The 288,358-nt window shown below is 38.6% G+C and overlaps 1 protein-coding gene across 2 annotated transcripts; it reads right to left on the bottom strand.

Moving 5' to 3' along the window:
* Positions 1-69,188: 69,188 nt before the first annotated feature.
* LOC129767532 (protein suppressor 2 of zeste-like) lies at positions 69,189-215,227 on the bottom strand. 2 transcript variants are annotated; one of them, XM_055768531.1, is made up of 6 exons: positions 214,944-215,227; positions 125,945-126,310; positions 90,885-90,981; positions 90,410-90,592; positions 90,030-90,273; positions 69,189-78,405 (listed from the first exon to the last, which is right to left on the bottom strand). In XM_055768531.1, exons 2-6 carry the CDS (start codon positions 126,123-126,125, stop codon positions 74,134-74,136), a joined length of 4,977 nt encoding a protein of 1,658 aa, XP_055624506.1. In that variant the 5' UTR covers positions 126,126-126,310; positions 214,944-215,227; the 3' UTR covers positions 69,189-74,133. The 2 variants fall into 2 exon arrangements, with proteins under 2 accessions (XP_055624506.1, XP_055624507.1); XM_055768532.1 differs by lacking the exon at positions 214,944-215,227 and adding an exon at positions 126,464-126,899.
* Between the last annotated feature and the right edge of the window lie 73,131 nt (positions 215,228-288,358).

Below are 288,358 nucleotides of genomic sequence, written 5' to 3'. Positions count from 1 at the left end.
GCGCGAATTTTAATTGCCGCTGATCTCTGATAGCGTTTTAATGCTTCAGTGACTTTTTGAAGCTGAGTAGTTTCAAATGAAGCGGTCGGAATTTATGCCGTGTTTATTGTTGTACACATTAAAAGAATGCGACATTAAAATATTGCACGATGAACCCGCTAGACACTCCCGTGAGGCAATTGTGTAAGGACACGATTTGATTGAAATAGCCTTCAGCGCATATACAGGGTGGGCCATTTAAAGTGGAAGCATCTGGCAACCCCATAACTTTTGACAGAGATGTCAGATTAACAAATGTCATACCGCGTTGGAAGCGTCATTTCAGTACAATTTTAACCATGGAACAATACACACCTAAACAACGCGCTGAAATTGTTCAGCTGTACATTCAAAATAACTTCTCAATTGTGTTAACTAAACGTGCGTGGAAAAATAAAAATAAAGTTAAAACATCGCCTGGAGACAACACTATACGTCGATTATATGCCAAATTTATATCGTCTGGTAGTGTTGGTAATGCCAGTCATCTGTCCAGACAACGACCAAGACGTTTCGACGAGAATATTGATGCCGTTCGAGCCAGTGTTGCAGAGACTCCATCGACATCAGGTCGCCATCGTTCGCAAGAGTTAGGCATCTTTTTATTGCCATTTGTTCGTGAAAATGAATTGGACAATTACTGGTTCCAACAGGACGGCGCTACATGCCATACAGCGGCTGCCACGACCAAATTATTGCGCGAAATGTTCCCCGGAAGATTAATATCGAAAAACGGTGATTATGACTGGCCACCGAGATCACCTGATTTGACGCCTCCTGACTTTTTTTATGGGGATATTTAAAATCCAAGGTATACACTGGTAAACCAAGGACCCTGGCTGCGCTGAAAGACAATATCCGACAAGAAATTGCTACCATATCGGCCGAAACATTGGGCAAAGTGATGGAAAATGCCGAATAAAGGGCACATTTTGCGGTCAAGGCCAGAGGCGGTCATTTACGAGATATCATAATCAAAAAGTAGTTAGAACAAATCTGCTTGGACCAAAATAAATGAATTTAAAAAAAAAAAAAATTTTAAATTCCACTTCTTTACTTTGCTATTGCAAAAACAAATCCTTCCACTTTAAATGGCCCACCCTGTATGTTCCCAATGGAACGGATCAAAATCGACATGTTTCACGAAAAGACGTTCGCTCGCTCGAATTACTTAAACAAAACAGAACTTCTTTTGTCCCTTTGGCAGGTTATACTCCATTTTATAGAGATTTTCCTATAATTTATAATTATTCAAGCAATCACTTGATATTTTTAACAGTAATAAACAGTTTGTGAGCTACACACGATAGCTTAAAATTGAATAATGAGATTAAGTGCTCTCACATTCTCCGCATAAACATTATCGCGATGTTCAATCAGCGCAAGTCCGCTCTGCCATGTTTGCCAACGAAAATGACAATTAACCCTAACCTTCGGGCACAAAATCATCACTCGTATATTCGCGCAAGGTGTCACAGGCCGTACGTGTCTCTGTATTACAGATCGGACTCGATTATCCGGAGACTCGATTATCGATTATTTTTGATTTTCGGAAAATTTGAATAATTTGTATAATAATTCCATATTGAATAGCTAATATGGGTATCAAATGAAAGGGCTCGACTAATAGAACACAGTAGATCATGAAAAATTCAAATCCAAGATGACCGCAGTTCCCCATTAAACAATTACTTTTTATTGGTTCCATTCAGCTTGACCTGTTTGTATGTATGTTTGAGTGTTTGTTAATAGAAAATTGACCTTATTCCTCTTGACTGATTGATCTGAAATTTGTAACATACCTTTAATTCTACTCTCATTATAAAACTGCGCATTCCATGATCTTGAAAAATTCATTTTGACCGCTTTTGATGGCTGAATGGCTTGACTTGGAGAATGTATAAACAACGTAAATCCGAAAAGGTCGCCGCCACTAAATGGTCCACTATGTATGTTTTGCAATCCACTCAATATTGGTATCAAATGAAATGATTTGACTAATAGAATACAGTACATCATCAAAATATTCCGAAGAAAGTTAGGAAACCATTTAAAAGTAATCCATTTGAAAGTAATCAGTTGTTTGGGGACTGCGGCCATCTTGGAATTGGATTTTTCATGATCTGCTAAGTAGAACTTTCTTTTGATACCCATATTGATGAGGTTTTGAAAAAAATATATATGGCGCCATTTTGTATTTACATTTTCCATAAATAACTATATTTTACTAGTCAATCCCTTTCATTTGATATACATTTTGATGGGGTTCTGAGAAAATGTGTAATCCGCCATTCTGTAGCGGCCGCCATATTGGATTTTCGAGGTCATGGAATACGCAGTTTTATAATGATACCAGAGATAAAGATGTGTTCCAAATTTCAGATCAATCGGTCAACAGGAAGGGAATTAAATTTCTATTAATATGGTACAGCGCTACAGACAAAGTGACAAAGTCACAAACATACAAACATGACAACCTAGATAAAAACGATTAATAAATAAGTGCAAATCATAACTATATTTTGTTTACTGAGAGAAAATTCGTTTTTTATGACTCGATTATCCGGAGGATTCGATATTCCGGAATGAAAAAAACATCAATACTCTGGATAATCGAGTCCGACCTGTATTGCTATTGTACATTTTTAGGCGCTATTGTTATTTATTCACAGAAAAAGATATAATTGAATGAAATAATCCAGAAAATATTTTTTCTTCAATTTCATTCAGTTTTAGTAGTCTCAGTTTAACCTCCTCAGAACAAAATTATTGATTTTGACTGTGAGACCGTATGCGCGAGTGCAGGAGGGTTATGAATTACACGTTGTTACCGGAAATAAACCTCAATTTAATCAACATAGTCTACATAGTCTACAGTAGATAGTAACGACCTAGGTAGTGCGGACTGAATCAAAACGGCTGTCAAAAAGGATCCAATTGAAATGTCAAAAAAGATCCAACGATCAGCAGTGTTATTTTTCTTATGATCATCAACACCATTAAAAAGGTATTGTTATCAAAGGCAAAAATAATTAAACTTATAAAATGAACGAACTAAAGGGTGTGTCACATCAAATTGCATCACGGAAAAAACGCTGTAGAAATTTAATTTTTAGGAATTATATCTTCAGCTTTCGCTTATAATCAGATAAGAGTGTATAGATCACGTTGACCATGCTTCACTGTCAATTTTTCGTAAATTTGGAAAAATGTCGTCGAACGAAAAAGAGCGTCGTGAATTAATCCTGTGCACTCATTTCGAGAATCCGGAGTTGTCACATCGGGACATCGGTAAGATGCTGGGAATCGTCCAATCCACGCTCAGTAGAGTACTAAAACGATACTTCGAGAACCTTACCATCGACCGGAAGGTGAAGAACGGCAAAAATGGATGCTCCGTCAGTGAAAAAGATCACAAGCGCGTAGTTAAGCAGTTTAGACGTGATCCGAGAAGTTCGGTCCGGGATGTCGCCAATAAGCTGAATTTGTCAAGTTCATTCGTCCAGCGGACCAAGCAGCGGGAGGGCCTGCGTACATACAAGGTTCAGAAGGCTCCTAACCGCGACGAAAGGCAAAACATGATGGGGAAGACGCGAGCCCGGAAGCTGTACACCGAAATGCTGACGAAGCCGCATTGCCTGGTAATGGACGACGAAACCTACGTCAAAGCGGACTTTCGTCAGCTGCCGGGCCTGTTGTTCTTCTCCGCAGAGGACAAATTCAGCGTTCCGGAGGAGATTCGCAAGCAGAAACTATCCAAGTTTGCCAAAAAGTGCACGGTGTGGCAAGCGATCTGCTCTTGCGGAAAGCGGAGCTCCCCCTTCGTGATGACCGGCACGGTAAACGGGCAGGTTTACCTTAAGGAGTGCCTACAGAAGCGCTTACTACCACTATTGAAGCAGCACGAGGGCCCTACCATCTTCTGGCCGGATCTCGCTTCGTGCCACTATTCAAAGGACGTGTTGGAGTGGTACGAAGCCAACGGGGTCACCTTCGTGCCAAAGGAAATGAACCCGCCCAACGCGCCGGAGCTTCGCCCAATAGAGAAATATTGGGCGATTATGAAGCAGGCCCTCCGGAAGAACCCAATAGTTGTCAAATCGGAGGTGGACTTCAAGATAAAATGGATTTCTGTTCAAAAAAAACTACAACCTGATGTTGTACAGAACCTTATGGACGGGGTAAAGAGGAAGGTGCGAGCATACGGGCTTGGGCTCGAAGTATGAATAAAAAGAAAATGCCAAAAGTTGTTTAATGGTTATTATTTTACTGTCTAAAATTTTAAAAAGGATCGGTCTACTGGGCGAATTTCTACAGCGTTTTTTCCGTGATGCAATTTGATGTGACACACCCTTTACATTCGTTTGTTTGATTGACCATTGATTGACGTCAATTGTTTGATTGACCATTGCATCTCTGAAAGAGCATCTTATATTGCAAGGTATCAGAACCTTACAGAATATCAACAACCTACGGAATCACTCAATGATTCTAATGTGGGAGCAAAATTCAAGATTGGCGAATTTCGATATGTACATACATAGCAAAAATGGAATGTTTTGGAGACGTTTTTTTTTCTAACGTCGGTGAAAACAGCTTTGCGAGTGAAGCTGACCGAATGAAATCCGCGTAGCTTTGATTCGCTAATGCTGGTGATGAATATAACGGTAAAGCAATCTGCACTTCGTGTTGATGATGGACGTAATCTTCTGAGTCAACTACCAGCTTAATTGTGGAGAAGGCATTACGGTTTCTGACGAGGTTTTTTTTCGGCTGAAATGTAACGATGTATTTCTATCAAAATAATCCTGAAAATGTGTATGAAAGGTTTGATACACTTTTGGTTTTTAATAATTCAAACATCATACTTACTCCACAGATACGAGAACTCTTATTTCGAACTAGTTTGTCGTCTCCGTAAAAACGACCCAGCGCGTCTGTAAAAACTTTTCCTAGGGTATACGATAAAAGCATACGCGAACATTTTCGCTTGTATTCGGACCGCCTTTCACTGAGCAACGCATTTTTAATGTCCACTTTCCCTGATATCTTCTTCTTGAATGGCATTAACGTTCCCTGTGAAACTTTTGCCGTCTCAACGTATGCATTAACTAGCGTCATTTATTAATACTTAGTTGAGATTTCTTAAGCCAAATAACACGCCTTCAATGCATTCCGATGGGCCAGCTCTAGAATACGCGTGACCTCAGTGCAAGTCGAAGGAAATTTCTCTGAATAAAAATCCCCCGGCCAGAACGAGAATCGAACCTGAACACCCGGCATGATAATGTAAGACGCTAACCACTCGGCCACGGGTGCACTTTCCCTGATATAATAGAATTATTTCGAAGTCACAGTCACACTCACGTAACTGTTTACTCCTGCGATTCGATAGAAAGTGGAACGAAGAGTTGTCAGATGATTTTTAAAAAGGTCTCTAAAAATGTGCGAATCTATAGAAAAGTCTTTTAACGTTAATTTTTACAGATTCATTAATACTTTGTGCATCGCGATGCACGTAAGATTGTCTTTTGTATATTATTGTATATTTTGTATGTATACAGCCATTCCATGCCAAACCGATGAATTGAAAAGTGGTAGATTTGTTCTTTATCGCAAAACATTAGACCCGTATTATCTATATTTTTTATACTTTTCTAGAAAGATGAGAATGTTTTACATAACATATCTCGATTTGAGAGACGCAATTTTTTTCGTTTTTTAGTTATGATTTTTTAAATTTAACCGGTGGTCCGAAAAATCATTCCCCTTGAGAACCACATTTCCGTCGAAAAATCACTTTTTTTCTAAAATGACTTTTTCAAAAATTCATAACTTTCGAACCATTGAATCGATTTAGATAATCGGTATATCGAATGAAAGCCAATGAGCCAGCCTTTTATTGAACTTGCAAAAGCCGTGGATTTTATTTCCGCAATTATTGATTGTAGTCGATTTTTATTGTTTTCATGGCTTTGGGCTAGAGGGCGCATATTTGTTATATTTTTTATTGGAAGCTGAGGATTTTTTACATAACATATTCAGATTTCAGAGAAGCTATTTTTTTTCGTTTTTGAGATATGACCGGTTCTTGACATTATCGGGAAATTACAATCTGTTAAGTTTTACCAATCTCATCGATAGTTCTCGTAGGTTCTCCACTCTGTACCTTTACTGTCATGACATTTCGGAGTGTAGTATAGTAAATGTATAATATGTATTGTAAATGAATACAATTTTGCATTCATCGTGAAGAATCGTATCGTCTCTTTCGTCTGCAATGATGTCAGGGCAAAAGTACTTATGAAATAATAGAAAACGTTGATGTGTACAAGTTATTGTTACCGAACAAAACACCAACAGAATGCAAAAGGTACTACAGTACTGTCGTCGGCCACTGAGCGATCCCATGCTCTCGACATCACTGCGGTGCGATCTATTTTGCGCACGTAACCACTGTGGGTACGCCGGACGACAAAGTGTTAATTAATGACTCAAAAAATAAGTCTGACGTCATGTGTATTGATATAAACTAAATATAAAAACTTTTTATGTATTGAAAAAAATGGAAAATGTCATACGGTGAGTCAAATATCTTTGATGTGATGAATAGAGCCTCTCGTTTTTCATAAACCTGTGAAATATTGTTATATCCAAAAAGTCTGCAACAAAAATAAAAAGTATTTTACAGATATGTCTGGAAATTTACAAACATATCTGTAAACCTGGCATCTCTGGTGGTCTGAGAATCGATTGCAAGAAATCGCTTGAAAAATGCATGAATTTGCTTGAAAATTAAGTGAATTGAGTCCGCATCACTTAGGCAACGACCATTACAACTCCTCGATTGAATTTGCAGGCCTGTTGCCACATTCAAATATGTACCAGATAGGTCAAAAATCTTACTCACCCTTACTTTTTTTTCCAAAAATATGTACCAAAAATCTGTACCATCGAAAATTCTCGTTGTAGAGAAAAAAAAATATTAGCATTATAAAAATACTCATTTATTTACTACAAATACTATATTTACATTCGCATATAATTCGTGTGTTTGATGATGATATATAGTTTTTTTTTGAATCTAGATTACATACATGATATATAGTTTTTTTTTTTTTTGAATCTAGATTACATACTATAATTTTTTGAAGTTTTCGAGCTGCCACCACGATATTTGACCAAATCCTTTGATCTCAAAATAGCGTTCATCGTTTCTTTGTGAGCCGATTTCAAAGCTTATTTCTGTTCTGATTATATTCAAAAAAAATCGGTCGACAGTTACCGAGGAGTGAGGCATAGTGAGAGCGTTACAAACAAGGCATCCTCCTTCCTCCTTGGAACTTTTGCCTTCTCAACGTAGCATTACTTGCGTCAATTTTATTAGTAATACTTGGTTGAGATTTCTATGCCGAATAACACGCCTTGAATGTACTCCGGAGTGGCAAGCTCTAGAATACGCGTGACCACAGTGCAAGCCGGAAGAATTTCCTTTGACGAAAAATCTCCCGGCTAGAACGGGAATCGAACCCGAACCTCCGGCATGGTAGTGTGAGATACTAACCATTCGGCCACGAGAGCACAAACAAGGCATCTAAGCGCCGAAAAGGCGAGTGAACCGTCAATTCTTTTTAGGCATCCAATTTTTGTCCACCAACCCTGCACATGCTCGTTTTCTGTAATTGTGATTTCCCTACGAAATAATTTTATCTCTAGGCTACAGAATTAATTCTCCTCATCTTGTACATTCCCATTGTAGAATCCTGGAAACGCTTCTAATCCAACGTTAATGCTAGTCAAATTGTTTCTGGGATTTAACATTGCCATAGACTTGAGCGTCGAATCATCAAAATCGAATCTTTTTCCCATTTGTTTGATCAGTTCCACGAAGAAAACTGCGACAAATATCCTTTGAAATGATCTGTCTTTCGCTGTCCATTGTTCTGATAATTTCATCTGCTGCTGTTCCAACCTTAAATTCTTCTTGCATTTCAAATGATCTTCATATTTAATAGCATTGGACATTGAAACATTGTAAGATTCCTCGCAGATTTTAGTGAGAATGATCAAATAAAAATCTTTCAGCTCTTCATGTAGCATCGTGAATTCAGGTTTTTCGCCCTGGAACAAACGATTCAATCTGTTGATCTGGGCCAAAACATACGTCGCACCGTCCGACGCGAATCCTTTCAGACGATCCTTGTAAGGAATTTCGTCCTTATGAAAATGATCAATCATTGCATTGTAAATGCTTTTAAGATCAGCATCACCAAGCGATACTGCGGCGTAAAAGTCGTCATGTACCTTAATGTTGCTTTGTTCAAATGTAAGAAATTTCACAAATGGAAAAAATCTGTACCAATCTGTACTTTTTGACGAAAATCTGTACTCGGTACCGCACTGAATCTGTACCAAAAATAACAATACAATCTGTACCATTCCAGATAAATCTGTACGTGTGTCATAATGTCAATGTCATAATTTGCTGTAATATTTGCAATCAGACTTTACTCTTATTTTTTTGACAGAGCCGACAGCCGCCTGTTAGACTTCAGAAAAAGTTTTACCACCAGACTCAACCTGCAATACAAACTCATTATGATTGAGAAATGATTCTGCTCACAGGCTGAAATACCGCTTATCGAATTACTCCATTTCTTCTGACTTCAGTCCCCAAGATAATTTCGCGCCTTCCTCAGCCTTCCTGAAATCATATTTCGTGAAAGTATATTCGATCGAGTTCAAAGGCTTTCGGGTGAGTAAACACAGGTAATACAAGAACTACCAACGCATCCACGAAAGTGAAAGGTTTGGTATGATTTATGGGCCGGTGGAATCCTTGGTCCGTATTTTAGAGGTAAAACTACGTCTTCCATTGAGGGTGCCAAATCAGAAAACAAGTCGCATTTTTATAAAATAGTTTCAACGTTAAAAACAGCAAAAATTAGCAAATGAATTTCATTGATTTGTAAAACCAACAAATCAGAAATTCTCTAGGATTTGAATGATATGCTATACATTATGATTCCCTAGTCGGTAAACGCTTCAAATTGATAAGAATTGAAGCATTTCCATTTTCCCATAAATTGGTTCTGCCCATTTGTTTGTTTACCTACCCGTTTCTTATCTTACGTATTCATCCACGATTCATCACTTACCTGGCGAGCAACTGGATGCTGGCGATCCTTGATTCTAAATGGCTTTTCTCAAGGCCGAGAATTAGAGTTAGTTTTTGTTTTCCAATTCGGGCTTTTCCAAGGCTAGAGGCTAATGAACTTGGAAAATTTAAAACAAACAAAGGAAAACGTCTATTTTTATATATCATTGCGAATCAGTCATGCACAAATCACTCGTTAGAAATGCAAATGCAGAGAACCAGCACTGCAACATGTGGACGGACACTATGTAGAGAAAGTGAAGATATTGCAATTAAAACTCCGCCCGATGAAGCCGAGCACTTGCGGTTTCTATTAACAGTGACGAGAGACATACTTACTTTTGACGTAGGACTACGTCTTTGATTTCTATATAGGGGATGACTCTACGAAAAATGTAACGCTTATTAAGAGTTTTCAAATGCACATTACGCAGAATTGTTCCTACGATATATGATATAATATATACCATTAGACGACGCATTTATTCAACAATTTTTTCTCCTGTGACATCAACACAGTGGAAGTAATAAAACAAGTGACCAATTTAACAAATAAAAGAAGTATGTTTTGCGATGTGAAAGGATGTAAAAGTAAATCATGTATTATTCATTCTTTCTTTCAACTTCGTTTCCATGAATGTTGTATGCAACACAAAACTGTGTGCAAAAATTCGTTCTATCAAACAAATTAGCAGGACCTTTTTCGAATGTAAACATGTTGAAGTAATCAGTTGCAAAACTTAATGCATCACTCAAAACTTATGCAAGATATCAAAGCAACGAGGAAAGTGTCACCCATACAGTGATCGTTCGTTAATTGGACCGGAAAATCAATACCACTATCGAATTTTACTTGCTAGCTGAACTGCACAACAGTAAAATAAATACTTCACATTAACGATGACATCTATTATTTATACATTACTGTTTTGCAGCCCGGTTAAAGTACGACCTGTTAAAGATAAGTCCAGTTGAAGATGGTCCAGTTAGCGAATGACTTCTACAAATGACGCTATGACGTACATCTTAAGGATGTAGTACACTATGAACATCATAAAAAGTATGTGATTTTCGCGATTTTTTTTTTCAACGAGAAAATGAATTACTATGAGGCGACTTTCATTCCAACTCGTCTTAGGAGTTGGTAGCACTATCTCAGATAGCAGTGAAACGTTGTGGGTGTAAAGACATGGGTCATTTAAGCAACTTTGAATACTAGAAATATTCAAAAAAGAATTAGACTACTTTTTGGAAAAGCCAATTTTTTTTTCTTAATTTTTTACAAAAAAAATATAACTTAAAAACTTTGATACATACAACATTCCAAAGAAAAACATGAAAAAGTTGTTGTTCGAAAAACTTTTTCCAATTAAATATGCCCATCGTCCGATGTCTGGAAAACTTTTTGGAAATTTCTATTTATATCTATTTTTTTCAGAGTTTTAAAAGCATATTTTTCGAGAAAAATGAATTTAAATTTTCAAAATTTATTTTTATGATTTGTTTCTTCTTTTGTAATTTTTAATGAAAACCAAAATAATTTCCTACATTCCATTCTTTGACTAAAATTTTGAAGGTCTGATAGATTTTTTTGCAGCTTTCTATTTAAATTTTGAGTTTTTTCAACCTTTTTTTTCGAAAAATCTTAATTTAAAAACTATAAGATCTACAAAAAGTTGGTCAGAGAATGAAGTGTAGAAAATTACTTAGGTTTTCATTAAAAATTATCAAAGATTTTTTTTGAAAAAAAATCCATTGTAAAAAAAATTTAAAATTAAAATTCATTTTTCTCGAAAAAATATGCTTTTAAAATTCTGAAAAAAAAGATATAAATAGCCCTTAAAATTTCCAGCAGGTTTTTCCATACATCGGACGATGGGCACATTTACATGGAAAAAAAAATTCGAACAACAACTTTTTCATGTTTTTTTTTGAAAAAATGCTATTAATGTTCTATTCGTTACATTTTTATGTATAAATTATCGCCATTAGCATGATCTGCTAACTTTTATCTATTTAGAAACATGTCAAGAACATGTCAAACGTGAGAATTCACACACAAAAATGTTACGAGCAAAACATTATTTTTTTCAGGAGTCTTCATACAAAAATGACTTATATTCCAAAAACTATAACAGATAGAATGTTGACGTCTTCGACAAAAGTTCAAACAAAAGTTCTTGGCTTTAAACAAAATTAGGATTACTTGTATTTTTCCGAAAGAAAACATGAAAAAGTTGTTGTTCGAAAATCTTTTTCCCTGTAAAAGTGCCCATCTTCCGATGTATGGACGACTTGTTGGAAATTTTATATATTTTTGGGAATTGAAAAAAATACGTTTTTTGAAAAAAATGAATTTCTATTTTTAAAATAACTTTTTGTCAGCGAAATTTTCTACAAAAAATGTTTGGAATTTTTTTATAAAAATTGAAACAATTTCCTATATTTCATTTTCTGACATGAATTTTGTAGGTATCATAGTTTTATGTTAAAATTTTTTGTAAAAAATTGAGAAAAACAAAATTGGCTTTTTCCAAAAAGTAATCTTATTATTTTTCGAATATTTCAAGTATGCAAAGTTGCTTGAATGGCCCATGTCTTTACACCCACAACGTTTCAATGCTATCTGAAATGGTGCTGCCAACGGCCAGTCGAGTTGGCATGAAATTTGTCATGATTAGTCTGACATCACAGTTTTATTAGGTATATATTACTTAACAAACAAACAAAATTTTGTCAATTGAACTGTCTCCTCAATGGCTGCTACCGGTTTGTTGAACCCTTGCAGCTAAAACTATATAAAATGGTGGAAGTTCTACAAGTTTTTCCAGTGGACTGATTTCAACCAATGATTTTTTTCGTAATCTTGTATATAATTTCTGTCATCGTACGTAGGTTTTTCTTTTCAAAATATTGGTTTTTGACGAAATGACGAAATCGAGACAAAAATAATCACCAAAATTTCATTTTTCAAAATATCAAAAAAAAACCTACGTACGAAATTTAGTGAAGAATCTGGGAAAATCTATTTCATCAAACTCGGTTGAACCGTTCCGGATATAGAACTCCCACCAGTTTGCAAAACTCAGTTTCGAGAAAAAAGCGTTTTAAATTTTGGATCCGCGCTCCTGCGCAAAGACTCAGGTCCTCTCAGGCTTATAACTTTGGACAGGAGCATCGGACAAACCTGAGACAAAAACTACAGTAAAGTAGACATCCCAGGGTATCTACCCAAGCTCAAGCTCAAGAATACTAGGATCAACAATTTTGTCTCTAAGGGTGTGCTGGATAATCAAATTTGATAAAAATATCATCATATGGATATCATCGAACCTCAACAAATGCAGAGTTTTTTTTTCAGTTTTGGCTTCAAACTTGTTAAACCTGAAACAGCTCATCTCTTAGCTCAATTCTCAAACTTCCGTTCGATTCTTCCGTTGAATATATCCGAAATATCCACCAATCCCATGTTGATTTGCGAGAAAAGGACGATATATAAAGATATATAATTGACCCTATTCTGAAACCAGCTGGTACAGCACAAAACTGTTTCGTAGCTCTGATGTCTTGCACCTAAAAAAAGTGTAGCTAGAAAGTTTGCTAACACACCTAACAAATTCGAAATCAAAAATCACTATCTCAAACAGTTACGTCGTGATCTGTTTCCCTTGTATTCTAAATCTTATTGCAAACAAATGAATAATTTAAATATAATCACCCGATTTATATTTCACCCTCGAGCAACTTTCCGATCCCTCTGTTTAGTTTTCATCCTCCCTGCTTCGTAGAAAAAGAGTAAAAGCTTTCAACTTTCCCGCCGTCTGTGGTCGTATTGGAAAAAGGATGAAAAAGGCTTCGCAAAAGGATGAAACATTCGAAATACCCAGTATCCTTGAGATTTGCCTTTCTCGTAGAAAGTCAGAAAAAGCCCCTAACACACCAAACAAAAATGCTCCCCTCTTCGTAATGTCGCCCCGAACTTCCGGGTGCCACCAATTATAGTCCTGTCCGCACCGTTGGCTGTATTGGTGTGCTCGTGACTGTCAAAGTTGGTCGTTCGAAAGTGAAACAAACGACAACGACTACGGCAGGGACGAAGGTAATATCATTAGTCTTGTCATAAACAGAAAGTTTTTCATTGGAACGGGACTTCCGGTCCGTGGAAGCGCAACAGTGCTGGCAGATTCGGGATTTATTTTGCCATGCTTCTGAATTCAGAACATAAATCATTGTGCTTCCCGTGTTCACTGGATGACTGGAACAGAACATTCCTTACCGAACCAATTGCTGGGTACCCTGTTCTAACCACCCGGTTTCACACCTACCCCACTATCGTCACTCGCCGCCTGAGACCAGCGAGTGGGTGGGCGATGTTGATTACAAACGAGCTCTTGCCTTTACGTGTCCCGGGCAGCATGAACATGAAAGCGCGTGTGAGTGAGTGAACCGACGGCTATAATCCCTTCTCTTTTCGTCTTACACTCGACCTCCCCTCCCACACATTTACCTCCGACAGCTCGCACTTCAAAGCAGGGTAGAACTTTTCCAGAGCTGTAGACTTCGGAAGAGCTCGTATTGCAACTGTGGAGGTCCAGAATGGCCCACAAACAAAAAACACCTTAAGCGCACGAGTGAGACGGAATTGGGGGGACGGTGTAAAATTGGTTGGGGAAATGGCATGGTTTCTGCAGCCTAAATTCAAACAGTTGAAGCTGTGCACAGTTAGAGCAGCGGAAAAAGTGAGGGTTATGCAGAGAGCAAAAAAAAACACAAAACGTTCCAAATGAGAGACGGATATTGAAGAGGGTTGGCATTTCGCATGCTGGCGAAAAAAAAGGAATAAGTTAATGTTGCCAATATAAATGCGCATACATTTTGTGTGTATCTATAATCCAATTCGCTTTCATGCTTTGTGTTTGAAAGTAAAGTAGATTTTGCAAATCACTGTTGTGGCTTCTGGATAGAGAATGGCTCCTGTTGATATTTATTCCATTGTTATACCAATTTGTTGCAAATTTTATTAGGGAAGATCATACCTTTGACAGAAGAGTGAGTATTCAAATGATATTCTTCTTCTTTAATGACACTAACGTCCCCAGTGGAACTTTTGTCGTTTCAACATAGTATTACTTACGTCATTTTTACTAGTACAGGTCGGACTCGATCATCCGGATTGTTGGTTTGATTTTCACTCCGGATGATCGAATTTTCCGGAAAATCGAATAAAAGATTATTTTCTCGATAAACGTAAAATAACTATGATTTGCACTGATTTATTTGTATAATCCCAGAAATTGACTAAAGTCCCCTGGGGGAGGAGTAATGTTTTGAAAATCGGAAAAAAATTTCATCGCCTTGTTACAGCTCATGGACCAAAATATTATTCAAGTGATCAAGTCCAACTACAAGCAAAAACTTATGCGTGAGCAAAATCATCCATCTTAACATCCAAGAGCCAAGGAGCGTTCGATTACATGGTTAGGCGAATCAACATTAGGGATGCTATGTTTCGGGTAACCGTTCATGATGTTCTAAACCTCTTGCAAATAACATGTTTCTCAGTTACATAGAACAAATGCTTGATACAGGGAATATACAATTCCTTCCTCGAGTTTTTCTCTTATCAACACATTCGGCGATCCATTTTTATTTATATAGATAGAAGACGATATAGGAGTGCCTTTTATCACATTAAAACCCATTTTCACTTCCGAACGAAGTTTCGAATTCCGTTACCGCAAACATCAAATGGACTAACAATGCTTGTCAATATGTAATTGTAGAACACACAGAACACACAGAACATGAACAGAATTTTTCGAATTGGTCCCATTATCCTTCAGAATTTTCCGAAAAAATTCAATAGTCATGTTTGATTGGAATATGGTTGGTTGAAATATGTGCATTATTTTTATGGGACCCCCTCTCATTTCCAAAGGAGGAAGAGGTGTCATACCATCATAGAAACATTTCTCGCACCCGAAAACCCTCACATTCCAAATTTGGCTCCATTTGCTTGATTAGTTCTCAAGTTATGCAGAAGTTTGTGTTTCATTTGTATGGCAGCCCCCCTTCAGAGAGTAGGGAGAAGTGTCGAACTACCATAGAAACGTTTATCGATCCCTATGCTAAGTTTGATTTCATTTGATTGATTAGTTCTCGAGTTCTTCAGCAGCCTCCCCACCGCCCTCTTTAGAGAGGGGAAAGGAGTTTCAAACCACCATAAAAAAATGTATTGCTCCCTTAAATCTCCATAAGCCAAATTTGGTTCCATTGGCTTGATTAGCTCTCGAGTTATGCAGAAGTTTGTTTTTCATTTCTATTGCAGCCCCCCTTAGAAAGGTAGGAGGAGTGTTGAACCACCTTAGAAATGTTTCTTGCCCCCTGAAACCTCCACATGCCAAATTTGGTTCCGTTTGTTTTATTAGTTCTTGAATTATGCAGAAATTTGTCTTTCATTCGTATGGCAGCTCCCCTTTAAAGAGGGGGGGTGGAGTGTCTAACCACCATAGAAACATTTATTGCAAACCTCCATATGCCTAATTTGGTTTCATTTGCTTGATTATTTCTCGAGTAATGCAGAAATTTTTGTTCCATTTGAATGGCAGCCCCCCTTAGAGAGAGAGAGAGAGAGAGGAGGGGTCTTGAATATCATAAGAACCTTCTCCGACCTCGAAAACCCCACATACCAATTTGCATGTCGAACGGTTCAGTAGTTTCCGAGTCCATAAGAATCAGAAAGACAGACAGACAGACAGACAGACAGAAATCCATTTATATATATATAGAAGGTATATAGAAGATTAACAAATTATTCTAAATTTTTGATAAAAAAAATTAAAACCGAAATACTCCGGAAAATCGATCTAAAATTCCGGATAATCAAGTCCCGGATAATCAAGTCCGACCTGTAGTACTTAGTTAAGATTACTGATGGCAAATAATACGCTTTGAATGTACTCTGAGTGGGAAGCTCTAGTGAACACAGTGCATGTCAGTAGAAATTTTTATGACGCAAAACCTCCTGGTCAGAACGGGAATCGAACCTGAACCACGGCATGACAATTGTAGCGCTAACTATTCGGCCACGGGAGCACAATCGGGAGCAAATGATATCCACGAGGAGGAATTCTAGAAAATGTATAATATTATACCTTGAGCACGCGAACAAATTCACGTAGCTTATTGATTAACAAAGCTGTCAAGCTGTTAATTCTAATTCAGAATATTTTCGATTCTATCATGTACAACGATTTATTATTTAAAAAAAAAAAGTAAGGCGTGGTACACAAATAACGAAAAGATATATGGGTGGTAATGGATGTATGAAAAAAATTTCATCATCGAATTCCAAGAACCGACCATATGTACATTTTGTTCATCGGCCCAACAAAATGACCTGTGCAAAGTTTCAGCTTCGAACAGCTTCGCTCATCAGCATTACCATATCTACAGAATTATCTGTATTTCCACAGATTATTCAAACTCTATTGAGGTTTCAAACAGAATTTACAGTTTTAGTTATGGATGGATGTCAAAAATATTTACTACACCCCACATATTTCATCCATACAACATTTTTATTTTTGTGACGTAAAGTCCTGCTTTCTCATGTTCGATCAAATGTGAAAACATGCAAAAGTTTGCTTCGTACATGAACCAGTTGGCGTTACAATAGATAAACGACATTGCTTGTTTTATCTTACTAAAGCACAGTGAACGTGAAATTCAAAAGTCCAAATTATACTGTCGTTAAATTTCATTTTGTATTGATACACTCAAACTAGCGTTGGCAGAAAACTTTTCATCTTCGGGAGAAAAAATGCTTTTTCGTGTGCTGAAAGGTGAAATGAGCAAATAAAAGCACCTTTTCAAAAGCTTTAAAATGTTTTTATGTATGAGACCAGACATCTCATTCTCTCAGGTCGAACGTCGGCTTTGGATTGTACTCAAAAAAATATGATGAGACTACCGACTTGGCAACCATAAAAACTTTGGACATCACTATATGTGACATCGTCCTAAAAACTAATTAGACTTTTCCAATGTCCCTGTAGAATAAATTTTATCTCTATAACATGACATATGGTTAACATGTATATTATTCTCGCAAAATCAGGGCGGAACCAAATAAACAAAAGCGCTGATCAAAGTACATAGAATAAAAAGGTAGTCTCCTCCCTGCTTTGTTCAAGTAGTGGTAGGTAAAAAACAGTAATAAACCATCGATCGAATTCATATAAATTCGAACGTTTTTTTTTAATTTTTGAAATTTAAACACAAGAACTGTCTCAAAAAATGTTTCGAAATAATAAAAGTTTACTTAATCAATTTAAAATTGAATTAAGTAAAATTATCGCACTTGTATTATAAAAATATTGCAAAAACCGATGAAAAAATGTGTGGAGAGGTTATATCGAAGCAGTGTCGTTCCCGCAAATTGGTAATATGATGGAAGATTAAGTCCCACACTGCTGATTTTTCCTCTTTTATTAAAACATCCATTAAGAGTCATCGCGACGCTTTCATTGGTTTCGGTTTAGAGTGTTCAGCCGTAGTGAGGCCACTTTAAGGGACCAAATTGGCGTTTTTGGAAAACGAGAAAAACCTTCCCTTCATCCCGGGTCATCTTCCGAAGTAATTGCAAATTAATGTTTTGCACTTCAGCAAGAATTGGAGTATAAAATTGGAATTGAGTGTAAAACCATTGGAATTATATACCGAATTTTCTGCTACTATCCAAAATTAATCAGCATCGCGGTACATGGCACTTCGACATTTGATGAAGTAAACAAAAACTGTTCATTATGAATTCGATAAAACATCACATAAACCTGCAGTGAAAATGCGGTACACTATCATGTTTATCGTCGGCACGATTTGCAATTTTGCCACTTTTTATGATTTTTAGAACTTTGGAAAAACTTCAGCACTTCGAACAAATTGAGGATTTTTTTTATTATTAACTTCTTTGTGTATGTAACACATGCACCCTCCGTGTGTATACACAGGAAATTTACCTTACCATCTTTTCTACGTACTTTAAGCGCTTCCAATGACTCTCTCCGTCAGTAATTTGTTTTATAAGATCCGAAAGAGGCTGACATACAGTTTTGAAACTGTGTGGGATGCGTCTTCAATTCTTGAGCACATATACATGTTTTCTCAACGTTTCAAATGCTGGATGAATCCAATATCGTCTCATTTTTCTTCTTCTTCTCAAAATTTGCCACAACACTTCGTCTCCATCTGACGACATTTTGGACAAGTGATTTTTTATTGCTCTAGTATGCGAAGTACAACAAAATATGTTGTCTGTTGCATATTCCGTATTGCTGGTTGCTTGTTGCTCCGTTGTGCGAGTCGACTCAGAAACGAACCAACCCAGATTAAGACTTCTAATAAAGAGTAAAAAATATTATTTCTCGAAAAATAAAAACTCAATTGTGGGCAATAATTTATGACTGTCATCCTCATTGCTTTAGGATTGTATGATACTTATTTGTAGCGCTTTGTGCCTTCTTCGTCCGTCTGTCGAAACTAGGATGATTTAGATCAATCGGAATATTCAAAGTTTGATCCCGCTTCATTCAAATGTTGCTACAAGGCCACATACGAAGCCACATAAAGTATCTTTACGCGTATTGTGGCACAGCCAAGATGACGCTCAATAACGTTTCAGATGTTAGTATTCATTTGGACCGTAGATGCGAACAAAAACGTTTCCCCGGCCGTCTAATGAATAATTCAAACCAGTATCCAAATCTGAGCTGAAATATACAAATTGTCACGCACGAATGGCACTCTTGACGTGATGAGAGTCGCGCGGAGTTTGACAGGGTGGATGAAGACGGCTGGCGAAGGCAACGCACCATTGATTATAACCCACGGCTGGCTGGCTGGGAGACTTCGGATGGCGATCGCCGCTTTTGGCTCGTGCCTCTCGTTGAAGAATGCATCACACGCTGCTGGGTACCACACCGTCACCACTTTGTCCACCACTTGTGGACGACGGGTTGTCGCCAGCGTTGCGAACCGCACCCCGAAGCCACCCTCACTTACTCACTCACCCACTCACTGCAGAATATCGCGGCACCGAAGAGTAGCGCACAGGCGCGTTTCGTTCATTAAAGCACAACTTACGATTATAGCCGTCTAATGACGGGTAAAATTATAATTGAAACTTGTCGCCGTTAATGACATTAGGCGGTTCGCGACGGTTCGTTCGAATAGGGTGGTTAGCGTAGACAGAATATTTCATGCGTCCGGGCTGATGATCTTAGTCCACGAAAAGTTTGGCAATTTTCGCCTGGCAATAAATAAATCCTAACGACATTGATGTTTTCTCGGATGTGCACCATTCTACTGCCACCACCGTTTATCGCTAATTGATTTGCACGAAAGTTTTCTAGCGCAGTATGATGTCTCAATTCAGCTTTAATGCAGCGAAATAAAACGATTGCCTTTTAGAAACAGGCCCGCCATTTTAGTGAAACAAGTTTCCAAATCAGTTCGAGCATCGTACTACTAGGACAAAAGACATTCAAACTTTTCAAGTCTGGATTCAATGACATATGCTTTGATCGAACAATTTATCGATAGGTTTTCCACAAAATGATTTGATTGAGGTCTCAGATGGATCAATCCGTTGAAACTACTGCGGAGCTAGATTCTCCCTAACAAACGGTTTTTCACAAGTAATAATCGAAACTGAAATCGATTGTAACAAAGGAGGAGCCTCATCACTTTCTTAGGTGAGTTGCAATCGATGTTTTTTTTCCAATGAGAAATTTTCGGAAGATTACTGCCCGAAATTAGAAAATTGAATTAAATTGAATAGATTTTCGAAAATTATTATCATTACAATTACTCTGACAGAATTGTTTGATAACTAATAAAGAATATTGATGGGCGCTTTTAAAAGGCATTTGTCATTTTCACATGAAATTTAACAAACTAGATTGGTATTTAGTGAGAAATATTATATCAATGTTATGCGATATTTTCACTGTTTTTTGAAATATAGTAGAGTCGAGATGTAATTAAAATCACGGATAACGCAATGAAGGACTAAAAATATTTGTAAACAGAAAGAAAGTCAATCGCTAAATTGAGTACACACCTCGTGCTTTTTGTTATTTTTCAGTTTTTCGAGGCTAAAAAGTGAATAATCAAAAGCGACTTATATTCATCTTAAAATCGTTCTTTTTCACTCTCATGATGTGATAAGAAAACAATTAAAATGGACACATTTCTATTTCATTTTAAAACAACAAACAAAAAATCTTCAATTCAGACGTCGCCAAATTAAGTGTTACAGTTCAAGTTTTTCTTACAAAGAAAATTGAAATCAATTCAAAAATGTTACCAGATAACAAAAATCAATCCCCTTGTATGGCTCACCTTTGGCGTCCATCACTTTCTTCAAGCGCCGAGGCGAGATTTCTGATCACTGTAGACGAAAGTACCCCACAGATCTCCGTAATCGTCGTTTTGAGTTCGGCTTTGTTCCCTGGATCTTTATTCTCCAGATGGTTCTGGGGTTAGGATGGATTTCCCACCATAGATACTCAATAGTGTTCAAGTCCGGTGATTGCGGAGATGTTTTGAGTTGATTGGGACATTATAGAGCAGGTATTCCCGCACGATAAAGTCAGCTTGCTTCGGGTCATTATTCTGTTGAAAGTAGTAAACACGAGGGAGACCCGATTTTTTGTAGCATATGCAATACCGTTCCCTGCTGGTTCCAAACAAAGAGCATCGCCTTTTGCCCGAAACGATTAGCCTAGCAGTGGATGGGCCGTTTCCACCAGGCGAAAGCCATGATTTAGTTTTGCACTCAGGGTTCTCGAAATAACGTTATAACAAGCAAACAATGTCCTTCGACCTTTTGAACAAGAAACAAAAGTAGCGAATTTCGAAAATGCATATTATTCGGAGCAAAAAACTCAAAAATTTTTATACTTTGAATAACCATGGTACTCTGCTTTTTTGACGTAGTCTTTCATTTCTATACCGGGGTGTAAAATCAAAGTTTCGAAAACGAAAGCGTTACGCCGGAGACCGAGATTTTGAGCATTAATAGCTCCTAAACAACTGAACGAAATGGTATGATAAACAATTTTTTTTTTTTATCCAAAATATATATTTTTATTAAGGCTCATATGGCGTCAACCTGACGGGGCCGGGAGTTCAATATTTCGACAATGTTTGCCTTATAACTATGTTAGTAATATGTAACCGATTACTCGCGGTTGGCTCGAGGTTAGTATTACAAGTGTTTTCGTAATTGTGATGTTGCTGTCTTCAATGATCTGTACCTGTGCCCGACACGGGATACTTCCTATTGGGATGCAGCTGACCATTAATCAGCAACGCCCCCCTAGTCTGTACCCCATATCTAGCGTGGTGCGTCTTCTCGAGGAATCCAGGATAGAATGGTCACTAGCCGGCGCAATCATCAGCTCGTGTAGAGTTGTCATGAGCGGTACAACCTTTGGCTTTTGTTGAATCATCAGTGGACTGCACAACCTTTGGCCCGTGTATCTGTAAAGAGTGTGTGTATGTATTGCCGCGACTAAGTAAAAGTTTATAGATCGAATAGGAGGGATACGAAACAGGGACACAACGAAGGAAAAATCATTAAACGTTGACATCGGCGTTCCTGAGGAACAGGTATAGATGAAGCAGAAGATCAGGATCACGGCTACCTAAGATATCCCGGACGGGGATCTCCGATTGTCTGCCTTTTGCTCTCAGTGCTCTAGAGAGCTGAGAGCGAGTAGCATGGAACCGGATACACGACCAGACAATATGCTCGATGTCGTGGTAGCCATCGCCACAATCACAAAGATTGTTTGCTGCGAGCCCAATTCGATAGAGATGCGCGTTTAGGTTGTAGTGATTGGACATAAGCCGAGATATCACGCGAATGAAATCACGACCGACATTCAATCCCTTAAACCAAGCTTTCGTCGAAACCTTAGGGATAATCGTGTGTAACCAACGACCGAACTCATCTTCACTCCACATGCGCTGCCAACTAACGAGTGTGTCCTGACGAGGAATGTGAAAAAATTCGTTATAAGTAATTTGCCTTTCAAAAAGTGTGCCTTCTGAAGCGCCCACCTTAGCTAGCGAGTCCGCTTTCTCATTCCCCGGAATCGAGCAATGAGAGGGAACCCATGCTAAGGTAATCTTGAATAATTTTTCGACCAAAACACTCAATAGATGTCTTATTCTTGTTAAGAAATAAGATGAGCGTTTATCAACTTTCATTGAGCAGATTGCCTCTATTGAGCTGAGACTGTCTGAAAAAATAAAATAGTGGTCGATGGGCAATGTTTCAATGATCCCTAATGCGTAATATATCGCACCCAGTTCAGCGACATACACGGAACAAGGATCTTTGAGTTTGAAAGAGGCACTGGAATTTTCATTGAAGATGCCGAGGCCAGTGGACCCGTTTATGCATGAACCGTCAGTAAAGAACATTTTATCAGATCTAACTTTCCCATATTCTGCCGAAAATATCTCCGGAATGTAATCGGAGCGTAGATGATCTGGGATTCCATGGATCTTTTGTCGCATGGACAGATCAATTCGAAAGATAAAATGTCTACGCGTTCTATACTTGTTACTTTTTGATCCAAAAACTTGTTTCAATAGTCTTAAAATAGCTTTCAAAACAGGCTATTGAAATTAGCAATCGGTATATAAGCGAGTGCCACTCGGGAATCCACTCAGTTCTAATTGAACAGCGATTGGAGCATGTTGTCGCTGTTGTGGTGAAGCTCTTCGTTTATCATGAAAGCGCGGATGAACGGTGTCACCAAGAGCCTGTTTGTGCACCCTAGGCCAGAAGGGAATCCATCAGGAGGAGAGTGATGCCACAAACGGTTCCCCCGATAATCTGCCAGTTCCTCTGGGAATTTAAAAATACATTCATGTGAAATAGTTTATTTGAATGTTTTCTATCCATGTAACACTGTGACCAAATATGTTTCAAGCAAGTGCTATTAACAGATGGTTATCGAATTAGCATTAACCAGCGTGGGCTTCCAGTATCGAGGAAAATGTGGAAATATCTAATCGTTGCTGGAAAATAATCTGCCAGTTCCCCTTGGAATTGAAAATTACATTCAAGCGAAAGAGTTTATTTTAATGTTATTTCTATCCATAAAATATCCATATAATACATTTGGGTTTGTGATTTGTCAAACAAGTACAGTTAGCAGAAAAGCTTCTGAAGATTATTCTTCAGAACAAGGTTTTTCGTATCCTATATTGGATGCATAAAACCTTGTGCCTCCAACGTAACGCTCTCGTTTTCAAAGTCCCCCAAATATTCATTTATTCATTCATTCAGAATGGATTTAGATTCAACTTCAAACAAATGATCTCTGAATCAACGATAGTCCTACGTCACCCTTGCGGTTATACCATAGATATAACCCACTTCCTGTTTTTGTAAAATGACACTAACATATTTTTAAAATTTAAAGTGAAATAAAAAAATGGTTGTATCAACATGTTTAATATCAATCGAACAATTCCAACTCGTACACCTGGTACATATACATAAATGTATTTATCAATTACTCAAACAATATACAGTGTTGCCGGCCAAAAAGAAATCAGAATAGCTCATATTGGTTGTCAAGAAAGTTCATTGTCATTTTTTGGAGACACAAAAAAAAACATAGGAGGACATACATTTATTCAATTTTATATGTACAGTTTAGTTCCACAATATTTTGCCATCATTTGCCATCAGCTTAAAATTTCTATCCCCTCAGAACATGATTGTTTTCTCATCAAAAACTGTTAAGTAGATTTTCATGCTGTCCATAGAGTCGATTTTTTTCCCTTGACAGAACTTTTCAGGGATCTGAACCTGTGATTATCTGGAGGTACAATATCTGGTTAGTTTAGAATGTGGGAGAGCACCTCCCAGTTAGACTCCAAAATAATTTAATGTGTTGTCGAAGGGATATGAAGTTTGATATTGCACTTATGAAACATGACGCCTATCACATCGATTAATTTTAGATTTTTTTTTTATCCCATCCGTTTTTTATTAGGCTCATTTAGCAATTCAGCTGTCACAGAGCCGAATTTATTCGTATACATTTTTATGTTAAGATAACTATTGTTGTATATTATTTAGGCTTAAGATTCCTATCCATCGATAAACATTTGTTTTTTTTTTATGTATAACACAGTAGCTGTTTAGGCCTAAGAATATTCCAATTCTATCGATACACAACACATGCCGCCTTTTTCGGCGTTAGAATATTCCTATTGTTCGAATGTTCACAGTTGGACTGTTCACAACGGGACTGCTGATATGAGGCTTCCATTGCTGTGTTAGAATTAGCACCAATTACCGATGCAGCAGATCGTAATGTGAGCGGTAAGGGACTGGGATTACCGACACATGATGATTGTTGCGTGGACGTAGTAGCTAGAATAACACACAAAGATGGTCAGTTGAAGGGCCCTGAGTTATTAGCTCATGATCGTTCGCTTAGTAGCGGACACGCAACCAATTAGGCTACGAAGACCCCCATGTCAATTTCAGAATTATGTTGATTTTGGATTGTTTGAAGAATTACACCATTAAACTCTTTGATATTGATTTGGTGGCCCTGAAAAGATAGAAGATGCCGAAGTAGAATGAGATATGATGAACCGCCATCTGTGATCCTAGACGAGATGCCTCCTGTGTTATTTATGGATGAAATAGAGAAAAAAGACTCACCAATGCACAATGGTCCAGGAGATGCATTTAAGTCGTTCCACCACCGGGATGCATGTCTGCCAGCCTCATGGAAGCCCCTAGAGCCCTCACCTCAGTCGAGCCGCACCTATCAGCGATCATCAGTCATCCCGGTCCTGAGTTTGAGAACGGTGAAGGGGACTTCCAAAATGATATAACAGGCGAGTATCCACATGTTAGGAACAATTGTTTGATTGCTCTAGCAACACCTCTAGCCAATACTTTCAATCTCTCCCTGAGGTCGGGTAACTTCCCATCCTGCTGGAAGGAATCTTACGTTTTTCCGATTCACAAAAAGGGTTGCAAAAGGACTGTATCGAACTATCGTGGAATAGCCGCTTTAAGTGCTACGTCGAAACTTCTCGAGCTAATTATTCTCGAAGAATTGGTTCAAAACTTCGCTCACTGCATTTAGATGGACCAGCATGGTTTCATGTCCAAGCGCTCAACGACTATCAATTTAGTACAGTTCACTTCCTACATCATCCGTGAAATTGAGCAAGGCCATCAAGTAGATGCTATATATAAAGACCTCTCTGCAGCATTTGATAAAATGAATCACGACATTGCTTTGGCTAAGTATGACAGGTTAGGTGTTCAGAACGACCTGCTTGCTTGGCTTTCTTCTTATTTGACTGGTCGAAGCATGTCTGTCAAAATTGCGGACCATGTTGCTCCTTCCTTCCCCGTGACATATGGCGTTCCTCAAGGCAGCCATCTAGGGCCATTCCTGTTTCTGCTGTATATGAATGACGTCAACTACAGAAGCTTTCGCCGAGTGGTGCCAACTAAACCGCATGTCACTCAATGCATCGAAATGCTCTATAATTTCATTCGGTAGACAACGTGCATTGATTCAACACAACTATGTTCTATCGGGGATAAGCTTGAAACGGGAATCGACGGACAAGGATCTTGGATTACTACTTGATTCCAAGCTTACATTCAAGGACCACGTCGCCTACGTGGCGTCGAAAGCTTCATCTCAACTCGGGTTCATGTTCCACTTCGCCAAAGAATTCAAGGATATATATTGCCTTAAGGCTTTGTACTGTTCTTTGGTTCGACCAATACTGGAATATTCGGCTGTAGTGTGGTGCCCATACTACCAAAACGAGGTGAACCGCATCGAAGCAATCCAACGAAAGTTTATCCGTTTCGCTCTGAGGCATCTTCCTTGGAATGACGTCCACAACTTGCCCAGCTACAAAAGTCGTTGCATGTTAATACACTTGGAATCACTTGAGGCGAGACGTAACATCACGATGGCATGCTTCATTGGTGACCTGCTTCAACGTAACATCGACTGTACTTCGCTGTTAAGCTGTCTTAACATAAACATCCGCCGCCGTAATTTACGCTCTCACGTTTTCTTATGCGTCCATCCCTCGCGAATAAATGATGGATTTAACGAGCCCATGCGAAGGATGTGCCGTGTCTTCAACAGATACTACGATGTGTTTGACTTTAATGTTTCACGTTGTAGAAATAAGAGTTGTTTCCGTAGAGTTTTTAATTAATATGTGTAGTATCGTAATTTTCATGTCATTGGGATAACCATTGTATCTGTTGGCAAATGAATAAATAAATAAATAAATTGTTGTCCAGTAATGCCTGTCGCTTCTAGCCACTACACACTTCACTCGGAATTTGGTGATACCGAAATGGTCCAAATTAGTGAAAATGCAGCGACTGAAATCACCTCACCCTACATACCGTCAAATAGTCGGTCATTTCCCGTCGTTACGGCACGTGAGCCGTTCTCAGTATATTACCAGAACGTTAGAGGTTTGCGTACAAAAATTGCTCGGCTGCGTACAGTGCTGTCAAGCTGTGACTACGACGTAATCGTGTTCACTGAAACATGGCTTAAGGATGATATTGAAAGCTGTGAAATATCGTCGGATTATGTTCTAATCCGCTGTGATCGCAACGAACTAACCAGCCAGTATTCGCGGGGTGGTGGAGTACTGATAGCCGTCAAAAACTGCATTAAATGCGAAGCTGTTGCAATGACTAGTTGTGAAGAGCTCGAACAAATCGCAGTCTGTATAAAATTACAGCATCGTTCACTGTACGTAATCGCTATTTATCTCCCACCAAACTCGAGCACCAATTTATATAGGGCTCATGCAAATGCGGTTCGACACGTTGTTGATCACCTTTCGGAGTCTGACATAATCTTGTCAATTGGTGACTTCAATCTTCCAAACTTACGATGGCATCATGATGAGGACATCAATGGATACATTCCATGAAACGATCTAGATTAAACCGAGTTAAACTTTACACAAGCCATGTTTGCGAATGGCTTGAGGCAGATTAATAGTTATTTCAACATCAATGAAAGACTTCTGGACCTAGTATTTACCAATGTCCCTGAGTATCTGGACATACTTTTACCATCTTCTCCGTTGCTACCTATTGATAACCACCTACACTCCTTTCGTTTTACTACTTGACGAGAATGACACACCAACATTATTTGACGATCAAGAAAAAAGTGTGAAATATGACTATTCGACTTGTGATTTTGGACTATTGAATTCTGTCCTTGCGGATATTGAATGCGAGAATCTAATGAACACGAATACAGTAGACCAGATGCTATCTGTTTTTTACGAATTTCTTTTCGATGTTATCAGTCACATTGTACCGCAAAAAAGACAAGTATCTGGTTCCATCTTCAACAAACCTTTGTGGACACCCGAGCTTTGCAAACTTCGAAACAATCTCCGTAAAATACGCAATCGATATTTCCAGACAAAAAATCAATCTGATAGAGCCAGACTTCGCGATTTTGAGTCAGAGTACAAAACTGTTCTTCTTGCAAGTCACGACAACTATTTGAACAAAATTCAGGCCACAGTCAAATAGGATCCTTCTCGGTTCTGGAATTTCGTCAAGCAGAAGAAAGATACACACAGTATCCCTGCCACGCTGAAGTTCGGTGAAATCACTTCACACTCGAATGTGGAGGCAGCGAATATTTTTGCAACATTCTTCGAAAGCGTATTCAGTAAAGCATCGCCTGTTCAACGACAGAATTGCTATGACCATATCAAGACATTAAACAATAATCTTCCATGTATACCGTTTAATCTAGATGATATTAGGAAAGCTCTCGAAGACCTCGACTCTACTAAAGGACCTGGAACAGATGATCTACCTCCTGTGTTTTGGGAAAACTGTGCCGCTTCGCTTGCGATACCTGTAGCTGCAGTTTTCAATCGCTCCATAGAAGACGGAGTATTCCCACTCGCGTGGAAAATGGCATGTATAGTTCCGATCTTCAAATCCGGAAATTCCAATTGTGTTTCCAATTATCGTGGTGTATCCATTCTCTGCTGTCTCGGTAAAGTGTTTGAGAAGCTGGTTCACGCAGTATTGTATAGAGTGACTGCCCCGATCATCACTGACAGCCAGCACGGATTCATGAAACGGCGTTCAACAACAACAAACCTTATGTGCTATGTGTCAGCAATATCACGTGCTTTTGAATCAAAGCGACAAATGGATTCAGTTTATGTTGACTTCGCGAAAGCATTCGATACAGTACCGCACAATCTCATCATTCAATAAATGAATCACATTGGTTTTCCCTCATGGATTACCAAATGGATATACTCGTACTTATCGGATCGTAAAGCTTTCGTTATTGTTAATTCCGTGCGCTCTAGAATATTCACCATTCCATCTGGTGTGCCACAAGGAAGTGTTCTCGGCCCGCTTCTGTTTATTATTTATGTTAACGACCTATGTGAGCTACTTTCCACATCCAAGCTTTTATTCGCCGATGATATCAAAATTTACAGTGAGATTGCATCATTCATTGACTGCATCAAACTTCAAGATGATATTAATTGTTTGCTAATCTGGTGCGATGATAACGGTATGCGTGTGAATAGTAAAAAGTATAAAGCCATATCCTACAGTCGCTGCAATAATGTCATTCGCCACCAATACCACATGGGGCTGGAGCCCATAGAACGCGCAAACTCGATATGTGATCTAGGAGTAATGATCGACTCTAAACTGAAGTTCAATGAGCACATAGTAATCACAACCGCTAAAGCATACACTGTGCTCGGTTTCATTCGTCGCCATGCTTCTGGATTTTCTGACGTGTATTGCCTCAAAAAGTTATACTGCGCGCAAGTTCGGAGCATCATGGAAATCTAACTTTCTTATCGCTATAGATAGAGGTAAACATAGTTCGACATTGTTGTAGTTCCAGTTATTTAAGCATCTTTATAGAACAAAGTTTATTTCTATCTCTTGAAATAACCGATATAGCGCATTTTTTCTAATTTGCGTTGGGGTCACCATTAAAAAAACAGTTTTTCTGCTCTAACATTTATATTTCAAATTCTACATACAAACTGTCTTCGAAAGACTTTTAGAACATACTGATACAAACATTTTGCGATGCAGAACATGTCAATATCTCAATTTCACTCAAAGTTTTTGATATTTCTTCCTAAAAAATACGCTTTCTTCAATTGCTTGCCATTCTTTCTGGGGCAAACATAAAAAATGTTTGTTGAGCTATTTTGAAAGAACTAATTTCACTCTATATAATATGTGATTTTCAAAGATATGTTATTTTTTGTATTAAAGTAAATTAAAATTTGAATCATGAATACCTTTGACCAGGATTATGATATTGACAAAATCTGCATCATAAAATAAAAAAAAATGTTGGTATTGATGAGCTCTAAAAGTGGTACGAAGACATTTTTGATGTAGAATTTTAAATATAAAAGTTAGAGTAAAATAACCGTTTTTCATGGTTATCCTAATGCAACTTAGTGCAAAAACAACTTCGTGTGAGATATTTATTCTTTAGATAAAAACTGTCTTCGACAAAGTTGTTACATATGAGAGAGCGCTCATTTTTATGTTATCAAAAATAGGATGACCAAAATTGTCGATGAAATAAAAAATCTAACTTTCTTATCTCTATAGATAGAGATAAACATAGTTCGACAATATTGTAGCCCCAATTATTTGAATCAACTTTGTAGAACAAAGCTTTTTTCTATCTTTTAATATAATCGATTTAGTGCTTTTTTCCTAAGTTGCATTAGAGTGACCATGAAAAAGCGGTGTTTTTGCTCTAACTTTTTTATTTGAAATTCTACATTAAAACTGTCTTCGTACGACTTTTAGAGCTTATCAAGACCAACATTTTACGGTGCAGAACTTGTCAATATCTTAATCCTACTCAAAGTTATTGATGGTTTTACACCCAAAAACACATGATTTCAATTTTAATTCACTCAAACACGAAAAATAATATAGTTTTGAAAATCACACACTATGAACAGTGAACTCTGTTCTTTCAAATGCAGCCAATAAAATGCCCCAGAAAGAATGGCAAACAATTGAAGAAAGCGTAATTTTTGGGAAGAAATATCAATAACTTTGAGTCAAATTGAGATATTGTCAAGTTCTGCATCGCAAATTGTTTGTATCAGTATGTTCTAAAAGTCTTTCGAAGACAGTTTGTATGTAGAATTTGAAATATAAAAGTTAGAGCAAAAAACAGTTTTTTTAATGGTGACCCCAACGCAAATTAGGAAAAATGCGCTATACCGGTTATTTCAAGAGATAAAAAAAATTTTTGTTCTACAAAAATGTTTTAAATAACTGGGACTACAACATTGTCGAACTATGTTTACCTCTATCTATAGAGATAAGAAAGTTAGATTTTTAATTTTGGTCACCCTATTTTTTGGAAACATGAAAATGAGCGCTATTTCATATCTAACAACTTTGTCGAAGACAGTTTTTGTCTAGAGAATAACTGTCGAGCTCTAAAGGCTAATTTCCACTTTGATGCATCTCCTGGACCATTGTGCAATGTAATATAAGATAATTACCAATACCAAACACAACTATCAATTTTTCTCATTATTAAAAACATGTTACTTTAATATAGAGAAACATATTTGAAATGGAAAAGGAAATTTTGTTTTATAATTTTTACTTGCTGGGTGTTTATTTAACCTAATGCGGATTTTAATTGGACTAAAACACCTAATACTATGTGTAGGACAAATGGGAAATCACTTTTTCGAATATTTCTTCATTTTTCCAGTTTTTTCTCGACACATGAACTTTCCTTGGGTGAAAATGAACACAACAAAACAGACAGCTTAAACCGAACGACTCGTTCTCGAGCGGGAACACACCTTGGTTTTTATTCATGAAAATTGAAATAAATCATTTTATATATCAAGTCATTTTTAACACAATTGCTACCATATACAATTTTACAATTACATATGTGCTAAATTTTTCCCAATACAACAATCGGTCATTGATATGAAATTTCACGAAGCAACCAATATTAAAGTTCCAAATTCAAATATTATTTGCTAGAATTAATTGTATCACTCACCCTACTTGCAATATAAACGACTTGCATATATTGCGTTGGGGAAAAAGAAATGTCGTATATTGTCAATATATGGCAATACTTAAACATATCTTGTGTTGTACTTATCGCATCGGGTCATACTATACGGCTATTTAATGACGACAATCTGTGCTACAAGTTTGACAGTGTTGTGATTGTCCTTTTCAGTCTCAAGTTATAGCGCGTCAAAGATGAAGTTCACCAAGCAAGAAATTCACCATATTTAACGATTTTACTACCTGCGAGGTAAAACTACAACGAAGGCGGCCGAAAAAATTCGTGTAGTTTATGAACCCGATACTGTAACGATTCGCATAGCACAGCATTAGTTTGATCGTTTTCGTTCTGGTGTAGTGGCTGTCGAAGATACACCCCGTACTGGTAGGCCAATCGTCGTGGAGACCGGTAAAATCGTTCAAATCATCCAAGTAGACCGACATGTGAGCACTCGCTCGATTGGCCAGGAACTGGGTATAGACCATAAAACCGTTTGGAACCATTTGCAGAAGATTGGATTCCAAAAAAAGGTGAATGTATGGGTGCCACACGAGTTGACACAAAAAAAAATCTTTTAGACCGAATCAACGCCTACGATGCACTGCTGAAACGACCCATTTTTGAAGAAGATGGTGACTGGTGATGAAAAGTGGATCACGTACGACAAGCTAAAGCGAAAAAAGTCGTGGTCGAAGCGCGGTGAGCCGGCCCAAACCATCGCCAAGCCCGGATTGACGGCCAGGAAGGTTTTGCTGTGTGTTTGATAGGATTGGAAGGGAATCATCCACTATGAGCTGCTCAACTATGACCAGACCCTCAACTCGGTTCTCTACTGTGAGCAGCTTGACCATTTGAAGCAGGCGATTGACCAGAAGCGGCCAGAAATGATCAATAGTAATGGTGTTGTTTTCCACCAGGACAACGCTCGGCCTTACACATCTTTGATGACCCGCCAGAAGCTACGGGAGCTCGGATGGGATGTCCTATTGCACCCACCGTATAGTCCGGACCTGGCTCCAAGTGATTATCATCTCTTCCGGTCCATGCAAAACGCTCTTGGTGATACTAAGTTGGCCTCAAAAGAGGCTTACGAAAACTGACTGTCTGAGTTTTTTTGCAAATAAGGAGGGGGGGGGGTTTATAAGCGGGGGATAATGAAGTTGCCTTCTAAATGGCAACAATTTTGCGAACAAAACGGCGCATATTTAACTTGAATTGGATAATTTTAAATATGTTAAGAAATACGACATTTCTTTTTCCCCGACCCAATACAATGGAAGTTCTAGTCAACATGTCCGTCTTACCCCCACTTCCCCTAGAACTTATTTTCTTATTTTGTAACTGTCAGTCCCAGTGATCAACGTTTTTCTATCGAAATGCTCAACGTCAGTCCCTAGGGACAGACACGGGGCTTAACGTATTAAGAAACGTATGGTAAAGAAAATCTGAGACGAAATGCCGATCGAAGTCGTTCGTGTAGCTTGTGATTATTTCGAAAAGCGTTCACGGACCGTAATCAAATACAAAGACGTTAAAACATTACTACTTTACCATGATGATAAAAAGAATGATGAGTGGAAATGTTTATCTGTTTCATTTTTATGACATAAATAAAATGTATTACTTTCACGGTGTATGCTCTGTTTCGAAAGAGTCGTATATGATAAACGCCTCTATTACTTAAAAGGTTAAGAGTGACGTTTACGTTTCTCCTTAATTCTAATGTTAATAATATAGGAAACCGATTACTCGCGGTCAACTCGAGTTTAGAAGGGTGACATATTTTCTTCAGGAAAAGGAGGGGATATGAGGATATGTTGACAATGATCACACTCACACTCTCAATCACACTCTCAATCACACTCATCACACTCAATTCTTAAACCTATCTTATATCTAATATGTATTTACATTTCATCTTATTCTTAAGAAGGGATCCGATCTCTCACAAAGGAAAAGGAAAAGGAAAAACTAAGGGTATAAGGACAATCACACACGAAGATCGATAGCTTTAAGGAATACATATATTTGGGACATGTAATCAAGGTCTAACCGAGCCAACACGTCTCTCACCGGCATCATGGGCTGCCTTCCTCGGGCCCGAAGGGTGACTACTAAATTCGATCTGGCGAAAAGATACAGCTCGCACGACCAAACAACGTGCTCGATGTCGTGGTAACCTTGGCCACAAACACAAAGATTGTTGTCGGCAAGATTAATACGAAAGAGTAGCGCATCTAACGAACAGTGATTGGACATGAGTCGGGAGAAGGTGCGAATAAAGTCCCGACTCAAGTCCAGACTTTTGAACCATGGTTTGAGGCTAACCTTAGGGATAATCGAGTGGAGCCACCGGCCCAATTCATCTTCGTTCCATTTGCGTTGCCAGTTAACTATGGTATTTTTGCGGACTAAAGAATAAAATTCATTGAAGGCGATTTGACGCTGATAAATATCGCCTTCAATTGCACCTACCTTTGCTAATGAGTCAGCCCTCTCATTACCCAGAATTGAGCAATGTGAAGGGACCCAGACAAAGGTAATGACATAACAGCGTCTGGATAAAGCACTCAAAATTTCTCGTATTCTCTCAAGGAAGTACGGCGAATGCTTTTCCGGCCTCACTGAACGGATAGCTTCGACAGAGCTTAGACTATCCGTTACAATGTAATAGTGTTCAACAGGTCGTGAGGCGACGCTGTCCAGCGCCCAGTGTATCGCTGCCAATTCAGCAATATACACTGAGCAAGGATTCTGAAGACTGTGTGAGGTGCTAAAAAATTCGTTGAACACTCCAAATCCTGTGGACTCATTCATAGAGGACCCATCAGTAAAGTACATATTATCACAATTGATATCCCCATACTTTGCATCGAAGATCGTTGGAACGATCCTCGATCGAAGATAATCTGATGTTCCATGGATATCCTGCTTCATGGACAGATCAAAATGCACAGAGGAATTGATGTAGTCAGGAAAACAAACACGGTTGGGAATATACGAAGAAGGATTAACCTGCATGGAGACGAATTCATGATATGAGCTCATGAATCCAGAATGAAAATTTAGCTCGATCAGCTGCTCAAAATTTCCGATCACCAATGGGTTCATAACCTTACACCGGATGAGGAACCGAAGAGATAATAAATTGAAGCGATCTTTTAGTGGGGGCCTGCCAAAACCTCGAGACTCATGGAATGCGTTGAGGGCATACATCCCAACGCAATACGGAGACAAAGATACTGAATTCACTCGAGTTTAATGAGGTGTGTTTTGGCAGGTGATTGAAAACAGAAACTGCCATACTCCATCACTGAGAGAATAGTTGTTCGATACAACATTATAAGATCTTCGGGATGGGCTCCCCACCAGGTGCCGGTAATTGTACGGAGAAAGTTTATTCTTTGTTGACATTTTTTACTCAGATACCTAATATGGGCCCCCCAAGTACATTTAGAGTCGAACCAGACCCCAAGATACTTGAATGACATAGCATGAGTGATCGGTTTACCCAAAAGTTGAAGCTTTGGTTTTGCTGGTTTATGCTTCCTAGAAAAAACCACCATCTCTGTTTTCTCCGTGGAGAATTCGATCCTTAGCCCAATGGCCCAGGTTGAAAAATTGTTCAAAGTATCTTGTAAGGATTCTTGCAGGTCGGATTCGTTTGATCCTACGACAGACACCACTCCATCATCTGCAAGTTGTCTTAGGCTGCAATTTTGTGTAAGGCAATTGTCAATGTCGCTTACGTAGAAGTTGTACAAAAGGGGGCTTAAACATGAGCTCTGGGGGAGTCCCATGTAAGAGACCCGACTTACTGCCGAATCTCCGTGAGAAAAGTTCAAATGTTTCTCACAAAGCAAGTTATATAACATATTATTCAATAGAGGCGGCAGACCCCGAGATTGTAATTTGTCTGACAAAACCTCTATTGAAATAGAATCAAAGGCCCCCTTTATGTCCAAGAATACTGAAGCCATTTGTTTTTTTTCGGCGTAAGCCATTTGAATTTCTGAAGAAAGCAACGCAAGACAATCATTCGTCCCCTTGCCCCTGCGGAACCCATATTGGGTATCTGAGAGTAGGCCATTCGTTTCAACCCATCGATCAAGGCGAAACAAGATCATTTTCTCCAACGATTTCCGTATACAAGACAGCATTGCTATTGGGCGGTACGAATTGAAGTCGGACGCGGGTTTTCCGGGTTTTTGAATAGCTATAACTCGTACTTGTCTCCAATCATCTGGAACAATATTATGCTCCAGAAACCGATTGAATAAATTCAACAAGCGATGTTTCGCCACATCAGGGAGGTTTTTCAACAAGTTGAACTTAATTCGATCCGATCCCGGAGCAGAATTGTTACATGATAGGAGAGCAAGAGAGAATTCTACCATCGAAAACTCGGAATCAAGATCGCACCTATCTTGTGGTATATCTCGAAATATTCTTTGCACTGGAGCGGAATCGGGACAAACCTTTCGTGCAAAATTAAAAATCCATCGATGTGAATATTCCTCGCTTTCATTGGATGAAGAGCGATTTCTCATGTTTCGAGCCACTTTCCATAATTTTTTCATTGACGTTTCTCGTGATAAACCTCCCACGAAATTTCGCCAATAAGCACGTTTTTTCCCTTTGATCAAGTTTTTAAATTGATTTTCAAGGTCCAAATACGTTTGAAAATTCTCAATGGTTCCACGTTTCCGAAAAGCTTTCAATGCATTCGATTTATCTCCATAAAGCTTGGAACACTGGCCATCCCACCATGGATTGGGAGGCCTTCGACAAATAGTGGAACCTGGGATGGGTTTCGTTTGAGCGCGAACCGCGCTGTCATAGATCAAACGAGAAATGAAGTTATACTCCTCCAATGGAGGCAAACCATCTCTGGAATTGATGGCTAGAGCAATCGCGTCCGCATATTTTTTCCAGTCAATGTGTCTTGTGAGGTCATATGCCATGTTTATTGATTCAGAAGAATTCAACCCATTGGTGATAGAAATTTTGATTGGCAAGTGGTCACTACCGTTGGGATCCTGGATTACATTCCACTTGCAATCTAACGATAGTGAATTCGAGCAAAGCGAGAGGTCAAGAGCACTTGGGTTAGCAGGAGGTTTAGGTATACGTGTTGTTTCCCCAGTGTTCAAAACGGTCATATTGAAGCTGTTACAAAGGTCATATATCAACGATAAACGATTATCGTCGTACGGTTCCCCCCAGGCAGTTCCGTGAGAGTTGAAGTCTCCCAAGATTAATCGTGGCTCAGGAAGGAGAGAGCACATGTCAACAAGTTGCTTGCGGCTAACCGCAGCTCTCGGAGGCCAATACAAGCTGACTATACAGAGGTCTTTGCTTCGATCCCTCCAATAGGTGGAAGGTCAATTCTAAAAAATGAGTGACACTTATTGATCCCCAATAGTACCCCTCCGTATCTGTCATCGCGGTCCAATCGTATTATATTAAAATCGTGGAAAGAAAGATCATTTTGAGAAGAGAGCCAGGATCATTCTCGTTAATTTGATACAAAAAATTGTATCAAGTCAGTGTCTCATATAAATCGCCAAAGACTACGAGTGTCGTCTATACGTGACATCCGCGCGACGAGTTGTGTGTACGAGCGTGGTCTTTAGACGACATGAAATTCATACTGCTGTTTGATCACACCAGCGCGATGTGCATACTTTTCGGCGCAGTGCTCCGTACAGGGGTAGCACTTTGACGGAGCACACTGTCGTAATGAAAGGGTTAATCGTCCCATAAAGCATCTGTCATGCAGAGCAGATCCAGTAGAATTTGTGTCTCATATTGGATCTCAATCGCACTGTCAAACAAAAAATACATCAGTGCCGTTAAGTTGATAGATTATTATACAATTCGCCTTTGTGCAAACATTAATAGAGTCAATATCTACTCGAGCCCCGACCGCAGCCAGCAATACGACAGACAATTGAGCCCACGTCAGCTACTGTTGCGCCGAGACGACTCGTACTCTATATTTGCCACGAATCCCTCCCTCTCCGGAGGTATTATCTGCGGCCACACTGCGAGAAGAAGAGCGCACGTAAACACACGCTCAAATCAACACTCGTTAGCCTTCGCATTTTGGACGGGTTCCCCATCTGTGCAAACAGAGACACACACCACCCGACATACCGCACCACCCCCACAAGCCTTCGCTACCGCAAAAAGTAGCAGACGAGACTCGACGACCTCACCCTCTTCTTGGCCACATCCAAGTTTTGCGGATGATTCGGCAAAAGTGGCAAAAGTGGAACGGAGAGCATCACTCGTCTCGTTTCGTCTCGCCACCCTCACTGCTCCCACGAGTCCGCCGTGTAAGTTACGTTGGAACGATCGAATGACAGTTTTATGAATATATAGCGTAAAGCGTACAATTTTTGCATTAATTATGCATTAGCATCAATTTTACGCGAACGTTTACTGCTGACGTGTGGGGAATGTTTCCTTCCAACTGTGTGCAACTTTGTTTCTGGCTATTTAAAATAATTGCTTTTCACTTGTATTTAGGTGTGTTTTTGTGTCAAAAATTCAGGTGTGATTATTTAAAAGCTGCAATGGGAAAACTTTTTCTGCGAAACATTTCTCCAACTTATTGTTTGTTTTTTTTTTGTACACTTTAAACAATAATTTCTGGAGATCAAACACCTGACCGGCTTGGTGATTACTCGAACTTAACCATACGTTTAAAGAGGATATAATTGTCGCACCAGCAAAATTCCTCATCTAGGCTTGCTTTCAACACAAGCACGATGTCGGTAAAAATTTGTTAGAATTGTTCTTCTACAGGGTTTTCCAACTTTAAATTCCGAAAGTAAATTGAAATAAAACACACTTAGAATTCGAATTTCGATGAAACTTTTATTTCAAATTGAAGTTTGGTTTATGCTATTATGTGTATTGATAACAAAACACAAATTTTGGGCGGGACGAAGTTTGCCGGGTCAGCTAGTAAATTATAATTTTGCGGTTGACAAAAAAGTTTGGTCATAATTTTGTTGGATCGCAATAAACTGATATTTCGGCCGATAGTTTGGTCGGCTTCTTAATCAATACAGAGAGGTATGCATGTGCGCACATTACACCGATTCAGTTGGGTCGGTTTTTGCACCAGAAGGCCGACGCGACCAAACTGTTGGTTGACAGAAAGTCTGTAGTATGCGGGGGCTCTTAATCAGGGGTATGACTAAAACGTCAAATCCCTCATATTGCCAGTGTACCCAATATTGCTGCGGTTTACTGACATTTTGGTTCTGACAATTACTGTTGTTTACAACTCGATCCGGCTACATAGTCAAATAATGGCTAACTTTAAACTCCATATTGAATGTGAACACCTCCATGTGAAACCGAAATATGAAAATCGTTTATGCAGTTAGAAATAAAGCAGCGCAATTTCCGTGATTTCAACAATTTCAATCCTCGCAAATGGTATGTTGGTAAACAAATGACGCCATATTGATTTTGATTTTGGGTAGCCTATATTCAATTGATGTCTAACCCCTGCTCTTAATATGATACGAATGATGCCATCTGTATATCAAACGAAAAGGTCATCATTATAGTACAAAATGACAGTGTTGCATCCATGTGCATGTTGTTTGCGAAGATCAACGGGTGCAGAGAAATTGCAATCGCTGAATATTCTGAAGGTTTTAAACCTGGCGATATCGTTCGACTTCTCAAACTCCTCGGAATCGACAGAAGATTTGTTTACCATACCATAGATAGGTATGTACAGGTCGGAAGTAACGCAGAAGAACTGTGAAAATACCAAAGTTGAAAAAGATTGTGTGGGATCGACTTCGCCGGAATTCTGCTCAATCTGGTCGGAAGTTGGCTAGGAACCTCAATGTCAATCGAGAATCCCTCCGATAACTGCTACGGTGAGATATGCGACTCAAAGCATACAAAAAATGTTTAGTGCATGGTGTTTCGGAAGCTGCAAGGCAAAAGAGGTATCAAAGATAGCGAGAGTTGCTCGGTTGGCGAATAGATTATGAAATATTTTTTTCGGATGAAAAGTTATTTGTTTCGAAGCAGTCTTTCAATCGCTAAAATGATCGTGTATGGAGAGCTAAACATTGAGGATGTACCTGCACATAAGCAGAACGTCACACGTGGCAAACATTAGTCATAGTTTGGGAAGCGATATGTAAAAGAGGAAAATTTACTCTTATTTTCATTGATAAAGGTTCGAAAATCAATGTAGCTTATTACCTCGACACAGTTTTGAAGCAAAAAGTATTTCCTCGCTCAAGAGAGTTATCCGGGGATGAACATTATTGTTCTCAACAAGATGGTGCTCATGTGGCCGAGTGGTGAGCGTCACACCTGACATCTCGAGGGTTCAGATTCGATTCCCGTTCTGCTCGGGGGAATTTTTCGTCAAAGAAATTTTCTCCGACTTGCAATGTGGGCACGCGTTTTCTAAAGGGTGTGTCACATCAAATTGCATCACGGAAAAAACGCTGTAGAAATTTAATTTTTAGGAATTATATCTTCAGCTTTCGCTTATAATCAGATAAGAGTGTATAGATCACGTTGGCCATGCTTCACTGTCAATTCTGTCAAAACTTCGTCCCGCCCAAACTGTAAATTTGGAAAAATGTCGTCGAACGAAAAAGAGCGTCGTGAATTAATCCTGTGCACTCATTTCGAGAATCCGGAGTTGTCACATCGGGACATCGGTAAGATGCTGGGAATCGTCCAATCCACGGTCAGCAGAGTACTAAAACGATACTTCGAACCTAACCATCGACCGGAAGGTGAAGAACGGCAAAAATGGATGCTCCGTCAGTGAAAAAGATCACAAGCGCGTAGTTAAGCAGTTTAGACGTGATCCGAGAAGTTCGGTCCGGGATGTCGCCAATAAGCTGAATTTGCCAAGTTCATTCGTCCAGCGGACCAAGCAGCGGGAGGGCCTGCGTACATACAAGGTTCAGAAGGCTCCTAACAGCGACGAAAGGCAAAACATGATGGGGAAGACGCGAGCCCGGAAGCTGTACACCGAAATGCTGACAAAGCCGCATTGCCTGGTAATGGACGACGAAACCTACGTCAAAGCGGACTTTCGTCAGCTGCCGGGCCTGTTGTTCTTCTCCGCAGAGGACAAATTCAGCGTTCCGGAGGAGATTCGCAAGCAGAAACTATCCAAGTTTGCCAAAAAGTACATGGTGTGGCAAGCGATCTGCTCTTGCGGAAAGCGGAGCGCCCCCTTCGTGATGACCGGCACGGTAAACGGGCAGGTTTACCTTAAGGAGTGCCTACAGAAGCGCTTACTACCACTATTGAAGCAGAACGAGGGCCCGAAAAGTTGTCAAATCGGAGGCGGACTTCAAGAGAAAATGGATTTCTGTTCAAAAAACAGGAAGTGGGTTATATCTATGGTATAACCGCAAGGGTGACGTAGGACTAGCGTTGATTTAGAGATCATTTGTTTGAAGTTGAATCTAAATCCATCCTGAATGAATGGATAAATAAATATTTGGGTGACTTCAAAAACGAGAGCGTTACGTTGGAGGCTCAAGGTTTTTCATGTTATGCATCCAATATTGGATACGAAAATTTTCTACTGATGGGGAAGAATAATTTTCAGAAGCTTTCCTGTTAATTGCGATTGATTGAAAAATCACAAAACCAAATGTATTTGATTGCAGTGTTATATGGATAGAAAACATTAGAATAAACTATTTCGCTTCAATGTATTTTTCAATTCCCAGGGGAACTGGCAGAGTATTTTTCAGCAACAATTAATTCTTTTCAGATTTTCCTCGATACTCGAAACCCACCAGTGGTTAATACTAACTCGATAACCACCTGTTAGTAGCATTTGATTGAAAAATATTTGGTCGCAGTGTTACACGGATAGAAAACATTAAAATAAACTCTTTCACATGAATGTATTTTTCAATTCCCAGGGGAACTGGCAGATTATTTTTCAGCAATGATTAGTTCTTTCCAGCCCTCCAGTGGTTATTGCTAACTCGATAACCACCTGTTAATAGCACTTGATTGAAAAATATTTGGACGCTGTGTTATATGGTTAGAAAACATTAAAATAAACTCTTTCGCATGAATGTATTTTTCAATTCCCAGGGAACTGGCAGATTATTTTTCAGCAACGATTAGATCTTTCCGGAATTTTCTCGATGCTGAATGGCATCCAAACGAAAATATTCCTTTCAGTTTGGTCTGTAAAAACTTTTCTGAACTCTTATCCATCAAATTTGGAGCCCTGAAAAGGGCAGTTGATTTTATGCTAAGCTAATAGCACGCTCTCCTCGGATACAATGGGCCAGCTGGATGTCCTTGGGCATGATGTGACGTGTTTTGCATGGACAGCACAAAAATTGTTATTTTCGAATAGGCCTCCTGCAGCATCATAACCGCGGAACTTTGGAAGCGCAAATCGGTTTTGAAGTCCTGAGCAATTCCACGAATCAAATGCTGCAAAGGTAGATGGCGGATCAGCAATTCGGTCGACTTCTGATAGCGACGAATTTCACGCAAAGTTCCCGGTCGATAGCGATGTGGTCACACTCCTCGCGGCTGGTGCACTTATCCGAGCTGCTTTCGTGGTGCCTTACCACCGAAAGACTAACGAGCTGTGTGCTTGGTCCCACACAAACGAGTCCTCACGGTGCGAGAGTAGAGTAAGAAATGAACGAAAGCAAAGGAAGCGTCATTTTATAAACCATAAAAGTATAGAATCTAAACCCCACCCTTATTATATTCGTAAGTATACAGTAAGCTTATATAATAAAGAGGGTGGGGTTTACATTCGATACTTTTATGTTTTATAAAATGACACTTCCCTTGCTTTCGTTCATTTCTTACTCTACTCTTGCACCGTGAGGACTCGAGCTCGTTAGTCTTTCGCAGACAGCTCGTTAGTCTTTCGGTGGTAAGGCACATGAAAGCAGCTCGGATAAGCGCACCAGCAGCAGGATAGGTGAAGAAGCCACATCGCTATCGACCGGGAACTTTGCGTGAAATTCGTCGCTATCAGAAGTCGACCGAATTGGTGATCCGCAGCTACCTTTGCAGCATTTGTATCGTGGAATTGCTCAGGACTTCAAAACCGACTTGCGCTTCCAAAGTTCCGCAGTTATGACGCTGCAGGAGGCTTATTCGAAGATACCAATTTGTGTGTTATCCATGCAAAACTCGTCACATCATGCCCAAGGACATCCAGCTGGCCCATCGTATCCGAGGAGAGCATGCTATATTAGCTTAGCATATAATCAACGGCCCTTTTCAGGGCTCCCAATTTGATGGATTAGAGTTCAGAAAAGTTTTTTACAGGCCGAACTGAAAGGAGCATTTAGCGAAAATCGTGGTGTCGATGATAATTCGATACCGATAGGTGCCATGGATATGGATTTCATAATGAAGAATATGAAATATATGACATGATGTAGTGAATATATCCGAAGAAATCACTTTGGTGAAACTGCATTATAAAATTATTTGTGTACGAATGCCGCAATCGATAGTCGACTCTAATTTGCGCTGGGTAATTTCCTCGGAGGACTCGATTCCTCCTTTGAGCATTAACCCTTTCACGACCACGGGGACGCCGATGTCCCAAGCAAAAATCATGGATTAATTAAATATTCACGTAACCATTGTAAATTATTTTTTTATTTTAATATTTCGGAATGTACCTTTTTATTATTTTTACTGGCAATACATAATAGCGACCATAGGGACATATTTGTGTCATAAATTTAACAAAAAAAAAAGGTAAAAGTTTTTTGAATTTTTAGTATAAATTATGTTTTTAGGGTGCCTATTGATTCATAACATATAGCTAAATTGATTTAATAAGGTACCGTAACCTTATGGTCCTGAAAGGGTTAAGAAACTCTTTCTGGTAAAACGAAGTGGTATGAATCACATTATTTGAATGATAGAATGAAGAAGTTTTCTGCCAATTTCCTTCAACCTTCAAACATATCTTTCTCCCGTTTGTCGTTTTCGCGTTCGCTAATCCTTTCTCACAACACCCATTTTTCGTTTGAGAAATTGTTGAGTAAACATTGTTTGCCAGTGCGCGTAGAGCGGGAATTCCTAAAGATTCATTGCACCTCTAATAAATTGCAGAAAGACGTGGTCTTAGGTTGATCGCACTTGATTGAAAAAATCCAAAACGAAATGTATTTGGCCGCAGCATTATATGAGTAGAAAGCAAATAATCGCTCGAAAATGACTTGATTTTCGCGATGATGTTTCACGTTTTTCATGTTATGCATCCAATATTGGATACGAAAGTTTTCCACTGATGGGAAAAAAATATTCAGAAGCTTTCCTATTAATTGCGATTGATTGAAAAATCACAAAACCAAAACCAAATTCGCATGAATGTATTTTTCAATTCCCAGGGGAACTGGCAGATTATTTTTCAGCAACGATGATAGCAACGAGAATTCCGCGCGTGTATATGTGTGTGTGGCGGCCGATGTTTCAAGCGGAACCGTGGCATCACTCTCCTCCTGATGGATTCCCTTCTGGCCTTAGGTGCACATACAGGCTCTTGGTGACACCGTTCATTAGCGCTTTCATGATAAACGAAAATAGCTTCACAACACAGCGACAACATGCTCCAATCGATGTTCAATCATAACTGAGGGGGTTTACGAGCGGCGCTCGCTTATATACCGATTGGTGATTTCAATAGCCTGTTTTGAAAGCAATTTTCAGACTATTGAAACAAGTTTTTGGATGAAAAAGTTACAAGTATATGACGCGTAGACCTTTTATCTTTCGAATGAAGTGTTTATCATACCATTTCGTTCAGTTGTTTAAGAGCTATTAACGCTCAAAATCTCGGTCTCCGGCGTAACGCTTTCATTTTCGAAACTTTGGTTTTACACCCCGGTATAGAAATGAAAGACGTAGTCCTACGTCAAAAAACTACAACCTGACGTTGTACAGAACCTTATGGACGGGGTAAAGAGGAAGGTGCGAGCATACGGGCCTGGGCTCGAAGTATGAATAAAAAGAAAATGCCAAAAGTTGTTTATTAGTTTTTATTTTACTGTCTAAAATTTTCAATAGGATCGGTCTACTGGGCGAATTTCTACAGCGTTTTTTCCGTGATGTAATTTGATGTGACACACCCTTTAGAGCTTGCCACTCAGAATGCATTTAAGGCGGTTTATTTGACATAGATATTTTAACTACGTACTAATAAAAGTGACGCAAGTAATCCTATGTTGAGACAGCGTAGTTCCTCTAGGAACGTTAGTGCCATTCAAGAAGAAAAGATGGTGCTTCTTCCCATACAGAAAAGGTGGTACAGCAATGGTGCCAAAATTTGACTGATTTTATTACCAAGGATGAATGGCCTCCATTTTCTCCCAACCTCAACTCACTGGATTATTTTGTTTCAAAACTTATTTCAATTTAAGAAAGTTATCTCCAAAATATGGGATGATATTTCGGTAATAGGTGGTGTAATTCCTACTTACCGACTATAAAGAACTACCATGTATCTATATACAGGTCGGACGGAAATATATATTTTTTTAAATTCAAATATGACTTATTTTAAGAGAAAATGAAATGGGTCAACGTTAAAGTGAAAGTTAATTGGCTTTTACGAATAAAATGACGTAAAAATCGTGATTTTGGTAGATTTTAGTGGAATATTCACCAGAAATTCTTTAAAATGATATTGCAGTGAAATTTAAAAAGATAGAAGTTGAGTGTCAAAGAACAAATTGTAGCGCAGTTTGAGAGCTTCAATTTGGTTGAAGGATACTTTCATGTTTATTATGTACTAGCTGACCCGAACTTCGTCCCGCTCAAAATAGATTCATTGATTTGAATACTTTCAAACATCCACGTTTTCTTACTAAGTGAACGTTAGCGAGTCCAATCACTGATTTCTTTATTGATTGATTACCCTTTAACCTTTTACAATTTCCTTCTACTATAAATTGTCTAGTACTTCTACAAAACATTCGTCCTTATAATATTGGGTTGGGGAAAAATAAATGTCGTATATTGTCAATATTTGGCAACACTTAAACATATCTTGTGTTGTACTTATCGCATCGGGTCATACTATACGGCTATTTAAAGACGACAATCTGTGCTACAAGTGTCGTTTTGACAGTGTTGTGATTGTCCTTTTCAGCCTCAAGTTATAGCGCGTCAAAGATGGAGTCCACCAAGCAAGAAATTCGCCATATTTTACCATATTTTACCTGCGAGGTAAAACTGCAACGAAGGCGGCCGAAAAAATTCGTGTAGTTTATGGACCCGATACTGTAACGATTCGCACAGCACAGTGTTGGTTTGATCGATTTCGTTCTGGTGTAGTGGCTGTCGAAGATACACCCCGTACTGGTAGGCAAATCGTCGTGGAAACCGATAAAATCGTTGAAATCATCCAAGTAGACCGACATGTGAGCACTCGCTCGATTGGCCAGGAACTGGGTATAGACCATAAAACCGTTTGGAACCAGAAGATTGGATTCCAAAAGAAGCTGGATGTATGGGTGTCACACGAGTTGACGCCAAAAAATCTTTAAGACCGAATCAACGCCTGCGATAAACTGCTGAAACGGAGCGAACTCGACCCATTTTTGAAGAAGAGTGACTGGTGATGAAAAGTGGATCACGTACGACAACCTAAAGCGAAAAAAGTCATGGTCGAAGCGCGGTGAGCCATCGCCAAGCAGGGATTGACGGCCAGGAAGATTTTATGTGTGTTTGGTGGGATTGGAAGGGAATCATCCACTATGAGCAGCTCAACTATGGCCAGACCCTCAACTCGGTTCTTTACTGTGAGCAGCTTGACCGTTTGAAGCAGGCGATTGACCAGAAGCGGCCAGAAATGATCAATAGGAATGGTGTTGTTTTCCACCAGAACAACGCTCGGCCTCACACATCTTTGATGATCCGCCAGAAGCTACGGGAGCTCGGATGGGATGTTCTAATGCACCCACCGTATAGTCCGGTCCTGTCTCCAAGAGATTATCATCTCTTCCGGTCCATGCAGAACGCTCTTGGTGACACTAAGTTGGCCTCAAAAGTGACTTGCGAAAACTGCCTGTCTGAGTTTTTTTGCAAATGAAGAGGAGGGTTTTATAAGGGAGATGATAGGGTAAATGATCTTGGTTTGTCCAATTGGGGGTGTTTTAACGCAACTAGTAAATGCAAATCGTTTTTCCTTCATGAAAATCACACATAATCGATACGAGTTTGGGTTTGTTGAAAAGCCCCAAGTCTCTAGTTGCTAATACTACCATAAGGTGTTGAAATTATTAAATTTTATTACGTTTTTTAACGATTTTCCTTAAAGAAGAATTATGATCATGGTTTGACCACCTCTGATCATGGTTTGTCCGGTTTTATAAATCTCCATTTTTGAATGAAAACATTCGAATTCACAATTAGATGTTGCATTTATCATTGCTTGAGTTTACTGTCATCATATTGATCCATTCATAATTTAGGCTTTCTTCAGAATATTGCCTTTTCTTGGGCATTTTAGAAGTGTTCACCTCAACACAATCAACACAGAAAAACCATACTTCTGCTATGCGCGAAGCACACCATAAACAAACATAAACAAACTGCAGCGCGCCAAGCGGTTGCCATAGAAATCATGTGGACAAAACAACATTATTGAATTGGACAACTCATGATCAGAATTGAGTTCATCAAAATGCGTTAATTTAATGGTTTAGCTATGTAAATCCGATACAAATGGTGAGCAAGCATGATGTTTACAATATTTATAATTGTTGTAATCCAGAAAAGGTCTGAATACGTGCCAAATAATCATCTGGTGATCGATTAAAAGTTAGCTCGAATGAGGGGCGCATTGACACAAATAGAAGATGTATTTGATAATCCTTTAAAACATGTGATTTCGTAAAAATATACTATCAAACTACTATAAATCATGTAAAAGGCAATTTCATTTATATGTTTCGAAACATTCGAAGGCCTTGTTTGACACAGGAGCGCTGAATTAGAGCATTCAAAAAAGTGGGCAAACCATGATCATATTTTCGACTGGACAAACCAAGATCATTTACCCTAATGAAGTTGCATTCTAAATGGCAACAAGTTTGCGAACAAAACGGCGCATATTTGACTTAAATTGGATAATTTTAAGTATGTTAAATAAAGCGTCAAATTTTGATCAGAAATACGACATTTCTTTTTCCCCAACCCTATATATAATTATTTTCAGACACAATTCTCGGTCAAGATTCTCAAGCATTTGGAAATAAAATGTTTCTCCGTTCCATAGAATACATGTTTGATAAAGAGAATATACAAAATAAAGACAGCTCAAATCGGACCATTCCTTCCTCGGGTTTAGGGCACACCAACACATTTGGCCTTCCATTTTGTTTATATAGATAGAAGATATAGGAATGCATTGTTCCGTCTGAAAATTCTTTTCCACTTTCGAACAAAAATCAATTTCGTTAGAGCCAACATCAAATGGACTAACAACGCTTAGCTAATTGTAGAACATATGGGAATTCAATTTTCCGAATTTTCCGATTTTTCTCTCCGCTATATTATTCTACGGGAAGAGACGAATACAACGGAATATAGATGACTCATATCCAAAAACCATTCCTTCCTCGGGTTTTGCGCTTACCAACACATTTGGCCTTCTATTTTTATTTATAGATATAAGATATGCAAATGGGTTATTTCGCCTGAAAACCATTTCCACTTACGAAAAAAGATCAATTCCGATAGCGCAAATATCGAATAGACTAACAACGCTTATTATGATGCAATTTTCGAACATGTGGGAATTCAATTTTCCGAATTTTCCGACCTTCCATCAGAGTTTTCCGAAAATTTTCAATTGTCATGTGTGGTTGAAATATGTTTGTTTAAAATATGTGTACTATTTTTATGGGACCCTCTCTCCATTCCAGAGGAGGGAGGGGTGTCATACCATCATAGAAACATTTCTCTTACCCAAACACTCTCACATCCCAAATTTGGCTCCATTTACTTGATTAGTTTTGGATTTATGCAGAAATTTGTGTTTCGTTTGTATGGCAGCCCCTCCTTTGAATCTCGAACTATCATAAGAACTTTCCCCGGCTCCAAAAATCCCTACATACAAACTTTTACGTCGAACGGTTCAATAATTTCCGAGTCCATAAGAATCAGAAAGACAAGAAAAACAGACATGAATCCATAAAACTCGCGGACTCGATTATATACAGTCTTCGTTTTTTTTTCACTGTATATAATCGAATCCTGTATACAGTGCCACAAATTATCAAAATTTATTCACGAATGGATGAATTAACTTTTTCCCAGTGTCGGATGAATTCTTTTCTGTTGATACTCAACATTATATCTGTCCTAATGAGTATAACACAAGAGTCGAGACGCGTGAACTTTACCCAGTATATGAAACGAAAACAGCACAAATGAATTTCAAAAAGCCTGCATTCAGGCACTTTCCTTACTGTCGGTGATTGAAAATTTTTTAACGAGAATTGTGTCTGAAAATAATCTGAAATTATACTGACGAGTTTTGGTAGAAGTAGGGTAACACGGGGTGATTTGGTCATATGGGGTGATTTGGACCACCCCTTTATCTCAAAAATGACGGCTCAACTTGGAATTTCTATAATGTCTTTTCCTTCTATTGTTGAACCGTATGTACCTAAAGTAAAAAAAACTTTGGCAAAACTTCACAAGTAGAGGGAAACGGTAGCATAAATACATCAAGTACTTTGAGCGCCAAAAAATGTGAGTTTTCCGATCGTGGTTTTAAGGTTTTTCCCGCTGATTAAACAAACTTTTCGTGTATTGTGCAGTAAAGTTCTGTTCGCCTAAAGAAGAGGAACAATTCAATGTAGCGAAACTGTAAATTTGATAACAATAAATGAAATTAATTGCATTTTAATTTTTGTGTGTTTTGTGGGGTGACATGGACACGTTTCTGTGGGGTGAATTGGTCCTATAGGTTTGAGACTTTTATTTTGTCTAATTGATTCCAGACAGACAACTTTGGAAGAAGGAGGAGCTTGAAAGAGCAGCGCAGGCCATCGAGAACGGATTTTCTTTGATCAAGCATCAAAAGTGTTTGAAAATGCTGGACCAACAGTGAAAAGATTCATGCAGAATTCAAGATGGTGTCAATTCAACTTTTCTGGTCCGGAATCTGGCCAAGTCATGGTATAGATCCCAAAACATTGTTAATGATTGTAACATTTTCCCAAAATACTTTACATAAACATAAGTATGTTTTTTTCGATGAAACACACACTGGACCAAATCACCCCACAGACGGTCTTTTATTTTATGATATATTTGGTAGATTGAAGCTTTATATAATGATTAAACATTATTTATTGAGAGAAAACAAGTGTAGCTCAGTATACAATGTGACATTTTTTAATTAGACCGTATTGGTTTGGAAATATTAGGCGATTTGCTTAGGTGGTCCAAATTCCCCCCTTTCCCCTACTAGTAATTTTACAGTAGAAGGTAATTAGAAGATTAATCAATGAATTCTGCAATTGGACCCATGAACGTGCGCCTAATAAAAAAAAGTGAATGTTTGAAGGTATTGATAACAAAAAATAAATTTTGAAAATTTGTCGGGCCAGCTGGTAACTCAATAAAATACTGAAAACTGAGTTTCTATTATTACTTCTTCCTTAAAAATATTAAGAGTTTGGTTCGTGACAAAATATATTTGTCAGGATGTATATGACTTTTATAGCATTTGAAAATTGGAAAATTGATATTATGGTATTTGAGTTAGAAGTTCTCGTAAAAACTTCTAACTCAAATACCATAATACCTACAAAATACTGTTTATTTTCATAAAAAATACAATTTTGTTCTTAAATTAAACTGAAAAAATCACGTCTTCTATGAAAATTACTATTAATATATAGCACGTAACATTTAAGTGTATATATTATCGCAAACTTTTTTTCTATTCGAAAACATGTAAAGAACATGTCAAAGCGAGAATTTACGCACAAAATCATTTCGAGTAAAACATTATTTTCTCAGGAATCTTCATACAAAAAAATGTCATATATTCCAGAAACTAGAAAATCATCATTTCGCCTTTGATTTCATAAAATAATATTCCTCGAAATATCAAACGGGATGTGGTCTACGGAACACACATTTCGAATGAAATAAAACACAAGATCAAACATTTAAATTTTCACTAATCCCATCGGCTGAACTCATTCCTAAGTCGCAAATTCTGGTGCTTTCGATTGCCGCATCGGCAAAATACAATCTCTCGCACAGCTTAGCGTCAATGCAAAACAAAATAAATCATTCGAACGGCTGCTCCGAGAGCTGCATTGCATTCATAGAAGCGCAGCGTTTCCACTCAACCGCAACAGCGGCACAATCGACGCTTCTCGAAGCAAAATATATACAAATATCTATGGAGAAAAAAAAAATAAACGGACGCCGGTAAAAATCGCGTGATCAGAGCTCATAAAATATGGAGAGAATAAATACACAACCAGTTTCGAAATACGCGCTCCTCGCGCACCACCTTCATTACCATATATAGGTGAACCACCCCACCAAGCATCCCAGCCGTCATTTTGTTCGCCAAATTCAGAGCGCCCGGTTCTCGTGACTCGTCCGATAAATGGTGCTATGACATTGAAGCTTGAGATCAGAAAGGATTTGGTAATCCGAAATTTTATAGCGGCGAGAAGTTTGACAACTAAATATACTGTAAATATATATTAATTGTAAACCTAAGCCAGGGGAATTATGGAGGTTCGTTGATTTCTCAAGAAAGTCTGAGTTGCCTACCGTGAGGATACGCAATAACATCGAGAACGCATCTGGAAGTTGTTTTGAGAACGGAATTCAACGGCTTCCCATCATTAATACAATTATGCAGTCAGTACCATACAGTGACTCAAATCCGTAATCGTACTCCACCATGCAGATCTCTTTCCATTCTTTTGAAAGTCGAAAACAAGCTTTCGGAACATTCTAATTAGATAAAGTCATAGTGTCATATGAAAGTTGAAAGGTTTGCAATCTGTTTTCAGAATAATGGCTTTTATTTCTCGAATAATCTTCCCTCATCAATCCCAGAAAAAAAAACCGAGGAAGTTATCGGTGTAGGAAAATTAGAAACCGTTAAATTTCTAAAAATAAAGATTTTAATAAACACTTGATGGAAAAAATGATAAATATTCCTTCCGAATACACCAAAAAACTCGTAGACAAGGCTAAAGACAGCTAACGATAGTTGCAATAAACAATGATGGAATGATGGAATTCTGAAATTGGTCAACGCCTTCGAAATCGAGTTGAGATTTCAACCAGCGTACGAGTATGAGTTTGAGGTAATTTTCATACATTAGCACTTACTTTCGCCATTTTTAAAGAAATAAAAACCATTATTCTGAAAACAGATAGCAAACCTTTTAACTCTCATATGACACTATGTCTTTATCTAAATAGAATGTTCCGAAAGCTTGTTTTCGTTTTTCAAAAGAAGGGAAAAGAGATCTGCGTGGTGGAGTACGATTACGGGTTTGAGTCACTGTATACGCAGTTTTCATGACTGATTTCTACAAAACTACTTATCTCAAGAACGAACAATCTTTGAGCTAAAGTAACAGCAACATATATTTTCTCTACATCCGATTTGCAAAAAGGAGATATTTGATTCCATATCCCTTCCCGATTTACTAAGTTTTGCGTGGAATGTGACTAACTCGCACATATTTTAAATTTCTTGAAAGACACATTTATATTTCTCGAGGTAGTGATCATCTGTTCTCTTTCTATATGATATAGGCAATGGTCTGACAATCAATTACGAGTTATTAGGGCCGATTCTGAGCCCACCAAATCCCAACAACAAATAGTACAGGAATGATGAGTTGCAACATTTGGACGGTCAATTGGCATCAACAAGTCTTACATGTTATTCTGTTGTTTAATCCTCCTGTACTCGCGTGCAAAATCATAACACGTGTACTCGCGCACGGTGTTACAGACCGAAAATAAACTTCTGTGTAATGTTGCCATTGTGTATTTTTCAGGCTTTATAGGCATTTAATTGAAGAAGAGGGTATGATTGAATGAAAAAACTACAAAAATATGTTTTCTTCGTCTTCATTATGTTTTTATAGTCATCTAATTCAGCCTCATCAAAACATAGTAATTTTTGATACTCCAACACAAATAACGAAATTCGATGTTTCCACTGTTATTAATTAAAAGTAAGCAACTAAATATAATTCATGGAAGTATAAAGAGCTATAAAATAACATAAAAACGTATTAATCGATTGTGGTTTCATTGGAGTAAGAATCGGAACATAGACTGCATGCTCGAAGCAAACATATTTTTTACATTTCATGCAGTTGTTGCGTGTTTTTTGTTTTTTTTTATCAAAAAGAAGAATGTATAACGTATTCTAGATAATTACCAGATGATAAAAGTTCTGGAATATAAAGTTTGCATATTTCTAATATTCTTTGTCTCTGTATTCTTGGTAAACTAAGAATTAATGTTTTTTTAGATGGGGCATAAAAAGATTTTATAAAAGGATTTCTAGGAACTTCCTTTTTTTCTTGTTTTCTTGTTTTCTTGTAGATATTGTCCATCATAAAAAAATATCCCCGAAACTGTAACTGTTAAAAATTACCATAAGCCATCGATTAGTTTATAGTTTACTGTTTACAATTCTTCCACAAGTGAAATTCTTTCGAAAGTGTGTGTATATGTATGACCATTATATTTAGCGAATAACTATACGAAAGCCAAACATTCATATTTTGCTTTTGAACGTTTGAATCTAACGACGAATATATCGACGAAAATCGGTGTGTCAGACCGAAAGTGTTTAAAAAGTGGCGCACGTCCCCTTTATACCAACACATGCGATAAGCTAAACGATGACGAACGACGCATAACGAAGCTAGAGAGAATCGCAAAGCCGCAATGTTGATATTTTCTGAGAAATGAACGAATTATTGATTTCTCGGTCTGACAGACCAATGCGCGAGTATAGAAGTGTTAACAGTCGATATCCGAAAACATCAAACCTGGAACTAAACAAATTAAGACTTTGTTCATTTGTTTCCTCGTCTTCGATTTTCAATCTGACAAACTAGAAGTTAGACTATGTTTCTAATCAACTCCGCCTGCGAATGACGGATCTCAATAATAGCATGTCCGAATAAGAACCTGAAATTATTGAGAAACCAGAGCAGTGGGTCCAAAGCCCCAGAAAAGGAGGATGGTTGTAATAGCTGTTATCCATGGTTATTATGGAAAGGAAGTAATGGATAAACCCCTAAACCAAGGTGTGAAGCGACCCGTGCCGAGGGATGAATGGTAGGGGGGGTTTTAAACCTTCCCGTTAACGGAGCCTGTGGAGCACCAGGGCTCCCTCCACAGTATCGTCTGCCCTTGCTGTATTAAGCCGGTCACTGATGCAGTGGACCTTCTTTACCGCGAGACTCGTGGGACTTCTATGAATAATCCACATCCAAATGAACAAAACGAGCGATCGAAAATAACGCAGAACACTAAGGTTCTGCAAATAAATCTCCATCACGCTAAAGCAGCATCTAGCGTGCTGTCTAGGAGGTTTATTGAAGACGCTATGGATTTAGCTTTAATTCAAGAGCCTTGGGTCCACAAAGGAAGAATACTTGGTATTCATACTGGTTCATGCAAGTTATTCTACGACGACAAGCATGACTCCCCAAGAACTGCTGTTCTAGTAAAAGCAAATATTAAATGCTTTCCTATAACAGAGTTCATTCAAAGGGACATCGTCGCGATCAGAGTTGAGATACCAACCGCCAAGGGAAGATCCGACATAATAATTGCGTCGGCTTATTTCCCTGGTGACGTACCTGAGGCACCTCCCCAAGAGGTTGCGGCGTTCGTAAATTATTGCAGAGAAATCAAAAAAGACTTCATCATCGGCTGTGATGCCAATGCTCATCACACTTTGTGGGGTAGTACTGACATAAACAGTCGAGGTGACTGTCTTTTAGAATTTCTCTCTTCAAACAACATTGACATTGCCAATATAGGAAATGAACCAACGTTTATAAACGCTATCAGACAAGAAGTCCTGGACCTAACACTGTGCAGTCCGGTAATTTCTTCAAAAATACACAACTGGCACGTTTCGGAAGAGGCGTCTTTGTCTGATCACAGACACATTATCTTCGAATGGGATGGTGGCTTGACAGTACAGAGAGAATATCGTGATCCAAGAAAAACCAACTGGGAACGATATTCACTTGAACTCGAGTCAGAAACTCTTAACACAAGAATAAGGTCGATTCAACAGCTCGAATCAACTTCAAAAGAATTAAATGATACGATAGTTTCTGTCTACAACAGTAATTGTCCACTTAAGAGAGTTTCTTCGACAAGAAACGTTCCATGGTGGAACAAAAGGCTCGAGCGGCTACGTAAAACAGCGCGGAAGCTGTTCAACAGAGCTAAAATTAATTCGGATTGGTCTCAATATAGGAGCGCCCTAACCGAATATAATAGAGAACTAAGACGATCTAAACGAAAATCTTGGGTAAATAACTGCGAAAGCATTGAAAGTACCCCAATCGTTGCAAGACTAAGTAAGACTCTTGCAAAAGACCACTCGAACGGGCTAGGTTCCCTCAAAAAGGACGACGGTTCGTTCACAAAATCTCCCTCAGAAGTATTAGACTTACTGATGAAAACTCACTTCCCGGGATCTACATCGGTTCATTCTGATACCAGTCCTAACTACAACCGCGACATGAAATGCTCTCGAAGGAATTCTCAAAGTGCAAAGGATGTCGCAAAGATAGTTGCTGGAATGGTTTTCACGAGGGCCAGAGTAGAAAGCGCGGTGAGATCCTTTCAACCGTACAAATCCGCAGGTGCAGATGGAATTTTTCCAGCCCTGATTCAAAAAGGAGAATCTAAGCTGATTCCATCTCTAATCGAGATTTTTAAGGCAAGTCTGATACTAGAGCACATTCCTTCCACATGGAGACTCGTTAAAGTGGTCTTCATTCCAAAAGCTGGGAAACGTGATAAATCACTCCCAAAATCATTCAGACCAATTAGTTTATCATCAATACTGCTGAAAACTATGGAAAAAGTATTATATGAATACATAAAGCCTGTATTCATGTCCAAATGCCCTTTATCTAAATACCAGTTTGCCTATCAATCAGGCAAATCCACAGTCACAGCGTTACACACGCTTGTGACTAAAATTGAAAAATCTCTTTCGTCAAAAGAAACTGCATTATGTGCGTTTCTTGATATCGAAGGGGCTTTCGACAATGCTTCCTATGTATCAATGGCACAGGCTATGAGAAGAAGACATTTCGATGACTGCATAGTCGAATGGATCAAAGGCATGCTCACAAATAGACAAATCACCTCGGAGCTGGGTGGGTCATCGACATCTGTGATTGCAACGAAAGGTTGCCCACAAGGAGGGGTTCTATCACCTCTACTTTGGTCACTGGTGGTTGACGACCTTCTGATTAGTTTGGAGGCGAATGGTTTCGAAACCGTGGGTTTTGCTGATGATTTAGTCATAATGGTACGTGGCAAATTCGACGATGTGATATCGAGTAGGATGCAGATGGCCTTAAACCTTACACAATCATTGTGTATCAAAGAAGGTCTGAGCATAAATCCCTCAAAAACAACAATTGTTCCTTTCACCAAAAAGAAGAAACTGCATCTGCAGACTCTAAATCTTGGAGAAGAGGAAATAAAATTCAGCGTTTCAGTGAAATATCTAGGCGTAATCCTAGATGCTAAACTAAACTGGAACGCACACTTAGATGCAATTATCAGTAAGGCCAACATTGCCCTATGGGCATGTTCTAAAATGATAGGTAGAACATGGGGCCTTTTTTTTTTTTTTTTTTTATAGAGGTGAGGAACGCTCTTCCAGCCTTATCTGGGAAGGGATAACCCAGACGTCGAGTGGGGATCGCACCCACAAAAACCAAGCCCTCTACTCGTAGCCTCATTCCCCCCGGGACCACATCTAGGCGACTACTTCAGGGGGCGGCTGTGCTCATGCACTTCACGAGTTTTCAACGCTAACTAGCGTTGATCCTTCCCTTTTTCTCTATACATCTCATTTACGTTTCCGTTGTACTCCGCCACGCACATCCGCAGCACAGGCTTCCTTTTACCCGTCGAGACGTGTACCGATTAGGAATTGCCCTCCAGCTTGACGCGCAACCCGTCACAGTCACCCTCGCGGGGTTTCTCACCTGTCGAGACGTGAACCGATTAGGAAGCGCCCTCCAACTTGACGCGCGCCCCGTCACAGCCACCCTCGCAGGATTTCTCTTCCCAACGGAGCGCCGATTAGGCAGTGCCCTCCAACATAACGCGCACTCCGTCACAACGACTCTCGTGGGGTACTACACTTTGCAACAGCCCTCGCATTTGTTCCTCTTCTATGGTCAGGGGTTATTACTACGCTGGTCGGCCCTCCACTTCCGCTGTAGCTCGGACATGATGTGTATGATTACACTGTTCACAGCGTTCCAGGTGCCCTCGTCGCGACACATTTTCTCTACTATGTTCCCGGCATGAAGGGCAGGCAGCCCCTCGCGTCTTGCGGTGAACCTGGGACACACAAATACCACGTGTTCTGGTGTTTCCTCCACATCTTCACACTCCGGACAGAGTGGCGACGTTGCGTGCCCGAACCGGTGCAAATATTGCCTGAAGCAGCCATGTCCAGACAGGAACTGTGTCAGATGAAAATTCACCTCCCCGTGCTTCCTGTTCAGCCAGGTCGATAGTACCGGTATGAGCCCATACGTCCACCTGCCTTTCTCCGCCGTGTCCCATTCCTGCTGCCACTTCAAGAGTGATTCTACTCTCGCTGTTTTCCGGATACCCCTGATTTCCTTTCGTCTGTAGCACTCTCTGTCTTCCGCCAGAGTGATGCCAATAGGGATCATGCCGGCGATAACGCAGACTGCCTCCAACGAGATCGTCCTATACGCGCTCGCAACTCTCATCGCCATGAGCCGAAACGTACGGTCCAGTTTTCTACGATTCCGGTGGGTTTCGAGAGCCGCCGACCAGGCTGGTGCTCCGTACCGCAGTATGGACGAGGATACAGCAGCCAGGAGACGCCTTTTGCTACTGCAAGGTCCTGCGTTATTCGGCATTATTCTCGCTATCGCGCTAATGGACTTCTCTGCTTTCTCGCAGACGTAGTCGACGTGGTTGTTGAAATTCAGCCGGTCGTCGATCATAACTCCCAAGTATTTCAACCTACGCTTAGAAGTTATCACGTGTTCCCCGACTGTGATTTCCGCTCGCTGCACGGCTTTGCAGTTACTCACCAACAATACTTCCGTTTTATTATGAGCAATCTGCAGTTTCGCTGCTTGCATCCAGTTCTCTACTGAGACGATGGACTCGATTGCAAGCATCTTCACCTCTTCGAGTGTCTCGCCTGCCACTGTGAGAGCGATATCATCCGCGAAGCCCACGATCTCCACGCCTTTGGGAAGCTTCAGATTCAGTACTCCGTTATACATTACGTTCCAGAGCGTTGGGCCCAGGATAGAGCCTTGTGGTACTCCGGCCGTTATATTCAACGTTGTCTGCCCCGTGCTCGTCTCGTAGACTAGGACGCGGTTCTGGAAGTAGCTTCCTAGAATTCTGCACAGGTACCCAGGAACCTTCATACGGTGTAGGGACTCGGCAATGGCTTCCCAGCTAGCGCTGTTGAAAGCATTCCTCACGTCGATCGTTACTATAGCACAATGTCGGTCGCCCCTCCGCTTTTGCTGTGACGCCTTCTCTGCCTTTTCAACCACTGTCCGGATAGCATCAACGGTGGACCTACCTTTCCGGAATCCAAACTGCATCTTTGACAGACCATGGTCACTCTCCGTACATTTCGTCAGTCTGTTGAGGATAATCCTTTCCAAGAGTTTCCCAAGAGTATCCAGCAGGCATATAGGCCTATAGGATGTTGGTACCCCCGGGGGCTTTCCTGGTTTTGGCAGCAACACTAACTTTTGGATCTTCCATTTCTTAGGAAAGTGACCATCATCCAAGCATTTCTGTAGCACTATCCTGAAAATGTCCGGGAACGCCTGAATCGCCGTTTTCAAGGCCGCGTTGGGGATTCCGTCGGGGCCGGGCGCTTTGTTTACCTGCAGTCTCTTCGCCACTGCTACCAGTTCTTCACTGGAAACTTGAGAACGTTCGGTAGCTATTTCGGCGTACGGTGTCGGTGGCCATATCGTAGGATCATGCATCGGAAATAAACCCTCCACAATGACCTTCAGCTTCTCGGGACACGATTCGACGGGCGTCACAGGTCCTCTGATCTTCGCCATCACGACTCGATACGCGTTGCCCCATGGGTTGGCATCTGCATCTCGGCACAGCTCCTTGAAACAGTTCGCTTTGCTCAGTGTAATTCCCCGTTTCAAGGCGGCTCTAGCTGCTCGGTACGCCGTATTTCGTTCCTCTCTATCAGCGCTATTTCGTGCTCTCTGAACGCGTCTTCTGGCTTGAAGACAGCTAGCGCGAAGGTTGCGAAGAGAGTCGTTCCACCAGTAAGCTGGGCGTCTTCCATTTTTTGGTACAACTTTCCTCGGCATGGTAGTGTCGCATGCTCTCACCAGTAGATCTGTCAACTTTTCTGCGTTCCAATCTGAAGCTCCGCCAGCTAGACGAAGTGCTTCGACGAAAAGGTCATTGTCGAAAGCATTCGTCTTCCACTTCCGCTCACCGCTTGTTGTCCTCCGAACTAGCACGTGGTTTCGTTGACCGATTCTGTACCGGATCGCCTGGTGATCACTGTGCGTATACGACTCGCACACTTTCCACTCCGTACTCGCCAACAGCGACGGACTGCAAAAAGTAACGTCGATGATGGATTCGCGCCCATCTTTCCGGAAAGTGCTAGTGGTACCTTCGTTTAGTAACGTTACTTCCAGCTTTGCTAGAGCTTCCAGTAGACTGTACCCTCTGATGTTGGTGCATCTACTTCCCCACTCCACCGCCCACGCGTTGAAGTCGCCTCCAATGACGATCGGTGTTCTACCGATTAGTTCCTCGGTCATTGCGTCTAGCATCTGGTGGAATTGCTCAGTTGTCCATCTCGGGGGTGCGTAGCAACTACACATGAAGATTCCATTAATTTTGGCGATTACGAAACCTTCATGTGAACCTCCAACCACTTCCTGGATAGGATATCTGCCCATCACCTGTATTGCAGCAATCCCTAAGCTATCCGTCGCCCAGCTGCCATTATCACGGGGTACTCGGTACGGCTCCGCTATGATTGCAACGTCGCATTTTGTCTCTGTTGTCGACTGCCACAACAGTTGCTGAGCTGTGTTGCAATGGTTCAGATTGATCTGAATTATCTCCGTTACTGCGATTCTGCTAACGCCTTCTTATACGAGGGACACTTGAAGCTTCCTGTCGCATGGTCGCTGCCGTTCTCTGGTTTGCAGAGCAAGCATTTCGGTTGCTTCGTGCAGTCTCTCGCAACATGCCCTTTCTCACCGCATCTCCTGCACAGTTCAGACCTGTCGGGGCCTGTGCAGCTTCTTGCCTGATGTCCAAAGCCCATGCACTGGAAGCATCTCTCCATCCGCTTGGCCACCCGGGGCACCATCTTCAGCGAGCAAACCGACCAGCCAACTTTTATTTTGGTCGTTTCTACCATCTTATTGGCTGCGACTGTTGAGAGCCGTATCGACGCCGTCTGCGTGCCACCATACGCCTTCCTCATACGGATCGTCATTGGTGTATTGTCCAGCTTACACTGTTCTATTAACTCGCGCCTTAACTCCTCGTCTGTCGTGATTTCGTCGAGATTTCTGCATTCGACCACTGATTCCTGGGATAGAGCCCTCACCTTCGCCTCCTCACCGAGCGACTTCGCAACCAGTTCCTTGAAGGCTGAACTTTTGACCGCCGGATCCCTCTTGAGCTCGAAGAGCATCTCTCCTTTCTGGGTGCGCCTGGTTTTCACCACATTCTCTCCCAGTTCTTTCAACTCCGGATCGTCTCTCACTTTCCGCAGGAGTGATGCGTAAGTCACTCCTTCCTTCACCTCGACGATCAGAGCATCTCCCTTACTTCGCTCGCGTCTGGGCCTGGTTTTTTTTGTCTCCTGCACACCTTTCTTCTTTTCTTCTTTCTTCTTCCGTTTCTCCGTCTGTTTTTCGACAGTTCGCCATCCACTGCCTTCACCTTCCTTTTTGTTTTCCAGGTTGTCATTTTTAACCTTCTTCAGGTCTTCTTCATCCCCTGGGGTATCCCTCTTCCTTTTGTCCGATCGTGGGTTTCGTGGCGTCTTAGGCGTCTCCTGTATCTCGACGGACATCTTCTCCCTTGCTTCAGCGAGTGCTTTTTCAACAACCTCTGCTCGCGTGATCATCTCCTTCTGTTCGCGGTCAGCAGCCGTAACGGCGGATTTGATGCTTGTGACTAAATGTTTGATCTTAGTATGGACATTGTTTTTGTCCTTAATGAACTCGTAGAGCTCGTTCACTTTTTTCTTGACCTCCATCAAGCTTGACCTCCCGACCTGCAGCCCTTCTAAAGAAGTGGTGGTGTTGGCTTTATGCACTTGTATCAGGCTAGTCTCTCCTTGTTGTGGATGCTGTTGGTGTCCTATAGGATTCGCTATGGTTGTCTGGTTGCGAATTGGTGATCTCTGGAGCTTACCGCTCCTTGCGAACACGCTCGCCTCTCCCGTTGGTGTGTCTTCATTACCGTCGTTTCGTCTGTTGAATTGTTCGATGATATTCATGTCTGTTGGGTCCCAACTTCGGGCCGCTATCTCCGCTCGTTGTACATAGTCGCTATCAGTGATCCCATGGTTGTCTATGCAAGCAGTGAGGCCATGCAGGGGTTGACACGGTCCTTCATAGGGACCGTGTTCAGAGCCAGATCAGCGCAAGTCAGGAATGTGACATCTGACGCCTAGTACCTAGTGCCTGAGCCTAGACGAGCATTGAACGTACCCGAAGACTTGCCAAGTTATTACCGGGACGGGGGCAATCGCACTATTAGCCTACACGCCGTTTCAGGAAGGTGTCACCCTTCCTTACTCAGGGAACAGGATAGCACGACTGTCAGCCTTTAGCGTCGTGTTGAAATCGTTTCCGTATCGTGTCCGTTTTCTATGTCGTAACCAGTATGTCGTAATCAGGATCTTACTGGCGTCAATCCTGATGTGCTTGGCACTCCTTTCGTGGCTCCTGTACACGGTATTTCCCCCGTGCAATCTCCAATAGGCTTTACCGCGCCCTTACTCGCGTTGTCACCCGATTAGTCGCCTCATACGACAGGGACAGGGACCAAGACCCGAAGTGCTATTCTAGGCCGGCAACTCCACGGCACGATCATGGTGTATCAAAGAAGGTCTGAGCATAAATCCCTCAAAAACAACAATTGTTCCTTTCACCAAAAAGAAGAAACTGCATCTGCAGACTCTAAATCTTGGAGAAGAGGAAATAAAATTCAGCGTTTCAGTGAAATATCTAGGCGTAATCCTAGATGCTAAACTAAACTGGAACGCACACTTAGATGCAATTATCAGTAAGGCCAACATTGCCCTATGGGCATGTTCTAAAATGATAGGTAGAACATGGGGCCTGAAACCAAAAATGATTATGTGGGTCTATACAGCAATTGTGAGGCCTAGGATAACCTATGCCTCATTAGTATGGTGGCCAAAGACTAAGGAGACTGTAGCTACAAAAAAGCTAAACAAACTCCAACGACTGGCATGCGTTGCTGTAACAGGAGCAATGCGAAGCACACCCTCAAAGGCATTGGAGGCTATCCTTCAATTGGTCAACATGGTCAACATGTTCAGCTGGAGGCCAATAGAAGCGCTCTAAAGCTAAAAAGATATAAAAAAATATTAGACGGGGACAAAACTGGTCATTTGAGCATCCTGAATCTCTTACCCGTTGGACCAACCTCAGAGATGAACAGCGATTGGATGGAGCCAAGGACCAATTATGACATTCCATACACAGTGATCGAACTTTCTCGTTCAGTATGGGATGAGGGTGGTCCCGATGTTCGTAATGGTTCAATCCTGTTCTATACCGATGGGTCGAAAATGGGTAACAGAACAGGTGCTGGAGTGTATGGTCCCAGAATAAAAATTTCTGTAGCTATGGGGAACTGGCCATCAGTTTTCCAGGCAGAAGTAGCTGCAATAATAGAATGTATAAATGTCTGCCTTAAAAGAAATTATAGACATGCTAACATTTGTATCTTCTCAGACAGTCAAGCAGCACTTAAAGCCCTCAATGATTTCAAGTGCTATTCAAAAATTGTCTGGGAATGCATTTGCCTTTTACGACAACTGTGTCAGAGAAGTTCGGTACAACTGTACTGGATTCCTGGCCATTGCGGTATAGAGGGAAATGAACAAGCAGATGAACTCGCAAGACGCGGCTCAAGCTCACCCTTCACTGGTCCAGAACCATTCTGTGGAATTTCTGAATGTGTGTTGAAGAGTGAGCTGAAGAAATGGGAAGACCGGGAAGTAATGGCCAACTGGATGGCTGTACAACTCAACCAGTCAAAAAAATTTATCACGCCGAGTATTAAAATTACTCAACAATTGCTGAGTCTTAATAAGAAAGACTTCAGCACATTCACTGGTCTTATAACAGGACACTGTCCGAGTAAATACCATCTCAAAAACCTAGGTTTAGTGCAAGATGATATTTGTCGCTTTTGTAATGCCGAAAGCGAAACCTCGGAACATTTGCTCTGCAAATGCGGAGCACTAACAAGACGCAGACTTCAACACCTCGATAAGGCTATTCTGGAGCCCAAGGAAGTTTGGTCTGTGTCGCCGATCAGGACTATAAATTTTATCAAACAGATTATTCCTGATTGGCACCTATCTCGCTATAGCTTTCAGTCTACTTCATCATCAATAAGCAGTAGATAAGCTTGAAGCGTAGTACAAAAAATGGGGCATACCACAATAGTTCAAACTAATGGACGCAGTGGTTCACACCCAACAAGGGAAAAAAAATGTTTCTAATCCATGGTCGACATACCAAAAGCCTGAACGTTTCTGGGTGCATTGTATGCTCTTAGGCAGAGCTATACAAAGGGCCTGGCCGGGTAAGGGAGTAAAAAGTGCCCCCAAACCAAATCACTAGCTGTATGGCAAATATTGTAAAGGATATTAAATAAGAAATTTTGATGGTTTATTTGAACCCCTATGTGGTTTGACGTAGGATCTATAGTGAAAAACGTACTTTTTCGATTATTTCACGCCATCCTCAAAAGATCCGAGATAAAAATTTGAAAAAAATACTGAATGTGCATCTTACTACGGTGTATCAAAAAAAAATTATCAAACAAAAATTTTAGTACTAAAAAATATTGAAATTTTGAAAAAAATTTTTTTTGGATTTAGAGATTCAGTACTACTCTAATTCATATTTAAATGTGTTTCTACGGCTTTTCTAGATATGTGTGATTTTTTTCAGATTTTTTTCAGTGTTGCGCGTAGGATCTATAGTGAAAAAGTACGTTTTTCACTATAGATCCTACGTCAAACCACATAGGGGTTCAAATAAACAATATTTGCCATACAGCTAGTGATTTGGTTTGGGGGCACTTTTTACTCCTTTACCCGGCCAGGCCCTTTATCCGTAAATGGGTCTGTGAGGCGGTAGATGATAGCACTCCGAAGATTTCGCAGCGGGGCATTGAAATTTATTAGCTGCAGCGTTTCAGGACAATCGATATTCTTTGTAATCATGATGAGCACTTCATCAAGTTTGCGAAATCATTTTTACCGTCACATCTGTGTGGCTCAGAAGCACTTCCCAGCGATGAGTTGAAACTGCGAAAAACGAGTAAAATCTAGGTAGCAGTTCTATTAGCTCTGGAAAACTTTCCCTATGTGACGAAGTTAATCTTCCTTATATCCTTAAGATGCAAGGTTTTTCTTAGTCAGGAACAATGTTATATAAGGTAATTAATGCAACACATCATAACAATTCTTTGATTCCTTTATTGAGCCTTTAAATGAATAATAAAATGGAATTAATGAATTATTCCTATAAATGAAGTATTATTGATTCGGTAAACACTAAGAAAAAAATAGTACTCTGCTATTATATTTAAAATTTATATATTTAAAAAAATATTTCCAATTTATTGTCTTTGTCGTGTTATACCGTCATGTTCATAAAATTTTATGAATCGGGTGACTTTCACCCGAAATCATGAAAGATTTCTGTTCCTCAAAAATAGAATATACAAATCATGGTCATCCTGATAGGGGCGACACTCGGGGCGGACCGCCCTTCTCGCTCCCTGTGCGCTACGTCACTGCTACTGACATTGAACATTTGCCAATTTTCTCAGCACCAGTCCTCAATTAGTACCTAAAAATGTATATTAAACTAGATTGTTGATAATCAAATTGAAACTTTCTAACCGCTCTACAATTTGTTCTTTGACACCCAAGTTCTATCTTTCTTAATTTGGCTGCAATGTCGATCTAAACCAGTAATTACTGGTGAAAATTCAAGCTAAATCTTCAAAAATCACGATTTTACCCCACTGCACATGTAATAGCCACTTGAATTACACCTTAACGTTGAAATGTTTCTTCTTGAAATAAGTCATATTTGAAATATAAAAGAAAAATATTCCAAACTGTAGATATTCGAGTTCAAAATTGTATATAATCGAGTCATTAATGTCGTGATATATTGTGTTGTCAGGGAAGTTTTTGCCAATTTTATGGAAATATCAGAAGCATTTTGATAGGTAAACAAATTGAAGTGCAAAGGTCTGCAACTAAAAATTTCTTTGATCGTTTTCATTTCATTTTCATGTTTTTTAGTATGTTGGAGGTGAAAAAAATATTTTAAAAATAAGTACTTCCGAATTAGCAAGAAAGTTTTGTTCCTTATCGCAAACTACTAGATCCGTATTTTTTTTTTCATCAGAGTTCCCACTTCGAATTAAGAGTAATCCAAAAAATCATTTTTTTCATTTTTTTCCAAGAATGATTATTTTAAAAAATCATAACTTTTGAACTACCAAGCCGATTCGGATGGTCGATGTATCAAATTGAAGCCAATTCACTTTAGTCTTTTTTGGAGAGATATTAGAATTTCAAAGAATTTGGATTTTGTTTTCATAATCATTGATTGTATTTGTTTTTTTGTTGAATTCATGGCGCTATATTTTTTTATATATTTTGAGATTTTTTTTTTTATTTGTTTTATTAGGGTGCCTATTTATATTTTAGGGTGGTCCAAAAAAAAATTTCCGCTTTTTCCAGAAATGACTATTTTAAATTAATAACTGAACTATTGGACCAATTTAGATAATCGATCTATCTCGACATAGCTAATTTTCTTCCAAAAATATTACAATTGCGAAAAATATCGATTTTGTTTTCATAATTATTGGTAGTGTTTGTTTTTTTTTTTACATAACATATCCAAAAATCAAAGAGCAGAGTTGTCATAATAAAATTTTTGTTCATGATCTGAAAAAAATCTTTTAATCTTAGTTTTTTTTAAAGTCTAATTTTGAAGCATAATTCTAGCTGTGTATCTTAGGTAGACATAGTTATTATCGATTAGACTATGTGGATTGTATCCACGTTAAGCCAAAAAGCATATACACTGTAATAAAAATGCAATGCTTTATTGAGGTGCAATGGAAGTTTATTCAGTTACCAGGGCATGTTTGTTTACATTGTGCAACGTGAATACCTTCATTATAATATATTCCCAGCACATGCAAAAAAATAATGGTTGTAATGAATCAAAAGGCCACAATTCAAAAACTTTGAGGGAATTCAGTTTGTTTTGTCCAATTCAACAATCAAAAAGGGATGTAAGTCGATTTCTCTACATTGACTCTCTCTCTTTTGGCCATAACTTAGCTGCAAACTAATTCCCATCTGTAATTGACAATGTGGAAGGCAGGTCTGAACCTCATCTATCGAATTCTATAGCAAACTCAAATTGGAACGTTTTTGCAGTTGAGTTATTAATCGAAGAAAAACTTGACGAAGAGAAAAAGATCAAGTCACTTACACCCCTTGCATTCTAAGCCCCTCAGTTAAGAAAAAACAGTAAAATATGTTTGGTCATCAAGTCGTTCAAATGATTCAAACTTCGTTTCATTTTTTGGTTTCGTAGTTGAAACTCTCTAGGTTGTGTTAACCACGGGTCTAATATTTTGCGAAAAGTAACAAAACTTTCCCTATATCGGTTTGGCGTGGAATGACTGTATATGAACATTACATTTTATGATTCTCTTCCATATCATATCTTCCGAGACAGTTCCCAACATGCCGTCCTGGTTCTCAACTTTAATCTTTCTGTTTGAACATACAGAACTATCCTTGTACTTTCCATCTACTCATTGTCGCAATACATGAATTATTCCATTAAGCATTTTTCTTTTTTTTCTATCCTCGACGCGCGCTCAAACAACACAGATTGAAGCAACCAAAACATGTCTGAAAACCGAACATAAATCAAGATATCTTTCAAACGCCTCCTAGCGAAAACCGATTAAACTTCAACAACTCAAGATGCAAATTACTTACTCTATCCATTGAAAAATTGTAGATTTCATTTCACACCAAAACAATGGGAACTGTGATAACATGAATAAATACGATCGAACACATTCTTTTAGTATTGATTATTGTTTTATTTGCTCTACAGTTGCAGATTTTTCATTTATTATTGCACTAGATACATACATTTTATTCGCTAAAACAAACATTGCGGAAGTGATAACTTAGTGTTTTCTGTTTTTTGATAAACCCCTTTCATTTATTACATAAAATCAGATAGTTGAAATTCCATTATTAGTACAGATTGATGATTGTATGAATGTATACGGGGAAAATACATATATAGTAATCCAAATCTAATTTGTGGTATTATAATACAGAGCCACTCATACAATCAAATCTACATAATATCAATTAGAGTACGAGGTTGCTGAAATGAAATCCCACGCTAGAAGACAACCGTTTATTCAATTGGAACCAATTTTACCATCCAATCCTGAATTCAATACAAATCAATTACGGGCTATTCACCTATAAAATCATTTGCTACGTCCAAACAATCCTACAGCCTTGTTGGTTTTTTTTTCCTAATTTCAATTTCCAATTCATCTCCATTATATTGATTTCAGTCATCATCATAGTGTCCATCATAATTATTCTTTTAGCCGCACATTTGAATGTGGTGGGAAAAGGGGAACGAGGAGAAGAAACCGAAAAGCGCACCAAGAATAAAATATCATTACTTACAGAAAACAGTTTATGGGCTCATTGAGATGAAACGATAGTTTCTCTCCCTTTGATATTTACAGTGTTGCTCACACACACTCACATTCAAATTCAACAGCATCATCATCAGGGGTGCTGCCGTCTTACCACGAGGTTTTATTTTCTTTCACTTCCACTCTCTCTCTCTCTCACTATTTTTTTTTGTGTGTTAATTTCTCAGAGATTTGTTATTTTCTCGCATAGCCGTTAATGTTTTCTACTGTGTGTGTGTGTGTGTGTGTGTGTGTGTGTATGTGGGGCAATTATGGATGTGTTGACTCTGTCGTCTGGTTGCTATTGCACAACATCTATGGGTTGATTACGGGAGGTGGGGATGGGGGATCGTAGGTGTTATACCCGGTTTTATTGCTGATACGGAGCTATAAGAGAGTGGTGCGATAATACACACATCAAATATGCGTATGTTCACTTTTAATCACATCTATAAAGACTGACTTCGGGAATAGCGTTTGTCTAATCCTGCCTATAAATACTCAAATATACACGTTCAGGGGAATAAATTATTATCTTGTTTTGTATCTTCTTTTCTTTACTTCTTTGTAATATCGACTGCAAAACATCATTTATAGAAATTTACAATTTCTTTCAATTAAACTACACAGCGGAAATAAATAAACATCATCAAATATAGCTTTTGCACTAAAACAACTTACAATCCTAAACAACTCAGACAAATCAGAACCGGTAAACTCAGTGTGGCATACCAAAACCTAATGTTCTTGTGCAGTCTGTTCACGTGGTTGTTTCCATTAGTGTTTAAACAAAACATGAAGTCGAGAAACACTGCTTTTTGTTAAAACACTAGAGCTGTTCCACCGCAAATGACGATTTTTTTTCATAAATCTTATTTTTGTATTTTTTTATTTGACTTAAATTTTGCAAACGTATTCTTTTTGACCAAAACGACCATTTACATCATCGGTTTATCATTTTTACTCTAGGCTAACTTTTGAGAAGTACCCAAGCAACGATTGCATGAAAGTTTTCAACAACAAAAAATACAACTCAGAAACGGTTGGGCTGAATGACTTGGTGTCTTACGTAATGTTTTAGAAGTTTAGAAGTTGAAGAAAGTATGCACTGTTAAAAATGTTTTATTTTTATTTTATTTCGAAAATAACACTTAAAACTCAATTTTCTCAACAAAGTTTTACTTTTTTTAAATTTTGTAGCTGTTGTAGCTGTGCTCCCTTAGCCGAGTGGTTAGCGTCATAACTAACATGCCGGGTGTTCGGGTTCGATTCCCGTTCTGGTCGGGGGAATTTTTCGTCAAAGAAATTTCCTCCGACTTGCACTGTGATCACGCGTATTCTAGAGCTTGCCACTCAGAATGCATTCAAGGCGTGTTATTTGGCATAGAAATCTCAACTAAGTACTAATAAAAATGATGCAAGTAATACTACGTTGAGACGGCGAAGTTCCTCTAGGAACGTTAGTGCCATTGAAGAAGAAGAAGAAGCTGTTGTAGCTGTTGTTGTTGTTGTTGTTGTTGTTGTTGTTGTTGTTGTTGTTGTTGTTGTTGTTGTTGTTGTACCTGACAACTATTGAAATTTATTGCACAGTGCGCCCAAATAAAAAAAAGGACAAAAACGTTGTAATGTTTTAAAAAAAGTAGGATTTTTAAAAATTGTTGAAATGTTTCGTATAAATGTTTTTAGACCTGATTTTATGAAAATACGCATAATATGCAGTCAATAAGGAGCACGGCAAACTGGTACTTTTTCTGAGATACAGTGAGTTTAAAATAAAATTTACTGAAAATTCTCAACTTTTGGACGTTTTCGAATGTTTTCGAGTCTTTTTAACCTAGAAGTAAATTTTCCTAAAAGAGTAGATAATTTTCAGCTGCAATGCTTGAAATAATTAAGTGATGTGGATAATTTTTATGTTATGAGGCTGTGTAAAAAATATATACATTATAACAAATCTTATTATTTATTTTTTCACAGAAAATAACAATTTGATGTTTGAAATGTTTTGGATGTTGCAGCCCATAACAAATATTATTTATCGCAAAGTTGTTATGAAAAAAAAGAACAAAAACATACTAAGTTTATAAAATAATAAAATAACGTATCAGTAGATTGTCGATGTTAAAATTGCCTTGATACACTTTACTTAGAAAAATGTCAAGCGACTATTCATCCATTTTCAATATATTTCAAGGAAAAAGGCATGCTCAATCATTTAAGTTTTGTAGTAATTTCCGAGTATTTGCGTTAGGATTCTATATTTGTTAACTTATTCATCTGAAAATTGATTGATTCCCACGTCAAGAGAAGCACTCTAATTTGAACAAAATGTATTCAATGTCCGATGGAGCTGCAACACAATATAAGAATAGAAAAAAACTTTTCCAGTCTTTGCCAATTCAAGAATAACTATGATATAGATGTTGAATGCCATTTTTTGCAACATCGCATGGCAAAGACTCTGCGATGCCTTAGGGGGGATTAATAAAACGCCTAAACTGAAAATTATAAATAAAATTTTACATTTCCGTATCGAATATGTATTCTACGTAATAGAGGAACTCATTTATTTTTTCGAAAATTATGAAAACTATTGAACAAAAAACTGAGTCTGATAATGATTTTATATTATAATTACAAACTTTTGTGATAATATCAGGAAATGTATAGACAAATGGTAAAGTAAGAGTTGGGACAACATTCAAAAAACAACGAATAGTTATTTTTAATTCGAAATATAATTATTTCAATCTGATTTCTGGCATCCTAACCTAATAAAGTATCTTTGTTCCACACCAAATTCGAATGTTAATAATGAACCACTGATAACGCGAATGGCTTCGGAACAGATAGATAGACGAATTTCAAGCCAAGTCGACTGGCCATTGGCAGCACAATCTCAGATAGCAGTTGTGGGTGTAAACACATGAGTCGCTGAGGCATAGTTGTTACAATCGGGCTCTCAACTACGTTGGCCCGCTTGACACACGCTACAAAGACGGAAAATGTGTTGAACTCTTCTCTCTGATGCTACCTAATGCTCCACTCAACGGTGGCATGTTGTAGAAAATATTTGGAAACAGATTCTCCCATACTTTGATGGATGAACGCCAATCGGTTGTGGAAACAGCGATTAAAATTTGCTGTTTTCACAACAAACTGGCTTAAATAAAACTGCATTTTTTCAAAAATCGAGCCGATGGCAATGTTTTTCCATCAATTGTACACAATTTGTACAGATCAGATTTTCGTAATGTACGCGTGTGCTGATTATACATGCAATTTTGCGAAAAGTATCGTACTGAAAATTTCTCCCTCTGGCGCTTGCGTCACTTCGCGAGATTACGGCAGTGTAGGAAATTGTTTGAATTTTCATTAAAAAAAAACACACAATTTTGTAGCGAAACAGTTTTTCTAACAACAACTTTTCATGTTTTCTTTGAAAAAATTACAACTAATCCTAATTTTGTTAAACACTAAACCTACCACGAGGGGTGGTAGAAAATGACCCATTATAAACTTTTTCTTTACGCGGTGGATACGTACCTTGTGAAAAAATCCACGTAAAAAATTTGCGTTAATTGGAAAATCCGCGTGAAAGCACTGATATTACCGTTATATGCTCTGAGGGAGCAAGAAGAAATGTGAGCTGAGAGATAGATGTGATTGCTTTCCACTCGTAATACTTTTGGGTGTCAATTCACGCGTTTAACATGTTCTTGACATGTTGCTAAACAGAAAAAAGTTAGTAGAACATGTAAATTGCGATAATTTATGCATAAAAATGTTACGAGTTAATCATTAATAGTAATTTTTTGAAGAAAAACATGAAAAAGTTGTTGTTCGAAAAACTTTTTTCCTGTGAAAGTACCCATCTTCCGATGTATGGGTGACTTGTTGGAAATTTTATGGCCTATCCATATTTACTTTTTCAGAACTAAAAAAAAATTTCGAGAAAAAAAGAATTTAAGTTTTCAAAATATTTTTTTCCAATTTTTTTTTTCGAAAATTTGCCTGATATTTTTCAATTTAAAACATAAATAATTTCCTACAATTCATTCCTTAACTATTATTGGGATTCTCAGGAAAGTTTTGACCTCCCAGTGGTCCAAAAATCTTCAAATCGGGGGGAGATTATTAGCTCCTATGAGATGCTTTCTAGAAGCATGATGTATTCAGCAAAGTTGCAAGGTTGAATTCCTGGCCATCATGGGGAGACACAATATCACCGATAGGGCGTGCTGTGATTGGAAGAATTTCGTAACGGGGAAAAATAATAAATCCTCAGAGTGCTTTCTAGAATCATGTTGTCTTCAGCAGAGCTGATATAAAGATATCCCAATAGTTAAATTCTCAATTTTACCGCTATCAATTGATCCAAAAATAATCAAATGGAGGTAAAAATAATAATTCCTCAGGAATAGTTTTTCGAAACATGATGTCTTCTGCAAAGTTGGTTTTATGATTCCTGGCCAAAACGGGGTGACCAAAGCTTAGTTCATAATATCATCGCTAGGAAGCACAATTGCCAGAAAATGAATCAAAATCCAAAAAATATTATCACTCCTCAGTTTAGAGTTGTTTTAAATCCGTACTTTGGGTCAATTTCTTTGCATTTAAACTGTGTTGAAAAAAATTATATAAATTGGGGGAAGGGGGGGGGGTGGTTATTTTATGAGTGATATATTTTTATTTACTGATAAAACGAATATAAAAATCAACAAAAGATTGCTCCAAAAGCTTCAATACTAATTCGAGAAATTTCTTCAAATTTTTAGGCATAGTTGCTCGGTTTGTAGAGATAACCACATGGGAATGTCCATCACTTTCATCGCAACCCCACTGAAAGCTTGAGATCTGTCTCAGTGAAAGTTATTAGTACTCGGTTGTTGTTAAAGGCTTCAACAATAAGGGATGCATTCAAATCCAAAAATAAACTATGTAGCTTCACATCCGCACTCACTTCAATAACTTTGATGGAACCTGGAGACGGTTATGCTTTTTCTTTAGCCTCAAGAAATGTGTGATGAGAAGAAAAAACGTTAGCATAATGATTTTTTATAAACAGTATCGCCAAAGGACACTGAACTTTGCAGTTTTACATGAAGAATGTGTTCGCACATCAACAGAAAATCGTGCATTAAACTCATATTTCATGTTTCATTATACAGTCCCGTATTCTAATTTCTACAGAGGGCAGATGCACTGAATGTGTGAACAAAGATTGCCTATGTAAATCGACCAATCAGAACCCGGGATTTTTGATAGGATAATTGTTGAAATTTTTCAATTGTTTGATAGTATTATTTTCTTCAATGTCAAAATTTTTATTGAGTGCTCAAATCGATTGACGCAAAAATCTAATGTCTGAGTAGTATGCGTTTCAAATTGGACATTTTCAGCAATGCGATCGACTTTTGTTTTCTTATTTGTACATAACATACCGCAATTTGTTCCCGGAAGACATAATCCTACTTCAAAAAATTAGAAACACCTTTTTGAATAAAACTGAGTTTCAACCGTTTTTTTCGTAATGAAATAGAAATGAAACATTTTTTTAACAGTGCATACTTCCTCCATAGAGTCCCACTAATATCCTCAAACACTGCGGAAGACACCAAATCAATCGGACCAACCTTCTCTGAGGTATATTTCTTGAAATTATTCAGGCACTTGTTTAAACCCTTAAAAAGTAAGGCTCAAGTTAAAATGGAAAACCTATGATACAAAGTGTAATTTTTGGTCATAAACAATGCGTCTGTTAAATTTTAGCCAAATAAAAAATACAGAAAAAAGTCAACCTTCGAATTCGAGAATGGAATCGCTCACTAGCAAGTCCAATGTGTCTCCTCTTTGGAGAGTTGGACGTTCTTACGGAATAGTCTTGACTTGGGGACAAACTCATGACAGACGGAGCAAAACAGATAGAAAAAAAAACACAGTTCTCCTTCATATTTGTCACTCTCCGGCTACTAAACGACTGACAACTTCTGACACGTGACTATCGGCGGCTAGCCGTTGCGCAATCAGCGGTGAACTTAGAGTTCTACAACATAGTTGTTAACAACACTTTCCGTGCTTCTTCGATACTCGCGACATTGTCGCGCGTCATGTTTTACTTCCACGCTGTTGTGCTCATCGGAGTGATGCTGTCAATCAATCACTTCATTTGAATCATTTCCATTTCGATAGTGGGTCTCCTTTGGTGTATTCTTTTCGGCAGATCATCAGTTCACTTTGTTTTTGTTTTATATTCTTATTTTTGTCTCACCTAACTTTAAACTGGTTCGCACACAGATAAGATTGCACACGATTTGCTAAGCCCTCTCTCTCTCCCAATGTTGTTTCGTATGTTTAAACAACATTTACGCCGTTTTTGTTGATACCAGCGGCGGCGTTACCGTTGCTGCTTACACGACTGGTAGCGGCGTTTGCCACATTCGCCGTCGTTGCTGTGGCAGCAGCCGCTTTCAATCCGGCCGCCACTTTCTCGATGGTCTTTTTGCTGTTATTGCTGCCGCCGCCACTGGTCGAACTAACGCCGTCGTTTCTGATATTGTTGTTGTTGTTATTGGTGATGGAACTGCTGTTATTGTTATTACTTCCATTCAAATTAGACGATACCACTTCACTGCTTGTATCACTTGATATGGTGATGATGGTGTTGGTGTTGCTGGTGGCGGCGGTGGTACTTATTGCACTGGTATATGTTTTACTCGACGAGCCGTAGGAGGAAAATGTATCGGTTATATTGCTGCTGCTGGTGCTGGCGGTGCCGTTATAATTCACACTTGATTTCTGTCCTGCCGTCGTGCTTGCGTTGTTTATTTTCATGTTTACGTTCATGATTTTCGCCGGTGACGTGGGTGAGAGCGATGTTATCGTGCTACCGGACGACGCGGACGACGACGAGAAGGATGCTGCTGTCGGCATCACGCAAGAGGAACTGCTTATCGCAATCGTCTGATTGCGAAATGCCAGCGCCGATGGATTCGGAATGCTTCGCACCGATGGATTTGGTTGGCGAACTGCAGCGTTCCGATTGCGATTGATCTCGGTCAGCCGTGGCATCGGTATCGATTTTATCGTTGACGTTGGTGCCGAGCTGTACGTTATTCCCAGCTTCGGAACGCTGTTGCTGTTGGGGCTACTGATGGCGAAGCCAATCATATCGGCGGGAAGCTTCAGCCCGGGAATGCCACTGCTGTGAAACTTTGCCGCCATCACGCTCGATCCTGCAGCCGCCGCCTTGATCATCGATGTGGCCGATGTTTGAATTAATGAATTGATTAATTCCAGCCGGCTGCTATCGATCTCAATCCTAGCGTTGGAATTCGACTTCGCGTCGGAGCTCGTCTGAGTTTTAATCAACTTCTGTTTCGGTTCGTTGCCATTGTTCAGTTTGGATGTTAAGCTGTCGCTGCTTTCGAGAATGATCAAATCATCACTTGCACGTGTCGTTAGGTCCAGCGCCCCGCTGGTATCCTGATGCGATGCGGAACTTGTGGACAAATTGGTTGCTGTGTTTGCGTTTGAACTGGTAACTTGAAAAACCGAAGGCGATATTGGCGAGGATGGCTGTTCCGGGACAGAGGCCGATTTCTTAATTTTGATTAGCGGAATTGTCGGCGGAGGAGGTCTCGTTGTTTTTGGCGTGAGGGTTAACTTTTGGACCACTGGAGGTGTTGAGGTTGGTTGAGGTTTGTCGGCCACTGGCGCGGTTGATGGTATTCGTACGATTTCCAACGCAGGACGGTTGTCAATCGGAGGTGGAGGCTGGGGAACGGAGTCTGTCATTTTGGTAACACTGATTGAAGAAGGAGGTAGCAGAAGGCTTGGAACAGATTTCTTCGCATTGACTTCCTTTGTGTAGGACGAACTAATGGAAGATTTGTAAGGTACATCGTTCGCCGAAACGGGCATATTAGCATTCCCATTCCTAGCTAAATTGGATCCTTTCACAAAGTTGAACATTGGCGCATAGATAGGCTTTTTCATCAGGCGATTTTGGGCATTCAGCTCCATCAGATCTACTCGGGGTGTCTTGGGAGGAAAGTTGTAAGTAGAGCCACTGTCAACACTTGTAGACCGCTTCAGAGCAGGATTAACGTTCCGTGGTTGGTAAACATTTGTACTGTTAGTTGGGGTGATTTTCTTCGGTGAACTTTGCAGAACCAAAGGTGGATAGTTTGGAGTGTGCCGTGGACTGAACACTTGCGATTGCACACTCATTCTATGCTGTGGTCTCGAAATGACATTCGCAGCTACAGCAGTTCTGCTAGAAGCAGATGATAAAGTCATCGCAGGGGGCTTCATAGTAGTAACAGCAGACGTCGCTTTGCCGGGCAAAGTCATTTTCGAAATTGCGCCATTATCGGACCCACTCTTACTTACGGGAACCACTTGGACGTCGTTATCCTTGTCAATGAAGCCCGTTTTGGCCTGCACACTCTCAATGATGCTATTTATAGTGGATGAGTTGTCCGACAAGTTCTTATCGAGATTTGGAATGTAAACCATCGGCTTGTGACGTATTGCTCTCATCTCATTAATTTTCGCTTTTGTGGAGCATTCCGCAGCAGCCAGCGACGGCAGCTTCGGGAGTTCGTTTACTCTCATTGCTACTGTTGTTTCACAGACACTCGATTTCACCGACTCAGTGGTGGTGGTCAGTGACGTCGTCGGACACAAACCTTCCATCGTGGGATGCTCAATAATTTTTACATCATCATCGTCATCGCCCTTTGTAATGTCAATAACCTTTAAGGCATCGTCTTTCGGTGATGGAATTGGTGCAACAGAAACCGATGGCGTTACGGCAGATGATGATGATGATGATGGAGGTGATGCTGCTGATGCTGATGGCAGCGATGACGAGGTAACTTCCGCATTTTGTTTCGCCAGCTCTTTCGGCGATTGCGGTGTGATTTCCTCGCTCGCTTTGCGCTCATGTTTGGATGGTTTTTCGGTCAGTTTGACCTTCATTTTCAAACTCTCATCGTGCTGTGAGGAAATTTCGGCGTGTAATTTTCTCCGCTTGCTGCCGGCTTCTTTGGAGTGTTTGGCCTTTTTGCGCTTTCGGTGAAAAGATGGGTCAGGAGAGGTTGAGGTTGAGCTTTTCTTCTTCTTCTTGACATCACCACCTCCTTCGGAAATCTTCTGAACTGGTTTCAGCCCAATTGTTTTGGCGTATTCCTCGATACCGATCGGGGGATCTTCCACCGTTTTGACGCAATCGTCAGCTTTTGGCCATATTGGAGATTTGCCCGAGTTCGATGACGAGGCTGCGGGCGACGTTGCCGCCGAAGAGGACGTGGACGACGTGTGCGCCGATTTGGGCGACTTTTCATTATCCGGCCGTGGGATAGAGATTTTCGTTTTCAGACTAGGTAGCTCAATTTTCAGTTTAGGAACTTCGGGTTTACGATTTGCACTAGTTTCGACACTGGATGAAAGTGGCGAAACGACCGTTTGTTTCTTCAAATTCACATAGCACTTTAACTCGGATGACTTTTCACTCTTTTCCACAACAGCCGCGCCGCTGGTGGATGCCGTTATTGCCACCGCGGCCCCGTTGTTTTCATTGCGCCGTGGAGAAGATTTGGATTTTTCATGCTTGGTTTTTGCCTCCAAACCAGACTGTGTCGGTATTGCGTTGCTGCCGGTTTGGCTGTTGACCCCATTCCCGGTACCGCTCGCTCCGCTGCGACTATTGTCTTCGCAGAACTTTTTTCCACTAGAATCACTTATATTGTTGTGATCATTATTTATTTTATTATGCTTCCTCACATTCTGCGACTCGGATTTTCTCGAATCATCGTCCGGAACGGTTCCACTCTTGCTGCCACCGGCAGTTGCTCTAGATGAAACGTTCGAGGAACTCGACGGCGTCTCATAATCACTGTATCGAATATCGTTGCTCCGAAGCCGCTTGAAATCACTGAAACCGGCCGATGAACTTGGGCTATTTTGTTTAGGAGACTTGCTCGATTTTGAATCACACTTTGAATAAACAATTTTCGCGTCATTTCTATCACTTTTCTTCGACACCAACACTAATTTCAGCGTTTCCTTCTCCCTCTTCTCACCACCACTCTTATCTGCTTTGTTTGTTTTGGTAATTATCAATTTGCTATCGTATTTGCTTTCCACCGCTTTGTAACAACTAGCCTCCGCCAATGCTGGCGTGTTTGATTTTTCACTGGTTTCAACACACTTCCGCTCACTCGCTGCAGCACAACTATTTGCACTTCTGATATAATTAGCTTTTTCGACACTCGTTATACTCTTGCTGCTGCTGGCTTTATCAACAACTTCATCAACCGATTTGGCAAACTGTTCACTCTTGCTGGGAACACTGTCACTGCTGTCACACTTTTTACCCTTTTGGGGCGACGACGACGTGGTCGGTGACGTCGAGGGTGACGATGATGACGCACTACCTTGACTTTCGTTGAGATTGGCAGCGGTGCTGCTGTGGCTATTATTAGCGCTGCGCTCTCCTCCGCCGCTATTATTATTCTCGTTGCTATTTTTATCACTGCCCACATTGTACGCAGGGGATGCCGACGATGGTTTCGCGGTCGGATGGATAAATATCCGATAGAATAGCCGCATCTGGGAGACCTGCCGGAGAAGGGGAAGAGATACAGAGGGAAAGAAATGTCGTGAGTACATGGTTACCGGTGGGAGAGAGGGAGTTATCTTAACACATATATTTGTCAGGAGAATATCCGATAGTGCGACTGTTACATGAAGCAAATGAGACCTTTCGGATGATTAATTTCCAATTAGCAGCAATGATACAATCGACTCAAGAGTAGACAAGTAGTGAAATTGCTTTATTCGTGACTGTGACTCATTATTCGTTGATTGATGGTTTGATTGCAGTAGGAATAGATGGGGGAATTGCGAAAAGTCAATTCGAAGTATCATCCTCAGTAACGAATACTAAATAATCGTGCGAATTTGTCATAAATAAAGTTTTTGTTTATACCTCATACATTTTGACGTAGGGCTACGTCTTTCATTTCTGTGCTGGGGTTTAAGTTCAACATTTTAAAATATCTCTTTGTCGGCTGAACGGAGTCCAAACACTTCATTCGAAAGATAGGAGGTCTATGAATGAGCACCTTTGAAAATTCACTCATTCAGCGGTTCCTACATGTCGTCAGCTACACCCAAACTAGCGTTGGCAGAAAACATTTCATCTTTGGCAGAAATGATGCCATTTAGTGTGCTGGAGAGTCAAATACGCAAATAATGAGCTGTTTTAAAAGCTTAAAAATGGTTTGTATGTATGCGTGCAGACATCTCTTTCTGTTTTCTTTTCTCATTTCATTTGGGATTGTACCAAAAAAAAGTCCATACGACGTCAATGGGGATCGAACCAAGACTGGCTGGAATGCAAAGCTTTTTTACACGACCACGCTATCCACATGGCTAATGATGCTTCAGCAGTTGTTCAGCAAATACGTGATAATATTGCACCTGATTATAAAATGATGTTGGGAAGTGTTTTCTGAGAGTAAAAAAGGAGCGCATGAATGAGAACAATATCTATCTCGGTCTGGGCCGTGTATGTGGCGAAGTATGCGGAAAGCTTATTTGTCTTTTGTTTCGCTCGCTCATATTAATCTTATATTACTGTACCATGTATATTATACAAATGCTTACCAGTATGTGTGAGTCATGACATTTTCTGTTATGTTATGTCTCATTTAATGTTATAAATCGGGATGACAAAACATGAGCTAAAAATCAATTTTGGGTATAGGAGAGTAAACGTATTAAAAGTAGAAAGTAATGCTCCCTGCATCCCGTTTCTGTTTTGCTATCGTGTTGGACGTTCAAAATCTATGCGATCAGAATGCACATCATTAAGTATGTTTGTTTGGTAATTCAATCGCATGTATGCATTGGTAATATCATACTTTAATAATAAAAAGATAGATAATGGTAATGGTGGAGCATATAATGAATAGCCTGTGGCGACAGTGAGTGTCTAGAAGAAGAAATACGTACTGGCCATAAAGCCGCAATTTTATTGAGTCGACATTACGGCAACATCGATGCAATACAATGCGACAATACAATCCCTTTGCATTATTGACGTGTCGAACAGTGTCGTCTCCTGTCCATCAGTCAACGGATCGATGCGACTTGTCCATTGAGGCGACAATTCAGTGTCGCCTCAATGGAATTTCGGCTTCAGAACACAAAAATCGTGTATTGTTCTAGCCAGAACAAGAATAAATCAGGAATCATTCATCTTTAACTGATTCTACAACGAATGCATGGATTGGAAGCTTTTATGATGTGTAGAACGCAAGAGTTCCTTCTGTTTCTGTGATTTTACACCACAGAATTCAGCATGGATTTGAAAGTGGAATCCAATAGAATGTTCTTGGAATGTTTCGGTGTTTGGATGTGCTTTTCCAAATCAGATTTAACTGTAATGGTTCATTGTGAGATCTAAACTTCTGTCTCCACAGAATGACAAAATGCACATACCGCTTTTGGCCACCAACACTTATAAATCACATATTCAGTCCTTAATCTCAAAACATTACGTCTTTCTGTGAGACAACGGTACTTTTGGCCTCGGGAAAATTTCGTTTAGACATCTAAAAATTAACCTGAAATATCGAAACCAGACACAAAACAACCCAGTGAATCGAAAAATCCGATAAAAAAAAAGATCTAGTCGAAAATGCATATGTTACTCTCTACACACTAGCAAAATTTAAGTCACCAACAGAAAGTTACAGGAGGGTTGCGTCCGAGAAACGACCGCATTTGACGTAGGATTACTTTTAACTATTATATTGATTCTGGATATTTTTGAAAAATTCCATGACTAAAATTCCATGAAAAAAAATTGACAATAATTTGATGGCCCTGAAAAGAGCGTTTAGTTAGATTGTTGGGTATTGTTTGTTCACTCCACCAGTGGCACAATCGAGCGATGATGGCAGGAGGAGAAGATTAGTCGTTTTATGGTACACGATAAAAGATGCCGAAGGGAATATGATGAGAACTGGGGAGGCGCAAGTTAAACCAATCAAACCAGACGCATAATTCATTGCACAATTCTGTATTCACATCGAATGATCAACTGATAGAGCACAGATAATCGTGACAATTGACCAATCAGAACGCGGGATATTCGTGTACATATTGCTTGACATTTTGAAATCGTTCGGTGGTGAGTTTAATAAAATATATTTTGTCTATTGTATTAAATTATTAAGGAGCGACTAAATACATTGGTGCAAATGTTCCATCACCAAATAACTTAGCAATAGTCGCTTGAAATTTAACAATTTTCGCGGTGCGGCATTTTTTTTCAATTCGTATCCCAATATGTTCCCGACAGACGTAATCCTACGTCAAACAGTTTCAACTCAAAAAAAAAAAATACAAAAAAATATGAATGAATTATAATTCGTCAACAAAATTGGATTTCTTATAAAAATCAGGAAAATAACTAGAATAAGAAAAATAATTCAGCACGCATTTCAAAACCAGGACTTGTCCTGCTAAATCAGGACAGATGGTATCCATAGCGAAAACGTAACCATTTATCATTTTATTCCAGTTTCATCAATGCCCTAGGTTAATGAAGGAAGGGGTATGATAACTGCTAACTGCTACTTGGCTAATTATTTTTCAGCTTTTAGTACATCATCTGTATTATTATTATATTTAACTAGCTGACCCGGCAAACGTTGTTCTTCCATATAATTTATTTCTAGAGAATATTTTGATTGGCGAACATAACAAATAAATTTCAAGAGAGTTTGTATGTTATCGTTCAGATCTGTAAAATTGATCTGAATAATGTTTTTCACTGCGAAACATAAATATGCGTACCTCTTTTTTCGAATTTTCCCTTTTTATTTTAAATATCCTTATTCTATATATACGATATGCATATTTAGTCCTTTTTCCGAACTTCCCTATTCATCTCAAATATTTTTCAAAGTACTCTATCATTCTTATTTGGGTGAAGACAAACTCACAAAATATATGGACGACGTAGATCTGATCAGCCGCTCTCCCGTGATGATGAGTTATACGTACGTGGGAAAAACTCTCTTTTATATATAAAGTGCATAGTCAATTTTTTCAAATTTTTCAAATCATCTGAAATATTTTCCAAAGTACTCTATCATTCTTATGCTAATGAGTCTAAATAAATAAACAAATGGGATAAACACACACGATGGACCGAATTACCATCTACGAAGCCTTGGCCAATCAGAATGGAATTCCGGATGGTGGCTTGGGATGAGAAATGGGTACATACGACAATACGACAATATGACTCGTTTCTCACATCAAAATTCCCACTTTGAAAACTTTATGTTATGTTATTCATTGTTATTTATTATGTTCGTTATGTTATGCGAATTTCCGAGAGCATGTTTACTTTCAACATTATGTGCGAATCGAAACTAACTGAAATAAATTTCAATAACTCGGTTTTAGTTGAGATGTATTCCTATGGGTGAACAGATTTTTCCGTAGCGTATAACCCTCTATCACTCCGTTATACCTTTTCTATTTGCTGCCTAGCGTTCTGTAGAGTTTAAATCTATGTCGTTGTAAACATATAAACACACGACGGTATGCACTTGAAAGCTTTTTCAGCTTTTAAGCTTTTTTTCAGCTTTTAATTTTTCCGAGTTAAATTTCGAATAGGACGAATTTCATGCCAACTCGACTGGCCGTTGGCAGCACCATCTCAGACAGCAGTGAAACGTTGTGGGTGTAAAGACATGGGTCATTAAACCGTTTGAGTGCGGAGCAAATTTTGTTAGCATATGCCAAAAATGCGGGTGAGTTTGGGTATATTTAAAAAAATAGTAGAGAGCTTAGATAACTGATTAGGTCAGAAAAGTTGTATTAATAGGAAGAAACACATAAAAAGTGAGGTTCATAAAATTTATTAACATAAACTCCCTTATCTATACATAAATTTTTTTTTTAAATAATGAAAAATAATATTTAAACAAATTCATTCAAAATTATGGTTTGCTGCACAAATGTCCCCGAAAGACGAAATTCTACGTTAAGAGGTGCTAAGTCCAAAAAATAACATAGTACAAGAAGAGCGCTAGCGCGCTCCCCGCATTTTTCACAAAAAAAAAGGAGCGCTATCGCGCTCCCCCGTATTCAAACGGTTAAGCAACTTTGCATACTTAAAATATTCGAAAAATAATTCGACTACTTTTTGGAAAAAGCCAAATTTTTTTTCTTAATTTTTTACAAACCATTATAACTTAAAAACTATGATACCTACAAAGTTCATGTCAAAGGATGAAATGTAGGAAAGTGTTAATTTAAAAAAAAATACCAAAAATTTTATGGAAAAAAATTTCGCTGACAAAAAAGTTGTTTTAAAAATCAAAATTAATTTTTCTCAAAAACGTTGTTTTTTTAAATTCCCAAAAATATATATATATCAATTGCCCTTACAGTTTCCAACAAGTCGTCCATACATCGGAAGATGGGCACTTTTACAGGGAAAAAGTTTTTCTAACAACAACTTTTTAATATTTTCTTTGAAAAAAAATACAACTAATCCTAATTTCAAAGTCAAGATAGCGATATAGTGTATTCGACAAAGTTTTAGATCTTATTAAATATGAACGAACGAAAATTTGTTTGATATTTTTAATGAAAAAATAGGTAATTTCCTACATTTTATTCTCTGACCAACTTTTTGTAGATCTTATAGTTTTTAAATTAAGATTTTTCTCAACATTTAAAAAAAACCTACAAAAAATCTATCAGACCTACAAATTTTTAGTCAAAGGATGGAAATGTAGAAAATTATTTTGGTTTTCATTAAAAATTATCAAAGAATTTTTTGGAAAAAAATTTCATTGAAAAAAAATATTTTGAAAATTAATTTTCTACAAAACATATGCTTTTAAAATTCTGAAAAAAATAGATATAAATAGCCCTTGAAATTTCCATTCACATGGAAAAAGTTTATCAAGAGTCTTCATACAAAAATGATATATATTCCAAAGACTATAAAAGATAGAAAGTTGATGTCTTCGACAAAAGTTTATATTTTCACAAGATCTTAAACTTTGTCGAATACACTATATCGCTATGTTGACTTTAAACAAATTTAGGATAAGTTGTATTTTTTCAAAGAAAACATAAAAAAGTTGTTCAAAAATCATTTTCCCTGTAAAAGTGCCCACCTTCCGATGTATGGACGACTTGTTGGAAATTGTAAGGGCTATAGATATATATATTTTTAGGAATTTAAAAAAATACGTTTTTGAGAAAAATTAATTTTAATTTTTAAAATAACTTTTTTGTCAGCGAATTTTTTTAATATTTTGCGAAAATTTAAACAATTTCCCACATTTCAACTTTTGCAATAATTTTGTAGGTATCATAGTTTTTAAGTTATAAATTTTTGTAAAAAATTAAGAAAAAAAATCTGGCTTTTTCCAAAACGTAGTCTAATTGTTTTTCGAATATTTCAAGTATGCAAAGTTGCTCAAATGACTCATGTCTTTACATCCACAATGTTTCACTACTATCTGAGATGGTGCTGCCAACTCCTAAGACGAGTTGGCATGAAATTCGCCATAAGACTTTTATGTAATCAGTCATTGAATGAAAAAGGTTATCTAAATGGCTTGTTTTATGTTGCTCGCTTTTAATTTCAAAAACATACGAACAGGTAATCAAAACAACAAAATAGATTTGAGCGCACTCGAGAAACGAATAAACCCATCAAAAAGGAATAGCAGCGCCTAACCAGCAACTGCGTACAATCACCAGGATTCATTTTTGCGCTATCTTTCACCAATAGACGGTTAAGCTAGAAGCTGAATAACGAAGAGTGACTGCCGAGAACTGCCGTAACATTGCCGCGGGGGAAATGGCGGAACGAAAATAATTAATAGTAATTATGTTGAAAGATTGCAGTGATAAAGTACTCACGGCGGGAGTGATTAGCGGTGCAGCGCTGTGATGGGAAAAACATGATAAACGTTTTACCGGTGCGCTCGGTGGTGGAAGTGTAGTCCTTGAACGAACGAACGAGCGAACCAAATAAAAATGGGCAGCCTCGTGGCATCGCGCGATGCACAAGATGAGGGGTGCCCAGTTTCGAAAACGACGACAACGACTTCAGATAGATTTAACCCGCATTTTGCTAGTTGTACCGTGTGTGACGAACAGTAATTATGTTTGAGTGGCGCGGTTTTTGAGGCGGGATGTAATCAACCATTGCGCAGGTAGGCTTTTCTCAGAGTTCACGATAGCTTCACTCATGAGGCGGTAAAACGTGTGTATATGTAGAAAGTGTTGATTGTCACGATTTTACAACGAAGTAAAAATATAATCATGTTTTCTAACAAATGCTCCCAACAAATTCGGAGACAGAAATACAGGGCGTCAGGAAGCGGACTCGGCATTTTCAGAAGATGAGATAATCATATTTGATTAAACAATTCTTCTACGCAGATGAATGAATCCCAACTATGACAGAGTTATTGATTTTTGACGGGGGACTACGTCTAACTGAAAAATATGGGCGGTAAAATGGAAACCTAAACACGGAACATGCAGGAAAAAATGACGACTTCGAATGCTTATAACTCGAACATTTCTTTATAGATCGAAAAGATGTTTGCATCAATTGAAGGGTAATATTTTATGTTATTTTTCATAAGATGAATAATTGAATAACTGTCCCGTCTTGATTAGCCCGATTTACGCTTTCCCCAACACAGACTTCCAGACCATGGAGCCTGGGGATATCGGCATTACAAATACATGCAAATCGGGGGTGTTTTGTTCCTTCCAAAATGTGTTTCTCTATCACGAACTTCAAGAATGGAACACGATGTTAGTTTGTTGGTATGATCATTTACAGAACGGTTGCCTAGCGAACAAATCAAATAGAATTTTTATTTGATTTGGATGGGTTTCAAACTTTGGACTTGGGAGTAACCGACATTATAACCTTTAATGTAACATAAAGTCCTATACGGTATAATACAAAAACAAATCCGCAGAATTAAACAGTCTTTATTTTGTCGTGTTTATGTCCCCTCAAAAATGATACGACGGGAATTTTTTGTACAAATAAGGAAGAAAATATTGAAAAGAATGTTCCTGATTGAATTTTTGAAGTTTGAGCAAAAATACTAGAATGTGCACAGAAAGTAAAGTTAGTAAAGTCCTGAACGTGTTTTAAGCATATAAATAACATCAAGTAATAAGTGAATTGATTTACAGACACGAAATTGAATTTTTCGGCAATATATGAAATACTGATTATTCCCTAAAGATTTTTTTATCAAAACAATTCGTGTTAGTGGATCAAGTACACCCGTGGCCGAGTGGTTAGCGTCTCACATTATCTTGCCGGGTGTTCGGGTTCGATTCCCGTTCTGGCCGGGGAATTTTTCGTCAGAAAAAATTCCTTCGACTTGCACTGTGGTCACACGTATTCTAGAGCTTGCCCCTCGGAATACATTCAAGGCGTGTTATTTGGCTTAAGAAATCTCAACTAGGGGCTGTCCACATACCACGTGGACAGAAAAAGCACGATTTTAGACTCCCCCCTCTCCCTCCGTGGACAAGCGTGGACATTTTCATACCCCTACCCCCCTTTGTCCACGTGGACATTTTTCTTTTTCTAATTAAAATAACTAAGGAAATAACTGAATTGCGCTTAAATTCCATTTAAGTTTAATTTAATTCAAGTTTTACTAGCTGTACCCTGCTGTACCAGCTCATTATTGTTTTGCGGTAGAGAAATGAGTAGCATAACAAAGCACATGTTTCATTTAATTTTAAAATACTTGTGAGTAAACTTTTTTTTTTTTGTTCCATTGGCGATCTAACGTACAAATCTACACCTAGGCGGCGCTGTGGTGAATGTGATGATGGTTTTAAATTTTGCAATGTGGGTTTATGGAAGGTTTGTTGTTCTTTCCATAAATCACAATGTTGTAGTCATAAAAGTTTATTTGATTGCGATGAGTTTAGAAGAAATTTATTTCTGCGCAATTTTATATATAACTAGCTGTACCCTGTCACGCTTTGCTGTGGCACATAGTGGATGCATGGTTGAGTTAAATTTTTCATTTTTTATGTTGTACCAACAATCCTAGATGTGTTTGGTTGTTTTGTATATTGTATCATAGTTTGAACTCAATCGGTTCCCTACTTTTCGAGTTTTTAACGCGCATACAAACGAACAGAAAATTTTTATGTATATAGAGATAGACGAGGGAAATCTATAAATTTTAAATCCCTTCGAAACACAATTTCGGTTCATGATTTTATCAAACACGTAGAAAAAAAGATGTTTCCTTCACATAGAACACATATTCATTACTGAATAGTCGATTTTCATTAGAGATTAGAATTTCAGAAACGCACTCTGGTCATATATAAAAACATTTTTCTTCCAATTTCTCAATTTTTTATGCCGTAACAACACTTCTTGAAGTGGGTTGTATGTTGTGTCCAGCATTTTTATATATATAGAGATAGAGATAGATGAGGGAAATCGATAAAGTTTAAATCACTTCGAAACATAATTTCAGATCATAATTTTGTCAAAACACGTGAAAAAAGATGTTTCCATCACATAGAACACATATTCATTGCTGAATAGTCAATTTTCATTAGAAGCTCAATTTCAGAAACGCACTCTGGTCATATATAAAAACATTTTTCTTCCAATTTTCCAAGTTTTTATGCCGTAACAACACTCCTTGAAGTGGGTTGCCACTTCAAACCAAAGTTGGCATGTGAAAGTTTTAGGGTGCAATAAATGTTTCTATGATGGTTAGACAGTCCTTCCCCCACTCAAAGGGGGGGCTGCCATACAAATGAAACACAAATTTCTGCATTACTCGAGAATTAATCAAGCAAATGAAACCAAATTTGGCATGTGGAGGTTTTAGAATGCAAGAAATGTTTCTATGGTGTTAAGATACTCCTTCCCCCTCTCTTAGAGGGGGCTGCCGTACAAATGAAACACAATTTTTGCATTACCCGAGAATTAATCAAGCAAATTAAACCAAATTAGGCATATGGAAACTTTAGGGTGCAATGAATGTTTCTATGGTGGTTAGATACCCCTCCCCCCTCTCTTAGGGGTGGCTGCCATACAAATAAAACACAAATTTCTGCATTACTCGAGAATTAATCAAGTAAATGGGCGGGACGAAGTTTGCCGGGTTAGCTAGTATATAGTATATATATATATATATATATATATATATATATATATATATATATATATATATATATATATATATATATATATATATATATATATATATATATATATATATATATAGAGAGAGAGAGAGAGATATGTTATTTTCTTACCTCTTTCAGTAGTGTTAATTTTATAAATGTTGACAATGGTTGAATCAATAAAGGTAATTCGAGAGCACAATCAAAAACAAGTTGAAAAATGGAAAGTCCGGGAGTAAAATATACGTGATTTGTTTTTGAGTTTTAGGTTACCTTATCATCATTTTTTTAGTTCAAAAACAAAATCCAGATGTCTCACCGATCGTTTACGTTTTGCGTTAGATCGCCAATTATCAGCGACGATATGCAGGCTGTCTAGTTTTCCAACACGGAAACTCGTAATGTACAGTTGACCAGGTGAGGAACAGTCCGTATCTGAATATAAACTACACAACTTCAAAGATTGATCTTGAGCTTTACTATTTGTGATTGCAAACGCCAATCGAATAAAAACAAATGGATTTAAAATTATTTTCAAATACAATTTTAGTTCAAGATTTTTCCAACAATTGTAATAAAATGTGTTGATATCACATAGAATACATAGATACAATTGTTGATTTAAGTTCACAGCTTTGTTTCAGAAGTGTACTTATTCCATCTAGAAATCCACTAACATCTTCGCCAGTAATAATCCAATTAACGCAATTGATTCGCTTTCATTCGATTGAAGTGAAATTCCAGTAGAATTTGCTTCACAGAAATATTCTCGATCTAATGAAAAATCATCCTTTCATTTTGGATTATGGATATTTAATGACATAACGAACGCGCAGCAAATCGATGACAGTTTTGAAATGTTCTGTACAAGACCCAGTTATTGCTTTGACAAATGCATCGTTTTATGACAGATACAGCGTTCCAAAACCCACTCAAAATTTTCGATGTTGAATTCTGGTCATTTTTTTTTTTTTGTTGAGTGCAGATCGTTGCCTACTCCGGGATATGATCGATCACAGGAAATGCCGATTCATCTTCACTCTGTATTTCTGATTCACTGATTTAGTCTGTAGCGCAATACGAGAGGGTATTGAAAGCGTATCAAAATATTGAAAAACTATTTATACTGAAAAACTATTTATTGAAACTATTGAAAAAACTATTTATTCTTCGTATCCACGTGAAACACGTGAAAAACTATTTATTCTTCGTATCCACGTGGATATAGTCTAAACCCCCTCCCCCCTCTCCGTGGACAAGCGTGGACATTTTGATACCCCCTACCCCCCCTAAAGTTGTCCACGTGGTATGTGGACAGCCCCTTACAACATTTGCACCGCAAGACATTTGCACGACAAATTTTGATTTTTTCGTTTTTGTAAACGTTTGAGTGTTTGCTGAGTGTGCTGAGATTTTATTTTATCTTTTGATTTGTTTCTGTAATTTTGTGCATGAAAAGTTGGTCATTCTGGGATCTGTGCTCCATTGTATTCGAATAATGGACACCCCTTGGTGTAGTCCTACGTCTCCCCGGTTATGTCCCCGACATTACCCACCCGTTTTTTTTTCACCTTTTTTTATTCAAAATATATTCCGCTGTTACTCTGGTTGTTCCTTTTGGTCGGAAGCATTTGAGGCACACAAATTGAACCAATCAAACCGTGGCACATAGCGTGTTTGGATAATGGTTAGCATTTCACAATCATTCAATGATTTTCCTCAAGAAAAATACAATTTAATTCATTGTGATAAAAACGTAGAAATATTTCCTATCAATTGATGCAAACTTCTTTCCGATCAATTAGGAAATCCTCGAGTTATAAGCATTCGAAATCATTCATTTTTTCTTACTTGTCCAGTGCTAAGAATTTTATTTTACCCCCTATATCTTCCGATTAGACGTGGTCCTTCGTCAAAACATACAAATTGATATGCAATCGCTAGATTCCGGATTGATAGTCTCGGCCTCAAACACATCATTTATCACTTACCCGCTTGTAATCAAAACAGTACGCCACATCCATCAGGGTGAAATCGTGCGGCAGAACCTCCTCCTCGTAGATGATGTCCACCTGGATCCGCTCGTTGCCCAGCTGCAGCCCGTTCTTGGTGAGGATGAATTTGTACAAATGGTGAATGGTAACAGCCGCCGGGCAGCGCAAATGTGTGACGGGCAGTTTCGTCGATTTCGGATCGTAGTCCGCTATCGAGTTGTAATGATATTCCAGCTTCAAGCTGCACGTGAGAGAGAGAGAGATAGTGGGGAAACAGATTGAGAGAGAAATCAAATTACCACCGATTATCATCAGCAGGAAGCTTCCGCTGGAAGTGCGCGGGTAACTCCAACAACAACAACAACAGCAATACATACCATATTAATTCATCCGGCGAGAAAAAGTTCTGATCCTCCAGATAGCCGTGGTCTGGCGGCTTGCGGCTGCCACAGTGCTCGTCCTGGCTCTGGTCGGCGAAGAATTTGGCCACTCTTTGGTTTTCTGACTTGTACAGCCCTGGGACCAGTTTGTACACGAGCGATTTCAGTATCCGATCCGGCCTTGAATTCGAGAACGCGAGGCGAGTGATAAAAAACGAACGCCACAGGCAACGAAAGTGAGGAAACAGCAAGAGATTGAATATTAATTTCGGAACGCTCAAATATTCATCATTTCGACAGTCGTTAAGAACGGTCTCGGGAGTTTTCCCCTTTGGGGGGAGGAGAATGCAGACGGCTGCAGCTCGGATACGGTAGTGTTTTTTTTATTGCCCTTACTTGCTGCCGAGGCTGGCAGTCACGTTCCCCTCCCCTTATTAACGGCTGGCAACAAAAAGTGAAGTGTGCAAATTACCTTAAATTAGCCATCTTGATCGTTTTGTTGTTGTACGATTTGCATTTGGGGCAGTATTTATTGCTTTCCAAATATCGCACTATGCAAGAGCGGCAAACTGTGGAAGGAAACAAGAGAAATAAGGTGAGAGAATGTGCAAAGCAACGGCGAAGGATTAGCATATTATGGAGTGGTGTGGCCCACAAATCAGTCGCCGAAAAGATGGACGAGTGCAAAACTGCTTTAATGGCGACATGAGCCTAGAAGGAGAAAGCTTGAATCTCGTATTTAGGCTGGTATGTTTTACATAGAAAATATCTACGGGAATAGCCGTCGGGCGAGATTCTGATGGTATAGACTCAATTGACACACAGTTGGATTCGGTCGCAAATTTACTTGCGCCATAATCGTTTCAACACAACGAGCAACCAACTTCGACACTGCACCAATTGGGCAATAATTATTAACTAAATTTATGGCATCAGTCGAATTTAGAGTGCCGGTTTTGTGCATCGTTTGAAAGTCGCTATTTTTCGCAACTGTGCGCCGTCGGTTGACCATGAGTTCGGTAACAAAAAAATCTTGCTCCTTTGTGATTCAAATTGTGTTTGCTAAATTTATTATTGACTTAATCCTGAATTTATGCTACTCCGGACAGTTGGACTGCTGTCCGGCACTGTTTCGCCCGGCTGACGAAGTGGACAAGTTGGGTCCAGTGGTTGGTGTATTGTCGTTTGCCGGCACCCGGACATGCTCTCCGACAGGGTCCGTTTTCTTCTCGCCACACGCTCTCTCGTTCACCTCGGAATAGAACCAGCGGGAATACAAATAACAGACAGGAAAGGACACACGAAAAAGCCTAATGTTTATTTATGGGATAATTCAGAGGCGATTGGTGTTATTTTTCGTTATGAAGAAGACAAATGAAAGGCAAACAGAGAGAAGGCAGGAACATCCCAAAAAAAAAACAGAACAAAACAAAATAAAGCTGAAACGAAGAACGGAGAAATGTGTCAATACAGTCGCGTTTATTGAACAGGTGACGTAATGGGGCGCCCAGGCACCTTCATTCCAGTGCTTTTGGTGCCTCTTAAGTGGGTAGTCTGGGTCCGTAAATAACCATTTAGGATCAGTTGTGTGCTCGCACAATACAGCACTTGATCAGGGAGAAATTACTTGATAGAAGCAGTGACAGGGCAACATTTGGGCTTGTGGTGTTGAGTAGTCAATTAAAACTTTGGAAGATAAAGAAAAACTATTCATAATGCCCGTCGCGTCCAGCAGGAGAAACATCTGTGGGTCATTAGTGCAACGTTAATTATCTTTTTATTCAGTGTATAGGAAATAAGCTTTTTTCTAACGGAAGGCGCTAGTCGTAGGATCTTACGTGTAATGAGAAACATATATATGATAACAGAACTCGCCTGCAGATTGCTCTAACTGTCAATTTTGTTCTCGTCGAACTGCATAATTTATGTCTTTCCCTTGTTTCGATCAGTGCAGCAAATTATCAAATGGTTTTTTTTTAAATGTACAATTACCATCAGTCAAGTATGACAACACTTCTGTTCATCACAAACATCGCGGACCCATGAATTTATTTTTCCGATGGAATGTTTCATTCATGCGGATCTCTGCCTGGCATGTTGTCGAGTTACCAGTTTTGCAGAAAGAGAGTTGTTCATCGTGTTCATTCCTTACCTATATACCAGTCAATGAAGCGAGGTCATTTCCCACTGCGAGAAGTCTAGGTCGGGAAAATGGATTCTTTGTCTCAGTTCACATTCATCTCATTCAAACGAGTAGGAATAGCTTCTTGAACAAACTCTTCGGATCTCAACGGAAGATGTTAACCAAGTTTTCCACTCACAATAAAATAAACAATATATAAAAAAGTTGTTTTTTTTATAAACTGGGATAATTTGTATCTATTATATATATATATATATATTTTTGTACTTATCATTTTTCAATCAAATGTACTTGAAATTATTCTTACCTTGACGAACGATGTCTTGAAAAGACTAAAACAAAAGCAAAATGTGCAAAAAAAATTTATCCATTTTTTTGTATACTACGCCGTTCCTGTCCATATGCGTAATGTAAACATTGCATATAGTTTTTATTTTCTTCTTTGGAAGGTTTTGTGATGAAAATGTTGTTTTGCTTCAAGTGCTCAAAAAACCACTGTGTCCGAAAACGGATAGAACAACACGTCATCCACAAAAGTTAAAGTTAAAGCAGGATTGTTGCAGTACAAATCTCTTTTCTTTTCTTTCTGTGTTATTATAGTGACTTTCAACACCTTTTTGTCGTACGGATGTTACCACTACGCCAGATCGGCTCCACACAAGTACGAATCTTTTTTAGTTTTGTGATAAATATAGATTATGCAGAGCAGGCCAAAGTGCTATCAATCTACAACTCATTCAACGATCGATTTCATCAGTTTTATTTGACTTATCTATCATATATCATATACCACTTGGCCACGTTAACCAAAATAGAGGTTTATCAGCTTTAAAACCAACAGTCAAGCATGGAGGAAGTGAACTATTGCCACATCATAATTTTCCAAGCGATTCTACTATTTCCTGCGGTAGTCAATTGCGTTGTGTGGCATCGGAGAACTAAAATTCATTGGCGGAATAGTGACAAAAGAAGTTTAACTGAACATATTGAAGCCGAAGCGACAGCGACAAATGAAACACAAATGTCTGCATAACTCGAAAATTAATCAAACAAACGAACCCAAATTTGACATGTGCAGGTTTTAGGACACAATAAATGTTTATATGGTAGTTCGACACTCCTCCGCCCTTTCTTAGGGTGGGCTGTCATACAAACGAAAAACAATTTTCTGCATAACTCGAAAACTAATCAAGCAAATGGAGCCACATTTGGCATGTGAAGATTTTAGGGGGCACGAAACGTCTCTAAGGTGAATAGACACTCCTGCTCCCTCTCTAAGGAGAGAAGAGGGGAGGGGTCTGTCTTTATTCTATCATGCTTTCTGTATCAAACATTTATTCCATGTAACGGAGAAACATGTTATTTGCAAGTGGATGAAAAATCTTGAACAAGAATTGTGTCTGAAAATAATCTGATATTATAATGATGAATTTTGGTAGAAGTACTAGGAATTTTATAGTAAAAGGTAAATTCAACGGGGTCCATTAGAAGATCAATCAATGAACAGTTCTGCGATTGAACTCATGAACTCGCGCTTAGTAAGAAAACGTGAATGTTTGAAGGTATTGATAACAAAAAAAATTTGGGCGGGACGAGGTTTGCCGGGTCAGCTAGTTATACAAATAAAATCTGCCCAATGTAATTCTGTTATTCTGGAAGTAAGATTCCGGAGTGAGAGGAAAAACAAATCTCGTAACACTATCCTCGATGTTCATTTATTCAATTCGCGTTAACAGCATCGAGTTTTTTTTTCTATAATTGTGAAATCAAAATCTGCAAAAATTGGATTTGCAGATGGAATAAACGCACTTCAAGAATATGAATTACACATTAAAATTTAGTTTTCCGTATCGAATATGTATTCTACGTAATAGAGGAACAGAATTTTTCACAAATGGTGACAAGTATTAAACAAAAACTGTATCGGATGATAATTTATATTATAATGATGAGTTTTATGAAAGTTGCAGAAAATATATAAACAAATGGTTAACACGTTAAGCCCAGCGTCGGTCCCTAGAGGCCGACATTGAGCTTTTGGGTAGGGAAGTGCCGACTGATTCGGACTGACAGTTACAAAATAATAAAATAAAAATATATACGGTTTGTTTTCGAATGTTTTACAAAATGTGACTACTTTCTAGTCGATTTACTGACTATTTTCTATTTATACAATAAATTTCTTTGGGCACTGGGACCGACCCTGATATTGTGCAAACGCTCTTGATGCGCGCTGAACGGAAAACGCAATAAGAAAAAATCGGGGCGTGTTAAGTAAGAGTTAGGGCTACGTGTTTTAAGCATTCGAAAACATCAAGTAATTATTTTCTTTCAAAATATAACTATTTAATAATTATTTTTGCCGCGAACGGATTTTGGCGATTTACATACTAAAGGAATCGGATTTGTTTAACATGCTGTTTAACATGCTATACATTCGAATCCCCTGGTTTGTAAATGGTTACAACTCATGAAAACTTTAAGCATTTCCATTTTCCCATACATTTGTTCTGACCATTTGTATGCTTTCCCGAACAGAGCTGTCAATAACGAGCAACGAAGGGGAAATTGTAGGATTTAAAGTCTCCGTGAACAAAGGAAATGAAGAGGAATGAAGGGGAACACTTGCCTAGAGTATAAACAGTGGATCTCGCTGAGGCAAACTTTTATTCGGTATCGGACTGTTGAGCAATCCAGATCACTTTACTTTCGCTGCGCATCGATCTGAGATTGGACCCCACCAGTGGTAATCCAACTTGGATATCGTCGTGTGGTTTTTTCAGTTCGTTTTTCGCGTTATTCGTATCGTGTGTTTTTCTTCAGCGTCATAAATTAGACGCTTCACGTAATGTGTGATGAGCAAGAAGAAGAAGAAGGCAGGCTCGAGCCTTGCAAAAAACGAACGCAAGCATCATCTAATGATGCACGCAATGTTGGTGCACTGAAAAGCGCTCGCACTGAACCGAGCCTTCGCGAGTGACACCGCATCGAACAGCAGCGAAGTAGGCGACCTAGGCGCGTCAGTCGAAAATGTAAACGCCGTTACCCAGGCAGCAACCAAAATCAAGCTTCCCCCACTGGTGGTGAAGGCGGTCGCTCTTGACAAACTCATCAGTGAACTCGCATCGATGGATGTTACAGCAGAGTACAAGCTGTGTGGCATAATTCAGTATTTTTCCAAGCAGGGCTTCGTTGGTGCCTATGACATTGCATCAATGCATTAAACTGACATTATGGCGAAGCAAGCGTTAAGGTTGTGCGCCAAAAAATTTTTTGGGGAATACCAGGCATCTTGAATGTCGTACTGGAATGTTATAAGTTATTCGGGTTCCGGTGCCAGTCGCAAAACTGCCCTCAACTAGGATTGCATTTGCGCTAATCTTGATCATAATGAAGCAATGCTACTGTTTTCGAGATTGTTGATATTAACAAAAAGAGTTCATTTTGATTGTTTAGTCACCAACAAAAAAGTAAATGTTGTTCTGGAGTTTTGTATGTGATTAGGTTTCGGTTGCCAGTAGCAAAACTTCCTCCACTGAAGGTGGCAGCTGTGCTTATCTTGAGCATGAGAAAGTAATGCAACTTTTTTCGAGGCCAGTAATATTAACAGAAGCGTTTCTTTTGAGAATAGCGCAAAATGATGAGAAGTGTTTATATTCCTAGTAGTTTCAAGCCACCAATGTATGGCTCTGTATGCATGCTATGGCGAACGCTTGTTTGGCCCTTGGTTTACGTTATAGGAACGATGCCTAGAGGTGCGATTCCACTGAGGCAATACTTTGATACTTGCAATTGCTGTCAATATTATTGTTTCCATGCGTTGCCAAAGATATATAGATGTAGTTATGAGATGTGGAATAATGGTGCTGGTGCAACATGTATATAATCGACTGTAGCCGAGTCTATGTCAATTGCGGAAGAGGCCACCGGAATTGCATTCGAGGTAAATTTTCAATGTATTGACATGCAATAAATTGCGACATAAGATCAGGTAGTGTATTGTTCTGCTAGGGCAAGTATGAATCATCAATCACTTATCGTCAACTGATTCTACAATGAAAAAACGATTTCAGAGATTATTCAACTATGCAGTTCTTTCTAAAATTTCACAGCATTATAGAATAATATCCGAAGGTATAAACGAGCGACTTATATAAAATAACAGTGTAGTTCTACGTCAACAATGCGGTCGTATATTGGATACAACCTCCTATAATTTTGTATGAATGTTATTACGACAGTTGTCATTTCCAACCAGTAAAACTTTGTATATCTATTACGGATAATTTTCTTTCAGATAAAGTGAAAAGTATAAAAATCAGGATCAAATCAGCCAAATTGAGTGTTTGTCAGGATATCAGGGAACGTGCCAAAAAGTCTGGCAAATCCTGAGAAATCTAGAAGGTTGGCATCTCTGGTTGAGATAGATGCGTAGAAATATTTTCATTTGACATTTATGTGATATATCAAGAGATGGTTAACTAATAAGCATCCGAAATCATTAATTATTTCTTACATGTTGGGTTTTTACATTTTCGTTTCAAACACTATACGTTTCTGTTAGTTACGTAAATTCTTGCCTTTGGGATTAACCCGTTCATTCTTCCGAGCGAAGATCAAACTATGCTCTTCTTCTACTGTAGTTTTAATTTTCTAGTTTCTTCCTAGTTTTCAATCGGTATTCCTTCCCGGTTCGATCGTATTGTGATAGATTCGGCTAGCCTCATATTTAGAAAGATTCTTTTTCCAGCTTTCCGGTAGCATTCCAGATCGATTGATGAATCGTTCAAATTTTTGGTCCTTTCGTAAGAAAGAATGTTCTGATCATACGTCATGATCATACGTCAACGAACCGAACAAATGATGTACGGAAGATGCTATATTTCAAGAAAATGACAGGTGGGGAAAGACGTCACATTTATGTTTTCCCAAGACAGTTTCAAGAACATGAACAATATGTGGTCGAGCGTTGTCGTGCAGCAAAATCGCCTGATCGCATTTTTGCTCATGCTGCGGCCGTTCAATGCTCGACGCTAACGCAGCCTTGAAGAAAACTGTGTTTGATAGCGATTGATGATTCATAATGTGCAGCTGTTGCCACCAAACACAGTTATAATACCTCATTGGCTTCGAACCATGGATGTGTAGCTTAGCCGCCGGGGTGTTTGATGACTGCAGTCACTCCACAATGTCTTCGCAAAGGAATGTCGTAATGGATCCGCTTTTCATCCTTAGTAACAATCTGATCCAAGAGTTAGTTTTGAAGTTCCACGCGCAAACAAACGCTGTTCGACGTCAACCGAACGAACCTTTCGGGTCCAAAGTATGACAAAACCAAAAAAAAGGGAAGGGAAGGGGTTAAATCAAATATCGTTAAATATCGTTGCCGTCGAAGAAAGTATAAATGAATCTCCAAAACCATCTGTACCTCGTTGATTGCAACAATTAGGCCTTTCCGAGGCCAGCTTATGCATGATTGAGTTCAAATACCTGAACTTTCGCACATATATGATTCAATAGATGCGGGAACTCAAACCTGTTGATAATTTTACATAATTTCACAGATCTTTTTTGTTGTATTCGGACCAATGAAAAACGAAGGTTGACCTCAACCCATCAACGAAAAGTAAAGCACTGGAATCCAAATGTTACAGTGAATTGTTACCGATACAGTGGTCGATTTTGTCATAACCAAAATGTCATTATGCGAGCTTAGACGTATGGTCAGCAAACCGCTTTGACCTATTAGTGTTTTTGTTCTGACATCACATAATTTTGGTAAAGTGAAAATGTCTAATTTAGCGTCAAATAATCGTCATTTGCGAAAAGTGTTCATTTTCTTCCGCTTGGAAGCATTGCTCGATGAGGATCTGTGCCAAACACAAGAAACACAAGAAGTTCGAAATGACTCAAAAGCGAATAACTTGGGTTTGTTATGATTTGAAGCCAAGAGACGTTGACCGTCGTCTTTTCGTTTGTAAACAATTGCCCCATCGGTATAAAAGGAAGGAATTTCTTCATTGAAATTCCTTCGTTTTATACCGTTAGCATTGAGGCTGGGGGAAGAAAATGAATCTGTTAGAACAATCCAAAGAAAATATGTATTACAAGCGAAACCATCAACCGGCCATAAATCGAGTAGAGGCCCAAAAAAAAGTGAATCTACATCATAACATCCCTCGACCTCACGTTGCCAAGCCTATTATAATTTGGAAGTACTCATATGGGAAGTCATACCCTACCCTAGCATTCACCAGATATTGAGCCATCCGATTATTACTTGTTTCACTCGATAGCACATGGTCTAGTTATCGCCTATTGTGCCTATAATGGCGACCACATAGGGGTAATCTTACAGAGATTAACATCTAAAATGTTGAGCGGTTGAACGTAACTTCCACAAACTACAATCCATATCAACGGTGGCAGGTCAACAAACCTCCAAACAGTGACACCCAGACGGTTCAGAAGAGGTTCAACAAACAGAAAACCTCGCATACGTAAGTGTCCGCCGCTTCACCGAACTCCTCTATCAAACGCGGAGAGTGAATCAATTGAATACAAATCGCAAAATTCTCCCGAGATTTATTCTCCCCAGGCTTCGCGCGCTGCATTGAGCTTTTGTGGGTCGACACAAAGTTGAACGCCTCGCGTTCGCGTAATTAATTAATCACAAGCGCTACTGTATTCAAATATATTGTATACAAATTTACGAGCAGCAACAACACGTACACAAAGGCGCGCGCGCGTTCGGTCGAGTGGATTTAAATGCCGTTTGACCGAAGCTTCAAATCGTTAAGATAGAGAGAGAGAGAAAGGAAAGACGAAACAACAAACGAAACGCAAAGAGCTAAGCCGCTCTTCTACTGCCGATACTTCCGAATTGGACGCACCCAAAATAAACAAAACCGAGAACGGGAAAAAGAATGCTTTTTGAAAGCAGAGGAAAAGAGAACAACTAATTCGGAATTTTATTCCCCACCCGTTGTTCGTTGATAAGGTGTTTAAAGTCATTCAAATCCCCGTATGCACAAACTGTCGGTGACTTGCGCATTTGTTGTATTGTGAACACAATACTTTTCATTGTGAATTCAAATTTGTTGTTTAATAAATCTCACTGGACGTCAAAAATGACGTTTGCCGACATGCAAGAGTGAAAAAACGACATCACAGACCCCTCAACGCTCCATTAGAAGAGGACCGCGAATTAATGAGGAAGTAACTTCATTAGGCAAAATATGATTTGAAACGTTTTATGGGAAAGCAAGAATCCTGTTTAGTGGCGTTTTATGGAGCGGGAAGTAAAAGCTCAGAAAGAAGCAATAAAACTGCTGTTGTTTGTTGTTGTGGTCATCGATGTTGCTCTCGACAATATTCTGCCGTCAAAAAGACCAACCAGTCTTCAATTAACACAAATAAACTAGACGTCAAAGGAAAAAAAAATCGTGAGAAATGTGTTTCCCTCTGTCGTAGACGATTATTTATAGGTTTACCTAGAACTCCCAAGACAAAAAGCCGCTCTTTAAGGGACTATGGAAGAGAAAACCCCACGAGGAAATAGATTAAGATGTTCGTGGTGGAATAGAGAGAACATAAAAATTGGTTTTATCGAAGACAGTTCAGGGTTTGTGTGGAAATGTGGGTACATTTTACCGAAATCGGGAAATACTAGGTTCGATTTCCAAATTCAAATTTGTTTCTCCAAAATGCATCAATTTATAGGGAAAAGCATCCAAAATCACGTCATTTCTTCGGGCTAAGCTCAGGGGTTTGTCCCGTGCCGACAAAGCCCTTTCATCAGAGGCTTCTCAATTCGGCTTATGTGTCTCCTTTCCACCTTCCCAGCAGCTATGGCATGGCGCTCAGGGAAGCTGCGTTTATGTGTGGCGGCGCTGCCTTTACTTTCATACCTTCCTTGTGGTATGCTGCTGCTGCTGCGAGAACAGCGCGGGAGACGTTACTCCAGATACCAATAGCTGAACGCTACGATGGCTGGGCGGGGAGAAATGAGGCAGAGATTAACGCGCTTGATGATTATCACACTCCTCTGTTGATTAGTTTTGACAGAGGTTTCCGCTTACGGGACAGTGATGTGTGTTTAACGGTGCGTGATGGATTGTAGTTTGTTTTTTGGAAATGCTGAGAATAATGCGAAACAGATGCTTCCGAAGGTAGGGCGCCTTCTTTATGACGTTGCTTGCTGGGATTATCGTGCTCAGACAAACAGTTTTTGTTGTGCCTCAACAGTTGTTCGACATTTAATCATTTTAGTGAATGAAGAAGCTAATAACTGTGTGAGCCAACATATTAGAAGTATTTTGTTGACTTCATAAAATCATAACTCAAAATTAGTATATTCTTCTACGTTTATTTTATTCTAAAGTACCATAACGCATCAAAATCCGGACACTTAAACGTTTACGAGGATAACGTTAACAATTAAAAAATATTGCTATAGCATAACATGAAACAGTACCATTCCAATATAATTAGAAGGCGTTTATGGATGTTATGAATAGCAGAAATCCACAAAATAATGTTATATTTGCTAATTTTCTTGACTGTGTCGTGATTTAATATCCGGACACTGTTTTAATCATTATTCGAATTCCAGATGCATTTTGTCAGCTGAATTTCTTTTAACAATTTGTTATTGTTTTTTTAGTAAAGCTTATTTTATCATTGTTAATCTTTTAGGTTCTTGCACCAAACCGCAATAATGAACAAAATATATGAAATTTCGACCATAGAGCCAACAACCGGTCGAATCAACGATTTTTTTTTTCCAAAATATATATTTTTATAAAGGCTCATATGGCGTTAGCCTCACAGGGCCGGGAGTTCAATACAATTTTTCTTATTATCTATGTTAGTAATATGTAACCGATTACTCGCGGGTGGCTCGAGGTTAGTATTTCAAGTGTTTTCGTAATTGGGATGTTGCTGTCTCCAATGCTATGTACGTGTGCCCGACACGGGCACACAATGATTTGTATATCGCAGACTTCGTACGATGTCGGAGTTTTTTGGACCTTAAGAATTCGCTGAGCCTATAGCAGGCACGACTTTTGTTGATTCTGAGTAATCGAATTCCACGGCTGTTGTTGTTATCAGTTTTTATCAACGAGCCAAGGTAGACATGTTCCTAAGTCTAAATTTATGTCCCTAATGTTGGCATGTATTTAGACTTAGACGCATTGATCCCAAGCCCAACCACCCTGCTTCGTGTTTCAGTCGGATACACAAGTCCGCTACCATCGCATTTGATTTTTCGATTATGTTCACATCATCGGCGAAACAGATAAACTGACTGAACTTGTTGAAAATCGTATTCCGCATGTTGATGCCTGCTCTCCGCAAAACACCTTCCAGCACCACGTGAAAGAGCAAACACGAGGGTCCATCGCCTTGTCGAAGTTCCCTGTAATTGCAAACGATTCTTGTCAGCTTTCGGAGAAAGCCGTCGCCAGACGGTTGTATGATATGCGGCTTTGTAGTCGACGAAGATGTACCATGCAGGATCGTGATTGCACAACTGTCCTCACAACCCAGCTTGTTACCTTTTTCTAGAAGGGACAAACTCTACCTTCTTTCCATTCCTCTGAAAGCCATTGTGTTCCAGACTCTATAAACTCTAGAGGTTTTCCCGGACCTACTTGAAGAGTTCCGATACGGATTCATCGTTACCAGTTCATCGTATCGTCGTTGAATGATGACCTCCTTAACTTCGCCCATCGATGGGAGGAGGGAAGGTACGTCATCGTTGTTCACTGCACCAATATAGTCCTCTTCAACGCCTCCTGTCTGTGGTTGTTCAGGCGATCATCGTAATACTGCCCCCAACTTTCGTTCATCAAGATCCCAAGACACTTCAGTCGGTATCATTCCAAATTCTGTCGATTCGCTCGATGCAGCATGTTGGTGGGTGATAGCGAGGGTCATATCAACGATAAATCCTTTTGCTATTGAATGTAGTTTGTCATACCTTTTTCATACATAACAGAGCATCCCTAATCTATGAAGGTTCTCTAACACACTTGCATAACCTTTGAATTCCCACACGTCCATCCCTTCACCACGACTGACTATTTCCGGATTTTAACGAAAATGGAACACTAAGGCGATCACCACCCATGACAAACCAGTATATTATGGTGTAAAGAAGATTGACGAATTCAAGGAGACCTAGGAGTGTACCAAAATATTATGGAAAGCCAGCAGTCCAGCGACTCTGGTCAGATGTCGGAGAGGAATAAGCAAACCATGCCACAACGGAAGAATAACGGTGTTAAGAGTCCATATCGTCCAAATGGAAACGCACCCGGAGGCAGAAGGCCTGTCTGTTCCAGATGCCAGAAATCAGGACACATAATGGGGAATGTAATCAAATCGGTGAAGTTCTGCAGCCCAATTGCGGTTTTGGACCACATGGTCTTTGTTGGTTCGTTTCCGAAAGAAGTAATGTTCGAATATGGCGCAGGCGTATCATTGATAAGAATGGACATGTAGACGAATCTGTAACGAAAATTAACGAAAAACAGGCTTTGAACATATTGAGTGACCGTATTAGTATTTTGAGAGTTGCGTCGCTGAAAATCCGAATAGATGAATCGTGTACTACTGCTGAGTTTTAGTGTATCGGCGTGGGTTCGAGGATTGTGTCACATTTACCCGAAAGAGGGTTACCCGAATTCTAATCACCCGAACGCAACAAATACCAAAATCCGCCAGGTACCCGAAAGAAACATCTACCCGAATGTAACATTTACCCAAGTATACAGCTATATTTCATTAGGAGGTATTTTATATTTAATCCTAATAAGCGTCATTAAAATGATCACATTCATACATTAACCGGTATCCAAAAACTCATAGATTACGTGGGTAGAGCAAAAACGAGAGAGAGGGGCGTTATACTATATTTATACAAAGTCGAGAGAAAAAAATAGAGTCACTTTCATATTAATTGAATTATAAATTTTGTATGAGTAATGGACTTTCAATTCAATTAGAAACATTATTCAATCATTTGGATCACTTAGCTCATACACGTAGTTATAAATTTCAAGCGATTTTGAGAATGATATATCTCAAAGATAAAATTAACCTGCACCAGGCAAACGGATGACCTAACTAAAGGATTGTCTCTTATGTTTCAACCTAACCGGGCAATCGGTGGAACACACGTTTACTTGCGAGAGGCTTTCCGTCGGCCATTAACGTGTTTCGGGTGAATGTGACACAACCAGGTCCGAGTTCATCCCAGAAGTTGAAACATTGTGTACAGCATCGGAGTCGCAGATAAACCACCGGAAGAACCAGTGAGGCACATTTGTAATGCAGTGATCCGGGTGATAATTACAAAACTCATCGCTGCAGACACGTGCAAATTAATAGAAAATATCTCCAGCAATTTTTTTTGCCTAAGATATATTTGGAAATTATAGAACGAGTAAACAACGAATAAAAAAGGCAAGTTTTTCTCCGATTTTACTCGCCGCTCACATTCTACCTCTATGCAACAAATATTCGGAATCTAGCTTACATTAACTTACACTAGAATCTTACACGTTTACACGTTGAATCGAGAGAAAGAGAGAGAGAGAGAGAGAGAGAGAGTGAAAGCGAAAGAGGAACGAGAGAGAGAAGAAGTGAAAGAGTAAAGAGGAAGAGGGAGACAGCCGAAGAAGTGAGAGAGAGAGAAAAGAGAGAGAGAGAGAGAGAGAAAGAGAGAGAGAAAGAGAGAGAAAGAGAGAGAGAGAGAGAGAGAAAGAGAGAGAGAGAGAGAGAGAGAGAGAAAGAAAGAGAGAGAGAGAGAGAGAGAGAAAAAAAGAGAAAAAAGAAAAAAAAGAGAGGCAGAAAGAGAGATAAATTGATAAAGATATAGAGAGAGGTAGAGAGAAACAGGGAGAGAGAAAGAAAGAAAGTAATAAATAGACAGAGACATAAATTGTCACTCTAGTCAGCAATCAGCCAATGTGTTAAAACTAAAAGTAACTATTGCACACAATATTTCAACTGAGTGACTATGGAATATGTTTTCTTTTTCTATATTCTGTCAATTTCACACATGTCACGTTGAATCGAACGATAAGTATCATTTGCCGCTCTGTGATTCCAATTTTAGCAGATATTGCGCTGACAGTATAAAGCATCCGTCACACCCTCCGACGAGCAATACGAGTTTCTGACAACGCAGTTAGGATTGAGAACATCATCGACCGTATTCCGAAGGCACATACATAACATTTTGCCAAGATCTGATCGAGAAAAGGGTCGTAATAGTGTACATTGGTGACGTTCTGACTCCAGCGGGAAGCGGGAAGCAATGAAGAAACTAAATACGGTACTTGATGTAGCGGAACGCAAGTTCCTGAAGCGGAAGATCGAATGTCTGGGGTACGAAATCGAACAAGTGGAGATAAGGCCAATTAAGGACGAAGCAGTAGCCGTAAAGCACTTCACCGATTTTAAAAATTTCAAAGAGATCTATCGGTTTCTAAGATTGATTGAATTCATCCGGAAATTCGTGCATTCAATCGTGTCAAAGCCACTGACGGATTTGTGTAAGAACGATTCAGTCTTATATGAGCATAAAGCGACAGGTGAGTAGTTCAAGTGAGCACTATGTTCCCGATCATCCTTAACACTATATCATCCACAATCAGCTATAGAATTTTCCACGGATACCAGTAAAGCGGGATACCCAGGTTCCGAGCTGGAGATACTTGGAGGAGTTTATCTATTGGAAATCCCATTCAAAGGATTGCAAACTGAGCGCTTCTTCTGGAAGAATATAATTATGTCATCGAACATCGTCCAGGAGACCGGATGAAGCTTGGCGACGACTTCCTGGACTACGGGGTTCTATACCGATAGTATGGAGGCGAAAAACTCCTGGTAATACAGACAACGACGAAGAATTCGGTTATCGGGCAAATCCAAGAGCTGGGACATTTCGGCGTGAGAAGAGCATATTCTACAGGGGGTACTGGATTGGCATCCTTTAAGATAAGCTAGAGTGGATTGTCAAAAGTTGTATTTCTTTCATATAAGCAAAACGAAAGTCTGGAAAGAAGGAAGGTCTGCTTCATCCAATCTTTAAAAATGATCTAACGTTCATCAATAGCATCCAAAAAGCAGTACCGCTACCTGTTTACGGTTGGGAACCATTCATCCAGTCTGTGAGGATTTATCCAGTAAAATCTACAACTGCGGAAAAAGATCTTCAGAAATAAGAGATCCAGAATGTAACTTTTGAGAATTCAACGAAAATAGCAGTTACGGCAACAGTGTTCCGGGAATATTGTGAAACTGAAGGAAGTGAGCACCTACTAACAAAGAATTGTGTTCCTAGGGTGGACAAGATCCACGGGGTTTACATCAATTACATCAACAATACTTTCCAACGAAGTGTCGATCGCAGTCCGTTTGAGATTTGGAACAGATTATTATTATTATTATTATTGGATTATAGGCTGTAAGCCCGTTACCCTTCTTAAAATTAACATGAAAACATAAAATTCAAAACACATTTACATTTAGTTGGTTTTCTAAAAAATAATCTTAATTTCCTTCGAATCTCATCCGTTGTCATACTCACGGAAACCACATCTTGTAGCACGATATTAGATTTCTAACGATGTACGGATGGCTGACGCAAAAATGCAAGGGCGATCGATTTTGGAGACACAGCAGCAAATGAAAAAGTATTTCGATCGGAAAGTCAGGCTGCCACGTCTACGAGGTTAGAGATTTGGTGGCGATCAGCAATTACGCAAAGTCACCACAAAGTTACGAGGCAAGAATCGCTACAACGTTGAAAAAGTTAGGTCTCATGACGGACCAAATGGAACAACAACGTGTGCAGAGTTCATTCCAGATGATGATGAGCATTCCGACGGTAAAGTTGAGATGACGTAATTATGATGTTTTTATCGGAATTTATATTTTTATATTTATATTTTATTATGGACTGAATTGAACCGAATATGATTGAATCAAAAACCAATTATTTTTTATGTGGGGGATCATAGAAAATTAATTAAGAATATGAATTGAAATTTTCTTCAATATGAATATACGTACAAATCACCATTTATAAAAACATATGTGTGAAATATTTTATATGAAGAAAATATGTCACCCTTCTAAACTCGAGTCGACCGCGAGTAATCGGTTTCCTATATTATTAACATTAGAATTAAGGAAAAATGTATATATACTAGTAACAATACAGTAAGGAGTTCGGCTCCATTAAACCTATGTAACTGAGCCTGTAAAAATAAACGATTTAAATAAAAAAAAATATTTTATATATATATATATATATATATATATATATATATATATATATATATATATATATATATATATATATATATATATATATATATATTTACATCTGACATACATAAACGTAAAATAATAACGAAAAGGTAAAGATTTAACCCTTTCGCATATCGCGCTTATGTGATCGATATGCTGTATCACCATGATGCCGTCTAAAGGCGATATGTTTAAACCTGGTCTGATGAAAAATTCTGAGCATTTTACTACATCAATCTTAGCCTAATATAACTTTAGCAGTAATTACTTGATCCAATGGTAATGATGTGTATCGGTTCAGTGCATCTTTGCTAGCACTTCGGTTTGGGACCACCATTTCGAACATGTCGGAAAAAGGTGCTTCTAATTTGGCTTTTGTTTTTCCCCATTAATTGCACACATTAACCACAACTACATTCTGTTTATTATTGCATTGTAACAAACCAGTACAGGGTAAGAAGCCACGCCAGACGATGTGCAAAACATTGTCACATAAAACCACACAGCTTTATACACCACCCCGACCCCAGATGCCACCACAAGCACCAGGAATAGTATCGAAAATGACCCTTCGCCAGGAATCAATAGTCGTCGTCCATCCTAATCGAATCTCGTTCTTTATTACATCAACAAATCCTGCCAACCCGGAAGATAAGCATGCCAGTTGTTGAAGCGCCATCCCGCAATCCAAATCCCCAATGAGGAATAAAAAATTATTGGCTTTGATTTAATCAAATGACTGTGCACATACACACACACCCGCAAATATACACGTGTAGTTTGTTGCATTACATCGGAGACAGAGGGTTTTAAGCGCACGAAGCCAGAAGGGGAAGAGTATCCCGGAATCGGGTCTCATGCTTCGATAGAGATTTAATACCTTCGGTATTCGAACAGCGCCTATTTTCCTCCCCAAAGCATGTGAAAGAAGCAGAGATACGACACGCTGCTGTCTTTTCCTCTCCGATTGCCGCTATATTTCATCTCAACAAGATTGTAAAGAATGATCGAGATTATGCTGCAGAAAATCTCCCTATTCTCCCTCTCCGCTGGGAAAGTGAAGGTTTTCTGGAGCGCAGGTACGAAGTTGGGGTTGGGGAGTAGGTTTTTTTTCCAGAACATTTTTGAATAGACTCTGATGACGCGTCCAAATTGTTTACAGCTAGTAAAATTGTATGAGTAAAACAAAATGCTCCCAGGATACAGCCCTGGACTGGATTTTACAAAGTAAGGGTTCTTCACCAGAAGTGGAACCGTATTTTTAGCATGCAACTTAGACCCACCTGCCGTTTGGACGTAATAGAATATAAAGTTCTATTACGTATGGGAGGAAGTCAAGCATAAAACCTTGAGTAGGTCTGGAATTGCTAGGAAAATCGGCTCAAGAATCATAAACCGTTGCGTTGGTGTCGTTCCCAGATGGGGTCACAAAAAGATGCTAATTGTCTAATCAATTTTATCTTTCAATCATCCGCAGAATCCGCAATTCGGGTTATCATCACGAAGCGCACGCATGTGGCGTAATCACTGGACAGTACCTCTCCGCTAGAGGCATAGCGGAAACATACAACCACCGAGGGGAAGACTATCCGCGCCAGAGAACACACAAGAAATAGACCTTTTTCGCTCTACATTTCCGTGGTCACAGAGTGCAGTGAGGTCCCCCTGGCAGAGGTATTATACGAGGCGAAGAGGTTCGCTTCAATTGCTGCGCTCGACAATAATATACGTGTAGAGAGAGAGGGATAGGGCATCGGGTGAAAACGCACCAAGGGAAACGAGGAAGAGTGGTACCGAGCAGCACGGAAGTGCGGACGTGGCGAGGGGTGAATATCAATGAGAAGAAAAAAAATTGTCTTATGCTCGAAAAGCAAGAAATATAAGGTTTTTGTTTGCTCTCGCGGTGCGGTCTTTTCACGAGCTCGAGCGGTCTTGTTTACGTTACGATCGCAGGAGTTTTGGAAAGAATCACGTTTTACGGTGGTTTCACTAGAGTAGAGGGTCATGTCGTGGGACATGTTTGAAGGAGATATACACACACACACACACACACACCAAAGAGCTGCTGAAACATCATTCTAATGACTGCCAATAGCGGAGTCTTTCTCAAAGCTAGGGTATCTGCTTCTTCAACCGATGAATGCAGAAACATAGATACTAGGACAATGTTGTCTCATTTAAGTATGGCAACCTATTGCAACCTTCAGACCTATTAAAGTTGAACCTGGAAAATAAAAATTCCAGAGAGCAAATCATGCTCGAGCATCGAAACTAATGCCATCTCACATCTCAAATGAACACTGTCAGTATTCACTAGATAATTATTCAATCATTGTTCTTTGGATCCTATTTCATTACGTAAAAATATAGTAACTTTGAGAGCTATCCTGAGGATACCCAACCTGACACACATAGGACAAATGTTTAATCAAATTATGCAAACTGAAACCAGATCTATTTAATGGAACACACTTTCATACGTTCCAGTCTTCTTCAGCATAGTTTGATAGTCGGTATCCGCACCAGTCATGTAAAATTTACTACATTTGCCGAACTCATATATGAGGGGCTTAGAATGAAAGGGTTGTAAGTGATTTGATCGATTTCTCTACATCGACTCTCTCTTTTGGTCATAACTTAGCTGCAAATACATTCCCAGCTGTATTTGAAAATGTGGAAGATAGGTCAGAACCTCATCTATCGAATTGTATAGCAAACTTAAATTGGAACGTTTTTGCAGTTGAGTTATTAACTAAATAAAAAGTTGATGAAGAGAAATCGATCAAGTCACTTACACCCCTTGCATTCTGAGCCCCTCATATCAAACATTAAGCTAAACGGCGAATTCATCAATTCATCAATTCAATCACCATTTACTCTTTGTTGCCTGTATTTTCGTTTCATCCTATCTTCAGTAACGTAATATAATAACAACAAATCCGCTATGCGAAAGAATGTTTTAGAGTTACAGTGAACAACACTGTAATCAATGCCAGATTATGTGCAAGAGATTAAACGTCATCAATACATCTTTAATACAATTCCTATCTAGATTAAATAAGTAGAGAATAATGTCGTCAAAGTCGACTAGGGTAAATGATCTTGGTTTGTCCGATTTAGGGTGTTTTCACGCAACTAGTAAATGCAAATCGATTTTTCTTCATGGAAATCACATATAATCAATACGTGGGTTTGTTGAAAAGCCCCAAGTCTCTAGTTGCTAATGCTACCATTAGGCGTTGAAATTATTCAAATTTTTTTGGTTTTTAGCGATTTTCCTCAAAGAGAAATTATGATCATGGTTTGTCCACCTCTGATCATAGTTTGTCGAAAAAATGATCATGGTTTGTCCGGCTTTACAAATGGGCCTAGGGGCATTATAGAACAGTTATAGAACAATTAAAACACTCAATTCAAATGCAATTACTACACACAATCACAGTCCTATGTCGAGATCCTGAAGGCTGATTTAGACGATGCCAGTCAGCGCTCTAGTTGAAGTATCCAGTGAACAGAGAACAGACACTCTGTTCAAGTTACTTGTACCAGTATCGAACAAGTAATTGGCCTCTAACTTGAACAGAGTGTCTGTTCTCTATTCACTGGATACTTCAACTAGAGCGCTGACTGGCATCGTCTAAATCAGCCTTCAGGATCTCGACATAGGACTGTGATTGTGTGTAGTAATTGCATTTGAATTGAGTGTTTTAATTGTTCTATAACTGTATTTTTTCTGTTTTGATACATCAAATGGAAGCCCTGAAAGAATCCGTTTCCTGTATAAACTAGTATCCTTCAAACGGGTTAGATGAAATAACGTGGTAGAATCCGGAACCATTCTGTTCAAAAGTGTACACCAAAAAAACATTTGAGCCATTACTACCCTTTTCTTTCGTTTATTAAATTATGCAGGAGAAGGCAAGGATTCATAATATATTAAAATATAAGTTTAAATCGAATAAATCTATGACTACAGAAATAGCATTTTCTCCTTCGTTGCCACGTTGATTGTTTAAAAGTTAGTGCAAATGAGGGGCGCATTGACACCAATAGAAGGTGGATTTCATAATCCATTAAAACATGTGAATCCGTAAAAATATACTATGAAACTACTGTAAATCATTAAAAAGACAATTTTATTTATATGTTTTGAAACATTCGAATACCTGATTCGACACAGGTGCGCTGAATTAGAGCATTCAAAAAAGTGGACAAACCATGATCATATTTTCGACTAGACAAACCAAAATCATTTACTTTATACAGGGCGGACTCGATTATATACAGTCTCGGATTTATTTTCACTGTATTTAATCGAATCCTGTATATAATCGAGTAATTTTTTTTTTCTTTTAATCGTTTTTGATATATATTTTTCGTCTTTTCAAAATAAAAGAATTTTATTTTTGATTCATCCCCTCAAAGTCATAACATACCTTTCTCATATAAAAACCCGAATTCATTCGAGAGGAGATAGAGGATCATATTTGATGAAAAAATCTTTCTACGCATATGATCGAATTTCAACAATGACAGAGATATAGAGCTTTTGGTTTGTTTTGGACTCTGTTATCTCAAACTGGCACTTCATTGAAAAGTACGCTACAGAAGACGATTATGTTGCTTCAATTAGAAAGATGAAAAAATTTAGTACAGGATATAGTTGTGAAAAACTTCAAAGTAAGTAATTTTCAATGTGCTATTATTAATTTCATCCTAAAAATTTATATTAAACATGTTTGTTTCTATCAATTAAACTGAAGCTTTCTTATCGCTCTACAATTTGTTCTTTGACACCCAACTTCCATCTATCTTAATTTCGCTGTAATATCGATATAATCAATTCCTGGTGAAAATTCAAACAAAATCTTAAAAAATCACTATTTTTACCCCAAGGTACATATGATAGCCACTTGAATTTCACCTTTACGTTGAAAGGTTACTTTTCTCCTTGAAATAAGACATATTTGAAATGCAAAAAAAAATATTTTTTTAAAACTGTATATAATCGAGTCCAAAATTGTATATAATCGAGTCTGTATATTATCAAGTCCGACCCATACCATAATTGAGTGCTCTCTGTAATTTTCATTCGCAACTGCAAGCAGCCAAGATCGGGCATCTTCATATGAATGGTAGGTGGATGATGGAGGGAAGTAATACCAAGTGATTACCACCTGTTCCTGGTTAGGGACAAGGGCGAAACAATATGACACATCTTCTTTCTATCGCTTGTGAACATAGCCAGACATAACATATACCCTAGGGTGTCAATGAATGTATGGGTAAAAATCGACCCCAAAACTTCAAAAAGTTACCCTATAAAAAATGTTTATCACCTCGAAACAACACCCTATGCCAAATATTAGCTCAATCGGACTTCAGGGAGAGTGGCGCAAAGGGGCCAAAGTTTGAGTTTTTTTAAAATCGAAAAATCACTCAAGGAAATCGGTGTTTTCAATTTTTTATTTATGCCAAATGTCTTAAAATTGCATGAAACGTCGAGATCTAGTGTCATCTCGAAAAATTTTTTTGTCAAAAATTGACACTCTGGGACTTTTTGGGACTCTGGTTTTTTTTTCGGAGTACGAGACGAAACATATGGTTTTAAGTGCCTATCAAAATAATTATCTCGATTTTTCATTCGGAACTTGTCAACATTTATTTGCACGATAATATACCCTATGCAAAATATTAGCTCATTCGAATTTCATTTATTAGTGTTGCAGACGTTAAAATTTGAGTTTTTTGAAAACCAAAAATCACCGGAAATCGGGGCTTTCAATTTTTTTCGATGCCAAATGTCTTAAAATTGCACGACACATCGAGATTTACAGTAATCCTTAAAAAAATATTTTTTTTGTCAAAAATCGATTTTTCAGAAGGAAAACGACATATTTTTTTACATTTTTTTTTTTCGATATAACGGTAAATCTCGACGAGTAATGCAATTTTAAGGCATTTGGCATTAACAAATTTCTTTGAAAACCCCGATTTTCGGTGATTTTTCGTTTTTCAGAAAACTCAATTTTTTACGTCTATGACAATAATAAATGAAGTTAGAATGAGCTAATATTTTGCAAAGAGTATATTATCGTGCAAATCAACATTTCGCAGCAAGTTGCGAATGAAAAATCGAGATAACTATTTTTATTTGTACCCAAAACCATACGTTTCGTTTCGTATTCGAACAAAAAACCAGTCCCAGTGTGTCGATTTTTGACAAAAAAAAATTTCGAGATGACACTACTCGACGTTTTATGCAATTTTAAGACATTTGGCATCAAATTTTTTTTTCAAAAACCCCGATTTCCTTTACTAAACCGAAAAAAATGTTCAATTTCGAGCGCTTACTGCTCAGTAATTTCTTGATGAAAACATGAGATTTTTGCTCCAAAAAATAGATACTTCTCGGAATCGGTTATGATATAGAAAGTTATGATTTTTTCAATAAGTACTTTGTCAAAATAGATTTGAAATGAGAGCTTCTTCTAAAATAGCCTAACGTAAACTATGCGTTAATTCTCTATCGTTTTGAGAAAAATCATAGGTGTTGTTCCGTTTAGGAAAGTTTCACGGCATTTTAAAGCATTCCGTTACCAAACCATTTGGAAATGAATTCTTCATTCACAATGGCAAGATAAATTAAAAAATTTGAAGACACAGTGAACAAAAAAAACCAACAGTAGTGAAAAACGGCACGAATGAAAATGTCCATCCCGCCGTGATAAATCTGCAGCAGCGTGGTCGCGGAATGCAGCCTTTGTCAAACACACATACACCCACCCCCACAAACACAGGACTAAAATTCTTTAATGAAGCCCGCAATGAATGGTCGTCTCGATGGCACTCGACGAATCCGAGCGCCAAACAAAGGAACGCAGCAGAGTGAATTAAAACAAAGCGAACCCAACCGTAAAAGATGTTATTCAGCATCCCAACTCCACCCACACGCAGAGTGGACGGAGGCAGTCGTTGATGTTGTTCTTGGTGTTAATATTATTATTATTATTATTACTGTTTATTATACGTGGTTTAAAGAGCATACACACACACACACTTCGGGTGGCTGCCGTGAGCGGAAAAGAGCCCGAAAACAGAGTGCGACTACGAGTGAAAGATATTTAGTCAGATTTTAGAATGGAGTCGTCTGCACACGACGAGAAAAAAAATCCTCCGGGCTAGCGTTTGTGGTGGATGAAGGATAAACACCAAGCAACCGAGGGAGCATATCCCATGCTTACGGATGCGACGACAACGAGATGGAACATGGACGGCAGAGCAAGCTGAGCGCACAAAAAAAAGGCCACCGTGCGTATATGTGACGGAATGAAAGCACCATTCATAATAATTGGCTCGTGTGACCTTTTGTTGCTCCGTTTCCATTTCATCTCTGCGCTTTCCACGTGAACCGATTGGTAATTTCTATCCCCTGTTTCTCCTATTTTGGAGAGTTGGCATCATGAGTGGATCGGTTTCTCGCATTAATATGGGGTTAGCAGAAGAGTGACGCAAAGCAAAGGGCATGGTAAACGAGGGATAAGAAAAAGTGGAATCCCAAAATGATTGCATTGTGTTCGCTCAAAATAAGATCCATTAAGAGATTATTCGAAAGACCGCATCGTGATGAGATGCTGAGGACACTGAACATCGAGAGTGCGTATGTGTGTCTCAGGCGATGAAGTGCTGCCTACATATTCGACTGACCACCGTTGCCTTCTAACACCTCTGGCAGCCATGGGAACCGAGAACGAAAATATGCACCATTATCTACTGATTGATTTATGGTCTAGTTCCTAGAAGCTGTGCTCATGTTTGGAAACTGTGCCGGGAGTGCGCGCATTCACGGCTTGACTGTGGTTGAGGTGAACCTAATCCCAACTAATCTCGATAAAGGGCGTTTCCTGGTTTTGCAAACGCGATAAATGTCCTAGTGGTAGGTGTTGAAAGTACTGATCCTAGCTCTTTTTACCTATTCCCATCAATATGACACAAGCTGTGTCGTGTGAAACAATTTTGTCGAATCCACCGCAAAGTGATTTGACTTCGCGCGAGAACATATTCCATCTCCAGTGTGTGAATCGAACACACAAAACAAAGTGCAAGATTTTTGTTTATGGCATTTTCCGATGGTTTTATGGACCATAAAGCCGAGCAGTGTGTGATTTCACGGACCAAAATGGATTCCTTCCGTCTTTTAATATGCGACGCACGGCACACCGAACAGTGCCGACCAAAGCGACCGAACACCGTCAATCGTCAACGTTGTTAGGAAAAAAAACAAGTTGGCTCTTTCTAGAAGCGGCCTCTCGGAATCTACGCCACCGTCGCTGGGTGGTACCGGCTCTGGTTGTTTTGTTTCCCGATTGCGAGCACGCCAAAAGTGACACTGGAAGACGGACGTCTGAATGGTCGCTTCTCCTCATGAGGATTCAATTATGCAAGATTCATCGCAATTGATAACAGCCCACGGTAGAGGTCGTTGAACAATGCTGGAACAGTCGCTGGGAGTTGGCTGGTACGCGTTGTCATGCTTCCCCGGACAACAGAAGACGCGTTTTGTGTGACGATCGGTCACACAGTCTTGGGCAGCACCACACACAGTGATATATGTTTCGAACTGGCGCGCATGTGCAACACAATTCCGATATCTCGTCGCTGGTAGTGGGATGCTACAGTGGTGCTAGATGTGTTACTTCAGGCCATCTATCAGCTCTGGATAAAATGCTATTCCCCTAAGATTTAACTACCAAAAGATGCATAGCATTGATACCGATTTTGTTAATTCCAGGAATTCATTGTCATGAACAACAATAATCTTGTGTTCTTTTTTTGATGTTCCGTTCATTTTTCACGCACAACTCGATTCTAATTTATAGTTTGTTGTCAGTTAACCTGATCCTAACAATTCACATCCTTTTGACCCCTCAAACATAGTTTATAGCAAATTCACCATGCAATCGATGTTGGCCGTCGGAATTCTTTGACGCTCGGGATTCTAATAGTAAGAAGCAATCGATGCGATTCCGCAGAAGTTTCTTGAAATTAATGCCAAAAAGTGATACTGAACGCAAATCGTACCTTCTAAATGGAAAGATCGACATTTTAAATGCACATCACAGTTGGAAATTGAAATTTAACTTGGAATCTGGGGTCTGAGCCTGGAATTCGAATCAAGACTTAGAATCTGGATTCCGGCACCTGATTCCAGAATCTAAATCTAAATCTGAAATCCGGCAATTTGAATCTAGAATCGAAATCTCCAACCAGAATCTGAAATACAAATCTTCTTCTTCTTTTTCTTTACCTTTGTTCACGGACACTTTAAATCATTCGATCCATTCGTCTTCGAATACAAATCTAAATCTTGAATTCCGAATATTACATCTAAATCTCTATCTGAATTTGTAATTTGGAAGTTGAAGTTGATGTTTTGGAATTTAGAAGTTGAATCTGGTATGGAAAATGTATCTGAATGTAGAACCCCAATCCGGAATTTAAAACTGAGATCTAAATCTATATTTGGAGATCAGAGTCTGGAATCTGCATCTAAACATCGATCCTGAAACTGAAAAAGGTCTCTGAATCTGAATTTAGAAAAAGAACCAGAAATTTGAATTTGGAATCGGCATCCGGAATCTCGATCTGAAATATGCATACGGAGTCTGAGTCCTGAGAATTCCAGCCCGAAAGCTGAAACTGGAATCAGAATCTTATTCTAGAATCTGAACATGGAATATGCATATGGAGTAAAAGTCGAAAATTTGAATTTGGAATCTGAATCAGGAATCCGAATCGTCATCTCTTCCTTTGTTTACGGAGACTTTAAAGTCTTACAACTCAGACTTTAAAGTCTTACAAATCATTCGTCTGCGAGAGATCCGAATTTAAATCCGGAACCTGAATCTAGAATCTTGATTTGTAATAGGAATGAAACTTCGGAATCTGAGTCCGGAATAAGCATCTGGATTTTGAATTTGGAGTCTTGATATGAATTCTGATTCTAGCATCTGAATTTAGAACCTGTATCTGGAAACTGAAACAGGAATATGAATCGGAATCTAGAATTTGAATCTGGAATCTAAATGAGAATCTGGAATCTGAATATGTCGTCAAGCCTGGATTCTGAATCAGCAATCTTGATCTAAGTCTAAATCTGGAATCTTAATTTGGAATACGAATCAGAATCACGAATCTGATTCCGGAATAAGAATCTGGACTTAGAATTTGGAGTCTTAATATGGAATCTGAATCTGGAATCGGCATTTGGAATCTGAACTTAGAACCTGATTCTGGAATCTGAATAAGAATCTGAAATCTGAATCTGTCGTCGGAATCTGGATTCTGGATCAGGAATCCTAATCTAAGTCTGAATCTGGAATCTCAATTTGGAGTACGAATCAGAATCAGAAATTAGAATCAAGAAGAGTCCGGAACAAGAATCTGGACTTTGAATTTGAAGCCTTAATATGAAATCTGACTCTGGAATCAATCTGAATTTGGAACCTGAATTTAGAACCCGAATCTGGAATCATAAATCTGAATCTGGAACCTAAAACTGGAATCTGAATCTAGAATCTGAATCTGGAATCTGAATGAAAATCTGGAACCTGAATCTTTCGTCCGAATCTGGATTCTAAATCAGGAATCTTAATCTAAGTCTGAATCTGGAACCAGAATCTGGAATCTTGATTTGAAATACGAATCAGAATCAGGAATCTGATTTCGGAACAAGAATCTGGACTTAGAATTTGGAGTCATAATATGAATTCCGAGCCAGGAATCTGAATTTAGAACCTGAAAGTCTGATTCTAGATTCATAATCTGGAATCTTGAATACGAATAAAAATCAGGAATCTGAGTCCGGAACAAGAATCTTGATTTTGAATTTGGATTCTTAATACGAAATCTGAATATTATCTAAATCAGGGATCTAGATCTGGATTCTGCACTCAGAATCTCAATCTGAAACATACGGAATCTGCATAGTCTGAACATGAATTTGAATCTAGAATCTGAATCTGAAATGAGGAATCCGAATCATCTGCTTTTCTTTCTTTACCCATACATCCGTCCCCGAGAGATCCAAATATGCTTCTGGAATCTTGATCTGAGTATGAATCTGGGATCTGAATCTGAAATCAGAATATGGAATCTTAATTTGGAATATGGATGAAAATCCGTAATCTTAGTCTTAGTAATCTTAGAACAAGAAGTTGGAGTGTTAATATGAAATCTGAATCTGAAATCTGGAATCTGAAATATGAATCTGGAATCTGAACCTGTGATTCGAATATGGAATCTGGATCTGTAACCTGAATCTGAAATCTAAATCTGGAATCTGAACCTGTGATTCGAATCTGAAATCTGGAACCTGATTCTGAATCTGAAATCTAAATCTGAAATTTGGGTCTGAAATATCAATCTTTGATCAGAATCTGGACTCTGAATTTGGAGTCTGAAATCAAGAATCTGGATCAGCAATCGGAATCTAGAGTCTAAAACTGGAATCTGAATCTGAACTTAGAGGCGAATGAACAGCAAAATTTAAAGTCCTTAAAAAACGAAGAAGTGAAGTGAATTCACTGAATTCACTTTTTCTGAATTCTGAATATCAAGCTGGAATCTAAATCTAGATTCTAGATTGGAACCTGAATGTGAAATCTGAACCATCAATCTGAAAATAAAATCTGATTCTAGAATCTAGAATCCGAAACGTGAATTTGGAAGCTGAATGTTGAATATAACTCGGGAACCTGAATCTGAGATATGAAATCTGGAATGTGAATGTGAATGTGTGTCACATTCATCATGTGATGATGAATGTGAATGCAAATGTGAATTTGAATCTTAATATGGATTCAGTCTTTAATCTGAATCTGAAATATGATCCAGAAATCTGAATCTGGATTCTAAATTTGAAATTCCCCCAATATGTTCCCGAAGGACGTAATAATACGTCAAAATTGTGCTTCACCGTTGCATTAGTTGCTTGTTATTAACAGCACGGGTAGGTGCGCACCGTTTACAGGGGACTGGGGAATTATATCAAACAAATTTTAAAACAAGGCGTTGAACAAAATTATTTTAAAAGTTAAAATTGGTTTTTATAAACGTATTTTTATTTAAATTTAGATCGAAAAAATATGAATAGCCCATACCATACCTAACCATTCAACCGTATATCGGAAGAAGAGCACTGTTACAGCAAAGGGGTTGTTCCAACAACAACTTTTGTATATTTTCTTTGGAAAATTACTAGTAATGTTTTACTCGTATATAGCATATAGTGTCATATATTTTAGAAGTTATAAAAGGTACAAAGTTGACATTTTTGGCAGAAATGCATATGGTTGGTGTTAAGTCAGACCGGACCATGTGAAATTTTTATGATTTCAAAAAAAACGAGCTTGGAGTTCAGTGCTGTAAAGGGTTTTCGTTGACCATTCAAAACAATTTCGGTACGGTATCCCTGCTGCACGCGTGGTTAACCAAATTTGATAAATGTTGTATGTAGTTTACGAAATGCTCAATCTAAAGCAATCAATAACTTGTAAAAAAATCAATTTTGCGATTTGATTCCCTCTTGCTTAACACCGACCTTATTATTTCAAACTTGACTTTAAACAAAATTAAAATTAGTTGAATTTTTTTCAAAGAAAACAAAAAGTTGCTGTTGAAAAACTCTTTGCCTTTCTCCATCTTTTGATGTATGGATGACTTGTTGATTGTTGTACTGGTTAATCATATATTTTTGCGAATTAAAAAAAAACTATTTTGAGAAAACTTTATCCTTTTCTCAAGAAGTAGTCTAATTTTTTTTAAATTCAAAGTAAGCAAAGTATCTTAAATGGTCAATGTTTTTACACCCAATCTGAGATGATGCTGCCTATGACTAATCGAGTTGGTATGAAATTCGTCATATCTAGCAACCCTGACATCAGAACAAGTCCTGAATATCTGTTGATTATGCAAGAGTTATGGTTGTGCATTTTAAGTAAAACAATTGAAAAACAGTGTTCACTTTCCGTTTGAGTAGAACTAAAGGAAACAGACTATCAGAACGGTAAACGATCATTGTTTTCCAAGGATGTATCAGTTCCACCATGAAACATATATTTTGGTGGAAGTTTTACGCATGTTCCCTTCTTTATGTGAATAATCAAAGCGACAGACTCAACTGGGTATCCATGTCACAAACCCATGTATTTTGGACTGTATTTTCCAATGTTATTTCCGATTTGCAAAAAAAAAGCAACGTCTGAAAACTTCTCTCTTACAAGAATAGTATTATGAACACCTCTTTGCCAAATTCTATTACTTCTCAATACCTTATTCCATCAACCACAAAACCACACATAACGCCCACAACAAACCAATGCATGGTGCGATTAAGATTCGATTCGCTGAACTCCCGGTCGTGAGCTGGGAAACCATACCGGGGATAAAACACGATTTGCTAGCCATGCAATGCACTTCCTCTGGACCGAGCCACATGACGTAGACCCCCGCCTCCATTCCCCGCTTGAAAAACAGCGAAATGAGTGAGTGCTGCAATTTCCATCTACGGCAGCTTCTCGTTATTTCAACTTTGTTTTAATATTTTCCCTCGCTTTATCATTATTCACTTCAATGAAATTGAAAATGGTCATAATTATGTGTATGTTTTCATTTATGCTGATATGTTTCCTACCGTCGGTGACCATGCGTCTGTTTACGTGTTGCTGTTGCTTTTTTCCTCGTCTCTCGACGCTATGTAAGGTTTTCGGAATGCCAGTAGCACCACCAGGAGCAGCAGCAGTGGCAGTCACTCTGCTTCGTCGTCTATCTTGGTGCATGAAATCTCAATTATTATCGTCACTGCTTTACGTGGTCATTCAGTTTCAACTGCTTTTGCGATACGGCTCGTGTCATTGCGCAGATTCGAGTATATGTCTGTCTCGGACTGGGTGGCTGATTGGGGGGCGGGGGAATAATGCATGTCGCGGATGTCAAGGGAGGAAACCGGAGGTCTCTGAAACGAGTCGGTCTGGTCTAGTTGTAGCATAGATCAGGAGATGGAGTGATGCAGTAGCGGCAGCAGCAGCGTTCGTTAATTCTTTTTCTCCCTTGGAGTCAGATCGATAAATCGCTCGCTTTTAATGAGTTCACAGTATCTGCGTTTGGGTCCGAGAACTCCGAAGATCAGTGTGAAAAGTTGATAGTGTAAATGGTTTAGATTATTGTTCAATCTTTTTCTCAGTTAATATACTTGAAAATATACTTGATATCTTGATATTGTTTTGAAAAAATACTCTTCAATGCAATTAATCATGATGAAAGATTCATACGAATGCTAAAAAAATATAAAGTATGGTATGAAGTGCGTTGATAATTTGTAAAATAATAACAATCATTGTATTACTATAAACTAACTAACAAACTAACTGTTTCTAGACCGATTGAAATAATCTTTACATTGCTTCTTGAACACGAACACGACTCTTGATTCTGAAGATTACAGGAAGTGAATTCCATAAAACAACACCTGCCACAAATTATGTTCTGCCATAGAGAGACAAAATTCCTAATTTATTAATTGAACGTCGTAATTCATTGATGAATATATTTGATCGCGATGTGAAAAATTGGAAACGCTAATTTGACCGAATCTTAACAAATTTTCAATATTATCAGTGATTGAAAGATCTAGCATAGAGATTGAGCATAGCATGGAAATGCTCAGTTTTTATCCGATGATTCATTGAATTGTTAAAATCGTTTAAATCGCCGATTAAAAATATATAATTATGAATAGTTTTCAAAGAAGTACGCTTTTCGTGGATAAATTCTGAGCAGACGAGATCACGTTGATTACATATCAATCCAATGAGTACAATATCATTAGGGGTAGATAATTCAATAAAAATGAATAATGTATGTTTTCCATGTATTCCGACGCAAGAAGATTCCAACAGCTTATACTTGAACATTTTTTCACATATATTATCAGTCCACCACCTGTTTTCCCAATTCAATCGCTTCTTATAGCGATATATCCATCAATTGTTATTATAGCATTACTTCTCTATGCATTGAGCCAAATCTCACACACACACACAACCAACACTTACACTGGACACACTCAAAAATCACTTGATTATTTTTCAGAATAATCTTCTTCATGATACCTACAAGTTTGCATACAATCTTTCAAATATCCATTCGTTGAGAATCGATTCGGATGCTACTTCAAACAACTCTGTAGGAATAACAGTAGCCCAACGTCAACCTTGCGTCAGTATCACATATATAACCTATCCCACGTTTTTATTTCACCGAATACAACGGTCCTACAAATGGAATTGTATGAGTGTGACTTGACTGTTTTTTGGTTATTCAAAGCAATCATTCATTTCGAAATATTTCGTTCACGAATAATTTCTGTAACTAAGCTTTGCTCATCTTAAAGTAAATTCTTCTACAACAGCCAGCTCTTCAATTTCATTATCGTCAATCCATCGATCCCAGCAAGATTTGAAAGCATCGAAGATTCAAATATTTTGACGTTGTCAATCAAAAGTTCGTTTCAGAAAAATTTTCTAGACCAGAAACCATGAAAAATCTGACCCTCTTTTGAAATGTTTTTCGGTGCCAAGGTGAGAATCTCTTTGACCCTGAAAACACCATAACTGGAAAGACTATAAAAGACGTTTCATTGAAATTCTCAAGCGTGAAAACGTACAGACTCTGGTACGACCAGATCAACATTGTAGAAACAAGTCACGATGAAGACGATACCGTCTTTCTGCGAACATTTTTTTTTTTTTATCTGTATTATAGTGACTTTCAACTCATTTGGCTGATTCGTCACTTTTACTTCCATTTTTGGAAGATTGTCGGGAGTGAGAATTGAACTCGTGACCTTTAGCGTGAGAGGCATGGATGTTACCACTACGCCAGATCGGCTCCATCATTCTGCGAACATTGAAAAGACTACCTTAGCTGATTTTAGTAGATGGGTCTCCAGTACGCACTGTTCATTCCATCGAGTACATACTTCAACAATGATCTCTCCAAGCCCTTTTGAACCGAACACTTAGTGGTGCCTGATTTTAGCTTACCGGTAGCTACCGAGAGCGGTTAAAATTCTTCGTAGTGCTCTCAAATTTCAATGTCACTGTCGAGGCTGAGCACAGCTTTTATCGGTGAAATCCCAGGAAGTGACACAAATATTCCTCGATTTCGAAGGGCCGTATTCGTGATGGTTTTGGTAGTTATTTGCAAACGCGGCAAACTATCACGTGTTTTTATTGAGAATGGCGTTAAAATCAACACTTTATATTATAAAACGGATATTTTGCATGGTGTCGTAGAGCCAGGAATAGAAGGATTGTATAGGAATGATCATTACTTGTTTCAGCAGGATGGAACGCCTTCCCATACTGCGAATCTGGTTCAGAACTATTGTCGGAAAAATTTGACCAACTTTTTGGCCAAAGATGGATACATTTGATACATCGGCCGATCATGAATTTGAATGATCAATGATTTCGTTGAGCTTGAGTATCTAGCTCTTAGTATCAGCTTGGATTTCATCAGTCACAACAGACAACACTAAATACTTGCCATGAATATTTATTCGATTCAGCCGTCAAATTTGGTGCATTGCCGGGCTTACTACAAGATTTCCTGCCGTATTTCACCGTAGTAAATCCTTTTTTTCGTTCCAAATCACGGTTCGTTTCAAACGCTGATTCACAATTTCTCTCCAATTAACTCGTTTCGTTGATATCTCTATCCAATCCCACAGGCACCCCGTGCTCACCTGGTCCTGCTGCTGATTATCCTGGCTCTCTTAGCCTCTCTTCTTACAACATGTTTCAATGAAGGACCAATTGTAATCGATCATATAAGACCTTTTTGTATCCTTTACCTGCCAAAACAACAACAGGAATCCCACAATCGAAAATAGACGATTGTGATTTAGTCTTCCTCAAATTAATATTTATTGAACGGAGTTACACTAAGGCCATGTCTGATGTGTTCAATAGATTTAGCCCTGCTGAAAAAGGACTTCTCGCTTTTCGATGATCGTTTCATTCATGAGTTAACTAGAAAACGTTTCGGTAGATTCTGCTGTGTATGTATTGACAGATACTGATAAGCATCCGTGATTCTCTGTTGAAAATTATCACCTCTTTCTCAATTATGTAGTCGGCCGGTCCCGTACCAATTTTTTATTTATTTACTATGATGCTACATATCTTGAAGAGATTGGATCTGATTCACAATATTGTTCCGCCAATGCGCTCGGTTCATAGCTGCAGACTGCACTGATTCTTACCAAGTCCTACTCCACCTGGTCCAACCACCTCGCTCGCTGGGCTCCTCTTCTTCTTGTTCCTACCGGATTCGATGCGAACACCATCTTTGCAGGGCTGCATTCCGGAAATCTTGCAATACTCCGATTTCCTGTACACTACTGTTCTGAGTTCTGAGCACTCGGCGTTCGAAAACATCAAGTGCTTGTGAGCCCTTTTCGAGCATCGTCCATGCTTCGTGCCCATAGAGAACAACCCGTCGAATTAGAGATTTGTACATGGTACACTTCGTATGGGATCGGAGTTTGTTGGACCTTAAGGATTTGCGGAACCCATGCGGCGCCACTTCCATTGACTATGCGTCTTCGAATTTCAAGGCTATTGTTGTTGTCAGTTGTTATCAACGAGCCACGGCAGACAAATTCTTCTACCACCTCGAGCTCGTCGTCGTCGATCAAAACACTAATACCAAGAAGAATTCTGTTGCGATCAGCTCCTTCTGCTAGCATGTATTTAGTCTTAAACGCATTGATCCCAAGCCCAATCAGCCCTGGTCCGTGTTTCAGTCGGGTATACAAGTTCACTACCATCGCATGTGTTCTTACGATTATGTACACGTCGTCGGCGAAGCAAATTAACTGACTAGACTTATTGAAAATCGTGCCCCGCATGTTAAACCCGCTTTCTGCATAACACCTTCGAGCGCCACGTTGAAGAGCAGACAGGAGAGTCCATCGCCTTGTCGAAGTCCCCCGTGAGTTTCAAACGATTCCGACAGATCACCTGAGATCCACACAGTACCGCACACCCTTCATCGTAGCCTGAATCAGTCTTGTCAGCTTTCGGGGAACGCCGTGTTCGTCCATGATTCTCCATAAATGTCGTCGATCGATTTTATCATATTCTCGCGGCACTTTTGGAGGATCTGCCGCAGTTTAAAAATCTGATCCGTCATCGAGCAACCGGGCATGAATCCAGCTTATAACTTCCCACAAATCTGCTTACTATTGGCGATAGACGGCGAAAGAGGATCTGAGATAGAATTTTGTAAGCACCATTCACGGTATTGATTACACGGTAGTTCCCGCATTCAAGCTTGTCACCTTTACGGTTACGTTCTGTGGTACGTCGTCATTGTTCACAGGTGTAGTCCTCATCAACGCCGTCTTGGTATCTGTCTGCGCGTTATTCAGGTGTTCATCGTAGTGCTGCCTCCAGCTTTCGATCACCTCGCGTTCGTTCGTCATGATGTCTTCTTCCTTGTTCCTGCACATTTCGGCTCGCGACACAAAGCCTTAGTTTCTTGAAGAGCTTCCGCGATTCTCGAGAACGATAAAGACGCTCCATCTCCTCACACTCTTTCTCTTTCTGGTGGCGTTTTTTCCCGAAAGAGATGTGTTTGCCACCTTCGCTTCAATCTGTATCGTTCCACGTTTTGTTGAGTCGCTCATTGCAATTCGTTTCGCTGTCCTCGTTGTTCATACCCGATGAAGGTCTCTGCTGTGATGCTAATTGTTGCTTCCAAGGTGTTCCAGCATTAACCCGTACCCATCCCCGAAACATTTGGCATTTGAAAACCACTACAGGTCCAAATTGTTAATTTTTATAAGGATCAAGACTGCTTCAATTTGTGACAACGTTTACAATACGTTCTTATCTAAGAAGAACAAGTTGGATATAGATTGTTTTGTGAAGATTTTCAAGGGGTACCCCAGCATCGGATCTGTAATCTCATAGAATATTTTGCAGTTTACTTACATGTGTGCACACAGTCGTCTATAGTAGTAGCCTCGATCAGATAGCCTCCGCACAGCGAACAGGTTATGCAGTCGTTAAAATCCTTGACTTGTCTTCTATTGCTTCTATTGTGGAATGAGATCACTTGCGTAGTGGCCACGGCCGCAGCCGTAGCCGCGCGCACCACCGAAACAGATGTCATGTCGCGTCGCCGGGAGGTTTTATTTATGTTTCCTTGACTCGCTGCTCTTACGTCGAAGTCCAGTCTAGATTTGGACCTCGTTCCTTTTATGAATGCAGTGTTAATTTCCGCTGGCCAGCGACCACTCACAGTTGTTCCAACAGCCGCTCGCAGTATCCACCAGTAGCGCTAATTGCATCGTGTCCCTGTAAAGACAAACATCGATGAAACGCTCGGTGAGGCGGAATAATTCGCAACAAAAAATTGGTTAATTAAATTAAAATTAATTTTGTAACATTAACTTTAATGAGTATCTAATAAAAGCAGAAGAATAATAACACCACAAATCAGATACACACCGTAAAAGGCCCCCAGAAAAAAAAGAATATCCAAAAACAAAACACTTCTCAAGCACGAGATACTTCGAGTTCCAGCTCGAAAACACTGCCGAAAATTGACACAAACGGGAGAGGGATGGACGGGCGAATCACACCAATACTTCTTACTCCCTTTTATCGTCACGTCTTACTACTTCGATCGTGTTGTTATTGTTGGCTCGAGCAATTATCGAAACGTGCGGTACAAATGTCGAACGTGTCGCATAATCCGAAAAACGCGAAATAAAACACAAAACACACAGCTTATACTTTTGCTTCGGCAGCACCGATGTGTGATGACCGTTGCCGATGAAAACAAACGAACGCTTGCAAGGCGGTGTGCACTTTTCACTTGACGTTCTCCGATATACGGACCATCACGCGTTCACTGGCTCTCGTGCTGCTGCTGCTCGTGTATGCGCGATACTACTATTCATGACCATCGCGGGCAACCTCGTTCGTACGGTCGTACCGGGCGAAGATCCGCGTTCGGCGCCCGCACTATAAAGGTTACTCACACTGTCGCAAATCGCTACGGCTTTTACACAACCATGCGTAGTCGGGGAGAGCCGATATAATTGGGCGAGAGCCACAACATTCGTGGTATGACTTGATTCTCCCACTTCGTGGGCGCGTTGCCAGCTATTTTTCTCATCCAATCAGTCAATCGTTTGGCATGTTTACGGAGATAAAATTTGAAAACAATATAAAGTGACACTAAACATGCATAGATTTTTTTGTTAATATTTATTGGAATAGCCATCGCTCACACAGGGTAAGTAACAAGGAAACTAAATACCCACAAAAACAAGCATCAGCAAAGACAACTAAACAGGTTTCATACTATCTGGCAACCAAGTTTGCTCGCCGTGGTATGGGGGAGCTGATTTCAGAAAATCGATAAAAAAGAGAACGAGAATTATTTAAAACTTTCATAAGAGCTCTTCCGTGCAGTGGGTTGCTGCCGATGCGGGAAGGTCGCTCGCCAGGGAGAAACCACTAGATGAAGGGGAATACAGAGCTAGCAAACAGATAGCAAGTCAACTTTCATTGTAGGAATACGCGTTCGTTACCAGCTGGCCCCATTTTCCCCTAGCGAAAGATGCCACACAACGACAGAGTTGCCAGAGAAGGGAAAATTAGACGAAATAATTACGATACGCGTAGACTGGAACCTGTGTGAGTGGCTACGGTTTACGACACACGAACAGGTGACTGTGTGTGCGTTGGGGTTTTGGTTAGTGATAACTGCGGAAATTGCCCAAGATCTGCGATGGAGGAATTTTTTCGTTCAAATTGCGATCCAGAAATGTTCTGGAAATTCGAGTCATGATGAAGCGGCAATCAATTTGGGGACGACAAAAGGTAGACGTAGCCGCCAGCAAATCTAATAGATAATCGGGACCAATGAGATGGGTCGCAATGTATGGACATAAAATGTTGAGCCATGACGAGGCAAAGAAAATTATAATTAAAAATACAAAATACTATTTTTGCTGCGTTTCGTGAGATCTACGAAAAGAAAAATAATTAACAATCGAGGGTCAAAACGAACTGAATATATCAAGGGAAAATTATGTTAATATGTAAGCAATGGCTCATTCAAAGTCGTGAAAATTTTAACCATTCGATGGATATTCGAGAGTTTCAAGATATTTAGAATAACACAAAGCGTTTGAATTTGCGTAAAAGCGGTCTATCTTGAACGCGTTATCACAGGCCTCTTGAATGTTGCAGTCGCATAAAATATACGAGTACGTTTTAACATATGGGTTTGCGGTTTTGTTTGTGGATAAAGACAAGTTTTTATGGACCACTCGCCAATTTACCGCGACCATCGCCGCCAGGTATTGCGTAGAAAAATATTTTCTTCTCATATATTGTTAGATGCATATTCTATTGAGAGACTTGTCAAAGTATGGAACCATACTGTTAAGATAATATTCCCGATGGCAATGGTACAGTTTCGACGTCTGGTAATCTCAATTAGATTAGATGGCGCGAATCCAATTCCAAAATGTTAAAATTTGAATGAAAATGTCTACATCATGTTATTTAATTACTTTTCACGTATTCACGTATTCCTGATTTTTATTTAACCATTTGTTTATACATTTCCGATATTTTTACTGAAACTTTTTACTATAATATAAAATAGAGCAATTCCAAATGAAATCGTCAAATGACAAAACATGAGTATTTTTGATTCGAATGAAAGTTAGTTCCGTTGAGTTGGAGTAAATATGAGTTTTGCACAGCATTTGGGAATTTTTGACTTTTGAAAAGAGTGTATCGATTTTAGCAAGAGAAATCCTTGATAATTTATATTTCAAAAACTATGAGCCCGACCGAAATAGTATCTTAGAAAGAGTTACAGAGTGTTGATGTCCGAACGTGATAAAAATATACACTGAGAAAAATAATTAGTACTTTTTTATTTACAAAAAAACTTTAATTTGCAATATCTAAAATACATATTTTTAAATTTTTTTTTATTTTTCTCATATAAAATAGAAGTCATGTAGAAAATTTGAAAAATGGGTACAAGATGGTAAAACTATTTTTGACAAACTTTGTGGAACATCGAATTTTTTATGAATTTTCCAAACTTCGAATTTTTGTATGTTAACAATCCTTTTTAGCAACAAATTATGAATCCTGATGTGGTTTAAAATAAAAAAAGCTCTTTATCAATCTTCTTCTAAATGCAGCCATCCTAGAGATATTTGAAAAAAACATTTCTAATTTATTGTGTTCTTCAACTTTAACTCTCTTTCAAACTTATATATATATATATATATATATATATATATATATATATATATATATATATATATATATATATATATATTTTTATTACTTTTAATTTTTTCATATAAAATAGTAGTCATGTAGAAAATTTAAAAATAAGTCAAAGATGGTAAAACTATTTTTGACGAACTTTGTGGATTACCGAATTTTTCTGAATTTTCGAAACATCGAATTTTTGTATGTTAACAATTATTTTTAGGCACAAATTATGAATCCTGATGTGATTTATAACAAGAAAGCTCCATCTCCTTCTAAATGCAGCAATATTCAAAAAATATTTCTAATTTATTGTCTTAATTACAGTAAATTGTATTTTAATATGTTTGTCGTGTTATACCGCCATGTTCATGAAATTTTATGAATATGCTTATAATTTTCAACAGCTTTTCCAAATACATCATTATGGTAAAAATTTAAGAGTTACGTTGAGAAAATTTGAAGACATGTGGGTTTGTACAAAACGTAGCGATAATGTTTTTTAACGTAACTCCTTAACATATAGTTCCACCATAATGATGGAATACCGTTCGAATCAAAGATACAGGTTTTTAAAATGTGCATTTTTAGTTCGATTTCATTTGGGATTGCACAATTGTCTTCAAACACAATGAAATTTTTTCACCACCTGCAAAAAACGTTTTTCACTCGAATAGAATTCTAATTTGATACGAAGAAGGTAATTTCAACTCATAATTTTAATTTTAAAAATGTGTTCCGCCTGAAAATAAATTACTATCTATGACGCTCGCCGAAAACCGCAAAACGAAGCTCAATGCCGTCAACGCGAATAGCTCTGCATTTTGACACTTATAAAACTTTGATGTCATCCAGCATATGTTTGGATCCGTTTCAGGTTTGTCATTTTACAATATTTGTAGTTCTAAAATCAAACATAATGATGACTCCAAATCACGTAATTCAGAGGGATTTGTTTATATCAATTGACCATCAAATCAAAGTCATGCGATTGGACGCTACTGGGATGTGGGAGTACGCAAAACATTGTGTTCATGCAGATCAAATTTCATTCGACAAGTCGAGGAGCAACCGAAATGATCGAGAAAATAATCGGAAATCAACTGAGCCGAACCAGGTGGCTGATACTGACAAAAATGATGTATTAATTGACTGGCCCAACAAGAAGAAGTGCCCACTCCTTTAGCTTTTACATCTTTGAACAGGGTTACCACTGTAAAATTTTCTGGAAAAAATCTGTATATCTATATTTTTAGCAAGAAAAATCTGTGTAAAAAATCTGTGTCGCAGTGAGGATTTTTTTTTTCTTATTTATGGGTTATTAAAGTCGTATCATTACAACAAAATAAATCATAAAAATATTTCCTCATAACCATCTGAATTGTATAATGTTTATACATTTATACGGTTTTGTTGAAATTTCCCATCGAATGTTTCGTCAATTTCATCCTTGAAGCTCCTCCTTGAGCCGATACATAGTTCTTCGCTTTCGAAATAGAGTCTATAATTGCGGGTGCCAACCGATTTCCGGACTTTGTTTTGTTGACATTGTAAAGCGAAAATATTCACTCAACACACGCTGATGAATGTTATCAAAAATTACAAACGACCTTAACCCCTTCACGTATAGCGTCGAACAACACTCGTGGCGATTAGACTGTGCCAGAAAGTACAAAATCGAACCTCACTCGTCGTCTATCGATGTGAAATGGATTCGTGGGATGATGCGGGACGGCTACGATCGCAAGTAAGATACACGCACTCAGCAGAGTATCGAAACGACTTACTGTGCTGGTGTCTGGGCCCTATTGTTGGAAATTAAATCGTACGGCAAGGGGTTAACAATGGATACCAAAATTTCTCATCGCGCCTTTTGACATCCACCATCTGGGGCCGAGTTATATCTGAACCACTCGATTTTTGCCCCATAAGATTCGTCTAGAGTAGCCTTAATTCGTTATCCAAGTCTTGTCTATTACGTGCTTCAGCTAGTTGAGAAAATTAGCGCATCAAATCATAAGGGTTTGATAGCTTGACGAAATCTTGAGGCCGCAGTTTTGATAACCGGATCGCTGAAATCAAATCTCTTTGAAATCTGTTTCACGAGTTCAATATAGAAATCACGACAAATCGATTTGTAAGTCAGCTTTCTAGCTGCATCCAATCCTTTTTTAGCTTCTTCTGTATCGATACCAACGTAAACATACTCAGGCTTTTTCAAAAAGTCATTAAAATCCTTCACATCAAGGTCAGCATCAGCGAATCATTGCACGTAGCTCTACAAACAAAAGTTACCTAAAATGATCAACTAAAACATCCTTGTCTCATTATAAAGTTCGCAAAATTTAGAACTTTCGGATTACGTCTATTGCCAATTTCGGCAATAGACGTTATTGATGAGCGGTAGAACAAAGTTTAGGAACAGCATAATCGGTTCAATCATAGAATTTTATAAATTATTTAATGTAAGATTGACGGATTGATTATGGCCATACCTAACATGGAACGAAAAGAATTGTTTAAGCTCTTAAAATCGCTCAAGATTTCGCCTAACAGCTGCCTCCAACGAAAGTCATCTCGTAGCGTTGCTTTCAACATTTTTATAAATCATGGTATCTACGAGGGCAGTCCGATAATAACTTAGCCTACAAAAAAACAAAAATTTTGGAAAACTAGCGATTTATTTCTCAACATATTCTTCTTTCAGCTCGTGTAACCAAGTGTAACCCAGCGATGCTCCAACTTCTTCAATCCATCTGAAAAATACGTTTTCTCGAGGTCTGCAAAATAGACCTCCGTGGCGGCGATGACCTCCTCAATCGACTCAAATTCCAGCCCGGCGAGTGATTTTTTTATGTTCGGAAACAAAAAAAAAGTCACACGGGGCCAAATCTGGAGAATACGGTGGATAGGGCCGCAGTTCTTAGTGCAATTCGACCAATTCGACACGCCCGCTTCCACACACGGTCTAAACAAAACTACGAGTCCGATTCGGCTGAAATTTTTACAGTAGTCGTTTACGAGAATGTACGACACGATAAGTAATCTCTCTTGTGATACTGATACCATCGGACGATAAGGCCTTATCGGACAGCCCTCGTATATATGCACTATAATAAAATTAATATTCAAAATTGAATTCAGAAAAAAAACTGGAAATTCTGTAATTTTGCCGAAATCTGCATTTCTATTCATACAGATTCTCTACCTGAAATTTGGCGAAAAATATAAAATACAGAATATTCCGTATATGTGGCAACCCTGTCTATGAACAATTCAATGCATTCTTAGGATAGTGCATGTTGTGTTCCCAAATGTCAAAATCTAATCAATAGAGGGGTCTCCTGATGGCTATTCATAGGTTTGATATCAATTTATATACTGAGCACTTAACAAGTTACATACTTACACACCTTATTATATCAACTTACGATGAAAACATTTTTACAACATGGAATTATTATTATTATAAATTTCTGAAATGTGTATTTTTTAGTATGATCCGAACCTCATTCCAAAAATGTAACAAATGTTTCTTTTGCAGTAATGCAATCTTTCGAAATATTAGCTATGTTGTGTGAAAGCATTTTCATTCACTACATCCAATTCACATATTACAATCTAATCGTTTTCGAAATTCGTCACAATAATGTTCATTATATGATATTTTGATTCAATTTACAGGCTTAAGGGAGAAACCTAAACCTAATCGATTGTTTTTGAATTTTCGGGAGGCTTATGCCTTCAGAAATGTTGTGCTGAAAGAGTTTTTCGACATTTCATTTCATTGAAAAGTAACGACAAAAACTATAGGGTCACCTCAAGGGAAGCGGCTTTTGTAAAACGAACCTTTAGATGCGGTTTCCTCGAAACCATGTTTTTTCTCAGTTTCAGTAATACGTTTATTTTGATATATATATATATATATAGATTTCTCAACTTTCTATGAATTTTTAAATAGCGATTCTAGTTGAAAAAAAAACAGCTAATTTTTTACTCAAATGGCCACCATTTTAGAAATTTTTCGAATTTTCGAGAACCGCTACGACTATTTACTATTTAGATAATTCATTTTCACATTGCAATTTTTGTTCTAGAGTAGAGCTTATGTTGCGAATATGTTTTTAGTTTTCTCAGTGTCAGTACATACATTGCACTGAGTATGCATTCAAAAGCAACCGATTAGAATAGTTACATTTTGAATTTCATATTTCTGTTAATAAGAACCTCTCTTATATGTTATTCCGTGTTTTAAAACCCATCTGTTTATTTTATTAGGCTCATTTAGCAATTCAGCTGTAACAGAGCCGAATTTATTCGTATATATTTTTAACATACGATAATTTTGTTGTATATTACACAGTAGCAATTACACAATGTCGCATTTTTCAGCGTAAGAATATTCCTATTGTTGAACCATACACAGCGGGACTGTTGATATGAGGTTTCCATTGTTGTGTTATTAAGGGAGTATTCTAGTCTAGAAATTTGAAAAAATCAAAAAAAAATCCCTCATATTTCTGTACTTTAGGCATTCAAGAATATACTCTAGAAAGAACTTATCGAAAATCCTATTATTTACCGAGTTAGAGCCATTTTTATGATGCGGTAGTTAACCTGGTACGGCCATAACAATGAACTTCAAAAGCGTTTTTCTCGAAACTAGTTTTTTTCGAACTGGCGTACACGATATCTCAATTTCTACTGAACCGATTCATGTCGAATTCATATGGATTCAATCTGCAGGCATCTCTCTATCGCATGAAAAAAATAATATTTTTTTAAATTTTACTGTTTTTCAAAAATCGGGTAACGTAAGAAAAAACGTTTCAAACCGCATTTTGTTTTTCAAACGGCTGCCATATTGTCAAAAAACATGTTTTTGACTTGTCCGAGGTTAATGCGATAGCGGCATCTTTACTGATTCAGAATTTGTTCGATTTTTTTTGTTTCAGATAACCAGAAGGGCTGGAATCGTGTACGAACCCCCTCACTTCATCAGCTCTTAACTATTTTAGTTGTGCACATTTTATCTCCGTTCAATTTTTGTTTTATTGTTAAAAGATAGATGAACAAATAATGATATAATGGATAGTAAAAATATTATAGTTTTATTTTTCTATATAGTTTTATTTTTGCGGAAAAATGCCCGAAATTCGTTTCTCTACACTAGAATACCCCCTTAATAGTACCAATTATCGATACAACAGACCACATGTAAAGTGAAAGGCTGAGATCACAATCACATGATGATTGTTGCGTGAACGAAATAGCTAGAATAATACACAAAGATGATCAGTTGAAGGCCCTGAGTTATGAGCCCATGATCGTTCGCTCAGTAGCGGATATGCAACAAATTAATCAATAACTTTTTGCGACTACAATATGAAGCAATTTGGGTAGTCTCATACAAAATTTATTTCATTAGTGGTTCTATTCCGGTATGTAAGTTAACACACATCGTCGTTTCGCATGTGCCAAAAGTAAATTCTTTTGTAAGTCGAAAATGTAAACTTCTAGAATGATTGAGCCACTGGGGTGAAACGGACAGTTGCTAGTGGGAGTAAAATGAACAGTGACAAGTCTGTTTGTTCTATTCTAAAGAATACGTCTAAAAGCGGAAATCAAATCACAAAATGAGGACTGTCCAGCAGCTGGAAATTATTCTGATAGAATTTGAATACACGCAATCTCAACCCTCACTTAGCCATAAATTTTCTAGAATTTCAGCTAAAACTTTATCATTACAATGTAAAATCATTATCAGACACATTTTTTATACCAATTTTTTTTTCGCAATATGTAAAAACGTGTTACTCTAATAAATAGAATAAATATTCGATATGGGAAAAATGATCTGAGTTTGTTCTTCAACTTCATTTTATTCAGAAATTGTATACAAATGAAGAATTTCGTGGTCCTGTTAGAATGGTTGTGATTGACCCACTTGTTATACCCAATAACGACTCTGTCTGGTTCTGACGGTTCTATGAGTCTGTATTATATTTATATTAATATGTGTCGCTACAATACACATATTTTTTTTATGTGTCGTGTATTATACCGTAGTTTAGAAGTAAGTGTCAACAATGTATATTAGAATATGGTATTTTCTGGTCTTGATAAAAGTTCACACTTCTTCTGGAATGTTAAAACAATTCACGCGAAATCATAACACGAAAATGAACATGTACATATACAAGTGGTAAGAAACGAAAACGAATGAATGATATGATGAATAGTGAAGCCAATATATGCAAATTTGCGGAATAAATCAAAAATACATCGGTCACATAAATCATGCTTTTGAGAACATAGAAAAACCCCACAACATGCTTCTTTATTAAACTTCAATTAAATTCACCCTTTCTTAGCCACAAACTACCGCTGCGAGGCATTCCAATCAGCCATATCTTGTACAGATTCGATTTTAATCTCTGGCCCAAGGGTCGTATGTGTCCGACCTGCATAGTCAGAGGCATCCAGATGCTGCACCGAGCGCAGCTCTGCTGTGGAGCCACAAGAAGTAAAATCTCAAAAATAGTTTCCATCTGACCATTGCCAGCTCGCTCTGTACATAAATCATATCACACGTATGTGCAAAATAATAGTGAACAGGCACTGGTGTGTACGTTGAACTCTCCAACATCCCCAAGGGATCGGGCGCGGAATGGGAGAGCGGGAGCACCGCGCCCCTCTCTGCTTGGTCTGCTTTAAACAACACGATGGGGATCCGGCTATGCTGGCTTGGCACGACTCGGAGGCGACCCCCGTTTGCATCTAGAAGCAGCAGCAGAGAGTGCATTTTAATACTGCACAACAAAGGCAGCTACAGTTACATACATATTTATGCATCACAAGAGCATTTCTCAACTTTAATGACTTTCGGTTTGCCGTAGGTCGACTTTTCCCTTTGGGCCTATGAATCTAGCATAGAGATATACTGCGGAAGATGCCCACAGAAAGTGCTTTCGGGTAGAGATGTATTCCGTCAAAGGCATGGAATGGTACGTTTGGAAATTTGGACGTTAGGCTTTTGAGGTTGTTGCCGCCTTAGGTAGAAGCGAAGTCGTTCGATTTTATTGAAATGAAAAGCTACAAGATTTGATTTAATTCTGAGAGTGTCGTACTAGGAATATTAGGTTGTTTCGGGTTATTTTTGCAGGACATTTTCCATTTTGTGATTCATTGTTTCTCCATAATTGATGTCAGGGACTGGAAAAAAATGGAAAATTTTGAGAGCGCAAAATGAACAAAATTGGTGTTTTTGAACAACGTATGCTCAAATATACGGTGGGTTACAGAGGAACGCAGAATGGGGGGGATGGATCATGTAGCTCTGAATCACACTGCATTTGGATGAATTCCATCTAAATGTTTTCAGGGACACGTTCATCATCCAAATCAAAAATATTTGAATAATAATTTCAAGTCCCAAAACATACAAGAAAAATCAGCCTTCATTGCATGATCCTAGTTGACGATACTTTGGAAATTCCCAACGTCAGGAAAAGGAAGTTTTTTGATTTGGTTGAGCATGTTGTGGGCCAATTTACTTTATATTGCAGATTCAAGTTCAAATCGTTCAGATGGATTGTGATGTCCGCCAGGAAAGATATATCTGCCATCCAATCCTCGTATTTAGAATTCTCATCTGATTCTACCTACTTGCATTCCATAAGCTCAGCAATTTTTTTGACGTAGAACTACGTCTTTCAGTAAGGGTACCAAATCAGAAAACAGGTCACGTTTTTATGAAATAAAGTTAACGTTAATAACTATTTTCACTGTGAACGCATTCTCGTGATATACATACCAATTGAATCGAAAATTCTTTAAGATTTGTTTGATATGCTATACATTACAATTCGCTAATCTCTAAACGGTTTAAATTCATGAAAACTGGAAGAACTTCCTTTTTTCCCATACTCTGCCGATTTGTGTGCTAACCCTACCCGTATTTCGAATGCTTTTAACTCGAACATTTCTTAACAGATCGGAAAGATGTTTGCATCAATTGATAGAAAATATTTCTACGCATCTATCACAATTAATAAAATGTTATTCTGAGATGAACAGTTGAATAACTATAAAATGTCAAACTTCATCAAAACGCCCTAACTGCCAAGTTTTGATTGGCCCGATTTACGGTTTCCCCAACACAGACTTCAGAATCGATCTACCTGTGGAAATTTACTTTGCAAATATACATGCAAGTCAGGGGTATATTTGTTCTCACCGAACTGTGTTTCCCTAACACGGACTTCAAAATCAATGTGCCTGGGGAAATCCGCTTTGTAAAAACATGCAAGTCGGGGTTTTTTTCCCACTGAGCTGTGTTTCCCTAACACGGACTTCAAAATAAATGTATCTGGGGGAATTCGCTTTGCAAATACATGCAAGTCAGGGGTGTTTTTTGATGTTGAGTACTTTTGTACTCGCTTGTCGTTGTGCAGACCGGAATATGTTTCCCTAAAACGTACTTTTAAACTGAGAAGCCTGGGAAAAATCGTCATTTCAAATACCAGAGGTGAATGAACTTTTGCGGTTCGAGTACTACGTAAACATGAGATGTGCAATAATTTCAGAGGCAAATGTAAAATACAATGATCGTTTGACAATTCTTCCGTTCAAATATTTTGGTAGTCCTAGGCATCATATCAAACGTTCATCAAATGTATTTGTAACGTAAAACATAATCTATTACAAAAATCTCGATGCATTCTAAAACATTATTCGAAGTGGTAAACAAGTGGATTGCATAATATAATTGCGTAGTTCTACGTCGAAAATATGCGGTCGTATCCTAAATACAACCCCTTACAATTTTTTTCGAAGGTTCGAGCTCATGTCAATCTACTGCTAAGCAATCGAACGTCAGTAAAATATAGAAGATCACCTACTGTTCGTGCACTTCTTCAAGAAAAATTTAGAAACCATTATGTATGATGTATGAAGCGATAATACAGCATGATTTGCTCCGAAACTTCTTGTTGTTTTCGAAGATGAGTAATAACACCTTTATTCTTTCCTAACGTAAAAAGCTAATACAGGTCGGACTCGATTATATGTGATTCGATTATATATAATTTTGGACTCGCTATATACAGTTTGGAAAAAAAATATTTTTTTTTATATTTCAAATATGGCTTATTTCAAGAAGAAATGTTACCGTTCAGCGTTAAGGTGAAGTTTAAGTATCTATTACATGTACAGTGGGGTAAAAATCGTGATTTTTGACGACTTTGTTTGAATTTTCACCAGAATTTTTATACCGATATTGCAGCCAAATTAAGAAAGATATAATTTGGGCTTCAAAGAACAAATTGTAGAGCGGTTAAAGAACTTCAATTTAATTGATAGAAACAATCTAGTTTAAAATAAATTTTTAGGATAAAATTAATAATAACACATTAAAAATTATTAACTTTTACTTCCAATATGTTATTAAAACCCACTAATGAAGGTCTTCCACTACTATATCCTGTACTAAATTTTCCCATTTTTCAAATGAAAGCATCAGAATCGTCTTCCGTAGCGTACTTTTTAATTTAGAGACAGTTTGAGGCAACAGAGTCCGAAACAAAAAAAAAGTTCTATTACTCTGACATTGTTGAAATTCGAACATATGCGTAGGAGGATTTTTTTCATCAAATATGATCGTCTATCACCTCCTGAGATAATCTGGATAAATTTATTTGTTTTCATGTGAGAAAGGTGTTTTCTGACTTTAAGGGGATGAATCAAAAACCAAATTCATCTTTTATTTTCAAAAATCGAAAAATACATGCAAAAAAACAAATAATAAAAATATTTTCTTGACTCGATTATATACAGGATTCGATTATATACAGTGAAAAGAAATCAAAAACTGTATAAAGGGTGTGTCACATCAAATTGCATCACGGAAAAAACGCTGTAGAAATTCGCCCAGTAGACCGATCCTTTTGAAAATTTTAGACAGTAAAATAAAAACTATTAAACAACTTTTGGCATTTTCTTTTTATTCATACTTCGAGCCCAAGCCCGTATGCTCGCACCTTCCTCTTTACCCCGTCCATGAGGTTCTGTACAACGTCAGGTTGTAGTTTTTTTTTTTAACAGAAATCCATTTTCTCTTGAAGTCCGCCTCCGATTTGACAACTTTTGGGTTCTTCCGGAGGGCCTGCTTCATAATCGCCCAATATTTCTCTATTGGGCGAAGCTCCGGCGCGTTGGGCGGGTTCATTTCCTTTGGCACGAAGGTGACCCCGTTGGCTTCGTACCACTCCAACACGTCCTTTGAATAGTGGCACGAAGCGAGATCCGGCCAGAAGATGGTAGGGCCATCGTGCTGCTTCAATAGTGGTAGTAAGCGCTTCTGTAGGCACTCCTTAAGGTAAACCTGCCCGTTTACCGTGCCGGTCATCACGAAGGGGGCGCTCCGCTTTCCGCAAGAGCAGATCGCTTGCCACACCATGTACTACTCCGGAACGCTGAGTTTGTCCTCGGCGGAGAAGAACAACAGGCCCGGCAGCTGACGAAAGTCCGCTTTGACGTAGGTTTCGTCGTCCATTACCAGGCAATGCGGCTTCGTCAGCATTTCGGTGTACAGCTTCCGGGCTCGCGTCTTCCTCACCATGTTTTGCCTTTCGTCGCGGTTAGGAGCCTTCCGATCCTTGTATGTACGCAGGCCCTCCCGCTGCTTGGTCCGCTGGACGAATGAACTTGACAAATTCAGCTTAGGGGTTGTCCATATACCACGTGGACAACTTTAGGGGGGTAGGGGGTAGGGAAATGTCCACGCTTGTCCACGGAGAGGGGGGAGGGGGTACAGACTGGGTCCACGTGGACAAGAAGATTTTTTTTTTAAATACAACCACCTATACATTCAAAATGAAATTAATTAACACATATTCAAGAATTTCAAAACTCCGTATTTATCCAAAAACGGATTGAGCCACCTGAGAGAACCGCCTGGTCAAATGTTCATATATTTTTTCATTGATCATTGATCTTCAGTGAAATCTGTATTATAAAAATATTTCACGTAAATTGTGAATGACCAAACTATTTCCTATGATCGAACTTTTGTAGTTACGGGGTATGCATGAACAATTATAGTCCAAAACCAATTAAAATTAAACAATCCATATCATGAAATCTCAACCATTATGAATTGAGATTTCATGATATAGGTAAATGATTTTTCATCGTATATAATTTTCTATACATTTTGTTATATCTCGAGAACAGCTAGTCATAGAATAATAATGTCTGTATAGTTTCTCATACAGAATTGCGTGTGAAATCATTTTTATAAAGTATTTTAATTTCAGAAATTTCTAGGAATCAATATTTATATTTGCATGAGATTGCACATGAATCACTAGTCACCAGGACATTGTTGAACTTTTCTTGAGCCAAATTTTATGTCTTGAACTGACTAAAATTTAGAAAGTAAACTACTTAGAATAATTATGCTGCTCATTTGAAAGATTAAAAAATGTTGCGTTGAATGCAGTTGTAGAACATTTAACTTAATGAAACCAAGCAACTTTTAGATGTAGCGAAAAGAACAAATTCAAAATATTGAGTTTTTTTTTGTTAATTTTCCAAAAGTGCATGACAAACTGGATTGTTTCTATCAACTGAATTAAAGTTCTACAACCACTCTACAATTCCTTCCTTGACACCACACTATTATTCTTCTTGTTATCTTCCACTAATTTGAATGTTTCACAACAGAATTTCATGCAAAATAACCTCAAATGGAAGCAATTGAATTGTGATAAGCAGTGTACTTCTCGAATTAATGTCAGTATAAGGTAAAAACCGGTCTCGAGGAAAAATTCAATAATTCTTTCGCAGTTGTGATTTGACTATAGCTGTGGAAATTTTTTTTCGATCCTCTATCACCTAAATATTCCGGATCAGCAGTTTCGCATTGCGCTGACGACTAAAAGTGGATCGAATGTGTAAATGGACCGACATTTCCTGTGACCGATCGTATTCCGAAGTGGGCAAAGAACTACACTCGACAAAAAATAAAATAGAGAAGCAAAATGCGACATCGAAAATTTTGAGTGATTTTTGAAACGCTATAACTCTGTAATAAAATCATGCATTCGTCAAAGCCACAACTTTGTATAAAATATTTTCAAGTTTGTGGTGGGCATATTTGACCATCGATTTGTTGTGCGTTCATTATTTCATGAAATATTCCTAATTCAAAATTGAAGGATAATTTTTCATTCGATAGAGAATACCTCTGAAATAAATAGTTCTACTGAAACCTTCTGTGAACCAAATGGAAGCGAAACAATCAGTGTTTGGGAGCTGGTTCTTTGTCATACGCAGGACCCTATCCTGCGTTTCTTCGGTTTAGGACGGATAGAGATTTCCTCCGGGATATGTATTTCGGGAGTGTGTAACCGCCAAATTAACCGAATACCAACATAATTACGCACTACAGTAATTTATTCACACTTTCTGAACTTTTACATTTACTACAATTTTACTACATATAAAACATGATAAAAACACATAGATTTCTGACTGACTGATTGGTCGTCTTCCCAATAATTATTTTAATCCTTTCTCTCTTGTCTCCCTTTGGTTTTCTCATAATTTCTTGTTTGATCCACATTTCTTTCCCTATCTCTTTCTTATTATCGTGTTCGTATTTCTTGTGTCCTCTGTATTAGTAAATTTAACCCATGTAGCAAATCACATTAATGCAGGGGTATGGCAGAGGTGAAATATTTAACGGTTGTTTAGTATCCAACAATCAGGTTGATTGGATTGTTATTGGGCTTTTTTTTCAAATCTATAGAAACTTTGAAAGCAAACAAAAAACGCTTTATCTTTTCTACAATGTCTTTTGTCTACTACGCCTATACACATCACACAAAAAATATGTACGTACGATATCCCTGAACTAGGAATTTGTAGCTTGAAAATGCTGTATTTTTTTTATCTTCATGTCATCATTTATATCAAAGCTACAGGTGTTCCAAAATCCCTTAAAAATTTCGACACTTTACTCCTCAATCTTGACAAAAGATCAATTGATATCAGTACATGCTCCCTATTTAATCTTTTCTTTTCTTGAAATTCTTTTTAATTGATAAAAAGTTCGGCACTAATGGAATACATATTATGATACAATATGCAATCCACTTCAAAGATTGTTGTTGCTGCTGCCAACGCCTCAGGAACCTTTAAGTTTACCAGATTGAATGAGCACACTTCTGAAATTATGCTGTGAACGTAATTAATTTTCTAGTATTGAATATGTATTCTATGTGGTGGCAGCACATTTCTTTGAAAGTGTTTAAAAATCGTGAACTTAAATTGTATTTGATAATGATTTTGAATCCATTTATTTTTATTCGATTGGGATTGCTCAAGATCAATCTGCGGAATTGTTCGATTTATATTCGGATGCGGACCGTATTCGTTTTGCTACTCATTTATCTGTCATAAAACCTCAATGTGTTACAACGTGACAGGGTACAGCTAGTAAATTTTAAAACAAAATAAACTTAAGGGGGGACCCCGGTCTGAATAATCGAAAAAAAAATATGATTTTTGTTTTTTGCATATTTGGGAAGCTTATGCCCTCAAAAATGTTGTACTAAATAAAAGGATTTTTCGATATATAATTTCGTTGGAAAGTTACAGTCAAAAGTATGAGGTCCCCTCAAGGGATATCGTATTGCTGTACGAATTTTCAAACGCGTTTTTATCGATACCATGTTTTTTCAACTGGTGGTCTTGATATCTCAGGATCTACTCGACCGATTTGGCTGAATTTCTTTATCAGCATGTAAAAATGGATTATCTAATGCGTTACATAGCCGTTTTTTGATATCTTATTTTTTTATGATTTTTTTTCATTTTTTTACAAAAATGGCCGCCATTTTGGAATTTTCCGAATTTTCAACAACCCCTATGTAACGCTTCAGTTATTGTCCTAAGGTGTCAAAATATTAATTGGAATCTGTCCTACGATACTCCGTTGCTCCAGAACCGATACCACCAGCATGGTACCGATTTTCAGAGAGCATCTACGCATCCAGTTGTCAACAGCGTAACAATCATTATTCATGCACTCAAAAATGCAAAAACACCTTAAACAATAACCAAAATATCCGAACGCTTCATTTTATTCCTAACAACCGAAAAAAAAATCACGAGAATTCATGTTTTTTTCGACCTTCTAGACAGGGGTCCCCCCTTAAATGGAATTGAAATTTAATTTATGCGCAATTCAGTTATTTTATAAATTATTCTAATAAAATAAGGAAAAATGTTCACGTGGACAACAGGGGAAGGGGTATGAATATGTCCACGCTTGTCCACGGAGGGGGAGGGGGGAGTCTAAAATCGTGCTTTTTCTGTCCACGTGGTATGTGGACAGCCCCTTATTGGCGACATCCCGGACCGAACTTCTCGGATCACGTATAAACTGCTTAACTACGCGCTTGTGATCTTTTTCACTGACGGAGCATCCATTTTTGCCGTTCTTCACCGTCCGGTTGATGGTAAGGTTCTCGAGGTATCGTTTTAGTACGCTGCTGGCCGTGGATTGGACGATTCCCAGCATCTTACCGATGTCCCGATGTCCGGATTCACGACGCTCTTTTTCGTTCGACGACATTTTTCCAAATTTACGAAAAATTGACAGTGAAGCATGGCCAACGTGATCTATACACTCTTATCTGATTATAAGCGAAAGCTGAAGATATAATTCCTAAAAATTAAATTTCTACAGCGTTTTTTCCGTGATGCAATTTGATGTGACACACCCTTTATAATCGAGCACTGTATCAACATACCACCCAGAGCGGGAGCTCTATCAACAACTGCACCGGACACTTTCCTCCGTTAGTTCAAAATCCTTGGATATGCCCTGAAAAAGTATTGCTAATTGTAGCTGTAAATAAATTCACTCTCATCTATCGCCACTGAATAAAATACAAAGCCAGCTGCTCATTTTTCTCAGCTTTTCAAACTTGAAAACAAATTTTGTGCTATGTCCTCCACCCATCTCGTGATGTTTTACCTAGATAAGTTCACTTGTGTAAAAAAACATTTTTATTTCTGGGCATATCGCTCGAGACTCAGCCTCCTTCAAGACTCAATCATCCTTCACATCCTTCATCAATCCTTCACAAACTCACCGTTCGAAAACATCTTTGATCGAACAACAATTTGTTCACAACAATTGTAGCCTGCCTTTATGCACAGTGCGTTTTCTTGTTCCGGTTCCAGAAAAAAAAATCCTACTGACAACTCTATTTTCATCTTAATTCAACAAATTTATCAGCAACGGCTGTGCCAATAAACTTGTCCATTTTGACGCATGTTACGGCTCATAATACATATGCAAATGACGCCACTAAAAAATCAACTAGATTCGAGAGGTTCATCTGTCGCTAAATTATGTGTAAAGTTTCATAACATTCCGTTCATTTGTTCACAAACTACAGTTGTTTAAGTGTCACTACCTGAGCATTCGTATAGAAAATGCGAAAAGAAGAATATCGAAGTTTGATCAAACATTGCTTTTTGATGGGAAAAACTCCTGAACAATCTATGCACTGGTTGACGAAATGGTATTCCACTTCTGCTCTTTCGAGAACAACAGTTTATCGATGGTTTAGGAACATAAAATGGACCGTACAAGCACTGCAGATGATCCTCGAACTGGAAGGCCGAAAGAGGCTTCGAATCCAGAAATCGTAAAAAAGTCCACCAACTCGTTTTGAACGTAAAGCGAAATTACGCGAGTTAGCTGAGGCCGCAGGCATTTCAAAAGAACGAGTGAGATACATTTTGCACACGAAAAAGCAATCCGTGCGACGGGTGTCGCGTTTGCTGACCGTCGACCAAAAACAGCGACGCGTTGATGAATCAACAGCCGGTTTGGCGCTGTTGGAGCATAATCGAGTGGACTTCTTTCGACGTTTTGTGACAATGGGTAAAACGTAGACCCATTACCACACTCCTGAGTGCAGTAGGCAGTCTGCAGAATGGCACTGAGACATATTTCGAGGACTTAAACGTTTCGTACTACAGAAAGGGAATCGAAATGTTGGGATCTCGCTATACCAAGTGTATTAAGGTAAATGATGTTGGTTTGTCCAGTCGAAAACGTGATCATGGTTTGTCCACATTTTTAAATGCTCTAGTTCAGCGCACTTGTGTCAAATTAAGTACTCAAATGCTACAAAACATATAAACAAAATTGTCTTTTTCATGATTTACAGTGGTTTTACAGGATATTTTTACGAATTCACATGTTTTAAAGGATTATAAAATCATCCTTCTATTGGTGTCAATGCGTCCCTCATTTGAACTAACTTTTAATCATCCACCAGAAGATGATTATTTGGTATGTATTCAGACCTTTTCTGGATTAGAACACTTACAAATATTGTAAACAATATGTTTGCACACTATGTATATCATATTTAAATATCTAAATAATGTAATTAATGCATCTCGATGACCTCAATTCTGATCATGGTTTGTTGAATTCGCTGATGTTTGTTTGTCCATATGATTACTATGGCAACGGCTTGGCGCGCTACAGTTTGTTTATGTTGTCCTTTGTATCTAGCAGAAATAAAGTCTCTCTTTGTTGAATGCCACCTTTAAAATGCCCAAAAAAGACAATATTCTGAAGGAAGCCTAGATGATGAATGGATTAATGTGATGACAGTAAACTCAAGCAATAAGAAATGCATCATCTATTTGAAAATTCGATTTGTTTCATTCAAAAATGATGATTTCTAAAACCCGACAAACCATGATCAGAGGTGGATAAACCATGATAATTTCTCTTTGAAAAAAAAACGTTTAAAAACATAAACATTTGGATAATTTGAACGCCTTTTGTAATTATTAGCAACTAGAGACTTGGGGCTTTTCAACAAACTCAAACTCGTTTTGATTAAATGTGATTTTCATGAAGAAAAATTGATTTGCATTTACTAGTTGCGTGAAAACACCCTAAATCGGACTAACCAACATCATTTACCCTACCCTCGAAAGAAACTATGTTGAGGAAGCTTTGTCCAAAAGACAATTGTTTTCATTAAAAATCCCGGGACTTTTCAGCCCATGTAGTAATGTCATTTCAGATTACACTCCTCTATTACAGCAACAAATAGCATCGTTTGCAAATCAATCATAACGGTTTATAATTTATGCACGTAAAAAAGTACATTTCGGACCCTTTCTCAAGAAAAACACATCTTTCGTCAGCCACTTTTCGCGTGCAAAAATAGGAGCTATGGTGAATGAAGTCGACTGCTCTTCAATGGTAAGAGCGCAGCAGAAACCATATGAATTCTCGCGTAACTCATGAGAAGGTTCTATGTAACAAATGTAAACAAATCGAGTTAATGGATACACGCTGTTAGCTTTCAATCATTGGATAACATACAAAAACAATCGTTCAAGTATCTACCCTCTTCATTTTTTCGTACAAAAATGTCTAATGTACAGATTCGAATTTTGAGCACTCGACTGTTACTTCGGACTCCACTTTCCTTCGACGCTCGAAACGTCCGAAGTACGAAGCAGTAAAAAGCTTCGGTCGTTTTGAGTTTTTGTTTCTTTCAGGTGTTTTTATCGATTTCAGTGCAATTCGACGAGCGATAACAATAATAAACTGTCTTTAGAACGAAATGCTGATATTTGGGTTGTTGTTTAGTAGTTAGTTTCAAATTCTTATCGTGCAACGTAATTTGTCCAATATGCTAACGCGGTCAGTCAAAACGTCCATTGTACACTCCTCGCTCCTAGGCTCATACTTCGAGCTAAAATCACGGAACAACAGTCACGATTGGTTTTTCATCGTTATTATTGACTGCTAGTGGTGAAAGTAGTGATAAATATCGGTACCTTTCAAGACAATTCGCGGAATAATGTTCCGGCCTTCAGTTTCGTTTTTCTCGAGTTGGTCATTTTAAAAATGTCATTTTTTCAAAAGTTACGCGAGAATTCTCTCCAAAAATTTCTCTCTCATGGACTCACGCTTTCATGCATCCTATTCTGTCTCTCTTATACGAAACTTGAATAGCAGTTTCGCTACACACACGAATTTAAGTCTCAATAGTTTAAACGGCTGCGCGTCCACTTTCCAGGACCTCCATTGATTGATTGGCCTTTCTCAAGGTTAGGGGCGAATGAACTTTGTAGATTAAAGCCTCTTTAATGGAAAAAGTAGGTGGATCTGGGCCTAGGGGCACGGACGGGAGCTTGACGTAGGACTGTGATTGTTTGTATTAATTGCATTTCAATTGTGTCTTCTATTATTCAGAACTGTAATATTCACTCTTTCGATACATCAAATGGAGGTACATGAGAAACTTTTTCTTATATTAACATATATCTTTGAAACGGGTAGAATGAGCATAAAATACCATTCAAGCCATTGCCATCCTTTTTCTTCTATATATTCAATTATGCAGAAGAGGTGATGTATAATAAGTGTCCTATGGTCATGAGTCTTCTCTTGGAAAGTTGGTGTAGCAGCTGTAGTAAATTAATATACTCGAGTGTCAAATCTTTTGGGAGAATAGAATAAACCCATCCAAGATCATCTCCAAGGTCATTCCAAGATTTGATTCTGCCAACTGATAGATGCCTATTATCGGCAAATGAAGAATAATTCATAATACGCATCGATTCACATTTTATTAAAAGCATCAAATCAGAAAACATGTCACGTTTTTATGAAATAATGTTAACCTTAAGAACTATTGTTGTTGTGGATTTTGACGATTCGCATACTAATCGAATCGGAAATTCTCTATTTTTTTTTTTTTTTTCCAAAATATATTTTTTATTAAGGCACATGTGGCGTTAGCCTGACGGGGCCGGGAGTCCAATATTTTGACAATTTTTGTCTTACAACTATGTTAGTAATATGTAACCGATTACTCGCGGTTGGCTCGAGGTTAGTATTACAGGTGTTCTCATAATTGGTATGTTGCAGTCTTCGATGCTCTATACGTGTGCCCGACACGGGCTACTTCCTATTGGGATGCAGCTGACCATTAATCAGCAACGCCCCCCTAGTCTGTACCCCATATCTAGCGTGGTGCGTCTTTCTCGACTCGAGGAATCCAGGAAATTCTCTATGATACGTTTGATATGCCATACATTACAATTGATGAAAATTGGGAGCATTTTCATTTTCCCATACAATCGTTCTGCCCATTCATGTGCTCACCTAACCGTGCTGTCAATAACGGGTAACTTATGCAGCCGCAAGAATAGGTACAATGAAAGTGATAATGAAAAGAGAATATCAGCGACATTAACTCCACCCTTGCACAGTAAATATGCTGTCGGTAGCGTATAAAAAGTGCATCACCTCTGAGGAAAATTTTCAGTCTCTTTCTATACCCAAAACAAGGAACATCGCTTATTGTGCTCGTTTGGTGTCATCTTCGTTTTTTCGAGCTGTGGACGCGAGCGAATATTTCACTCGCTGTGCATCTGGCATTGCAATCAAAACATCGATCCGAGCCATGACAAATCAGGCGTAATCATAATGCTTTTCGCCACATTATGAATGGAAAAAACAAGCTTGGTCATCATCGCCGGCTCGCAAGGAAAATGATTCTTCTACTGGAATGTTATGTGTGATTTAGTTTCGTGTTCCAGTCGCAAAACTGCCCCCACCAAGGAGGACATCTACGCAACACAACTTCTTCTGCTCTTTTCCAAGCAATCGTCTTTTTTCGAGGCCAATAATACTAACAAAAGAGTTTATTTTCAGAAAGGTTCAAAATGATTATAGGTGTGAGATTGGGCTTGAGCTTGAGCTTGGGTAGACTGTACAATTCGTAGTTGCTCTCCGTGATTGAGCTGAACCAGAGAAATTGCACAAAGAATACACTGATTGACGCTTGATTGAGTTCCGGTGAATCGAGCTTTAAATAGTCAATAACGACACCGGCCATGTCCTTACAGACAGTCATCAGGGGAAGGGAAGGAATGTTAGTATGATAATCGCCGCCCGAAGGCCAGAGGGGTCGTCTCTATAGCGTGACTCGTTAGTGATTACCATGAAAGGAATAGTTGTTAGTGGGAAGAGGTAAAAATAATTGGGCCGGTTATATATTCTTTCAATTCATGGCACGTAGTTTTTATTGTAATCCAATCCCGATGGCAGATTTATCTTGGGAAAACCGGACAAGGTCACCAAGCAAAATCGGACTTGCGATTTATTCCGTTAATCACCCTACGAACTCCAATCACACCGGTGGGAATATTTTGGGAAACCTTAGAAGCTAACCTAGAGTAACCTAGATGAACGTTATTCATCGCGCGTATTCTTCATCGAACTCCAACTGCGTCGGCGGCGCGTCATAACAGGGTAACAGAATCGTCATCTGATAAGATAACAAAAAGAACTTTATAACCAATCGGACCGGCTATTCATTCTGTTATTCATCATGCGTGCTCTGTATGGAATTTTAAGCGCGACGGTGGAGAATTATCTTTTGGAAACCTAAAAAGGTAACCGTGAAAACTCTTCTAAAACCAACAAACACGAACTCCCGAAACTTTTGTATACAAATAAACACGAACACACGAAAGAAAACAAACAATATGAAAAAAAAATTAAATGTATTACATTGTACAGGCAAACCTGCTTTTGTGTGATCCCTTTTTGTGTGATTCCTCGTTTGAGCGACTCTTTTTGTGCGATTTGTCAGGCACAACCCCAGCTCAAGAATCTTCCATCACCTACAAAGAACCCGTTACTCAACCACACAGAACACACATCCGGTAGTGATAGGTGAATGTCATCCAAAAATATTTCCGAAAAAGCCCATACACTTTCCTGGAATCCATTACAACCCCGCCCACATAAAGGGAACACGATTTTTTTTTTGTTGAAAAACAATCAAAATCAGATAACTTAGTTGAATTCTGCGGTCAGTAAATTGTAAAGTAAATGTAAATTGATATCGTTTTTGCGGTTTCCTCTCGGTGATAATTTCACCACGCCATATACCGTTCTGAATCATATTTCGGACAACATCATATTTCGGACACTTTCTTCTAATATCTCGAAATGCTCAATACACTGATGACATAACTATAAAATTAATATCACATATGCTTCTTTAGAGTAATCCCTTGGTTTCACTATCATTTCATATGAGAACTACATTTGAATTTTCACATAATCGGCGAAAATCTGACAACACTACTCATTATCGTTTGTGTTTGACGTTTGCTTAGCGTGAGAACGTAGAATTTACCCGTTCATAAATATTTAAATTTCTCCCGTGTTTCATCAGTTTTCATCATCGTTAACAGTTTACTGTGATTGCAAGGTAAGTGTTTCTCAGTTGATTATAAAATATAATAGTCCGAAATTTGAATTTAATCTGTCCGAAGTTTGATTTTTATTCGCTTCATTTGAAAAGCATTTTATTCGATGATTTTTTATGTTTTCAATCAAATAGGTACCAAAGTAGAAAGCTTAAATGCATATTGAACTAATTTATTGAAAAAATCAACCAAATAATACCTGTGCATAAAGTATAGAAAATCGATCTTAAGCATCCACATGCTAATACACACATTTCCACAAGATTATTTCTATGAATTGATTGTTGTAACATACCTCAACGTGAATCTCAGTGAGAGTAAACAATCCAGGGGGCAAACTGTAGAGCAACGAAAAGGATTGTAACCCTTTTTTATCCCATTTGTTTATTTTTATTTAGGCTCATTAGCATTTTAGCTGTTATAGAGCCGGATTTAAATTGTGTGCATGTTACATGTTTTATCGTATCGATAAATTGTACATTATGGGTACTGTAGTCATTTAGGCGTAAGAGCACTCCGTCTGTTCTTCCATTGTTCAGTTAGACCGGACAGCGGAGACAGTTGATATGATCATTGTTATGTTATTTATAGCCCAACAGCCCGATGTTTTTTCGTGTTGCAAGCAGAGCTTCCGTAATAACAGAGGTTGCACATGATGATTGTTGCGTGGACGAAGTTATTCTATAACAACACAAAGATGGTCAATTGAGGTCCCTAAGTTTTGAGCTCACGATCGATCAGTCTTAGGTTTGCGCAGCTGATGCAGTCTTAGGTTTGCGGAACGAATGGTTCGGATTCCGGTTTGGAAAACTCAGCCAGCACTTTTGTTTTTCGTATTTGAAGGATGTTTTATGTAGTTTTTACTGCTGGCCAAAACAAAAGCCAAACGGGTCTCGAGATCGAGCAGGAAAATTCCTGCTCCTTGTCCGGAGTCAACACGAGGGTTTTGATCCCAGCTTGGGCTTGGCAACAAAATCACCTACCGTCTCACAAAATACACTGAATGATGATCTAAGATAAATTAGGGTTACAAATGTATCGAATTTTCAGAATTTTCCATCTAGTGGGAACAAAAACGAAAAGTGAAAATATATCGGGTCATACGCTGGGCTTATTGGAGAAATTGTGTAATGAACAAACTAAAAATAAATTAACAAAAAAAGTTATGTTCTATAACAATACAGAACCACTCTTTACAGATACACGGGCCAAAGGTTCTGCAGTCCACTGATGATTCAACAAGAGCCAAAGGTTGTACCGCTCATGACAACTCTACACGAGCTGATGATTGCGCCGGCTAGTGACCATTCTATCCTGGATTCCTCGAGTCGAGAAAGACGCACCACGCTAGATATGGGGTACAGACTAGGGGGGCGTTGCTGATTAATGGTCAGCTGCATCCCAATAGGAAGTATCCCGTGTCGGGAACACGTACAGAGCATTGGAGACAGCAACATCCCAATTACGAGAACACTTGTAATACTAACCTCGAGCCGACCGCGAGTAATCGGTTACATATTAAAGGGTGTCACATCAAATTACATCACGGAAAAAACGCTGTAGAAATTTAATTTTTAGGAATTATATCTTCAGCTTTCGCTTATAATCAGATAAGAGTGTATAGATCACGTTGGCCATGCTTCACTGTCAATTTTTCGTAAATTTGGAAAAATGTCGTCGAACGAAAAAGAGCGTCGTGAATTAATCCTGTGCACTCATTTCGAGAATCCAGAGTTGTCACATCGGAACATCGGTTAGTGCAGGGAATCGTCCAATCCACGGTCAGCAGAGTACTAAAACGATACTTCGAGAACCCAACCATCGACCGGAAGGTGAAGAACGGCAAAAATGGATGCTCCGTCAGTGAAAAAGATCACAAGCGCGTAGTTAAGCAGTTTAGACGTGATCCGAGAAGTTCGGTCCGGGATGTCGCCAATAAGCTGAATTTGTCAAGTTCATTCGTCCAGCGGACCAAGCAGCGGGAGGGCCTGCGTACATACAAGGTTCAGAAGGCTCCTAACCGCGACGAAAGGCAAAACATGGTGGGGAAGACGCGAGCCCGGAAGCTGTGCACCGAAATGCTGACGAAGCCGCATTGCCTGGTAATGGACGACGAAACCTACGTCAAAGCGGACTTTCGTCAGCTGCCGGGCCTGTTGTTCTTCTCCGCCGAGGACAAACTCAGCGTTCCGGAGTAGTACATGGTGTGGCAAGCGATCTGCTCTTGCGGAAAGCGGAACGCTCCCTTCGTGATGACCGGCACGGTAAACGGGCAGGTTTACCTTAAGGAGTGCCTACAGAAGCGCTTACTACCACTATTGAAGCAGCACGAGGGCCCTACCATCTTCTGGCCGGATCTCGCTTCGTACCACTATTCAAAGGACGTGTTGGAGTGGTACGAAGCCAACGGGGTCACCTTCGTGCCAAAGGAAATGAACCCGCCCAACGCGCCGGAGCTTCGCCCAATAGAGAAATATTGGGCGATTATGAAGCAGGCCCTCCGGAAGAACCCAAAAGTTGTCAAATCGGAGGCGGACTTCAAGAGAAAATGGATTTCTGTTCAAAAAAAAACTACAACCTGACGTTGTACAGAACCTTATGGACGGGGTAAAGAGGAAGGTGCGAGCATACGGGCTTGGGCTCGAAGTATGAATAAAAAGAAAATGCCAAATGTTGTTTAATAGTTTTTGTTTTACTGTCTAAAATTTTCAAAAGGATCGGTCTACTGGGCGAATTTGCAACAGCGTTTTTTCCGTGATGCAATTTGATGTGACACACCCTTTACTAACACAGATAATAAGAAAAACTGTCAAAATATTGAACTCCCGGCCCCGTCAGGCTAAAGCCATATGATCCATATGAAAAATATATATTTTGGAAAAAAAAACAATATAGAACCCTAGAAAGATTCAGAACCGTACAGAGTTACAATTATTACGATTACACAAAGAACCGCATGCGTTGTTGATCACGGGAACTCTTGAAATTATCTTTGATTGAACCAAAAAACATTGAGATACTGTAACTGAACAAATAAAAAATTATAATCAGTCAATTATTCGGAATATATCAGAAAATTAATCGCCCAACGAAATAGTAAAGAATATATAGTAAATAGAAATAGTACATAGTAAAGAATAAATGTCGAGTTTTATTACTAGCCTTCTCTCACCCCACACCCTTTTCGGAACTCGTTCAATCCCTCTCGTGGGGGATCATTTGTTTCCTCTTACGCCTCACCATGATTCTGGGGCACCAATTTAGTCGCTGTCGCTCGTTAGTGTGCAATTTCCTGCCATTACGACAATTTTGAATCAGTTGAAAACGTTACCTCCGGGTCGTTTCACTTGGACCACAAGCGGTCGTACCGTACCCCTGGATCCTTGAAGGCCACTTCCACCTGCGAATCGCTGGCTTAGCGGAAAAAAAGTTTCCCGCGACTTTTGGCACTGTTCCAGAAAAACTTTATAATTTCCATTAAACAAATTGCAGCGTTGGCGAGTCGAGTCGAGTGTATGAAGATCAGCACCGTTAGTGGGAAGGCTGGGAAGAAGAATTTCTGCTGAAGGCCAAACTTTCCCATGCCATCTCGGCGCTGAGTTGCGTGGGGGGTTTGAAAGCAGAGAGGGGGAGCAAGAGAAAACTAATTTTAAACTTAATTAATATTCATGCTTTGATTCATTTTGCTGCTCGTAATTCACTCGTACATACCGCCGAGCAGCGGAAAGTCGTCGTCTCTTTTTTTTTTGGCTCGACGGAATGGCAGTAAAGTGGAATTTGATAGGTAGGAGGTTGCGAGGAGCAGGAGGAAAGAGCGCGGGAAAGATGGAACATTTAGTCCACTCTCGACAAGATTGTAGGAGTGTTACTAGATTTGTATTTGCTGTCGTCGCCTCGAGTGCGCAATACTTTGCCCCACAACCGGGTGGTGGCGGTGGATGGTGTAATTAATTTACACACTTTCCAACAAAATGCACCGATGTGGGAAGCGAGTTTGTTAGCCTGTCAAGGCTTAATTAGGCGGAGAAAAGACTAAACGGCTTCAACAGGATATTCCTCTGATTTATTTCGAATTGCACTTTGTATGCAATGTTTCCGTTCGCTTTGTTTCATGTGTCCGAATTTATGGCCGACTCACCGCCAGAGGGCATCTCATTAATCACTACAGTCAAATTGCATTAAATATGCAGACAGAAAATATGCTTATCCATTAAAATTACTGCTTCCCCCGGTCCCGCTTGGCACGACTCGTCGGTTCGCGCGTGGGTGTCTTTATAACGATAATTAACAATCGCTCCTCATCCATAAATTTATAATTTTATTCCGTTCGAACGAGATTAGCGCTCGGTACATATTTATACCCGTTTATCGTGTCATGATCATAAATTTTATTGAAGTTTCAATCGCGCGACCCCCTCCCACTCCACGACGCGCAATGCGCCAATCTTTTTTTTCGTGTTTCATTCCTACGATTCTCGAGAGGCTGATTGGATAAGTGCGATGTATATTCGGGCGCTGGTTGTGTATAAAGGAAAACTTTAACAAGCGAGGGACGTTTATCGGCTGAAGGCTGAGTTAGCAATGATGTGGAAATATTTTTATTAAATAAGAAAAAAAAACATTTGTGTCGTCATACAAAATTAAATTAATTCATATTCATAAGGACAATAGAATCAATAAAACGATACTCGTATTTGTCATTGTGGATGTGGATAATTTTCTGGGGTTTCCACTAAGGCAATATTCTAAGAATGCAAAGAGAGCCAAAACAAACAGCGAACCAAAGTCACGTTGCTAGCACCGATAGGGATCGGCAAAGCCAGAATGTGCCGCTCTGAATTTTAAACATCGCGGATTAGTTGGCATCCATTGAAGTTAATGCGAAAAGGGAAAATGAATTGAATTGATTTTGTGTACAATATGCAAGGGATTCAATGTCGGTTGGTAAAGATTATGATGATTATGATGAACCATAAACCTATTGGCATTTTTGAAATACATGATTCTTGTTTTCAGTGCACGGTGTTTCTTACTGTGTTTGTGAATGCTTTGAGGACGAATTTGTCTCACAGTTGCAGTTTTTCAATGTTTTGTTTTTTAATTTTTCAATAGTATCCAATTATTTTTTTAGCGTCAACGATTTTCTTGCTTTCGAATTCATTTCGGACTGAAAATTTAGACTTTAAAGTGTTGCACGAACACGAATTTGGAAGCTTTCCATGTAACAATTGCTCAATTAACAATTTTCTTTTCAAATTCAACGCAAGTATTTTATTTTCTCGAGAACGGGATTCTTGTACAACAATGTTTTGACTATGTGCAGCAGAATTTTGAACAAAATTTTAAAATGTACTGTCAGCTGAATTTGCGCTTGAATATGTGTGCAGGTTAAGTACCATGTATCAAATTAAAATTTCTCTGTTTTTGTATCCGAAAAATATAAACTGCGCGCGAACAATTGATTAATGTACACAAAAAATAACATAGACTATTTTCGTTCATAGTCTTATAATAAGTTCAATTCAACTAATTGTTATAGCACTGTGAATGGAGTGGCATTGCAAATTGTCGCAAAATAGAATGATATGAGATATGAAATGTCGCAATAAAGAAAATTATTTCCATCCCATTTTGAAGGGACCTTTGGACATGTCGTTATACAGCCATTCCATACCAATCCGATATAGTGGTTCTCAGATTTTCGTCAAAAGTGGTAGTTTTGTTCTTTATCGCAAATTATGAGACCCGTATTTTTTATTGTTTTTGTTAGGGTGACCATTTCCATTTTAGGGTGGTTAAAAAAAAAACTTTTTTTCGCATTTTTGCCAAAAATGACTTTTTTCAAAAAATCATAACTTTTGAACTACTAGACCGATTCAGATGATCGACGTATCAAATTAAAGCCAATGAGCTAGTCTTGTTTGAAAAAATATTACACTCTGAATAAAAGTGGATTTGGTTTTTTATAGCTTACATCGTCTTTTTTAAAAAAATACTATTCCTGCGGATAATTTGAATTCTGCTCTTGTTACTATTGATTGTATTCGTTTTTTTTGTTGTTTTCATAGTCTCGGGACCAAAGGCGCTATAGTTTTTATATTTATTCTGGAAAGCTGACGATTTTCCCCACAACATATCTCGAAACCAGGGAAGCGTTTTTTTTTTCGTTTTTGAGGTATGTTTTTTCAAAAACTCATTTTTATTCCCATTTTTTACACTACAAAAAAATCATAACTTTTGATCTACTGGACCGATTCAGATGATCGACATATCAAATTAAAGCCAATGAGCTAGTGTTATTTGAAAAAATATTACACTCTGAATAAAAGTGGATTTTGTTTTCGTAATTATTGATTATATTTGTTTTTTATAGCTTACATCGTTTCGGGACCACGGGCGCCATATTTTTTTTCCTGAAGGCTGAGGTTTTTTCACATAATATATCCGAATACTAGAGAGGTGTAATTTTTCTTTTTAAGTTATGATTTTTCAAAGCTAACATGTTTTCAGTTTTCGTTCAACATTTCTATGCGACTAGACTGGATGTATGTGATTATAATCCAATTAATTAGAAAATGTGTTTTTTTCAAAAAAAGCTAGGCTTTAATTAGATACGTCGATCATCTAAATCGGGCCAGTAGTTCAAAAGTAATAAATTTTTGAAGAAAGTAATTTTCGGGAAAAAAGGGGAAAATGATTTTTTGGACCATCGGGTAACTTTGAAAAATCCTAACTCAAAAACTGGTTTCGAGATATGTTATGTGGAAAATCTTCAGCTTTCCAGAAAAAAAACATGAAAAAATATAGCGCCTCTGATCCCGAGACTATGAAAACAATAAAAAACGAATACTATCAATAAGAACGAGAGCAGAATTCAAATTTTCTGCAGGTATGGTATTTTTTCGAAAAAGACCAGGTGAATGAATCGGTTTAGTAGTTCAAGAGTTATGAATTTTTGAAAAAAAGTCATTTTTGGCAAAAATGCAAAAAATGTTTTTTGGACCACCCTAAACTGGAAATGGTCACTCTAACAAAAAAATAAAAAGTACGGGTCTCATAATTTGCGATAAAGAACAAAACTACCACTTTTGACGAAAATCTGAGAACCATTATATCGATTTGGCATGGAATGGCTGTATAGAGAGATTTGTCGCTATAAAGATTGTCGCTATAGAGAGCTTTGACTGTATCCAAAAGTGTCCTAAATAATATTGAAATGCAAAGTAAATAGTTTCGAACTTTCACTAATAATCTGTTAATGTTGCTCGCCATGCTAGTAGCATTTGACAAGAAAATTAAATAAGTAATGCTTACGGTTAACCGTCATAGATCTTACGTGACTCTTATCTACTTGAACAAATAAAAGAAACTCGGTGCGGTTGTTAACGTTCTAATATACGTTTGACATCATTTACCAATGAAATTCACCGCGTGGCTGACGATTTTAACATGCTCAAGAGTTTAATGTTAAGGGTTAAGAATGTTTGAATTTCAGCAAACTTACTGTCTCGGAACAGATTATATTAGGCTATCAAAAAAGTCCTGCGGTATTTCCGCGAGGTGTCGTTGTAAGCGCGTAGTTCTAGTTGTATTCATTGTATCGAGTCATACTAGAGCTTGTTGGAAAGGTATTTTTGCGCGCTATAATATAGTCCTTGACAGTGTTTTGTTTGGTTAAGTCGTTCGTGAGTTATAGTGTCGCAAATATGGAGCAAAATAAAGAGAAAGTCCGACATATTTTACAGTACTACTATGACAAAGGCAAAAATGCATCTCAAGCTGCCAATAAAATTTGTGCAGTTTATGGACCCGATACAGTTTCCATTTCTACCGCACAACGATGGTTTCAACGTTTTCGTTCTGGTGTAGAGGTCGTCGAAGATGCGCCACGCTCCGGAAGGCCTGTCGTCGAAAATTGCGACAAAATCGCTGAATTAGCCGAGAAAGACCGGCATAGTAGCAGCCGTAGCATCGACCAAGAGCTGGGGATAAGTCATCAAACCGTTATTAACCATTTGAAGAAGCTTGGATTCACAAAGAAGCTCGATGTATGGGTACCACACACGTTGACGCAAAAAACATCTTTGACCGTATCGACGCATGTAAGTCGCTGCTGAATCGCAACAAAATCGACCCGTTTCTGAAGCGGATGGTGACTGGCGATGAAAAGTGGGTCACTTACGACAACGTGAAGCGCAAACGGTCGTGGTCGAAGCCCGCTGAAGCGGCTCAGACGGTGGCCAAGCCCTCATTAACGGCCAGGAAGGTTCTGCTGTGTGTTTGGTGGGATTGTCAAGGAATAATCTATTATGAGCTGCTTCCCTATGGCCAAACGCTCAATTCGGACCTGTACTGCCAACAACTGGACCGCTTGAAGGTAGCATTCATGAAGAAGAGGCCATCTTTGATAAACAAAGGCCGCATTGTCTTCCATCAGGACAACGCCAGGCCACACACTTCTTTGGTGACGCGCCAGAAGCTCCAGGAGCTCGGATGGGAGGTTCTTTTGATCCGCCGTATAGTCCGAACCTTGCACCAAGTGACTACCACCTGTTTTTGTCCATGGCGAACGAGCTAGGTAGTCAGAAGTTAGCCACAAAAGAGGCCTGTGAAAATTGGCTATCCGAGTTTTTCGCCAATAAGGAAGCGAGCTTCTATAACAGGGGTATTATGAAGTTGGCATCTCGTTGGGAACAAGTCATCGAACAAAACGGCGCATATTTGACTTAAAACAGATGATTGTAACTAATTTTATGAACAAATGAAAATTCAAAAAAAATACCGCAGGACTTTTTTGATTGCCTAATAGCAGAGACAGAAGTAAATAGCCTGAAACAGCTGCTCGATTTTCTCAGGCATGTGTTTATATGCATAGATTGCACGGAATCATACCACGCAAACACTTTCTAGTAAACAAGTCTGAGCACAAATAAGTGTAATTTAGGGAAGTAAAACAATTCAAGCGTTCAAAAATCTGGATAAAACTGTAGAAATTTGAAAAAGCTGTTTTTTTTGCCTTGGCTGTTTTGCTAGCATGCTTTAAAAAAACTGATACCGTCATCCGGGGGCAAATTGATCACCGGGGTGCAATTGATCAAACGTATTACTGAAAACAAACATAAATTTTCAGTGGTATAATGCAATTTAATTTTAAGCTTTTCAATCGGACATGTTCAATAACCATCTGAAGGCTCTTTTTGTCAATGGTTCTCAACGAATCACTCATTAAATTGCATGAATTTTTTGTTTTTTTTTTTGTTTGAATAACATTTTCGTTTCCATTTTCAATTATGGTAAAGAAACATATTTTCAACACATCAAAGCAATATTTATAGATCGTAAACATATTAATTCACTTCTAGCCGATACTAGATGAGTTGAATAAGTAAACAAATACTTGTAATTACTATTCAAACAAGTGAGAGAAAACTATTTTACAAAAAAGCACCACGAATGACCAGAACCGAATCCCATCATGTGACATATCGAACGTCTTGGTTTGTCAAAACTAGCAAATTAGTGAGCATTTCAAGGGTTTTTGGCTACATTAGGATAACCTGCAGATCAATGTTTAAATCGACTTATGGAAAGACATGACCACACCTTTAGGTGGATTCAATCAGGTTTTTGTATCCTCAAAGCCTTGAAATATCATTTAAATGACCGTAGGTGGAGAAATAATTGATTTTCTATACATTTTTGTGCATATGACACTAGAAAATTCTGAAAAACATAGATTGATCAATTTCACCCCGAAGCTACATTTTGAAATTTTCCGTTAAAAATTTTCCAAATTAACGCTTAAGGATTTTTTTCCATAACGTTTTGTGACCTTAGCACCAGTACTGATTTGAAAAATAATTGGGTATAAATCTAACAAAGGAAACGGAAATAGTCACATTTTTCTGAAAACAGTGATCAATTTGCCCCCGTTTTACGGTCATACTCAGAAAAAACTGAAAGGCAGGCAACTCTGTTGGAAAGTCTCTTCCTCTGAGCAGCTGAAAATATTTTCAAAGGTGTTCACTGAAACAGAAATGCATCTTCAAGAAGGATGCATCTTGGTGGAACGAAGAACATGAAAAACGTCGAAAACTTCGGAAACCATTGGAAAAAACTTTTCAACAATGCAAAAGTTACTAAAATTTCAAAATCTAACAAAAATAACAAATATTCGTGAAACTACGAAATGCGATTGATGGCCCTGAAAACGCACAGACCTGCAATAAAACTGAATCCTGTCCAATCCTATCCAAATCTTCACGAAACCAAGGGTTTAAGCCCATCAAATCTTCAGAATAAGATGAGAATTTTTCAGTGTTGTAACAGAAATGCGTGTATATCACTGTTGTGTTGTGTCCAGACAACATTCTTTCGTGAAGCTAAGAGGTTTTATAGAGGTTTTGTACGACACAAAGGAAGAATGGATGACTGCAGAATGAAAGAATGGTCGAAAAAGGAAAAATGCAGTGCAATTTTCTTCGACGGAAGCACCGGGTCGATTTTCATGCCGTCTGGCGAGAGTGCTTCACTTTTTTTTTCGAGACACGCATACATTGTTGTTTTTATGCATTGTCAAAGGTAAATTGAAATGGTTAAGAAATATGCAATAATGGTGCTGCAGGAGCGAACATCACCTGTGTTCGAATGTGTCATCTACGAAAAAGACTGTCACGATAAATACCACATTGCCACTTTACAATGGGGAAACAAATTGCTTGTGTGTTGCTCTCGGGAGGGTATGAATGAATGATTAATCACCCATCTTCAACTGTTTGTATGAATCTACAAATAAATCCATCGATCCTTTCATTGCCCCTAAAACTCGCTATTAAAGAGTTTTTTTTTCGGTGCATTATAAAGTGATATCCGAAATAAGAAAAAGCAAATTTATGTTATAGCTTACTGCCAGAAAAAAAAACTTGTTAGAATTCAGGAGTGTGTTCGAATTTATTGATGACTTTTCCGAACGATCATTTAAGTTTCGTGAATTCGAGCATTATTTATGGAATAAAAGTGGCGTCTAAGCACAACGTATTTCAAGCCGGAAATAAAGAAGATATTTTCCAATAGTGAGAGCTGTGTTCTTCGATGTAAACTAAAGATTATTAAGTTCGTTCGGCAACGGATTTAACATTCTAGATTTACGAGTAATTTCCAAAATAATTTCAGATTCACATCCCGGATTATATCTTCTTCTTCTTCTTAAATGGCACTAACGTTCCTAGAGGAACTTCGCCGTCTCAACGTAGTATTACTTGCGTCATTTTTATTAGTACTTAGTTGAGATTTCTATGCCAAATAACACGCCTTGAATGCATTCTGAGTGGCAAGCTCTAGAATACGCGTGATCACAGTGCAAGTCGGAGGAAATTTCTTTGACGAAAAATTCCCCCGACCAGAACGGGAATCGAACCCGAACACCCGGCATGTTAGTTATGACGCTAACCACTCGGCCAAGGGAGCACATCCGGATTATATATGAGGGGCTTAGAATGCAAGGGGTGTAAGTGACTTGATCGATTTCTCTTCATCAACTTTTTTTTTAGTTAATAACTCAACCTAGTTCCCGTGAACCTAGTTCCTAGTTCCGTGAAAAACGCGTTTGAAGTTTTTTGTGAAAGTCGTACTAATAAATAATAATGAGATTTTTTAAAAGTCCTTTCTAGGGTAAATTTTTTAAAATCGAAGCATCAGAAAAATGTAGAAAAAAAATGTTTTTCTTTCCAAATTTCTAGACTAGAATACCCCTTTAGTGTCGAATTCGACGGAATCTGGACATCAAGTGCTACTAATCGTTGAGATAATTTTCCCACATTTGAGTATCAGATAAATCCCTGCGAGATTGGTGAGGAATCAACTGGATTTCTTGCAAAGGTATATCGTACTGAAATGTCAGAAGAGATCAAAAATTCGTAATGTTTCTGTCTGTGACCCTAGGAACAGATCTTCCGCCATTATTTTATCAAAGCTCAAAAAGGGACCTTTGTTCAAGACTACAACATTATTATTTCAGACAAAACTATACCGATATAAAGCAAATTTTTACGTCGCAGAGATCCTCGGTTACATAGTTATAACATTTCATCCATTCAAATTCGAATTATTGTATCATACAGGTTTTGGTTTTGTGGTCATGAATTAAAAAAACAAGTTAGCATTCTGATAGTAGTCGAATGAATTACGAGTAGGGGCTCCAACGATTATTGATAATCGTTTGGATATACAGGCCGATTTTTTGGAGGTTCGTTTTGTTTCTAACAGTTCCATGTGTCAATGAAAAAAGGTAAGTATTTTTCGCCTTTTCGGCATCAAAACTATGACAGCCGAGCAACATTTGCATACCATTTAATTTTATTTTCAATAAAAAAAGATCGGACTTTGTGCCCAGTTTGTGCGATTTCCGTCTTGAGAGAAAAGTATCTCATCTATAAGGATGAACCAGCATCGATTGAGGCATGGGATAACTGTTCTAATTGTTGATATGAACATGAAACTCAGAACCAATTCGGCCAAAACTGAAGCACCGTTCACGTATCAACGGGTCATTGACAATGATCCTCTGTCGCGGAACTTCGTTACATCGCTATCCAGCTCCAATCCACTTCCTGTGGTTCATTTCTCAATTTCGAAATGTTTTCACCACATGAAAGGCAGAACCATCAATCCTGGCAGGAGGAAGGCACTCGAGGTAGAATCAATAAATATTGACAGCAGTGGTAGAGGAGGCGGGAGTCAGTCGTTTTCCCAAGAATGCCAACTACAGACCCCCAATTCCTCCCCCATCGTCATCCTCGTCGTCGTCGTCGTCGTTATCGTTTGTTTACGTTCTCTATCTCGCTCTCCCGCTTGTTTCTGGTGCAAAATTATGCACATATATGTTGCGCCTTTATAAATGGAATAAGTGCTCGTTTTATATGGGCTTAATTGACGTGTTGCAGTTGTACTTTTGCACCATATTTACTCGCCTCGATGTCGCTACCGCATCGCTGTGTCTGCTGCTGCTGCTGCTATTAATGCCCACCGACAATCAATTCGCAATGCTGGACCATTTTCGGTCGGAGGTAGCTGCTGAACGGGGGGAACAAGAGGGGCGATTATGTATATATCCATATACAAACAGTGCCTGTTTTATCGAGCTTGTGTCTTTCCCCGGTGGAAGTTTGTGAAGTGGGCGCAGGAGGGTGCAAAGGGTGGGGGGGGCTATGGTGATTTGATATTATAGCATTTTACAAACTCTTGGGAACGAACGTTACACCGGAGAGCTGCAGAGGTGCTTTTACAGAGATGTCGGAGGAGATAAGGCTCGGAGAGTGTGATAATGAAAGATGATGTTGCCTGCTGGTGCTATTAAGGGGAGCAGCAATCGGACGAATGTGGTGTTTGTTCTTGTTTTTCTGTTTGAATTTTAATTAAAATAAGTGACCCCACGAGATGTTTTGTTTCCAATTAACGTGCACGGACCCTTTTTAGCACGTGAAGTGGCATTGATCCTTCTGCATGACGAACGTACAGTACGTGTTTTAAAATTTATTGACAAGCTGTGATTTGTATCGAATTGCTAGCCAAATATTCTTGTGTAGGGGAAGTGGGGGCAAAGTGGTCACCCTAAGGAAGATGTCCATTTCCTACGTCCACATACCGCTACAATTCCAGTTTTTCGAAAAATATTGTAGCTTCACTAATTGTTATTCAAGATAGCAAACAGTTTTTATTATAAAAATTGAAAACAGTTTATTTTTCACCATTAGAAAAAAAGTTGTAAAATCGAACTTTTTTTTTATGCGGGGCAAAGTGGACACCTATACATATCATACTAAATGAGATAGATTTATGCGTTGTTTCTTATCCAAACTTGTTTGAATCATCATTAAAACATTAGGTACATGTATAAAATGAGTTGTATCTATTCACCTAGAGTAGTAAGTGAAGTTTTCTCATATCTACAAAAACTTAAAAGGAAAATCATATGTAATGCTTCACTTTATGAGGCTTGGTTCTGGCTGGAATGACCGATTTCCCCAGGAACTCTATCGGAACTCTTCTAATAAGGCCAGCCATAAGTGACACCTTCAAGAGCAGCTTGTGATAACAGTGTATTAGTTTTATCAAACAGAACATTGTAGTGCAATTTCTTTAGTTGATTTATTTCATATTTATAGGATTCGTACATCAGATATCAGTAACAAAATGTTATAAGAAAAAATAAATGAAATTCACTGACATAGGTGGTACAACTTCGAATGGAATCACAATCAGAAAGGAACCACTCCAAACATTTGTAGCACTTAACCCATCCATGTCCATCAACAGAATCCGAAAAAAGAGTGCCACATGTCTCGCACAGAGTATCTATTGGATTTTGCAGTTTTTTACGCTTGTGCATCAATGAAGTACGGCTGGTTCTGATAGATTTAATCTTCTTCGAAGCTTCTGCCTCGGCCAAATGTTGTCGATACGCCTCTGTTGTTATTTCTATTACATTGGTAACCTTCCGCTTGCGTTTAGAACTCGCAGCTTTCGCTTTGGGAAGTGGCAATATCTCGGATGGCGAAACAGTGAATGATGAATTCGGATCATGTTTAGAAAATTCGCCTGAGGAATCAGCATCACCCGTGGAATCGATCTCTTTACTTGTATCTGATTGAGATGAATCCAATAGAGGCTTATCGGTAACTTCAGATGGAGCGAAATCTTCTTCCGTAAAGACAGACCTGTTTAGCGGATAAATCCCTGTCTTTCTGAACCCTTCAATGCCCACTTTCGTTGTTGTGGTATTGTTGAACACAGTACAAACTAACTCAGCCACATCATACAGGCCAATCACACGAGAAAGATTCTGTTTCATAAATGCTTCGGCCGCATTGGCGTAATGTGCTTCAAATGGGCTAATAAAATTCACATCCAAGAGTTGCATGCGATGGCTGCAATGTGGTGGAAGTATTAGAACTGTAACAAAATTGGCTCTTGCTCTGTCAAGAAAAATTAGGTTCTTCGTGTGTGAATTATGCCCATCAATTATTAAAAGTGCAGGGTCCTGCTCCGTTGGTTGCACTTTAGCGACGAAATGATCGAACCAATCTACAGGGTTTTCCATTTCGGGCTTCCGAAAGTATACAGCCCTGCGCTGACAACCGTTTGACATAGCTGTCAACCAAAGCGTCATATCGTTAGTTGAATGTCTGCCATTTTACAATATGGATCGTTTTAGCATCGCACAACGTGTTAATTTTGTTAAATTATACTATAAAAATGATGAAAAACCGGCAAATGTTTTTCGAGCATTACGGACGGATTTTGGTCGTCATGGACGGCCTACAGAGCACACAATCGCTAATGTAGTACGTAAATTCGAACAAACTGGATCCGTAGCGGATATTGTGAAACCTGTGCATCATCGTAATGTGCGTTCGGCCGAAAATATTGCTGCTGTTGCTGCCAGTGTGGAGGATGACCCGAATGTTTCGATTCCACGGCGTGCTCAGCAATTGGGCTTGTCAAACACATCATTGTGGCGAATTTTGCATTTGGACTTGCACCTACATCCATCCATCCATACATCCATCCATCCAAAGTCCAACTGGTACAAAAATTAGAGCGTGGTGACCATGGAATGCGTCGGGCATACGTCGAACGAACAACAGCAGTAAAATGCTGAATTTTCGCATCAAATTTTCTTCAGCGATGAGGCACATTTCGAGCTCGGTGGCTATGTGAACACCCAAAATTTCCATATATGGAGCTCAGAAAATCCACACGTGATTGTTGAGAGGCCATTGCATCCGCCAAAAGTCACTGTTTGGTGCGCATTATGGTCTGGTGGAGTCATCGGGCCGTATTTCTTTGAAAATGAGGACGGCGAGACGGTAACTGTGAATGGTGAGCGCTATGGCCGCATGTTAACCGATTTTTTTTGCCACAAATTGAAGATATGGATACGGATGACATGTGGTTTCAGCAGGACGGCGCCATGTGCCACACAACACGACCGAACATGGCCATATTGCGAACGAAATTTGAGGGACGCATAATTTCGCGTTTTGGTGATGCCAATTGGCCGTCCAGATCATGCGATTTGAACCCGCTAGACTTTTTTTGTGGGGTTATGCGAAAGACCGTGTCTATGCCAACTCTCCGCAAACTCTTGAACATTTGAAAGACAACATTCGTGAAGTTATGACCGAGATATCGCCCCATATGTGCCGAAAAGTCATCGAAAATTACCAGTTCCGGATCAAGGTGTGCGAGGAAGCCCTAGGTGGACATTTGAATGATGTTGTATTTCACACATAATGGCATAAACCAAACTTTAATTTGAAATAAAAGATTCATCGGAATACGAATTCTAAGTGTGTTTTATTTCAATTTACTTTCGGAGTTTAAAGTTGGAAAACCCTATATAAAGATGTCACTGGTAATATAACCTGATGGGTTACAGGAATACTTGGTTTCGGAGGGTCCACCTTTTGTCAATGCTTCGTGCTAAATTATAAACGGAAGTAGATGTCGTCCGCTAGCTGACATACACAGCATTACTGTTGTATTCTCGCCTCTTTCAGATGAAGTTATAGAGCCGACCTGTCGCTTACCCTTCATTGCAGCAATCTTCATTTTTTTCGGTGGTACCTTTGAATAAATACACGAATATACCTACTAACTTTCCATACTTACGAAAAGCAAAAATCTTACAGTAGAGATTCCAGTCTCAGATTCGAGACGCGGGATACCCGGTTGCACAGAGAGTTTTCTCTAGCATATCAAAAAAAAAAGTCGACAGAAAACCTATTGAATCCTCTGGCTCGTGCTATGGACGTCGCTTCTGGTTTCCGAAAGGAAACATTTGGATGGCGATTTTGAAACCCGTCCAGCCAATCACGTCCAGCCAGCTTCTTCGTCGCACTAAAAGAATGGTTTCTGCAACATCAAAAGCCAGCTTCTGGATGTCCTTCTTGTTTAGACCATAGAACCGAGATTCCATATCAAAAATGTGCTGCTCTAGCTCGTTTTCCTAATCTACTGTGAAGACAGACCTCTTGGAACCCATCCTCTTTTCTCTTCTGGGCGAAAAAATCCGTCTGCTGAATGTACTCCGTGGAATTCCGTAGGTGGTCGAAGTGGCGTTTCTGGACATTCCTTTGTTTACTGCGTCTATTGCAGCTTTTAACTGTTCTTGTGTCAGGTTTTGCCAATCAGTTATCCTCTTATAATGACGAATCATCTAGAAAATTAAAAATCAACTTTTAGGTGACCACTTTGCCCCCAACGAGCAAAATAATTTCGATGCAAATAGTTAGCTGAAATAAAATAAAATATCTGCCTACCTCTCCGGGATTATGTGAACAGTCGTCTAAACTGTTGATTTTGCGAAAATAGCAGGTCGAACAAACTAAATCACGAGAGGAAATCCTTAGATTCGATGCGCACAAAACCATGGCCGAATGGCTACCGAAAGAGCGATTTTTGTTTTTATTTTTATTTTGACATGTGGCGGCTTTACTGATGCACAGGGTGGCTCAAATGTCTTAGAACTCTTCAGACAAAAGATGATTATCAATATGGCATCAATAGTCAAAAGTTATACTACCAAACAAGCAGGTAACCACTTTGCCCCCACTACCCCTATATACTAATAAACGGGCAACGTGCGGTCTGTATTGAAACAGTCTATTTACAAAAAGGTGTATTGTGCTGTCATTTTTTCCTGTGTTTTTCCATTGTTCTATGTGTGTTACATAATTATTAATTAACACCAGAGAATTGGACTCCACCTGGACACCTTGCTCTTCAGTTACGGAAATACGTTGTACTGCTCCTTGGTGATTGAATAGCACTTAACCACTCTCCTTCGAAAATACGACAAGAAAAATCGCGACTACCGCTTAAAAAGTAAGCGGTTTCGCTGAACCGCGAAAATTTATTCGGATTTGGTTGGAGCAAGGCGCTTATATAAATGTATAACAGGTGAAGCAACATCATCACTTCAATAAGAAGGGGATTAAGGTTTGTGGAGCGGGGGTTGTTTGTTTTGTTATCGCTAGGATACGCCATTTTTGAGTAGTGGATAAACTGGGTGAGAATGAAATTCTACAAAATCATCCCTTTTTTTCACATAAATTCGCGAAAGCCGAACATAGTAGGCATCGCTCGAATAAGCGTCGTAGCAGTTTGTAGAGAGCAGCCGGCAGCTATTTGTAAAGAATACCGACAGTAATTCCGATATGGCTGAAAGTCATATGATTGTTTCATCTGGTATATATATAGAGGCGCCTTGGGTTGGAGATTCGATTTAATCCTTTAGAAAGGCTTTTTTGGGGAAATGCTCCTACACCGGGTGTTTTGTGTAGGAGCATTTCGATTGTAGAAAAAAACTGAACCACACGCGACAAGATTCACTTCAATTCTGATCTTTATTCTATGTACTATATATACAGTGTGGAATTGCTGCTATTGTTTCTCAGCATCTTTAGCGCACAATGGGTGCGGTTGCGTGATTTTTGGTTAATATTCGGAATTTACAGGTTTTAAACAGTGATTATTTTAGCACGCAGTGACATTCCAGTAATAACTTTTTAGTAGAACAGATCCAGAAAAGAGCCGATGGTTTGCATAGTTTTGTAGGTTCACTTTCACATTCAGGTACCGAATGTTTCAACAGTTACACTCTAAATTCCATATTAAGTTCAACGAGTACATCTCCTATCTCATATTTGAACCACTATATAACATTGACGATCTGATACAAGTGGAAAAGGTGAACAAAAATCAAAAACCATTACTGATTCTGCGTGCGGATGTAATTTGCGCGGACTCGATATTAGGCATTTTGAGTGGTTTAATTTCAAAATTCAATTTACTGATGGTTATATTTCGATATGTGAGTTGACCGATATTTGAGTTCTTTGCATGATTTTTTTTCTTTATTGGTGAAATAAATCAAGGTCCAGACACGATCAACTTAAAAAGAACCTGTTCTTTTTAATTTTTAAATTTTTGGGCATTCAATTTTATGATGGAAATTTCCACCATTATGCAAAGAAGGGTTAACACAGAAACGATGTTAGGTACATACCAAACAGGTGAATTCATAAATTTAATAGATTGATTCGGAAAATAGTATGCAGTTAAACAGCAAAAAAACTGCATTCAAGTTCCGGAAAATATACTTTTCTACAGATACAAGCGAACCTGTTCATATTCTCCCCACTTCACCTACTCGGTCACAGGCGATTACAGGCATTAGCATTAGCATTAGCATTAGCATTAGCATTAGCATTAGCATTAGCATTAGCATTGAGCAAGTTCCACAATATCGTAGGTGGTACGAATTCAGAACTGTTACGTCAAAAACTCGCCTTCATCCATTACTGACGATTGGTAATATCTCTTAGATGAAGGCATGCTTTCTCCAACAGTTAAGAATTGTCCTGGCCACGTCCTTGCAACTGCTAGGGAAAGGGAAGGAATGTTAGTTCGATATTTACTCAAGAGAGATGCAGAGAACTCTACGACCTCTCATAAATACCTCGGGAATTTAGGAAATGTGTTAATAGGGAAGGTAAGCCATAGGATACACTCAGTCAGTGTTAGGTAGTTAGTAATGATATCACTTTATTATTACAAATATTATTACTATAACTATAACTATAACTATAACTATAACTATAACCATAACTATAACTATCACTATTACTATTACTATTACTATTACTATTACTATTACTATTACTATTACTATTACTATTACTATTACTATTACTATTACTATTACTATTACTATTACTATTACTATTACTATTACTATTACTATTACTATTACTATTACTATTACTATTACTATTACTATTACTATTACTATTACTATTACTATTACTATTACTATTACTATTACTATTACTATTACTATTACGCACAAAAAAGCCGCATAAAAAATATCGCGCAAAACCTCATCAGCAGCTTTCAAAAATCGTGTTCGGTACGCATTTTGAAAAAAAAATTTTTTTGTGCGGTAGATAGGGACCGCATAAAAAAAGTTTCCCCCAAGAAAATAACTCAAATCCACGCCATTCACCGTTCAATTTCCTTTTGTTTCCCTGCTTTGCGATGGGACACTTTGCCTTTTCGGTTGCGCGTGGCTGTTTTGTGCTTTTTGTTGCATGTCGAAACGTGATGCTGTTAGAAATCATGTCATGCAAAAACTTAGAGCATTTGATGAGAGGAGAGGAATGAAGTGGATAATTGAGACGCAAATGTGCTTTTTTCGCACTGTAATGCGAAAATCTTTTCATACACCGCACAAAAACAACCGCACAAGAACAGAAAATCGCACAAAAAAACCGCACAAAAACAGGTTTTACTGTATATATCTGCTCATCTCTTCTACATGTTGTGCGCAAGTATCGTATCGTACATCCTTCGGGAGATTCTCTTGGTTTGTTGCTTACTTGTTGACTGGAGATTAAAGAACGAATTTACCGAGAAGGAGAAGGAGAAGGAGAAGGAGAAGGAGAAGGAGAAGGAGAAGGAGAAGGAGAAGGAGAAGGAGAAGGAGAAGGAGAAGGAGAAGGAGAAGGAGAAGGAGAAGGAGAAGGAGAAGGAGAAGGAGAAGGAGAAGGAGAAGGAGAAGGAGAAGGAGAAGGAGAAGGAGAAGGAGAAGGAGAAGGAGAAGGAGAAGGAGAAGGAGAAGGAGAAGGAGAAGGAGAAGGAGAAGGAGAAGGAGAAGGAGAAGGAGAAGGAGAAGGAGAAGGAGAAGGAGAAGGAGAAGGAGAAGACCGCATTGTTGACTACGAAATTAGTTCATTGAATTCAATTCAATCTATCACTTTTCATATTATTTTAGAACAAAACGAAATAAACTCTCTAGTTGAATTTTTCTACACAGTGAATTACTCTCGGATGAGTATTGATCGACTGCATACCGCAAGTCCCCGAATGTACATGATCGGAGCGGCTCAGTACAGTGTTCCCTCAGTGGAATCTGGGAAGCTTTCTTATTCTGTGTTTTTGAGAGAAAAATTCGTCTCTAAATTAAAATCGCTAATTAAATCTCTTTTATACCTTTTTATACCATAGCTAAAGTTAATGATTCTCTTTTGCTTCACTTCTGCGCGTCAGTTCAATCTAAAGTTACCGTCAATAACTACTTTCGCTACGAATGAATATTGATAATTTACACACCAATCGAATCGAAAATTCTCTAAGATTTGTTCGATATGATATACATTGTGATTCTCTCATCCGTGAGCGGTTTAAATTAACAAATATTGAAAGCATTCCCATTTTCCCATACATTTGTATGCGATAGATGTCAATAAGATGTCAGTTCATTCGCCTCTAGCCTTGCGAAAAAGACATATTAGAAGATCAATCAATTGAGAGTTCTGGGATTGAGTCCACGGTCGTTCACTTATTACGCGGACGCGCAACTGTTGTAGATACGAAGTCCCCCAACTTATGTGTATGTGATGTTCATACACCACTGCGAATCAAATGCAGCGTTCGTTCGTTGTAACCGCCATCTGTTTTCAACAGAATAAATAAACGCACTCGCGATTACAAATCACCGTCTCAATCCAGCTAGCGAGCAGACAACATTTTTTTCATAATGCTGAGAAGTTTTGCGCGATATATGGTGAGAATGAAAGAAAAAGCAAAGAGCGGTGTGATTCTGTTCGATGGGAGAACATGGTCGATTTTCAATTCGTCTGTCGAAAGTGCTTTTGTATTGCGTTTTTATTTTTGTAATAATCGAATGTGTCACCTACGAGAAAGACTGTCGCTATAATTTTGCATTGCTGCATCACTATGAAGAAACAAATTGCTTCAATATTTTGATTACTGATTGATTGTGAATCAACCATCTTCAGCTCTTTCTACAAGATCATTCATTGGTCCTTTTGAGGCCTCTATAACATTCCACTGAAGAGTTTTTAGTTTAAATCTATGCGATACATTCTAAAGGAATATCCGAAAAAATAAAGAAAAAAACTATTGATTTTAATATTTTTTGTCAGATATGTGCTTGTTTGAATTCTGAAATGTGTTCGAACTTAATCATGACCTTTTCTGATCGAACATTTAATCTTCATGTATTCGAGCATTTTTCCGTGTTTAAATGGGCGTCGAATTGCAACGTATTTCATTGCGGATCTAAAGATAACATTTTCCAGTGGCGAGAGCTGCGTTCTTCAGTGATAACGGCAGATGAAAGTTTATTCGGTAATGGTTGCTATCGCGCTGCCGCAATTAACATGCATATTAATGTTGAGAGTTAATTCGTCATTTGCTCAAATTGGGCTTTTATGGCTTTACGAATCGTTCACGCCCTTTGCAAACATTCATTCATCGACCCTTCTAACTACTACCAAATATTTGCATTGAAAAAAAAATTCAAGGATTTTCTATAATGTTTGCTCCCCCCAGCAATTTTCCATACAAAGGGAGATTTGGATGTCAAACCCTTATAAACACGATTCAATGAACTAACAGTATCGACAACTTCACGGGAAAGACTTGGAAAAATTACTTAACGTTAATTCTTTCAACAAAACAGAGATGGTGGTTTTTTCTAGGAAGCATAGACTAGCAAAACCAAAGCTTCATTTTTTGGGTAAACCGATCACTCATGCTATGTCATTCAAGTATCTTGGGGTCTGGTTCGACTCCAAATGTACTTGGGGGGCCCATATTAGGTATCTGAGTAAAAAATGTCAACAAAGAATAAACTTTCTCCGCACAATTACCGGCACCTGGTGGGGAGCCCATCCCGAAGATCTTATAATGTTGTATCGAACAACTATTCTCTCAGTGATGGAGTATGGCAGTTTCTGTTTTCAATCAGCTGCCAAAACACACCTCATTAAACTCGAACGAATTCAGTATCTTTGTCTCCGTATTGCGTTGGGATGTATGCCCTCAACGCACACCATGAGTCTCGAGGTTTTGGCAGGCGTACTCCCACTAAAAGATCGCTTCAATTTATTATCTCTTCGGTTCCTCATCCGGTGTAAGGTTATGAATCCATTGGTGATCGGAAATTTTGAGCAGCTGATCGGGCTAAATTTTCATTCTGGATTCATGACTTCATATCATGAATTCATCTCCATGCAGGTTGTTCCTTCTTCGTATATTCCCAACCGTGTTTGTTTTCCTGACTACATCAATTCCTCTGTACATTTTGATCTGTTCATGAAGGAGAAAATCCATGGAATTCCAGATTATCATCGATCGGGGATCGTTCCTACGATCTTCAATGCAAAGTATGGGCGTATCAATTGTGATAATATGTACTTTACTGATGGGTCCTCTATGAATGAGTCCACAGGATTTGGAGTGTTCAACGAATTTTTTAGCACCTCCCACAGTCTTCAGAATCCTTGCTCAGTGTATATTGCTGAATTGGCAGCAATACACTGGGCGCTAGACAGCGTCGCCTCACGACCTGTTGAACACTATTACATTGTAACGGATAGTCTTAGCTCTGTCGAAGCTATCCGTTCAGTGAGGCCGGAAAAGCACTCGCCGTACTTCCTTGAGAGAATACGAGACATTTTGAGTGCTTTAACCAGACGCTGTTATGTCATTACCTTTGTCTGGGTCCCCTCACATTGCTCAATTCCGGGTAATGAGAGGGCTGACTCATTGGCAAAGGTAGGTGCAATTGAAGGCGATATTTATCAGCGTCAAATCGCCTTCAATGAATTTTATTCTTTAGTCCGTAAAAATACCATCGTTAACTGGCAACGTAAGTGGAACGAAGATGAATTGGGTCGGTGGCTTCACTCGATTATCCCTAAGGTTAGCCTCAAACCATGGTTCAAAAGTCTAGACTTGAGTCGGGACTTTATTCGCACCTTCTCTCGACTCATGTCCAATCACTGTTCGTTAGACGCGCTACTCTTTCGTTTTAATCTTGCCGATGGCAATATCTGTGCTTGTGGCCAAGGTTACCACGACATCGAACACGTTGTTTGGTCGTGCGAGATGTATCTTGTTGCCAGATCGAATTTAGTAAACTCTCTTCGGGCCAGAGGAAGACAGCCCAATGTGCCGGTGAGAGATGTGTTGGCTCGGTTAGACCTTGATTACATGTCCCAAATATATGTCTTCTTAAAAGTTATCGATCTTCGTGTGTGATTGTCCTTATATCCTTATATTCTCCTTTTCCTTTTCCTTCTCGAGAAATCCAATCCCTTCTTACTAACAATAGAATAAGGTGAAATGTAAATACATATTAGATATAAGATAGGCTTAAGAATTGAGTATGATGAATGTGAGTGCGAATGTGAGTGTGAACATTGTCAACATATCCTTATATCCCTTCCTTTTCCTGAAAAAATGTCACCCTTCTAAACTCGAGCAAACCGCGAGTAATCGGTTCTCTACTCCATTAACACTAGAATTAATGAAAAATGTTATATATACTTGTAACAATACAGATAGGAGTTTGGCTCCTTTATACTTATGTAACTGAGCCTGTAAAAATAAACGATTTAAAAAAAAAAAAAATCTTTCAACGTCGAGGCTTGAGAAAAGGATTTATATCTATGATAGTTGATGCGGTAATTGAAATAATACAGGTCGGACTCGTTTATCCGGGGTTCGATTATCCGGAGTATTCAATTTTTTTTAATTTTTCTTATTTTTAGATCGGAAATTCTGAATAATCAATATAAGTATTAAATGAAAGGGATTGACTAGTAGAACAAAGTCATTTAAGAAAAATGCAAAGCCAAGATGGCGGCCACTATAAAATGGCGGATTACATATTTACTCAGAATCCCATCAATATGTATATCAAATAGAAGGGATTGACTAGTAGTTTATTGACAGTTATTTATGCAAAATGCAAACCACAAGATGGTGCCATATATATTTTTTCACAACACCATCAATATGAGTATCAAATGAAAGGGCTTGGCTAATAGAACACAGTTATTTATCGAAAATGCAAATTCAAGATAGCGGCCACTACAAAATGACGGAAAACATATTTTCTCATCAATATGGGTGTCAAATAAAAGTGGTAGACTGGGTTGTCCCACATTAATTGAAATTTGACCCCGTTCCTGATAACTGATTGGTCCGAAATTTGGAACATACCTTTAATTCTACTGTCATTATTTATTGTGTACATCATCAAAATTTTAATGTTTTTATTGTAGAGAAATATACTAATGATACAGACAATTTACTTAAACACTAGGAAATAAAATAAGTTAAAAAACATTTTAAGCTCAACGGTTTGCAAAGCTGTTCTAAAAGCTAGAAAATGATTAGGCAAGTAGCAGTTAGTAGTTATCACACCCATTCCTTCATTAATCTAGGGCAATGATGAAACTAAAATAAAATCGTGGGGTATATGATGAAACAACTAACTGTGGATAATTTAAATCCAACGTTTATTTCTTACCTAATTTTCTTTTCATGATGTATTGTATTCTATTAGTCAAATCATTCCATTTGATATCGATATTGAGGGGATTGCAAAAAATACATAGTCAACCATTTAGTGGCGGCGACCTTTTTGAATTTATGTTGTTTATTATGTTTTGTGTTCTCCAAGTCAGGCCATTCAGCCATTTTTTATCAACAGCCAAATTGAATTTTTCAAGATCATGGAATACGCAGTTTTAAAAATCAATTCATTTAAAAAGCAATTTGTTATTTGGAGACTGTGGCCATCTTGATTTTGGATTTTTCATTATCTGCTATGTACTACTAGTCGAGCCCTTTCATTTAATACCCATAATGATGAGGTTTTGAAAAAATATATATATGGCGCCATTTTGTGGGGCGGCCATTTTGGATTTTCATTTTTCATAAACCACTGTGTTCTACTAGTCAATCCCTTTCATCTGATACCCATATTGATGGGGTTCTGAGAAAATATGTAATGCGCCATTTATTAGCGGCCGCCATCTTGGATGTACATTTTTCATAAATGACTGTGTTCTACTGGTCAAGCCCTTTCTTTCGACACCCATATTGATGGGTTTTTGAGAATATATGTACATAATCAGCCATTTTGTACCGGCCGCCATCTTGGATTTTCAAGATCATGGAATATGCAGTTTTATAATGACACTAGAGATAAAGATGTATTCTAAATTTCAGATCAATCGGTCAACAGGAAGGGGGTTAAATTTTTATTAATGTAGTGCAGCGCTACAGATAAAGCTACAAGGTTACAAAGTTACAAAGTCACAAACATACAAACGGGTCCAAACTAGATAAAACCGTTAAATAAATAAGTGCAAATCATAATTGTGTTACGTTTACCGACGGAAAATTGTTTTTTTATGACTCGATTATCCGGAAGATTCGATTATCCAGAGTGAAAAAAAAAATCAATAGTCCGGAGTATTGATTTTTTTTTCACTCTGGATAATCGAGTCCGACCTGTAGTTCAAATTGTATATAGAGGTCCATTGAATTCAGAGTTTAATTGGATTCAGTCGAGATGCCCGGCTGAATTGTTTCAATAAAATAAAGGTATACCCTTCTTTTTCCAGATAAGAATCCAAGTTTTATGCCATCATAAACGGAATTACTTATAATAATTGTTTTGGAAAATTTGTTGAAACCCTAATACAAGAATATGTATAAAATAATGAAAAGATGGGACAAGTAAGGCAACTAATGATAGAGAGGTAAATGAGTTTTAATGTTTGAATTATCATACAACTTTGGTCACCAAAAAAAAAGCATCATTTTCAACGTTGAAGTACTCTAATGATAGCTACGATTCCGCGAGAAAGAAAGTTAATGGATCGATAGTACAAGTACAATAACATCATAGAATATAATGAAATTAATATTTTTTGCATAGTTAGTTCACCTCCACATTGTTCACCTCCACATTGTTCAGTGTAGAGACTCTGTTTCAAATTCACAAACTATTCGAATTCTTACCGCAGAACTCTGACACGAGAAATAACTTTAGGGTAAGATTGTGTATGAATAAAACACACTTTGACAATTTCAATGTTATGAGCTCGCTTCCACTTATGTAAGTCTAGAACGCTTGGATATTCTCTCACCGCAGGGATTCTTTGAGGTAGTTTATGGACAATCCACCCGGTCTCTGATTAAATTAAGCCATAAAAACCGCAATCCTCTCTCGCATTCCGATTCCCACGGAGCTCAAACACGGTGAAACGGAGAAGAAACGAAAATCGAAATCAATATCGGCACATTTATTTGCCCGGTCTCGTTGTTCTTCACTCCCTCCTATTCACCCATCCCACAGAGGTGTGCATCTTCTTGGGGGTCGATTGGCCAGTTACGACGCGGCGGCTTCATCGTGCTAACGATTTCATGCAAGATTTCCCCCTTCGGAGAATCTCCGTATGCATGTGGCTGTAATAATACGAAAGATTGAATTCAGCGATAAACACACGCCAGGGGGAATCGAAAAGTTTGCCGTGAGACACGATTTAACGCTCGGCCTCGTCCGGCTGCTGTCGATCGGGGGGGAGAGATACGAACATATGCTATGCCACGGTAACTACTATCGACCGACCGGCGGAGGGGTGGGGACAATTAACTTTAATTCCACCGGAGATAAATTAGTTAATTGTACGTCGTCGATCCTCCACGCCCCCTTTCGATAGGGTGTCCCGTGGAGTTGTCCCGCTGCCCTTTTCGTTTGCAAGCGTGCAGCCGCGAAGGGGAGAGGCATTGTGAAAGAGAATTTTAATTGAAACAAGATGCTAGTATAATGTACCCTTGCAAGTTAATATATTGACACTATGGCTATTGACCTCAGCTCGCGGAATGAAAATAGGCTGAACTAGTTTTCATGAAGTATAAATTCGCGTATGAATGTGGAAAACGAATTCAATATGAGCATTTATATTACATTCTTCAATTCTGTTGTAAACCCTCCTTCCGGTGCTCTCTACGGTAAGCCGGAACCGAACACAGCCTTCCCCTCCGCCAACGCCCAGCTTGATGTCTGTTTGCCTAAAGCATTTATGAATATAAATTTAATTTTAACGCATTTCCAAATCGCACCTCCAATCTCTGCTCGTCCGCCGTAAACCAATATCATCAACGTGATCATCGTCGTTTCCACCTCGTATCCTCGCAAACCGAATGAATTTATGCTTCCTGCCTGTCCCTAGATGTAAATCCGTTCGGTTACGAACTCGTGCGAGCGGCAACCACTTGTGCTCACTTCCCCACTCTCTTTCTCTCGCGTACAACCAACATAACTCTAAGTCTGTGGCGAACACGGTATGCTGGGCTATATCGAATTCAAATAATTCGCCTAACAAAATGATGCTGCCTGCCTTCCGCGTCGCTCCCATTTCACCCATCCGCCGGAACCCACCCAAAACCGAGCAGAATAATTGGAAGGTTTAATGAAAATAATTATAATCCAGTCTCCACTTTCGGTTTCAGTTAAACTCGCATGCCTGCAAGCGGTCACACGCGGCGGCCGCCTGCACCAGACAGATTGACGTGCCGCAGTATGAAGCGCTGGAAAATATGGACGCGGCGCGGAAACTTTCGGACCGTTTGTTGTTATGGATTGCTGCACGTAGATTTGGCTACAAGCGCGAAAACAGCTGCCGATCGAGCGAAGTTCATTTTCCGCTGAAAAACCTGCTGATAGACAAGACATAATCGTAAACATAAATAAGTGTTAAGCGGCCTCTGGACGCTCCATTTGCGGTTGTACAAAGTTTTTTCTTCTTAATTGAGTGTATGTTACACCCGGGAAAACAGTTTCGAAAGATGTTTGAATTCGATGAAAATGTTGCAATGTTTGCCGATCGTGTTGCGCATTATATTGCTCAATCATTTGAAACAAATAAATTTAAGTAAACATGTCGGTTGATTCCTAGAAGGTGTACTCGAGCAAAAAAGAAACAACGCTACAAACTAATTATTAAGTTATACCTATGATTCAATAACTCAAACAGTGCTTAGTGCTTTTTGCCCGGTTTAGTGCAACATTGAAGACTGTTCCGATAGTATAAAATTAACAATTGACCGTCATTTCAAATTACGTGCAGCACTCAACCTAATGTTGGACGCCCCCTGTTGTTTACATCCAAACGAAATAAAATTTATCACTTCTCTCAACATTTCGCACAGAAAATTAAAAAAAACTTTTTAAGTTAAACGGATTAATTGTGATTAACCCATTTTAAGCCAAGCGTTCGAAAAATCGAACAGTAACTTTGATGAATTTTCATGTCTTTGGAAAGCAACCATATGTTAATGTTTTCGCACCAAAAGATATCTTAATTCATGAGCTACAACTTACCATCACTTCCTTTTAATTTCGTATAACTTTATTGGGCAATAAACACGATTTAAAGCAAGTATGTCTTAAGCTGTTTACAATTTCATTAAAAAACACCCAATAAAACACAAAAATATGTTAACTTTTATACAGTATTACTTTGATGAAAGAACACACATTGTATTGCAGGGCAAAAATCATTCGATTCAGCCTCCTACAGGGAAGTAACAGCCAGAAAGATTGAGTATTCGAAAAACCGAACGTTGGCCATTGCGAACATTTTTTTCTACTGTTTCTATACCAACACATCTAACGGGTGTTAAATAAAAAAGAGAATTTTTTCAATCACACATAAAAAAAAAATTTTTTTTCATCGATTTCAGTATTTTTCATGAATAACATAATGTATTTTCTTCAAAAAAATGTCAGTGAATGTTTGAGTAAGGTCCGTGGTCTGCTGTTCGACGCAACTTTGTCGCGATGCTCTCACAAGAACGTTGTACGGCACTTACGTCCATTTTCCGAATACAATTCCGGATTCTTGTAGTCAGTTGCTTCGTGTCCTTGGCCCTCCAATTGTTTTTATACACTAGGGCACCGAGTGAGCCAAAGAAATCCTCTATTGGGCGGCACTGGGGCAAGTTTGTTGGGTTACGATTTTTCGGCACGAACGGTAACTTTTTCTCTCAAGATACGCCAGCGTCTTCTTGGCGTAATGGGAAGACGCCTTGTCCGGCCAGAAGACGTACTTCCCATCTCGTTCAGGAACGGCAGCAGGAATTTATCGAGGCACTCTTCTCGATAGATTTGTTGGTTGATTGCCAGATCGCTCGACTTAAACCAAGGCTTTGAAATGCCCCGGTCTGAAATGGCGATGTACAACATAACCTTTTTTCAAACTTGTCCCTCAACTTGAATTTCACTTCAGGCGGTGTGGATGACTTGTCGTTGGAGTAGTTATTATCATTTCCTGGAATATGTGTTTTGGACAGCGGAAAATAGCTTTCGTCGTCCAGAACGAAAGACGTCCCGCGGTATTTTTTGGTCATCCACCGACACTGTGATTTAACCGTCTCAATCTGCTCCTCCGTGCACTCCGGCGACCTCGTCTTCTTCCTGCAGACGTTTCCTTCCATCTTGAGGGTCCGATGGATCAATACGTGGGAGCAGCCATATTTCCGACCGGCGTCACGCAGGCTAGTTGCGTCCTTGTTGTCAAACAACTTCTTTAACGATGTCTTCCTCTGCTTCGTCATTATCGTCCCCGGACGACCACTTCCGACCTTCTGCTCTACGTTCAGGGAACCCAGGATACGATATACCGTACTGACAGGTACATTTTCTTCCTTAAAATGTGCCACCGTGAACTTTTTTCCTTGCTGGAAATGCGTTTCGTAGAACCGTACAATGCGTTCGCGGAGCACGTGCTGTTTCGACGCCATCTTTGCTTTGACTAAACTCAAACTAGCAAAACCAAATACGCCTACTGTTTCTAGGAAGCCCAAAGAGCAATTTTCTTGGAGAAAGAAAATTTTGCGCTCTTTATTTGAGTAACTGAAAGGTATTGAAAAAATTCTCATTTTTTATTTAACACCCGTTATTCTCCGCAGTGTATTCTAGATTGTTTACTTTGGAAGATGGATAATTATTTTTTTTTTACATTTTCAAATGTGAATGTGTACAAGTATCGATTAATTTAGCAAATATTGTTGAAAATCGGTATGATTTTTCATCCGTAATTACCGTGTCTGGAGGTGCTGTAGGAATCACCAGTATGTGTAACGAGAAATCTAATGAAATTGCTGGTGTGAATATTCTTCCGCCGGATCCAGTAGGCGATCTCATCGATGAAAAAAACCTGAATGACGATTCTATTCAACTGGATAATAACCACCAAACTCTCAATGATATTGTTTTTTCGCAGAGTTTTTGTATTTCGCATCGACATTTCTCCACGACAAAACATTACAAAATTAACAGCAACAGCTTTCGTTTGAAAGAGAAAATCAGTCGGTAATCAAATAAAATCACATGGAAAGGTCACATCTCACCATAGGTTAATTATTCCGGTTTATATTTAAAGACCTCCATCCACCTGTGCTTATTCGTCCCGAAATGTAATATTATGCATTTATGAATGTCGCATATGAGCTAATTGATGTGACTTTTAGTTCACAGTATGTTTGTGCTTGCAAAAAAAAGCGCGGGTTTCGGCCAATGTTCGATTTTTTTAACAGTTATTTCCCGGAAAATGGAAGATGGTAAAAAAATTATTCTTGAACATTGGGGTTTCTTTAGGGTTAATAATCAAAATTACGCCACTGGATTTCGGTAAAAAAATATTTTTTACGGCTTGGTCGTTAATGGGTTAAACATAATAATGTACTAAAAGTTAGGAAATAATTAGACAAGTAGCAGTTAGCAGTTATCACACCTCTCCTTCATTAGTCTAGGGCATTGGTAAGCCTAAAATAAAATAAGTAAGAAAAAACTTTATAAGTTAAACGGTATAATTGTGATTAAACATAATAATGTACTAAAAGCTAGAAAATAATTAGGCAAGTAGCAGTTAGCAGCTATCACACCTCTCCTTCATTAGTCTAGGGCATTGATAAGACTAAAATAAAATCGTGGGACATATGATGAAGTCGCTAATTGTGGATAATGGAAATCCAACATGCCCCACGATTTTATTTTAGTCTTATCAATGCCCTAGACTAATGGAGGAGAGGTGTGATAACTGCTAACTGCTATTTGCCTAATTATTTTCTAGCTTTTAGAACATTATTATGTTCAATCACAATTAAACCGTTCAACTTAAAAAAAATTGTTTACTTATTTAGTACATTATCTATTTCATTAGAATATTTCTCTACAATAAAACCATTGTACTTTATTCTATCAGTCAAACAATTTCATTTGATCGGTATCGGTTGAGTGGATTGCAGAAAATACATAGTGTGTTTTGACATAATGTGTAGTCCGCCATTTTGTAGTGGCAGCCATCTTGGATTTACATTTATCATAAATAACCGTATTCTACTAGTCAAGCCTTTTCATTTGATACCCATATTAATGAAGTTTTGAGAAAATATATAGTCCGCCATTTTGTAGTGGCAGCCATTCTGGATTTGAATTTTTCTTACATAACCGTATTTTACTAGTCGAGCCATTTCATTTGATACCCATATTGATGGGGTTTTGGAAAACCCATATTGATGAGGTATTGAGAAAATATGTGATCCGCCATTTTGTAGCGGCCGCCATCTTGGATTTTCAAGATCAAGAAATACGCAGTTTTATAATGACTACATAGATAAAGGTGTGTTCCAAATTTCAGATCAATCGGTCAACAGGAAGGGGGTCAAATTTCTATTAATGTGGGACAGCGCTACAGACAAACATGTTACAAACATACAAACATACAAACAGATTACAGGGCAAGCTAAATAAAACCGTTTAAAAAAGAAAATGCGCGACCTTCTCCCGAACAACGAAAAAGTATTGTGCACAAATGGGCCACCGTAAGTGAACTTTCTTTTAGCAAATCAGAACATTGTGTTTTTGGATATGCGGCAATCATTTCCAAGACATTAAATAAAAAGTATGAATTCTATGCACTTTAGAGATTGAACTTACAAACACGATCGTGGTGATCATCCATGAAGGAAAGGTATTAAATGACATTAACATAGAATAACATTATCGGTGCATGCATCGAGCGCATATGTGACACATTCTCTGTACCAGGCAGAGATGCCAGGTGATTTTCTCGAATGTCTTCACATGGCACTTCCAATGGCTTCAAATGTCTTCACAATCATATCGGAGGAAACTGAAATTGAGTATTTGAGTAAATTAAAATTGAAATCATGAGTTTTTGGGTGAAAACCCATGAATAACTTTGAGCAGGATTCAGATATTGACAAATTCGGTATCGCAAAATGTTGGTATCGATAAGCTCTAAAATTCGTTCGAAGACAATTATTATGTAGAATTTGAAATATAAAAGTTAGAGTAAAAAACGGGTTTCTCATGGTTACCCTGATGCAACTTAGTTAAAAAACAACTTTATGGGAGATATTTATTATTTAGACAAAAACTGTCTTCGACAAAGTTGTTACATATGATAGAACGCTAATTTTTATGTTATCAAAAATAGGGTGACCGAAATTGTTGATGAAATAAAAAATCTAACTTGCTTATCTTTATAGATAGAGATAAACAAAGTTCGACAATGTTGTAGCCCCAATAATTTCAAACAACTTTGTTGAACAAAGCTTTTTTCTATCTTTCAATATAATCGATTTAGCGCTTTTTTCTTAAGTTGCAATAGGGTGACCATGAAAAAGCGTTTTTTTGCTCTAACTTTTGTATTTTAAATTCTACATCAAAACTGTCTTCGAAAGACTTTTAGAACATACTAATACGAACATTTTGCGATGCAGAACTTGTCAATATCTTAATCCTACTCAAAGTTATTGATGGTTTTTACCCAAAAACTGATGTTTTCAATATAAATTTACTCAAACACACCAAAAAACATAGTTTTGAAAATCACACATCATGTAGAGTGAACTCTTCTCCTTCAAATGCCGTCAATAAACTTTGTTTATGTTTGCCCCAGAAAGCATGACAAACAAATGACAAGAGCGTGTTTTTTGGGAAGAAATATCAATAACTTTAAGTAAAGTTGAGATATTAACAAGTTCTGCATCGCAAACTGTTTGTATTAGCAAAGTCTTTCGAAGACAGTAGGTACAGTTTGAAATATAAAAGTAAGAGCAAAAAAAACAGTTTTTTTCATGGTGACTCTAACGTAACATAGAAAAAAGGGGCTATATCGGTTATTTCAAGAGATAGAAAAAAAACATTGTTCTACAAGGATGTCTCAAATAACTGGGACTACAACATTGTCTAGAGAATAACTGTCGAGCTCTAAATGCTAATGTCCACTTAAATGCACCTCCTGGACCATTGTGCAGTGAAGTAAAAATCTTGATTTTTAAACATTTTGATAGGATTCTCGACAGGAGTCATTTATAACGATATTGCAGCGAAATTAAGAAAGATAGAAGTTTGGTGTCAAAGAACAAATTGTAAACAGTTATAGAGCTTCAATTGAGTTGATGAAAACAATCAAGTTATTACGGGTTTTTGAAATAAAATTAATAATAACATCTAGAAAATCAGTGTCTTTTAAGTTTTTTACTTCAAAATGTTATTTAAATCCACTAATTTAGATGTTTTACAGCTATATTCTGTACTAAATTTTTTCCTCTTTCAAATGGAAACAACAGAATCGTCCTACGCAGTGTACTTTTGAAAGTAGAGCCAGTTTGAGGCAAACAGAGCCCGAAACAAAAAAAAAGTTCCGTAACTTTGTCATTGTTGAAATTCGGTGAAGATTTTTCAACTGAAATTAATTTTTTCATGCCAGATGTTTTCTGATATGAAGGGGAATCAAAAATTATATTCTTTTTTTATATTCAAAAAACGAAAACGAAAGATATATATATTTATATATATATATATATATATATATATAATTTTTTTTTGACTCGATTACATACAGTGAAAAGAAATCGGAGACTGTTTATAATCGAATTCGCCCTGTACTAAGGTCATATGCAAAAAAAAGTTCATTCATCCAAGTATGTGGATCAAATTTTTCCCATTTTTTTCGAAAATTATTGTTTTAAATCAGAATTTTTGAACTATTAGACCGATTTAGATGATCGACATATTAAATTGAAGTCAATAAGCAAGTTTACTTTTTACAATATAACACAATAAATATTACAATATAAAAACAATAAAAAATTGGATTCTAATCGCATATGAATGATTTTTCGGATTATCGGTTAATGTTGAAAAATCATAGCTAAAAAAAGGAAAAAAAACACATCTCTGATTTTGGACATGTTTTGTAAAAAATCCTCAGCTTTCAAGAACAAATATAAAAAATATAGCCTTTGGTCCCGTAAATTATAAAAAGAAACAAATACAATCAATAATTACGAAAACAAAATTCAAATGTTTTGCAAGTGTAGTATTTTTTTCAAAAAAGACCAGCTGATTACCTCTAATTTGATATGTCGATCATCTGAATCGGTCTATAATAGTACATAGGTAATTTTCTAAATTTTTGAAAAAAGGAATTTTTGCAAAAGAAGTGAGAAAAATTGATTATTTGGACCACCTTAAAATCGAAATGGTCACCCTAAAGAAGAATTTTAAAAAAGTGTTTGATACTTTGCGATAAGGAACAAAACTACCAATTCCACGAAAATTTGAGAACCGCTATACCCGTTTGGCATGGAACGGGTAATATGTGAGGTTATATTGGCAACAACAAAATGGCCAGAGATTTTATGGAACATGAACCTTCTCATTCAACCTCGAACTTTGCGGAACCACGCCTTCCTCGGAGTTCATTTCCTTCACACCAGTTATGGATACAATTCAGCCGTTTTAGGTATTAAATATATAATCGGTTCGACAGATTCTGGAGGAAGTTTATCTTGGTTTCTCGAGGAAATCCGCTGCCGTTGAGATTGATTTTTAAAAAATATAATACCAGTGATGAATATCAAGACATATCGTAGGTTCAGTTTATTTTAAAGGAATTTCTTAGGTGACCAGGTGAAAAATATATCATCGATTTGAGTAATGTTGAAGCAGTGTCTCGGAGTACTTCTTAGGTTAAAAAAAAATAACCTTGGTTGTCACAATTGAATAATATTTCGAAAGATAATACATGTGACGAACATCGAAATACATAGTCAGTTTTAGCGAGTTTAAAAGAATTTCCTCTGTGACCTTCTCAGGTTAAGAATATATCGTCCATTAGAGGAATACTAGAAGGGTTTCTTAGCGACCTTCTCAGGTTGCCAAAAATAACCTTGGTCTCCGCGATTGAATAAATATATAGATCGTGAGTTTATAAAGGAGTTTTTTATTACCTTCTTAGGACAGGAAAAACATCTATGTACTAGGCACGATGAATAGCGAAATGCACCCGGTCCGGTCCGATAAGAATGTATATTTTCTTTAATTCTCATTTCACCGAATAGTTGAGAGTTAGGTTTTTAGAATCACATCACTTACCACAGTCCTGATTTTTCTTAACCATTCCCACTAACAACTATCCCTTCCATGATAAACGTTAGGGAACCACGCTATAGAGGCGACCCTTCTGGCCTTCGAGCGGCGAATATCATACTAACATTCCTTCCCTTCCCCTGGTGACTGTAAGGACGTGGCCGGCGTCGTTATTGACCATTTAAAGCTCGAATTACCGAAAATTGTACAACGAGAATGACTTGCAAGTCCCAAGCGTCATTCTGTGTGTTCTTTGTGCAATTTGGTTGGGTCAGGTCAATCACGGAGAGCAACTACGAATTGTACAGTCTACCCAAACTCAAGCTCAATTCAGCCGTTTTAGGTATTCAACTATTAAAAAAATGCGGTTTATTGGGCGATTTTCCATTTGTATCATTACGGCAAAATATTACCTGTTGATAACAATTAAATAGATAAATAAATAAGATACTGAATTCTCTAGTTCACTAGAAGGGTTTCTCATAGCCGATTATGTGACATTCTTGTGCGCAAATGAGTAAATCGAAAGGTTTTCCGAGAGCAGATTATTGACAGCATGTGAGAAGCATGAGTTCTCCAAATTTAGTTCATCATCTCTTCCAGTTACGCTGTAATCACTCCTGGTTTTGCTGCTTTCACGATAAATTCTGTCACATTTCTGGAAGACCGAGAAATTCAGGACCTATTTTTAACTGTCAGAAGAATCTTGCGAAAAACACAGGTACAGGGTTTTCTAACTTTGAATTCCGAAAGTAAATTGAAATAAAACACACTCAGAATTCGAATTTCGATGAAACTTTTATTTCAAATTAAAGTTTGGTTTATGCCATTATGTGTGAAATACAACATCATTCAAATGTCCACCTAGGGCTTCCTCTCACACCTTGATCCGGAACAGGTAATTTTTGATGACTTTTCGGCACATATGGGGCGGTATCTCGGTCATAACTTCACGAATGTTGTCTTTCAAATGTTCAAGAGTTTGCGGAGAGTTTGCATAGACACGGTCTTTCGCATAACCCCACAAAAAAAGTCTAGCGGGTTCAAATCGCATGAACTGGACGGCCAATTGGCATCACCAAAACGCGAAATTATGCGTCCCTCAAATTTCGTTCGCAATATGGCCATGTTCGGTCGTGTTGTATGGCACGTGGCGCCGTCCTGCTGAAACCACATGTCATCCGTATCCATATCTTCAATTTGTGGCAAAAAAAAATCGGTTAACATGCGGCCATAGCGCTCACCATTCACAGTTACCGTCTCGCCGTCCTCATTTTTGAAGAAAATTTGATGCGAAAATTCAGCATTTTGCTGTTGTTGTTCGTTCACCCAATCGACGTATGCCCGACGAATTCCATGGTCACCACGCTCTAATTTTTGTACCAGTTGGACTTTATATGGATGTAGGTGCAAGTCCAAATGCAAAATTCGCCACAATGATGTGTTTGACAAGCCCAATTGCTGAGCAAGCCGTGGAATCGAAACATTCGGGACATCCTCCACACTGGCAGTAACAGCAGCAATATTTTCGGCCGAACGCACATTACGATGATGTACAGGTTTCACAATATCCGCTACGGACCCAGTTTGTTCGAATTTACGCACTACATTAGCGATTTTGTGCTCTGTAGGCCGTCCATGACGACCAAAATCCGTCCGTAATGCTCGAAAAACATTTGCCGGTTTTTCATCATTTCTATAGTATAATTTAACATAATTAACACGTTGTGCGATGCTAAAACGATCCATATTGTAAAATGGCAGACATTCAACTAACGATATGACGCTTTGGTTGACAGCTATGTCAAATGGTTGTCAGCGCAGGGATGTATACTTTCGGAAGCCCGAATTGGAAAACCCTGTATCTCATCTATACATATTAGCTATGAAAATATGTTTATCGTCCGATAATAAAATATGTAATAATTTCATGTGCAATTTTCCCATATTTCCTGTTAAAACAAAACACAGGCTCCATGTAAGATCATGTTACATAATGGTTCATTCAGAGAAAAAATCCAGCAGCGATTCTTTTAAATTTTCTCTAACAATCAATTATACAAACAATCACGATAACACGTACACGCAATAGGCCAAACAGTGGATTGAACGCAACGAAAAAACATTTTTCTCAACTTGCCCTCACTAGAAGATTTTATGTTTACCTGATTCATGAGTCGCCCCACCTTCCCCCAGATTTTTTTTCTGATAATCAGAATGTTACGCGGAATTGAAAAAATACATGAAATTGAAAATATATAGTTTTGCCTTTAACACTACGAAAATCTATTTTTATTTTTAATCCAAAAATGGGTATAGATCAACAAAATAAACCTTTCGTTCGCAATCAGTTCACCCGCAAACACTTCGTTCTTAAACAGTTCTTTCCCATACAGTTTACTCGCAAACTGTTCGTTCACAACCAGTTCACTCTCAAACCGTTCTTTTGGAATCAGTTCGTTCACAAACCGTTCGCTCGCAATCAGTTCGTGGGAAGAACTACCATTCTTTGAAAAAGAACGACCGTTCGTTCACTCTTTTTGGCGAGCTAGTTGTTTCGTACCGTTCGTGAACGGTTTGCCCACCTCTACATCATACCGTGGGCTACGGGTTCAATTTCCGTTATGGCCGAATTATTTTTCGTTAAGAAAATTACTTCAGAGTTGCATCGGTACTGGCGTAGTCTAGAATTTGCAAATCAGTAAATAATCGAGGAATGATATATGACATAGATATCTCAACTACATCTTTATATTGGGTTGGGGAAAAAGAAATGTAGTATATTGTCAATATATGGGAACACTTAAACATATCTTGTGTTGTACTTATTGCAACGGGTCATACTATACGGCTATTTAAAGACGACAATCTGTGCTACAAGTGTCGTTTTGACAGTGTTGTTATTGTCCTTTTCAGTATTAAGTTATAGCGCGTCAAAGATGTAGTCCACCAAGCAAGAAATTCACCATATTTTACGTTTTTACTACCAGCGAGGTAAAATTGCCACGAAGGCGGCCCCAAAAAAATCGTGTAGTTTATGGACCCGATACTGTAACGATTCGCACAGCACAGCGTTGGTTTGATCGATTTCGTTCTGGTGTAGTGGCTGTCGAAGATACACCCCGTCCTGGAAGGCCAATCGTCGTGGAAACCGATAAAATCGTTGAAATCATCCAAGTAGATCGGCATGTGTGCACTCGCTCGATTGGTCAGGAACTGGGTATAGACCATAAAACCGTTTGGAACCATTTGCAGAAGATTGGATTCCAAAAAAAGCTGAATGTATGGGTGCCACTCGAGTTGACGCAAAAAAATCTTTTAGACCGAATCAACGCCTGCGATGCACTGCTGAAACGGAACGAACCCGACCCATTTTTGAAGAAGATGGTGATTGGTGATGAAAAGTGGATCACGTACGACAACCTAAGTTATAGTGTCGCAAATATGGAGCAAAATGAAGAGAAAATCCGACATATTTTACAGTACTACTATGACAAAGGCAAAAACGCATCTCAAGCTGCCAATAAAATTTGTGCAATTTATGGACCCGATACAGTTTCCATTTCCACCGCACAACGATGGTTTCAACGTTTTCGTTCTGGTGTAGAGGTCGTCGAAGATGCGCCACGCTCCGGAAGGCCTGTCGTCGAAAATTGCGACAAAATCGCTGAATTAGCCGAGAAAGACCGGCATAGTAGCAGCCGTAGCATCGGCCAAGAGCTGGGGATAAGTCATCAAACCGTTATTAACCATTTGAAGAAGCTTGGATTCACAAAGAAGCTCGATGTATGGGTGCCACACACGTTGACGCAAAAAAACATCTTTGACCGTATCGACGCATGTGAATCGCTGCTGAATCGCAACAAAATCGACCCGTTTCTGAAGCGGATGGTGACTGGCGATGAAAAGTGGGTCACTTACGACAACGTGAAGCGCAAACGGTCGTGGTCGAAGCCCGCTGAAGCGGCTCAGACGGTGGCCAAGCCCTCATTAACGGTCAGGAAGGTTCTGCTGTGTTTTGGTGGGATTGTCAAGGAATAATCTATTATGAGCTGCTTCCCTATGGTCAAACGCTCAATTCGGACCTGTACTACCAACAACTGGACCGCTTGAAGGTAGCACTCATGAAGAAGAGGCCATCTTTGATAAACAGAGGCCGCATTGTCTTCCATCAGGACAACGCCAAGCCACACACTTCTTTGGTGACGCGCCAGAAGCTCCAGGAGCTCGGATGGGAGGTTCTTTTGCATCCGCCGTATAGTCCGGACCTTGCACCAAGTGACTACCACCTGTTTTTGTCCATGGCGAACGAGCTAGGTAGTCAGAAATTAGCCACAAAAGAGGCCTGTGAAAATTGGTTATCCGAGTTTTTTTCCAATAAGGAAGCGAGCTTCTATAACAGGGGTATTATGAAGTTGGCATCTCGTTGGGAACAAGTCATCGAACAAAACGGCGCATATTTGACTGAAAACAGATGATTGTAACTAATTTTATGAACAAATGAAAATTCAAAAAATAATACCGCAGGACTTTTTTGACAGCCTAATATCATCACAGGAGAACAGCTGATCAGATTTGCGTCGTTTATATATCGTTTAGTTTGTTTCCATCCAAATAAACTATCATCTTTATTTGGATGGAAACAAACTAAACGATATATAAACGACGCAAATCTGATCAGCTGTTCTCCTGTGATGATATTAGGCTGTCAAAAAAGTCCTGCGGTATTATTTTTTGAATTTTCATTTGTTCATAAAATTAGTTACAATCATCTGTTTTCAGTCAAATATGCGCCGATACTTTGGAAAATATTTGAGATGATTAGAAAAATTCAAAAAAATGACTATGCATATATTTATATATAAAACATGGATATTTAAAATAAATAAGGAACATTCGAAAATTAGAGGTACGTACATGCGTGTTGCGCAGTGAAAATCATCATTCAGATCAATTTCACAGATAAAAACTCTCTTGAAATATATTCGTTACTTTTACCAACCAAAATATTCTCTAGAAATAAAGTATATGGCAGAACAATGTTTGCTGGGGCATCTAGTACATACCTCATAGAAATGACGCAAGGTACTCAGTCCATGAACTACTTCGAACGTCACCTACGTGTACATTTCGTGGCTACAGCATTACAGTGTTGACTATACAATCCTCCGTTTTAACGCAATACTATCATGAGCATTTTTTTTTGGAAAACGCCTAACAATTCTTGATAAAAAAACGGATCGACAAATGACGACAACACCAGTGCCTGAGAGAGAACGCGTGGGAGAAGAAACATCGAGAACGTCAATATGTTACAAACAGAAAACCAATTACGACCCCTTTCGTCGGCATACCACCCCACCTAATCTACCATTGTCAGCGACAGCAAGGAAAAGCAATTTGAAAAATTCATGAGATCGAAACGGCACTAAAGTGGTTTACAATCGAAACGGCACACACCCATGCATGTGGAGAAATCAACAGCGCAGGGGGACGGAGCTGCGGAGGACACAACACGGTTAAAAGGATATTGATAAATCGGTTCGACTTCCGCTCTACACTTATCTTCACCGGCTAGCAGCACTCGTGATCCCTTTCTTCCCCCGGAGAGCAAGCGGAGTTTTCTTTCTTGCGAGTTGTTTGCGCTCGCCATAGTGTCAAAATAGAACAGTCTGAACAAAATAGAACAGGGAAACATGGCATGTGCCGGTCCTAATACCAAAATCTTTCCATTGGGATTGGAAAGAGCGTGAAAACTTTTTGGAGGATTTGAAGCAACTAAATTGAAAAATCACTGCAAGCGAAATTGGCTGATTTGGCTGGCGGTGATTTTGGGGGTGGTGAAGAGTAGTCGGGGTCAGATAGGCAGCTCGCCCTTGGCATCCTCGCGCACTCGGCAGTCACTTGGCAATCGAACAGACACTCTTCGTTGACGTTTTCGTACTCAGTGAGAGGCAGGAGAGCACGGAGAAAGTCAAGTTGATGTGCTTGATTCGAAGAACAAATAAACAAAACCAATACCAATACGTACACACACTGAAGGGCACCGAACAAGACCGGAAGGGAGAAACTGTGTGAATGTCGAGAGCCGGAAAAAGTCATCAACGAAGTGCGGAGAAAAGCAGCGATTGATCAGAACAGGTGGCGAAATTTACACCATTCTAGAATGAAGAGGGTGGGAGGGGGTTCTGAGTTTGGTGGAAAGAGTTGGAATTCTCATGCGGGAATAGAACGCTTAGAAGTGGAACTTTTTCCCCTATTGATGTTGCTGCGGTTTATGACTTTCCGATGATTTATGGAAGTGAAAAGTATGGTAAACATTGCTTCATGAAAACGTTTCACGTTTTTGATGCTGCATTAGAAACGGGCTTGTGCTTGTTTAGCTGACGTGTTTACTGATTTAACTTTTTTTACATTTTTATTTTACGACATCAAATTGTTCTAATTTTTCAATTGAAACTTTAGGCGTATTATATCTTCATCATATCTCTAAAAAAGCCCAGGATAGTCTAAAAATATCGAAGGCAACGAATGGAAAACATAACTCGATCAAGAATCGATTCAAATACAAGAAGAATATGCGAAATTACAGCAATTTCCAAGTGTCTCAGTTCATTAGAATTCAAGGCAAAGCGGTTGGTCTATTGTAGCATCTCAAGTACTTCTCGAACGTCATTAAAAACGGGTTGGCATCCAATTACTACTGCCGACGAAGGATAAATTCATTTAGACAGTCCGAAACGCCGTTAAGCTCGGTATTAACTAATTAAGCCATACGAACTATCAATAAGAATTTCCACAAGCTACATTACCACAGCGATATGCGGCCGGAGAAGAGACCATATTATCCCATCATGACAACGCTCGGCAACATGTGGATGGAATGTTGGGCCTCACCTGATTTGTGTCTTACGGCTTTCCACTTCTCACGCAACACTTCGCCGTCTGCCACAACACTTCAGTTTCTGATCTGATAGGGTATATTAATATATATTTTCGGATTTTCCAGTAATTTTTCAGAAACAATCCAATTGTAGATTAGTACTCGAACTTTCGACTAGTTCTGTAGGTGTAGTTCTGAAAACATTTAATTAGCTAAAACAACGAAATCTATAAACGTCTGTCGATACCTTCCAATAAATGAATTGTTTGTGATTTTTGATTGACTACTGAGAAGTGTCGTGAAGATAATAAATCGGATTTATTAATACAGTTCAAAGTTATCTTAAGGATACTTAAACACTTGTACAGAATAATTATTTTCATCTTGATTGGAATCAATTTCAGGGAACTGTAGGGTAAATGATCTTGGTTTGTCCGATTTAGGGTGTTTTTACGCAAATGCAAATCGATTTTTTTCAGGAAAATCATATATAATCGATACGAGTTTGGGTTTGTTGAAAAGCCCCAAGTCTCTAGTTGCTAATACAGGTCGGACTCGATTATCCGGAGTATTGATTTTTTTGACGTAGGACTACATCTAACCGTTCAATATGGGGGCCCATTTCAATATGTCAGTCTGAAAAAGTGTTCAGTTTTTGAACGCTAATACCTCCTCAATTAATGAATGGATTTTAGTTCCAAATACACACATTGATAGGAAATATTCTCAGCAATTGTTTATATGCTTCAACTTACGGGTTCTCAGCTCATATAAAGTTCAAATTGAAAAAAAAATTGAAAGAATTCCCTACTTTCCCATACATTTTGTGTGCGCTCCCGCAGCGAACAGCTATTCATTAGAAGCAACCACGGGTACGGGTGAAACGTATGAACAAGGTGAAGGTGGGGGACAAAAAAGAGATTATGAATAAATATAGGCGGTCGCTACAACGTTAACTATATGGCCATATAAAGTGAGCGATGGTGGTGCTTGGCCACATTCTATCATCGGACGCCAAGCAGGAAAGACGCTATCTTGAAATTGATTTTGATCATAAGAGATGTCGCTGCATTTGAAGAGGGAGAAACAAGAGTTTCTATAGGAGCTTCTATCGAAGTGTGTTCAAAGCGTTGGAAGCGTCGAGTGAAGGAGATGGTAATCACGCTCGATTTGATTGAATGCTGGAGTTTTCAAACGGTTTTAATTAGCTGTGACATGTTTGTCTATAGCGCTGTACCACATTAATTGAAATTTGACCCCCTTCCCGTTGACAGATTGATCCGAAATTTGGAACACATCGTTATCTCTGCAGTCATTATAAAACTGCGTATTTCATGATCTTGAAAATCCAAGATGGCAGCCGCTACAAAATGGCGGATTACATATTTTCTAAAAGCCCCAAATGAAGGACTTGACTAGTAGAACACAGTTATTCATGAGGAATGCAAAACCAAATTATATCACGATACCAGACGGTAAATTCCTATTACGATATGCTTGCCATCAAGTGTGTGCGTTGCCTGCTGAACAATAACCCCTACAACATTTGCACCGCGTTTGAGTGTTTAGATGCAAATACGAAACAAATCGAAACAATAAAAAATTGTCGTGGGCTGAGGTTTTATTCTATCCTTTCAATTTTTTCTTTAGTTTTGTGCATGAAAAGATGGTAATTCTTGGATCTGTTCCATGATATTCGAATAACGGACACCCCTTGGTGTAGTCCTACGTCTAGCAGGTTATGTCTCCGACATTACCCACCCGTCTTTTTTCACTCCGGATAATCGAATCCTCCGGATAATCGAGTCAAAACATTTTTTTTTCTTTATTTGTTATTTTGCATGTATTTTTCGTTTTTTGAAAATAAAAGAGGAATTTGATTTTTGATCCATCCCCTTAAAGTCAGAAAACACCTTTCTCACATGAAAAAAATTTATTTATCCAGATTCTCTCAGGAGGTGTTAGACGATCATATTTATTATTAATTTTATCCTAAAAATTTATATTAAACTTGATTGTTTCTATCAATTAAAATGAAGTTCTTTAACCGCTACACAATTTGTTCTTTGACTCACAACTTCTATCTTTCTTAATTTGGCTGCAATATCGATATAAACAATTCCTGGTGAAAATTCAAGCAAAATATTCAAAAATCACGATTTTTACCCCACTGTACAAGAGAAAGCCACTTAAACTTCACCTTAACGTTGAAATGTTACATTTCTTCATGAAATAAGCCCTATTTGTAATATAGAAAAAAATATTTTTTTCCAAACTGAATATAATCGAATCACATATAATCGAGTCCGACCTGTACTGTATTCTCTTAGTCAAATCATTTCATTTGATACCAATATTGAGGGGATTGCAAAAAATACATAGTCGATCATTTTGTGGCGGCGACCTTTTCGAATTTATGTTTTTCATAGTGTAGTGTATTCTCCAAATCATGCCATTCAGCCATTTTTTGCGGCGGCTAAATTGAATTTTTCAAGATCATGGAATACGCAGTTTTATAATGACAGTAGAATTAAATGTATGTTTCAAATTTCAGATCAATCATTCAACAGGTACGGGGTAAATTTTCTATTAATGTGGGACAACCCAACAAACATTCAAACATACATAGAAACAGGTCAAGCTGAATGAAACCATTCAAAAAGTAATTAGTTGTTTGGGGACTGCGGCCATATTGAAATTGGATGTTTCATTATCTGCTATGTTCTACTAGTCGAGAACTTTCTCTTGATACATTTTTGGGCATTTTTCATAAATAACTGTGTTTTCCTAGTCAAGCCTTTTCAATTGATACCCATATTGATGGGGTTCTGAGAAAATAGGTAATCCGCCATTTTGTAGTGGAAGCCATCTTAGATTTGCATTTTTCATAAATAACTGTATTCTACTAGTCAAGCCCTTTCATTTGATGCCCATATTGATGGAGTTGTGAAAAAATATATATGGCTCCATCTTGCGGTGGCGGCCATTTTGGATTTGCATTTTTCATAAATAACTGTGTTCTACTAGTCAAGCCTTTTCATTTGATACTCATATTGATGGAGTTCTAAGAAAATATGCAATCCGCCATTTTGTAATGGCCGCCATCTTGGATTTGCATTTTTCATAAATAACTGCATTCTACTAGTCAAGCCCTTTCTTTTGATACCCATATTAGCTAGTCAATATAGAATTATTATACAAATTATTCAAAATTTCCGACAATCAAAAATAAAATACTCCGGATAATCGAGTCTAAAATTCCGGATAATCAAATCCCGGATAATCGAGTCCGACCTGTACTACCATAAGGCGTTGAAATTATTAAAATTTTTATGTTTTCTAACGATTATCCTCAAAGAGGAATTATGATCATGGTTTGTCCGGCTTTAGAAATCACCATTTCTGAATGAAAACATTCGAACTCTCAAGTAGATGTTGCATTTATCATTGCTTGAGTTTACTGTCATCATATTGATCAATTCATAATTTATGCTTTCTTCAGAATATTGCATTTTCTTGGGCATTTTAAAAGTGTTCACCTCAACATACTCAACATAGAGAAACTTTTTTTCTGCTATGCGCGAAGGACACAATAAACAAACTGCAGCGCGCCAAGCGGTTGCCATGGAAATTATGTGGACAAAACAACATTATTGATTCGGACAACTCATGATTAGAATTGAGGTAATCGAAATGCGTTAATTTAATGGTTTAGCTATGTAAATCTGATACAAATGGTGTGCAAGAATTATGTTTACAATATTTTTAAGTGTTATAATCCAGAAAAGGTCTGAATACGTGCGAAATAATCATGTGGTGATCGATTAAAAGTTAGCTCGAATGAGGGGCGCATTGACACCAATAGATGGTGTAATCTTTCAAAACATGTGATTCCGTAAAAATATACTAGAAAACTACTGTAAATCATGAAAAAGACAATTTTATTTATATGTTTTGAAACACTCGAATACCTACATTTGACAAAGGTGTCCTGAATTAGAGCATTCAAAAAAGTGGACAAACCATGATCATATTTTCGACTGGACAAACCAAAATCATTTACCTTAGTTATTAGGCTGTCAAAAAAGTCCTGCGGTATTTCCGCGAGGTGTCGTTGTAAGCGCGTAGTTCTAGTTGTATTCATTGTATCGAGTCATACTATAGCTTGTTGGAAAGGTATTTTTGCGCGCTATAATATAGTCCTTGACAGTGTTTTGTTTGGTTAAGTCGTTCGTGAGTTATAGTGTTGCAAATATGGAGCAAAATAAAGAGAAAATCCGACATATTTTACAGTACTACTATGACAAAGGCAAAAATACATCTCAAGCTGCCAATAAAATTTGTGCAGTTTATGGACCCGATACAGTTTCCATTTCCACCGCACAACGATGGTTTCAACGTTTTCGTTCTGGTGTAGAGGTCGTCGAAGATGCGCCACGCTCCGGAAGGCCTGTCGTCGAAAATTGCGACAAAATCGTTGAATTAGCCGAGAAAGACCGGCATAGTAGCAGCCGTAGCATCGGCCAAGAGCTGGGGATAAGTCATCAAACCGTTATTAACCATTTGAAGAAGCTTGGATTCACAAAGAAGCCCGATGTATGGGTGCCACACACGTTGACGCAAAAAAACATCTTTGACCGTATCGACGCATGTGAATCGCTGCTGAATCGCAACAAAATCGACCCGTTTCTGAAGCGGATGGTGACTGGTGATGAAAAGTGGGTCACTTACGACAACGTGAAGCGCAAACGGTCGTGGTCGAAGCCCGCTGAAGCGGCTCAGACGGTGGCCAAGCCCTCATTAACGGCCAGGAAGGTTCTGCTGTGTGTTTGGTGGGATTGTCAAGGAATAATCTATTATGAGCTGCTTCCCTATGGCCAAACGCTCAATTCAGGCATGTACTGCCAACTACTGGACCGCTTGAAGGTAGCACTCATGAAGAAGAGGCCATCTTTGATAAACAGAGGCCGCATTGTCTTCCATCAGGACAACGCCAGGCCACATACTTCTTTGGTGACGCGCCAGAAGCTCCTGGAGTAAGGATGGGAGGTTCTTTTGCATCCGCCGTATAGTCCGAACCTTGCACCAAGTGACTACCACCTGTTTTTGTCCATGGCGAACGAGCTAGGTAGTCAGAAGTTAGCCACAAAAGAGGCCTGTGAAAATTGGCTATCCGAGTTTTTTGCCAATAAGGAAGCGAGCTTCTATAACAGGGGTATTATGAAGTTGGCATCTCGTTGGGAACAAGTCATCGAACAAAACGGTGCATATTTGACTTAAAACAGATAATTGTAACTAATTTCATGAACAAATGAAAATTCAAAAAAAATACCGCAGGGCTTTTTTGACAACCTAATATTAACGTTAACTTTATTTCATGAAAACGTGACCTGTTTTCTGTTTTGGCACCCTTGACGAAAGACGTAGTCCTACGTAAAAAATCCAAATGTAAGCTAGTACTCAAACTTTCTACTAGTTCTGTAGTTGTAGTTGAAATGAAATCTATTGACGTCTGTACATATCTTCCAATAAATGTTTGTGATTTTTGATTGAGTTAAACGACTGCTGAGAAGTGTCGTAAAAGAGAACGAATCGGATTTATTAATAGAGTTCAAAGTTTTCTCAAGGATCCTTGAACACTTGTACAGAACGAATTATTTTCATTTGAATTGGGATCAATTTCACGGAACTGTAATTATTTCAGCGAAACGATTGTTCCTTGAAAACTTTCCGCTTCCTTCTGTGTGATTTCTAAAATTTTCGTCGTTTCCCCTCCAGAGATTCCGCTTCTGCTTCTCGTAGCCGTTTCTTTAATTTTGATTCATTTAACGCAAAAACTACCTCCTTCCGGCTTTTCTTGTCTTCAAGACAACAGAATGAGAATTTCGTACTCGTTGAATTAATTAGCTCAACATTTTTATTGACGCTATCCCTCCAATGTGAAACATAGCACCATAAATTTGTCACATAGCACAACAGTTTCCTCACGCATGTTTTCATAAAAACATTCAGTGTTGATGGAAAAGCTTTCTCGACGTTGGCTTTTTGACACGAGGAATAGAAAACCATTTTCACCAGTTCCGTAAGCTTATCCTTTCTGAAAATGCTCCAGTCGTTCATTCTTCGGATCATAGTGACAAACTTGTTGCTTTTGTTGCTAGAAATACAGAGGAACTTCGATATAACATCACTCGATATAACATACACATTTTCAATGCGTAAATTTTTTTTCTGAATAGACACCGAGAGTTTCATGTCAACCACACAGGTTCCACGAAGATCACTTAGTGGCCTAAGTATAGGTTCCCGAATTTCAATTAAAGCATTGGAAATCCCATAAACACAATGTATCTGTGTGTTGTGCATTGTGAATTAGCTGATTATAGTCTCATGTCTGAAACCATAACCCATAATCAGGACTGTCATATAAAATTTGTATTTTTGCATTACATGATCTGCAATGTGGCCTGAACACTTGTGCTGAAGTATAAAATACAAGCTGTCATTTTATCTATTAACCCTAAAAGTTTGATTCAGTTGGAATCCGAAATCATTGTTCATTTTATAGCAAATTGTTCAGAAAACCTATAGCGTTCGACGGTGGAAATTTCAGTTCATTCTTTTTGTTTTAAAAAATTGTGCAGGGTAGATGCCGAGAGAAGAAATCACATTGAAAATCCGGCGTGATTAAATACTACAATTGACAGTGCTGATGATGTGCTGAAACGTTTTCGTGAACATGCAACTGTTGTTCCAAGGAACGTTTCAAAGAACGTTTCTTTGTGGTACATACTATCGGAAGGTTCGAGTTCGATTGAGATATTTAACACAAAACCGGGGCTCTCGGACTACGACAGCGCCACAAACATAACTCTAACCAAAGTATCATCCGGAGAGTCCATATGTGAGAAGGTTATCGTAATTTCTGTGCGTGCAATAACCAAACAGGACACTGTAGCAAAATTTGATGCCCGAAAAAAGCGCTCGAGAATTGTACAGCAAGGTTTTGACGAAACGTGCGTGAAGATGGATTTTGGGCAGCTCCCAGGACTGAACTTTTACAAGACCACTGCTAGAGGAAACGTTCCCAGCAAATTTAAGTTTGTTTCCGCTGATAAATTTGCGAGGAAGTTCTTGATTTGACAAGAGATTTGCAGCTGTGGACAGAAAGCCAAGCTTTTCGTCACAAACATGACAATGGAGGGCCTGCAGAAACGTCCGGTGAAGTTTTGGTCAGATTTGGCAAGCTGCCACCACAGTCGAGAGGTGCTTCAGTGGTACCGTGACAATGGGGTCAAGCCCTTAACCCCTCGAATTGCTTCCAATTCCGCCCAATCGAAAAATATTGGCTAATTGTCAAGTCCTAACTTTGATGGAGGTAACCCAAAAAAAGTACGAAAATTCATCAAAACTGTAGACGAATATTTATATCCCGAGATATAACTTTAATCAATAATACGAACGCAAACATCATTGGAAAGGTTGGCTTCATCTTCTAGTTAAACTTTTCCATCATTATTTACTAACCAATCTTCTCAATGCAATCATGAATTTTTCAGAAATTCGGATTTGCAACACGTAACTGTTTCCTGGCATCACAAGGTCTCAGCTTTGATAATACGGTCTTTAAGCATGGTTTTCGAATGTTTCCAAAGAAGGTAAAAGGAAGAGAATTGGTTAATATTGAACTGCAGTTACAGATTGCACAAGTAAGTGGTCAGTTACAACACAATCTAAAGCTCTTGGGGTGAACACGGAAAGATACGCACATCCTGGCCAGTGCTGCATCCAGCGTTGCCAATGTTCCAGTTTAAACTGGATTCTTCCAGTTTTTTCTTCTTGATCCAGTCATCCAGTTAAACCCTAAAATCTTCCAATTTTTTGGAATATCGTCCAGTTTTATGCATTTTTTTATATATGTGCTCTAGTTTTATCCATTATCTCTCCCTCCTCCTTCCTATCCCTTGAGTAATTTTATTTTCTGACATTTATCGTTCGACCTTGGATCGATCTCTCTTTTCTGCAACAGGCGAGGTTGTAGTTCGGTTTTTTTCCATTTCATTCAATTCGTCGGTGTTTTGTCGAAAATCACAAAACGAAGAGCTCCCGAATGCTTGAAACTTATCAAACTACTTTAAAAACAGGGTATCACTCGATTGTTAACCTTATTCAACAGCCTACCCAAGAATCAATGTGCTACACTATGTTTCAATTTATATAAATATCAGATGTTCTAGGTCCTCCAAACCATTCTGAAGTTCCAACCAATTGATCACGACTGGTACAATGTTCATAGCAAGAAAACTTATCCTAAATAGCTCATAGAGTCCGCGTGCTATACTGGCTTTGAGTTTATATAACCATCAGATGTTACAGATTCTCCAAAGTATTCTGAAGTTCATAAGGTCATAGAGTAAATGATTTCCAGCGAATTTAATTGATTTGAATATAAAACCCAAGTAACCTTGGATATAAGTTTCTCATGGTCACTCAAAGGAATTTTAGTTCTAAATATCATTAATTTAATGCATAATCTAAACTCCCCTAAATAACTTATGCATACTTTGCATAAGATGCATGTGAACCATAGTGTATATTTTGCAAGAAAGCATACTATGTATATTTTTTCACAAATTTCTCAAGCAAGAGGAAATATTTAAGGATCCCTCATCTTGATCTTGATACCAAAATTTGGTTTGGACAAGCCTAATATATTAGGCTGTCAAAAAAGTCTTGCGGTATTTTTTTTTAATTTTCATTTGTTCATAAAATTAGTTACAATCATCTGTTTTAAGTCAAATATGCGCCGTTTTGTTCAATGACTTGTTCCCAACGAGATGCCAACTTCATAATACCCCTGTTATAGAAGCTCGCTTCCTTAATGGCAAAAAACTCGGATAGCCAATTTTCACCGGCCTCTTTTGTGGCTAACTTCTGACTACCTAGCTCGTTCGCCATGGACAAAAACAGGTGGTAGTCACTTGGTGCAAGGTCCGGACTATACGGCGGATGCAAAAGAACCTCCCATCCGAGCTCCTGGAGCTTCTGGCGCGTCACCAAAGAAGTGTGTGGCCTGGCGTTGTCCTGATGGAAGACAATGCGGACTCTGTTTATCAAAGATGGCCTCTTCTTCATGAGTGCTACTTTCAAGCGGTCCAGTTGTTGGCAGTACAGGTCCGAATTGAGCGTTTGGCCATAGGGAAGCAGCTCATAATAGATTATTCCTTGACAATCCCACCAAACACACAGTAGAACCTTCCTGGCCGTTAATGAGGGCTTGGCCACCGTCTGAGCCGCTTCAGCGGGCTTCGACCACGACCGTTTGCGCTTCACGTTGTCGTAAGTGACCCACTTTTCATCACCAGTCACCATCCGCTTCAGAAACGGGTCGATTTTGTTGCGATTCAGCAGCGATTCACATGCGTCGATACGGTCAAAGATGTTTTTTTGCGTCAACGTGTGTGGCACCCATACATCGAGCTTCTTTGTGAATCCAAGCTTCTTCAAATGATTAACAACGGTTTGATGACTTATCCCCAGCTCTTGGCCGATGCTACGGCTGCTACTATGCCGGTCTTTCTCGGCTAATTCAGCGATTTTGTCGCAATTTTCGACGACAGGCCTTCCGGAGCGTGGCGCATCTTCGACGACCTCTACACCAGAACGAAAACGTTGAAACCATCGTTGTGTGGTGGAAATGGAAACTGTATCGGGTCCATAAACTGCACAAATTTTATTGGCAGCTTGAGATGCATTTTTGCCTTTGTCATAGTAGTACTGTAAAATAGGTCGGATTTTCTCTTTATTTTGCTCCATATTTGCGACACTATAACTCACGAACGACTTAACCAAATAAAACACTGTCAAAGACTATATCATAGCGCGCAAAAATACCTTTCCAACAAGCTATAGTATGTCTCGATACAATGAATACAACTAGAACTACGCGCTTACAACGACACCTCGCGGAAATACCGCAGGACTTTTTTGACAGCCTAATATGATGTAAATTAGCAATGAATAATACAAAAAAAAAATGATAGAAATAGCTTCTCAATACCAAAATTTGATAATTTCAATACCAAAGTAATACTTAAGCAACGTTGTTTTGGCATTGAATGTGGTTATTTCAGTATTGAAACAATATTATGAGAAGTTGTTTGTGGTATTTTACCTCCTATCCCATGCTAATCCGTACATTTTTGAGGTATCGAACTATACTCAGTTTTGCGACGAATCTTCTTTCATCGATTTTATGGACATGAAGCGATAAATACAAGAATCTTTAAGTTTTGCCTAAATAAAACCATCCCTCGAATATTGTTTCACAATAATTACAGTTACATTTTTATAAAATACATATAAATACTACAGGAAGCATAAAAAGAGTATTCTCAAGTATGGAAATTGGTAAAAAAATCAATTTAGATAAAGCATAGCCGGTCTTCTTAAAATAAAAAGGTTTTACAGGATACAGTTTCCTTCCAGTTGTTTTTAAGAGCAATCTTCCAGTTTTTTCAAAAATATTATTGGCAACCCTGGCTGCAACCGTCAATGTCACAAAAAAAACCCGACCATTGTCACTCAATTCCTCCTTAGAATGACTCGAAAATAGTTATTTAAATGTTTTCGCAATCATTTTGACGGTTCGATATGCAGTAGAACCCCGATTATACGTGCAATACTCGGGCAATCTCACCGCAAATAACGAATATCGCGGATAACGCAATAATGGACTAAAAATTAGGTTTGCAAAGAGGAAGAAAGATGCAAAGAACGAACACAAAAAAGCGAATTGTTGTGAATATCGAAACACCAAACCATTCAACCAGGCTTTCGACTCTCGTCCTATTCTGACATTTCAGCAACAGGGCACTCACTAAAGAGCTCAGTTTTTTACTGTGAAGCAGAAGCTCACCGTGTGTTAGTGTTGTGATAAACAAAGCGGCTCCGTTCAGTCCGGCGGCAGAAAAGTAATGGAATAGGAAGAGAAGAGCATGGTGCTTGGCGAGCAAGCGGGACCATTCTAATGTCACTTCGCAATCACAATTAAATGATATTTATATTCTTCTTCTTGAATTATAGAGACTTTGAACGTTTGCATTTGTCTCTAGCCTTGAGGACAACTCAAACCAAATTCTTTCTCCAACTGCCTTGACAAAGACACTTCATTGTCGCTCGACGCTCCTCACCAAACTGTGTCCGTTTCAGCAAACATCAAACGCGTTCTCGAAATGGATTTCCGAGCGAGAATAAGTTCATATACAGATTTGTGATTTCATTAGCCTGTTTCCAAAGCAATTTTTAAACTATTGAAACAAGTTTTCGGATCAAAAATTATTAAGCATATAATTCCTAGACATTTTATCTTTTGAGTAAAATTATTACGATCCACTTCGTTTAGCTGGAAAACGAATATTAACGCTCAAAGGAGGAATCGATTTCTCCTCGAAAATACCGAGCACAAATAACACCCTCCGCTTATTAGAACAATCGATCGATTGTAGCTTTGGTCAACAAATTACATTATAACTCCTGCTTTCATCGAACAATATGGTTTCTTTGATGTGGTGGAATATTCTCTACACCATATCAAATATTTCGTATCTTCGCTATCAAATCCATAGCCAATGTCACCATTTGGAAACAACTTGTATGGTAACCATGCACAGGTTCCGTTCGGCCGGGCTGCAGAAAAGAAATGGAAATGGGAGAGAAGAGCATAGTGTTTAGGTGAGCGAGCGAGCGAAACCATCTTCCCATCATTTTGCAAGCACAACTAAATGGATTTCCCTCCTTCCTTCCTTCCTTGTTTGCTCAAATTCTTGTAGTTCAGGCGTAACGTTCTAGTTTTCAAACCTTTGAAATTACTCCCCAGTATAGGAATGAATGACGTAGCGCAATGTCAACAAAATAACACGTGACCAGGGCTCTGCATAGTCATAGTCAACTGAGGATAGTCAGCTGACTATCTGACTGACTATATCCGTATTCAGTTAGTAATGACTTTTGGCTTCTTCACGCAGTTTCTCCGCCAAATCGACTGACTGTTTAAGTCGGGCGTTTAGTCCCTATCTCCCTCTACCGACTCGACCTTATCATTTCATCCTTCCCAGTCAAATTGTCCTCATAGCATTTTGAAGTGACTTCCCCCAAAACAAACTCGTTCCTCTCTTTCTCTCTCCCATGTACATGTGCATGCATCGATGTTTGAATTCAACGTGGTTTGACATACGCTATAGGCAGCGTTGCCAATGTTCCAGTTTAAACTAGATTCTTCCAGTTTTTTTCTCGATCCAGTCATCCAGTTGAACCCTAAAATCTTCCAGTTTTTTGGTATATCGTCCAGTTTTATCCAGTTTTTTACAAGTGTGCTCTACTTTTATCAATTTTATGTAAAATAAATTTACAATGATAAATATAATCTCTCCCTCCACCTACCTATTCCTTGAGCTTTTTTTTTTTGACATTTGTCGTTCGACCTTGGATTGATCTCTCTTTTCTTACATAGTCAACTCAGTATTGCTTATATTTTCGAATTCAATACGGTTAGCGCGCAGTGCGTTTAGTGAAAATATACTGTTTTTCAGTCGTGTTTCATGTACCTCAAGGACTTCTGCGACAGGTGACGTTGTTATTTGGTTCTTCCCATTTCGTTCAATTCTTCGGTGTTTTGTCGAAAATGCTAAAACGAAGAGCAAACCGAATGCTGGAAACTTATCAAACTACTTCAAAAACAGGCTATCACCCAATTTCTATATTATTTAACAGCCTACCCAATGTGCTACGCTTTGTTTCAATTTATATAAATTTCAGATGTTGTAGGTCTTCCAAACCATTCTGAAGTTCAGACCAATTGATCTACCATAAGATGTAATATTTAAGGATACCTCATTTTGATCTTCATACTAAAATTTGGTTTGGACAAGTCTAATACAAGAAGTAAATTACCAATGAATAATGCTCCCTTGGCCGAGTGGTTAGCGTCATAACTAACATGCCGGGTGTTCGGGTTCGATTCCCGTTCTGGCCGGGGGAATTTTTCGTCAAAGAAATTTCCTCCGACTTGCACTGTGATCACGCGTATTCTAGAGCTTGCCACTCAGAATGCATTCAAGGCGTGTTATTTGGCATAGAAATCTCAACTAAGTACAAATAAAAATGACGCAAGTAATACTACGTTGAGACGGCGAAGTTCCTCTAGGAACGTTAGTGCCATTGAAGAAGAAGAAGAAGAATACAAAAAAAAATGAGGGAAATAGCTTCTCAATACCAAAACTTGATAATTTCAAAGTAATACTTGAGCAGTGTTGTTTTGGCATTGAATGTGCTCATTTGAGTATTGAAATAAAATTATGGGAAGTTGTTTATGGTATTTTTCTTTGGTATTTTACCTCGTATCTTATGCTAATCCGTACCTTTTTGAGGTTTCGAACTGTTCGCAGTTTTGCGACGACCTCCTTCAGCGATTTTATGGATATGAAGCGATAAATGCGAGACTCTTCAAGTTTAGCTCAAATAAAACCGTCCCTCAAATATCGTTTCACAGTAATTACAGTTACAGTTTTATGAACTCCATATAATTACGAAGCTTCAAAGATCATTTTATTTCTTTAGCATTATCATGGATAAAAAAATAATTCTATATAAATCATAGCCAATCTTCTTTAAATAAAACGGTTCTTCGGGATCCAATTTTCTTCCAGTTTTTTTGAGAGCAATCTTCCAGTTTTTTGAAAAATATTATTGGCAACCCTGGCTATAGGTGAGCTAGATTATTTTGTATCATACACGAAAATTACTCACACGCATCAAATAGCGTGCAGTGTGTGTGCGCTATTTTGCATGCTATTTACTAATACTAACGCGGGGACCTTTATAGCATACTTGATAAATTTTTTTTTTTTCCAAAATATATATTTTTATAAAGGCTCAAATGGCGTTAGCCTCACGGGGCCGGGAGTTCAATACAATTTTTCTTATTATCTATGTTAGTAATATGTAACCGATTACTCGCGGTTGGCTCGAGGTTAGTATTACAAGTGTTTTCGTAATCGGGATGTTGCTGTCTCCAATGCTCTGTACGTGTGCCCGACACGGGATACTTCCTATTGGGATGCAGCTGACCATTAATCAGCAACGCCCCCCTAGTCTGTACCTCATATCTAGCGTGGTGCGTCTTTCTCGACTCGAGGAATCCAGGATAGAATGGTCACTAGCCGACGCAATCATCAGCTCGTGTAGAGTTGTCATAAGCGGTACAACCTTTGGCTCTTGTTGAATGATCAGTGGACTGCACAACCTTTGGCCCGTGTATCTGTAAAGAGTGTGTGTATGTATTGCCGCGACTAAGTAAAAGTTTATCGATCGGATAGGAGGGATATGAAACGGGGACACAACGAAGGAAACATCATTAAACGTTGACATCGGCGTTTCTGAGGAACAGGTATAGATGAAGCAGAAGATCAGGATCACGGCTACCTAAGATATCCCGGACGGGGATATCCGATTGTCTGCCTTGTGCTCTCAGTGCTCTAGAGAGCTGAGAGCGAGCAGCATGGAACCGGATACACGACCAGACAACATGCTCGATGTCGTGGTAGCCATCGCCACAATCACAAAGATTGTTTGCTGCGAGCCCAATGCGATAGAGATGCGCGTTTAGGTTGTAGTGATTGGACATAAGCCGAGATATCACGCGAATGAAATCACGACCTACATACAATCGCTTGAACCATGCCCTCGTCGAGACCTTAGGGATAATCGTGTGTAACCAACGACCGAACTCATCTCCACTCCACATGCGTTGCCAACTTACGAGCGTGTGCTGACGAGGAATGTGGAAAAATTCATTATAAGCAATTTGCCTTTCAAAAAGTGTGCCTTCTGAAGCGCCCACCTTAGCTAGCGAGTCCGCTTTCTCATTCCCCGGAATCGAGCAATGAGAGGGAACCCATGCTAAGGTAATCTTGAATAATTTTTCGACCAAAACACTCAATAGATGTCTTATTCTTGTTAGGAAATAAGATGAGCGTTTATCAACTTTCATTGAGCGGATTGCCTCTAATGAGCTGAGACTGTCTGAAAAAATAAAATAGTGGTCGATGGGCAATGTTTCAATAATCCCCAGTGCGTAGTATATCGCACCCAGTTCAGCATCATACACGGAACAAGGATCTTTGAGTTTGAAAGAGGCACTGGAATTTTCATTGAAGATGCCAAAGCCAGTGGACCCGTTTATGAATGAACCGTCAGTAAAGAACATTTTATCAGATCTAACTATGCCCCCATATTCTGCCGAAAATATCGGCGGAATAAAATCTGAGCGTAGATGATCTGGGATTCCATGGATTTTTTGTCGCATGGACAGATCAAAAATGACAGAGGAATTGCAAAAGTATAGGAAGCAAACTTGGTTGGAGATGCCTGGTGAAGGGTGCACGTCGTGGGTAAGGTACTCATGGTATAAAGACATAAAACTTGACTGAGGAATCAGTAGGAGTAGATTTTCGAAGTTATCAATCACCAATGGATTCATGATCTTGCAACGGATGAGAAATCTGTAGGATAATTTTGTGACCCGAAGAGTAAGCGGGGGTACTCCTGCCAAAACTTCGAGACTCATCGTATGTGTCGAATGCAAACACCCCATTGCTATACGCAAGCAACGATATTGTATTCTCTCCAGCTTGAGAATATGAATCCTGGCAGCTGATCGGAAGCAAAAACTGCCATATTCTAACACTGATAATATCGTTGTTTTGTATAACTGAATGAGGTCTCCTGGATGGGCACCCCACCATGTTCCGGTTATTGTTTGGAGAAAATTGATTCTTTGCTGGCATTTCTGTTTCAAATACGCAATGTGTATTCCCCAGGTACATTTAGAGTCAAAATATACTCCAAGGTATTTTTCTGACAGTAAATTGTACAGGAAATTATTGAGAATTGGTGAAAGTCCACGATTATGAAGTTTCTCTGAGAGAATTTCCATGGAAACTGAATCAAATGCCCCTTTGATATCGAGAAAAACGGAAGCCATTTGTTCTTCACGAGCAAATGCGATTTGGATTTCAGAAGATAGCAGCGCGAGACAGTCGTTCGTCCCTTTACCTCGGCGGAAGCCAAACTGCGTATTTGACAGCAAATTGTTCGCTTCAACCCACTTGTCCAAACGAAGTAGAATCATTTTCTCCAACAATTTACGAATACAGGATAACATTACAATCGGCCTATACGAGTTGTGATCGCAAGCCGGCTTGTTGGGTTTCCGTATGGCTATCACTCTCACTTGTCTCCAGGCATGCGGGATAATATTCAGCTCCAGAAACTTGTTGAACAAGTTCAGCAAACGCTGTTTCGCCAAGTCGGGAAGATTCTTCAACAAGTTGAATTTAATCTTGTCCGACCCCGGAGCTGAATTGTTACATGAGAGGAGGGCAATTAAGAATTCTACCATCGAAAAATTCTCATAATCGCATTGGAGCGGAATGTCGCGTACGACGTTTTGTGCAGGAACGGAATCGGGACAAACCTTTCTTGCAAATTTGAAAATCCAACGGTCAGAGTATTCCTCACTTTCATTTGTATGGTTCTAGCCACGCATTCTCCTAGCCGTATTCCAAAGAGTGCTCATAGCGGTCTCCCTTGACAAACCATTGACAAACTTTCGCCAATATCCACGCTTTTTTGCTTTAATCAGACCTTTTAGTTTTGCTTCTAGAGCTTGGTGCTTTCGAAACCATTCCACTAGTCCAGTTTTCCGGAATTTTTTGAAAGCGGATGATTTTTCAAGGTAGACCTTTGAACACTCCTTGTCCCACCAAAGTGATGGAGGACGACGTCGTAATGTGGTAGCAAGAACACGTTTCTTTTGAGCTTGAAGTGCGCTTTCGTAAATCAAACTCGATATAAAATTATACTCTTCGAGTGGAGGAAGTTCATGCATTGAAACAAGTGCTTCAGATATTATTTCTGCAAATTTTCTCCAGTCAATATTTTTCGTGAGGTCATACGCAATATCGACTGACTCACGAGAACCTGATTCATTGGCGATCGATAAAATTATTGGCAGGTGGTCACTACCGTGGGGATCTTGGATTACCTTCCACGTGCAATCCAGGGATAACGAAGAAGAGCAAAGTGATATATCTAGCATGCTTGCCCGTGCAGGAGGGTTGGCAGGAGTTGCTTCCCCTGTATTTAAAACTGTCATGTTGAAGTTGTCGCACAGATCATAAATCAAAGTGGCACGGTTGTCATCGTAGAGTGAACCCCATGCTGTTCCATGGGAGTTGAGGTCACCTAAGATTAGCCGCGGCTCCGGCAGTGCCTCGATGATATCAAAAAACTGATGGCGGCCAACCATAGTTCTTGGAGGAATATATATCGAGGCAATGCAGAGGTCTTTGCCATTGATTTGTGTCTGGCAAGCGACAACTTCAATGCCTGTCATCGATGGGAGAGTGACTCTATAGAAGGAGTGGCATTTTTTGATCCCCAATAGTACGCCACCAAACGAGTCATTTCGATCGAGGCGAATAATGTTGAAATCGTGGAAATTCAGTTCGTTGGCTGAAGAAAGCCATGTTTCACAGAGGGTAAATACATCACAGTTAGAACTATGAATTAAAAATTTAAATTGATCTAGTTTAGAGATGATGCTTCTGCAATTCCACTGTATTACAGTGGTCAAATCCTTGACCTCTTGCACTGAATCAGGCATCGAGGGAAATGAACGCTGCTAAAAAACCACATTTTTCTTTCAAAAATGTTCTCACAATCGGAAGCAAACATAATACTATGCTTTTAAGAGGGTCATTTATATTTAGAGCATTTAAAATGTTGTCCACCAGGTCAGAAAGCGCAAGCAAACCAGATTGTGGCTGTTGCCTCGACCGCGAAAATGGAACAGACCGGGTGGGTGCTGCTCCGGGAAGTGTTGAGGACCCCTGGTGCGTGGAAGAACAGCTTAAACCAGGAGGTACTTGCTTCGGTCTATTCTCAGCACGTTCAATTCGAGTTTTCATTCCAACTTGGGAAGTTTCGGTCTTCTTTCTGGGGAGTGATGGAAAAGAAGTAATTTTTCTTTTCCTAATGGAACCCTGCGATGTACCGGTACTTCCTGCATTGGGAGCGTCTGCAACAGGCTCGTCGTTCTGCAGAATGGAGTAGGGATTGTCCTGAGTCGTTGAGGCGGAACTCTTAAGCATTTCTGCATAAGTCCGCTTGGAACGTTCCTTTAAGGAACGCTTGAGTTTTTCCCCTCGTTGTATGTACACCGGGCATTGAGAAAGATCATGGGGGGCCCCGTCGCAATGAAGACACTTGCGCTCTTTTGCGCAAGAAGTCCCATCATGACTCTCTCCAAATTTTTCGCAACGTTGTTTATTGCAACAATAGGCGGCCGTGTGACCGAGTTGCATACATTTGTTGCATTTCATTACCCGGGATACAAACAACCGAACAGGTAAACGAAGAGCACCTATTGCAACGTAGTTTGGAAGAGCGGAACGCTCAAATGTCACTCGAAAAGAGTTTGTCCGATTGAGAACTCGTTTGTCATTTTTAAGTGACACAGACTTCAATCGATCGCATTCAAGAATCTTCACACTTTTAAGTGAGGAATTCTTGAAGCGACCGACACCATCGAGTATCTCTTTTCGAGTCAAACCCTTTTCGTTTATTACACCGTCTATTTCAACGTTGCAACAGTGTACGTATACGCGATACTCAATCGCAAAGAGATCACAGCGCGTTATTGCATTCGCTTGGGTCCTGCAAGAGACGACAACTCGTAATTTGTCTGGCCCCATCCGAGTAATTTCAGTAACTTTGGAAAATTTCTGCGTTAGTTCTTTTGAGATGCGAATGACATTAAGAGGTTTTGATTTTCGTCTAAAGTATACAATGAATGGACCTTTGAATCCCTCCGGGTATTCCTTTAGACGAAAATCATGTTTTTCATCAATTTCCTCATCTTCAGAACTTTCTACTTCATACACAGAATTTTCCTCCTCCTTTCCTTGATAAATGTCTAAGTTCGTTGGCTTGAGCTCACGATGGGTAGACAATAAACCGTCCATTGATGGGGTAATTCTTTTTTACATCAAAAATCAAGTTTTCGTTCCTCTTTATATGGACGTATGAATAAGATTGCGTACGCGGGTATAAAATTAGTGTTAGGGGGAAATGGAAGTGTGGATTGAAGTCAGTTGAATGAAGAGGCAGAATTGTATTCATTAGTCGAGTCAGTTAAAATAACCACTGACTGGACTAGTTCACCAGTCATCCTCGCTAGTCAATTCATTTTCTAGTCAAGTCACTTTTTGTTGTGGACGACTGCCAAAGCAGTTCTAGTCGAAGTGAAGCTACTGAGAGTAGAGTCGGTCTTCATTTTTCACCTTCGAAGATTTCGGGCCCTGCACGTGACATGAAAACTATACATACAAAAAAAAATTAAAAAGGTTCAATAGAATCTTACTGATCATGAAAAGGAAACGAAAAAATAATAATTTGTTCTTTAAAATGAGACGAAACAAATTGAGGGCCTTAGAATGCAAGGGGTGTTAGTGACTTGATCGATTTCTCTTCATCAACTTTTTCTTTGTTTAATAACTCAATTGCAAAAAAGTTCCAATTTAAGTTCGCTAAAGAATCCGATAGATGAGGTTCTGACCTATCTTCCACATTGTCAAATACAACTGGGAATGTATTTGCAGCTAGGTTATGACCAGAAGAGAGAGTCGATGTAGAGAAATCGATCAAATCACTTACACCCCTTTCATTCTAAGCCCCTCAATTGTTTCAAGCGGACGATGGTAACCTATGTAACCTATTTCATTTTGATTAGCTTCCATTATCAAGCTCCAACAAAATTGATAAATATGACAAGTGCTCGTTTCAAAAATCTTACAATACCAAAGTTCATCCGCAATATTGTGCTACCACCTGTTTTATCTAACAGATTGTCTCCAAAAATAAGCTCCTTTTTACAATAACTTAATCCAGTTTCGGCTCAGCTTATCAGTTGTTCCAGATTCGGTCTTTCCCATTGGAGTCAGCCAGTTACGGGATTTTCAAAGTGACTCATTGCGGTTGTATTATTTTAATCCAACCTAAACGACCTCATTTCAGTGCGATTGATTCCGATTCATTCCGCGCGCCGATAGGAGCTAATTCGTCCGAACGAACCGCGCGTCGTATGTCTAATTAGCGGCAAATCGATGAGTGAAGGCAAGAGCAACAAACGGGATTCACTGTGGTGTCTTCGGCAATGCGCTAATTAGAATCACATGCCAGCTGACAGAGCGCGCTTTCCTCCGGTCGCCCTCTAATGAACTGCGCTAATGCTACTTGAACTCTTCCCTCGCTGGTCGTGAGAGGAAAATAAACAAGATCAGCATAAGCTTTGGAAAAACATTTACATTTTCGCTAATGATGTTGGCGTTGGTCTGGGTGTCGGGAAGGCATTCGTGGAATGTTTCCAATCTGCGCCGTGACTAGTTTTAGGAGGTGCGAGAATACACAACGCAGTTTCGGGAGTGCTAATGACTGAAAATTGCATTCGAGCGTCTTTGACATGTAATTCTTTATTATGCCCATAATAATTCTTCATGTATTATAATGGTCTTTCAGATTTCTTGGATGCTATGAAATTCCAAAATGCTTCTCGAAGTACAGCAACGCAATTAAGAAACAATTTAATTGCCAGCGAAACTGGCGCAATCCAAAAATTTAAAGTACAAGCCGCGCGCAGTAAAATGCTGAAAGAAGAAGAAAACCGCGTATTTGGCATAGCGACATCATCGGTAAGAACAGCATTAAAGCGAATGAATGCCGGTCACGACGCCCTCTCCCTCTCGCATTCTGTTTTGCTCAGTGCGGCAATTTCAATCCTATCAACGCAAAAATCCATCCTCGCTCGCACACACAATCACCGCTTCGGGAACATCACGGCCTGAAGAGACTACGCGCGCATTCCTACCCACACAGTGAGCATCCCGCGAGCACACACAAGTGAGAGAGCGAGTGCAAAGAAGAACAAACACAATCAAAAAGTAGCGGAAAAAAGTTGGACTTACCGAAATTGCCACCGCTTTCGTAATCCGGAAGAGAAAAGTCTACAGCACTGTCAAATTCAATGACAGCATTGCACTGGCAACACTGGTCGTCTCTACACACACGCACGCGGCCTGATTTATTCCGCAATAATTAATAGCCCACAGTACGACCTTTTGCTACGCAGTTACTTTGCCATACACGCAAGCTATGAGGGGGATCTCTCGCTGGTCGCGTTTCTTACCTAAACCGTGTTTTTGCTTTCTCGGGACAAACCGACACAAAAACACAACCACTCTCAGCGACAACAAGTACTCGACTAACTGAACGCGAAGCAGGTTATCATCGTGTGAGGGAAAAATTTATCAACCCCGCCTAGGATGACCGCGCCTCCTTTTTCGTCGTCCAATCTTCAACGCTAGAGCGATGCCAGAGCGTCAGCAGGCGAAGCCACACGAACGCTCGATCCGCTCGCTGCCGGGTCGGTGCCGAAATCCATTTTGTACCGCATTCGTGTTGCCCCCTCTCCCAACGTTCGGGCCGCAACGGCTCGTCGTCGGCATTGGGTTGCTGCCAGCGAATCGCGTTCGGTTCGCTCGGCTCCGATGCCGAAGTGAAACCGAAGCTAGATCGCCGTACCGAAGCAAAATGTCGAACGGGTCGAAAATCTCTCGGCCTCGGCATGCGATGATGGCATGCTTTTCAAATGGGGCCAGACATACCTTGCCACGAAGTTGGTGAGGATCTTTTTTCGGGTCAAACTTGAGTACCGTTTTCGAGAAATCGATGCTTTAAGCAAAATATTCAGTGTGCATTTGACTGAATTTAGTTTTCGGTTTTTTTTGCGCTGCACTCATTTGATGTTAGAATGTTTTGAAAAAATAATAACATAATAGTTATTCAAATAAAAGCTTAAATATTGAAAACAAAATTTAAAATAACTTTTTGACAATTAGAAAATAATTGACGAAGATGGTCGAGTTGAAAAAGTCTTATTGGGTAAAGCGCCTTCATTTGAAACGGAACGAGTTCATACGCAGAATATTTCATGATTCAGCTACTCTATTAGGGTGCTTTCATGTTTCCAAATAAATATAGTCACGCAACCGATTTGCACAGAACAATTTTCGTATAAAAAAAATCTCACGATATAAAATCTTCATTTTCGAATATAAAACGATACAAAGTCGACAACTGAACTGCTTAGGAACCAACGCGCTCGATAGTTGCAGCGCGATCGTTATTTTTTTTTCCTTCAGAGAGCGTTGCGTGACTTTATTGTATTATATTGTATCACGTTGCAGATGAGTTGAATATCAACAGGGGACAATTGAGCTTGATGTTGTTTTTTTTAAACGCTGGGAACAAACTATAACTTTTTTGTGTTACTTACTAAGACAAACCTTTTGCGATGCAAAGTTTTTCAATATCTCTACTCTACTCAAAGTTATTGATATTTCTTCTCTAAAAATACGCCTTCTTCACTTGTTTCGCGTTCTTTCTGGGGCAAAAATAGAAAATGTTCATTGGTGGCATTTGAAAGAGCATATTTGACTCAACATAATATGAAGTAATCAAAACTATGCTATTTTTACATTTGACTAATCTTAAAATTGAAATCATGAGTTTTTGGGTGAAACCCCATCAATAACGTTGTGTAGAATTAAGATACAGAGGAACCCCGATTATCCGCGAGTGGATGATCCGCAGCGCGGATTATTTGCCACAGCGAGTTCCATAGTAAATCTATAGGCCCTCCCGGAATATATCAGGGAGTGATAGGCTCATGCTCTTTTGTTTAACACTAGGTTTACGGGACGTGTCATTTTGACACATTTCGAATTCAAAAGAGAACTTACAAAAAATGGTTTAATTTTTATTTTATTTCTTGTAATGACTTTCATACATTGATCGAGGTAAATATATATTGAAGTCTGTTTTCTTCAAAAGTGTTGAAATACCGAAATTCTCTATGTGGTATACCAATCTCTACGGATATGCGTCAATTTAACGCAATCATAGTGTCGATAAAATTTTGTGTAAACATGCAAACACCAATAATATATGAATAATATATAGGACTGTACCGACACTTCGATCCACTATCTCCGTTATCCGATATAGTTATCTTAAACGAACCTTCATTTTACATATTTTCATTTTTTACTTATAGCATATGATGAAATTGCTTTCTAAATGTTGTTATACAGCCATTCCATACCAAACCGATATAGTGATGCTCAGAATTTCGTGAAAAGTGGTCGTTTTTTATTTTGATTTTTTCGTTCGGGTGACCATTTCGAAAATCAGTTTTTTCCCATTTTTTCCAAGAATGACTTTTTTCAAAAATTCATAACTTTTGAACTACTAGACAGATTCGGATGAACGATACACCAAGGTAAATCCAATTAGCTGATATTTTTGAAAAAAAAATACTAAACATTCAAAAAATCAGAATTTGTTTTTCCTAATCATTGATTGTACTTATATAGTTTACGTGGTCTAAAGACCAAGGCCGCTACATTTTTTTTATATTTTTTTCTCGAAAGGATTCTTGAGGATTTTTTACATAACTTGTCCGAAAATCAAACATGTGTTCTTTCTCGTTTTTAAGTTATGATTTTTCAAAGTTAACCGATGGCGCGAAAAATCACTTTTCCCCTTTTCCAAAAATGACTTTTTTCAAAAAATTAAAAAAAAACTACATAAAAATTATCATGAACTTCTAAATTACATATTGAATTGATGTAAATGAGCTAGTCTTCTTTGAAAAAATACTACATTTGAATTCTTGTCGCATAGGAATATTGAGCGAAGACTGAAAACATGTTAACTTTGAGAAACCATAATTCAGAAAAGGAAAAACACATGTCTAATTTTCCGATATGTTGTGTAAAAAAACCTCAGATTTCAGAAAAAAATATAAAAACATAGCTCCTAGAATCAAGTACGATCAATGATCACGAGAACAAAATCCAATTTTTTTTCAAGTGTAGTATTCCATTTTATTTCAGACATTTGGTATTTCAAAGAAAAGATCAGGTAATTGGCTTTAATTTGATTTGTCGATTGCCTAAATCGGTCGAGTAGTTCAAAAGTAATAATTTTTGGAAAAATGTCATTTTTGTAAAAAAAAAAAAAAAAAGGGGGAAAACTGATTTTGTGAACTACCCTAAAACCGAAATGGTCACCCAAACGAAGAATAAGGATTAAATATTTTGTGATAAGAAACCAAGCTATCACTTTTCCCGAAAATCTGAGAAACGCTATATCGGTTTGGTATGAAATGGCTCTATATTAGGGTGCCAATGAATGTCGATTTTTTTCAAAAAGTTACCTTATACAAAATGTTCACCACCTCGAAAGAACACCTTATGCCAAATTTCAGCTCGATCGGGCGTAAGGGAGAGTGCCGCAAAGCGGTCAAAGTTTGAGTTTTTTGAAAATCGAAAAATTATCCAAGGGTGGAGTAAAGGAAATTGGGGTGTTCGAAAAAAAAAATTTTGATGTCTCATGTTTTGAAATGGCATGAAACGTCGAAATCTTGTGTCAATTTTTTTTTTGTCAAAAATCGGCACTCTGGGGCTTAGTTTTTTTCGGATTACGAAACGAAAAGTATGGTTTTGGGTGCTAATAAAAATAGTTATCTCAATTTTTTATTCAGAACTGGCTATGAAATGTTGATTTGCACGATAATATACATTATGCAAAATTTTAGCTCATTCGGACTTCATTTACTGGACGTTAAAATTTAAGTTTTTTAAAACCGAAAAATCACCGGAAATTGTTTTTTTTTTAAAAAAAAGGGGATGACAAATGTTTTAAAATTGCATGACACGTCGATATTTACAGTTATCTAAAAAATTTTTTGTCAAAAATCGATTTTTCAGGCGAAAATGCCAAAAAACCATTTTTTTTTGCAAAAAAAAATCGAGATAACTGTGAACCTCGACAAATAATGTAATTTTAAGACGTTTGGCATCAATTTTTTTTTTGGAAACCTCGATTTTCGGTGATTTTTTGACGTTTTGACGTTTTGACGTGACATCAGTAAATGACCGAATGAGCTAAAATTTTGCATAAGGTGCAAATCAACATTTCGTAGCAAGTTCCGTAAGAAAATTCGAGATAACTATTTTTATTGGCACCCAAAACCATTCTTTTCGTTTCGTGTTCCGAAAAAAAAACTGAGTCCCAGAGTGCCGATTTTTGATTTTTGACGTTTCATGTCATTTTAAGACATTTGGCATCAGAAATTTTTTTTCGGGAACTCCGATTTCCTTTGATTTTTCGATTTCCAAAAAACTCAAATTTTTACCGCTTTGCACCACTCTCCCTTAAATCCGATTGAGCTGATATTAATAATTGATAACTGGAGATGACCATTTTCATTGGCACCCTACTGTATATGTGTTGCGTCAAAATGACGCGCGTTCATGGAGCAGTAGCGTTGTGCAACGTAGTGCGGGCGGCAAACCAGGGGGGGTGCTGGCCATTTGGGGCGCCAAAATTCAAGAATTTTGAATTGCAACTTTTTCCCCGTGTTATATTTCATCTTTCAATTGAGTAAAAAACATCCATCATGAGCACTGCCGTAATCTCGCCAAGTGACGCTAGCGCCAGAGAGAATAATTTTCAGTACGAGACTTTTCGCAAAATTGCATGTATAATCAGCATACGCGCACATTACGAACAATCACTCTATAAAAATTGTGTACAATTGATGGAAAAACATTGCGATCTGCTTGAGTTTTGAAAAAAGGCAATTTTTTAAGCTATGTTAACAACGCCAGTTTATTGTGGAAACAACAAGTTTTAATCGCTGTTTCCACAACCGATTGGCGTTCATCCATCAAAGTATGCGAGAATCTGTTTTCAATTATTTTCTCCAAAATGCCGCCGTTGAGCGGAGCATGAGAAACCATTAGAGAGAGAAGTTCTACACATTTTCCGAATTTGTAACAATTATGGACAGCACCAACTATTTCCAATCCAAATTGCAATTGAAAACATTGAAAACATAAGATAATGCCGTCCGAAATCATCCGATGTCAAGCAGATACAGTTTATGCGAGGATGTTTTGAGTTTTGTTACAAGATGCGTTTCGATGGAGAATTTAGAAAAGTACAGCTTTTCACCAAATCCGACATTTACCCTTCAATCAACACTCAGCTTCAATTCATCCGAAAGAGAAATTGAGCAGGTGGGAAAGTAAACAGCGTCAAGCAGCTTTGTCCCTTGATACCTGAGGATAGAAGACATTGCCATAAAAAAACATCAATTCTGGTGGTCAACAATTGAATTGATGATTTTGAACTAATTACAGACAAACATTTTTTGACGTAGAACTACGTTTATCAGGAAAGATGCCAAATCAGGAAACAGGTCACGTTTTTATGAAATAAAGTTAAGGTTAATAACTATTTTCACAGCGAACAAATTCTGATAATTTGCACACCAATGGAATCGGACATTCTCTAAGATTTGTTTGATATACTACACAGTACAATCCACTAATGCCTAAACAGTTTAAATTAATGAAAACTGGAAGCATTCTCATTTTCCCATACGTTTGTTCTGCCGATTTGTGTGCATTCCCGACAGAGCTGTCAATAACGAGCAACCGATACATTCGTTTCTGACCGTTTTCAACATATTTGGTTTAAATAAGCTATCCGCGATTTGAAGCCACACCACTTCTCGTTTGGTGGTCATCGAAGCAACATGGTTGCCGCAGAGCGTCGAGCAGGAGAGGATTGTTTTCTTGGCGGTTGAAAGAAGAGTATGGAGTAAAGTTTCTTTCCACTAGGGCCCTTCTCAAAGCTAGAGGCGGAAACCAAAAATAGAATAGAATGAAAACACAGATGCGAGTGAGCTAGCTGATAAATCTAATCAACCGACATGATTTCACACACATACACACACAGCTCGATACAAGGAGAGGAAGCCCTCTGTATCGAGGTGTGCTACGACCAGTGTTGAAAAAAATCATCTTCGTTTAGCTCAAAAGCTTATATTTTCGGGCTAGGTTGCATCGAAAACCTATATACTCCAAACGGAAATCAAAATGACAGATCCAAGCAACCAGTGAATATGAGCAAATGAACTTTTGTTCATCAATATGTTTTGATGTTTATTTTTCCACCCAATGTCATTTTCATCTTGATTATTCAGAATGCCAGAACAGAATTTTATTTTAGCCAAATGAATATCAGCTGTTGTTTACTTTTAACCAGAGGTAGCTGTGTGCGGCTGGTTTTTATGTAGGTCGGATTGTACTGATGCTTAAGTCCTTCCAAATCAACGCAGGCTACAAGTAGATTATGATATGTTGTAATCCATTTGACCATCGAGTCTAGGAGCAATTGTTATTCAATTGCAATACGGTGTTAAGGGATCGTTCGCGATGCCGTTGTTACCGTCTCGCCAAACAAAATCCTGCGCGATTTCTTGCAAAGATCGTTTCATCGAGCTCTGGCTTTTTTGTTCTCTGAATGATCCAGCCTGACTAATTTTATTTTATTTTTGAATTTTGGCTCAAAATCAATGCCAGAACGAATATCGTTTCGAATGTGAGAAATATCAATTTGTTGCTTCTGATATTCAAAGTATAAATAACAGCGAAGTTATGAACCCCACTCAATGCCGCATTCATTCATTATAGCAAATTTGTTCATGCATCAGCGATATGAACAAAATGAACTCGTTTGTTATTGTCATCAATATAATGAGGGCAGTGTGTTTCGAGCTGAAAAAAAGTCATTTACACTGAAATAAAATCATATTCGTTACTCGTGAATATTTGTTGATATTCTAAGACACTGGCTACGACAGAGAAGAGCAGCATACGAGAATCTTTTGTGCTAGTGCGGATATGGAAGAGTATCTAGCATTTTGGAATATAGATATACACTGCATTTATTTAGATAAACGTATATTTCATGAAAGTATGCTTTCAAATTCCAGCAGGGTAACCTTATTGTTGTGGGGTTCATAACGGGTGTTAAATAAAAAATGAGAATGTTTTCAATACCTTTCAGTAACTCAAATAAAGAGCGTAAAATTTTCTTTCTCCAAGAAAATTGCTCTTTGGGCTCCCTAGAAACAGTAGGCGTGTTTGGTTTTGCTAGTTTGAATTTAGTCAAAGCAAAGATGGCGTCGAACGGCACGTGCTCCGCGAACGCATTGTACGGTTCTACGAAACGCATTTCCAGCAAGGGAAAAAGTTCACGGTGGCACATTTTAAGGAAGAAAATGTACCTGTCAGTACGGTATATCGTATCCTGGGTTCCCTGAACGTAGAGCGGAAGGTCGGAAGTGGTCGTCCGCTGACGATAATGACGAAGCAGAGGAAGACATCGTTAAAGAAGCTCTTTGACAACAAGGACGCAACCAGCCTGCGTGACGCCAGTCGGAAATATGGCTGCTCCCGCGTATTGATCCATCGGACCCTCAAGATGGAAGGAATCGCCTGCAGGAAGAAGACGAGGTCGCCGGAGTACACGGAGGAGCAGATTGAGACGGTTAAATCACAGTGTCGGTGGATGACCAAAAAATACAACGGGACGACTTTCGTTCTGGATGACGAAAGCTATTTTCCGCTGTCCAAAACGCATATTCAAGGAAATGATAATTACTACTCTAGCGACAAGTCATCCACACCGTTTCGTAGAACCGTACAATGCATTCGCGGAGCACGTGCTGTTTCGACGCCATCTTTGCTTTGACTAAATTCAAACTAGCAAAACCAAACACGCCTACTGTTTCTAGGGAGCCCAAAGAGCAATTTTCTTGGAGAAAGAAAATTTTACGCTCTTTATTTGAGTTACTGAAAGGTATTGAAAAAAAATTTCATTTTTTATTTAACACCCGTTATAAGCTAGTGCACACTTGGAAATTCATTCAATAATATTGCGATGTGAGATCACAATTACACGCCTATGCATTATGCTGTTCTCTCCCAATTCCATTTCGTTTCTGCAGCCGAACTGAAAGGAGCATTTAGCGAAAATCAAGATATCGACGATATTTCGATACCGATGGGTGTCATTCACTGTGAATTTGACAGTAAAGAAGACGAAATTTTCGATATGGTGTAGTGAATATTTCACCATATCAAAGAAATCATATTGATGGAAAGCAGTGTTATAAAATAATTTGTATGTGAATGCCGATATCGATCGTAGTTTCCAACTGTTGGGAAAAAGGTGTTATTTTTGCTGAATAACTTCCATTCCTTCTCAAGCATTAAGCATTCTGCCCCGAATCAACGATGATTCCAATTGGCGGGGCTTGGGGAGAGGGTACTATTTGCGCTGGGTATCTCAATCGGAATCGATTCCTCTTTTGAGCATTAATAATTCTTTCCCGGCTTAACGAAGTGGTATGATGATCACTTTATTCGAAAGATGAAATGTTTAAGAGTTATATGCTTGTTACATCTTGATTGCTCATGCAACGTTAATCCTACGTGCACCTTACGGTTATATCACAGATATATTCCACTTCTAGTTTTTTTCCATGCGGACTAGGAAGAAGGTGTCTCGGGCTGCTCACGGTAGTGTTATGTAGGACATATTTACTCAGCACGCCTTCATTTTTCCCAATGAACACGAAGTTTAACATGGTTAAACTTACATGGTAACACCAGATTGGCCATACACAAAAAGACGACGAGCCGCAGATTCACTTTACGCGGCTGTATATTGCATAAAGCTTTGCTTCGCGGCAGCAAACTTTTGCCGAGAAGCTTTTCAAAATTCATCTTCGCGTGTATTCCGTTATCTTGGGCGCACCATACACGATTAAAATGGCAGGTCTTTCGCGATTTTTAGAGCGGACCACGGATCAATTACCTCCTTTTGTATTTCATGTTGTATAACTTTTTTGAAGCCGAACGTGTTGTGATATAGCTTTCAACTATGGAAGAGGAAAACTTTCAAAACAAAGTAATGTCAAAACATTGCAAAACGGACCACTAGAGTTTTATGTTTCCGGATTCCAAGTAGACCATACTTTATTCTTCTATTAAACGACTACCTGTAGTTCCAGTTTCTTGAGCAACAAGCAAATTTTATTGATTCTGTCTACAGAACACCTGTCAAAAACCGGAATAAAAACGAATACGAACCCTTCTTGTACATTTTCCGCTTCTCATAACTAATAGTGTCAATAAGTTTAAGCATTAGTAACGTAAATCATCCGACATATCGATGAGTGTCGATCATGGATGTCGTTAACCTGGCGCATCCCCTATGGCCATCCCGACCGTCGGCGAATGTTCAACTGCAAAGTTCGAACAAGATTAGCAAGATTACTATCAAGTATTTTTACCACTAAATAAACCAACAATCTCTCCCAGCAGCACAGACTCAGCTCCAAGCTAAAAAGCATTTTTCATCGGCCTTGCCGCAGCCATCCAACGCAGCCATCCGAGACGTGTCATACGATTATCTCCCAGCCGTCGTTTCGTTTCGTCCAGTGCGCGCAAGAAAAACGCCAGCCACATTCGTTTATGAGATTATTTATCTTGCTTTCCTCGAGAGATATTTTTTGCTGCTGTTCGCTGTGCCGTTCGACGTCTTCATGCCGTTCCGCCGCTCGCATCGCTTCGCTCGTTCTCGGCCCTGCGTTATTCAATAATTCTCGTCTCGGTCTCGGACCGGCAGCAGAAGGAACAAAAAATGAGTCTGCAGATTGTGTGAGATGACGGCTGCCACCAGTGAAGCAACTCTATGCTTGTTTGGCCTTTTTACGAGCTGTGTGTGCTTTTAATCTTTTATTTATCGTTCAGACGAAGTGGGCGTTTTGAAGAGAAAAGGGATGAGCATCCGAGAAAAAGCGTACGAAGAAGAAATAAAAGAGGTGCTTTGCCTTCTGTAGGCCGTCATGCAAACACCGAAACTCGAGCGAACCTTCAAAATCTTCGAAATGGATCGGACGCGAATGTGGGGGTGAAAGATTCTCGAACGAAGTGTGGACCGACGGGCGTGGGAAGAGGAAATGGGAATATGGAATTAAATATTAAAGGTGCTTTTATCTGGGGATTATTCAGAACAACCGTGTCGGATTAAATTTGTGTCAATTAGAATGGTTAATTGCAGTTTGCCTTTCGAGAAGCGATCACCACCCATTTGATGAATAAATTATTGGCTCTGCTTTGATTATGCTAATGTTGGCTTCGATTTTACTATAATACTCTTCGATGCTGACGATGACCAATGCGTGAAAGTGTAGGGCTATACAACCACGATGGAAACAAACCATCACACGAAATGCTTTTAAAATGATGACTATATTGATGTTGAATGGTGTGTGCATGTTGTGTACACTACAACGTTCTCAATTGCGTGGCTCGGAATGACTTGTTTCGTTTTTTGGACTTAATCAACTAGAAATCAATAAAAAGAAATGCGAATCAAATGAAACAACTTATTCATTATTTCATTCCACTCACTTGTTCATTCTTTCTGATATGGTTTTGGAATGATACAAAATTTTGAAACATTTTTTGACGTAGAACTACGTCTATCATTAAGGGTGCCAAATCCAAAACAGGTCACGTTTTTATGAAATAAAGTTATCGTTAATAACTATTTTTACCGCGAATGGATTTTGGCGATTTACATACCAAACGAATCGGAAATTCCCTAAGATTTGTTTGATATGCTATACATTATAATCCTATAGTCTGTATATGGTTTAAATTAATGAAAAATTGGAAGCATTCCCATTTCCTCATACATTTGTTCTGTTCATTTGTGTGCTTTCTCGAACAGTGCTGTCAATAACGAGCAACTTATCGACAAGCAACGAAGAGGAAATCGTAAGATGTAAAGTCTCCGTGAACAAAGGAAAATAAGAAGAACGAAGGGGAATATTTGCCTAGAGTATAAACAGTGGATATCTCTGAGGCAAACTTTCATTCTTTGTGAGGAAATCGACTGAACAACATCGTTGCTGGGCGAGCTGCACGGCGAGAGATCGAATGCCTTTCTCGAGGAAATGGGGTGGATGAGTAATATTATGGATAAAGTAAAGTTTTCCAAGGGCCTTCCTGAAGGTTACAGACGAATGAACTGAAGATGTTTAAAGTATCAAGCAAGGAAGGAAGGCAAACTTTCAGTATCGTTCTGTATTCAAAGCAATGAATATCGCTTGTTCTTCCTTGTTTTGCGTCATCACATGTCTTCGTTTCGGATTGAGCTGTGGACGCGACCAAATTAATCACTCGCTGATGTCTCTGGCATTGCAATCATTGCATCAAACTGACGCCATTCCATTGAAGTTCTGAGCTACACAATTGTGTGGGTAATCATCTAGCTAGGCTATCGTCAGCTCACCAAGAAAATAAATGTTGGAATTTTGTCAGTGATTTGGTTTCGCATGACGGTAGGAAAACTCTCTCCACAAAGGATGAGAGCTAAGCTAATCTAGACCGCTAATATCAATAGGAAGGGCTTCTGTTGAGAAAAGCACAAAACGGAGATGAGTGTGTGTATATTTAGTTGCTTCAAGCCATCGTATATGGATATTTGCATGCGTACGTGTGTGTGTTATAATCATACGTAAAAATAATGCATCTTCGCTACACTGAAACCCCATTTGTATCTGCTCCCGTGTGCATTGGTCCTGTAACGATGCAACAATCGTCTATTTTTTTATGTTATGATTGATGATTGTTTGGTGTTGCAAATTATGCAGTCGCAATGATAAATATAAACAAGGAGGGGAGATAACGGGAGGGAAATTTTTACGTTAGGGTATTGGTACTGAATATCTGCTGAGGAAAATATTCAGCCTTTTTCCAAGCAGTTAACATTGTTTGTTTTCTATCATCAATGCATTGAACTGACGCTATGGTGAATCAGGTGTTAAGACTGTGCACCAAAAAATTATTTGGGGAATACCAAGTTATTCACTAAGTTATATTAAGTTAGTAATTTATTTGGGCTAGCATGTCAGTCGCAAAACTGCTTTCAACTTGGATTGCATTTGCGTTAATCTTGATCATAATGAAGCAGTGCTACTTTTTTCGAGGTTGTTGAGATTAACTGATAGAGTTTATTTCGTTTATTTAGTCACCAAGAAAGTAAATGTCGTTCTGAAATGTTGTATGTGATTGGGTTTCGCTTGCCAGTAGCAAAACTTTCTCCACTAAGAATGACAGCTGCACTTATCTCGGGCATGTATTCTTCTGCGAGCACAAGAATGAATCATCAAACAGTTATCGTCAAATGATTCTACAATAAAAAAAAATTCAGGGCGACCGAACGTAGAATGGTTATTTATAAATTTTCGTAGCATTATAAAATAACATCCGCAGTAATAAACAAGCGACATGAATTAAGCTACAGCGTAGTTCTACGTCAACAATGCGGTCGTGTCTTGAGCACAACCTTCCATATTTTTTTCTGGTAGAAAATTTTGCTAGCCCTAAAAAGAGCCGTTGGAGTGGTATTATAGAAGCATCCAGGGTTCGGCCAAGTCATATTCAACTGAGGATCACCAGGGGACCTAGTGCCCCCGTGGCCGAATGGTTAGCGTCACACCTAACATGCCGGGGGAACTTTTCGTCAAAGAGATTTCCTTGGACTTGCACTATGGTCACGCGTATTGTAGAGCTTGCCACTCAGAATGCATTTAAGGCGTGTTAATTGGCATAGAAATCTCAACTAAGTACTATAAAAATGACGCAAGTAATACTACATTGAGACGCCGAAGTTCCTCTAGGAACGTTAGTGCCATTGAAGAAGAAGAAGATCACCAGGGGACTGTGGTGCCATCGACCTTTGCATTCACTTGGAAATGTGTTTTTGCTTCTTCCCGCAGTTTCTCTGTTGACATAAATTAAGAACCATTCGGGCGCTTTCGTTGTTATCTGCTCTACGAAGGTTCGTGCTCATTTCATTTTTCCCCGTCAAATGAATCTCACGGCATATTGAAATGAACCCCTCTTTCTGACTGAATTCTTTACTCTCTCTCATTGGTGGATAAGTTCACGGTGGGGACACAATAAAACCATCCGTTAATGATGTAACTACTTTTTGATGTAGGATAAAATCGTTTGAGCATATATTGGGGGTACAAATTGAAAAACGAAATTGAAAATCGTGAAAAATGTCCATTTTCAAACGCTTATTGCTCAGTCAATTGGATTGATGAGATTTTTACGTCAACTGTTTTCCAATTTAATTTTCATTGAAAATAATATATGTCATGAAACTAACTATCGAACAATTAAAAAATCTCAACCGTTATCCAAAATAAAATACAGAACGAGGTCGAAATTGAAGATACAAGCTTCCTCTTGTACTAACAATCATTGCTCAGTCATTTTCTGATAGATTTACGAGAGTTTTGTATTAATCATTTAGGGCACTCCATAACAATTCATTGCAGTGAACAATAATAATAATGAAGGTCCCACCTCATTCCCCTACATAGGTTTGAGTTGGTCGATTATCTAGTTGATAATTTATTAATAAAGGGTGTGTCACATCAAATTGCATCACGGAAAAAACGCTGTAGAAATTCGCCCAGTAGACCGATCCTTTTGAAAATTTTAGACAGCAAAATAAAAACTATTAAACAACTTTTGGCATTTTCTTTTCATTCATACTTCGAGCCCAAGCCCGTATGCTCGCACCTTCCTCTTTACCCCGTCCATAAGGTTCTGTACAACGTCAGGTTGTAGTTTTTTTTTAACAGAAATTCATTTTCTCTTGAAGTCCGCCTCCGATTTGACAACTTTTGGGTTCTTCCGGAGGGCCTGCTTCATAATCGCCCAATATTTCTCTATTGGGCGAAGCTCCGGCGCGTTGGGCGGGTTCATTTCCTTTGGCACGAAGGTGACCCCGTTGGCTTCGTACCACTCCAACACGTCCTTTGAATAGTGGCACGAAGCGAGATCCGGCCAGAAGATGGTCGGGCCCTCGTGCTGCTTCAATAGTGGTAGTAAGCGCTTCTGTAGGCACTCCTTAAGGTAAACCTGCCCGTTTACCGTGCCGGTCATCACGAAGGGGGCGCTCCGCTTTCCGCAAGAGCAGATTGCTTGCCACACCATGTACTTTTTGGCAAACTTGGATAGTTTCTGCTTGCGAATCTTCTCCGGAACGCTGAATTTGTCCTCTGCGGAGAAGAACAACAGGCCCGGCAGCTGACGAAAGTCCGCTTTGACGTAGGTTTCGTCGTCCATTACCAGGCAATGCGGCTTCGTCAGCATTTCGGTGTACAGCTTCCGGGCTCGCGTCTTCCCCACCATGTTTTGCCTTTCGTCGCGGTTAGGAGCCTTCTGTACCTTGTATGTACGCAGGCCCTCCCGCTGCTTGGTCCGCTGGACGAATGAGCTTGACAAATTCAGCTTATTGGCGACATCCCGGAACGAACTTCTCGGATCACGTCTAAACTGCTTAACTACGCGCTTGTGATCTTTTTCACTGACGGAACATCCATTTTTGCCGTTCTTCACCTTCCGGTCGATGGTTAGGTTCTCGAAGTATCGTTTTAGTACTCTGCTGACCGTGGATTGGACGATTCCCAGCATCTTACCGATGTCCCGATGTGACAACTCCGGATTCTCGAAATGAGTGCACAGGATTAATTCACGACGCTCTTTTTCGTTCGACGACATTTTTCCAAATTTACGAAAAATTGACAGTGAAGCATGGCCAACGTGATCTATACACTCTTATCTGATTATAAGCGAAAGCTGAAGATATAATTCCTAAAAATTAAATTTCTACAGCGTTTTTTCCGTGATGCAATTTGATGTGACACACCCTTTACATAACCAGTTTTACAAATAAAAATGAACTTATTTAACACTTTGATCGCCCCGTCACCCAGATGTGGGTGACACTTTTCTCGTTCAATTTGAATAGGGTTTTTAAACGGAATTTGATACAATGGGCACTTGAATGCAAATATGGGTTATGAGGAGTAATCAAAAAATCAAAAACATAAAAATATAGTTTTTATACTACACTTTTAAACGGTTTTATTTAGCATTACCTTACTGTAAATATGTTTGTATATTTATCTGCAGAGTTGTCCCACATCAATAGAAATTTAACCTCCTTCCCGTTGACCGATTCATCTGAAATTTGGAGCACGCCTTTATCTCTGCTGTCGTTATAAAACTGCGTATTCCAAGATGGAGGCTGCTACAAAATGGCGGACTACATATTTTATCAAAACCCCATCAATATCAAATGAAAGGGCTTGACTAATAGAACACAGTTTTTTATGAAAAATGTAAATCCAAAATGACCGCCATCACAAAATGGGACATTTTCTTAAATTCATCAATATGGGTATCAAACCAAATACTTATTTGTGAAAAATCACATTTTAAATGTACTGTTGAAAAATCAATATCTTTATGTCGTCTATAGTAAGTTCTTCTAACATATCGTCCAGGTCTTCTCTTGCGTATAGTTCTTCAATATCCTAATCGGAACTCGATGAGATAATACTCGAAACTTTTCTTCTAACGCTTCGCACTATTTCGTTGTTACTACTTTCCTCGGTCAACATTTTAAAGATGAAAAAAACCACACATGTGTTACATAGAAAATATATACATAACAGACATATTGCTTTTTGGAATAAACAGGGGCTTCTCCGCGTTGCGCAATTATTATTCTCACTCTCAGAAAAAAAAACTTGCAACTTTCTTCCTCATTTAGCTTTTTAACTATCAAGCGCAAAGAACTATGAAAACGAATTACTAGAAAAATCGGAGTTGCCAAATGTGATATAATTTATGACGATTATTTTCCCACAAATGTGACATATGTTCTCAGTATGATTCACAGAATCTTCGCAATCGATTGGATAGAATATTTCATTTTAATCAATAAAATTGTATTTATTCATCGCCATCGAACATAGTTTTCTAATCAGCAGTCGGTTGATTTCATTCGAATTCAACAGAAAAGTAGTCCTGAATCGAAACCGAATCTTCGGACATGTTTGTGAGAAGTCACAGGAAATCTTCCAGTTCAGTCAAATCTCAAGAAGAAACGCTTGCTGTCCCGTCAAACTATCCCATAGAATCTTCTGAGTTCACTGTAACCTGACTGCCAAAATTGTCAAACTATTAACTCTTCAGATTAATCGAACATTTGACCCGTTGGATGAATTTCAGGTTGTAACGTATACCTTCAGTCTGACGGTTGTCCGCTTCTTCCTTCAGAAATCGCTATTGAGCCTTTTTCACTTGACAACAGTCGTTCCCTCGATCTTAAACGAACCCCAATCATAGCTGTGCTTCTTTTTAACGAAACTAACATATCCAATTCCCCAATAAGAACAAACTCTACTTTGTTCCAATCGCTATCACAATTCAGATTTCTCATGGCTGCGTTATCGCGCGCGTGCTCAAACTTATGTTGTAACAGTTGGCACAACTGTTGTCGGCAGTCTTCCGAAAAAGACTTATACATGTCCACGCAATGTGAAAAATTCCATGTTTTTGTTTGAACACAAACATGATTTTCGCTAGTGTTGATGTCTATCCCAAACCCGAACAATGATACACAAACATAAACGTGTGTAAACAAACACAATGTTTTTATTTCAAGAACATCTTGTACAAACATACCACCCGATGTCGCAGTATTCATTGCTTTCGTTTCCTTTTTTCACAGAAACGAACTTGAATTTTAGTACGCATTACAAAAATTGCATGAACTAAGAGGCTATGAGTTCATGCACATTTTGCAAGTCTAATTAAATAATCCTTGGTTTTGTGCAAGAAAACATTCTCTGAATAGAAAGAAAGTTTTCAGGAAAGTTTACAGATATTCTTAATTTCTCGATGTTATCACGAACTGAATGAAGGAAAAACTAAAAGCTACACTCACACTACACTACATATGCTATGTGTGTATGCGATTGCATCATCTTTTCCTCTCCTCTTCTCCAATCGTTTTATAGCTCGAGTCGCGTTCGTCGCGAACAAACAGTATTAGCCATTTCAAAGATCCAGCCAAAATTGTTGCTCCCGTGGTGGAGTGGTTAGCGTCACGCCTAACATGTCACTGCTGAATAATCCTATTACTTTTTATTCGATTAAAAATATAGAAATACTAGCTGATCCGGCAAACGTTGTTCTGCCATAAAAATTATTTCTAGTGAATATGTTGATTGTAAAATACAAAATAACTAATGTATTGTAAGTGTGTTTAAATGTTTTAAAGATCTAAACATAATTGAAACGTTCGAACTCAACTATTTTTATATAAATCTCCTTGTAGTTCAGCCAAAATATTATCCAGAATATAAAATAATTATCTGAGACTTTTTTCGTCCGATATTTTCCCTACCTTTAAAGAATGTGTTATTCTGTTACACAGAACACACAATAGAGCCATAGTTCATTTAAAATTTTCGTTTTAAAAGTGTGTTTATTTCACTCGAAAATTCATAACAATTTACGCTTCACAAAAATGGAACACGAAGCTCAATGACGTCTATACGCATTGCGTTTCAAGGTCGGATGACATTCGTTCTCTTTGAAAAACAATCTACGGGTCGATTATTTGGATATTATTTATACCAAAATACAAAAATCGCGATTCAAAATAGGAAATGGAGGTAACCCTTTGAGGTTATATGTACTTTTATGCCACATTTATAAAAAAAAGAAATAAAAGTTATTTAGATTTTTTTTTTTTTGCATTTTTTGGTAATCGGTACCCTAGCGTTATCATATATAGTTTACGTCCTATTCTCATGCCTACCAAGTTTTTAGTGCATAACATGAAAATCGGTCGAGCCGTTTCGGAGGAGTTCGTGACGAACATCGTGACACGAGAATTTTATATATATAGATAGTAACCAAAATTTGTTGTGGATAACTGAACATCTCCGCCGCGCTCTATTCAATTTTAGTACTTGTTCAAATAGCTAATAATAGCGAATGTTACATGAATTCAATATATAAATTGATGCGTGCACTAAATAACTAAATAATAATATATCAATTGTGAAGAACTCTGATATCAATCGACGTTTATTTTTTTCAGAACAGATAAAGAGGTTTATTTTATTCGCCCACAATTTTAGACGAAGCACCCATTGTCATGATAGTAAAGCATTTTTTTTCATGTCAGTATACCAACACACCACGTGTTGAGTGGTGGTGGTGTGGTGTCCGATTCGCCTCTTCTACTCTACGCACTGTCGGTGCTTGGGGTGAAAATGCAAGAGAAACTGTATACCATGTTCGAACATCATGTGAAACATTAGGATTAAACATCGTATGTCCAAACATATTACGAATACAACCATGTCACATTTTCAAACATAGGTACGAAAAAATCATGTTTGTATTCAAACACAAAACTGTGAACAGCAGCGTGGACATGTTTATCCCGGACGCAGTGTTTTTGTGAAACTTGAAAGACTGGTTGTCGGCTTGTGATGTTTTCAGATTATTTATTTACCTATTTATTATTTGTGTTTATTTATTTTGGAATCTATTTATTTATTTATATAGTTATTTATTTATTTATTTATTTATTTATTTATACATTCATTTATTTAGTATAATAATTAGTAGTCATTCAATTGGGGAGGGGAATGAGAAGGTCATATTCAAGGACGGTTAGTTGAAGCAAGATGCTCACGAGGGGATGCTTTGAGTAAACTGACCAGCGTTACGCGGGACAGTCCCGCATTTCAACAAAATGTCCCGCGTAGGATTACGTCCCGCGAAACGTCCCGTATTTGACAAAAGGAACGAAAATGTCCCGCGATATCAATATATTTCAATATAACAATTTGATCATGTTGATTTTCTCGAATGGATGAACCTCAAAATAAAACTTTTATTCGTCAGACTGTTCAAGAGCGCTTCCAATGCATTCAACGATTAATACGTTTAGCTGGTTTCATCGCACCGACAGTGGACTTTTTGTTTAGATAGTGTCAACAGGAAATGACAGCAACGAAATCGGAAAATTTATTTTTATAAAGATTTGATTTTTTTAAAGATTTATCTTTAAGATTTTTATAAAGATTTATAATGATTTTTATAAAAGTCCCCTATTGTTCCGCAGGGACCAACGTGAGTCCAACGAAAAGTACATCTTTGGTCCTCTAGCTCGGACACGGCTTAACGTGTTAAATAAGCCGGAAGAACTAGCGATGCTGGACAGGAAGAAGCAGGGTTGTTTGATGAAGTATCGCAAATGAAGCAAATGTTGGCCGGAACCTCAATCATGGCTGATGAGAAGATGTATGTCGACATGTTCTTTTACCTTTCCGTGGCTTTGGTAGTCAGCTATCTCTCCATTTTGGCCATTCGCTTAAAAGTTTTCTATAGGCCGCAGCTGGGGTATGCTGGGAAGGTTGGCTGTCTACGCGACAATGTTTATCTCCAGCCAATTCATTATCCATTCTCCAGTGATCTTTTGGCATAATGGGTTGATCCCCGTTTCGGCATAAAGACCACATCACCTTCGCAAGTTTCGGCAAGCACTTCGTACTCGTTCCCCGTTCATTACATGACTCGAAAGAAGAATGGCTTGGACATTCCCTTCTCGTCTGTCAGAGAAGGACCTTCTTCGAGAACTTGATGTGGATGATATATTCGACGCCATCGCTTACCTGGGGAACGTAAAGTACCCGGTCGCCGGCCATTCGTTGAATTCTAGCATCAAACACGTCTTCCATTATGAGCACGAAAAGAGGTTTTTCATTTCTTTCGCCGGAAAGAAGTTTTTCACCAGCACCTGAAGCTACTCCTTCTGGATGATTGCCTGCTGCTCAGATACTGCCGGTCTCGTCTGACGCTTCCACATAAAAATGTCCATTTTGGCCAGATTCTCCTTCACCGTTTGGCCGGTTGTTTCGATCTTCCGGCTTAAGGAGCGACAGGGAGAGGATGTTGTAAATACCAGATCGGCTATGTCTGGCAGACACAAAGTGTCTCAGGATGTCCAACTCCTTTGCTGTGGGGTGAAGCAGATAGTATGGAAAAATCATGAAGTTGCTTGACAGTGCTGCTGCTGTTTATCGACAGCTTTGTTGTAGGCTCAATAAACTTAATATTTAAGGAAAATTTGTTCCATTCAATTATTTCATGTAGTTTTTTTTCATCGCCATCCGAAAATAGTCCATTTTTTTAATGCATACGTTAACACTAAATTGGATGAAAAATGGGTTAAAATTTTCGAGCATTCCATTCGGTAATTTGAAGAAAATTGTTGATTGTTGAGCTTGCCAGGCTTTAATGTTCTGACCGAGCGAGTGATTTTCAGGCGTAAACAAAATCTAAACCACCGAAAAATCACAACTAAATAGCGGTACTTAGAAAGAAATAATACAGATCAGGTTTAATTGTAAGGACACATGTGAACTGTTTTACGAATAAATGAGACTCGTTAAATCATGGTTTATTTTCAAATAACGTATATACATAATGTTTTGTTTTTTTTTTGCGTACCTCGTTAGACTTTTGACCATCTGGTCACTTTAGCTTTAGGGAAATTATCTTCGGCTGAGCTTGAGCTCCGAATCGCGAGATACCCTGCGGTTTATCTGAGGACTACAATGTTCTTCGACCATTTTGCCTTGAACTGTCCGACGTCGCGGATGCATTGTGCTTTCCGTTCGCGATCGTGATTTGTAAGCTTTTCTTTATATAAAGTGTTTTTTTGTGATAACAATTTGAATGGTTTTCAGTGTGAGCATTGTGTATTTTTGGTTTTTTGAAAATAAAAGAGGAATTTGATTTTTGATTCATCCCCTTGAAGCCACAAAACACCTTTCTCGCATGAAAAAAAAATAAATTTATCCATATTCTCTCAAGAGGTGATAGACGATCATATTTGATGAAAAAAAATCCTCATACGCATATGTTCGAATTTCAACAATGACAGATCTATAGAACTTATTTTTGTTTCTGACTCTGTTGCCTCAAATTGGCTCTACATTGAAAAGTACGCTACGGAAGACGATTCTGATGCTTTCATTTGAAAGATGAGAAAATTTAATACAGGATATAGTAGTAGAACAACTAAATTAGTGGATTTAATCAACATTTTGGAAGTGAAAAACTTCAAAGTTAATAATTTTTTATGTGTTATTATTAATTTTATCCTAAAAAATTATATTAAACTAGATTGTTTCTGTCAATTGAAATGAAGTTCTTTAACCGCTCTACAATTTGTTCTTTGACGCCCAACTTATATCTTTCTCGGTTTGGCTGCTATATCGATATAAACAATTCCTGGTGAAAATTCAAGCAAAATCTTCAAAAATCACAATTTTATCTCACTGTACCTGTAATAGCCACTAAAACTTCACCTTAACGTTGAAAGGTTACATTTCTTCTTGAAATAAGCCATATTTGAAATATAAATAAAAATATATTTTTCCAAACTGTATATAATCGAGTCCAAAATTGTATATAATCGAATCACATATAATCGAGTCTGTATATAATCGAGCCGACCTGTATAGGGACTAATTACTGAATGCGAAATGATAACGATTAGCAGGAACATTCATAAGCATTGGCAAACCCCGGCGAACCAAAAACGTCAAGGAAAAGACTGCGCTGTTACCATCGCCCCTTCAACGGACCCGCTGGAAACTACCAACCGGCGGAGAACCCGCCGCAAATAAGCTACAAGGAGTGGGTGAGGAAATTTGCCTGTGATGAGAAAACCCTTCCGTCGTTTTCAGAGTAAATCTCAGGCGTTTGGCGATTTTCTTGGAGCTTCCTGCGGGTGTCTCCCGTCAGCCTTCACTTGCTGGAATTGGTACAGCTCGATCATCCCCCGATCCTTACAAAAGGTCCTCGAAAAAGGTGGCGCTTAAGCCAATCGCTCAAGAGAGGTCCGGTGGGAAAGCTAAGCTTTTAGCCTTCTTCGAACTGGCCGTAGGTTCCGGTTTGTCTTTTGAAACCCGATCCGTTACAATGTAGACTACTTTCTATTTTCTTTTTTACTCTTTTCATTTCTATAAACATACCGTTTTGTCTCATATTCCGAACACTTAAGCTTTGATGGCCATTGAACAGTGTCTCATTACTTAAAATGGTACTTTTTCGCGAAACTTATTTAATTGTTGGATACAATAGAGCCTTCTTTTTCATTTGACTGCTATAAAATTGATTTACAAATACATATTCATGGTAAAAAACTAAAAAAATGTTTAACCACATTTGTCTGAAATTCCGAACACCTCTTTTGCCTCTGACTCATATTCCGAACAGCGAAAATGCTTTTTAAAAAAAAATAACTTTTGAACTTCTGGACGGATTTGTTTGATCGGCATATCAAATTCAAGCCTATTAGCTAGTCTTTTTTTAGAAAAATGCTATACTCTGAAAAATTTGTATTTTGCTTTTGTAATTATTGATTGTACTTGCTTTTTATTGAAAAATTCACAATGCTCGTTTTGTACGGAATCTATCAACGCAAACATTTTATCACTGGTTTTGACAGTCACATTTTTTTGCAAATACTTAGTATCATGAATTACACGCTGTACCGATACCTGTGATTGATGTTAAAATGAAGGCTATAACTCAAAGAATGTCAGGGTTTTGATTATTCAATGATTTATAACATTGAAGTTCAGTAAATTTACATTTCAAAATGAAGTGTTCGGAATTTGAATCATGCGTAGAAACTTGATTCATATTCCGAACACTACTTTAATACTAATTTTAATGAAGATTTCTGCATAAAATATCATTTTTTTCATCCATTTATTGTAGATTCTTACATTCTCTAGCACTTAACATGAACACAGCAAACAAAAAAGTTGAAACAACTACGAAAACTGAAAAATGAATTATGCTTGTTTTTTTTACGGAATTTGCTAACGCAAACATTTTATCTTTGGTTCTGACTGTCACTTTTTTGCAAATCTTCAATATTATACATTATAGGCTGTATCGATACCTGTAAATGATGTCAAAATCAAGCCTATATCCCAAAGAATGTCTGTGTTTTCATTATTCAATTATTTATAACATAAAGTTTAGCAAATTTACATTTAAAAATGAAGTGTTCGGAATTTGAGACTGTTCGGAATATGAGACAAAACTTTACAAAAAATCCTTCATTATGATTGAGACGAAGATGGCAGTTCCTTCTTTCATACACATACACATACACAATTCGTTAAAAACAACTTCGTTCATTACAATTTTGATATGTAAAATACACTGTCGATATGTCGAACACTGTCGTTTAAAATCCACTAATGTGGTTACTCTTTTAATGTGCCTAGGCATCGAATTGAAATAAGTTACACCTTTAAAAAATATGGAGTTCTGTGACACTCTACTTAAGAAGTTAGGTGTTCGTACTTCGTCTGCATTTCTGGTATTATATCTATGAATATCACTTCCTCTTCTAATTCGATCACACAAATATCGAGGCAGCAATCCATTTATAATTTTGAAAACGAACACCATGGTTAAATATACAATCCTTTGCTTCACAGATAGCCATTGAAGCGTGTTAAGCATGAAGGCTGAGGAAGTGAATCTATTACAACGCAAAATTAAGCGCATTACTTTATTTTGTAAACGTTGTAGTCTCGACATTTGTGTTTCGTTAGCAAGAAAAAGAATGGATAAACAGAAGATTATGTGTGGCGATATTATTGATTTATATAATTGAATTTTACTCGAAATTGTCAACTCATTTCTTAAACGGCACATGATACCGTATTTTTTTGCATTTTTTTTTATGACATTATCTATGTGAGACTTAAAAAACAGTTTGTTTGTTTGTTTGTTTATTGTCCAGTAGCGTAAGATACAAATCTTTTAAAAATTACTACTTCCGATTTATGAATGGTTTGAGTACATTATTGCCTAACCTATTCGTTGATTGATTTTAAAAATAATTAAATTAATTTACACGGTTCCAAAAACTGATACAGCCACTCTTGAAAATTGCTTCTGACGAGGATCGTTTCACAACGGGTGGTAAAGAGTTCCAATTGACCACACCCCTAACGAACAATGAATTTGCGTAACATGCTGTGTTGTTGGTTGGAATCACTAGATTCTGCAGGCGGCGTCCACGAGTTTGAAGAAGCCTCTGGTATAGTATCCCAGGAGATCGTGTGTTCAGCAGATTCCGCAAGAATACGCAAGATCGATTAGCATAAAAGCTTTGTAGAGGACATCCAATAAGGTTCTGTTGCAAGTGACTCACGTGATCATAGCGGCTCAGTTCGTAAACATATCTCACACAGCAGTTTAGTGCGACACGTAACCGAACGAAGGAGTTTGCGCTTGGACGGATATGAAGAACGTCGCCAAACACGAAATGCGGCAGAATTAGCGATTTGAAAAGTTTCAATTTAGTGGCGATCGGTGCGGTGGAGGTACATCGGTAAAGTGTCCGGAGACCAGCATAGATTTTCCCGCATTGCTGTGTTATCAAATTGTCCCACTGCAGGTCACTTTGGAAGATGAATCCTAGGTTGCTGACACTATCCAGGAATTCGATGCTCTGACCGTCCATTACAATCCCTGGTGATGGAAAATATTCAGGTCTACGGCGTCGATTGGTGATGAATAAAGCTTTACTCTTAGATGGATTCACACGGAGTTCATTTTGTTTCGACCAATTTGTACACGTCGCAGGTACAGGGACCGAGTCTCCCGACGTAAAGTTGCACATCGTCGGCGTATATTTGGATAGAGCAGTACTTGAGAGCCGTCGGTAGGTCATTGATATGGCAGCAGAACAGCAGAGGACCTAAAACCGAGCCTTGAGGCACACCAGATGGCACTTCTAATCTGCTTGAACAGCGATCACCACAGTAAACAGTCTGCCTTCTTCCCTGCAAGTAGGATTTCATCAGACTTACGGCAGCATAAGAGAAGTTGAACTGGGAAATCAACTTGTTCAATAGCTTGCTATGTGGAATAGAATCGAAAGCTTTAGAAAAATCCAGAAGTAGGAGTACGCCAACACCTTTCTTATCTACGATGGATGCTAAATCGTCATACACTCGGAGAACTTTTGATGCTTTGTCCTTGTGCTTTGTCCTCTGCGAAAACCAGCTTGATATTTGGTCAATAAATCGTTGTCCTCAATATAGGATGTCATTTGCTGTTTAAGAAGTCTCTCAAAAGCCTTCGACAATGCGCATAGTATGCTGATGGGCCTTAGATTAGTGATGTTATTCAAATGCGCCTTCTTCTTCAAAGGTAAAACCTTTGCATGTTTCCAGGAATCAGGAAAGGTGGAACACTCGATGAACATATTGAACAGATGTGTAAGATGGTGCACAACTAAGGGTAGTATAATCTTTATGAAACTAATTGGTATCTCGTCTATCCCAAGAGCATTCGACTTGACGTCCCAGATGGCGTTCACGACTTCCCAATGAAACACAGGTCGAAAAGAAAAGCTGTACGACGATGCTTGTGCTGATATCGAAGGTGTTACTTCTGGTTGATTACTTCTTGTAAAATTGGACGAGAATGTACTATTTATATCATCTGGGTCGAACTCACAAGGCTGAAACTGTTTATCTTTTCCGACACCAATACTCTTAATCCGCTTCCAAAGTATTTTCGACGGCGTTCTGCTGTCCAAGAAACGATTCATATACTGCTGTTTCGCCTGGGTTATTTTCGAGTTTGCACGATTCCTCAGCTCCTTGTACTTCTGACGCTTAATGTTCTTCAAATGTACAGGTGCTTGCAACCAATCCTTGTATGCCGAGTCACGCTCAAGCATGAACTGACGGACGATTTCAGGAAACCACGGATTGTGCCGTCGACGATTTCTACTGACACGAAGAGGGATACACTCATCATGCACTCTTTTAATGTGTGAATTGAAGAATTCCAAGGAAGCGTTGGGAGTTTCCATCATATAAAACTGTCTCCAGGGTATAGACGAGATTTCGTTTTCCAAAACATGTGGCTCGAAATTTGCGTAGTCACGAAAAGTTCGTAGACTGGGAGGCTGTGTAACATCGATGTCCACTGATGCAAAAATCAAATCATGCTGCGACAATGCAGGAAAACTGACCTGTCCAAAGCGCAACACTTTCTCGTTGTTGTTGTTCAAAAAAAGATCGAGCTGCGAACATCCTCCACGGTGAAAAAAAGTTGGTTCATCACTCATTGATGATAAAGAGAAAGTCCGTAGCATTGATTCGAAAAGACTTCGTTTGTTACTAGGTCGTAGTAGGTCGGTATTAAAGTCTCCCACCAGAAAAATTTGTTCGTAGCGTACAGCGAAATTAGCCAAATTCTCCGCCAAAAAAGATGAGCATTCGTCTATAGTAATCTATAGTAACACCAAGATACTTTATCTCTCTAACGCGATCAAGTGTCTCACCATTTATCTCTACCAAACACTCGGTGTTATAATACCTAGAAGAAAATACCATGTACTTGATTTTTCCAACATTTTATATTAACTGCTTATAATTCAACCAAATACAGGTCAGACTCGATTATCCGGAGTATTGATTTTTATTTCACTCCGGATAATCGAGTCATAGAAATAAAACGAATTTTCTCTCGGTAAACGTAATATAATTATGATTTGCATTTATTTATTTTTTTATTGTCGTCAATCTAAATTGTAGACCGATACATTCTTAAAACTACTTAAAACTACTTACTTAAAACTAAAAATCTGGATAATTTATCCGCTGGCTGGATAATTTATCCGCTGGCTGGATAATTTATCCGTTTAATTTAAAAGACGATTTTAACAAGTTACAGAATCAATTTTTTTTATTTATTTATTTATTTCGTCAAACCAGCGTAGACTAAATAAAGGGTGTGTCACATCAAATTGCATCGCGGAAAAAACGCTATAGAAATTCGCCCAGTAGACCGATCCTTTTGAACAACTTTTGGCATTTTCTTTTCATTCATACTTCGAGCCCAAGCCCGTATGCTCGCACCTTACTCTTTACCCCGTCCATAAGGTTCTGTACAACGTCAGGTTGTAGTTTTTTTTTTTAACAGAAATTCATTTTCTCTTGAAGTCTGCCTCCGATTTGACAACTTTTGGGTTCTTCCGGAGGGCCTGCTTCATAATCGCCCAATATTTCTCTATTGGGCGAAGCTCCGGCGCGTTGGGCGGGTTCATTTCCTTTGGCACGAAGGTGACCCCGTTGGCTTCGTACCACTCCAACACGTCCTTTGAATAGTGGCAAGAAGCGAGATCCGGCCAGAAGATGGTCGGGCCCTCGTGCTGCTTCAATAGTGGTAGTAAGCGCTTCTGGAGGCACTCCTTAAGGTAAACCTGCCCGTTTACCGTGCCGGTCATCACGAAGGGGGCGCTCCGCTTTCCGCAAGAGCAGATCGCTTGCCACACCATGTACTTTTTGGCAAACTTGGATAGTTTCTGCTTGCGAATCTCCTCCGGAACGCTGAATTTGTCCTCTGCGGAGAAGAACAACAGGCCCGGCAGCTGACGAAAGCCCGCTTTAACGTAGGTTGCGTCGTCCATTACCAGGCAATGCGGCTTCGTCAGCATTTCGGTGTACAGCTTCCGGGCTCGCGTCTTCCCCACCATGTTTTGCCTTTCGTCGCGGTTAGGAGCCTTCTGAACCTTGTATGTACGCAGGCCCTCCCGGTGCTTGGTCCGCTGGACGAATGAACTTGACAAATTCAGCTTATTGGCGACATCCCGGACCGAACTTCTCGGATCACGTCTAAACTGCTTAACTACGCGCTTGTGATCTTTTTCACTGACGGAGCATCCATTTTTGCCGTTCTTCACCTTCCGGTCGATGGTTAGGTTCTCGAAGTACTCTGCTGACCGTGGATTGGACGATTCCCAGCATCTTACCGATGTCCCGATGTGACAACTCCGGATTCTCGAAATGAGTGCACAGGATTAATTCGCGACGCTCTTTTTCGTTCGACGACATTTTTTCCAAATTTACGAAAAATTAACAGTGAAGCATGACCAACGTGATCTATACACTCTTATCTGATTATAAGCGAAAGCTGAAGATATAATTCCTAAAAATTAAATTTCTACAGCGTTTTTTCCGTGATGCAATTTGATGTGACACACCCTTTATGCTGCCCAAATATTACAGTGAGATTTAACGATATCTTATTCTATTCAGATAGTCTTTGAGCATTGACCTTGACATGGTTACATCAATTGTTTCACTGTGTTCGTTACAGAGGCCTATATTTGGCATAATTCGTTCTTCGATAAACTATGTAAAAAATGTTAGGGTTTCTCAGGTTCCTAATCAGTGCGTAAAAATTTAGGTTTCCTAATATTTCTTCTGAGTCCACTCGTTGTGATATGATATCAATAATAAATAGAATCATGGCAGAGTTCCGACGTTCTTTTAGGCTTTTAATATTGATTAGCATACAGCGTGCTTCATATGGAGGTAGACGATATGAAGACCAGCCTAGTTTACGAAGTGCAAATAACAAAAATTGTTTTTGTACAGATTCAATTCTGTCTTCGTGTGAAGTTATGTAGGGGGACCATACAATACGTTTAATGAAGCTCAACATATTATTTGCTCTATGGATGATTGTATTATAATGATCCACGAAGGTTAGTTTCGAATCTAAGATCACACCTAAATCTCTTACTCGTTGACATCTACTGATGGGTTAATTACCCAGTATAACACCATTGTTCAATGGTGTTCTTCTTCTTGTAAAAGTAATCAAAGTGCATTTCCTAACATTGAGCTGTAATAAACTCTTAGTGCACCAATTATAAACTATGTCAACTTCATTTTTGAATGTTTGAGAGTCTTCTTCATTCTTTATTTCCATATACAGTTTCATATCATCTGCGTAGATAAGTGCCTTAACACTGTTAAGAAAAACGCAAACGTCATTAACAAATAAAATGAACAAAAGTGGCCCCAAATGAGAGCCTTGAGGAACTCCGGATGTAACAAATATTGGTTTTGAAATTTCCCCATTGAATCTTACCATTTGGGTGCAGTCAGTCAAATATGATTCTAGCCATTTCAATAGCTTGACTTCTATCCCTATTTTTTAAAGTTTAAGAAGGAGTAAGGGTATATCAACACGATCGGAAGCCTTACTAAAGTCAGTGTATAGAGTGTGAGATTTGAGATTTGGAACATACATTTAATTCTACTGTCATTATAAAACTTCGTATTCCATAATCTCGAAAAATTAAATTTGGCCGTTGCTAAAAAATGGATGAATTACTTGACTTGGGAAACATAAAACATAATAAAAACATAAATTCAAAAAAGGTCGCTGCCACAAAATGGTCGACTATGTATTTTTGCAAGCCCTCAATATCGGTATCGGTATCGATAACTACTAACTGCTACTTGTCTAATTATTTTCTAGCTTTTAGTACATTAAACCGTTTAACTTAAAAAGTTTTTTTTAGTTATTTCATTTTCTAGTTTTTAGTAAATTATCTGTATCATCAGTATACTTCTCTTCATTAAAACCATTCAAAAAATTAAAAAATTTTAGTTTTATTTCTTACCTAACTTTCTTTGCAATATTTTGATGATGTACTGTATTCTATTAGTCAAATCAATTCATTTGATACCAATATTGAGGGGATTGCCTGGGGGAGACACATTGCGTATTTGAAACAGAAATGCCAGCAAAGAATCAATTTTCTCCAAACAATTTCCGGAACATGGTGGGGTGCCCATCCAGGAAAACTCATTCAGTTGTACAAAACAACGATATTATCAGTGTTAGAATATGGCAGTTTTTGCTTCCGATCAGCTGCCAGGATTCATATTCTCAAGCTGGAGAGAATACAATATCGTTGCTTGCGTATAGCCATGGGGTGTTTGCATTCGACACATACGATGAGTCTCGAAGTTTTGGCAGGAGTACCCCCGCTTACTCTTCGGTTCACAGAATTATCCTACAGATTTCTCATCCGTTGCAAGATCATGAATCCATTGGTAATTGATAACTTCGAAAATCTACTCCAACTGACTCCTCAGTCAAGTTTTATGTCTTTATACCATGAGTACCTTACTCACGACGTGCACCCTTCACCAGGCATCTCCAACCAAGTTTGCTTCGCTTACTTCTGCAATTCCTCTGTCATTTTTGATCTGTCCATGCGACAAAAAATCCATGGAATCCCAGTTCACCTACGCTCCGATTCTATTCCGCCGATATTTTCGGCAGAATATGGGAAAGTTAGATCTGATAAAATGTTCTTTACTGACGGTTCATTCATAAACGGGTCCACTGGCTTCGGCATCTTCAATGAAAATTCCAGTGCCTCTTTCAAACTCAAAGATTCCCAAACCCATTCTATCCTGGATTCCTCGAGTCGAGAAAGACGCACCACGCTAGATATGGGGTACAGACTAGGGGGGCGTTGCTGATTAATGGTCAGCTGCATCCCAATAGGAGGTATCCCATGTAGGGCACACGTACAGAGCATCGAAGACTGCAACATACCAATTATGAGAACACTTGTAATACTAACCTCGAGCCAACCGCGAGTAATCGGTTACATATTACTAACATAGTTGTAAGCAAACATTGTCGAAATATTGAACTCCCGGCCCCGTTAGGCTGACGCCATATGAGCCTTAATAAAAATATATATTTTGGATAAAAAAAAAATAGTGTAGTGTATTCTCCAAGTCAAGCCATTCATCCATTTTTTAGCGGTGGCCAAATTGAATTTTTCAAGATCATGGAATAAGCAGTTTTATAATGATAGTAGAATTAATGGTGTGTTCCAAATTTTGAATCAATCAGTCAACATGAACGGGGTCAATTTTCTATTATTGTGGGACAGCCCTACAATCACTCAAACATACATACAAACAGGACAAGCTGAATGGAACGATTAAAAAGTAATTGTTTATTTGGGAACTTAATGATCTGCTGTGTTCCCATTTGGGGTCATCTTGGATTTGGATTTTTCATGATCTGCTGTGTTCTATCAGTCGAGCACCTTCATTTGATACCCATGTTGATGGAGCTTTGAAAAAAATAATGGCGCCATTTTGTGCTGGTGGCCATTTTAGTTTTCAATTTTTCATAAATAACTGTGTTCTTCTAGTCAGGGCCTTTCGTTTGATATCCATATTAGCTATTCAATATGGAATTATTATACAAATTATTCAAAATTTCCGAAATCAAAAATAAAATACTCCGGATAATCGAGATTAAAATTCCGGATAATCGAATCCCGGATAATCGAGTCTCCGGATAATCGAGTACGACCTGTAATTGAAAATTTATTCTTTTAAAATTAAGAATCTCTGAACTTAAACGACGCAAATACTCCAAAATTAGGTGCACACATCTTAGCTTGGTATCTTCTATTTAAACAATCCAAAACAATCCAATAAATTGTAATTGGTAGAATAATACAAGCAAAGATGCCAAACTATGAGATCGAAGTGTTCTACTATGTATTTTTTTTCATTCTTTACTAGCTGACCCGACGAAGTTCGTCACGCCCAAAATAGATTATTTGATTTGAATACTTTCAAACATCCACGTTTTCTTACTAAGTGGACCTTAGTGAGTCCAATCACTGAACTCTTCATTGATTGATTACCCTTTGACCCTTTACAATTTCCTTTTACTATAAATTGTTTTTTTTTGTTCTACAAAAAATCGTCCTTATAATATAACATTATTTTCAGACACAATTCTCGGTCAAGATTCTTCTAGCATTTGGAAATAACATGTTTCTCCGTTGCATGAAATACATGTTTGATACAGAGAATATTACAAAATAAAGACAGCTCAAATCGGACCATTCCTTCATCGGGTTTAGGGCACACCAACACATTTGGCCTTCCATTTTTGTTTATATAGATAGAAGATATAGGAATGCGTTATTCCGTCTGAAAATCGTTTTCCACTTTCCTACAAAAATCAATTTCGTTAGCGCCAACATCAAATGGACTAACAACGCTTAGCTAATTGTAGAACATATGGGAATTCAATTATCCGAATTTTCCTATTTTTCTTTCAGCTATATTGATCTACGGGAAGAAACAAATACAACGAAATATAGATGACTCAAATTGAACCATTCCTTCCTCGGGTTTTCCGATTACCAACACATTTGGCCTTCCATTTTTATTTATAGATATAAGATGAGTAAATGAGTTATTTCGCCTGAAAATCCATTTCCACTTACGAACAAAGATCAATTTCGATAGCGCAAATATCGAGTGGACTAACAACGCTTATTATGATGTAATTTTCGAACATGTGGGAATTCAATTTTCCGAATTTTCCGATCTTCCTTCAGGATTTTCCGAAATTTTTCCGATTTTTCTCTTCACTATATTGAGCTACGGGAAGAGACGAAGACAACAAAATACAGGAGGCTAAAATCGGACCATCCCTTCTTCGGTTTTCCGCTTACCAACAGATTTTGCCTTACATTTTTATTTACATAGATGGATAGATATAAGATATGGTAATGCGTTATTTCACCTGAAAATCTATTTTCACTTACGAACAAAGATCAGTTTCGATAGCGCAAACATCGAATGGACTAACAACGTTTATTATGATGTAATCTCGAACATGTGGGAATTCAATTTTCCGATTTTTTCGACCTTCCTTCAGAGTTTTCCGAACATTTTCCGGTTTTTCTCTCCACTATACAACAACAAAATACAGGGGACTAAAATTGGACCATCCCTTCTTCGGGTTTTCCGCTTACCAACAGATTTTGACTTACATTTTTATTTATATGGATTCTAGAGACTTTCAGCCGTACGCTGGTTCATCTCTTCTACTATGTATTGAGGCGAGTAGAAAACGAAAAACACATTAGTTTAACGTAAAACGTGTGCTGTAGCGCACGCGTTTGAAACTGCTGGAAGATTGCGCGTGTGCAGTGCTTCACTCATGGTCCCAGCGGAATAATTTTTGAGTGCAGTACGGCACTCAAAGCCGTCAAAGTGTTAAGATACATAGATAATAAAAAAAATATTTAAAAATGCATTTTAGGGAAAACCGACAGTAAGTGTTTATTTCATTTATTATCACGTTAGAAACATTCATTTAAAGCTCACTGGTCTCGTGATGTTCATACATGGTCTTGAAGAATTGAGCCTTGATGTTCTTTGACAACTGTACAGAGGCACTTTCCCCTCGGACTTTAACAACTAATTTCGATTTGATAGTTGCGTTCACTGTTTCTGTAGCGTGACGGTTTCAAATTTTTGTTTTGTTCGATTGCGAAAAAATATGATTTCCATCGCTACTATATTTGACACATTCGACAGTAACAAATATAGTTCAGGTCAGCACTATTCGAATTGTCTGATTGAGTTTGTTGATTGTTGCGTAAAATGATCAAATATTTAAAAATAATTATTGCTACAAAATCTGTATTAAATATGCATGGATATCCAAGAATCTGTATATACAGATTCTTGGTAAAAAAACACGCTGAAAATCTGTATCATTACAGAAAAATCTGTATATGTGGCAACACTGGTTACAATTTGGCAAGCAAACCGAATTTTATTTGCTTTTATTTGAAAAGTTATTAGACGACAACAGTTAGGTGCGCCCCTTTGCCCCACACTACTCTAAATGTGCTTGAATATAATGGTAAAAGTTAGCAGCTAAATTATGTGGTTAAATATCTGGAAAACCGTTGATCTTGCATGTGTTGTATTTTCGTCGCGATCTGTCTTCCGCTTCGCGGAATTTGAATGAGAATTTCTAATAGTTCCATTGCTTTATGCTCTCTGGCGGAGAATAGCGGCCTGGCCTATGACGAGACTTATTCAGGCACGGGAGAATTTTACCGATTTCCTTGAGGACGAATAAAGTTTGATGAGACTTTAGTTGGCTGTTGAGGTCTGGAAGCAGTACTGGAACTCGCCCTCCAAAGGAAGTCTCAACCGGGCAAAATCAATCTTGGCGAGCAATCTCCTACGCTGCCGTAATCTCGCAAAGTGACGCAAGCGCCAACATTGATATTTTACGTTTTTTGTTATAGATCGATAAAGAATACCAAATCCTTCCAAACAACTGTGAAAATTTACAGAAATGTGAAAAAATGACCAGGTGAAAGCTTCAAAACGGAGTGGCGCAAGCGCCATTTCAACTGTGATGGGGCGCAAGCGCCATTTTCCCTATGTTGTGACGTGATTTCATAGTGATGCGATGTGATATTTTTATCTGTTCTGATAGAGTACGCCTGTTCAATTTCTCTTTCGGATAAATTGAAGCTGAGTGTTGATTGAAGGATACATGTCGGGTTTGGTGAACAGCTGCACTCTTCTAAATGCTCCAAACGAAACGAAACACATCTTGTAACAAAACTCAAAACATCCTCGCGTAAACTGTATCTGTTTTACTTCGGATAATTTCGGACGGCATTATATTGTTTAACACGGATGGTTTCAATTGCATTTTGAATTCGAAAAAATCAGTGCTGTCCATAATTATTACAATCGGGTTCTCAACTACGTTAACCGGCTCGACTCATGCTACGAAGTTGGGAAAGTATGTGAATTCTTCTAGGTTATTTGGTTGGAGAAAATAATTGGAAACAGATTCTCACATACTTTGATGGATGAACGCCAATCGGTTGTGGAAACAGCGATTTAAATTTGCTGTTTCCACAACAAACTGGCGTTGGTGGCATAGCTTAAATAAAACTGCATTTTTTCAAAAATCAAGCCGATGGCAATGTTTTTCCATCAACAATACACATTTTGTACAGATCAAATTTTCGTTATGTACGCGTATGCTGATTATACATGCAATTTTACAAAAAGTCTCGTACTGAAAATTCTTACCTCTGGCGCTTGCGTCACTTTGCGAGATTACGGCAGTACGGGAGTGGCGCTAAAGCTGCGCGCTGTTAGAGGATCGGCCAGCCCACGGCTACAGGGTTAGTTAGGAACCCCCCCCCCCCCCTCCGTCGTCATCGGCAGTCTTTACAATTTAACGAAATTCGGTACATACCCTCTACGTGGTCAGTTTTTGCGACGTTTGCGACAAACCATGTGTCATTGTGTTTGGTTATTTGGTTAGGAAAACCTATTTCATTTATGATATGTATCTAATTGATACAAAAAGTAAAATTGAAACGATTCTACGGGTATTGAAACCATAGTCATATTTCGAAGCTTGCAAATCAATTTCAATTCGGGATAGGTCCATATTCCAACCACACAGCTCTCATTATTCAGTCTTTTACGATCATCGCAAGCACGACACGAAAAAAAAGTATTACCATCGAGCGCAAGAATTGTTTAATACACAGTCAGGGCTCGGAGTTCGCTACTTAATTTATGCGGTAAGATATGAGCTCTGTAGGGCGACAAAAGGCCGTATAATAACCACCGACAGTTACGGCTACGGTGGAAACCGCGAGCGCAAACAAAGCGGCGAAAACGGAGCCGAGTCGGCGGCAGAACAATGCGAAGAAGACGGGGAAAACTAGTAATAAATCGTTCAAGGTATACAATCAAAATTTAACCGCAGCTCTCTCACACGCACTCGCTTATTATAGGCTATAAGCCAACGCATCGATAAAGACAAAGGAACAACAGTCGACTACCGGCTTGAGGAATCCGCCGAGAGGTGAGGGAAAACATGCCGAGAAAGGGAAAAACGCGCCATTCGCACGGCGAAGCGAAAAGTTTTTTTTTCGTCGAATAAAAATTCACATTATATTTAAATGGGTACCTGTAATTATGTTTTTTTTTTTCCTTTATCACGGGTAAATATCGGAATCTCGTATTCAGCACCACTAAGAATGAATGAGTGAATGGGACGGATTAGGCGCGAATGTAATCGGATGTGAGCTTTATGTAATTCCTAGACAACTTCGAATAAATGTGATGTGGAACTCCAAAGCTTTCCCCCTTTGATCGAAATTCAGAGCCCAAACTGCCGAAGCGGTAGGAGAAAGGCGCCGAACACACTCATCGAGAGCACCAATACATGAATCGTGGCAAATGTTCAACGAAGTTACGTTTCCGATTCCAGAAAATGAACCGCACACGTCGCGATGCGATACGCCGAGATGCGATGATGCTGGTTCACACCGGGAGCGGAGAGCGGTGGATCGGGAGAAAGTCGAAAAACGTGGAAGAGTTCATCGTTGAAATACACAGCGGTAAGCACTGGGTCTAATCTGCTGGTACCGGGGGTACTTTATCTCAATAAAAGCGGAATTATGCTTATTATTCAATTATAGACCAGCTTCAGGCTGGAGTCGTGAATCCGTTTAATGGGTTCTGATTTCCCGAGGTAACAATTCGTGCTTTGGATGAGCGAAGTGCTATAAAAAAGTTCTGCCTTGTTTTGGAATATGTTCACGCCAATAAAACTGAGCATGTTTTACACGTGTTGTGGCGGTAATTTAAAGTAGAACCGAGAACACTTAATTGTTTCATTAGGACTCCAGAAAGTTCCTGGTATCCCTACCAACACAGCTATAATTTATTGAAACGAAAGATTTTGTCTTCTATATCAAACCATTCAACAACCTCATGAGCTGACCAAACAAGAAACCACTTTGAGGCGAAAAGCTATTCATTGATAGGACATTTTATGAGAAGATTTATCTTCGACGATACGCTTATGTATCGCGAACCGTTGAATCTAAACTGATTCAAACTTATACTTTACTTTACCATGTATCAGTTGACACTTTTTCCGAATGAATCGTAAAAGTCTATTGAACCTTTTCACGACTTCAAATGGAGCTCCCATGAGTAAAAAAATGCAGTACTCGGTACAAACAAAACATTATTAGTGTGAAAGGATAATAGGATAGTCACAACACAGCGTACTTCGTTTATTATAAAATATCGTTTTTATACAACATATAAGATTTGAACACATTGTCCAGTAAATACGTGCCTAAAGTTCACAAAAAAATAAATCTTGTGTATCTTTCATAATATTACACGTTATACATCACTGCTCTTTCAAGCGACTCATAGACGTTCAATATTATGGCCAAGTGAAGTGTTGAGTTTAGTCCGCACCATTAGATATTAGCCACATGTGGTCGAATTCAATGTTGATATGGGTATTGTACTGGTCGGATTAATTTCCCTTAAGGGGTTGTCCATATACCACGTGGACAACTTTAGGGGGGTAGGGGGTAGGGAAATGTCCACGCTTGTCCACGGAGAGGGGGGAGGGGGTACAGACTGGGTCCACGTGGACAAGAAGATTTTTTTTTAAATACAACCACCTATACATTCAAAATGAAATTAATTAACACATATTCAAGAATTTCAAAACTCCGTATTTATCCAAAAACGGATTGAGCCACCTGAGAGAACCGCCTGGTCAAATGTTCATATATTTTTTCATTGATCATTGATCTTCAGTGAAATCTGTATTATAAAAATATTTCACGTAAATTGTGAATGACCAAACTATTTCCTATGATCGAACTTTTGTAGTTACGGGGTATGCATGAACAATTATAGTCCAAAACCAATTAAAATTAAACAATCCATATCATGAAATCTCAACCATTATGAATTGAGATTTCATGATATAGGTAAATGATTTTTCATCGTATGTAATTTTGTTATATCTCGAGAACAGCTAGTCATAGAATAATAATGTCTGTATAGTTTCTCATACAGAATTGCGTGTGAAATCATTTTTATAAAGTATTTTAATTTCAGAAATTTCTAGGAATCAATATTTATATTGGCATGAGATTGCACATGAATCACTAGTCACCAGGACATTGTTGAACTTTTCTTGAGCCAAATTTTATGTCTTGAACTGACTAAAATTTAGAAAATAAACTACTTAGAATAATTATGCTGCTCATTTGAAAGATTAAAAAATTTTGCGTTGAATGCAGTTGTAGAACATTTAACTTAATGAAACCAAGCAACTTTTAGATGTAGCGAAAAGAACAAATTCAAAATATTGAGTTTTTTTTGTTAATTTTCCAAAAGTGCATGACAAACTGGATTGTTTCTATCAACTGAATTAAAGTTCTACAACCACTCTACAATTCCTTCCTTGACACCACACTATTATTCTTCTTGTTATCTTCCACTAATTTGAATGTTTCACAACAGAATTTCATGCAAAATAACCTCAAATGGAAGCAATTGAATTGTGATAAGCAGTGTACTTCTCGAATTAATGTCAGTATAAGGTAAAAACCGGTCTCGAGGAAAAATTCAATAATTCTTTCGCAGTTGTGATTTGACTATAGCTGTGGAAATTTTTTTTCGATCCTCTATCACCTAAATATTCCGGATCAGCAGTTTCGCATTGCGCTGACGACTAAAAGTGGATCGAATGTGTAAATGGACCGACATTTCCTGTGACCGATCGTATTCCGAAGTGGGCAAAGAACTACACTCGACAAAAAAATAAAATAGAGAAGCAAAATGCGACATCGAAAATTTTGAGTGATTTTTGAAACGCTATAACTCTGTAATAAAATCATGCATTCGTCAAAGCCACAACTTTGTATAAAATATTTTCAAGTTTGTGGTGGGCATATTTGACCATCGATTTGTTGTGCGTTCATTATTTCATGAAATATTCCTAATTCAAAATTGAAGGATAATTTTTCATTCGATAGAGAATACCTCTGTAATAAATAGTTCTACTGAAACCTTCTGTGAACCAAATGGAAGCGAAACAATCAGTGTTTGGGAGCTGGTTCTTTGTCATACGCAGGACCCTATCCTGCGTTTCTTCGGTTTAGGACGGATAGAGATTTCCTCCGGGATATGTATTTCGGGAGTGTGTAACCGCCAAATTAACCGAATACCAACATAATTACGCACTACAGTAATTTATTCACACTTTCTGAACTTTTACATTTACTACAATTTTACTACATATGAAACATGATAAAAACACATAGATTTCTGACTGACTGATTGGTCGTCTTCCCAATAATTATTTTAATCCTTTCTCTCTTGTCTCCCTTTGGTTTTCTCATAATTTCTTGTTTGATTCACATTTCCTTCCCTATCTCTTTCTTATTATCGTGTTCGTATTTCTTGTGTCCTCTGTATTAGTAAATTTAACCCATGTAGCAAATCACATTAATGCAGGGGTCTGGCAGAGGTGAAATATTTAACGGTTGTTTAGTATCCAACAATCAGGTTGATTGGATTGTTATTGGGCTTTTTTTCAAATCTATAGAAACTTTGAAAGCAAACAAAAAACGCTTTATCTTTTCTACAATGTCTTTTGTCTACTACGCCTATACACATCACACAAAAAATATGTACGTACGATATCCCTGAACTAGGAATGTGTAGCTTGAAAATGCTGTATTTTTTTTATCTTCATGTCATCATTTATATCAAAGCTACAGGTGTTCCAAAATCCCTTAAAAATTTCGACACTTTACTCCTCAATCTTGACAAAAGATCAATTGATATCAGTACATGCTCCCTATTTAATCTTTTCTTTTCTTGAAATTCTTTTTAATTGATAAAAAGTTCGGCACTAATGGAATACATATTATGATACAATATGCAATCCACTTCAAAGATTGTTGTTGCTGCTGCCAACGCCTCAGGAACCTTTAAGTTTACCAGATTGAATGAGCACACTTCTGAAATTATGCTGTGAACGTAATTAATTTTCTAGTATTGAATATGTATTCTATGTGGTGGCAGCACATTTCTTTGAAAGTGTTTAAAAATCGTGAACTTAAATTGTATTTGATAATGATTCTGAATCCATTTATTTTTATTCGATTGGGATTGCTCAAGATCAATCTGCGGAATTGTTCGATTTATATTCGGATGCGGACCGTATTCGTTTTGCTACTCATTTATCTGTCATAAAACCTCAATGTGTTACAACGTGACAGGGTAAATTTTAAAACAAAATAAACTTAAGGGGGGACCCCGGTCTGAATAATCGAAAAAAAAATATGATTTTTGTTTTTTGCATATTTGGGAAGCTTATGCCCTCAAAAATGTTGTACTAAATAAAAGGATTTTTCGATATATAATTTCGTTGGAAAGTTACAGTCAAAAGTATGAGGTCCCCTCAAGGGATATCGTATTGCTGTATGAATTTTCAAACGCGTTTTTATCGATACCATGTTTTTTCAACTGGTGGTCTTGATATCTCAGGATCTACTCGACCGATTTGGCTGAATTTCTTTATCAGCATGTAAAAATGGATTATCTAATGCGTTACATAGCCGTTTTTTGATATCTTATTTTTTTATGATTTTTTTTCATTTTTTTACAAAAATGGCCGCCATTTTGGAATTTTCCGAATTTTCAACAACCCCTATGTAACGCTTCAGTTATTGTCCTAAGGTGTCAAAATATTAATTGGAATCTGTCCTACGATACTCCGTTGCTCCAGAACCGATACCACCAGCATGGTACCGATTTTCAGAGAGCATCTACGCATCCAGTTGTCAACAGCGTAACAATCATTATTCATGCACTCAAAAATGCAAAAACACCTTAAACAATAACCAAAATATCCGAACGCTTCATTTTATTCCTAACAACCGAAAAAAAAATCACGAGAATTCATGTTTTTTTCGACCTTCTAGACAGGGGTCCCCCCTTAAATGGAATTGAAATTTAATTTATGCGCAATTCAGTTATTTTATAAATTATTCTAATAAAATAAGGAAAAATGTCCACGTGGACAACAGGGGAAGGGGTATAAATACACGCTTGTCCACGAAGGGGGAGGGGGGAGTCTAAAATCGTGCTTTTTCTGTCCACGTGGTATGTGGACAGCCCCTTAAGCGACCCATATTTTTTTAAGGCCCACCAACACACCCCCTCGCCAAAGAGCTCACACAGAGCCTCCTGGTAATGGGCTCCTTTTTTTGGGACAATAGAAACACAAGCAAATACAAATTGGTAGCTGCAAAACAAAAAACAAAACCACAGATATTAACACAGTTTTAGTTCAGTTCATGTTAAGGTGTGTGTGTGTGTGTGTGTGTGTGTGTGTGTGTGTGTGTGTGTGTGTGTGTGTGTGATAAGCATTATTTACTAATATTCTGTAGGGATGTACTCAGTGGAACTATGTTGCCTATGTAAAAGCCTAGCATCTACAGTTCAATATATTAAAACACGATTTGAATGCAATGTACACTGGTAATTAGCACGACATTATGTCAAAATATTTCCAACTTCTAATTTTAAATGCTGTTTTAAACTGGTTTTAAATAACAGTCGATTATTCAACCCTTTCAGACGATCCGGTAGGGGTGTACAATGCCGTGGGTGTACAATGCCGATGGACCGTAGAAAGAAATTCGCATTTGCCCTAGGTTTGTGAAGGTTCTCGAACGCATTAGATGAGCATACCGAGTATTGTGCTCATGAGTTGTGGTCGGTAGAATGAGGTTACAAAGCATATTCTGATTTTTAATCACGTCGTATACAAACAAGCAAGACTGCAACTTGCACAGGCCACGTAAAGGGAGAATTCTGTGCGATGCGTTTGTATACAGTTGAAAGGAGGAATGTAACTGCGGCAAGTTAAAAATTATTTTTAAGCATCTGTTTTGTAATACTTGTAATTTTTTAAGCATGACCCCAAACGATTATTAAATACTGCAAATGGGAATGAATACAACCATGATAGAAAGTCAAAAGGGCATTTCGAGACACAAATTTACTAACACGATACATGATACCACATAAAGATGCAACCTTCATTCGCACAAAATCTATTTGATTTCCCCATGAAAGCGTGGGATCCAACACCAATCCTAAATATTTGAAGCTGGGTACTTTTTCGATTACTACAGACCCAAGTGATGGGCTGTCATGCAAAGTCTTCGATAGATTTAGTGAAAGCAAATTTGTGTCAAAATATCTCGTGAGTATCTGCAAATCGTCATTGATGCATGAAATAATAGAACATATACTATGATTTGGGTAGAAAAGTGCAGTGTCGTCGGCAAATAACTTTGGTATTCCTTTAAGTGGCAAATTCCCTATATCATTTATGTAGAGAAGGAACAAGAGGGGACCAATATTGCTTCCTTGTGGCACTCCTATACTTATAGACCGGAGAGTGCTTCTTTCGTCTTTGATCATCACGAACTGTTGCCTTCTGCTCAAGTAACTGCGAATAATATCGTTAGCTAAACCCCGTATTCCATAGCTCTCTAATTTGTGTAATAGTATATTGTGGTTCAGGGTATCGAATGCTTTTTTCAAGTCAATAAAAATGCCACCAACAATACTTCTGTTATCAATTTTGTCTATCAAAAATTCCACTAGCTCAGTTATTGCAGTAGAAGTACTACATCCTTTTCTAAAGCCATACTGGAACTTGTACAAAACATTGAATTTAGTCAGAAAACTGACCAGTCTATTTACTAATAGTTTCTCAAATATTTTATTAACTATTGACAGTTTGGAGATGGGTCGATAATTGCACGGATCAGACGCATCGCCTGCTTTGAAAACAGGAATTACTTTTGCTACTTTCAGACAGTCAGGATATTTACCTTGCCTCAGTATTTGGTTGAAAAGTTCAGTGAATATTTTTGAAAATGCGTTTAGGTTATTTTTGATAATAAAGGGTGTGTCACATCAAATTGCATCACGGAAAAAACGCTGTAGAAATTCGCCCAGTAGACCGATCCTTTTGAAAATTTTAGACAGTAAAATAAAAACTATTAGACAACTTTTGTCATTTTCTTTTTATTCATACTTCGAGCCCAAGCCCGTATGCTCGCACCTTCCTCTTTACCCCGTCCATAAGATTCTGTACAACGTCAGGTTGTAGTTTTTTTTGAACAGAAATCCATTTTCTCTTGAAGTCCGCCTCCGATTTGACAACTTTTGGGGTCTTCCGGAGGGCCTGCTTCATAATCGACCAATATTTCTCTATTGGGCAAAGCTCCGGCGCGTTGGGCGGGATCATTTCCTTTGGCACGAAGGTGAGCCCGTTGGCTTCGTACCACTCCAACACGTCCTTTGAATAGTGGCACGAAGCGAGATCCGGCCAGAAGATGGTCGGACCCTCGTGCTGCTTCAATGGTGGTAGTAAGCGCTTCTGTAGCCACTCCTTAAGGTAAACCTGCCCGTTTACCGTGCCGGTCATCACGAAGGGGGCGCTCCGCTTTCCGCAAGAGCAGATCGCTTGCCACACCATGTACTTTTTGGCAAACTTGGATAGTTTCTGCTTGCGAATCTCCTCCGGAACGCTGAATTTGTCCTCTGCGGAGAAGAACAACAGGCCCGGCAGCTGACGAAAGTCCGCTTTGACGTAGGTTTCGTCGTCCATTACCAGGCAATGCGGCTTCGTCAGCATTTCGGTGTACAGCTTCCGGGCTCGCGTCTTCCCCACCATGTTTTGCCTTTCGTCGCGGTTAGGAGCCTTCTGAACCTTGTATGTACGCAGGCCCTTCCGCTGCTTGATCCGCTGGACGAATGAACTTGACAAATTCAGCTTATTGGCGACATCCCGGACCGAACTTCTCGGATCACGTCTAAACTGCTTAACTACGTGCTTGTGATCTTTTTCACTGACGGAGCATCCATTTTTGCCGTTCTTCACCTTCCGGTCGATGGTTAGGTTCTCGAAGTATCGTTTTAGTCCTCTGCTGACCGTGGATTGGACGATTCCCAGCATCTTACCGATGTCCCGATGTGACAACTCCGGATTCTCGAAATGAGTGCACAGGATTAATTCACGACGCTCTTTTTCGTTCGACGACATTTTTCCAAATTTACGAAAAATTGACAGTGAAGCATGGCCAACGTGATCTATACACTCTTATCTGATTATAAGCGAAAGCTGAAGATATAATTCCTAAAAATTAAATTTCTACAGCGTTTTTTCCGTGATGCAATTTGATGTAACACACCCTTTAATTGCAGAAAGGTTATCTGGTCCACAACTCTTCCTGGTATTTAAATTATTTATCAGGGAAGCAACCTCTAAATCGTCAGTAGGGTTAAGGAAAACAGTTCCTTCTAGATAAGGTGCAGTGGTCACGGAGATGAAATTATTTCTAGGAATACTTTTAGCTAGATTTTCTCCAATACTAGAAAAATATTTATTAGAAATCTCACAAATTTCTAAGTTATTTGATGTCTTATTATCATTATGTTTGAGCTCAATATTGGAATCTTGTTTCTTTCTACCCGTTATTTGATTCAGATTTTTCCATATTTTGGCACTAGAAACTTCCTCAAATATTTTTTTAAAATATTCACTTTTACATTTCCGCTTAGCAAAATCAGTCTTTTTAGTGACGTGTATCAACATTTCTTTGAAGTGGTTGTTGTTGTAATTTTTCTTCACTTTTATCAAATATTTGCTCTTGAGTTTTATCCATTACCAAGTATAATAATCAAGCCAAGGACAATGTTTGACCTTAATATTTACTCGTTCACTTTTGAATGCGATGCATTGTTTCAATATGTCTTTATAAGCCGATGTTATGGCTATAATGGATTCATTAACATCTTCGACACAAACAAAATCATTTATGAACTGAGTGAATAATCGATTAAGTTTGTTTGTATCAGTCATTTTTTTTGGTTAAAATCACATGCTCTCTGGAATTGCTCGTTTTAAAAGTCGTGACAATTATTAAGTGATCACTGATATCTGTATAAATTGTATCATTTTGTAGACGATCAAGGTCTTGTTTTCGTCCAATGCAGTGATCCAATATATTATCAGTGATTGGGCGAGTCGTGAACGTATTCGTACAGATGTAATCATATGATGCTAGTAGATTTTCATACCGAAGAACAATGTTATTATTAGATAAATTTATTGTAATGTTTATATCTCCCACAATAAAACAAGGGTGTGAATTACGAGTTGACAATGAGTTCTCTAGTACGTCATGAAATTGGTTGAAGTCGAAGCATGGTGGCCTGTACACTCCTAAAACATCATATAACAATCCATTTATTTTCAGTTCTATATGAAATAGGTGCATTCCATCATTAGAAACATTTTTTTTAATATTATAATTTAATCCATTCTTCACATACACTGCTAATCCACCAGATGATGTATCACGACATGAAAAACTTGAAGTGTAATTTGGTATTTCATACAAAGGACAGTTTTTTCTCTTTAACCACGTTTCACCAACAACAAATACATCAATAGAAGATTTTATATTGTAAAGAAACAAAAGAATATCGTCAAATTTCTGCGTGTCATTCATTCCTCTTACATTCCATTGAGCTATGCGGAGGAAATCGTTATCATTATCGGAACAATTAAGGTTAAAATCTTCTATGCAATCGTGATATGAATTCATATTATTTGCCATTTTTATTTATTTGAATAAATGGAGACATAAAACACATGCAATCATACAAATTTCATTTTTTCGCAATATTGTTACTACACTTTCTTTTAGGTGAAGGAGTTTCCTTTGAAGAAGTATTTCCACTATACCGGCTCACCAACTCAATTAAATCATCCCTAGTTTTTATGAAATCTGGCTTAGAATTCTCATATTTTTCAACTAATACATTCCCCCCTCTGCTGCACCAAACATATTTCAATTGTAGCTTCTCCTGATATCCCCTCATTTCAGCCAAAAGTTCCATGGTTAATGATGTAAATTCATCGCGCATTGTAACGGTTGTTGGTTTCCCATTGATCGTATAACTAAGATCGATTTGAGTGGAGGAAAATTTCCCAATCTCCCGTTTCTTGTTAAAAACCATCTCTTTTATATTTTCATTTTTAAACACCACGCGAATAGGAACCATCGATACCATCGAATTTTGAGGATAGAAAATCTTGCGATTTTTCTATTTCAGTTGTGATTTGTTTCACTTCACCCATAAAATTTTCCATTTCCTGGGATACGGCATTCGCCACCGCTCCCTTCAGCTCAACTGCAAGCGATTCCACAACAGAAGCCATATATGTTCAATATTATTGAATATATTGGCCACGTATCGATCCATAACTCAAAGGAACTTAATTTTATCCCATTTGTTTTTGTTTTTGTTGGGCTCATTTAGCAATTCAGCTGTAACAGAGCCGAATTTATCGTGGTACACAGTAGCCATTTAGGCGTAAGAGTATTCCTACTGTATCGGTACACAACACATGCCACCTTTTTCGGCGTAAGGATATTCCTATTGTTCGAATGTTCAAAGTTGGACTATATACAAAGCGGGACTGTTGATATAAGGCTTCCATTGTTGTGTTATAAATAGCACCAATTACCAATGCAGCAGATCGTGTGTGGAGTGAGAGACTGGAATCACCATCCATGATGATTGATGCATGGACGTAGTAGCAATAATAATGCACAAAGATGGTCAGTTGAGGGCCCTGAGTTATGAGCTCATGGTTGTTCGCTTAGTAGCGGCCACGCAACCAATTAGGCTACGAAGACCCACTCAAACCAACTTAGTCGCCGTATGATATGAAGTTTAATTCAATACGAGCAAGGTTTAATGTAGCTCAATCGATTCATCGTGCTGCTCGGCCAGGGCATCTGTCATCAACTGGAACAAGTAATGGTCGAACGGAGCTATGTCAGGATATAAATACAGTGCGGATTATTCGCGACAGCGAGTTCCATAGTAAAATTCCAGGCCTTCCCGGAATTTGTCAGCGAGTGGGAGGCTCATGGTTTTTTATTTAGGCTATGGCTTTCATATTATTTCACCACTGGTGTACACGACCTCATAGATAGATAGTTTAATGATTCCTGTATTGATAACACATAGTTTTCATATCTTTTTTTTCGTGTTTGCACCTCATTTCTAGTCCTTTATTGCGTTATCCGCTATTTTCGTTAATCGCGGTGACCTTGCCAGACTATTCCGCGGATAATCAGTGTTCTACTGTATAGCGGGTTTCACTATTCAAGAAAGTAATGCGCAAGGATCAAATCGATTCTATTTTTGTTGACTATTAAAAAGCATTTGGTACATATGGCACTTGCGTTCACACCGCTAAACGGCTATTTTTACCGAATTTCAATGAATCGGTCACGCGAAGCTAATGAAGTTCTATTGTAATCATGGAAAAGTAAGTAGAATTCCAACTGTTCCCGAAGGGGAACTAATTGATGGCAGCAGTCATGTTTTATCGACAATGCTCAATTGAAAATATTCATATCCATGATAATATAAATTATGCTTTCAAGAATGTGGTTTTCTAGACGTATGCCAACTTTCAAATTTCTACTGATTTTCGTTTTTCTGATATTTGTGGTTGGCGTCACTCCTAACATGCCGGGGGTTCGGGTTCGATTCACGTTTTGGTCGGGGGAATTTTTCAAAACAGTTATTACGCCGTCCCGTCGGTTGAAAACAAAAGGTCACCTTTCTTCAATAGTTGCTAGCTGAACACGTCCACATCCGTACATTCACTGACCATTGAAGCTTGAAAGAAAAGCGTTTGGAACATTGAATCTTCCGTGGATGTCATTATCTATTCTCAAATATCAACCATTTGTGGTTGGCCTCTACATGCTTTCGAAACCCTCGGCAGATCCTAATGATGTATCCTGGAGCCATTTCTCTGCAGGTACGGGTCCATGTTTGTTTGAGGTTTGCTGTACTCGGGTGACGCTTGAAATAGGTCTTGGCCTTCATAACGCGCCATACTGAGTAATCCAGCGGATCAAGATCAGGGCCATCTTGTTTTTATGCTCGTCGGTCACGTTTATCACCGGGAGAGATCTAATATAGCGATCGGTTCTAATATTTGATACGAGATCGACGGTTAACATGCTCTCGTCGGTAAACAAGATTACCGGATTGTTTCGTTTAAAGAAGTTCAAGATGTTCTTACATCGCTCGACTCGTAGCTCCCGGATACGGTTGGTGCCCTCGACTTTGACTCGTAATCTTCCTTTACGAGTTTCCGTGTCTCATTGAACGCACTGGATTCACCCGAATTTTCCTTATGATAGCGATAACCCGCGGAATCCGAACTGACCCCGGATGATCTGTGACCACCTTCGCGAATAATTGTCCTTTTTTTTCTCGGTCTAATACCATTTTCACGATACCTGGACACTCCCACGGCGATTGAAATGTCTTTTGGCATCATTTGCGCGTGGGACAAATCACGAATACGCTGCCACTTCGTCATGATGCAACTATCTTACTAAGGAAAATGGCTTCTTTTACTCGCAGCCTATTATGATATGAATTATAACTTACGTACATGCAAAGAAAACAAAAGCACTGTATGCACAAGTGAAACAGGATGTGTTATGTGTACGATGGTGCAAACATTATTACGCATACGGTAGCGTAGATTCCCTGGTCACATTTCCACAGATGTTGAATGATGATTTTACCGTGTTTTGTGCACGGCGATAACAACCCAAACGGGTCGATTAAAAGCCCATCATGCTGGTCGCCATAAGTCTTTCCATCGTAGAAATGCGCCTTCAGTTCTTCACGAAGTCTTATCGAGAACGCGAATTCATTCTTCCGAGCACCAGATTACTCTCAAGACATTCTCTTTAGTGGTTCTTGTCACGTTCCCCAAGGGTCTGTAGGACTGACGCATTGGACACCCAATTTCTAATCTCGGAATGTTTGGTGACGCACCTTCTTTGCCAACTTTACTGCCTTTTCTACCGAATTAGCATAGTATCGGCGATGGATACTTAACATTTTCTCTTTGTTTTTTAAAAATAGTCCCGGAACTTTTTGCATGCACTGTGTAACATGCTGAGCACAGTGAAGCGGAAATCGGAAAGTGGAAGGCCTTATAAAAACTCAGTTCTCACAGGTCGCTTTATTCGCCGCTCGGTTCGTTCGGATCCCGATAAATCTTGTCGGGTGATCCAGGAAGAGTAGTGCCTCAACATAACTAGTCGAACTGTGAGCAACCGACTTCATGAATCAGGTCTACAGGGCTTCTTCAAAAAGAAAATTAATTCACCATTACTTCGGAAACTCAAGTTCAAAAAACACCTGGATTTCGCAAAGAAACTTGTTAATTTTTAAATTTTAATATTTAAAAAAAATCGGGAAACGTAATAAAAAACGTTTGAAACCGCATTTTGTTCTTCGAACGGCCACCATTTTGTTAAAAACAATGTTTTTGACTCGTCCGAGGTTCTTGCGATAGCGGCATCTTTACTGATTCAGAATCTGTTCGATTTTTTTTCGTTTCAGATAACAAGAAGGGCTGGAATCGTGTACGCAATGGCACAACTTTTTTTGAACCCTCTCACTTCATCAGCTCTTAACTATTCTAGGGATGAATTTATTTTCTCCGTTAAATTTTTGTTTCATTGTTAAAAGATAGATGAACAAATAATGATACAATGGATGTTAAAAATGTTCTTTGTTTTATTTTCACGGAGCTCGAAAAAACATCCGAAATTCGCATCTCTAAGACCCCCCTAAGCAACAGTTGAACACGGAGGAGGATCTGCTTGTTTGGGGCTGTTTTTCCTGGAATGAGGTGCTCATCTAGTCAAAATAGATGGAAAGATGACAGGTGAATCCTACGTCTACGTAAAATCTTGGAGCAAAACTTTAAGCCGTCACTCAGGAAATGAATATGAATGGTTATATTTTCCAACAGCACAATAACCCCAAGCACACCCGAAGGTTGAGAGACACTATTTCCAGTCCAAAAAGATTAAAATGCTTGAGTGGCCATCTCAGTCCCCAGACCTCAACACAATTGAGCATCTATGGACAATACTGGATGAAAAAAATCCATTGGGTTCGCAGAGAAATCTTAACGATTGGGCGGGTATACAAACAGCGTGGGATGCGATTCCTCAACAAATGTTGCTTAATTTACAATGCTTTGTTTTTATACTGCTTACTTTCTCATTTCCTAAGCTGAATTACTGATATTTGAAACTGAATGAATTGGATTACAAGTTTGAAAATGAATACAAATCATGAAAATGCATTTTGCGTAATGCTGTTTACATTTTTCTTTCCAACACTACGTTATTTTTACCGCGCTCTTACATATCCTAGAAACTCAAGAAATGTGTTGTTCTATAATTTTGAAACATCATAAATGTGTCACACAAATAATCTTAAAAGGGTTGAACCCATATAAATTTGTCGGTTTCACTTTTAGCGGAGAATACAAAAACAACAGAACAAGCATCTACATCTACTACATCTACTTGAACTTAATTTGATTTTTGACGTAGGACTACGTCTAACCGGATGATATAGGGGTGAAATGGAAATCTAGGCACTGAACAAGTAGGAAAAAATGCAAGATTTGGAACGCTTATAACTCGAGCATTTCTCAATAGATCGCAAAGGTTTTTGCATCAATTGATAGGAAATATATCTACGCATCTATCATAACGAATAACATTTCATTTTTCTTGAGATAAATAATTGAATAATTGTCAAATATCAAGCATTGTCAAAATGCACTATGTGCCCATTTTTGATTGGTCCAATTTGTGCTCCTCAAATCGTACCGACCAAAACGGGCAACCAGAGCAGCAGCGAAATAGAATGAAGCACGATTGGAAAGGAAAAAGAAAAAATGAACGAAACATTGGTCGCAGTCTCACACATGCGTAATTCTCGAGCCAGCCATTCAGCTTAAAAATCCCCACTCCGCTGCCGTAACGATCATTCTTTGTGTGGACACCGACTGGACAACATCGTTGCTGGACGAGCTGGACGGCGAGGGATCGAGTGCCTTTCTCAAGGCAAGAGAGCGGAGGTGGTAGCGCTGGAGTAGAGTAGAGTAGAGTTTTCAAAGGGCCTTTCTCAAGGCTAGAGACGAATGAGCTGCAAAAGTTTAAAGTCTCTATAATACAATACCAAATACCTTCCTTCCTTCCGTAACGATCATTCTCATTCAAACCGTACACCACATCGGTTCGCATCACAACACATCAACAAACCAACCCAAGCAGCCATGTCTGGACATGGTAAAGGAGGAAAAGTGAAGGGAAAGGCAAAATCCCGCTCGAACCGTGTTGATCTGGAGTTCCCCGCAAGGGTAGCTAGGCCGAGCGCGTTAGTACCAGTGCACCAGTCCACCTAGCCGGCGTTATATAGTTTCGGCCGCCGAAGTGATCGAGTTAGCTGGCAAAGCTGCTCGCGACGATAAGAAAACCCGCATTCGGAACAGAACACATTCGGTTCGGTGGACATCAAGACAACAGGCAGTTGCAGCGAGTGGCGAGTGGCAAACGCAATCGCAAAACGGCATCAGGTAGCAGACGGCAAATCCAGAACAAGGCGGCATCAAGGGCGTTCGAAATGGTTTTTTTCAAAACCACGAGTAATAAGTTTTCTAAATTGGAACCATTCCATAAAACAAGGCGCTTTTCAGGGCCATTAAACCTTCCAAAAAAGTGTTTAGAAAATACAGTTCAATGCTTTCTAAAACATTATCCAAAATAATAATAAAACACAAATTGATTTTTTCTTAATTTGTTTGCCAGGATATGATGAGTATGTGAATTTGGCAGTTGTTCTGAGCTTATTGATTTTCACCAATTCTTAAATTACTCTAGCGCAATTAATATAAGCGCAATAAAACACGCGGACCCCAAAAAAATATCTTATTTTCTTTCAAACCGTAAACCCGTGTGGTTGTACGGCATCGGCATCGTGGACGTAACAAAGGAGGACAAGTTAAGGGAAAGGCAAAGTCTCACTCGAACCGTGCAGGTCTCCAGTTCCCTGTTGGCCGCATTCACTGATTGCTCCGCAAGGGTAACTAGGCCAAACGGATTGGTGCCGGACCACCAGTATACCTAACAGCGATTATAGAGTTTTGGCCGTCGGAGTGCTCGAGTTGGCTTGCAAAGCTGCTCACGACAATCAGAAAACACGCATCAAGAACAGAGCAGCTTCGGTTCGGCAAGGCAACAATTAGTTTCAGTGAGTGGCAAAGTCGCATTAAATGTAATTTACTGAACAATATGTCACAAGCTGGACAAATGGAAAATTACGAAACGTCGAAATAATCTATGTATAGGGTTGGGGAAAAAGAAATGTCGTATTTCTGATCGAAATTTGACGCTTTATTTAACATACCTTAAATTATCCAATTTAAGTCAAATATGCGCCGTTTTGTTCGCAAACTTGCCATTTAGAAGGCAACTTCATTATCCCCTTATAAACCCCCCCCCCCCCCTCCTTATTTGCCGAAAACCCAGACAGCCAGTTTTCGCAAGCCGTTTTTGAGCCCAACTTAGTATCACCAAGAGCGTTTTGCATGGACCGAAAGAGATGATAATCACTTGGAGCGAGGTCCGGACTATACGGTGGGTGCAATAGAACATCCCATCCGAGCTCCCGTAGCTTCTGGCGGGTCATCAAAGATGTGTGAGGCCGAGCGTTGTCCTGGTGGAAGACAACACCATTCCTATTGATCATTTCTGGCCGCTTCTGGTCAATCGCCTGCTTCAAACGGTCAAGCTGCTCACAATAGAGAACCGAGTTGAGGGTCTGGCCATAGTTGAGCAGCTCATAGTGGATGATTCCCTTCCAATCCCACCAAACACACAGCAAAACCTTCCTGGCCGTCAATCCGGGCTTGGCGATGGTTTGAGCTGGCTCACCGCGTTTCGACCACGACTTTTTTCGCTTTAGGTTGTCGTACGTGATCTACTTTTCATCACCAGTCGCCGTCTTCTTCAAAAATGGGTCGAGTTCGTTCCGTTTAAGCAGTGCATCGCAGGCGTTGATTCGGTCTAGAAGTTTTTTTTGCGTCAACTCGTGTGGCAGTCATACATCCAACTTTTTTTGGAATCCAATCGTCTGCAAATGGTTCCAAGCGGTTTTATGGTCTATACCTAGTTCCTGGCCAATCGAGCGAGTGCTCACATGCCGGTCTACCTTGGATGATTTCAACGATTTTATCGGTTTCCACGACGATTGGCCTACCAATACGGATCTTCGACAGCCACTACACCAGAACGAAATCGATCTAACCAACGCTGTGCTGTGCGAATTGTTACAGTATCGGGTCCATAAACTACACGATTTTTTTCGGCCGCCTTCGTTGCAGTTTTACCTCGCAGATAGTAAAAACGTAAAATATGGCGAATTGCTTGGTGGACTCCATCTTTGACGCGCTATAACTTGAGACTGAAAAGAACAATCACAATACTGTCAAAACGACACTTGTAGCACAGATTGTCGTCTTTAAATAGCCGTATAGTATGACCCGATGCGATAAGTACAACACAAGATATGTTTATGTGTTTCCATACATTGACAATATACGACATTTCTTTTTCCCCAACCCAATATATAAAAATGGAGTGATGTCTGTCTGTCTTTCTGTCTTTCTGATTCTTATGGACTCGGAAACTACTGAACCGATCGACATGAAAATTGGCATGTGGGGTTTTTTGGGGCCGGGGAAGGTTTTCGTGACAGTTTGAGACCCCTCCCCCTCTCTAAGGGGTGGCTGCCATACAAATGAAACACAAATTTCTAAATTTCTCGAAAACTAATCAAGCTAATGAAACGAAATTTGTCGTGTAGAGATTTTAGGGGGCAATACATGATTCTATTGTGGTTAGATACTCCTCCTAACTCTCTTAAGAAGAAGGGAGGCTGATTCTGCCATACAGATGAAACACAAATTTCTGCATTACTCGAGAATTAATCAAGCACATAAAACCAAATTTGGCATGTAACGTAACGAAGAAACATGTATTCGCAAGTGGTTGAAAAATCTTTAACGAGAATTGTGTCTGAAAATAATCTGATATTATAATGTCGAGTTTTGGTAGAAGTACTACAGGGTTTTCCATTTCGGGCTTCCGAAAGTATACAGCCCTGCGCTGACAACCGTTTGACATAGCTGTCAACCAAAGCGTCATATCGTTAGTTGAATGTCTTCCATTTTACAATATGGATCGTTTTAGCATCGCACAACGTGTTAATTTTGTTAAATTATACTATAAAAATGATGAAAAACCGGCAAATGTTTTTCGAGCATTACGGACGGATTTTGGTCGTCATGAACGGCCTACAAAGCACACAATCGCTAATGTAGTGCGTAAATTCGAACAAACTGGATCCGTAGCGGATATTGTGAAACCTGTGCATCATCGTAATGTGCGTTCGGCCGAAAATATTGCTGCTGTTGCTGCCAGTGTGGAGGATGACCCGAATGTTTCGATTCCACGGCGTGCTCAGCAATTGGGCTTGTCAAACACATCATTGTGGCGAATTTTGCATTTGGACTTGCACCTACATCCATATAAAGTCCAACTGGTACAAAAATTAGAGCGTGGTGACCATGGAATGCGTCGAGCATACGTCGATTGGGTTAACGAACAAAAACAGCAAAATGCTGAATTTTTGCATCAAATTTTCTTCAGCAATGAGGCACATTTCGAGCTCGGTGGCCAAAATTTCCGTATATAGGGCTCAAAAAATCCACAGGTGATTGTTGAGAGGCCATTGCATCCGCCAAAAGTCACTGTTTGGTGCGCATTATGGTCTGGTGAAGTCATCGGGCCGTATTTCTTTGAAAATGAGGACGGCGAGACGGTAACTGTGAATGGTGAGCGCTATGGCCGCATGTTAACCGATTTTTTTTGCCACAAATTAAAGATATGGATACGGATGACATGTGGTTTCAGCAGGACGGTGCCACGTGCCACACAACACGACCGAGCATGGCCATATTGCGAACGAAATTTGAGGGACGCATAATTTCGCGTTTTGGTGATGCCAATTGGCCGTCCAGATCATGCGATTTGAACCCGTTAAACTTTTTTTTGTGGGGTTATGCGAAAGACGTTGGCTATGCCAACTCTCCTCAAACTCTTGAACATTTGAAAAATAACATTCGTGAAGTTATGACCGAGATACCGCCCCATATGTGCCGAAAAGTCATCATCATCTAAGAAAAGAATATCATCATCTAAGCTCCGGCAAAACTAGAATACCCATTTTAGAGATTTCATTACTAGTAAGAATGGTCAAATCATTGATTTTCTTGAAATGATGCGATTTTTTCACGCGATTTTCTTGACATTACGCGATCTGCCTATCGTCGCCTCGTTGGGAGGATACATTCTGCGAGTGCGCGTAGGAGTGTGATTGTGACGAGCACGCGCTCCGAAGAATCTTTTTTTTTTACGTTATTCTCTCGAAATTACGCGATTTGCTCAAAATTAAGTGATTTTTTTGCGCGCACGCATCAATCGCATAGAAACAAATTCAGTGTACTATCCCTTACACTTAACTTCTTGGGGTAAGATTTCCTCTGATTCATTATCTTTATTTTCTTCATATGTTGCTACCTGTTCTGTACTGATCGATCGATCTCGGATGGTTTTTTCGAAGGCATAAATATTTTCGTGATAATATAAGATGGGTTCACTGCGTTATAATGTAAATTAATGAAATTTCTCCGAGTCCTTTGCTCATTAAAAATTGAGATGAAGTATAATTTACCATTGGACATTATAAATGGAATACATCCAACATGTATTATTTTTGACTTTGATTCGAATTTAAAATAATCTGCTACTGCTACTGTAATTAAACAATGAATGTAGAATCGAAACACTGTTCAATGAATCAATTGAGAAAAGGAAATATGAAATACGCGCCGAGGTATTTCAAAGACGGTCAAACGCCACGCGAAAAACAACTTGTTTATTACTACTGCAACCGTTGAGGCGATTTATATCTGTATAGGTAAGACAAGTTTCAATCGTTCACAGTTTGCGGCTCTTCGTGTGTCCGCAGTCCATGTCCACCCCACAACCCAACGACTCCGTTTACAGTTGCGATTTTTTGCTACTCTTGATTCTACGTTGCTCTTCGACACATACACCCAGCGTCAACTCTCAGGTCTCTCTCTCTCTTGTTTTTTTTCTCTTGTTTACATGATAGCTAGCAGCCTTGCCCGCGTTGTTTTTTCCTCCTTTTGCGATCACTTGATGTTTCCACCCGTTTCTCCGATGAAGTCGCACAGCACAGCATACGACTATGCGGCTCGTATTTTCTCTTGTTTTCATCGGCTGCGAAAGTGACGATATTGAACTGTTCCGTGTTGCCAGTGGGAGAGCTCGATGTTTGATTTATATCGGATTCCTGTATGGATTGTGGAAAGTTCACTCGACTCCATGAAATATATATTAGGTTGGAGAAAATAAATAAATTGTTTCGATGTGAGATCCAATGTTCAATTTAGTATAGTCGAAATGATTTGATTTAGATCAAATATTCACCAAATTGTTCGATAACTTGTTGCCATTTAGAAGGTGAATGATTTTTTTTCTTATTTATTTATTTATTTATTCATTGGAGGAGGGAAGAGCCCATTTGAGTGTTCGTTATTCAAGCCTTGTTTTTGAATCCTCATTTTTCAACATCATAGAATTATTAAAGTCCTAATGATGTACACAGAACAAAATATACAATATATCCCTATATTTAATAACAATATAAATTATTCTAATTAATAGATACTAATCTAATCTAACGGAGCACTTCACGAATCTTTCTTTTAATAATAGAACGAGGCAAATGAAAGTCAAAAACACTATAACAATCATTGAACACGCGACATATGTTACTTGTCGGTTTATTGTGGCCGTAATTTGTGCAGAATGTAGTAATTCGTAAAAAAAAATCGTACGAACGGAGAGTTCGACGACGAATATTCAAGTCAAACTTGTTCAATCAATGTGCGACTATAGAACGTCAGATTCAAAGCAAGCCTTGGTAACATTTCTTCGGTACAAAAGAAACTCCAGATCGATTGGCTGACATCGATCATCATATCTTTGGAGATTCAAGGGATCGTTCCAAGGCTGTCGTCTAAGAGCAAAGCGGATAAACTTACGCTGAATTGCCTCAACATGTTGTACACCGTTTTGGTAATATGGTGTGTATGGGCTGCTGCATACTCCAGTGAGAATCGAACCAACAAGCAATATAGAACTTTCAGGCAGTACACATCACTAAATTGTTTTGTTGCATGAAAAATTAAGCCAAGACATCTTGAGGGTTTGATGTTAATAACCTACGTGATCTCTAAACGTTAAGCTAGAATCTAGGAGAATACCCAAATCCTTAGCCATGATTTCATGTTTCAGAGACGTATTGGCGATGGTATAATTTAAGAGATATGGGGAGCGTTTCCGAGCAAACGAAATGACCGTGCATTTGTCGGCATTCTGACTCATCCGATTAGTTGAGCACCATTCGGAGAAAATATCCAGTTCTCGTTGAAGAAAAAAATGCGTCATCTGACAGGTTATAACACAGTTTGAGGTTGTCGGCGTATGAGAGCTTCGAACATTTAAAGGGTGTGTCACATCAAATTGCATCACGGAAAAAACGCTGTAGAAATTTAATTTTTAGGAATTATATCTTCAGCTTTCGCTTATAATCAGATAAGAGTGTATAGATCACGTTGGCCATGCTTCACTGTCAATTTTTCGTAAATTTGGAAAAATGTCGTCGAACGAAAAAGAGCGTCGTGAATTAATCCTGTGCACTCATTTCGAGAATCCGGAGTTGTCACATCGGGACATCGGTAAGATGCTGGGAATCGTCCAATCCACGGTCATCAGAGTACTAAAACGATACTTCGAGAACCTAACCATCGACCGGAAGGTGAAGAACGGCAAAAATGGATGCTCCGTCAGTGAAAAAGATCACAAGCGCGTAGTTAAGCAGTTTAGACGTGATCCGAGAAGTTCGGTCCGGGATGTCGCCAATAAGCTGAATTTGTCAAGTTCATTCGTCCAGCGGACCAAGCAGCTGGAGGGCCTGCGTACATACAAGGTTCAGAAGGCTCCTAACCGCGACGAAAGGCAAAACATGGTGGGGAAGACGCGAGCCCGGAAGCTATATACCGAAATTCTGACGAAGCCGCATTGCCTGGTAATGGACGACGAAACCTACGTCAAAGCGGACTTTCGTCAGCTGCCGGGCCTGTTGTTCTTCTCCGCAGAGGACAAATTCAGCGTTCCGGAGAAGATTCGCAAGCAGAAACTATCCAAGTTTGCCAAAAAGTACATGGTGTGGCAAGCGATCTGCTCTTGCGGAAAGCGGAGCGCCCCCTTCGTGATGACCGGCACGGTAAACGGGCTGGTTTACCTTAAGGAGTGCCTACAGAAGCGCTTACTACCACTATTGAAGCAGCACGAGGGCCTGATCATCTTCTGGCTGGATCTCGCTTCGTGCCACTATTCAAAGGACGTGTTGGAGTGGTACGAAGCCAACGGGGTTACCTTCGTGCCAATGGAAATGAATCCACCCAACGCGCCGGAGCTTCGCCCAATAGAGAAATATTGGGCGATTATGAAGCAGGCCCTCAGGAAGAACCCAAAAGTTGTCAAATCGGAAGCGGACTTCAAGAGAAAATAGATTTCTGTTCAAAAAAAACTACAACCTGACGTTGTACAGAACCTTATGGACGGGGTAAAGAGTAAGGTGCGAGCATACGGGCTTGGGCTCGAAGTAAAAATAATAAAATAAAAAGAAAATGCCAAAAGTTGTTTAATAGTTTTTATTTTACTGTCTAAAATTTTCAAAAGGATCGGTCTACTGGGCGAATTTCTACAGCGTTTTTTTCGTGATGCAATTTGATGTGACACACCCTTTAGGTATAAAGTTTGCATAATTTAGATACAGCAAAAACAAGAGGGGTCCGATGTGGCTGCCCTGTGAAACACATGATGTGACTGACTTCTGACTTGTACTGTAGTCATGAGTTTTCTATAATCATCCACACTGACACTTTTGAAAATTGATGAAGAAATTTCATTGATTTTTCTTCGCCAAAGTTGATTTAACGTTGCGAACAATTAAATCAAGTTTCTGAAACTCTGCACTAAGAAATTATTTTCATCAAATTTGGTCAATCATAGAAGATTTTCAAAAATAATCCCTTTCAGTGCATTTCTCGGACTGAACAGTTAGTTAGCTTAAACATGTTTGATTAGGGTTCTATGTTAATCTGTCGATAAGCTGTTAAATATATAACTATAGTGATGTCGTTGATCATGCGGGTAGTGTCGAAGAAGATAGGAAGGATTAACTGATTTTTGTTCGACAAAAAATGAAACAATATTTTTTCATTGCACCGATGCAAAAATCCATGATTGCATACCTCAATTTGGAGTTATCTGCACTATTCATTACTCACGAGAAAACGACCAATTTGATCATTTGATCAAATGCATATGAAAACAAATTTTATTTTATTAGTCAAATCTGTTGGTTTTGAAACAAAGTTCAATGTAGTAAGGGGCTGTCCACATACCATGTGGATAGAAAAAGAATGATTTTAGGGTAAAGGGGTTTAGGGCTCCCCCATCCCCCACCGTGGACAAGCGTGGACGTTTACTAAATCCCTCTCCTATTTTCCACGTGGACATTTTTTGTATTTTCTCGGATCAAGGAAATAATTTAATTGCGACTATATTTAAAGCTTATTTTATATTACCGGAACTGTAACTTTAATCTTGTTTTATCATGATTATAATATTAATTCAAACAATCGGTTTTGTAAAAATAAAGCTAATTGGATTTATTAGAAGTCGTGTTTTTCCTGTCCTTTGAGTTTTTCGCTAACTTTACCCAATTTTTCGTAATAAATTCGTATCGCTCTTTGGTTTCTTCCAAACTCCATTTATGTAGTCTTGATTTTTCCTTTGTTCATTTTCGCATCAAAACATCACTTATAGGTTTGGAACGGATTATTTTGAGATTTGGCACATGGTATCATTATATATCTTATGATATCTCATGACAAATTCTGATAGCCACTGATTCTTAGAGAATCATATCTTGAATATTTGACAAAGTTTTTGGAGAATCAAAAACCATTATATTAAAAAATATAGCAGTTTGCTGGGAAAGAATGAATTGTAAAACAGTTTGAGAAAATAAATTTATTATTTTAAGTGTCAAGATGAGTTCGAATCTATCCTGCACGAATGCAATTAAAACCAGATATATTCTCTCATGAGTCGGCTGAACTGTTCAACTGTCCAAAACTTAACGGTATTTCAAATACTGTTACAATTTGAAGAAGGTCTAACCATCGACATGGAACCTGGAGATCGAAGCAAAGGTAACTGATCACAAAACTCACTCAAAAGTAGTAGCTCTTTTCAAACGGACCCCGGATTAGTCACCGATAGACACGGTGAAAATGGCATGAGCTTCGCAATCCTAAATTCAAAAAACAAATGGTGGTTTGAGAAATGTCGAGACACAAGTTGTATCGAACCGTAATGCGAAGTAAAATCTGGAACCAAAGAAGCGTTCAAGGATGCTCTCCAAGAATTTTCTGATGAAATACAGTTACGTCGTGATGGATGATGGAATGTACTGTAAGGTCGTTGTTTCCGAAAAGACTGGACAAAAAAATTAAAACCTCGTTAGATCTGCAAAGTGCCCAGGAAAACACAAAATAAAAATTGGTCAAATTCCAGAAAAAACTGCATACTGAAAATTAACCTTTCGTAACTCCTGCAACAATGAATCAGGATTCTTTTTTGAAAGGAGTCCCTTCAGTAGATGTTGTCTTTTTCCGACGTGAGATTATATGCTTCGTCTTGGTAAACCGTCACTATTCAGATATGACCAAACGTTCATGAAGTACAACGAAGAATACTTGCTAATTGACGACTTGCTTGACTTGACAACATACTTAAAGATGGATTTCGGACAGTTTCCTGGCCAAAAAATCTTACCTAGATGATGTCCCTGGCAGATTTAAAATCACATTCACGGATAAATTTGCTCGTAAGTTCGTGATTTGGCAAGGTATTTGCCCTGATGGAGCAAAAGTCAAGCGGAGGATAAAGAAGTTTGGTAAAATAGTTTTGAACACTGCACAGATGATAAAACTTCAGGACAAACTATCGAAAGAGATTGAACATGCAGCTGTGCAATGCAGATATATCAGAAATGAAGAGAAATACGTAATGCGTACTTGTGCGTATCTAACCCATTTGATCCCGAGATATCAGTGATTTTATGTGAGTTGGTCTCAAAGTATACAGTAAAGAAATTCAACCGGGTAACACTCTCAGGCAGCTCAATTCTTCTATTAAAAAATACTAAGTGCGAAGGGTGAACACTTTTAAAAAATCTTTTAAAATTCTGAACAAATTTCAGATTTTATTTATACTATACTTATTAAGCGTGTCCACGTCGACATTATTCATAACCCCTACCCCCCTCACCGTGGACAAGGGTTCCCATGGTATGTGGACAGCCCCTGAATAAAAGCAGACACCAATTTATTTTTGATATAATATGTTTTCTTTACTACTTCTCTCATTTCATTCGTACTAGCAACCCTGGCTAGCCATCAATATGAGGCATAGTTTTTTCATTGTTATTTCATATTATTGTACGTTTCCTCGCAGACGAGTGAGGAAGAAGAGCAGACATAGGAGAGAGAGCGATTTTCAGAGTGCTATGAGAGAATTTTAATAGCTAAACATATAAAATAGCAGTTGAAATCTGCACCATCAGGGTATGTGTGAGAGTGCTGAAGAAAATTTCGCGTACACATCGCACCGGGTGATATCGGCTTCAGCCGTCCAGTGCAAAAATAAATCGGAGCGCGTTTGTTCGCCTTTTTTGGCGGGAGCATTGCCAACGTAACGAACAAATACCCTGTATATGCGCACTTCTATTTTCACGTTCCGCAATAACATTACTCCGTGCGTGTGTGTGTATGTATGGATGGGTGCGCGAAAGGTGGCGTCTGTTTAGAAATGCGATTTTTGTTGAGTTTTTATAGCCCGAGATTGGGTACCTTTTCTCTAACGAGTTGATTACGGGGAGCATGTTTTGAGTCCACTTTCGCGTTGAAACGAGGAATTTTGTATTCATGTAAAATGAATACCCTAAGGAATATGTTCATTCACTGCGTCTGCATCCCCGCTACAATCCTCATTTTTCGATAAATATTAAAGTTTAGCTAATTGTTCAAGATATGAGACGGTTTAAAATAAAAATAAAAATAATACATTTTTCATTAAAAGGAAAAAGGTGTAAAATCGAACATTCTTTAGTGTGCGGATGAAATGATCACCTGGGGGTGGTGAAATGAATACCTGCACATATCTTGGTAAATAGGATAGATTTAAGCGTTTTTGGTCTTGAGTATAGTAATAAGAATTTTCTCACACGTACAATACCGTAGTAAGAAACACATAACGTTTCACATATTGAGGTGTGGTTTTGGTTGGGGTGGCATATTTTTCAAGGGTCAAAGCTAGGATTGGGCGATCTCGGATCGATTCTCAAAAGATCGATCTATTCCATTCCGATTTCCGATTTTTTTGATCGATTTTTTTTACTCGAGAAAATCGAAAAAAACGATTTTTTGCTTTCGATCTTTTCGATCTTTTTGTAGATTTGTTTTTCAGTGTACATCGATTTTTTATCTCACCAAAGGCCAGCTAACATTTCTTTTTTTTTCGATTAATTCTCGCGTAACTTTTGAAAAGGTCCTATGTAACATTCACATCAACGCGAGAAAAACGGAGTTGAAAATCGGAATATTGTTCCGCGAATTGTTTAAAAAGGAATCGATCTTTATCACTACTTTTACCACTAGCAGTTAATAATAACTCTGAAAAACCAATCGTAACTGTTGTCATGTGATTTTAGTTTGAAATTCAAGCCTTCGAGCGAAATATGTTACATTGGACGTTTTGACTGACCGCTTTGTACATTGGACAAATAACGTTGCACGATGAGAATTTGAAAATAACTACTGAACAACGATCCAAATACTTGCACTTCGTGCTAAAAGCAGATCATTATTGTTATAACTCGTTGAATTGAACTAAAAACGATATCAACACCTGAAAATAACAAAAACTCAAAATGACCGAAGTGCGATTTCGTGTTGTATTGGTTGCTTTGTTACTTCGGATGTATTGAGCGTCATAGGAAAGTGGTGTCCGAAGTAACAGGCGAGTGCCTAAAATTCGAATTGGTCATTTTTTTGTATCGGCGATAAAAAGGTGAAAAGGATAGATACTTGAACGATTGTTTTCTCAATGCATTAAATGGTTGATAACTAAAGGGTGTGTCACATCAAATTGCATCACGGAAAAAACGCTGTAGAAATTTAATTTTTAGGAATTATATCTTCAGCTTTCGCTTATAATCAGATAAGAGTGTATAGATCACGTTGGCCATGTTTCACTGTAAATTTGGAAAAAATTTGGAAAAATGTCGTCGAACGAAAAAGAGCGTCGTGAATTAATCCTGTGCACTCATTTCGAGAATCCGGAGTTGTCACATCGGGACATCGGTAAGATGCTGGGAATCGTCCAATCCACGGTCAGCAGAGTACTAAAACGATACTTCGAGAATCTAACCATCGACCGGAAGGTGAAGAACGGCAAAAATGGATGCTCCGTCAGTGAAAAAGATCACAAGCGCGTAGTTAAGCAGTTTAGACGTGATCCGAGAAGTTCGGTCCGGGATGTCGCCAATAAGCTGAATTTGTCAAGTTCATTCGTCCAGCGGACCAAGCAGCTGGAGGGCCTGCGTACATACAAGGTTCGGAAGGCTCCTAACCGCGACGAAACGCAAAACATGGTGGGGAAGACGCGAGCCCGGAAGCTGTACACCGAAATGCTGACGAAGCCGCATTACCTGGTAATGGACGACGAAACCTACGTCAAAGCGGACTTTCGTCAGCTGCCGAGCCTGTTGTTCTTCTCCGCAGAGGGCAAATTCAGCGTTCCGGAGGAGATTCGCAAACAGAAACTATCCAAGTTTGCCAAAAAGTACATGGTGTGGCAAGCGATCTGCTCTTGCGGAAAGCGGAGCGCCCCCTTCGTGATGACCGGCACGGTAAACGGGCAGGTTTACCTTAAGGAGTGCCTACAGAAGCGCTTACTACCACTATTGAAGCAGCACGAGGGCCCGACCATCTTCTGGCCGGATCTCGCTTCGTGCCACTATTCACAGGACGTGTTGGAGTGGTACGAAGCCAACGGGGTCACCTTCGTGCCGAAGGAAATGAACCCGCCCAACGCGCCGGAGCTTCGCCCAATATAGAAATTATGAAGCAGGCCCTCCGGAAGAACCCAAAAGTTGTCAAATCGGAGGCGGACTTCAAGAGAAAATGGATTTCTGTTAAAAAAAACTACAACCTGACGTTGTACAGAACCTTATGGACGGGGTAAAGAGGAAGGTGCGAGCATACGGGCTTGGGCTCGAAGTATGAATAAAAAGAAAATGCCAAAAGTTGTTTAATAGTTTTTATTTTACTGTCTAAAATTTTCAAAAGGATCGGGCTACTGGGCGAATTTCTACAGCGTTTTTTTCCGTGATGCAATTTGATGTGACACACCCTTTACTTCGCGGATAATCGGGGTTCTACTGTAATTCTACACTTCTCACTGTGTCGTTCCAACTGGTTTCAGTGGCCAGTATTACATTGAACAGGCAAGCTGTTTTATATATTTGTTTCATTTTCGCCGCACTACGCATTCTATTGAAATATTGACAATAAATTAATATTTCAAGTAAACCAGTATGAACTAAATCTTCATCCGAAGAATGAGTCAGTGGTGGTGAAAACTCGAGCAACCGTTATGTGTCGTACAGCAGCATGGCATGCACCTGTGAGACGATGAATGTAGCTGCGTTGTATGTGGAGGTTGATGGTCCACAGGATTTGGGTTAGGTACCTCTCCTCTTTGGAAGTTGATCATTCGTGGATTCGTTTCGGGTGGCCTAGAGAACTGATGTTTAGCCGCTGCCAAGAGTACTCTGTCCGGTGGTAGAAGCACGGTATTGTTTCTCGTTTGATGATTGTTAATGTTGTTCCTGCGTTGATAATTGTTCCTGCTGCTGGATTCGCTACTATTAAATCGAATGTTGTTCATGTAGAATGTACTGTCATATCTGTTAGGGTTATGATAGCGGATGTTATTATTGTGTGAGTTCCTGATATTTCTGTGGCGCGCATTATTGTTATTATTTGTTGTGCTCTGAGTTGCTGTAATTCCTTCTACTGTCAACATTTTGACGATTATTCCTATTAGGTTGGTTCATCATTTGATTCCTTCTGCGACGGTTTCTGGCCTTTTCAGCTTCCTTTTGTTGATTGAGTAGGCTCCCGCGTCATGTTCATTCCAGTCAGCCTTCGACCTTCTGGTAGATCCTAGAACTCGCCAGCCTGAATTTGCTGTATTTCGTTCTACACTTACGCTCGGTTCTTCTGCCAAGCTGGGACTTGATTTTGGTGGTGGAGGTGAATAGGGATCGTTCGGTATGACAACTCGATGTCCCCAGAATAGTCGACAACATTTCCAGCTCATCCAGGACTTACATTCCGATTTGGGCATTTTGTGATCCGTCACTAATATTAACAGCAATTTCAAGCGATAAATTACCCAGCTGTCCAATTTCCTCGCACATTTGGCCAACATCGCGAGTTTAATCGGATGTAATTGATTTGGGGTACTCGGTATTGTTTTGCTTCAAATTAATCATTGCTATGTCAATAAGTGACGTAATATGATGTTTTATTAAAGCCGATGCGGAATTGTTGCTTCTACTTGTTGACAACGTGACTCTGGAATTTACTACAGCCAGGTAAGATGTACGATGTGATTTCAACGACCTTATTACGATGTACACCGATGCAAACAGCATGGAATCTTCTCGGACAACCTGCGCACTCCCACAGATTGATGTTATCGGCGATTCCAGTAGCATAAAATTTTGCTGTTCATATTTGTTCTTTTTGTTCCATAAGTTTGCTGCACATGAAAACCAAGACCAACGACCACAAGTTAATTAGCACACGAAATTGATAAATTTGCAAATAGATAAATTCAAAAACAAGCGAATTGAAAGCGCGCATTTGGAGCAATTTTTAAATGCGTCTACACCAATTGACGACGAAATAATCAATCCAGTATGAGTGGCAGTAGCTGCTGCTAGTTCTGATCTTGTTAACATTTGTGCGGGAGTAATTCGTTGAAGGATCAGACTGTCTTTGTCCGTATGCTTGATTAAGTGCTTCAAAGCGATCCGAATGTTGGCATTATGTCTTGAAGTTGTGAGATTAAAATCAATGTAGAATAGAAAACAAATTTTTTTTTTTTCTAAGATCGAAAATCCGATTCGAAAATCGTGATTCGAAAAGAATTGATCCAGCAAAAATTGGAAATCGGAATGGAAAAAAATCGGTCTCAATATCGATCCAAGATCGCCCAATCCTGAATAAAATAGACAATATTTCATGGATTTTTTTCTAGTTTCAATTTACACCTATTCCACGGAATAGATAAATGAAAAAATACTGCTGAAGCCTACCGGAATCCTTTGTGCACCCAATGTTGGAGAGCCACGTTGATTCAGAAATTTCACAATATCTATCGGGATATTATCAACTTTATGAGCTTCACTTCTACTCAATATTCGGGGAGGATAATTTATTGAATTGGCTCGAGCGCAATGTACCGGTACTGTTCCACGCTTTAAACCTATACTAATTGGTTTAATTCAATTCGACACCATAAACGACTTGTTCCCTGCAGCTCCGATGACTGTGCCATACAGCCAGAAGGCTATGTAAATATCACTTTAATCACTCATACCCTCCGAACAGTCGATTACAAACGGCAATCGACTGACTAGTCTACATTCCAGTCCAAAACGTAATGGAAAAACCATCCTGCCAACAGAAACCGCAAAAAGTAATAAAAATATTTTCATTACAATTTACTGTCGTCTTTGTTCTCGACAGTAACTACCGCACTGTAGTCATCGAGTGGTCACTTCCTCTCTTTCCAGCGGAGGGGTCCACCGCAAGCACTGTTCCACTCTCGCCAACGTTCGATATCCAATGCGCCTCTTCTGTAACATTTCCACACCGACTCTCGGTTCCTGGCTACAAGTAAACTATACAGAAAAAACCCTAGCAGATGTGTTCCGATCCTACGCTTGCCTGCCTGCCCTCTGGTCGTACAACAAACCAACACGATAATATTTTCCGACTTCTCTCCATCGCTCCACCTACATGGCAAAGGGATGCAGGGCCTCGATGTGCCCGGTCCTGGATGTGTGCACCCCTCCTCCGACCGGGATTCCGGGATTTTGCCTTGTGTGTACATATCGATGTAATGCAATTATGATCCAAATGATTGTTAAATGTTCTCCGAAAGCCTCCCTGGTGAGTCGTCACTTGTGCTGCAGTGATGAGTCTTGCGTTTCGTTGACCAGGGGGGAGGAGGGAGGATCCGGGGTGCACGCACAAAGGAAGGGTGTTAGCATTTTCGCACTCTACGCATAACCAACCATTCAGACTGGTTTCCAGCGAAGTGCAGATAAGCATCGAGATAAAATAAGTAGGGATTGCGGAGCGCATTTTTATGATTCTGTTTTGCACTTAGGTCAATAAACGATGGTGAAGCAAAAACTATAGCTAGGTAATTTTGCACTCACTTTGTCTTTCCCGGGCAGTAGATGTTGCTCTAGGCTTTTGTTTATAATTTATGATCCTTTTGTATGTGTTACTCGAGAAGATTCAAATCACCAATAATCGCCGAACGTTATAGTATATTCGGGTAAATGGATTGAAGTAAGCTCGACCAGAATGGAAAAGAAAAACATTGTGAAGCAGATACTATGAGTCATGTCTAACGTGTTAGACACGTCTAGTCAATATTGTTTGTTTACTTAATCGTATGCTTTGCACCTGTGTAATGCAATCTTAATTTTCAATCCTAAGCAACCTGAAATCTAGTCTTAATCACGTCAATTCACGTAAGTAATATAAATGTGGCTGTGTAATTGTAAATTAACAGATGTAACAGATGTATGTGAAGGGTCATCAATTAGCTATTTGACAATTTTGTGTCTTCGTGTGAACGAACCTTTAAAACACTAATCATCTGTTGATGTTCCTTGGGACCGACGTGGGACCCAACGTGTTAATAATTATTAAAAAAATTACTACCGAAATTTAGAGTCGGTGGTTGCAACTTACATAGTTTAGTGACCAAATTTGAGTCCACATTTTCTCTGATGGATGTTCCCGTACCAATAAGAAGCTGCCCGTGCGAAGCAACGAAAAAATCGCAGCAGCAAGTGAATCCATCCGAAATCACCAAAATCGATCAATTGCACGGCGTTCTCATGAATTGAGCATCTCCCAAACCTCATAGTGGCATATTTCACGAAAAGATCTACATCTTGACGAGATCAAATTGACTCGAGAACTAAAGCCACTCGAAACGCTGAAATATCTCTGATTGAACTCTGGCGAATCTTGAAGAAAATGATGATTTTCATCACAAAATCATCTTTAGCGATGAGACTCTAAATAAATCATCCTAACAAAGCTAAATGGTTTTATTAACAAGCAAAATATTGGTCAGATGCAAACCCATAAGAAAACTTTAACTTTAAAAGGAAATTTGGTGAACGTGTTATTTCGAAAAACGGACCTGTCGATTGGCCACCTCGTTCATGCGATTTGACCACATAGGATTTCTTTTTATGTCAACTCACTGGCTTATGTCAATAAGCCAGCAACTTTGGAAGAACACAGAGACATGAATTCGCCACATTCCGGTCGCAATGTTTGGCCAAGTAACGGAAAATTGGGTCCAGCGGATCGATCGCTGTAAACGGGCCCGTGGTGATCATCGAGGTTATCATATCTTCAGAATAATCTGCATTTCTACAGATTTTTCAGCCTTTTTAAACAAAGAATCTGTAGTTACAGATCACAGATTTTTGGAGTTTTATACATAATATACAGATTTTTCAATACAGGAAAAGCGTAACGTAACCTAGAGAGGTCCAATGAAATGAAACTGCTCTTTTTTACTGGTTTTTTAACTCCGTTTTACTACTGAATTATAATTTGAATAAAACGTTCTAACCCTGAAACACACCAATTCGCTCAGATCCGTTCGGAAACTAAACAACTTTCTGAATCATCCGGGTGTATGTTTCGTGTACAATTTATTAAGCAAATCGAAAAGCGGTTCGATACTGAATACGATGTTCTGAAAACTGCTCTATTGCTGGACGTTGCAAGGATTCTTTGCGTCTTTGCATGAAGTTCTATAGAAGTTCCCATTCGTAAAAAAATCAGTAGGAGTTGCAAAACGAGTTCCGTGAAAACAACTCCATGCATATATATGCATATATATAGTCAGGAAAAATGTTTACCTAAATTCAATCTAATTAATAATCAATCAATTATCGAAATTGATTCAAGTCTTTACGTATAACATGATAGTCTAGGATTAAAAATTATAATGTGTATTGATAATGTTACCATGTTACAGTCGCTATAAATCATTGTAGGTGCATGACAGTTTAGTCGCATAGGAATATTGAAGGAAGACTAAAAACATGAAACATGAAAACGCCACTCTAATTTTTAGATATGTTATGGAAAAAGCTCAGTCTTCAAGAAAAAATATATAAAAATATTGCGCCTTCTATCTTGGACCATGTAAACCAGGAGTTCTCAAACTATTTTGGGCAAAAGACTCCTTTTCCAGTATGAAGTGATGCCACTGATCCCTATAGCCAAACTTGTCCAATCATAAGAAAAGCTTAACATTTGGAGAACTGTGCTGTTGAGAAACCCTTTGGATGGCCGTGAAAACTGTTGATCATAGCAACTAACTATAGCAACATCGCTGTTATTACCACAAGGAATCGACTCAAATATCAGAGAACATAAACCTTTGATAAAAAATAAACTATTGCAACAGCTAAAAAATGGTGGCAGTATAGCAATTGGGATCAAGAGAATATTGTTTAAATCTATTGCTTGAGTTTTTCGCCAATAAAGACCAAGACTTCCATGAGAGAGGTCTTATGAAACTATTTTAAGAATGACCATAAATGTTACAGCAAAACGGTGCATATTGGACAATTCGAAGTATATCAAAAATAGTTTTGTATTTTACGCAAAAATAATGGATAGGCCTCCCATTTCAGCGTTTCCAAGTATGTTCTGACCGATTTCGTGACATGCGAGCATTGTCGTGCTTCAAAATAACTGTATCGTGTCTTTGCTCGTATTGTGGCCGTTTTCCCTTCAGTGTACGGCTCAAACGCATCAATTGCCGTTAGTAGAGGTCCCCCGTAATAGTTTCATTCTGGCCGTGAATATTCCGCGCGGCCGTCGATGTTGATGCATGGCCGGGGTATTCATACGTTGCCCGACGTTCAGGATTGTCGTGATGGACCCACTTTTCGTCGCCAGTAACGATTTGATGCAAAAAACCCTTTCTTTCATGCCGTTGGAGCAGTTTTTCGCACGTCAAAAAATGGCGTTCAACGTCTCGTGGCTCCAATTCATACGGCGACGGATATGGATATGGTTTGCTGAGCTACTCCAAGTGTATCTTGTTGCGTTTGTGACGAATCTTCATCGAGTGAAGCCTCTAATTCTTCATCTTCAAACTTTTTTGGCGGTCCTGAACGTTCTGCGTCTTCCAAGTCAAAGTTACCACTTTTAAACCGTGCAAACCACGTCTGACACGTTCGCTCAGTTGGAGCATGGTCACCATGAACTTCCACCAAAATGCGATGACTTTCCGCAGCTTTTTTGTTCATATTGAAGTAATGAAGTAACACTCCCCGCAAAAACACTCCCGTTGGTATGAAATTCGACATATTCGAAAAACTATGTTGTTTACGCTTCAACTTTTTGACATATACTGAAGCAGACGCGCGATGACAGTAGTTTTCCAACGAATGTGTGGGAATTTGATTCACTGGAATAATAATCAAGTTACGCCATCTGTTATAAAACCGAAGAAACTTACCGGTACACCTAATATAATGATGTCGACTGAATTATTCTGCGGTTCTCGGATTTTTTTGAAAAATAGTAGATTTGTTCTTTATCGTAAAATATTAGACCCGTATTTTTTCAATTTTTTTCATAAGGATGTCCATTCCCATTTTAGGGTGGTCCAAAAAATAATATTTTTCGCCTTTTTCCCATAACTCTTGAACTACTGGACCGATTGAGATGATCGATATATCAATTTAAAGCCTCTTTTTTTTCTCTTTTTTTTGGAAAAATATTACGCTTGCCAAAAATTTGGATTTTGTTTCCGTAATTATTGATTTTATTGGTTGTTTTAATGGGTTTGGACTAGAGAGCGCTATATTTTTTCTCGAAAGCTGAGGATTTTTTTACATAACATATCCAAAAACAAGAGATGTGTTTTTTTTTTGTTTTTAAGTTAAGAATTTTCAAATTCAACCGATGGTTGAAAAAATAAAAAAAATCTCACTTTTTCCAAAAAAGGGTTTTTTGAAAAAATCATAACTTTCGCGCAACTGGACCGATTCAGATGACATATCAAATTGAAGCCAATGATCGAGTCTTCTTTGAAAAAATATATTACATTTGCGAAAAATTTGGATTTTTGCTTAAGTAATTATTGATTGTGTTAGTTTTTCATGGTTTTCTCGGTAAAAGACAAAGGGCGCTATATGTTTTCATATTTTTTCCTGAAAGCTGGTGTTTTTTTACATAAAATATTCAGCAATTAAAGATGTGTCTTTTTTTCGTTTTTGAGTTATGGTTTTCCACGTTTACTTGTTTTCAGTCTTCGTTCAATATTCCTATGCAACTAAACTAGATTCATGCGACTAAAATTCAATTTTGTAATATTTTTCTAAAAAATACCAACTAATTGTCGATATGTCGATCATCCAAATCGGTCCAGTAGTTCAAAAGTTATGAATTTTCGAAAAAAATCATTTCTGTAAAGAATGAGAAAAAATTAATTTTTTGGAACTTTCACGAAAATCTGAAACACTATATCGGTTGGACATGGAATGGCTGTATATTAGGGTGGCAATGGATGTATGGAACAAAATTCATCATCGAATTTATTTTTTTTTTTGATGCCAAATGACTTAAAAATGCATCGAGATCTGGTGTAATCTCGAAAAAAAATGTTGGCTGAAAATCGACCTTTTGGGACTTAAATTAAATATAAAAAAAATATTATCGAATTCAAAGAACCGACTATGTACATTTTCAGCTCAATCGGACATGATTTAGGGGTTCCTCAAAGCACTAAAAGTTTTGATTTTTTGGACATGCAGGCTAAGTCCCAAAAGGTCGATTTTCGGCTAAAAGCTTTTTTTTCCGAGATGACACCAGATCTCGACGTTTCATTTCTAAGTCATTTGGCATCGAAAAAAAAATTCGATTTTCCAAATTTCCTTTACTCCCCCCTTGGGAGGTTTTCGAGGATCAAAAAATCTAAATTTTAAGCACTCTGAGGCACATGTCCGATTGAGCTGAAATATTGCACAGGTAATTTTTTTGGGCCAATAAACAAAATGTACATGTTCGGTTTTTGAGATTTGGCATGACCATTTTCGCTGCCATCCTAATATAAATCTCGTGTCACGGTGTTCATGATCGAACTCCTCCGAAACGATGATCAAACACCTGCTGAAGAGCATGGGTGTAGATTCAATGCTCAAGCGTTTCTGAAATCACATGAATTTTTCGCTTGATGGATTTTTATGTGAATCATATTTATATTTTTTCGGCAAGGCATAAATACCATTACTCAAGCAAAACAAGAAAGTTAAAAAACTTTGAGAAAAAATAATCCAATCTAATGCTTAAAAATTATTAAAATAATAATTTATTTGCATTGTTTGAAGAAATTTATAACATCTGTAGTTAAAACAACAGTCATTCATTAAAAAATGCGTTTTAAATATATTTCACTAAAATGACGCGACAAAATTTTGGACCAGTTCCTCGTTTCGGCTGGTTCGAGTGTTGTTTCGACCAATTTTTGACCAATTACAGGGAAACTTCGATATAACGTACCCTCGTTATAACGTACCCTCGATATAACGTCACTCGATACAACGTACATTTTACCTCGATATAACGTACACCTTTTCAAAGTGTAAAGGAAAATTTTTTTCAATATTTTTTTCTGATTGAACAATGAATTATCTGTATTGTGATGCTAAAACAAGTTTTGTACCTTCAATCAATCTCGAAATACAGCTGGTTTTGTGATTCCAGATTCTAAATGAATCAAGCTCTAATCAACAGTACGAAGGGAAACATGATGAGAAAGGCTGGCTTCGTCTTCTGATTGAAGTTATTCATTAACTTGACTAAAACAGCAACACAATAATGTATTTTAGTACATTATTATGCTTCGATATAACGTACAATTCGATACAACGTACAATTTTGAAAGTAAAATGTACGTTATATCGAAGTTTACCTGTACGACCAATTACTATGACGTATAACTTCAAATCGTCAGCGTAAACCAATTTGAATCCTTTTGCAAGAGCTGAAGCAGCATCGTTGAAGAACAAAATGAACAGCAAAGGCCCGAGGTTGCTACCTTGTGGGACTCCGGATTTATTTGAAAACGGTCGTGATAAATATCCATTAATCGTCACTCTAAGTTCTCGTTCCGTAAGGTCAGGATACCAACTGCGAAGAAATTCCAAGACGGATCAGCTTGTGCAGTAGCATGTTGTGGTCAATTTTATCAAATGCTGCATTCAAAT

The sequence above is a fragment of the Toxorhynchites rutilus genome, chromosome 2 (genome assembly GCF_029784135.1).
Source record: "Toxorhynchites rutilus septentrionalis strain SRP chromosome 2, ASM2978413v1, whole genome shotgun sequence".
NCBI classification, from domain to species: domain Eukaryota; kingdom Metazoa; phylum Arthropoda; class Insecta; order Diptera; family Culicidae; genus Toxorhynchites; species Toxorhynchites rutilus.
This window is presented reverse-complemented; position numbering and strand designations above follow the sequence as displayed.

Excerpts from the sequence above, each read along its gene's own strand:
- LOC129767532 (XM_055768531.1), bottom strand. The coding sequence starts at position 126,125 with ATGACATCTGTTTCGGTGGTGCGCGCGGCTACGGCTGCGGCCGTGGCC. Across the intron at positions 90,274-90,409 it reads TCGCCGGATGAATTAATATG|CTTGAAGCTGGAATATCATT; the intron begins GTATGTATTGCT and ends TCTCACGTGCAG. Across the intron at positions 78,406-90,029 it reads ACTGTTTTGATTACAAGCGG|GTCTCCCAGATGCGGCTATT; the intron begins GTAAGTGATAAA and ends CTTCTCCGGCAG.